Raw genomic sequence first — 288,358 nt, forward strand, 5'->3', positions numbered from 1 at the left:
ACTGAGAGCTATCTCCCCTACCCCTGTATTCCCTCACTTGTACTGAGAGCTATCTCCCCTACCCCTGTATTCCCTCACTTGTACTGAGAGCTATCTCCCATACCCCTGTATTCCCTCACTTGTACTGAGAGCTATCTCCCATACCCCTGTATTCCCTCACTTGTACTGAGAGCTATCTCCCATAACCCTGTATTCCCTCACTTGTACTGAGAGCTATCTCCCCTACCCCTGTATTCCCTCACTTGTACTGAGAGCTATCTCCCCTACCCCTGTATTCCCTCACTTGTACTAAGAGCTATCTCCCATACCCCTGTATTCCCTCACTTGTACTGAGAGCTATCTCCCATAACCCTGTATTCCCTCACTTGTACTGAGAGCTATCTCCCCTACCCCTGTATTCCCTCACTTGTACTGAGAGCTATCTCCCATACCCCTGTATTCCCTCACTTGTACTGAGAGCTATCTCCCATACCCCTGTATTCCCTCACTTGTACTGAGAGCTATCCCCCCTACCCCTGTATTCCCTCACTTGTACTGAGAGCTATCTCCCATACCCCTGTATTCCCTCACTTGTACTGAGAGCTATCCCCCCTACCCCTGTATTCCCTCACTTGTACTGAGAGCTATCTCCCATAACCCTGTATTCCCTCACTTGTACTGAGAGCTATCTCCCATACCCCTGTATTCCCTCACTTGTACTAAGAGCTATCTCCCATACCCCTGTATTCCCTCACTTGCTAAAAAGTCATCCAGCTTCTTCTTGTAGCTATATAATATATCTGCCAGTAAAATTGATTCGGGGAGGGAATTCCACAATCCCACAGCTCTCACAGTAAAAAATCCTTTCCGAATATTTAAACGGAACCTCCCTTCTTCTAAAAGGAGTGGATGCCCTCGTGTCCGTTGGAAGGACCTACTGGTAAATAAAGCATTAGAGAGATTATTATATGATCCCCTTATATATTAATGCATAGTTATCATGTCACCTCTAAAGCGCCTCTTCTCCAGTGTAAACAGACCCAACTTGGCCAGTCTTTCTTCATAACTGAGACTTTCCATACACTTTACCAACTTAGTTGCCCTTCTCTGGACCCTCTCTAACTCAATAATGTCCCGTTTGAGCACTGGAGACCCAAACTGAACAGCATATTCTAGATGGGGCCTTACCAGCGCTCTGTAAAGGGGAAGAATAACCCCCTCCTCCCACAAATCTATGCTGCTCTTGAAACAGCTCAAAACCCTGTTTGCCCTTGCAGCTGCTTCCTGGCATTGCCAAGTTTATTATCTACAAGGACTCCAAGGACCTTCTCCATTATGGATTTCCTAGTGCAATTCCTGATACTTTATGTTTGCATGTGCATTACATAATCTGTAATATTCATTTTCCAGGTCAGTTGCAGAGGTGTTTTGCTCCTGTCTATATGAAAAATATAGCACTTTGTATGCTCCACTGGCAGTTAATTAGGGAAGGGGGAGGACAAACAGAATGCTTAAGGGCTTATAAAATGTCAGAACTAGCTCTACTTTGAACTTTATCATATGGTTAAAACAAGGTGAATGCTGTATTAAAATTAAACATGACAACCACTAGACTACTCAGACAAGCAGGAGAAAAATGCATTAGATTACGGCATTAAAAACCAACAAGTTTGTAGGGACAGTAATAAAGGAAGAGGGGCCGTATGAGTGTCGGACTGGGGGGTGCGGGGCCCCATATAAAGTTGTGACTGGTTAAACTATCCTGGCAGAATGCTTATTCTCATTTTGGAGTTAGGAAATGATTGTTTCCGATAGATTTTTTGTTTTCACAGGGGCCCTGGAAGGCTTATGGATGTAATGTGTTTGAATCTATCCTTACGGTACCACAATATTTTCTGGTTTTCATAAAAAGTTCCTTTCCAGTTAAAGGGCTTGATGACTAACAATGACTCCTCCCCTTTGGTTGGAGTGTGTCTTTATGTGCAGCTCAGGACTGTGCTATATGCAAGTTTGTTTCTGTGCCAAGCCATTCCTATCAGTTTCCTCAGTGACTGGATTTCTCTACAGGACCTTGAAGCTTGGCAAAAACATTTTGTACTTTCTTAACCAATGAAAACCTGATTAAATTGTGTTCTCAATATCCGTTTACTGAAACGTGTTGCAATAACTGCATTACGGTTTCAGAAATAGATGATCGAGAGGCCTTTAAGTAACCTTTTATTGTTATTTCCAGGAAACAGAGGTTAAGGCATTGTCCCCATCATGTATGAACTATTTGTAGACACCACTGTACATATATTAAACAATCTACATTTTAAAGGTCTGCTATGCCTTTTTTTTTTAAGAGTTCCTTTGTGTTTTAAAGGGAATCATGGGATACTATATTATTATTTACCAGTAGGCAGAAGAGGCACATGCCTTGGGTAGGCAGTTTGTGGTGGGCACAGTTGGAGAGGGAATGATCAACAGAGAGGAAGAGATTGCCAGAGGATAGTGTGCGGCCCAGGAGGGTTGGGTGCCAACGATAATATTTGCTGCAGCTCTGTTATATACACCTTGTATTTTGCAAGTCAATTCTAGGAAGGTTTTGATGACTTGCATGCACGATCAGCACTGAATAACCTACTATTATAGGCCACAACATTCCTAATCAATTCCCAACGTAGTGTTTAAATCACAACCTCCCCTGCATATGGGGTGGGTTTTTTACTGTTGTCAACTGGTGGAAAACTATCTACCTGTCATCACTCATAATAGTAGTGACAGGAGGGAGAACTTTTTCTGCAGAAAAAATTCAGGGCAATTGAAAGTATTCAATGTACTATCAATGGGATTGATATCAGTGTAAAGCTGGCCATACACGCACCGATAATATTGTACAAACCTCGTTTCGTACGATATTCGGTGCGTGTATGGCAAGTCGGCAAGTCAACCAGTATCGCAGGAAGCTGCTGATATCGGTCGACTCGCCGATCGGCCAGGTTAAAAGATTTTGGTTGGGTGCCATAGAAGGCGCCTGAGCAAAATCTGCCATCAGGGCTGAATCGGCAGAAGGAGGTAGAAATCCTATTGTTTCTACCTCCTTATCTGGCGTTTCAGCCCTGAAGCTTAGTGGCGGGTCTGACGATCTTTCGTGCGACCGATGCTCGCACGAAAGATCGCAGATCGCCACGTGTGTGGCCACCTTAAGAAATGAAACTCCTGGTTTAGCTCTTGCACAGGGGCTTCTAGTAAAGACTAGCTGAATACAAGATTGCCATGCTATTGTTTCTTGGCCTAGGAAAGCTTCTTCCTAACTGTTATTAGTTTAAAAATTAATATTGCTTAGTATTTTTATAATAGTTGTTTTTACCAGAAATGAGGCTATTGGTTAAGGAACTGACTTTATGATGCCCCTCTGTATGTCATGAATGAGATATATGTATATATCATGTGGAAGAACATGATACATTTTTTTTGTTTAGGTAAAGAACTGAAATTGGGTACCCAGCCTGATCTGAGAAATGTTTAATAAATAATCAGCCAATTGTACATATATATCATATGTTTATTGGTTTATTGTCTTTGGTAAAAAATTTTCATGGCTTAGTATTTTCATATCAACGTATGAAAGAAACATGAACCTGCGTGAACCCCTCAAATACAGGGCTTTAGTGGCCCTATCTACAACTTGCTGTAGGGGCAGATTTATCAAATGTGACATAGTTTTCTATTCATTCCTATGGCATTTTTAGAAAGATATTTATCCTTTGATAAATAAGCAAATAGAAAGTGGGTAATTTTTTTCTATGGAAAACTTTGCACTCACATTTTAATAAATCTGTCCCTTAAATCCCCTATACGTTACCAGGTAGGAATTACCTTGGTGTTGAGGTATGGTTGATATATGGTCAAACAATCCAATAATTTGGACACATGACACAGAGCACTGGATTGCTCAGCATTTTTACTCCCTGCAATATAATATTAGCACGTGCCAGTACCAAATCATGGGTCACACCCATGGCACCAATACATAGGTTACAAGCATTACATTCCACATGTGTATGGACTCTTTTTCTTGTCCACAGCATAGAACACTATGTTGCTGCTTTACTACAATAAAGTAAATTAGGTATATGTGTTTATTGTAATATACTAAGGAATAAGGAATCTAAACAAGATAAAACTATTATTTTAATACACATGCCAATGGCAGAACAACCACATGCTGCCCCCACCCCCAAGAAAGAATCTTCGGAGGGGGCCGGCACCCACCTACCCAGCCCTCCCAACACCTCTATGTCCCCCATTTCCTGGCAGCTTGTGCAGAGTGGGTAAGAAAAAGACACAGCAATGTTATGCCACACTGACAGTACAATTATAGTCATATGGACAGGGTCAGACTGGGCTGCCGGGACACCGGGAAAAATCCCAGTGGGCCCCCGGCGGCGGAATATTTTTTTTTCAAAACCCATCAGTTAATAGAGCTTCTCCAGCAGAATCCTGCATTGAAATCCATTTTTCAAAAATGCAAACAGATTTTTTTATATTTAATTTTGAAATTTCACATGGGGCTAGCCATATTCTCCATTTCCCAGAATGCTACAGCCATGTGACCTGTGCTCTGATAAACTTCAGTCACACTTTACTGCTGCGCTGCAAGTTGGAGTGATATCCCCCCTTCCTCCCAGCAGCCGATCAGCAGAACAATGGGAAGGGAGCAAGATAGCAGCTCCCAGTAGGTATCAGAATAGCACTCAATAGTAAGAAATCCAAGTCCGGCTTGGGACTCCTCCAGTTACATGGGAGTAGAAGAAACAATAGGTTAGCTGAAAGCAGTTCTAATGTGTAGCGCTGGCTCCTTCTGAAAGCTCAGACTCAGGCACAATGCACTGAGATGGCGCCTACTCACCAATATTACAGCTAAAAAATACATTTGTTGGTTCAAGAACAACATTTTAAATGGCAGAGTGAATTATTTAATATGTAAACAGTGCAATTTAGAATTTAGAAATAAAAAGTACACCAAAAAAACCGTGACAGTATCCTTTAATATAGCAATATTACGTGTAGGAATTCATAGAATGAGGGAACGGTTAGAACCAACTTGGGCCCTAAAACTTACTTTACCAGGTAGAAATTCCCTTGCTGCTGAGGTAAAGTTTAAATATGGGCATACAATCCAATAATTATTATCTGGGAGACAGTGAGCAGTCTCAGTGGGAGATAAAATGGGTGATGATATCAGCTAAGCATGTGGAGCGGGGGGAATACACGTATCTGTGGGATTCCAGACGTCCCTGATTTACTTGCTCATATTTAAAAGAAATCTTATTTTATCCCCTGCTGATTCAACTAAATTCTACACTATTATGGCTTATGTGACTAGTCAGTAACACAAAGCAATTGTGGTTGCAATGCTACCAACCTGTCCTAAAACTGAAGCAAACCCACATAGAAATGACCAGGGCACATTCAGCGTCCCTGTGTATTACCAGTTATTATAGTATTCCTGCAGAGAATACAGTTATACTGTCACTTTCCTATTAATTATAAGAATATATAATAATAATTGACTTGCTAGTTTTTCTGTATCCAAGGCAACTACAAAGCTGTGACAGACTGGACTGTTCCACAGTGGTAGCTCTTTATCTGTGCTAAAAGTTCCACATACCAAAGATCTCCTGGGGCGATTTGTACAAGATTTTAGCCACAACATCAACCACTAGCAATGCCCAGATCATGCCAAGTAATACACAACAACATCCCCCTCAACCGTACTATAATAATCCAGGAGATTCCCTGAGAATAAGTCTCCTTTAGCAAGGCTTACCAGTGTCAGCATAGCAGAGTGTAGTATTTTCTGGTACAACAGTGCCCTCCAGTGGGCAAACTGCAGAATAACCTGAAAAATCAGTGCAGCAGAATAAAATCAGGATGTATATGTAATGTAAAAACTTCTGACGGCTTTTAGACGGAGAAATTCAGGATTTCAATCTCAGTTTTATTTACTGGAATATGTCATCATCAATTTAAAAACTTTTTGATAATAATATAACTTTTGAAAATGGAATCTTTGTTTCCCCTCAGCCGCTTTGTTACTTACCTGTGTTGGACTATTGCTCTGTGAGGCTACAATGTTATTGTTATTGCAACTTTTTATTGCTTACCTTTCTATTCAGGACCTGTCCTATTCATATATCAGTCACTCTCCTGAACCACTCCTGGTTACTAAGGTAAATTGGACCATAGCAACCACAAAACTGCTGGAATTCCAAACTGGAGAGCTGTGGAACAAAAGTAAAATAATGAAAAAAACTACCAATAATAAAATATGAAGACCAAATGCAAATTGTCTCAGAATAGTACTCTCTATATCATACTGAAAGTTAACTTAAACGTGAGCAACCCCTTTAAAGCAATCGTAATGTAACCCACCTTATGGAAAAAAACAAACAAACAAGGAACCTGTCTGTCACTTTAACAGTATTAATTAACAAAATGACTGACATAAGAAAGCTTAGTAAAGCTAAGAAAATAACATCACAGCTGCTGAAAAATAAGTAGATTTATGGAGGCACAGGATATTTAGTAATAGAAATCTGGTCAACACCCAATAGACATGCCTAAATATTAAATATGGGAATCAAGGGGCCCTGTAATAAGCGAGGCAGGAGTTAGGGCACAGGGCCATGATAAGGTTAGGAAAAAAGGCCTGGGGGAAAAAAGTGTTTGGTGTGAGGCATTGTGGGGAATGTAGTTCAGAAGTGGATTGGCTGAGAGGAGGAAGGAACAAGACAAAAGGGGAGGAGCGCAGAGGAAAGGAGCCATTTTGATTATTGCAGCTCCTACGCTCCCTCCCTTATTTGAGGGAAAAGGGGGGGTTATAGGGTGCAGGTGAATAAAAGGACTATAGTCGCAGCTGGGGTGGACATAACTTAAGGTGATCCGGGCGGAAGGTTAGACGGAGGCTAGGGATTACAGCCATAGGTCGGTGGTAAATGGGGCTGTGCTGGTTAGAGAAAGGGGGTTTCTAACCTCAGGGAACTGATTACGGTGGGGGGGCAGGTACAGCTTCCACAAAGCAGCCTTCAGCGGCTTATTGTTATTATGTTACCAAGAGACTGTAATGTTATTTAATTACATTAATATGTTATTGTTAAACAAATTTGATACTGTTGCAAATAAACAGGCTGCGGCCTTTTCTATCCACAAAGGTTGTCATGTGAATGTGTTTGGTAGGAACAAAAGAGGTAAGCATAAGGCTGAGGGGTTGTCTGAGAGGGCCACAAAATTGACGCTGCCCTTATCAGGGCATTATACCATACTGGCACTTTCCTAGTATGCATTAGGAAGAGGTACTGACAGAGAGAGTATGGGTGTCTCTTCCTTTGGTGAAAGTAAGGACAGAAAAATGACCAACAGAAAAGGCCAATACAGTGCAATCTGTCAGACTTTGGTCTCCTAGGGCTCGCCGGAAAGGCTGACATTCAGAGTGCTGACATAAAGGGATCAGATCGGAGCATGACCTGGTAGATTGGGAGTGATTACCTTTGATTGGTGCAGTACCAGGGTGGGTAAGGGGCATAACAATGAAATTAATGAAATATAGTAGCAATGTAATTGCTGGTACCTTTTTATGTAGATCTGGTTTAACCCAGTTTTATCACTAGGTTAGTGAAATAGTGGTTGGATAGTATCTCTACCCTCACAACAATTAGTTAGAAGCAATGGCTTTGGCTGGGGACCATTAGGGTCTGGCCCTACCAGGAGATCCTCTGGTATTCTGGCCATATTGACCCTATATACCGTATATTCATATGTGAGATCCACAGTGACAATACTAATACCAAACATATATTTTATCTATGGTTCAGTTTCTCCATCTAGTGGGATGTGGGAGCAACATGGAAAAAAGTAAACTCAAAAATAACTTACTAAGCTTGTCAAATATGATGGTTGGCAGGTTTTATTTGGGATACTTATTTATACATTTTACCAAAGCCCTTTTATCACTCTCCTTATGGCCATTATATCATGCTGTCACTGAGAAAGGATTAATTGTAGGAGTTGCTGGAGTGGCCTTGATTTGATCTTTCCACAAATTCTTGAACAGCATGAATGAAAAAGTATTCACATTTATTTAGTCAGCAGCTGCAAGGACAAACAGTTTTGAGCTGTATTAAGAGGAGCACAGATTTGTGGGAGGAGAAGGTAATTCTGGTAAGGCCCCATCTAGAATATGCCGTGCAGTTTTGGCCTGAATTAGAGAGTCCAGAGAGGGGCAACTAAGCTGGTAAAGGGTATGGAAAGTCTCAGTTATGAAGAAAGACTGGCCAGGTTGGAACCCAACTTGGTGGGATATGATAACTATGTATAAATATATAAGGGGAGCATATAATAATCTCTCTAATGCTTTATTTACCAGTAGGTCCTTCCTGCAGACACAAGAGCACCCATTCCAATTAGAAGAAGGGAGGTTCCATCTAAATATTCGGAAAGGGTTTTTTCCAGTGAGAGCTGTGAGGTTGGGGAATTCTCTCCCTGAATCAGTCGTATTTTTTCAATATAAACTTGGGTGTTACTTTACAATATTTGTAATCTGTGTGCAGCCCTGTAGGGCACATAGACAGCAGTAGTAGAAAAAGTAGAAATAAGTTAGTTTAGTCTGCATTATGTACATATACATTCCTTTATTGAACGTGTGGACTCCCTAAGGATGCTCTGGATACTGGCCAGCCATGTGATTCTGTATATATGTAGGTTTTTCTATCTCATCTATATCTATATTCCAATACCATGCCACACAACCATTATTCAAAAAGGAAATCTCAGGAAATGTTTTCAGCTGTACAGCCAGTGCATCATTGTGCTCTTTCCAGGGGCATACCCTCATTTTATTAGAGAGAATGTGCCCTCTTGAAATTAGGATATACTGGTGGTGTGGCTAAATAAAATATGGTAACCCCCCTTTTATGCATTTTGGTTGTGTGAGATTATATTTCCTATTCATGGCACTGTTTGATGTTTGTCTGGTAATAAGCAACATCATGTGCTACCTAAATAGGCGGAGGGGCAGCAAAGCAATATTGATTGGATTGCATGTTGTCACAAAGGCTCCAGATGTATCAGGTTAGAACCAGGATGGATTGGGGGTATTTTTTCACTGAAGTCATTTTGTTTAGGAGAGTCAACCTCTCAGGGGCCCAGGTGACCAGTGGGGCTAATAGTTGGGGCCCCCTGGGGTAAAACTGTGCTAACTTATTCAAATAATAATGGTGGAATACTGAGATGCACAATTCTCTTCCTTAGGTGTGCTTTGCCTTAAGCATGTTAGGGAACATTAGTATTATGGAAAGTCTGATACAGGTATGGGATCCCTTATCCGGAAACCCATTATCCAGAAAGCTCTGAATTATGGAAAGTCCATCTCATATAGACTCCATTTTAATCAAATAATTCATAATTTTAAAACTGATTTTCTTTTTTCTCTGTAATAATAAAACAGTACCTTGTACTTGTACTAGATATAATTAATCTTTATTGGGTGCAAAACAACCAGCCAGATATTTTTACAGGTATGGGAGCCATTATCCAGAATGCTCAAGACCTGGGGTTTTCTGGATAAGGGGTCTTTCTGTAATTTGGATCTCCTACCTAAAGTCTATTAAAAACATTATTTAAACAGTAATTAACCCCAATAGGACTGTTCTGCCCCCAATAAGGGATAATTATATCTTAGTTGGGATCAAGTACAGGTATTGTTTTATTATTACAGAGAAAAGGGAATCATTTAACCATTAAATAAACCCAATAGGGCTGTTCTGCCCCCAATAAGGGATAATTATATCTTAGTTGGGATCAAGTACAGGTACTGTTTTATTATTACAGAGAAAAGGGAATCATTTAACCATTAAATAAACCCAATAGGGCTGTTCTGCCCCCAATAAGGGTAATTATATCTTAGTTGGGATCAAGTACAGGTACTGTTTTATTATTACAGAGAAAAGGGAATCATTTAACCATTAAATAAACCCAATAGGGCTGTTCTGCCCCCAATAAGGGGTAATTATATCTTAGTTGGGATCAAGTACAGGTACTGTTTTATTATTACAGAGAAAAGGGAATCATTTAACCATTAAATAAACCCAATAGGGCTGTTCTGCCCCCAATAAGAGGTAATTATATCTTAGTTGGGATCAAGTACAGGTACTGTTTTATTATTACAGAGAAAAGGGAATCATTTAACCATTAAATAAACCCAATAGGGCTGTTCTGCCCCAATAAGGATTAATTATATCTTAGTTGGGATCAAGTACAGGTACTGTTTTATTATTACAGAGAAAAGGGAATCATTTAACCATTAAATAAACCCAATAGGGCTGTTCTGCCCCCAATAAGGGGTAATTATATCTTAGTTGGGATCAAGTACAGGTACTGTTTTATTATTACAGAGAAAAAGGAAATCATTTTGAAAAATGTGAATTATTTTAATTATAATGGGGTCTATTGGAGACGGCCTTTCCGTAATTCGGAACTTTCTGGATAATGGGTTTTCCCGGATAAGGGGTCCGATACCTGTACTGAAATCTGTACTAAAACTTGCCATAATCTGTCAAATTTGGTTGAGTAGTTTGGGTGATTGTGGCCATACTGCAAACCATCTAGGTATTTATGACCAGTCCCAATGCCCCGCAGACTGATAATCCTGTAATGCAGGTCAATAGCATCATCTTGGGCTATTTTACACCTATGTTAGTAAATGAGCCTGTAATGTTTGGACCCACACACACACAGAAGGCTTTTGCTGTAGGCTTTATTTCACAAACTGTAAGGCTGCCAGCTCTGCTCACATGGCTGTATCAAAAGTCATTGCTATTATCTGTTTTAGCCAATGTATCTTATGTTGTTTCAAATCTGAATTAAGGGAGGGATGTAGTGTTCAACAGAAACCCTGTTGATGTTTATTATGTTTTGTTAATGTTCAATACTATGCAGCACTGCTGACATTAGAGGGCGCCCTTTCCAGCAAGCCAGATAGTATCATAGTCACTATGGTACTATCTGGCTTGCTGGAAAGGGCGCCCTCTAATGTCAGCAGTGCTGCATAGTATTGAACATTAACAAAACATAATAAACATCAACAGGGTTTCTGTTGAACACTACAGAGCCCACCAGCAATTTCAGTATGAAAGGAATTTAGTTGTGGGGATATTAAAAAATGGCAAAAATGGCATGTTAGCGTAAGGGAGATAGGAGTGATTCAAGTGGAAGGCAATAATTGTCTAGTTAGCATTTTCGTATTTGTAAGTGTTTGGTTAAAGGGCAGGCTGGCCAAATTTAGGATTTTATTGGTATAGTAAATGTGACTCTCACTATGAAAGTAGAGCCTTGCATTGTATATTTTGTATTTACAAGAAACCACTGCAGGAATAAAAAAAATGTCCCTCGCCCCAGCTATTGTAGAACTGTGACCAGCAGGGGATATTGGGTCGGCTGAAGCAGCTGAAGTGCAAGATGAATGCACAAAAATATACAGTATGTTGTACACAGGGCAGAAATGGCTGTAAAGTCTCTTGAAATAACCTCTGTTAAACCAATTAGAACTCAGTTCTTCTATTTTGGTGGCGATTCATGAATTCTCTGCACTGGTATTCACTGAGCAACAACAAATAAGAATCCTTTATTTGTTTAGTTATTTGAGCATGGCGTTACAATTCCTCCTTCCCTAAAGGGATTGGCCATTTAATAAATGAACTCAGGATGTAGGAGAGGGACGGGGGGGCTGCAGCTGCATCAGTAACAGGGAATACTTGGTTCCACCGGGACCTGATACTTCCACAACTGCACATTTGGATCCAATTTCACAATCATCCGAACACAATAACATGAATCAGAGAGAGCAACGCTGAATCCTTCTAAAACTGAGCTGAACTGTTGGGTCTGTCCTAGAACTGGACTCTTAACTAGAACTGTATTCTTTGCACTCTCAGAGTAAGTCATTATCTTACCCTTTATTTTTGATAGTTGTAACACTTGTCTTTCATTCTGTATCTGATAGAACATTGATGTACCCTGCTATATATTCTCTTGTAGTATCATCCTGTTCTTATTTACTACTTGCTTGAGTTTTTCAGTTTAGACATTAGTGCTGTGCAAGGCTTGGTACACAGAATTATACCGCGCAATACTTTCTTTATAAATGAACTATTCTTCTTGGAACATAGTCATGTTTTATTTACATTTAGGAAAAAATAAAGATATAAAAACAATTAGGGCCATTTATCTTTATGTAAATATTCAGATACATGAAGTAATATTAACTTGTATACAAACACAGCAACTTCATAAACAACAACAATGAAATAAACACGTAATAAGTAATACACAAGCGGAGTAAATAAGTGTTAGTAAACCATGATTATGGATAGATATCCAACACATTTTTTTTTTTTAATAGTCAACTTTTATTGAGTTTTTTATAAACAAAAGAATTGATAGAAGGAAGAAAGAGAGAAGGAGGGAAGAGAGGAGGGGAAGTAGGGGATGGAGAGCGTGTTGTGGTGCTTTAGACAGTTGTTGCTGGAGACTCCAACCATGGGTTCCAAATCTTCTCGAACTTTAGTGGGCATCCCCTGGCTAGATATGTTAACCTGTAGAGTTCCAGTTGTGAGTTAATCAGCTTTATCCATTTATTTAAAGTAGGAGGTAGGGGACCCATCCAGTGTAAGGCCACAGTTTTTTGTTGCCAGAATCTCTGGATGTCTGGGCAATTCCAAAGCAAGTGCATATAATCAGCATCAGGTTCATTGCAGCGAAGGCATCGGGAGTGTTCCAAGCGACCCATCTGGTGTAGTTTCTTAGGTGTTAAGTATGTTTGGTGTATAATTTTGAATTGAATTAGTTTGTCTTGTGTGCTTATTAATGGGGAGATATGCAACCCAGATGGATAATAGAAAAGTGAAGGAAGAGTTTTTTTTGTCTTTCATACTTATTTTTCACAAGTTCTATATTTATCATTTATCATTATGTTGTGTACTGTTGTGTAGGGATTGTCTTAAATTAAATGTTTAGTATACTGCAGGCAGTGGTGCTGTACAGGGTCGGACTGGGCTGACGGGATACCGGGAAAAAACCTGGTGGGCCCCGGCTGGTGTCCTCCCCTGATGTGTTGTCAGGATGTAGGGTGGGTGGCGGGGGTAAGGGGGGCATGGGGCCCCAGTGGGCCCTGCATCCCCAGTCTGAATCTGGTGCTGTAAGGCAGAATGTTGCTGGAGAATTCAAACTAGGCATGGGGTGAGAGGGTGCAGTAAGTAATTCTGAAGATATAATGATGATTTGGGCACAGTAAAGAAAGTGGGGGGAGATTTGGATGGGGTATCGGTAATGGCAGGGAGGAGCAGAAGTTCTATTTTCACAAGTTGTAAGCTGGTACCAGTATTAATTGTGTGTTTACAAATGCAAGAAGCCCAATTGGCCTAAATTGGATAGCTGGAGGTTTTTAAGGATAAATATGACGTAATTGGCATTGCTGAAACATGGCTGAATAAGTCATACACCTGGGCAGTAAATATTGATGCCTATACTGTGTTCCAAGGGACAGGGGGAATAGAAAATGGGGAGGGATGTGTCTAGAAAGGAACTCAGATGGGATTCTTTGCCATTCTCTGTATCAGCTAGCATTTAGGCAGGTTTCATTTCGACAAATAAGGTTGAACTCGATGGACATGTGTCTGTTTTTTAGCTAAAGTTACTATATTTCTTTTAAATAACAGAAATTAAGGCTAATTTCTCAGTAGTTTAGGAGCCAGTTAAAACACTGTGACTGGAAGGATGCAATGGTGGCCTTGGTGGGCCTTTTATATTAGAAAAATGGTGTCGCTATGGCCCACATTCTGTATTCTTCTCTTTTGCAAATACCGTATATATTCAAGTATAAGCCGATCCGAATATAAGCCGAGGTACCTAATTTTACCTAAGAAAACTGGAAAAACTTATTGACTCAAGTATAAGCCTAGGGTGGGAAATGCAGCTGCTACTGCTAATTTTTAATAATCAAAATAAATACCAATAAAATTACATTAATTGAGGCATCAGTGGGGTATATGTTATTCAATATTTATTTCACAGGAAAACAGTAAACTAGCTCTGTAAGCGGAGAAGAGGGTCAACAAAAACAATATGAGTACTACCCCACGCTCATTGCACATTGGCAAACTGGCAGCAGACCCGGTCCCAGAGGAGATGTAAGGGGAAATAAGTATTGCTAGTGGGAGCCTAGGCCAGGGCACTGGAAGGTCTGGTTGTGGGTGGACTAATTTGCACACAAAGGAGAGAGGGTGCTAGTCTAGAGGGACCCATGGCACCCGACTCGAGTATAAGCCGAGGGTGACTTTTTTCAGCACATTTTGGGTGCTGAAAAACTAGGCTTATACTCGAGTATATACAGTAGATTGCTTTTTTATTTATTTGCCAGGCACATTTTACTTAGCATTGATATACCTGATATTACTTTTGTTTCCAGATGGTAGAACTGAAGCTGAGTGAGACAAGCCTATTCCAGCAGACAGTGGCATTGTTCTGGAAGAACCTGCTTCTAAAATGGAGGAGGAAGTGGCACAGCACCTTGGTAAGGGCACAAACTAACAAGTAGATAATGCCATAATGCCATGGTAGCAATGATAACCAGTGTTTTTTACTAACAGAGTACATTCTATTCTCTCTTACTTACTGACTTTCTCTTTACCTTTTCTTGCTATTTCACCTTTTCATACTCATTCAGGAAGTGGGTATAGCCAAAGCCCAAGCACAGAAGGGCAAATTGTTGGTAGAACTTTTGGGCCTACTGGAAGATATCTAAGAGCCCTGGTGGGGGAGTCTGAGTCAGAGTAGGTCGGCATTACAGTTTGAAAAACACTGCCTGATAACAGGTTAGGGAAACAATACAACTGATAGGAAGCTTTCTGTCCAGCTGACAATGAAAACATCACCATTAACTCCCTGCAGTGGAAGTACCTGCTGAACAATGGATACCATTACTTCCCTGGTAACCCATAGTCATGGGTAAGTTGTTTCTTTTTTACCAAATGAAGACATTTTTCCTTCAGTGTGTGCAAGCAGCTGACATGGCACCCCAGACCATCACTGACTGTGGGTACTTGACACTGGACTTCAGGCATTTTGGCATTTCCCTCTCCCCAGTCTTCCTCCAGACTCTGGCACCTTGATTTCCGAATGACATACTTTGGACCACTGAGCAACAGTCCAGTGCTGCTTCTCTGTAGCCCAGGTCAGGCGCTTCTGCCGCTGTTTCTGGTTCAAAAGTGGCTTGACCTGGGGAATGCAGCACCTGTAGCCCATTTCCTGCACGCGCCTGTACATGGTGGCTCTGGATGTTTCTACTCCAGACTCAGTCCACTGCTTCCGCAGGTCCCCCAAGGTCAGGAATCGGTCCTTCTCCACAATCTTCCTCAGGGCCCAGTCACCTCTTCTCGTTGTGCAGCGTTTTCTGCCACACTTTTTCCTTCCCACAGACTTCCCACTGAGGTGCCTTGATACAGCACTCTGGGAACAGCCTATTTGTTCAGAAATTTCTTTCTGTGTCTTACCCTCTTGCTTGAGGGTGTCAATGATGGCCTTCTGGACAGCAGTCAGGTCGGCAGTCTTACCCATGATTGCGGTTTTGAGTAATGAACCAGGCTGGGAGTTTTTAAAAGCCTCAGGAATCTTTTGCAGGTGTTTAGAGTTAATTTGTTGATTCAGATGATTAGGTTAATAGCTCGTTTAGAGAACCTTTTCATGATATGCTAATTTTTTGAGATAGGAATTTTGGGTTTTCATGAGCTGTATGCCACAATCATCAATATTAAAACAAGAAAAGGCTTGAACTACTTCAGTTGTGTGTAATGAATCTAAAATATATGAAAGTCTAATGTTTATCAGTACATTACAGAAAATAATGAACTTTATCACAATATGCTAATTTTTTGAAAAGGACCTGTATAATGATGTGGTGGGGAAATATATATATAGTATATAATACAAGCCACTCACCTACGTGCACCCAGTACCACCTGAACCACGGGATGAGCGGCATTCTTTTAATATATATATATATAGCAAGACAATGAGCCGCACACGCAGGGACTTTGTTAGAAAACAAAAATTTTTTTAATGAAAACGATCCAACGTTTCGAGCACCAACTGTGCTCTTCCTCCTGGTTTGTCCCTGAGGAAGAGCACAGTTGGTGCTCGAAACGTTGGATCGTTTTCATTAAAAAAAATTTTGTTTTCTAACAAAGTCCCTGCGTGTGCGGCTCATTGTCTTGCTATATACATGGTTTTTGCAAGCACCTGGGGCATTTGATTACTATTAGGGTGTGCTCAGTTCTTTTCTATATATATATAAACTTCCAAGTAAATGCCGGCACTCACGTATAGATAAGTTGCTGTTGCCTGGGTGCAGGTCCAAATAATGTTGAAGGTGCTTGAGAGAGGGTCAGCACTCACAGGACTTATACAAACAAATTATTTTATTAAAGAGGAGACTGTGAGTCCTGTGAGTGCTGACCCTCTCTCAAGCACCTATATATATATATATATATATTTATAACTTAGGTGTAGCCCCCCCATAGAAGAGAGCAGCAGCTCGGGCATTGCCTAGAATCTGCCCAAGATTTTCCAATACTGTATAAGCCAGTCCCCAGACTGATTCTGCCTCAGATATAAATGGCTTAATGTGATTGGTTTGAAATTTTTCTTAAGATTAATGGATATCAAAAGTTTGATCTATTTAAAGAAAATAAATAAATTCAACCATGTTTTGTTTCTGTTTGCCCCAAATCATCTCTTGCTCCATCCTGCTAGGCAAAAAGCCAAAAGCAAATTTCATGTGTATTTGCTGTCTGGAAATTGTAGAGGATGTGCTAATCTCATGCTTTGTCAGCCTTTGCTAATCAGAGCTTTAAAAATATTGATTTTAAAGGGGTAGTTACTATCATCATTTAGTATGATGTACATATGCTATTCTAAATAATTTGCAATTGGTCCTTTTTTTAAATTAATTGATGTGCAGCTGTCATGCTTATAGCTAATTGAATATTTGATGGCTAGGACTTCATGAATTACATATGCAATCAGGCATAAGTTTTGAATTCAGAGTGGGAAAATAAGTACAAGGGGGTCTTAATAGAAAGATAAGCAATAACATACAAGAAAAATGATAAAGCCTGGGTCAATCTGTTTTATTACTTGTAGGCTAGAAAGAGACAGAATAGGAAGACTATTACCGGTAATTAAAAACTAAAGGGAAGAAAATTAAGACCAGTTAAATAGTTGTTAAGAATAGGTCCCTATATAACATACCAAAAGTTAACTTATTTGTAGTGGTGTTTTTTTCTGCCTGTGGAGAAATGCAGGTGGGAAAAAAGGCCAATCCTCTGTTCCATTCCATTTTTGAATGCATCTGCAGGCACAGTATAGGCCTGTCGGCAAACACACAGGGCATATTTCACTGTAAACATATATACTTTCCAGTTTTGCTGGTGGAGAAAACACCTGGTTTGCCACTAGCCTAAAGGTGTTCTTACTGGTAAAAAGTCTGAAGCGAGTTCAAATACTTGTCCTAACTAAAACATTAAGCTTATCTAAGCCTCATTTTTCTCTGCACAGGAATGGCTGCAGAACTTGGCCTTTGTGTTCCTGATGTTTCTAACAGTTGCTATAGAGTTATATGGACCCACATCTGATATTGATCTATCCCCTGCTTGGGTTCTTGGCCGTTTGGATGCGTTTAACAATTTGTCTGTTGGATATGTACACACTACTTCTACATCCAGGGATATCATGGAGAAGGTGGCCAAAGGCATCATTGTACCTGGTAATAATACAGCATTATGATTAAGCAAGCTTATAATTTATATGTACAAAATGTATATTTTGTTATTCCATGTCCATCTTTCAAATAACTTTTTGCAACTATTATCAATTAACTGTTTAAAGTCCTTATTGGACTGTATTCATGTCAATTCATGTACACATTCTATATTAATATTTATTTACATTACCCGGAACAGCACTCCCATATAGTGATATAGAAAAAGTGTTTTTTATTAAATCATGGTTTTGATGGGGTACTTTTGATGGGGCGCCATCTCAGTTCATTGTGCCTGAGTCTGAGCTTTCAGAAGGAGCCAGAGCTACACATTAGTAGGAAAACTTTTGGTAGCGGTAATAAGGGATAAGGTACTTGAATACATTGCAGTTCACAATACTGTAAGTTTGTGCCAGCATGGTTTTATGCGTTACCTCTAAAGGAGTTGACGCTAACTCCTTTAGAGATAATTTTTGTATGCACTATAGGATTAGTAGGGAGGAGGGCAGCTACATCTAATTACTAACGTTGGTTAATGGCAATTTAGCACTGTAATTAAAAAATTGTTTTTTTTTTCCTCTTTCTCTCTTACAGTCCTTCTTTCTAGACCTTAATATCCATATTGTTGTGTTTTGTAATCTTTAAAGCGCAGATAAGGTTTGCCTCTATGGTTTTATGCGTAACAGATCTTGCCAGACTAATTTAGTCGCCTTTTATGAGGAGGTGAGCAGGAACCTTGATGCTGGAATGGCAGTTGATGTCATCTACTTGGACTTTGCTAAAGCGTTTGATACTGTACCTCACAGAAAGTTAATAATCAAATTGAGGAATATTGGCCTAGAACATAATATTTGTAATTGGATAGAGAACTGGCTGAAGCATAGAGTACAAAGAGTGGTGGTAAATGGAACATTTTCTAATTGGACCAGTGTGGTTAGTGGAGTACCGCAGGGGTCAGTCCTTGGTCCTTTGCTTTTTAACTTGTTTATTAATGACCTGGAGGAGGGCATAGACAGTACTGTTTCTATTTTTGCCGATGACACAAAATTGTGCAAAACTATAAGTTCCATGCAGGATGCTGCCGCTTTGCAGAGCGATTTGACAAAATTAGATAACTGGGCAGCAAACTGGAAAATGAGGTTCAATTTTGATAAGTGCAAAGTTATGTACTTTGGTAGAAATAATATAAACGCAAACTATCTACTAAATGGTAGTGTGTTGGGGGGATCCTTAATGGAGAAGGATCTAGGGATTTTTGTAGATAACAAGTTGTGTAATTCCAGGCAGTGTCATTCTGTGGCTACTAAAGCAAATAAAGTGCTGTCTTGTATAAAAAAGGCATTGACTCAAGGGATGAGAACATAATTTTGCCCCTTTATAGTTCCCTGGTAAGGCCTCACCTTGAGTATGCAGTGCAGTTTTGGGCTCCAGTCCTTAAGAAGGATATTAATGAGCTGGAGAGAGTACAGAGACTGCAACTAAACTGGTAAAGGGGATGGAAGGGTTAAACTATGAGGTTAGACTGTCAGGGTTGGGGTTGTTTTCTCTGGAAAAGAGGCACTTGATGATTACTCTGTACAAGTACATTAGAGGGGATTATAGGCAGTTGGGGGATGTTCTTTTTTCCCATAAAAACAATCAGCACACCAGAGGTCACCCCTTTAGATTAGAGGAATGGAGCTTCCATTTGAAGCAGCGTAGGGGGTTCCTCACGGTGAGGGCAGTGAGGTTGGGGAATGCCCTTCCTAGAGATGTGGTAATGGCAGATTCTGTTAATGCCTATAAGAGGGGCCTGGATGAGTTCTTGAACAATCAGAATATCCAAGGCTATTGTGATACTAATATCTACAGTTAGTATTAGTGGTTGTATATATAGTTTATGTATGTGAGTGTATAGATTGGTAGGTGTGGGTTGTGTGTGCTGTGTTTACTAGGATGGGTTGAACTTGATGGACTCTGGTTTTTTTTCAACCCTATGTAACTATGTAACATTAGAACTGCTTTCAGGTAACCTATTGTTTCTCCTACTCCCATGTAACTGGAGGAGTCCCAAGCCGGACTTGGATTCCTTACTATTGAGTGCTATTCTGATACCTACTGGGAGTTGCTATCTTGTTCCCTTCCCATTGTTCTGCTGATTGGCCTTTGGGTGGGTGGGGGGATATCACTCCAACTTGCAAGCAGCAGTAAAGTGTGACTGAAGTTTATCAGAGCACAGGTCACATGGCTGTGGCACCCTGGGAAATGAAGAATATGGCTGGCCCCATTTGAAATTTCACAATTAAATATAAAAAGTCTGATGAGCTTTTAAAACAGATTTCAATGCAGGATTCTGCTGGAGAAGCTCTATTAACTGATGTGTTTTCCCATGACAGTATTCTTTTAACTATTCAAAAATGTAATTATTGAATAATGATGATGACAAAAGTCTAGTGCTACCAAAGAATTTCCCCAAATTTGCTTAAGGATCTACTGTACCTGCAGGTTGGTCTCCTTGTTGAGGGAATGTTGTTGGCTATGTGCATAGTAAAGAGATGATAGCAGAAATGTGTAATGGTAATTTTATTAGAAAATGATGTTAAAAATGAGTGTGACACTCCAAGCTAATATTCTCATATTTTAAAATAGAGGGTACAGTACTTTTTATAATAGTTCCCATTAAAGTTTCTTATTATTAAAAATCATTTCACTTCTTAGATATAAAGGTCCAAGAATTTGCAGATGAGGAGGAGCTAATAGAGGCTGTAAGTAATATGTCAATGGTTGCAGTCACCTTTGTGGATGAATTCAGTTACCATATCCGATACCAACTGCCCAAAAGGAAACATCCAAATGATTACTTTGCTTATATGGGTAAGAGTATTTTTCTTCCTTTTTGTATCATTAGTCTTTCACTACCTTCATGTTGTATGGGAGATAAGGCAGAAGGAAAGGTAAAATCACCAAATGTTAGGCACCTCCCCATCAATTATAATGACTTACCTGAGACCCCGGGCTGGGGCGCTGACCAGGGTACTTCTGGGCGGAAGCCACAGAGTGATTGTTTTCCTACTTCTTCCTTGTTTGAGCCGGGTATTCATTGGGCAGTAGAGGGAAAAGCCGTCATGCTCTCTCTACTGCACATGTGTCTGTTTGGGCAATTGAAGAACAAAGAAGCGGAAGAATAAGTCAAACGCTCTGTTGTGCTCGCCCAAAATGTATACCCATACCCATATATTTTTTTCACAAAAGTCAGACTGGTTGATTGTGGGATTATGAACCATGGAGGCACATAAAGAGTGTTTAGGCTGGGATTAGGCTGCCAGTGTTGGACTGGTCCACTAGGATGCCAGGAAACTCCCCTTGGACCCAGGTTTCTGTGTGCCCTCCTGTTCACTCAACCACTTTGCCCTGTATGACTATACCTTTGTCATTCATCTTTTCTGTATGATAACAAATGGAGAGCAGGCTAGATAATACTAAGTAAAGAGAAGAGACTAGGAGAATTAGTAAGGAGAAGTAAGGAGAAGGACTTAGTAAGGAGAAGAGGAGTAATATGCAGAGAGTGGCCCTAGGTATGTAACAAATGCGAATGTGAGAGAGCCCCATACTTAGACTCGGCATATTTCCATGTCCCTAGGTAATTGTGGAGATGACCTGTCATACTGCAATCCTACATATTACTGGTCAGAGGGCTTCCTTTCGCTGCAAGCAAGTATTGACTCTGCTATTATTGATGTAAGTAGATTGCTTAGATTTGTTTTTGAATTTTCTTTTTTTAAAGAACTTTGGGAGGCAGCAATTCAAAAATGTCTAGCCTAGGTTCCTAATACCTACAGTATAGGAGGATCATTTCACCTTGCGCATTAGTAGCATTAAAATCTGGGAGATTTCATTTATGTAGCCTAGGTTTGGAATGATTTGGATAATATTATGCACATTTGTCATTTAAGAAAAAATTAATCGTGTAAAGCATCTTAAATATGGGCTGCTGAATGTACCAAGTACATTTAGTTTGCAAAAATACTGTCTCTGATGTGGCTCAATTACATGTTTCTTGCTATTAAATAGTAGTTGAACTATTTAACCAAATTATTAAGATTTCTAAATGCTACAACAGAGTTTATTAGGATCATTATTATAGCAGTGGAACTGTCGGCAATTTCATATTGTAGCCTAAAGATAGGTGGGAGTATATTTAAAAACAAATTTAGATTTTGACTTGGCTGATACATTAGATAGCTTCATGAAGGGGTTGGATGGCTTTTTAGCAAGTGAGGGAATACAGGGGTATGGGAGATAGCTCTCAGTACAAGTCAGGGAATACAGGGGAACGGGAGATAGCTCTCAGTACAAGTGAGGGAATACAGGGGTATGGGGGATAGCTCTCAGTACAAGTGAGGGAATACAGGGTTATGGGAGATAGCTCTTAGTACAAGTGAGGGAATACAGGGTTATGGGAGATAGCTCTCAGTACAAGTGAGGGAATACAGGGTTATGGGAGATAGCTCTCAGTACAAGTGAGGGAATACAGGGGTAGGAGAGATAGCTCTCAGTACAAGTGAGGGAATACAGGGGTAGGGGAGATAGCTCTCAGTACAAGTGAGGGAATACAGGGGTAGGGGAGATAGCTCTCAGTACAAGTGAGGGAATACAGGGTTATGGGAGATAGCTCTCACTACAAGTGAGGGACTACAGGGTTATGGGAGATAGCTCTCAGTACAAGTGAGGGAATACAGGGGTAGGGGAGATAGCTCTCAGTACAAGTGAGGGAATACAGGGTTATGGGAGATAGCTCTCAGTACAAGTGAGGGAATACAGGGGTAGGGGAGATAGCTCTCAGTACAAGTGAGGGAATACAGGGGTATGGGAGATAGCTCTTAGTACAAGTGAGGGAATACAGGGTTATGGGAGATAGCTCTTAGTACAAGTGAGGGAATACAGGGGTAGGGGAGATAGCTCTTAGTACAAGTGAGGGAATACAGGGGTAGGAGAGATAGCTCTCAGTACAAGTGAGGGACTACAGGGTTATGGGAGATAGCTCTCACTACAAGTGAGGGAATACAGGGTTATGGGAGATAGCTCTCAGTACAAGTGAGGGAATACAGGGGTAGGAGAGATAGCTCTCAGTACAAGTGAGGGAATACAGGGGTAGGGGAGATAGCTCTCAGTACAAGTGAGGGAATACAGGGGTAGGGGAGATAGCTCTCAGTACAAGTGAGGGAATACAGGGGTAGGGGAGATAGCTCTCAGTACAAGTGAGGGACTACAGGGTTATGGGAGATAGCTCTCACTACAAGTGAGGGACTACAGGGTTATGGGAGATAGCTCTCAGTACAAGTGAGGGAATACAGGGTTATGGGAGATAGCTCTCAGTACAAGTGAGGGGATACAGGGGTAGGGGAGATAGCTCTCAGTACAAGTGAGGGAATACAGGGGTATGGGGGATAGCTCTCAGTACAAGTGAGGGAATACAGGGGTATGGGGGATAGCTCTCAGTACAAGTGAGGGACTACAGGGTTATGGGAGATAGCTCTCAGTACAAGTGAGGGAATACAGGGTTATGGGAGATAGCTCTCAGTACAAGTGAGGGGATACAGGGGTAGGGGAGATAGCTCTCAGTACAAGTGAGGGAATACAGGGTTATGGTAGATAGCTCTCAGTACAAGTGAGGGAATACAGGGGTAGGGGGGATAGCTCACAGTACAAGTGAGGGAATACAGGGGTAGGGGAGATAGCTCTCAGTACAAGTGAGGGAATACAGGGGTAGGGGAGATAGCTCTCAGTACAAGTGAGGGAATACAGGGGTATGGGAGATAGCTCTCAGTACAAGTGAGGGAATACAGGGGTAGGGGAGATAGCTCTCAGTACAAGTGAGGGAATACAGGGTTAGGGGAGATAGCTCTCAGTACAAGTGAGGGAATACAGGGGTAGGGGAGATAGCTCTCAGTACAAGTGAGGGAATACAGGGGTAGGGGAGATAGCTCTCAGTACAAGTGAGGGAATACAGGGGTATGGGGGATAGCTCTCAGTACAAGTGAGGGAATACAGGGGTATGGGAGATAGCTCTCAGTACAAGTGAGGGAATACAGGGGTATGGGAGATAGCTCTCAGTACAAGTGAGGGAATACAGGAGTATGGGAGATAGCTCTCAGTACAAGTGAGGGAATATAGGGGTATGGGGGATAGCTCTCAGTACAAGTGAGGGAATACAGGGGTATGGGAGATAGCTCTCAGTACAAGTGAGGGAATACAGGAGTATGGGAGATAGCTCTCAGTACAAGTGAGGGAATATAGGGTATGGGGGATAGCTCTCAGTACAAGTGAGGGAATACAGGGGTATGGGGGATAGCTCTCAGTACAAGTGAGGGAATACAGGGGTATGGGAGATAGCTCTCAGTACAAGTGAGGGAATACAGGGGTATGGGGGATAGCTCTCAGTACAAGTGAGGGAATACAGGGGTAGGGGAGATGGCTCTCAGTACAAGTGAGGGAATACAGGGGTATGGGAGATAGCTCTCAGTACAAGTGAGGGAATACAGGGGTATGGGGGATAGCTCTCAGTACAAGTGAGGGAATACAGGGGTATGGGGGATAGCTCTCAGTACAAGTGAGGGAATACAGGGGTATGGGGGATAGCTCTCAGTACAAGTGAGGGAATACAGGGGTAGGGGAGATAGCTCTCAGTACAAGTGAGGGAATACAGGGGTATGGGGGATAGCTCTCAGTACAAGTGAGGGAATACAGGGGTAGGGGAGATGGCTCTCAGTACAAGTGAGGGAATACAGGGTTATGGGAGATAGCTCTCAGTACAAGTGAGGGAATACAGGGGTAGGGGAGATAGCTCTCAGTACAAGTGAGGGAATACAGGGTTATGGGAGATAGCTCTCAGTACAAGTGAGGGAATACAGGGTATGGGAGATAGCTCTCAGTACAAGTGAGGGAATACAGGGTTATGGGGAGATAGCTCTCAGTACAAGTGAGGGAATACAGGGGTAGGGGAGATAGCTCTCAGTACAAGTGAGGGAATACAGGGGTAGGGGGATAGCTCTCAGTACAAGTGAGGGAATACAGGGGTAGGGGAGATAGCTCTCAGTACAAGTGAGGGAATACAGGGGTATGGAGATAGCTCTCAGTACAAGTGAGGGAATACAGGGGTATGGGAGATAGCTCTCAGTACAAGTGAGGGAATACAGGGTAGGGGAGATAGCTCTCAGTACAAGTGAGGAATACAGGGGTAGGGAGATAGCTCTCAGTACAAGTGAGGGAATACAGGGTTATGGGAGATAGCTCTCAGTACAAGTGAGGGAATACAGGGGTAGGGGAGATAGCTCTCAGTACAAGTGAGGGAATACAGGGGTAGGGGGGATAGCTCTCAGTACAAGTGAGGGAATACAGGGGTATGGGAGATAGCTCTCAGTACAAGTGAGGGAATACAGGGGTATGGGAGATAGCTCTCAGTACAAGTGAGGGAATACAGGGGTAGGGGGATAGCTCTCAGTACAAGTGAGGGAATACAGGGGTAGGGGAGATAGCTCTTAGTACAAGTGAGGGAATACAGGGGTAGGGGAGATAGCTCTCAGTACAAGTGAGGGAATACACTTGAACTTGATGGACGTATGTCTTTTTTCGACCTAATTTACTATGTTCCTTTGTTTTTAAGAGGGAACTTACCATGACTACAGATCTTTTGCCCCTTTTCTCCTTGTGCCAGCTAGATGTAATATAGCCATCTACAAAGGTTAAAGAGATATAAATAGTAGGGATTGACAGCACGTGGTCTTTTAATTGTGCTGACATAAATTCTTTATACTCACATGCACATACAATGTACTTCAACTAAATGTAATTTTATTCCAGCTTACCAGCAATCATTCTGTATGGAACAATATGGCATCCATTGTGGCAATTAAGATGAAATCTGCTGAACGATCATATAAAGTACTGGCACATGTTGCATCATTTATATTTGTTATGCCCATGTGCTATGTCTCTCTGATGTACCTATTATCCCAGTATGTGACAAGAGAGAGGTATGAAATGAAGGAGACACTAAGGCTGATGAGGCTGCAAGACTTAGCATTTTGGTAAGTTAAATTATATGTAATCCTATGTATAGGTATAGGATCTATTATCCAGAATGCTTTGGACCTGGGGTTTTCCATATAAGGCATCTTTCTGTAATTTGGATCACCATACCTTAAGCCTGCTAAAAATAATTTAAACATTAAATAAACCCAGAAGGATAGTTTTGCCACCAGTATGGATCTATGCAGCTTAGTTAGGATCAAAAGATTTACCAGATTGTGTAAAGAAGATGGAAATGTGAACTCTGGATCTGCAGTTCTAGGGCTGATCTTTCTAATAGCCAGGTGACCAGTTTCTCTAGTAGAGGTGGGGTGGAGAGCAGAGCTTGGCCTAAACAGATTGTAGTTATAGGGGATTCAGTTATTAGGAAAGTGCCAGACAAATTACTGGCAAGGGCTGGGCATGACTCAACTGTTACATAGTTACATAGTTACATAGTTACATAGGGTTGAAAAAAGACCAGTGTCCATCAAGTTCAACCCATCCAAGTAAACCCAGCACACTTAACCCACACCTACCAATCTATACACTCTCATACATACACTATATATACAACCACTAGTACTAACTGTAGATATTAGTATCACAATAGCCTTGGATATTCTGATTGATCAAGAACTCATCCTGCCCCTCTTAAAGGCATTAACAGAATCTGCCATTACCACATCACTAGGAAGGGCATTTCCCAACCTCACTGCCCTCACCGTGAAAAACCACCTACGCTGCTTCAAATGGAAGCTCCATTCCTCTAATCTAAAGGGGGGGCCTCTGGTGCGCTGATTGTTTTTATGGGAAAAAAGAACATCCCCCAACTGCCTATAATTCCCTCTAATGTACTTGTACAGAGTAATCATGTCCCCTCGCAAGCGCCTCTTTTCCAGAGAAAACAACCCCAACCTCGACAGTCTAACCTCATAGCTTAAATCTTCCATCCCCTTAACCAGTTTAGTTGCACGTCTCTACACTCTCTCCAGCTCATTAATATCCTTCTTAAGGACTGGAGCCCAAAACTGCACTGCATACTCAAGGTGAGGCCTTACCAGGGACCTATAAAGCGGCAAAAATATGTTCTCATCCCTTGAGTCAATGCCCTTTTTTATACAAGACAGCACTTTATTTGCTTTAGTAGCCACAGAATGACACTGCCTGGCATTAGACAACTTGTTATCAACAAAAACCCCTAGATCCTTCTCCATTAAGGAAACCCCCAACACACTACCATTCAGTAGATAGTTTGCGTTTATATTATTTCTACCAAAGTGCATAACTTTGCACTTATCAACATTGAACCTCATTTTCCAGTTTGCTGCCCAGTTATCTAATTTTGTCAAATCGCTCTGCAAAGCAGCAGCATCCTGCATGGAACTTATAGTTTTGCACAATTTAGTGTCATCAGCAAAAATAGAAACAGTACTCTCTATGCCCACCTCCAGGTCATTAATAAACAAGTTAAAAAGCAAAGGCCCAAGGACTGACCCCTGCGGTACTCCACTAACCACACTGGTCCAATTAGAAAATGTTCCATTTACAACCACTCTTTGTACTCTATCCTTCAGCCAGTTCTCTATCCAATTACAAATATTATGTTCTAGGCCAATATTCCTTAATTTGATCATTAACCTTCTGTGAGGTACTGTATCAAACGCTTTAGCAAAGTCCAAGTAGATGACATCAACTGCCATTCCAGCATCAAGGTTCCTGCTCACCTCCTCATAAAAGGCGACTAAATTAGTCTGGCAAGATCTGTTACGCATGAAACCATGCTGGCACAAACTAATAGTATTGTGAACTGCAATGTATTCAAGTACCCTATCCCTTATTACCCCTTCCAAAAGTTTTCCTACTACTGATGTCAGACTAACAGGCCTATAGTTTTCAGGCTGAGAACGGGATCCCTTTTTAAATAACGGCACCACATTAGCAATCCGCCAGTCTCTTGGCACCATGCCAGACCTCAATGAATCCTGAAAAATTAAGTGAAGAGGTTTGGCAATCACAGTGCTCAGCATATTTAATACCCTGGGATGAATCCCATCCGGCCCTGGACCTTTGTTTACCTTTACATGTTCAAGTCTCTTTTGAATTTCCTCCCGAGTGACCCATGCGCCAGTAGCTAAATTACTAGAACTGGGCATATTACAAGGGAAGCCTTCATTATCTGGCTCCTCAGATGTATATATCTGGCTCCTCAGATGTGTTGGTACATATTGGATCTAATGGCAAAATTAAAAGTAGAAAAGGGATCTAGGTATTAAGGAAAGGTCCTCCAATGTCATATTTCAAGTCAAGTTTTGCCTGTGTCATTGGCATCATTAGGAAAACAGCCAGGGCTTAGGGAGCTAAACTCATGGCAAAAGTCCTGGTGTAGAAAGGAAGGATTCGGGTTCCTAGAGCACTGACTGTTTTTTTCTTTTTTTCTTTTAAGAAAAAACATTGTTTCAAGGAACTCGAGTTAGCTAGGACAGGTAGGCCAGGCTACAATAGAGAATAACTGTATTGTATTGAGGAGTAACATGAATCCAAAATTATTTTCGAAATATGTAATAGTAAAAAGATGAAGCAAGAGGGAGTGGGGCCCTTATTACCAGAGAGAGGTCAGTTGGTAGGTGAGAGCAGAGAAGAAGCTGAGAGATGATCTAATGAAGGCTTCACTATTAACATACCCAGTTCCAATAAATTATGTGTAGATGCATAGGAAATTCAAAGGAGACGTAAACACGTAAAGGTAAAAAAGGTCCAGGACTGGATGGTTTCCATCCCAGGGTACTACAGTAAGTAAGCTTAGGATCATAGGGATCATTTACAGAGAGTGATTATTTGCAGATAAAACAAAACTATGCAAGCCAATTTATTTTATCAAGGATATGGCAGCCCTTCAACAGGATCGGGACAAACTGTCGATCTGGACAAACTGTCAATCTAGTCTGCTAAGTGGCAGATGAAATGCAATGTTTGTTGGATTATCTTATGGATAATAAATTACTTTTGTGAAAGAATTCGCCAATAGCGAAATGCAGAAATTTGCTGAGAATTCCATGCCTGGAGAAAATTCGCTCATCACTTTTAAATTATTTAAAAAAAAAGGCATTTACGGCAAGAGCTTCTAAAGTGCCGAATTCTCTCCCTCAAGTGGTTCTACTGACAGGCACATTCAATAGCGGGTTGGATGCCTTTTAGCAAGTTATAACATACGGGGTTACTGAAATTAGCTCTTAGGGCAAAGTCAATCAAGGGACTGGTCTGACTGCCATCTTGGATTCCAGGATTTTTAACCCCTTTGGACCAAAATACAAAAGGCTTCAGACAATGTGTTTTGACTTCTTTGGATCAGCTAGCAGTTAGACAGGGGTCATTTAGACCAATAGTTTGAACTCAATGGGCATATGTCTTTCATATTTATCTATGTTACTATTTTAATTTTACCTAGAAACCAGCATATTAGCCATCAGGCAGCCCAGCTAGTACAGTGGCTAGAATGATACGCCAGCAAACAGTCAGGAGGCCAAAAAGGTAGAAACATTTGGTGTATATTATATTCACAAGCCTTTAACAAGTTACAAATTAGTACTTTTTATTACTGATTCCTGCCATTTTTACTTTTAATTTGAAGAAAATTAAATATACAGGTATCGGACCCCTTATCCGGAAACCCATTATCCAGAAAGCTCCAAATTACGGAAAGCCTGTCTCCCATAGACTCCATTTTAATCAAATAATTCAGAATTTTAAAACTGATTTCCTTTTTTGATGTAGAAATAAAACAGAACCTTGTAATTGATTCCAACTAAGATATAATTAATCCTTATTGGATGCAAAACAGTCCTATTGGGTTTAATTAATGTTTTATTGATTTTTTATTAGACTTAAGGTATTGAGATCCAAATTACGGAAAGACCCCTTATCCGGAATACCCTTGGTCCCGAGCATTCTGGATAATGGGTCCTATACCTGTACAAGAATAATCTTTTCAAATAATGATTAATTTTTACTCTTTTTCAGGTTATCCTGGGGATTGCTTTATTCCTGTTATGTATTTATAGTGGCCAACCTGATGACTCTGGTGACAAAGCCTTTTGTATTTATAACAAGTTCCTATGGCATCATCATGTTTATGTTCTTCCTTTATGGGGTCGCTCTGGTAAGTTTGTTTTACTAGTAATTCTGCAAAGTACAGTGTGACGTTAAAGGAGTAATAACTCTTTGAATTGCCAGTGTAGAAAAAAATACTTTGTTGACTGAGGAACTGCAACTTGCAGCCCTACAGTCACTAACTAAAGTACTATATTATTTTACTCCTAGTTGTAAGCTTTATCAGAAAGGTCTATGTAAATACAGCCATAAGCACTCACAGAAACGCTGCACTGAGTCCTCTATCAAAAGAAACACAGGATTTCTTGTCCTCTTTTTTGTAAACATGTTCTTCTGTATCTGACTTCCTCTCAGAAAAATCCTTTATTCCCTGTGCCAGAGTCTGCACAGTTTGCTCCTCTCTCCCCTCTCCTGCTCCCCCTCCTATAAGAATTCATAAAGCTCACCCCCCCCCCTCCCGGTGGAATGTGTGATCTATTTGCATTGTTATTGTAAATAACATTTTTCCTCTACTATTTAGCTACTGTACATTGAAAGTTACCTTGAATTCAGTCTGTTGTATTTTTCTGTAACTATTAATCTTGTTAATATAATTATTATTCTTATACCTTTATACAACGATACATATGCTATAAAAAGTACTGCCAAATCATATATAAATAAATGATTTTAGATTTAGTATTAGTATTACTCAAACCTTAAATGCTTTAAAGGGGACCTAGCACCATAAGAAATAATTTCAAATCCTTTTCTATCATGTTAGTTGAGCAAAATGAACTTTACTTGCACTATATAAATTATTTTATATTTTTTTCCCCTTCAGTCTTGCAATTTACAGTCACAGCCAGCAGGCAGGCGCCATTTTGTGTACAATGTATTTAGGCAAGCTTTGTATCACCCCAAAATTTGCCATCTAGGTGATATCTAGGAAGTGCTGAATGGAAAGTGGAAGTAAATGTAATTAAAAATCTGAGCTGTCAATCATATATTGCCTGCCCCGTCTCTATGCCACAGGAAATATATGATTGACAGCTCAGATTTTCAAACACATTTATAACAGGTATGGATGATTTAATTCTTGTTTTCCAGATGTCATTCACCTTCATGCTGAGCGCCCTATTTAGGAATCCCAGAGCAACCGCCATTGCTGGGTTTTTCATCACACTCTTACTCTCTGCATTGGGTCTCATACTCCTATCCAAGCATGTTCCTAAATCAGTTGAAGTCCTATTGAGCATCTTCCCACAGTTTGCCTTCGCAGTTGGAATAACGCAGGTAATTCCTGGTTACTTTTCCTCTACTCAGATGTAGAAAAGAGGGAGAACTTTTTAGATTTCCAAGAGATACCGATGCAAAGTGATTAAGAAAGGCATGCAAGGTATACAAAAATGAATGAACATCTTTGGTTACACATGCCCCTATTGCTCGTGTAGGCCTAAAGAGCAAGAGAGTAGTGATGGGTGAAATGTTTCGCCAGGCATGGATTCGCGGCGAATTTCCACGTTTCACCATTGGCGGATTGTTTCGCGAAATGGATGAAAAAATTTGCCACGTGTCCAAAAATTGTCCAAGAATAGCCACGGCAACAAATTTTTTTGATGCGCGACATTTTCACCGTTTCGCGAATCTTTTGAAAGATTTGCAAATTTTTCAGCAAAGTGAAACGGGACAGATTCACTCATCACTACAAGAGAGTGAACAGCAGTCAGATCAAACCTTAGTTGCACCATTCCAATAATCAGTGAGGAGAGATCAAATTACACTTACTGATTAATCTAACCCAGTGATCCCCAACCAGTGGCTCAGGGCAACATGTTGCTCCCCAACCCCTTGGACGTTGCTCTCAGTGGCCCCAAACCAGGGAGTTATTTTTGAATTCCTGACTTGGGGGCAGGTTTTGGTTGAATAAAAACAAGATTTACTACCAAATAAAGCCCCCTGTAAGCTGATAGTGTGCATAGAGGCTGCCTAATAGCCAATCACAGCCCTTATTTGGCTCCTCCATTAACTTTTATGGTGCTTGTGTTGCTCTTTTTACATTTGACTGTGGCTCACGAGTAAGAAAGGTTGGGGACCCCTGGTCTAACCTTACCAACCAAGGGAAAAGATGTAGTTTAAACATATAAAAATATAATACATGGGGCTTTTTAGCAATATTGTCTGGCTAGCCTTCCCTATTCAGACAAATACAGTGAAACCTTAATTTTTCATCCTTTGGTTTTAAGTTTTCCCTCATTATACACTGTCATCTCAGTGTGAATCATGCATTAGTATTATTTCTGCGCGAGAATGAACGCAATTCAGTAATTAACACATTTGGTTGCGCTTATTTAATGCATGCGATAGAGGCTGTATAGAGGCTGCCTAATAGCCAATCACAGCCCTTATTTGTCTCCTCCATGAACTTTTATGGTGCTTGTGTTGCTCTTTTTACATTTGACTGTGGCTCACGAGTAAGAAAGTTGGGGACCCCTGGTCTAACCTTACCAACCAAGGGAAAAGATTATAAAAAGATAATACATGGGGCTTTTTAGCAATATTGTCTGGGTAGCCTACCCTATTCAGACAAATACAGTGAAACCTTAATTTTTCATCCTTTGGTTTTAAGTTTTCCCTCATTATACACTGCCATCTCACCAATATATAATGCATAAGGCATTTCTCTGATCTTACGGTTTTCTAGATTTTACACCATATTTTTCTGGTCTCCAGATAAATGTAAAATGGGAGTTCTACTGTAAAATATCTAAAAAAAAAAGGCACCACATGCAATAAATTAGTAAACATTTATAAACATGCTTATATCCACTCAATGCATTAGTAAAATTGTCTTAATAAATCAGTATTGTGGTGACTTCTGACAAGCAGTGTGGATATTATATATCTAATACGTACGGGTATTTGGGTATTTCAAATCACGATTGGAAAAAAGTAACCACGATAATTTCTGATGTTCGAAAATGTCACAAAAATTATTTTCTCAGTCATATGAAAATATTGTGACTGCATTCGGAAAGTCACAAAATTTTTGGATCGAACGTTTGTAAACATCACGTAAATCTATCTGGCTTTGAAACCTTCAACGTATGATTTTGGAAGCCTTCCATAGGACTCAATGGCACTCTACAGATCCAACCCGGCCCAAGGAAAGCCTCCCATAGGGCTCAATGGCACTCTGCAGCTCCAACCTGGCCCAAGGAAAGTCTCCCATAGGGCTCAATGGCACTCTGCAGCTCCAACCCGGCCCAAGGAAAGTCTCCCATAGGTCTCAATGGCACTCTGCAGCTCCAACCTGGCCCAAGGAAAGTCTCCCATAGGGCTCAATGGCACTCTGCAGTTCCAACCTGGCCCAAGGAAAGTCTCCCATAGGGCTCAATGGCACTCTGCAGCTCCAACCCGGCCCAAGGAAAGTCTCCCATAGGGCTCAATGGCACTCTGCAGCTCCAACCCGGCCCAAGGAAAGTCTCCCATAGGGCTCAATGGCACTCTGCAGCTCCAACCCGGCCCAAGGAGAGTCTCCCATAGGGCTCAATGGCACTCTGCAGCTCCAACCTGGCCCAAGGAAAGTCTCCCATAGGGCACAATGGCACTCTACAGATCCAACCTGGCCCAAGGAAAGTCTCCCATAGGGCTCAATGGCACTCTACAGATCAAACCTGGCCAAAAGATAGTCACGATACCAAAGCTTGAATGAATTCCGAAATGGTCGTAGTCTTTGCAAAAAAACGTACTTTTTTTTAAAATGCCCATTTCCCTGCAAACTGGCAGCTGCATCACTCTAGGGCCAACACAGACTTGAATAAATCCCACTGCAAAGTCCATATTGTGTTGCCAAAAGCTCATTAACTGTACTTAATTACCGCCTGCCCCAAGTAGGTGTTAATTTTCGCACAGACTAATGCGATATTTAGCGCGTTTGTGAATCATGCATTAGTATTATTTCTGCGCGAGAATGAACGCAATTCAGTAATTAACACATTTGGTTGCGCTTATTTAATGCATGCGATAATACTTTAGCGAATTGCACTTTTTTTCGCGTCAATTTTAATGAAAAAAAACATGCGATAACGCTTATCGCACTTTAGTGAATCAACCCACTTGTGTGCTATGTGTTCATTATCCTGATACTTGACAAAGAGGCAGGAGCCTCCAAACATTGTTTTTTGTCTGCATAATGCCGTAAAGTTTTCTTTCACCATATAAAGGTGGCCACACACGTGGCGATCTGACGATGTTTCGTGCAACCATCGGTCGCACAAAACATCGTCAGATCCGCCACTCACCGTTCAGGGCTGAAACGGCAGATAAGGAGGTAGAAACAATAGGATTTCTATCTCCTTCTGTCGATTCAGCCCTGAAGGCAGATTTTGCTCAGGCGCCTTCTATGGCGCCGATCAAAATTTTCTAACCTGGCCGATCGGCGAGTCGACCGATTTCAGCAGCTTACTGCAATATCGGTCGACTCGCCGACATGCCATACACGCACCGAATATCGTACGGAACGAGGTTTCGTACGATATTATCGGTGCGTGTATGGCCAGCTTTAGTCTGGACCTTTTTGTTTTTTCTATATATATATAAATATATTTATTTTATTTTTTTAAATTTATTATTATTATTTCTATTATTATTTTTTCTTTTTTACTATTATTCTTATTGCGAGGAGTGCAAAGCAAAATCCCTTTCATTTCAGGCCGCCCTGAAATAACTGGCAGTAAGGGTTAATATATATATAACGATGACCTTATATAGTATAATGGATAGGTTCAGACTATTTTCCTTCTATATAAAGCAAGAGGGGGCAGATTTCCCTCTGATTATTTGTTCTTGATACTAATGTGACTTATCTGTTCTAGAGTGTTCATATGGAGAATGATCAAGAAGGCGTCTATTTCTCAGACCTGACGGGGGGTTCCTCTCACATGTTATCCTGCTTTATCAGTCTTGTTCTTGATTCTGTATTTTACATGGGCCTGACATTGTATTTTGAGAAAGTCCTGGCAGGTAAGTAGAACCGTCCCTTGCATTGAACTAAACCTTCTCTCAGGGGGCATTAGGGCTCTGGCCGAGAGCTCTGGGCAAATCTTTGATTCCATTACATATAATCAGGGAGCATTTGATATAGCCAAACATTGGACTGATGCAGGGGGCCTATGTGATCCCTGTAACCACTATATAAATGTGCGCAGAGGTTTCTTTTCGGTTTATTTTTCTACTTATAAAACTTCAAAATAACAGGCCAACCCCCATATGTAATAACAGGCACTACGTGTGCCCAAGAGCATTAACCCACCCACAGTTTTTTAAACAGCTGACCAGTAAATGCTACCTGCTGATTGGTTGCTATAGGTTACTGCTCCTGGGCAAACGTAGTGCCTTTTATTACATAACCCCCCTACGTTTATAAAACAAGAACATACTGCTAAAATTGTTTTTCTTAGGTGGCTGGCAAGATAAGGGAATCTGTCTCAATTAATTTGTCTTAGAGATATGGAGATAAACAGTGTTGGACTGGCCCACCAGGATACCAGGAAAACTCCCGGGGGGCTCAGGTGTCAGTGGGCCCTCCTGCTCCTGAGCATTTGGCCTGCTTTATGGTCATTCCCTATTTCTGAATGGGAACAAAGAGGAGAAATAGATAGAAGAATAGATGCTAGCATGTAAATAAAAGAGACTGGGAGAATAAAGAGTTTGGGTGAGGAGAGGAGTAAAAACTGTTTGGGGCCCATGGTCTAAGCTTTTCTGTTGGGCCCCTGGGGTCCCAGTCCGACACGGGACATAAAATGAAAGAATTACTGACATTATCCATTACCATACTGTGAACCACATCATCTAGATACCCAAGTCTATCAGTGCAGTGTATCTACCCGCCAAGCTGCCCGGGCTCCCTTCCTATAATCTGATACACAGACCAGAATGGCCAACTAAGGGGCACATTCTCCTATTACCAGGCCTGGATTTGTGGCAAGGCCACAAAGGCCCGGGCCTAGGGCAGCTTTATCAGAAAGGTCAATGTAAATACATCCATATGCACACAGTAATGCAGTCCTCTATCAAGAGAAACACAGGATTTCTTGTCTTCTTTTTTGAAAACATGTTCTTCGGGTGTCTGCTATAGAAATACCAAGATATAAATAAGAATCCTCTATCAAAAGACACAAGATTTCTTGTCTCTTTTTTTGTAAACATGATGTTCCAGTATCTGACTTCCTCTCTCAGAAACTTCCTTATTTCCTGGTGCCAGAGTCTGTGCAGTTCTCCCCCCTCCCATAAGAATGCTAAGAACTCCCTCCCCCCTCCCTTAGGAATGTGTGATCTCAGCTCTAACGGCTAGAGCTGAAGCAGGAAGCTATTTAAAATGGCAGCTGCTATCTTAAGCAAAAGGAGAAAGCTTCTAAAGCTGTTTACTCAGGTATAGTAAAGCTTTCTGCAGAATAAATATAGTGTTCTAAGTGGCACTAATGTGGCGAATCTATTGGCAGTAAAATGCCAAAATAACTTTCCTTCTCCTTTACGTGCTGTTATTTTCCTGAAAACAGAAAAACACTTTTAACATGTAGGTAACTATATGATGGGGCTAAAAAGTGAGTGAGTAAATGATGATAATATTGCTTTAACCCGAGCAGAAAGAGTATCATTAGACTGTAGTTTGAAAATCATTTACTGGAAGAAAATGCTGTTTTTAATTCAGATTGTATTTACTGTTTGTATGTTGATAATAATGAAGGCTCTGGGCTACAAACAGACTGAACTGTATCAGGGGGTAGGCATTTCCCAAAACATTTCCCATAACATTGCTAATGTGTCCTAATTCAAAAAATGATGGAATGTTAGTATATCAAGCTTTACATAACACATTAAATAGACAATTTGCTGAACACTACAATTGAAACATTTTTTTCATCATACAATAGATAAACATGGAGTAAAGCACGAGCCCTTGTTTTTCCTGAAAGCTTCTTATTGGTCCAAAGAGAAACCGTCTCCACTAATGGCACAAACTGACGATAGCGGTGAATCTTCCTTGGGACACTTTGTTGAAAAGGTCCCTGCTGATTTACATGGAAAAGAGGCCATCAGGTATGTTATTTATCTGTATTACAAATAAATAACCAAAGTCCCTTGCTAGTAAATTGTAACAATTCAGACACTGTTCTGAGAATCCTATTTCAGCGACCTGAATAATATGCTCTAAAGCAGTGAAGCTGGCTCTTGGGCCCTTACAATATATATAATATATATATATATAGAAAATAATCATCTGTGGCCAGCACACCCTTCAATGTTTCATCAAAATTTTTTTTATTGTAGATATATTGTTAAAACCAACGTTTCGGTCCTTATTAGGACCTTTCTCAAAGATAAAAAACAATAGTGCATCACATCACATCTAAATACCAGTATATATATATATATTTATCATTCTGTGCAAAAAGTGGAGTAAAACATCACTGGTGATGTTGCTCATAGCAGCCAATCAGATGCTTTGCTTTGGTTTTCTAACTGTTTTTTTTTTTTTATCAACTTAGACTTTATTTGTTTTTTTGCATTTAAACAGAGTCGCAGTCCACGGTGCATTGCTTATACAGTATGGTTAAAATTTGCAATATATGACAGTAAACGACAGTATCTATTTGGTATCTCATGGCTTACAAATGTTATTTTTCCTTTGTATAATGGCACAGTGTTATATATTCACATTAAAACATCATTGCCAAAATAAAGTTGTCATCTTTTGTATGATGCTGTGGGATGTGAGGCTTTACCATGGGGTTCCCTGTAGCTTAAATTTTAAATAGAACCAGGGGATGGAAGGGGAGTGGAGGACGGGGAAAAATAGGGTTTTCTAACTGTTGAATTCTAATTGCTGATTGGCTGCCCTGGGCACATCACCAGTAATGCTTCACTCCACTTTTTACACAGCATGATAAGTATACCCCAACTGTTGAAATCATCCAGGCCTTTTAGAAAGAATGTAGTTACCTGCAATGCTAATTACAAGTGTAAGTATAACAATAAACTTGTAGAGGTAGAATGGTAACTGGTTTCATGCAAACAAATGTTTTCTTCTGATGTTTAGGGAATACTGAACACTGTACATGACTTTTATAAAACAAAAACATCCAGATATATGAACTACCAGATAACAAGGAGCATATTTGTCAGCAGAAATGGAAAACAATAAGCGGAAATGCCACATTTGCAATTACGTTAGTTCTGTTTTTCTTTTGTAAGGTCAATGTTATTTCTGATGGTTGTTATCTAATGACTCTTACTAACTAGCAGCCAGGGAGTGAATTCTGAGCATTCACATGTACGTTTCCCACTGGGTTTGATATGGGCAAATATTGTAATGGCCTGTTATGGAGCGCAATAAAAAGCTATTTAACTGAACCCCAGTATTTTTTTTTTGTACCTGGGCATATGGATAGTAACTTAGTGGATAAAAAAGGTTAAAAAAGACAAGTTTAACCTTTTTGTCTAAGCAAAATCCGCTTAACTGCTAATTGATCCAGAGGAAGGCCTTTCCAATTTGCAGGGCAGAGACACACTGGGGCTCAATAATAACATTGGGGCAAATTAGCACCTGGGCAGTAACTCATAGCAACCAATCAGTGGTTAGATTTTTCCAGCCAGCTGCTGGTCAAACGCTTAAAGCAATCATCTTATTGGTTGCCATGAGTTACTGCTCAAGTGCAGTTGCGTTGTGTAGCCCTATTTAAAAGCATAGCATTGGCTTGAAGGAGCTACACTGAATGGATATTAATGTGGAAACACAAACTACATTTTTGCTCTGATATCCGATCAGTATACCTCTACACGGCCTGTCAATGGGGCTACACGAAGGAGAGGATGACAGTGGATCTGCTTTCCTCCACTTGCATATAAAACACAGATGAAGGAAAGTGAAGACTCCACTTAACAAACCTTTTACTGTATTTTTTTTTTACATATATATATATGTATATGAATTCTTTTTTTAATCTCCATCAGACTAACTCTAACATTCCCAAGTCCAAGTCAGGGTCGGAACTAGGGGTAGGCAGAAGAGGTACCTGCCTAGGGCGCAATAATGAGGGGGCAACAGGTACCTCTGTGGCCAACCCCTAGTATGGGATCTCTTACCCCCACCACTAATTTCTTGGTCGTACCCCCCTCTGCACCACGTCTGTGCGCTTTAGTGCTGCGCTCCCCCTCAACGGCGTGCACTTGTGCATTCATGCATGTGTTTGTACACGTGTGCATGGGGGGGTAAGCAGCGGTAGGGACGAGATGTTTGCCTAGGGCGCCCCGGCTTGGCCCACCTCTGGTCCTAGTCTATCAGCAGAAGCAATAGACTGTAACTGTCAGTTTTGTATAGAAAGGGGTATTTTATACTTCAGAAATATCAGCAACTCTGGCTATGTATGAGGAGCAAGGAGTCCACTTATGCCTCATAAAAAATTTCAAGCACACCAACCAGTTTTAGATATATGTATTTCTTACCAACAGCTAAATGAAGAGGTAAGGCTGACAAGTGCCATCAAGGAGAAAACATAAGTCAGTGGTCAAAAAATGCCGCCCCTTCCTCTGTCACTGCTTCTCATAGGAATGTATGGGTAATGCTGCCTCTGTAGCAGAAGTAGTGGGGAGAAGCGAGTCTCTGCTCAGAAATGCTTGGGGCGAGCAACTGAAAGTCAAAATTTCTCTAAAGTATAATTACTTAGAATATTACATATAAATATGCATTTTGTGCCAAAGTACAGTGTAGCTATTTGGGAAAGGGTTTTGGTACAAAAGCAGGTCAGATAATGATTGCATGAAATACAGTTATTTGTGAATTAGTAAAGTTGAAAAATAATTATTAATTTTTTTTAAAAAATAATCAGAATATTTCCAGTTTAATTGTACTGAATGTTTGCCAGTAATTGGTTTGGACATGCTTTCATTCTTTCCAAATGTTCCAACAAATTGGTTTGAATCTCTCAGAATGTTCCCTGAATGTTTCTATTATGTAGCAGGACAGAGACCCTAACTGTGCAGGCCGGAATTAATGAAGGATTCGTTACAGAATGTGTAACTGTCCAGATATAAACTATATATTCATGTGCTGGAATGCTTCAAATAAGTCGTTTTCTTCTTCTTAAATTCTTTTCTAACACAAATCATAAGTGTTATCATGAGGCTCAATAGCTGCAGTATCCTCTGTCTATCACAAATTTTTATGTAATTTCTCAACAGCAGAAAATAGCAGCAGCTATTCATTTATTTCATTTACTGGCGATTTGGAGAAAAGTGCCTGTTTTTCTAAATAGTACTATGGGAAAGGCACTAGAGTTATCTCTGATATCTCCTGTCTACCCACATAGTTGGGAGTAACATTGAGGATTTATAAGGATTTTTTTACATATATGTAAATGTGTTTTACACAGTTAAAGAAGCGCATAAGTGTTCCGTTTCTATATTATTCTCTATTCTTGGTCATAGATTGAACAGAGTGACAGCTCACTTGCTTACATTCTAGATCAGTGATCCCCAACCAGTGGCTCAGGGGCAACATGTTGCTCCCCAACCCCTTGGACGTTGCTCTCAGTGCCCCCAAACCAGGGAGTTATTTTTGAATTCCTGACTTGGGGGCAAATTTTGGTTGAATAAAAACAAGATTTCCTACCAAATAAAGCCCCCTGTAAGCTGATAGGGTGCATAGAGGCTGCCTAATAGCCAATCTTAGCCCATGAACTTTTATGATGCTTGTGTTGCTCCCCAAGTCTTTTTACATTTGACTGTGGCTAACAAGAAAGAAAGGTTGGGGACCCCTGTTCTAGAACCGTGTAAAATCTGCTGTAGTATAGCTTTTTTTTTATCACAGACCAAACTGCATCAGACAGGGTGGTACTGGTCATTACTTTGCTTTGCCTACATTTTATATACTGAATTTACTGTTCCAATCCAAAGGTTCAGCAGCCCTATGACAAGGTTACTTACCATCAAAGTTGTCTACAACTGTCTACAACCCATTTTCTGATCTTATTAGATCATCTGCTCATATTAGACGAGTGAAATTTACATGCTTAGTGGACTCTGCACTAAACCTAGGGGTCTTCAGAAATCATCAAAACAGTAGAATGTGAGATTATATCAGAGAAGCCACTTATACAGGACTGATTATTAATTGATTCTGATGCAGAATGCACTTTAATGCTGTCATGTAATGTGAATCTGAATTAATTACAAAATAGCATGAATTTTATATTACATAGGGAATAATGTATCCCCTATTGGAAATTATAAGGATACTATAATTACCTGATTATAGGTCTTTTCTCGGAAAGGTCTTGGGTTGTTCTTTCTACTTGATCTTCTGGTTTTCACTCTTTGCTCTGCTCCTGACTACGCTAATTCTGCCTGCCACAAATTTTTGCCTGAATTTGACCTGAGATTTGTTTATCCCCTTGGATACCATGTTATGGGCATTCTGAACCTTCCTCCTTGGTCCTGACCTCAACCCCAGTAAAGGCTGTCAGGCTTTGACAATAATGATATCATTAACAGGATACTCATTACTTGTTATCACTAAGCACTGTTTGTAAGCACTGTTTACACACTACTATTTGGGCCCAAGCTCAGGTAATTAACAGCATCCCAAAGCTTGGGCAGTAAATAAATAGAGAAGCACAAATCTAAACTTCTTCTAAAGGGCCCAAAGCATAAAGCGTTGTTGAGCTTCATTTCTCCTTCAAGAATAGATTGTCCAGTTCTTAAAAGACTTACCTTTCTTCTAGAATTCATGGAGTTAAGAAAACCTACTATGACAAAGACAAGAACACGGAGGCTTTGAGAGGTAAGGTTTACATACATGTTCATGTCAACAGACAGATGATATTCTTTAGGTATTTTGAACTCGCTCTTTTAATCTTAGGAAGAGTATTCCTTGATATTAAGAGAAACACATTGTTTATATGATCTGAACTCAGCTAACTGTACCAGTAAACAGATGTTGTGGCTCCCATGAGGGTTTTCTCTACAAAAACAGTATATTGTAGTAATATGGTGCTACATCAACCAATTACAAGACTACAAAGCATTTTATATGATTGGAATTTTCTCTGCAGTTTATTACTAGTGATTTTACTAGTGATTTTACCATTACTGTTTAATATTTAGGGGTGTCCATAAAACATATTTGTTTATTGACAGTTCGCAACTGATAGGGATACATATACATACTATTTTTGATTCCTAACATATACCTGATGGTTTTGTTTATAGATCTAGATCTAAATATCTATGAGGGGCAGATTACAGCCCTGCTTGGTCATAGCGGAGCTGGCAAAACAACTTTACTGAATATTCTTAGTGGAATGTGCCCTACTTCTGGTGGTAAGTCTTCTTTCCTAAAAAAGCCATTGGGTTTCAGTGTCATGGTTCAAAATGCCAATATTGTTTGGGCCTCACTAAAGGCCTTGGGGTAGTTTTCATTCAACTCAGTAGGGGAAATTGAGTTTGTCCAGATAGTCTGTGTGATTAAGTAGAAGCCTTATAGCTTTATTTTATAACCTCCCTAAGACTATAAATATTTATAATTAATAATTGTTGGATTACAGTTCTGATGGCACATAAGAAACACTTAGCACTTATTAAGTCTTCCAAGTAACTACAGTGGAACTGACTTACGCTGCCAAATGTCAGTTCCAATAGGGCACCTATTGATTAAACCCACCATTTATTTACCTAAGGCCTTGTAGACAGTAAGGACCTTGTCAGGCAGTGTGAACAAACATTAATTACATTCAAATACAGTATATTCCTATATAGTAATATAGAAATCAGACATTTATCAAGTTTCCATGTCAGTTATCTGAAAAATTTGTAAAACTGCTGAAAAAATAGCAAAACGGCAAAAAATTTGCGAAATGCATTAATGCCATTAGGCATGTTTTGATTATTTTTTTATGTGCGTGACTTTTTTTCCTCACTCCAAATGCATTAAAGTCAATGGGCATTTTTTTTTTCGGTGACATTTTTCTTGCGTTTCTTTCCCTGCCTGGTGAAAAAATCCTCCCATCGCTACCAATAAAACTGCATCTTGTTCAATCTCATCCTTACTTTTCTTTCCTCTTAATGGCGGAGAACACTTAATACCTAATGTGAAAAAGACACCAACCAAGCTGAAGGCAGCATGAAGTATTCATATACTGAACCCAAACATAATGATTTTTTGCCTCTGTGAAACCCGGAGCAGCCCTTCACGAGGGGGTCTGAAGATATACGCCTACAGGTTATCTGTGTGGCTTCCATGCAGCTTGTCCCTCATTTACTGCAAAAGATTTTGTTGGCCATTCGGTGGATGCAGAAACTCAGTAATTCTGTGGAAATTGTTGCACTGTAAGGAAAAAAGCACTCACACCTTTCAGTTTACGGAACTGCTGCTCTAGGCCATGGTTTCCAGCCATATGTATGGGCACCAACCCCACATTTCTCACCACCTGTATTTTATCGCCTACAGGATCTGCAACTGTCTGCAACTATAAACTCTCTAACATGAGGCATTTGGGAGAGATAAAGAAAAGGGTTGGATTCTGCCCACAGGGTGACATAAAGTTTGATCCCCTAACTGTGAAGGAAAATTTAACAGTCTTTGCAATGATCAAAGGGATCCCATCAAAAGAAGTAGCACATAAGGTATAAAATAATATTGTGCTTAGCGAAGATTTATATACAGAGCATCAGTGAATGTTATTGATGAGACACGCTGACAACACATTCAGCAGTATTAGAAAGAATAAACTTTTATGAACAGAAATCCTTGAGTAATTATTGAAAGATAGAATTTTTGTTAATTGTCTTGCGCTGTCTTCATCCGTCCCAACAGTGATAGTTTTTCTATGGTGGTATATATGAATATATGCAATGTTAAGTTGGAAAACCAAAGGCCACTACTGCAGGTTAAGCATTTATTCCATTCCACACATTATATTATCAAAAACCATTTCATTGACATTTTATATTTATTGGTGATCCCAGGGGTGTGTTAATGCTTAAAAATGATATCTTATTCACTGTGGCTTTGGTTATATTAACCACTTAAGGATTTCTGGGAGAGGACTATCCTTAAACAGAGTTAGGTGGTATGAATGTGCAGTATAGTTACTATACATAATTCCATGGCTACTATAATTTGTACCCGGGCTTCCCCTACACCAACAATAAATATTTCCCATATAGATTGTAAGCTCTACGGGGCAGGGACCTCCTTCCTCTTGTGTCCTCGACTCTTAACTTATTGCTGCTGTATTTATCTGTATTTATTATTATACTTTGTATTTATCTATTATCTTAACACCGTTTGTAATAACGTATTCTACTGTACAGCGCTGTGTACATAAGTAGCGCTTTATAAATAAAGATATACATACATACATACATTGACCTCCCTCCACAACATAATGACCTTCAATTCTTCTCCACTACGCATATACATTTTGTTGTGAGGGCTTGGGGGGAGGGGTAGCAGGGGGATTGCGGACCCTTACCAGGACCCTTGTTTTAGGATTCCCTGCATTGTCTGCTCCCATTTTGTTATGTCCCTGATGATACAGCTTGTCCCTGTTTGTGCTGTTTTCCACTGGGTCTTTTGGTGACCGTGCAACATTCCCAAAATGGAGACCTTTAAAATCAGGCTAGCCCATTTAGTATTTTAGGGCTGCTGAATTTCCTAAATCTTTATAAGGAAAGGTTAACCTTTTCCTTATTCAAAGAAGTTTACTTTATAATGGGCCAGATTTAATCTCTTGATTTATCACATGAAAACTCATGGACAAGATTCAAAAGATGAGATACGTTTTTTCTGAATTGAATTGCATCCCAAATTGAATTTGGTCCATGAGTTTTCACATACTAAACCTTTTTCTCACTGAATTTAATTTGGCCCAATATTAGATAACACAATTGTATAGTTTAATTAAGGGGTAGGAATGGACCAGTGGGGAATTTGCTGTTTGAGGTGCATAGTATTCCGTGTCTAATATATAATGATGTCTTTTTAAAGGTTCAAACCGTTCTGTCGGACCTGCAGATGAATGACATTGAAAACATAGAAGCTAGTAAATTAAGTGGTGGACAAAAAAGAAAACTAACTTTTGGAATTGCTATTTTAGGAGATCCACAGGTAATAAGGGACATAAGTCGCTCAAAACAAAAGAGTTTTACATAAAGGGTACACATGCATTTTGCCTATTGTTTTAATCATAAAACATCCATTGTTTTTCTTATTTTTTGAGCTAAACAGGGCAAACGGGTAAGTTACAGCTACTCCATGTTTGATGTTTGTGAGGTAATTAATCAGAATACCAGTGCACAGGAAATCCCCCTGCAAAAGGTATGGCTGCAGCCACAAAATGGATGAGGTGGTTGTATACTGGTAATAAGGGATAGCCGAAATGATTTGCTCAGCGAAAAAAATAGACACGTGTCGGCTTTTAACGCAAGCGTCAAAGGAATGAACTACATATGTGTCAAAAGCCGACGCCTGCGTCATAGAAAGCAACACCCACGTCAAAGGAAATGACGCGCAGTGAATTTTACTGTCGTGCAGCAAATTTTTTTGCCCATGCCTACTGGTAATCGAATTGTCTATAGTGATGAGCAAATTTGTCGCGTTTTTGCTTTGGCGAAAAATTTGCGAAACAATCAAATCAAAACAATCATCTAATCACATAATATGAAGTCACTGGTATTAACAAATGCTGTAGGATGTTTGCATAAAGGGCCAGATTCAATACAGTCAGGAACATGTATCTCATGGTTTATCATCTAAAAACTTATAGAAGAGATTCAGTTTGAGGAGAAAAAACTTCTTAATTCAGTTCAAACCTTTTCCCGTAAACTGCAACAGAGTTTCACGTGATAAACCGTGAGATAAGTTTTTCTGAATCAAATTGCATCTCAAATATCGTTCCATGGGTTTTCACATGATAAGTTTTTTTTTATTGAATTGAATCTGGTCCAAAGTTTGAAAAAAAATCCACATTTGTGGGTTAAAACTTTATTCTGACATAATGAAATGTGAAAAACTACAGCATGGCTTGATTCTTCCAGGTCCTACTTCTTGATGAACCGACTGCTGGCTTGGATCCCTGTTCCCGGCACAATATATGGACCATTCTGAAAGAAAGCAAAGCAGATCGAGTCACACTCCTCAGCACTCAGTTCATGGATGAGGCAGACATACTTGCTGGTCTGTATTAGAATCTATTTCAGGTCTGTTGAAATCTCCTTCAATAATACGAAATGTCTATATCAACAAAGAATATACAGGTATGGGATCCGTTATCTGGAATCCAGTTATCCAGAAAGCTCCGAATTACAGAAAGCCCTTCTACCATAAACTCCATTTTAATCAAATAAATCAGATTTTTAAAACTGATTTTCTTTTTCTCTGTGATAATAAAACAGTACCTTGTAATTGATCCCAACTAAGATATAATTACCCCTTATTGGGGGCAGAACAGCCCAATTGGGTTTATTTAATGGTTAAATGATTCTCTTATCTCTGTAATAATAAAACAGTACCTTGTAATTGATCCCAACTAAGATATAATTACCCCTTATTGGGGGCAGAACAGCCCAATTGGGTTTATTTAATGGTTAAATGATTCTCTTTTCTCTGTAATAATAAAACAGTACCTTGTAATTGATCCCAACTAAGATATAATTACCCCTTATTGGGGGCAAAACAATCCTATTGGGTTTATTTAATGGTTAAATGATTCCCTTTTCTCTGTAATAATAAAACAGTACCTGTACTTGATCCCAACTAAGATATAATTACCCCTTATTGGGGGCAGAACAGCCCTATTGGGTTTATTTAATGGTTAAATGATTCCCTTTTCTCTGTAATAATAAAACAGTACCTGTACTTGATCCCAACTAAGATATAATTACCCCTTATTGGGGGCAGAACAGCCCTATTGGGTTTATTTAATGGTTAAATGATTCTCTTTTCTCTGTAATAATAAAACAGTACCTGTACTTGATCCCAACTAAGATATAATTACCCCTTATTGGGGGCAGAACAGCCCTATTGGGTTTATTTAATGGTTAAATGATTCTCTTTTCTCTGTAATAATAAAACAGTACCTGTACTTGATCCCAACTAAGATATAATTACCCCTTATTGGGGGCAGAACAGTTCTATTGGGTTTATTTAATGGTTAAATGATTCCCTTTTCTCTGTAATAATAAAACAGTACCTTGTACTTGATCCCAGCTAAGATATAATTAATCCTTATTGGATGCAAAACAATCCTATTGCGTTTAATGTTTTATTGATTTTTTAGTAGACTTAAGGTATGGAGATCCAAATTACGGAAAGACCTCTTATCCGGAATACCCTTAGAATTCTGGATAATAGGTTCTATACCTGTACTAGGAAAAATGACAACATTTTATTAGACTTGTGAAGCTCATTTCTCCTTCAAGGAGCCTTCCAGTTCTATACAGAAATCTGTGCAAGGACCTACAGCTTTAAACATACTACCTTTTTTTTTGAAGTGTGCAATTTTGTTTTGTTTCAATTAATAGATCGAAAGGTTGTGATCTCTAAAGGAAAGTTAAAATGTGTAGGAACCTCCTTGTTTCTCAAGAGAAAATGGGGCGTCGGATATCATTTAAGGTCAGAAAATTGTAATCTTCTGAATATTTAAACTACTTTACTGTATGTTTAACCCAGTACCATTATAACAGTGTTGAATCTTTAATACACTTATTCATAGTAGATTCTAGTACAGTATATAGCAGTGATCCCCAACCAGTGGTTTATGAGCAACATGGTGCTCCCCAACCCCTTGGATGATGCTCCCAGTGGCCTCAAAGCAGGTGCTTATTTTTGAATTTCTGTCTTGGAGACAAGTTTTGATTGCATAAAACCCAATATAAAGCCAAACAGAGCCTCCTATAGGCTACAAGTCCACATACTTGGCTACCAAATAGCTCTTATTTGCACCCCTAGGATCATGCTTGTGTTGCTCCCTGCCATATACTGTAGTATAGTAAAATATATTCACCAAACCTTTCTTTCCATTCACCTGAATACAAAATCCTCCACAAAATATTTGGGTAAGATTCTATAACTGTACTTAATCTGCATTATCAGATTGGAACACAGCCAACAAAATGTGAACACAAATGTCACCTTTATATATACTTTAAAGCAACATTTAGATTTAGTTCTGCTAAATGCTAAGGATTCAGTTGAATGTGGATCTTGGATCTTGGAAAAATGCTAGGATTTGGGATGTGTAAAATAAAATGTTAAATGTTAAGTGATATCCCATATGAGAAATGAGACTTCTTATGTCCCTTATGTCTTATGACACTTCTAACAGAATCCAAGATGGGGAGCTCCTGTGACAACTGTAAAAACCTATATCATTACTACTATAGAGATGCTGAAACTTTAGGCCGGTGCAGTAAGTTCAGTATATAGAATATGGCATTTCTATATATTCATTTTTAGGGTTTAGGTCTCTTCTAAAGCATCTTACTATCTGGGCTATCTCGAGAAATAAATTGGGCTCACCAATGCTCTATATATTACATACAGTAGCTGAAACTAATTTTGTCATGCAAAAACAGTAATGTAATAAACAGGTCCCAATTTTGTAGCAACCTACAGTGACAGATCTGTAGCAGATATCCATTCGGTTGCTATGGAGCAAATGTTATGCCTCTTATTACATTGTCCCATTTTTTATAGTAGCAAGTAGGTTAATTATAGCTGGTATCTTGGTTTATATGTCTTTGTTCTGCCTGAGTAATGGTAGATAATGAAAATTACATATATTCCTACACTAATTCCCTTAATTGTCTATTCAGTTATCTGTCCTGGGAGAAAATGAACATTTTGCAATAATTTATTTTTATTATTTTATTTGATTACCAGGATGCAAGTGTCTCCATCATGTGATGTAGAACTCATGACATCGATCATTAAGCAGCACATACCCAGTACTAAGCTCACAACACAAAATGAAGAGGAGCTTACATACACCTTGCCCTTTGAAAATATGGATGTTTTCCCAGGTACAATCCATATCTCTGGCATGTTATAAAACTATTCTAATGGTTCCATATATGATGAACTTCTGCTTTAGAAATGGAGATTCTGCTGAATATGAAGAGATAATGGCAAAAGGGAAAATATAGTTGATATCCAAGCAACAAAGGCTATCACATGTTTGATTAGAAGCCCAATGTGTAAGTACTGTGAGTAGCCATCAGCAGGGTGAGTTACTTGGGATTTCTCCCGAAGGAATTTCTTCCCGTTCCTACATAAGGAGAGACAGACTGCTGAGAGGGGGATACCTAAACAGTAATTTGATTACTTCATAAATGGAACAGAATTCTTAATTGATTATATCATATTAAGGGGTATATTTATCACGCTGTGTAAAAAGTGGAGTAAAACATTACCGGGGATGTTGCTCATAGCAGCCAATCAGATGCTTTGCTTTGGTTTTCTAACTGTTGAAATCTAATTGCTGATTGGTTGCCCTGGGCAACATCACCATTAATGCTTCACTCCGCTTTTTACACAGCATGACAAATATACCCCTTTTAAATGTTCATTTTCCCAGTATTTTTCTTTTGTCTTATTATATCTCTCTGACTGGTTCTTTATAGATTTGTTTTTACATTTGGATGGCCAAGTAGGTAACAGCATAGTCAACTATGGAGTCTCCATGACAACACTGGATGATGTATTCCTAAAACTAGAAGGGGAAGGAGAAATAGAAAGTGGAGGTAATACCCTTTTTTTATTATATAATGCCTCAAACTCTCTAACATTAGCGCTAACCATATCCTTTTGGACAAAATCTAAGTAGACTGTACATTTTACTATGGAGTACCAGGATACCAGGACACAGTTCACTTGATCTTTAGGTTAGGGGTCAGTCCTCTTACTATTCCCGTCCAGTATGTGGCACCCTAGAAGCACGATCTTGCCAAACTGACATTCTGTGTGGCTAATTGGCAGATGATATTCCATGTAATGTTATGTATCTGCAGCAGTGTAACTTGGTCATGCTGGGTCCCCATGCAGAAAAATCTTCTGAGAGGGTCCGGCTTGACCAGTCCCTCCTCCCCCATTGCCCCTTCCGGCCCTCTTGTGCCGCACCACACTGTGGAGGGGGTACTATGATACAGCAGTGTACCTGAGATTTACATTACTTTTGCAAGCCCCTTATACCCTTAACGGGACTGTGTTAGGCAAATCCATGATGGCGAAGGACCCTGAGGTTGCTTGTGTATAATAAACTTTGCTTGAGCAAGCAATGCCAGTCAGCAGCAAGGGCCAGCAAGGTTGTGAGCTGTATAAGAAGGGGTATATATTCATATAAGGAAGAGAGGGAATTTTTAACCTTTACAAAGCGCTGGTAAGGCCTGAACTTAAATATGCAGTGGGGCATAACTACAGAGAAAGCAGACCCTGCGGTTGCAGGGGGGCCCTGGAGTGTAAGGAGCCCAATAAGGCCCTAATTATAAAGCAATTTCAATATAACTTGATAGAATAGGTCAACTAAAGGGGCCCCAAGTTGAATTTGCTGTGGGGCCGGTTACATCTAGTTACACCACTGACAGAGAGTCCAATAAATGACTAAGATGATAAAGGTTATGGAAGGACTTTAACAGCACCATTACCTGTCCGTCTCCTGATCCTCTTCTGTCAGTTGTAATTACGGATCTTGCGCTTGCAGGGGAACACTGCCCTTTTGAATACCGCTGTGCAATTCTGCAAATTTATGGCAGGTTGGGACTCAGGGAGAAAATAATAGATGCTGCTTGGAGGGAGGGCAGTAGAGGTGGATGGTGGGAGGGTGCTAGGGTTTAATTCTTCTTTAAATACCTTTAAGAAATTAATAGATGACAGAAGGAACTAAGCTAAGATTATGAACTGCTATTCTGCCTTCTGCACATACAACCGATGAACCAGCTAATAAAGGGTTTATTTTTAAGGGTACTGGCACATGAGGAGATTAGTTGTCTGCAACAAATCTTTGCTACCGTGGGCGACTAATCACCTGCAAATGCTTTCCCACTGCCAATAATGTAAATCCCCAGTGGTAAAACAAATCCAAAGTTGCCTCGCAAGGAAACCTCTCTCCAGCTTAGAAAAACCACAGCATTGTAGAGAGGGAGTGTCTAGTGAGTGTCAAGTGGGCACTTGAATGTGGGGATGGGGTGCCCAAGTTACTGGCAGGAAGTGGGCTTGGGTCTGCGGTGCCCACAAGGATCAGTCTGACCCTGCCCTGGAGCTTTCACCATTTTAGTAGGTGGTTTTAGCTCCAATGTGTGACTGGAAGGCAGTAGTGGCAAATGCAACTATACAGAAGGGCAAGGAGCAGATTTGGGCACTAGTATCTTTAATGAATGGCCATTTTGCTTTTGCAGTTGCAAATAACCCCTTTGTCTCTTCTGCAGATTATGATGTTTTCAATCCTGAGTCTAGGACAAATGAAGATAGAGAGGATTTTTCAACTGAAATGGAAGAGTCACTTTTACAAATGTCGGACTCTGGAAATGTGACACTAAGTGGCTGGGAACTGTGGAGACAGCAGGTGTTGGCTGTTGCAAGGATTCGCTTGCTGAAGTTAAGACATGACACTAAAAGCTTCAGATCTATGTGGGTGGAATGAAATCTTCATTTTCAGTGACTGATAATGTTACTGTGTCGTTATATTATTAGAATGGTACATTACAGCTCAATGCAAAATGAACTAGCTACTAAGCTATTATGTTGTTCACATTATGAACATCTGTTATTAGATATTGGGCCAGATTCAGTTCAGTGAGAATAAGGTTTATCACGTGAAAACTCATGGACAAGATTCAAATTGAGATGCAATTCAGTGCACAGAAACTTAGCTCATGCTTTATCACATTGAAGTTTATGGAAAAAAACTGGAACTGAATTTGAAGAAAAGATTTTCTCCTTGAATTGAATCTCATCCATGAGTTTTCATGTGACATACCATGAAAAAAAAGCTTGCTGGACTGATACTGCCCTGAATGTAGTGCAGTTTGCTAATTTCATTCTCTGATTCAGGGCGTTTCAAGATGTATCTGCGCTAGGCCTTAGCAAGCCACTCCCCCTGCACAACGCTATTTTAAACAAGCTCCCAGGAAAACACGACATTTTTTTATTCAGCTGGAAGAGTTTTAAATACATATGTTTTGGAAAATGTCATAATGGACAATACTTCCCTGTTATAAATGCAAAATGGTATCTATAAAAGCATTAGTCAGGTTTTATTTTTTAACATCTGTGGGGTTTAGGGAGAAGGCATTAAAATGTGGAATAATGCTAGCACCCAGACAGAAATGGCTTATTTGTGATGCTGTCGAACCAAATGATTCTAGTCCCCATAATAACACAAGATATAGGTGATTTTCTCATGTATTTGTAAAACCATTATACCTATTATTGCTTGGAGGGGGTTTGTGACCTTTTCAACCCAATTTATCTATTATACTACTGTCTAATTTAATACTATCATTGAAATATCAAGTTATATTAACCGCCACATTGTGGTATGTTTTGTTTTTTTTAGATTGTTACTTCTTGTTGTTATTACTTTACCTCCGATTATAATCATCATAACATCTAACATTGTCAATACATTTGATGCTTGGGAACTCACTCCGCACCTCTACTTCCAAAGTCCTAGAAATCGACTAAACAAATACTACACAGATCTGCTAATTTGCAACAACACTGGTAAGGATTTCCCACCCTTTCCTCTGCTTACTATCTACTGAATAAAAGAATGCAATATAAAATGTTATTAGAGGACATGTGAACCCTTTATCTTCCTACCATGTATATAAGTTGGGCACATCTCCCCCAATCAAACCACTATCTACACACATACAGACCCACACTGACCTGTCTATCCACTCACATACAGACCCACACTGACCTATCTATACACTCACATACAGACCCATACTGACCTATCTATCCACTCACATACAGACCCACACTGACCTATCTATCCACTCACATACAGACCCATACTGACCTATCTATCCACTCACATACAGACCCATACTGACCTATCTATCCACTCACATACAGACCCATACTGACCTATCTATCCACTCACATACAGACCCACACTGACCTATCTATCCACTCACATACAGACCCACACTGACCTATCTATCCACTCACATACAGACCCATACTGACCTATCTATCCACTCACATACAGACCCACACTGACCTATCTATCCACTCACATACAGACCCACACTGACCTATCTATCCACTCACATACAGACCCATACTGACCTATCTATCCACTCACATACAGACCCATACTGACCTATCTATCCACTCACGTACAGACCCACACTGACCTATCTATCCACTCACATACAGACCCACACTGACCTATCTATACACTCACATACAGACCCACACTGACCTATCTATACACTCACATACAGACCCACACTGACCTATCTATCCACTCACATACAGACCCACACTGACCTATCTATCCACTAACATACAGACCCACACTGACCTATCTATCCACTCACATACAGACCCACACTGACCTATCTATACACTCACATACAGACCCACACTGACCTATCTATACACTCACATACAGACCCACACTGACCTATCTATCCACTCACATACAGACCCACACTGACCTATCTATCCACTCACATACAGACCCATACTGACCTATCTATCCACTCACATACAGACCCACACTGACCTATCTATCCACTCACATACAGACCCACACTGACCTATCTATACACTCACATACAGACCCACACTGACCTATCTATCCACTCACATACAGACCCACACTGACCTATCTATACACTCACATACAGACCCACACTGACCTATCTATCCACTCACATACAGACCCATACTGACCTATCTATACACTCACATACAGACCCATACTGACCTATCCACTCACATACAGACCCACACTGACCTATCTATCCCCTCACATACAGACCCATACTGACCTATCTATCCACTCACATACAGACCCATACTGACCTATCTATACACTCACATACAGACCCACACTGACCTATCTATCCACTCACATACAGACCCACACTGACCTATCCACTCACATACAGACCCACACTGACCTATCTATCCACTCACATACAGACCCATACTGACATATCTATCCACTCACACACAGACCCATACTGACCTATCTATACACTCACATACAGACCCACACTGACCTATCCACTCACATACAGACCCACACTGACCTATCCATACACTCACATACAGACCCATACTGACCTATCTATCCACTCACATACAGACCCACACTGACCTATCCATACACTCACATACAGACCCATACTGACCTATCTATCCACTCACACACACAGACCCACACTGACCTATCTATACACTCACATACAGACCCACACTGACCTATCTATCCACTCACATACAGACCCATACTGACCTATCTATCCACTCACATACAGACCCATACTGACCTATCTATCCACTCACATACAGACCCACACTGACCTATCCATACACTCACATACAGACCCACACTGACCTATCCATACACTCACATACAGACCCACACTGACCTATCTATCCACTCACATACAGACCCACACTGACCTATCTATCCACTCACATACAGACCCACACTGACCTATCTATCCACTCACATACAGACCCACACTGACCTATCTATCCACTCACATACAGACCCACACTGACCTATCTATACACTCACATACAGACCCATACTGACCTATCTATCCACTCACATACAGACCCACACTGACCTATCTATCCACTCACATACAGACCCATACTGACCTATCCATACACTCACCTACAGACCCATACTGACCTATCTATCCACTCACACAAAGACCCATACTGACCTATCTATCCACTCACACACAGACCCACACTGACCTATCTATCCACTCACATACAGACTCATACTGACCTATCTATCCACTCACATACAGACCCATACTGACCTATCTATCCACTCACATACAGACCCATACTGACCTATCTATCCACTCACATACAGACCCATACTGACCTATCTATCCACTCACATACAGACCCATACTGACCTATCTATCCACTCACATACAGACCCACACTGACCTATCTATCCACTCACATACAGACCCATACTGACCTATCTATCCACTCACATACAGACCCATACTGACCTATCTATCCACTCACATACAAACCCATACTGACCTATCTATCCCCTCACATACAGACCCACACTGACCTATCTATCCCCTCACATACAGACCCATACTGACCTATCTATCCACTCACATACAGACCCACACTGACCTATCTATCCACTCACATACAAACCCACACTGACCCATCTATCCACTCACATACAGACCCATACTGACCTATCTATACACTCACATACAGACCCATACTGACCTATCTATACACCCACATACATAAACCATATATACCAACATTCATACTAACTGTAGATTTTAGTATCACAATAGCCTTGGATACTATGCTTGTTCAAAAACTCATAGACATTAACAGAATCTGCCATGACCACATCACTAGGAAGGGCATTCTACAACCTCACTGCTCTCACCGTGAAAAACCCCCTACGCTGCTTCAACTGGAAGTTCTGTTCCTTTAATCCAGTGATCCCCAACCAGTGGCTCGTGAGCAACATGTTGCTCACCAACCTTTTGGATGTTGCTCCCAGTGGTATCAAAGAAGGTGCTCATTTTTGAATATGTAGCTTGGGGGCAAGTTTTGGTTGCATAAAAACAAAGTATAATGCCAAACAGAGCCTTCTGTAGGCTGCCATTCCACATAGGGGCTATTAAGTAACCAGTTATAGCAATTATTTCTACCTCCAGGAACCTTTTTCAGGCTTGTGTTGCTCCCCAACACTTTGTCCATTTAAATGTGGCTCACAGGTATAAAAGGTTGGGGATCCCTGCTTTAATCTAAAGGGGGGGCCTCTGGTGCGCTGATCATTTTTATGGGAAAAATGAGCATCCCCTATCTGCCTATAATCCTAATGTACTTGTACATAACCCCTCCGTTTGCCAGCACCATCATATTTTCCTAAAACAAATAGCAGCTTTCACCTGGCAGCCATTTACGCTCTCACACATCTTCAGTGACATTTTACATCTGCAAACAGCACGTGTGTGCTAAAAAATTCATGCAATAAAGAATGCAGGCTTACACAGGCAGAACTTACTTTGATAAAATGACCTGCGCCCTGTAATGCTTAAGATGAGCTCAGGAGAGAAGGTTAGGAAAAGAAGCATGTTTTTCCAGCAGAGTGAACAGCCAGAGCAGAGTTTCTATGGAAACCAGCAATGCCATATCTTCAATGGCTGCTAGACTGGAGGTCTTTTGTTTTTTTGGTAACGTGAGTTTAGAAGAACTGAGCATGCTCAGTAGCCAAGAGAAAATAGGTCTGGACTGGACTTCAAAATAGGCCCAAAAAGCCCCCACCAGGCCACTAAATAGTAACTGCAACATTGTATAGCAGCCCTAGATTCCTAGTCTGGGCCAGGATATAGCTATATCCTATGGCATTCTAAAGATTAGACATTTATGAATGATATTTCCTTATTTCTGGCTGACTGCAGGATACACACCTGAAATGCACATTATGCATGGCCAACACATGACTGGATGGTAACAATTTTCTAAATATTTACAGTGCAAATGCCATTCACATTAATCCATTGTCCCCACCCTCCTACAGGCCACATTTCCACCATAGCAACATGCTTCTTAGAAAAACAGTATTGACTTTGCTCAATAATATAATCCACATAAGCAGCATAATAGTGAATAATCGAAATTATTTACATATCTTAACTTGTATAAACTCCAAATCTGAGATAGGTTCATCTATTGAAGACTTTGTTGGTGCAGTGAAGGAGCAGAATATCGAAGTGCAAGTGGTCAATGGCGAATATGACACGGAAACTGTAAAGTACAGAGGAGCAATTGAAGTTTCTCAAATGGAAAAGGTGATTGGAGTTTTAGTCACTTAAAGCTGCAGTTAAATCAAGATATATGTTTTGGGTAACTCAGAAATATGTGTCTACCCCAGTATCTTTAAAAAAAACTAAACAACAAGCCTTTATACAAAAAATAAATATTTTTTCTCCAGACAAACATAATAGTAAAACACCTTTATTTTGGTAACAGTATCCCTTTTAATTGTTGCTGGAATGAAAATACTAAATAAATTCAAACCACATGAGTGTAATATTTAATGTAAAGCAAAATGGAAATGATCCCATGAAAACACATTTGGTAGTGGCCGGAAAATGTGCAAAACGCTAGGAAAATTAGCGAAATGGTGAAAAATCTGCAATGTTAGAGATGGCCACCCAGTGGCACTGAGCAGAGCATCATTTGTAGTGAAGGAGATATCCGACGGGAGACGTGGCCACACTATGGTATTGATTAGAACAGGGCTGTCCAACTAGTGGGCCATGGGTCGGGTGTGGCCCTCTGAAGGATTCTCAGTGCCCCCACTGCTCAGATTCTCCATAGACTTTACTGTATGACATCGACGTTTTAATAAAATCTGCCCATCAAACACACTGTATTAGAAATAATCATCCCACTACATGTAATAAGTTGGACAACTGGGAATAAGCCTACGATTTGTAATAGATCAGGAGAGTTCCTCAGTTCAACTGAGCTAGAAACCTTATGTTTTGAGACTGTATATTTTTTTGCTTCCAAGAATGCAAAATATGTTACGAAACACTGAAACAAAAATGAAGATTTGAATGTTATTTACATTTAGGGCTACAATTTTACCATTGTGGCAAACCCCAAGGCATTTAACTCACTACCAGTGCTGCTAAACATCATCAGCAACGCTCTTTTGAAGATCCTCAAGGTCTCAGGACACTTCCGTGTGTGGAACCACCCAATAACTACGGTGCGTATAGTCATTATCTTACCATTGTTACACTGGGTTGTGCTTCTGTCTGAACATTAGGGATGTAGCGAACCTCAAAAAAAAAGTTCGCGAATATTCGTGAACTTTGCGAACCCCATAGACTTCAATGGGAAGGCGAACTTTAAAACCTAGAAAAGCCATTTCTGGCCAGAAAACTGATTTTAAAGTTGTTTAAAGGGTGCCACGACCTGGACAGTGGCATGCAGGAGGGGATCAAGGGCAAAAATTTCTCTGAAAAATACATTGTTGACACAGCGTTGCATAAAACCGCAAAGGCAGCTGGCAGACCTAGCGAAAATACGCAGTGTTTTTTGCTATTTCGCACTATTAGCACCATGGAAACGGGATTTACTTACACCAGTACTAGGCTGAAAAACGCCATGTGTGGCTTGTGCGGCGTTTTTAGGCCGAGAAAAAACGCAGAGAAAAAAAGCAGCGAAAAAAAAACGCGGCGAACCCAAATTGTGAATATACGTGTAAAGTTCGCGAACTTGCGAACACCCGATGTGCGCGCGAATTAGTTTGCCGGCGAACAGTTCGCTACATCTCTACTGAACATATTTAGATCCTACAGTCATAGGAACTTATTTCTAAAGCTTACCTATCAATAATATACTGCTTGTTGGTAGTACCAAATTAAATATAGGCAAGGAAAGAATGGTAATAAAAGCCCTTACAGTGGATAACACAAATTCTGTGGGACAAATACTCTCTTATATGAATTCTGCCCAAATATATTTTACTTTTACATTATTATTATTTTTATTTCCAAATGGGGACTGGAAAGTCTATTGATAAAAATGATTGTAAGCAATTTAACAAAATTTGGATTGTTGATGGATTTCGGGGAGGCTAATCCTATAATTAGCTTAGAGACGTATGTTAGCATAGGAATTTTGTAAAATGTAGAACTTCTTCCTCCTGTCCTGATCCCTGCAATGATGGAACAAGTATGACATTTATGCCTGTACATGACTAAAAACATAAATAAATAAAGTGGTTTTTATTTCAGCTATACATGGTGTTTCTTGTAATAATTAGAGAGGTATCAGTAGTAATGTAAAAAATTAGACAGGAGCTGCTGAATCAAATGCAGAAGGTGGTTTTAGGAGAGGTTTTTTGTAGTCTAGAACTTGTAGTCATGAAATGAAGTTTTGTAACAATTAAAATGAATTGTGGCCCATTTACTAATATTATGTGACATTGTAGACAAAATAGGGATTTATGCATCTTGCACTTGAATTGTCAGTATGGGCATTTGGTAAACCAGCAGTGTCAGAAATTTCATACACGAGAATATGTATAATATAAAATATTATATAATAGGATCCCTTATCCGGAAACCCGTTATCCAGAAAGCTCCGAATTACTGAACGCCCATCTCCCATAGACTCCATTTTAATCAAATAAGTCAGAATTTTAAAAGTGATTTCCTTTTTCTCTGTAATAATAAAACAGTACCTGTACTTGATCCCAACTAAGATATAATTAATCCTTATTGGGGGCAGAACAGCCCTATGGGGTTTATTTAATGGTTAAATGATTCCCTTTTCTCTGTAATAATAAAACAGTACCTGTAATTGATCCCAACTAAGATATAATTACCCCTTATTGGGGGCAGAACAGCCCAATTGGGTTTATTTAATGGTTAAATGATTCCCTTTTCTCTGTAATAATAAAACAGTACCTGTACTTGATCCCAACTAAGATATAATTACCCCTTATTGGGGGCAGAACAGCCCAATTGGGTTTATTTAATGGTTAAATGATTCCCTTTTCTCTGTAATAATAAAACAGTACCTGTACTTGATCCCAACTAAGATATAATTAATCCTTATTGGAGGCAAAACAATCCTATTGTGTTTCTCAGTGCAGGAGCGAGGCATTATGGGAACTTTATTTACAGAGCTCAGTGTTTTTTTTTTCCTATGAGGCTTCTGATCATCTGAACAGGAGAAATATGGGGAGACTAAACATTGGTGCCACCCCCCCCCCCAAAAAAGTGAAATGTCTAACTGTTTCTGTGATTCTCAGGCAGTTTTATTTCTATCTTTATTTGCTTTCTCCAGGATGGCACGGATATCATTTTTTTACCATATATGTCGCTGATATTTTTTATCATTTTTGCATCGGCTTTTTGCCCTCACATTGCAATGAGCAGCACTGAGGACAACAGGGTAAGTGACTGAAAATGTTCGGCAAATTAGAGAGGCTTCCGATGGGGTTTTTGCCTTCCTCTGGATCAACTAGTAGTTAGGCAGGTTATATATAGGCATTATGGTTGAACGTGATGGACGTATGTCTTTTTTCAACCCAACTTACTATGTTACTATGTTACTATGTTTTCAAAGAGCATTATATTTCTCCCAGGTTAAATAAAGGCAGCCTGTAAAAATAAATATTGGGTAGACTGAGTTTTTATTTATTTATTTATTTTAAGAAGCTTTGTCTCAGGACTTTTTGCTATATTGAGGAAATAGATCTCTTGCTCGGGCTCCCCTGTGGTGTGGAGGTGGTTGGGGTAGTTGTCATGGGGTGACGGAGCTTCAGTCGGGCTAAAAGGCCAAAGTCTTCTTGAGGGGGTTACCACTGAATGTTGGAAATTCTGATATGTAAAGATCAAATTAAACTGGTAACCCATCTATAACGGATCTGATGGGAGAACAAGTTGGAAGTTACTGGCTTCATAGGTTTTAATTTATGTATAGTAGATGTGGCAAGATCCATAAAGAGTACCTGTGGCCATTGTTATAGAGTTGGAGTGCTGCTCGGGAAGTATTCATTATAGCTTCATTGGACTTAATGTAATGCACTTGGGTGATGATGTCCTTTGGTGGAGCTCCATCTCATCTGGGGCCTAAGGCCCTGTGGACTCTATTGAGTAAGTCATCGTCCTTATCCTGCGTTGGCCTAAGTCATTTAGCTCTTGAGTTATGTAATCAGTCATTCTTGCTGCTACGGCATTACATTCAGTTTGCAGAAATTGTTTGAACCGCCCAAATTCTGTAATTCTGGTAAATGTGTTTCCAGCAAGAAGGTATATTGGATGTTTAAATCAAGGCATGACGGTTCTGTCTTATTCCTCCTTTTGATTTTTTTAGATCAATGCCCGCAATCAGCTGAGGATTTCCGGTCTCTTTCCCTCTGCATACTGGTTTGGCCAAGCGCTTGTGGATGTCATCCTTTATTGGATTTTACTCTTCCTGATGGTGGCCATATACTTTGCATTTAACAGCTACATTTTATTGGATTTTGTCCCTGCTATGGTGATGGTAAGGATCACATGAAAACTGCACTGGTCCTTTATAAGCAGTTTCTAATTAGTTTTTATTAATTACTAGACAAGGTGACAGAGGACAATGAGAATATGTTGATAAACTGTTACATTTTTACAGCTGGTAGTTTGATTTCTCTGTCAGACGTGTTATATCTAGTGATAAGCGAATCTGTCCCGTAAAATAAAATTTGCGAAACGTCAATAAAATTTGCGAAACGTTGGAAAATTCACGAAATGCATTTTTCGCGTGATTTTTTTTGTCACACGCTTTTTTGATGCGACCGCACCATTTTTGACGTGACTGCGCCCTTTTTTGCTAAGACCGCGAATGGCAAAATGCGGAAATTCGCTGCGAATCCATGCCTGGCGAAAAAATTTGCTCATCACTAGTTATATCTTCTCTCTTCAATATTTATTATGTTCTTTTCTTTAGATTTATGTTGCATTTTTCCCATTCTCTCTTCCTCACTGACCTAGCTTCCCGCCTAGGTTCTAAATGGAACCACTACTCAGGGCCGGAACTAGGGGTAGCAGAAGAGGCAGCTGCCTAGGGCACAACGATTGAGGGGCGCCAGGCAGGAGCCTCTCCTGCCTACCCCTAGTGCTACTTTGTCATTGCCTCCGCCGCTTGTCTAATTGCCCCGCCCCCCCTGCACCGCCTCCTGTGCTTTGGCGAGCATGCGCCATTCGGGGTTCGGAGGTGGTTTGGCTTGGCCTGCCCCTGCCACTACCTTGTTGCTAGTGACAAGAATAAAGGTGAAATTCCAAACAAAATGTTAATTCAAACACAGATACAAAAAAGGGAGTCACTCGCGATTCAATTGGTGCAAAAACTGCCTCCGTGAAGGTTTATTGGAGCAATCAGTGAGAAAAGACGTTCCGAGAATCTCTCGTTCCCTTTTCAAAAAGGTCCTCAGCATTCTGGATAATTGATCCCATACCTGGGAATCATACAATAAAAATTCACCTTACCTGTTATCATTTTGAAGAAACTTTGCTTATGTCAAGAGTAAAAGAAATCATTTTGGCAATCCTCCACTTAAATGAAAAATATTTGCTATTACAGATCATTGGCATCATAGGATATGGCACAGCAATGGTCCTCTATGTTTATGTCATCTCCTTTATTTTTGGAAGAGGAAAAAGTCACACTGATAGCTGGTCATTATTCTTTGTTATAGTAAGTATTACTATATTTGTATGTCTTTGCAATTTCATTGGCTAGTTCAGGTATGGACTGGGATTCAGAATTGGCCCTGGCATTCCAAGTACACAGAGGCCCAAACAGCCCCCTACCAGCCCAATAAATAGTGACTGTCTGTGGCATCTTACAGCAGCCCCTGCGGTATATGATAGAATCCACAGATTGCCAGCCTGGGCCTGGACTACTTGCAGTTGAAGGCAAAGCCATATAGGCATTTTAGCCTTGTTGGTTCAGTGTGGGAAATTGTGGAGAAATTCTCAGAAACTACTGCTGGTGCCTCCCATTCTCTTTAAAAAAGTTTGCAACATGTTTTTGCCTGAATAGTGCTGAGTACATTTTTCCTTTTTCCCATAAAATTGTATGTAGTGGCATAACTTAGGAAAGATAACTCTGCAGCCCCTCCTCATTCCCCAACCACAAACATGCCCCCAGCTTGGCAGCCAACATGCTGACTCATTTGTGGTGGGTGGCAAAGTTAATGCAGAAGTGGTTGGGGGGCTACGCACCAGGGCTGGATTACCCACTAGGCACCCTAGGCACTTGTCTAGGGCCCGCCTAGCTTTAGGGGCCCGGCCCTGGGTAAAACTACACAGACACTTACCAGCTGCTGGGCCGGCTTCCCCTCCCCTTCATGGTTGTGATGATGCGCCAGGCACGCCAACTTCATAGTGATGTCAAAAAAGGTAGGGGTGGCCGAGCATATAAAAGGCATACAGTGGGCTCAGTTAGGATTCAAACAGATCATTCGCGGGCAAACTCTGGAGCACATCAAGCCTAATGCTTTTCATGAAGCACTGAGTGTGGGCGGCTGGCCTTTCCGTTATCTCCTGCCTGTGCCTATGCTATCTACTTGCCAGTGTAGTGATTGTGATTATTATCTGGCTGTAAACCTGCAAAAAGGGTCTGGGAGGGAGAGGACAGGCTACAGGTAAAGGAAAAGTAACACTAAAAATGTTTAAGTAAAAACTCTATTCTACCCTGCTCCAATAATTGCCCTATCCTGCAAACCATTTAGTATTTTGAATGCTTTATTACAAAATACCTGTTAAACGTGGCTTCCGGTCATTTGAACAAAGGTGATACGGCGATGCAGGGGAAGCATCCACTATGCGGCGATCGATTGATTGTTCGATCCTAGCCTTTCTTCTGTGCAACCCTATAGTGATTCATGCTAAATCTGCAGGGTATTGAGTGGGGTATTGTGGGGGGGGGGGGGGTGCAGGCTATGTTGGGGATTTCTGATTTAGAGTTTATAGGCAATATTTTGTGCTACACAATTTTATTCAATTTGTTAATAGCGTTTATCTGACCTTCATATTTTCCCTGCAGACTTCTACTTTTCCAGTTATGTTTATGGATGTGTTCATGTTTCGCCTGTTCACTATATACTACTTTGTTTTTCCTGCGAGTGCACTAAGTGGAATCATGGAATACACTGTGAGTGAATTTTTTTATTGCATTTGTTTCATGGGTAGCAAAAGAATAGGAATGCATTGAATGCATAATTGTTGTATTTGGCCCCATACGGAATCCTCCACAAAATATTTGGACAAATCCTGAACCAAACAGGAACCTTTATTCACATATTAAAATTTGAGAAAAATAAAAAACATGTTTTTAACCACATGATGAGTCACATGATGGTTTTTGGCTTGGTTTTTTAAACACTTGGGATTCAGAAGAATATCAGACTTTTAGGTTGAGGGGGTTGATATTAATTATGAAATAAAAATAATGATAACAAAATGACTGGCACTGGTAATCTCACAGCTCTTCTTTAATAATGGGGGGGGGGGTATCATGGTAATGGTGAATATGGAAAGGAATATGTGAAATCCATACTGCACATATGTTGTTCAGCTAATAAGAATATGTGAAGTAGAAGAAAACAAAAGGGATAATGGTTGAACAGAAAAAGGGAAAATGAAATTAAACAAATGTGTGAAGCAGAAGTTAAAAGAAGGAAAAAGCACTGGGTAGTTTAAAGGACATGTAAACCCCACACACAAAAATGTAATCAGTGAACAGCCTCTTTAAAATCTTTCAATGCCTGCCACTCTGGTTGTCCAGAGTTTAATAGTTTAATTGCTGGTTGCCATAGAAACTCAGCTCTAGCTGTCTGCTTCAATTTTTTTCTCCTAACTTTCTCTCCTGAGCTCAGCTCAAACAAAACAGAACTTTTATCAGAGACCGTTCTGCCTGTGTGAGCCTGTATTCTTAATGAAATGTATGCTGAATAAGGGCCTGTGTGTGTGTGTATGCTGTTTGCAGATTAAAATGTATCTGATTATGTATCAGAGGAAAAATGGCTACTGGGTGAAAGCTGCTATTTGCTTTAGGAAAATGTGATGGTGCTGGCAAAAAAAAATATACATGCAGTACAAATAATGCCATTTGGGTGGGGGGAGATGTGCCCAACTGATATACATTGTAGGCAAATGTAGGCTTTCCATGTCCTGGGTTGGGGAGCTGGAAGAGCGAGGACCCAGTGGGGAGACAGGACGACGTGGGGGAGCAAAATGTGAGTTTAAAGCTCAATACATTTATTTCTATTGGATTTTTAGAAGCATATTTATCAAATGGTGAGTTTTAACTTTCACCCTTTAATAAATATGTTTCTAAAAATCCCATAGGAATGAATAGAACTTGGGTGAGATTTTATGCATTAAGCTCTAAACCTAGAAATTTAGCCTAAGTTCATCACAAGAAAACATTTCAGGCAAAGTACTGGAAAAAACTGCTCTCTAGCCATAGCGTGACAAATTAATTTAATTAATTAAAATTAAAACTCACTGGCTGCATTTGTAAAAATGTATATATGATCATTTACAACAAACACTTCCAGCACATTTGCACTAATTTAATCTTATGTTTATCATCCAAATGCCAGTAGTTACAAAGGTTACATTAGGCTGAGAAAACAACAGTTGTCCCTCAATATAAACCAATCCATCAACCATGATCCCTTGATAAGTGCAGTGTCAATTTTGCGGCCCTCCCCAATTACCCTTCACCCTCTCACTTACCTCACCTCCCCTGTCAATACATATACACGACAACCTCTTGTGGATAGAAAAGGTCGCAGCCATTTTATTTACAACATTATAAGTTTGTTAAACAATAACATATTCCTGTAAATAAATAACATAACAGTCTCATTGGTAACCTCATAACAATAAGCCGCTGAAGGCTGCTTTGTGGAAGCTGTCTCTGCCCCCCCACCGTCATCATTTTCCTGAGGTTAGGAACCCCCTTTTTCTAGCCACCACAGCCCCATTTTCCACCAACCTATGGCTGTACTCACTAGCCTCCGTCTAACCTTCCGCCCTAACCTTGAGCTATTTCCATCCCGGCTGCGACTAAGACCCTTCTAAGAGTCCATACCCTAAATACCCTTATCCCCCCCTTTTTAACTAAGGGAGGGAGGGTGGGAGCTGCTCGCTCCAAAATGGTTGCTTCGGTTTGCGCCCACCTCTTTTTGCCTCTTCCTTCCGCCTCTCGTTCACTCCGCTCAGGAACTACAACTCCCACAATGCCTTGCTCCCTTAAAGACACAACTCCCCACCGGGCCTTTTCCTAGCCTTATCATGGCCCTGTGCCCCAACTCCTGCCTCGTTTATTTCCGGGGCCCCTTTCTGTAGGAATGGATAAAATGGAGAGTTCTGGAAGGGTTTCTTCTGAAATCCTTGGTCCCACTGTTGTTTCATTTTAGTCCTGCTGATATGATGAGTGATTTAATGATTGATTTAAGGTTCTACATCATGTTTAAAACTGTAATTGAAGGAATTAAGATATTAGTTGTTGATGCATACAAGGTGTTCACTTTAATGTCTATATGTTTTCACTTTTCTTTTAAAGTATCGGCTTCAGGTTTTTCCAGGTGGATCAGAATATACAGCTCTTATTGAGCAGTGTACAGTAAGTTGTATTATCTTCTTATATTAAACAATGTTTTTGTTCCTATAAATAAATATTATTTTGAACAATAAAGCTTAGTTTTATACTAATCTAACACTGCTGCTTAAATTCAACTACAGAAGGTGAATATAAATGCTACAGAATGTGTTTTTTTATGTGGAATACCACAAAGTAATACCATCTCACTCCACCGGGTCATTCATACAGACAGCCAATGAGCTGCATGGAGCCTGCCCATATCCAATCAGATCAATGGACATAGCAATGGACTGATACTATAACAAACAAAGGATATCTATTACCAAATGGACAACCCTATATATATATATATATACAATTTCACTAGAGGTAGCACACCACCTAGCAAGGGGCCAATGCCTGGGTGCTACTGCAATAAAAATAGCAAAATACAATGTAGCAAAGGCTAGCACTCACAGGAGCACCGAATGTCTTAATGTCCTATATATATTGATAATGGGTGAGTGCAGAGCATCTCTTGTTGTTGTTTCTATATATATATATGTATATATATATATAGGGATTGTCCATTTGCTAACTAGTGCTTTATTTTTTGTTCTTCCATAATTAGGCAAATAAGCAGATACTATGTTCAAGACATACACACAACAAAACAAGCCTTATTATTGATCCCTTGGAGATCAGGTGTTATTTCTGCTTATTTTATAGCCTTACCTGCATATCATCATATTCTTTGTGTTACTTTGGTTCCTGGAATGGAAGTTTGGATTGAGAAGCCTGACAATAGATCCCTTATTTAGGTAAGAAAAAGATTTATAAACACAATAATACACTTTTTACATGGATATGTATCCTTTTATGTAAGGAGGTGACTTTTAATCTGCTTTCACGTTTTCAGTAAATGGTGTATTATTTCTTATAATATTTGAATGTGAGACTTTATTTTATATTGTTGTTGATTTTTGGATTGTTTATTCTTTCTGCAGTTAGTAATTAAGCCCATTTAGTGCTGCACACATTTGAATGGCGCTGGTATAAAATGTAATTGTGCTGATGCCTTTCATTCTGGAACAGTGGCCCAGAATCCCCTGTGCACTAGAGGTAGGGTGCTGGAGGATATAGTGCCTGTTTTTTATCCCATCAATATCTCTAGGTGTAGAACAGAGTTTATTACTGACCCAAACAATGCTTTTTGATTTAACCTTACCCTGCCAGAGTAGGGGGATCTGTTAGAAACCAAGTTGGGTACCCTCATTCATTTGTGCCTAGTAGGGGATCCCAGGATTTGGTCTGCATATATATCCAATTTGCTCTTAAGAAAGGTTTTCACACTTGCTGAATGGTTTGCAAGCTAAAAGGATAGGAAAAGTGCCTGTAAATTTAACCTTTTTGGGCCGCTTCTTAATCACTTGAGATAATTAATTTTGCCAAGTTGTGCAGGTTTAACTGGATAGCAGTGCTTTTCCCATGTATTTTATAGGTTCAGTTAAAAATAAATATGAACTCCTTAATGTACATATTACCTAGAAGGCACATTAATCAAACACAATTAAAATATTAATATGCCAAAATGTCTAGAATCTCCAGAAGAAAGATTACCACCAAGAAAAATCCAGAGGAGCTGGGTAATGATGTGGATGAAGATGTGCTGGCAGAGAAAGAGAGAGTAAAAAAGGCAGCAACCATCGCCAATGTGGAAGAGGTAATACATCAAAAGTGGGGAGTAGTGCAGTACCCTGTCGTGTATTTAAATGCAGTTAGTAGAGAATGGATGTTTAATACTCACACAACGAACTCAGTAATAATGTTGTATTTCTTTTTACTAAATCTGTACCTGAATAGAACTGCTTCATAGTTTCACCCTTATAGAACGTTGATCTTGTCTAGAGCTATACAATCAAATCTCTAACGTGACTGGTTTATATCAAGTTGCATTTGTCAAACTATACAAAATGTCACCCAGTATAATAAAGCATTATTGTTTTCTTCAGTTACCCAAGAATACAACAGATGTGTTAAAATTTCCACATATTTCCACACATTTAAACAGCTACACACTCCATCTCCAGCCAAACACTTGCTGTTAATGGGCCAATACACTTATACTTTAAGCCCTGACACTTTATCAAAGAGTAGGAGGAATATGACCTTAGACACCCATTTTGAATTAGGAGTACTATCATGATACAGGCCTGTAAGAGTTAATAAAGTAGGCCAAGGTATCCAAAAAATTATTTTGCAAGTACCAGAAATTGATACTGTACTTAACAGGCCTCTCAAACTTTTTAGCCTTGGGTATATGAGTTGACTTATTCAATTACTAATATGAACTTGCAAAAAAAACATATCACTCATTTTTGGGAATGAAAATTCCAAATATCATTAAATTGATATAATAAATTCTAGATCATATTACCAAATCTTAATTTGGCAGTAGAATAAATGCCAGCAAAGTCCTGGCTATCTCCTTTGCTTCCTCTCAACTTAAACTTAACCATGTCCTACATTTTGATACCTGTAGGATACATTTGCCAGATGATACTTGAAATAATGCAGTTTTATTCATGTAACAGAGCTTTTGTAATGTCTTTTTTTGAAAATTGTAATTACATAAGTTTCCCCACATTTATATGGAACACAGTATTACCCTGCAATTTAGACATCTGAATACTGGCATCCAAACAATATACATTTTGTGTCTGATTCCCCTTGTGTTGCATTGTGTTTTTAAGAAACCAGTGATTATTGCTGACAGTCTTCGCAAAGAGTATAAAGTCAAGAAAGGAGGATCCTTTTTCAAGAAGAACAAAAGAGCTGCCACTAAAAATGTCTCCTTTTGTGTAAAGAAAGGTCAGTATTCTTGGTGGGTGGAGTTTTGGGCTGAATGTTTATTTTCTTTCCTATATATTTTGCATCAGACTACCAATAATATAATATGTTTACATATATGTAACCTTTTTATGATGTTGGGGGGGGCTAGTAAATGTTGGGGAGCCTAAGCACAAAAAGTCTGAAAAACATGCGTAAGATTACTGGAATGTTTTCTGAAGCATTGGCTTCTTATAATTTTGACCTGTATTACCCCCTGTATTAATGGGACAACCTTTACTTCCTGTTTAGCAGTCAGTATTTTGATCTTTGTGTGTGTGTGTGTATATATATATATATATATATATATATATATATATATATATATATATATATATATATATATATATATATATATATATAGTACCTTCAGGAGGCAGATTGGATGGAAGCTGGACATGGCCTCAAGTTTATACCAAGCCTTATTTTGTGCTTTCCCCACAAATATAGGAACCAATGCTCAGAAAATAGTGGCAGCAAAGACATATATGTATCTATAGCACTACTCCATGCAGTGACCAATGCAACTATTGGAAATAATAACCCCGGGTGGTGTATCCTGCTAACTAATTAAAATAATCCCTAATCTGCCACTGCCACACTTATTACACCTTAACCGTCTGCAAAAATTTGAAATACAGGTTCCTTTACTAACATTGTATTTTTTTATGTTCCACTTTGTGGTTGAAACTACCCATGATCTCATTTTTTTCTGTGTGCTTGGTGACTTATTTATACATGCTACAAATGGTCAATGCATTGGTGTGATCATATAATCTAATACAAACACAACAGAACAGATTGCTAAAACTTGCACGTCTCCCATTTTTATGTTATTCTATTGTTCTTTTAAGGGGAAGTCCTGGGACTGTTAGGGCCAAATGGAGCTGGAAAAACCACATCCATGTACATGCTGGCTGGAGAAGTAAAGCCAACTGCGGGAGAGGTAACCAGAATGCTAAGTAGAGCATTACAGTGATACTGGGTGTTGATAGATTAGATAGATAGATAGATAGATAGATAGATAGATAGATAGATCGACTATTGTCTTTTATAGTATTTTATAATACAGAAAGAAAAAACAATGCAACCTAGGGTTCTAGCATGATACAGCTGAAGTTCTTGGGAATTTTTCCAATCCTTCTTAGATATTTCCTTAAATAATTCTTGTTATTGAATAGCTTTTCATTCCTTTCAGGTACTACTCTGTGGAAATGACCCAGTTGGGTCCACTGGCTTTCTTGGCTACTGTCCCCAAGACAATCCTCTATGGCCCAATCTGACTGTGAAAGAACATTTAGAAATCTATGCAGCTGTTAAGGGCATGAAGAAGGAAGATGCCAGCATTGCAATCAATCGGTATTGTTTGCTTGTTTTTCTCACTTTCTCAATACATATGGGTAAAATATATATTTATTTATTTACCAGTGAGTATTGCTTGTTGTATCTGTATAAAGCTCAGCCATTGTTCAAACACCCTCAAAGGCAATATGAGAAAAAAGCAGAGTGGACATGTCAGTTTGCTGACTGGTGTTTTACTTTGCAGGCATGTCATTCCTATGTGCCTAACCTGTGGCTATGCTTTATAAAACAATGTAATCAATTGCCCTAAACCTATATTATTCTATTTTTTATGCCTTAATATTTCAGAGTTGCATCAGCCTTGGAGCTTAAGGAGCATATGGGAAAAGCAGCCAGAAAACTGTCTCTTGGGGTGTCCAGAAAGGTGAACATTTTATCTTTTATTCCAGTGCGGCACTTTGGTTGCATGTTTAGCAGAGATGCTGGGAGTTCCTTAGATGGGTAAATTCCAGCAAAAACATTGTTAGGAGTGCCATATTTTAGTAAACTAGCAGTTACAAATGTAGTTGAGTACAGAAAACAGCTTGAATGTTGCCATATTTTTTTTGGAACAGAGCTTCACAGACAACACAGACAACTTGAACTTCCCTTATATGTTATGAAAAAATAATTCCAGACATTACTGAATTAGCTGCCTGGTTAGGCTTGTTACATGTGTTCATATATTCTTTAAGCCACATTTGTTTGTATATTGTGATATCTTATAATGCAAGGAAGAAATTAAATATTTTTGTAACACAATTGCCAACATTTGAAAATATTTGTTGGTGGGTATTTGTTCCACATCAAAACTGTATTAATAAAATGAGCATAATGTGCCACACCTACCATATATCAAATAATTAATAGTCATTCATAGTGATGAGCAAATCTGTCCAGTTTTGCCCATCACTAGTCATGGATTTAGACACGTAGCAGTGTTTTTATAACCCTTTTTCAAATAATATCATTTAGAGAAGAAGGATTAATGACCTGTGTTTTGTGATCCAAATTGCTGTGAAAATTCTTCACACATTAAAAAATATAAATTTAAAATGAGCAACAGAACTGACCCTAAACCAATTATTGTATCATGGAACTGATACCCTAGAAAACAGATTTATAGTCTCATGATCCCTCCCTTCTTTATAGTGGACAAACACTTGCTATTCCCACACTCTCAGCCTCACTCTCCTATTATAGAGTACTATATTAATAGATACAGTATACTTGTACTCTGATTTGCTGTATAGTATCTACTCTGGCTCTTTTGGCTACATGCTAAGTATAGACTCTGTGCTTCCCTCTCTGCCTGCAATCTGTCCTGGATGTTTCTTATAAACTCTCAGATACACAGTCTTTCCCTGAAGCCATTGTACACTACAGCACAGGTCACAGATAGGCACATAGCAACATTTAGATGCATATATGTCTCAAACAGATATGGAGTCTACTGGTCCTAATAGTTTTGATATTAACTTTTATTAATAAGCTTTAAAATGCTACACAGCTACAAAAAAAGTAATAAAAACAATATTGGAAACATCACCATTCCCAACAGGTTGAGTGTTGCTTCATTTTATTTTGTAGTTGATTCTTGCGCTGGGTACAAAATCTTGCGCTTGGCTGTTTTTGCAAACTTTGACATCTGAAGTCAGCCATAACCTATTCCGTTCCTACCTTCTTTCTCCCCCGTCTCTTATGAATGTAGAGCTACCTATGTACTTCAGGAGAAGGAGGAACTAGGGTGGGTCTAACAATCCCATATAATGCAGTGAAATGTCCTAATACAATAGAAAATTAGGTTTATAACTGATTCTAAACCAGTTATTAAATCATGGAACTGCTTCAAAATGCATTGTTTATTTAATGTCAGTGTCTGTGCAAATTTAATTCATAAAAACAGCTAGAATTCCAAGATGTCCTCTACTTTCTTCTTAGGTATGCTTTGCCATAAGTATGTTAGGTAACCCCAATATTGTCCTTCTGGATGAACCTTCAACTGGGCTGGACCCCAAAGGTCAGCAGCGACTTTGGTAAGTAAGGCACATTAGGAAAAAAGAGTTTGCTCAGTACTGGTAAAATGCAGAAATCTCAGACATTAATGGTGAACTGTATTCTTGCTTAAGGAGAGCAATAAGAGCAGCTTTCAAAAATAAAGACCGAGGGGCAATTCTGACCACTCACTACATGGAGGAAGCTGAGGCTGTTTGTGACCGAGTGGCCATCATGGTGTCTGGGAAGCTCAGGTAAGAGATCAGTTATGATTTAAATAAGATGTTTTTTTTTTACCCACAGTGTTATACATTAATAAAGCCTTCCTCTAGTCCAGTGAACAGTCACTGAGAGCTTTACCACATCCTATGCAAACACAACAGCTGCAGTGTAATAGAATGGGGCAGCCTGGTCATTTTGTACCATTAGAAATTCCCCAAAAAGACTTACTGGGGGGGATACACACAATTTGACTGCTCTCATATTGTCGGTGTTTATTATTTTGATTTCAGATGCATTGGATCAATCCAACAGCTGAAGAGCAAGTTTGGAAAAGGCTATCTTCTGGAGATTAAAGTAAAAGAGTCTCACCAAGTGGATCAGATTCACAATGAGATAATACGGATATTCCCCCATGCAGCGAGGCAGGACAGGTAACTTACATAGAGGATAAAAATCCTCACTGTTCACTGACTTGTCTGCTAAGAAAACTGTAAATTAAAATTGTTTTCCAAAGAAAAATGCATATCTACCATTATTTGCACATTTCCTAGCATTTGTTGAATCTGGAGATATTTTATTTACCTACATTTTTGTCATCCGAGTTATTTAACTGGAGATAATACCGTATGTAATTAACAATGAACATGATAGTGTCTTCATACCCTACAGATTCTCTTCCCTGCTTGTCTATAAGATTCCCATGGATAATGTGCAGTCCTTGTCCCAAGCTTTTCTACTGCTGGAGGAAGGTAAGAAACATCAGATAATCTCATATTTCTGTCCAGCTATTACCCAAACGGGGAAATTCAACCTGCTGCCATTCTCACAGTATTAAAGCCAGGGTCCCCAAACTTTGCAGAGTATAGTCACTGGGTAACTGCGGTTCAAGGTTATAAAAAGTGGGTGGTGCCACCAACAGCCAGTCAGATTTATCTAATTGGTTTTAATGGGGAAATTTTAGCTGCTGACATTCTTACATATTTAACGCCAGTGTCCCCAAACTTTTCACAGCTGGTCACTAGGGGACTAAGGTTAAAGGTTAGAAAAAGTAGATGGAGCCACCAACAGCCAATCAGATTTCACCAACTGAATTTCATTGGTTTATATTTAAACTGCTGACCTGGCATATTCCCTGGTGGAATGCATTTAGCAAAGTTAGTAAAAGTGGGCATTGCCACCAACAGCCAATCAGATTTCATACAGTGACTTCACATGTTTTCCAAACCAACATGAAGTTTGTACTCAAACTTCCCTTTCTAGTTTGTGTTTGCTAACTGATTTGTCTGTCCTTTGCCTGTTCTTTAGTCTGAATCCACAGGAGTGGACATCATTGAAGAATCCAGACAATTAGGTTTTGATCAAGTTTTTCTTTGTCCATCATTAATGTTTGCTTCTCTGTAGCCCCAGAGGGGTTGCTAAGATCTTAATTCATATACTGTATGATGGAATGCAAGAACTACACCTCCTGGCAAACACATGTTTATTACATTTATAATGTGTTGGTACAAATGAAAAATACAACAGGTACATAAATAAAACACTCACTAATTCTGCTTTCTTATGCTCATAGCTAAACGTGCCTATAACATCGAGGAATACAGCTTCTCGCAGTCTACTTTGGAACAGGTAATGTTTTAGGCCCTAGGGAACATTGTATGTATATAAATTTGCTTTTGTTATACTCATACATAATGATTCTTTCTTCGGGGGGTGTGCGAAAATGTACCTTCTCAGGTGAGATAAATTAAGTTACCGACCTGCCGTTGATGGTGCATCAGATGGTTATGGCTGACACCCGGGTACATTTCTAAGCTCCAGATAATGTTTTAGGGAACTGTCAATAAACAATAAACCTATCATTTTCTGACCTGAAACCTGTAGGTGATCTGGATAGAACATTCTTCGATTTATTAAGACTTTGCCAGTATCAGTTCAGTAATCTCACTAGAATTGTGCAGAACAGTGTGCCATTGGGCTATCCATTCAAGGGACATATTTCAGACTTAGAAACCACGATCATTATCCCTCCTGAATCAAAAATAATTTATATAGGAATTCATAGCACACAATAACTTTCTCTGATCTATGTTCCTAACATTTCCCACTGGTATTTCCTGAAGTAAATTAGTCAAGCGTATATGTTTTTTTCATGGGCATAATGACCCATAGCTCATTGCATGCAAACATTGCTTTAGTTATGTTGTAATAATTGCCTTTGTTGCTTCCCAGGTATTTATTGAGTTGGCCAAAGAGCAGGAGAAGGAGGACTTTGAGCTGAACAACACATTTCAATGGAGACACTTGAGGACAGAGAGTATCTAAGGAAACATCAACACTTAGACATGTGTGCACATTTTTGGCCAAGAAGACAAACTTTTATACCTGTTCATGGCAGGTTTTAAGCGTTAGTTTTCTTAATATTTAGAACCCCCAAAAATCTCATAATGGAAAGTAAATTTAAAGACCTTGAACTGAAGTGAAGATGGAGTTGGTACTTATTCTCCCCTAATTGTATGTCCATGTCAAATTTGCAACAGGAAGCACATTGAAATGTAACTGCCCTGCATTCTGGGGCTATTTCATATCATTCTTCCTTGGTACAATAATATTAAGCAGTATTCTGAAGGATACAGTAGGGTCAGTGGAAAGCCTCTATCCACAGCAACAGATTAAAGCTCAAGAGCAGTTGGGGACTGCAGATAGCTCTGAGAGAATCAAAAGTTTTGGGAACTGTAGGGACCTGAAGATAGTTTTGGGTACAGGTGGAAGCTGTGGATATTCCAGGGAATGGCTCAGTGCGAATGATAGCTCTTGGAAAGCTTGTGAGCTTCTGGGAATAGTCAGAAACAGCAAATGGCTCTGTAGACAACTTAGTCCTATTTAGGTATTGAACATTTGATTGTACACAGCAGAACAATCAATAAAAAACATAGGTTCATAATTTTCTTTCAAAAAGGACAGTTACCAACAAGGGACTTTATTTTCTTTCTTCCTATCCAATTGAATGGACGGGATGGACCATAAGGGCTCAATAAGAACTGATTTTACCCATAATTTAAAGTTGGAGACAGAAAGCTGCCTTGATATTCAGGACAGTTTATCTACTCAGACTTCATCCATCAAGTGTAATAAATAATCACACTGTTCAGTAACCAAAGAGAATTAAGTAAAACACATAGGGGCTGATTTACTTACCCACGAACGGGTCGAATGGAGTCCGATTGCGTTTTTTTCGTAATGATCGGTACTTTGCGATTTTTTCGTATGTTTTGCGATTTTTTCGGATTCTTTACGAATTTTTCGTTACCAATACGATTTTTGCGTAAAAACGCGAGTTTTCCTATCCATTACGAAAGTTGCGTAAAAAGTTGCGCATTTTGCGTAGCGTTAAAACTTACGCGAAAAGTTGCGCATTTTTCGTAGCGTTAAGTTTTAACGCTACGAAAAATGCGCAACTTTTCGCGTAAGTTTTAACGCTACGAAAAATGCGCAACTTTTTACGCAACTTTCGTAATGGATACGAAAAACTCGCGTTTTTACGCAAAAATCGTATTGGTAACGAAAAATTCGTACAGAATCCGAAAAAATCGCAAAACATACGAAAAAGTCGCAAAATGTTCGTTTTCAAGTCGGAACTTTTCCAATTCGGCTCGGATTCGTGGGTTAGTAAATCAGCCCCATAGAGTAGTGTATTTTTAATTAGGGATCCCCAGAAATGGTTACAGGAACCTTTATACGACTATAGAAGTAACATAGTGCATACAGTATATATACACAAACATGCATACATATTAATACTATTATAAATAGCCTGGCGCTATTTATTATTCATAAAATATATGAAAATGCCAATATATTTTTGGAACCTTTCGGACTATGCCTATTAATACAATATATAAGGGTCAGTAATCTTTTATCCTATATTAATGTGACTTGCAAATTGTATCTTTAGTTATATGTGAAGTGTAAATTTTATAGAAGATTGAAGCATTAATCATTCCCTATATAGCCAATGCAATGAAAAAAAATCAATAAATACAATTTGTCTTCCTTTGAATCTTTGAATTCAGCATTTGTCTAGAACAGTGATCCTCAACCAGCGGCTCATAATATTGCTCCTCAACCCCATGGATGTTGCTCCCCGTGGCCTCGAAGCAGGGCCTCATTTTTGAATTCCTGGTAAGGAGATAAGTTTTGGTTGCAAAAAACCAAGTATAATGCCAAACAGAGCCTTCTGTAGGCTGCCAGTCCCCATAGGGGCTAATAAGTAGCCAATTATAGCTCTTATTGGCACCCCCAGGAACCTTTTCCATGCTTGTGTTGCTCCCCAACACTTTTTCCATTTAAATGTGGCTCACATAGTTACATAGTTACATAGTTACATAGGGTTGAAAAAAGACCAGTGTCCATCAAGTTCAACCCATCCAAGTAAACCCAGCACACCCAACCCACACCTACCAATCTATACACTCACATACATAAACTATAAATACAACCACTAGTACTAACTGTAGATATTAGTATCACAATAGCCTTGGATACGAGTATAAAAGGTTGGGGATCCCTGGTCTAGAGGCTTCATAACTCAAAGAATTTCCATTCTGGAACCATAACAATGGTCTTGTTTATGTGTCACCTTGGAATGCAAATGGGGCTTATACAAAAGATTGCTAAGAACATGGCGTAAAGTACTGTACAACATGCCACAGTGTCCATTTCAATGAAAATAAGTGCAATAATGCTCTATTAAAATCAAGTGAACTTAAATATCTGGTATTTATTAAGTGCAATAAATCAATTTATAATAATCAATTTGAGTTTGTAAACTTGATTGATATTCAGTTTTTTTTCAACACGTTTTGCTTATTAATAAACAAGCATTTGAAATGCAAGTTTATTGGAATTAGAAAAACAATCTCAAATTCACAAACTTGAAAACTGAGAATTAAGCCCATTACTGCACAGTTATTGTATTATTTTCAAGATACAGCAGTTTTCTCAAGCACTGTTACAAACAGAAAGTCTAACATTTGTTGTAGATTCTTTATTCTTTATTGAATGTTCTTGCAATGCTTCCTAACTGATTTGGCTAATGGCCACTTTTCCCCACAGGCAGCCATAGAATCAGTTCTGCTTTGTGCTCTAGATTTTGAATGAATTTCTGAATAGAGTATCACTCTAACATAAAAGGCCCTATTTAAGAGCTGGAATTATTCCCAGAATTTCCCAAACCCTTCGAGTGGTTGGAGCAATAATGGGGGAGGGTGGGGGGGCACATCCTGAAGGTCAGTTAGGCAGAGAATTGGGGAGAGAGACTATTTGTTCTCCTAGATGGTCCTGATTCCAAGCCTGAATGTAATTAGAGTGAGATTAGGGGCGAATTACCCACCCCAGCAGCTGGGCATGTGTAGGGAGGCTGTGAGTACCCTGTGTTTGTGTCTGTGCAGGGAGGGGGAGGAATCTCCAGGAAGGAAGGCCTGCACAGGAAGTGCTGGGAAAATTTGACAGGAAGGAAGGCCTGCACAGGAAGTGCTGGGAGAGAAGTTGACAGGAAGGAAGGCCTGCACAGGAAGTGCTGGTAGAGAAGTTGACAGGAAGGAAGGTCTGCACAGGAAGTACTACGAGAGAAGTTTACAGGAAGGAAGGCTTGCACAGGAAGAGCTGGGGGAGAAGCAAAGATCAAGGTGAAGGTTCTGTGTGATCTCAGAGATTACTGTGTGTGGAATAGGGCTGCCACCTTTACCATTTTGTAACTCCAGGCAGGGGGCGGGGTGTAACATCACTGGGCAGGGCAGTGACATCACATTGGTGGCGTAGTGCCATCATGGGACAGGGCTATGACATGGAGATTGGCCACATCAGTCTTGGAAAGACCTGCCCAATTTTCCTAATTTGGAAAACCAGGCATGCAGTTTTGACCTGAAAAGTTCTTTCGAAACCTGAGCTGTCCGGGTCCAAACCTAGTGTAAAAAGTCAGTGGGGAACCCCAGTGGCAGAAGTGTTCTCTGTTTAGTCCTTGTCAGAGCTCTAAAGGCCAAAGTGTGCACTTTTCAGGGTACGGAAAGGGAGTCCTTCTCAACTCCCCACTTCCCACCAGTGCGGGATTTCCTTTCAGTAGCACAACAGGGCTACACTTAAATAAAATACCATTTGACAGATGTCTCCTTTGTTGCTCAAATTGCCTCCCACCCAGGCTTAATCCCACTAGTGAATGGCTCCTTCCCTTAGCAAAGAATTCCCTATTATTAAAACCCAAACACCAAAGAGCCATTTTCTTTTCTTGCTGTCCTTGTCTACTTCTGTTAAATACATTCGTACAGTAGAAACCCAATGTTGTGATGTCATTAGAAGGAAGATCATGTCCGGAAACCTGGAAACCATTCAACTAAATCTGAAATTCTTTGCTGATTTGAACACTGGGATTAAGGACATGACCTCAGTAAAATGGGCTCTCACAATTGCCTGAGTGACAGAATATCAGGGGACATTGTTCCAGTCTGAGAACATTCTGTCTTGGAACAAAATTCTGTGCTTTCTAAAGGGGCTGGACCACTGTCAGAAATACCTCAATAAATACTGCTGTTCTAAGTGGAGTTTTTTATGGCCATAAATTGAGACAATGCTTTCCTGTCTAAATCTTCTGCTTGCAGTGGGTCCAGCAGCAGCAAATAGTATTTTCCACACAGCCCAGACTTACCAGTATATGCATTTTTACACCGTGCAATATTTTGTTAATAAACCAAAAGAGTTAATGACTACAGATTAATATAGTATGACACGTGGCCTTAATAATCCAATACTTCTTTGGTGGACTTGAGAGCTGCTTATTGAAACCTTACTATTGGGGGACTAAATAAAAATACTAGTCTTTTCTTAATATGGTCCCTCACTATTCTAAAATGAAGACTACCGAGTGCCCACTCAATAACTCCCATGGGCACAGCAGCTCCCTGCATCCTCTGGGTACATGGCTGCAGCAGGGGAATTAGAAAAGGGATTATTTACTTCTGATACGTGCATGGGCTAAGGATGTATGGCTGCAAAATTGCACCTGGTAACATGTTATTCAAGTAGCTGAGACTCCTGTAAAAGAGCACTTTGTGCCAAGGGTGTCAGGTGTCATACCTTGGCCCCCCAGCAAAAAATATCAGGTCTCTTTCCACTAAACACAACCTATTATTCCCTCCCTGTGCACTGGAAGGCACATGTATAATCATAGGGTCGGCTCCATTATAGTGATGCCACAAAAACAAACACACATATGTGGGGGTAGCAAATATATATGCATGGAGGGAGGTCAACATATCTTGCCATAACACAATGACATAATGTTTCTGGTAATTCAGTATTTGTTGGTCACTGGGCAGTCAATGTATGGTGGAAGCTCTGTCACTGGATTAGTCAGTACGATCTTAGAGTTATGTTTTTGGGCCAATCAATGTGTGTTCAAAGCCAGGATTGATTGACTCGGTCAGTCAGTATATGTGGGTAGCCTTATCACTGGGTCAGTTAGAAAGTGCTGGGAACTGTGTTGTTGGGCTATTTAGTATAATTTTTGAGTTATGACATTGGGTGAGTCAAGATGTGCTGGCTGCTATATAACTGTGAAATCTTGGGCAGTTAGAGGTGTTATTACTTTTACTTCTGTACTGTTAAGTACAACAAGACATATTATATAAGCCTTATGACTACTGATGAGCCAAACTGGTCCATTTCATGTCACTAAAAAATCTATCCAATTTTACCTATATGCGTTGGGCTCAATGGGAAGGCAATATCACAATGCAGTTAAGGTGTTTTTGTCAAGGGCAGTCTGGATAGTGCACAAGGTTTTGCCCAGGTTTCCTCTGATTGACACCTGCCAGAAGGCAATGTTACACCTGATGGGCAGTTCTTGGCGCAGGAATGCCAAATGCCAAATCTGGACTCAGACATCAGATACATTGATCTTGACAAAGAGACGTTGGATGTGCAGAGGGGTCAGATGTGTTGGTCATGTTGCAGGGACTCAGATGTGTCAATCCTGATGCAATAATTATAGTCCATGTTCATTATAACCCTGAAACCGACCACATGACGAAGTTCTGGCACCTCTTACTTCCAAGAAATTGAAGCTGGAAAAAAACGCGATTTTTGATATATATATTTGAGGAACCACTAAAAATAGAAAATAGTGGATCCAATCACAGTAAGTTTACATCAGTTTATTATATGGGTTGAGATCCCCTTCAATAGTTATCTCTGAGATACGGTGACCATGATGGGCCTCACATAGCATTACAACAAATCAACAATAAAGAGTAACAAGCAATCACACATTTACACATGGGTTCAGACACGTGCGGATTCTTGGTACCCTGGCTCACTGACCCACAACAGAAATATTAGTAGGGTGTTGTACCATGTTACTTTTAAAAAAAAAAATTCTGACCCCTGTGGAGTTTCCTGAGGGCCTATAAGCCCATGGTGGTTGTTGTTGTACCATGTTAGCCAAAGGTCAAACCAAAAAATAGTAGGTGATACCTTTTATTGGCTAATTTAGTAGATTATAAAATTCAAGCTTTCAAGGATTACAGCTTCAGGCACAGTTCTATATATTTTATATACTGAACTTACTGCATCAGTTTTAAATGTCAGTATCTTTATCTATAGTAGTAATGATCCAGTACTTCAGTTGTCACAGGGGGTCACCACACTGGAATCTGTAAGATGTGTCCACGACACTCACAGTAATCAGCCTTATATTCTATATATACAGTATATTGTGAGTGGGTCCCTAAGCTCAGGTAAGAGACAGCAGCACAGAGCATGTGCAGGGAATCAGCAGGAAAGAAGATGGGGGGCTACTGGGGCATCTTTGGGGGCACAGATTTTCATTACTAAAGGGCTGGGGTTGCCTTGGGCTGGTACAGAAGCCCAAAACATAAGATTTCTAACCAATTTCTTTAGTTAAGCTGGCCATACACGCATTGATAATATCATACAAAACCTCATTTCGTACGATATTCGTGTATGGCAACTCGGTGAGGCGACCGATATCGCAGGAGGCTGCTGATATCGGTCGACTCGCCGATCGGGCGGGTTAAAAGATTTTGATCGGGCGCCATAGAAGGCGCCTGAGCAAAATCTGCCATGAGGGCTGAATCGGCAGAAGGAGGTAGACGATTCAGCCCTGAATGTCAGTGAAGGGTTGGAACTATCTGATGGTCGCGCGAAAGATCAAAAATCGCCACGTGTGTGGCCAGCTTAAGGCTTTAGTTCTCCTTTACTAATCTAGTAAATTAGCAAATAAAAGGTACCACAGATGCCACAGATGAAGACCTATGACAGAAGTCACTATCCTGGGTTGGATCTAGGAAGGATAAAACTGCATTCTCAATTTCTTTATTGACCCTGCCAGAGAAAAGACACAAAACTAACATGTCTATGGGACAATGTGTTCATTTAGCATGTTTCTGATATGTTTACTTCTCCGGCAGAATCCTGCATTAAACCCCATTTTTTAAAAGTGCAAAGGGATCTTTTTATATATAATTTTGAAATTTCACATGGGTCTAGCCATATTCTTCATTTCCCAGGGTGCCACAGCCATGTGACTTGTGCTCTGATAAACTTCAGTCACACTTTACTGCAGAGCTGAAAATTGGAGTGATATCCCCCCCTCCCAGCAGCTGATCAGCAGAACAATGGGAAGGGAGCAAGATAGCAGCTCCCAGTAGGTATCAGAATAGCACTCAATAGTAAGAAATCCAAGTCCGGCTTGGGACTCCTCCAGTTACATGGGAGTAGGAGAAACAATAGGTTACCTGAAAGCAGTTCTAATGTGTAGCGTTGGCTTCTTCTGAAAGCTCAGACTCAGGCACAATGCACTGAGATGGCCCCTACTCACCAATATTACAGCTAAAACAATATATATTTGTTGGTTAAAGAATAAAAGTTTAAATGGTAGTGAGAATTTTTTGCTATGTAAACAGTGTCATTTAGAAATAAAAAGTACACCACATCCCTTTTACTTACAAGTACAAGACTTTTATTTTGAAAAAAAAAACATTTCTTTATTCTGCTCCTTTGTTTAATACAAAGAAACTAACAGTGCTAAAGCAATATAGAGAACATGTATTTTTTTACTTCCATATAATTATAGAGCTTGCAGGGAGGGAATACAAGAGTGCAACTGCACATAATACTGCTAGGATAAAAGACCAGAAAAGGCTGCACTGTAGCAGATAGTTTGTGTCTATTTGTATTTTATTAACAATGTAACATGGACGTTACTGGGCAAAACTTAAAACTTGTCAATTGGACCCTGATCCCCAAATTATTTAGGAAGATGACTTGTTTTTTACACATCAATTATGGGCATATAAATTAAAAGCTGAAAGGGAGATGCCCAGTCATTAGGAGAGACCTGCATTTTTCAGGGGTATAGTCTTCTTCTAGTAGAAAAAAATTAGCCTAGATATAGTTGCTAACGATAAAGCAAGTTTGTTGGAGTACGCAGGGGTATTAGACATACTTGGACATTTGACATACTTCTAATAACGTAACAACCAATCAACAGTTAGCCCAGTGAAGAATTAGTAATTAAAGCAAACATCTGGTTGGTTGCTATGGGTTACTAGGCCTCACGTTGATATTATAAACCCCCAAATGTTATATATAAATGTGATCTATTTTATAATAAAAATACCATATGGGTTGTAGCTGTCAGGCCTACAGTGCATTACCCTGTACTCACATGTTTACCCTGTTGCATTGTTTATGGGCACTGGGCACATTTGTAAGGCTTTGTCTTCATTTTCAGCTTATAGAAACCTGAGCAGAAATTTCAGGCCAATCCTTCACTCTCAGTCCGCAGTTGTTTCCATTGAAATGTACTGGCCGAATCAAAGTCTTCCCTCTCCTGCTCTTTGGTCAACTCAATGAACACCTGGGCAATGTAGGTATAAAATAAGACATATGTTACACTCTGTATTTGTAATATATATATTCAATTGCTGCACTTTTACCTTACAAAAATAATTTTTGCTTGTATGTAAGCAGATTGTAGGGAAGAATGTTTTAGGTGGTTCATTAAATACAATTTCTCCAAGCTAAAATAGCATAGTAGCACGATTAGCCCTTGCACTTACCGATACTAAATAGCCTTATTTAAAAAAAAAAAAAAAGAATATCTCTTAAGCCAGGCTGATTTACCCACACTGGCGTGCTGTATTGCTTCCCCTTACGCTGGAGAGAGCAGGGCTGAGATAGGTCAAGACTTCTTCATTGATACAAATACATTGTAGAATATTGAATAGAGCACACAGATCAACAGCAGTCGTTTGGACAGCCCTAAACAAAGAAACTGCTCAACTGCTGAAGTCCTCTCTAGTCTATAGTGGGTAACAGGGGCCTAACTTGTCTGCCACAGGTTACATTGATATCTCTGACCATAATGAAACTCATGGTATTCATCTTCCATAATGGAATATATTCAACTTAAATATGTCGTTTCCAGGCTTTGGAATTACCTGCGTCAGGGTGGGCTGGGAGAAGCTGTATTCCTCAATGTTATAGGCGCGTTTAGCTGTGTATAAACAAACACATAATGGTGAGTTATTTACTACTCTAGCTTTGGTTGCAGAATATACTGCCAGCAACACTGCCTGATGCTCAGGGCTGGTATTGTGCCCTCTTCTATATCATTCAACAGGAAACCCTTTATGGCAACTCTTCATCAATGCTACAATGACCCTGTCCTTCAAGCATTTATTAGAAGTCAAAATCAAGTGCTCCATCTCTAAACAATTTGTGATTCTAGTTTAGTGCCCCTTTTATTTACCCACAGGGGCCATTATTATTGTACAACGCAATGTCTGTACAAAATAAAAACATTTTCTAATTAATAGTAAATGGTCTTGCACTGAGTAAATTTCCTATAAATAGCTTTATGTCATATAAATAGCTTTGGAAGTTTCTTGCTAATAAACCCAATATGCTTTTCAGATAATATGCCATTATAGACCAACAAAAACTGACTTTAGTCCCCTACGGCAGATGGTAACATAGCAGAGTGGTTGGCATGGGGAGCTATCCCTGGTAAATCCCAAACTATACACTTCCTATAACAGGTTTTATGAAACTATTTTTTATTTTTACTTTATAAAGCTGGACGTTTCAGGTCAGTGGACAGATAGCACCAAAATAAAAAGCAATCATTTGCAGTTTGACAAAAATTCATATTTTCAGGTTTGGTTTCCAGTCCTACCTTCTTCCAAATCTAGAAATGCCTTAGACAAGGACTGAACGTTTTCCACTGGGATCTTATACACCAGCAAAGATGAGAATCTGTGCGTGATAAAAAAACAAAAGTATTATGCATTGAAGAGCCATTGTTCTATCTGATCTGTGCTTAGGCACCAATTAAACACTTTATTACCCGTGAGCAATAAGGGATGACCAATAAGGACTGTGATTGGTTATTTGATAGCCCAATGATGACTGGCAGCCTACAGGAGGCTCTGCTTGTCAGGAAACATTGTCTTTATGCCTCCAAATCTTGTCTTCAAGTCAGAAATGTAAAAATGAAAACCTACGTTGAGGCCAATGGGAGCAATATCAGAGGGGTTAGTGAGCAACATGTTGCTCAGGAACCACTGGTTGGGGCACTGTTTTAAAGTGTCCATGCCCTCTCCCTTTACATTATACTATGGTTATATTGCATCCATTCACACAAAGAATGCATGCTGAGAGTGTCTCTCCTTTATAATAACTGAAGGATCTGTACAAGATAGAAGACCATGGTTGGTTAACTAAACACTTTTTGCTCTTTTACAGATGTGGAACCTGCTCTTCTGAGACTTGTACTGTAAGTACAGCAGACAGGCCTGCACAGTATAAAATGGATAAATGCTCTAGAAATCTTAGTAAACACTGCACATAGGTGCGGGACCATGGAAGGCTCATACCTGTAAGCATAATCAACCGACAAGCTTTTTCATCCAAATAGCAAAACAATTGGCATGAAGTCCACCAGAATCACATGACTGTAAGGATGGTCTCTACACCCTTTAGCAGTAATTGGCACAGGACTGCATGTACCAGTGATACGCAAGCGTATATCTGACTTATGAAGGACAAAGGTATCATAGTTATCAGTGTCAGTATCTATCTACAGGGCAGAGTTACCTGTCCTGCCTCGCTGCATGGGGGAATATCTGTATTATCTCATTGTGAATCTGATCCACTTGGTTAGAATTTTTCACTTTAATCTCCAGAAGATAGCCTTTTCCAAACTTGCTCTTGAGCTGCTGGATTGACCCAATGCATCTGAAAAACAGAGTAAAGATATACAAGGTAACACCTGCGCTACTGTCTGATATCTTTGTCTTTGAGGCATCAAGAAATGTTTAGGAACCAATGATACAAAAAGTAAGTGGGGACAAAGTTTGTGACTCCAACCCCTCCACTAATGTCCCTCCCAGTAGAACTTGAAAAAACAACAAGATTGTAAAGTGTGTCTGTATTGTCCTTTTAACATTACATTAATATCTATGTAGCAGATGAGAAGTGTCTGTACTGCCTCCTCTCTCTCACCTGAGCTTCCCAGACACCATGATGGCCACTCGGTCGCACACAGCCTCCGCTTCTTCCATGTAGTGAGTGGTCAGTATTGCACCTCGGTCTTTATTCCTAAACGCTGATCGTATTGCTCTCCTTAAACAATGATACAGCCTTATATTAATTTTCAAATCTCCTGGATTCAAATTCTAAATCTTTTAAACTCTATAAAATAGTCAGGATAGTCTTAATAGTCTAAAAGGATGAGGTCTAACACTTAGTAACTAGGCAAGGTAGGTTAAAAGAACCCCAAGTAGAGAAATATTACATTCAATCACATGGAATAACAAAAATCATCATACCCCAATCAAAACTGTGCTTATAAAGCATCTTGTAAACTAAAGATAAGGAAAGATAGGATGGGGGATATGTTCTTTTGTGCACTTAGTTATAGAGCCTCTGTCTTTCTTTTCCTAATGTATAGTCACCTACCAAAGGCGCTGTTGACCTTTTGGGTCCAAACCAGTGGAAGGTTCATCCAGGAGTACGATATTTGGGTTACCCAGCATGCTTATAGCAAAGCACACCTATAACAGAGAATATGATTTGTAAAACCCTCCAGATATGGCAACTATTCAATACTATTTCAGGTTCTTTTCTTTCAAGGTATACTATAGAAACATAATAGAAAGTTGCTGTCTTTAAAATTGTGGCTTATGTGAGTGAGAGACTTTAACTCACAAACAGTAGTAGATTACAGGGTCGGACTGGGGGGTGCAACCCCCAAGGTGTCCCCGCTGCACCCCACAGGGGCCCCCCGCTGCGCCCCCTAAACCCCCCACAGGGCCCCCCGCTGCGCCCCCTAAACCCCCCACAGAGGCCACCCACCAGATGTCCTCCCCTGAGCGTGAAATGTAGTTTCAACGCGTCAGGAGGGACACCAGCAGTCAGGGGAGTGGCAACAGGGATCGGGTCTGGGCTGTCGGGGCCCACCGGGTATTTTCCTGGTTCCCTGGCAGCTCTAGTTCAAAATATAGTCAATGCTGAACAGGATTCAATACAGAATAAACTTATCACATCAATAGGTGGACATTTTCTGACAGCTCATAATGGCAACCCAAGAGGCCTTAGAGCCTTTGGATTGTGGAAGGCTAATTCAGGTTTGAGGGGGGGTGACTTGAACCAAATATTACTTGAGAAGGAAAGTGAGTGGGTATTTTGCCTGAACACCTTGTCACCACAGGGATTAAACAAGAGCATTGCCCTCAATGTATTTATTTGACTTATATTATGATATATGTATCACCCTTTCTGTTCATTGGGAAGCCCAGTTGTAATATGACATATCATCAGGGACTACGGTCTGTCCAACACACATTTATTTTGAATAAATATAACTTTCAATAAATATATAGCATAATTGAATATCGGTATGTGTATGGCTATTTCTGATTATGATCTGCAACCTGATTAATATGTGCAGCATTATTGTAGATAACTGTTATAGCACTTTTGCTCTTGTCATTAAAGAATATACACACCCCTACTGATAGCAAATTAGTGAAGACCTCTTACTGCACACAATGTGCAGGTTAGTCTGTTATTTAAATTACGGATTATCCATTGGCCCATTATTTCAAACTAAGCTATTTGTGATTCTGATTGGCAGGCTTCAGAAGAAGGGGTGTGGCTGTATGCATTTAAGGTCATACTGACAGCCGCCTGGTGCCTTTGACAAAGCTTTTTTATGAGCAAAACATGCGTCTGAGGGGTTTACTATTGTTTTAACTTTATGCGACTGCTCGAATAGTGATACTTTACTGCTTTCCTGCTTTCCTTTCCCTTAGGGAGGCAGGGATAGAGGGGAGGCTGAGCCCATGTGACTCTATGTTGCCCTAGGATCGTTCAGTTGCTCACTTAAGATTCGGCAATAATAGATCCACTTAGGATCAATGTCTCGGAGCAGGGTTTTTAACCTTGTGGGATTTCTGTTTGGTGTCTGGTCTATTGGATTAAATAGCTATTTTTAATGCATACTATTAAAAGTTAAGTTTTATAGTATCACACTCTGCTTTCTCAATAAGTATTTAGTAATCACTAAGTGGGGAGGTGCCAGTATGGGTTTTTCTTTGATTTTGTTTGTATATTACTAATTTAACTACCCAGCACACCACTAGTGTTGAACTGCAAATCACTGCATATGTGGGTGGTGCACTCAAACTTTGTTTGCAAAGAGCCGAAAAGGAATTAAAGTTTTGATGGTACATTCAGGCCTGTCCCATAGATATCAAGATGAATATCAATCAGATATTGGCTAGACAGACCATAATTAATCCCCATTGTGCAATGTACAGGTATAGAACCTGTTATCCAGAATGCTTGGGACCAAGGGTCTTTCTGTAATTTGGATCTCCATATCTTCAATCTATTAAAAAAATCAATAAAACATTAATTAAACCCAATAGGATTATTTTACATCCCGGAAGGGTTAATAATTATATCTTAGTTGGGATCAAATACAATGTTCTGTTTTATTATTACAGAGAAAAAGAAAATCAGTTTGAAAAATCTGAATTATTTGATTAAAATGGAGTCTATGGGAGACCTTCCGTAATTCGGATCTTTTTGGATAACAGGTTTCCAGGTAACGGTTCCTATACCTGTACTCCCAGAAGCACTCCAACTACTAGAAACCTGAAGTTACTCCCCCTACACTGCTGTCTACCTCTATGTTTAAGGCTGTGGGTGCCCCATGCCTCAACAGAGCACCCTGGAATGCTGTTTGTTACTAATACTCTGTTCTTGTGAATTATACCTTGTTCTTCCATACATACTTTTGACAATAATGCAGACTTGACAATTGTAATGTTGTTGCTTTTGTGTTGTGTTCAAAACAAAAACTTTACCTTAGAAAAAAGGTAAAAAAATGGTCTGAGTTGCCAATACAGGTATGGGATCCCTTATCCGGAAACCTGTTATCCAGAAAGCTCCGAATTACGGAAAGCCCATCTCCCATAGACTCCATTTTAATCAAATAATTTAGAATTTTAAAACTGATTCCCTTTTCTCTGTAATAATAAAACAGTACCTTGTAATTGATCCCAACTAAGATATAAATAATCCTTATTGGATGCAAAACAATCCTGTTGGGTTTAATTAATGTTTTAGTGATTTTTTAGTAGACTTAAGGTATGAAGATCCAAATTACGGAAAGACCCCTTATCCGGAATACCCTTGGTCCCGAGCATTCTGCATAATGGGTCCTATACCTGTATATAATTAATAGATCCCTGGAAGGAATAAGACAATATCCAGTAGGCTTGATATATTTCTTTTTGGGTTTTGATAGCAGACCATTCTTTTTCCCTTTATTAGTCTGAGATGCTATGTAGAACAGGACAGAAATAAGAGTCACCTTTCTGGACACGCCGGCAGACAATTTCCTAGCTGCTTTTTCCAGATGCTCTTTAAGTTCCAAAGCTTCAGATACTCTAAAATACAAAGGCAAATAAAAGAACATTTGCTATGGATTTTGCTCTTGGTTTATCAGTGCTATTTTGCCAGCAGTCTCAAGATTCAGAAATCCCTGGCCAGGCACAGCTGCCTAAAATATTCAAGCCATTGTCCCATGAAATACACGTATTTTGTCTTCATTGTGGGAAACAAGCAAACAGACATCAGTACCGTTTAATTGCAGTTTCTGCGTCTTTCTTCTTCAAGCCCTTCACAGCAGCATAGATTTCTAAATGTTGCTTCACAGTCAGATTGGGCCACAGAGGATTGTCTTGGGGACAGTAGCCAAGAGAACCAGTAGGATCATATTGAGAATTTTGAGATTTATCTGGGTCAGTCCCACACAGCAATACCTGAAAGAAACACATTTCAAGCAATGATATACATCAACATAATATAATACGGTACCACAGGGACAAGTAGCCTGGGTTGGTAGTCCCCAACAGTAGCCTCCTACGTAAGTCACAAGATAAGGACCTTATGCTTAAAGGGCCACAGTACCTCTGTTTGGCATAAGGTATTAAAAGATGTAGGTTATTATTTTCCTTTTCCATATGGGACAATAATGTAAGGTTGTAAGGTCCTCCCCCTGGAATGTTGTAATACCTGTGTCATGTTATTCCTACCTCTCCTGCAGTTGGTCTTATTTCTCCTGCCAGCATATAAATAGAGGTGGTTTTCCCAGCTCCGTTGGGTCCCAGCAGCCCCAGAACTTCACCTTTAGATACAAACACCACTCAGTAAAAACATGCTTATTATATATATGGGTCTAGTAAATATCCCATCATCTTGTACTGCAGGGATACACAATGTGCAACTGTGATTGATGTGCAATTCCCAACATGCTTTGCAAAATGATGATTTAATATAAATTAGGTTTGAATGAAAAGGTAATGTTGCTAACAGCATAATAATTGATTTATGCAGTATATTTATATACAGCAATCTTTTTTTTCATGTAGCTTTTACTGTTTTACTTTAATTATTGCAGCTCTATGTGTAGGGGAAGATATTGCCTTCAATGTGATAGCCATAAATACTTACCATTCTAGCTATGTGCTATCTACAGGCTTTCACTTGTACATGGCATCTGGGGGCATTTCCTGAATATGTATTATCCATAGAACACAACAGACCAAGTGGGGCTTGGTTTAGAGCAGATGAAATGGCTGAACACAAAAGATTACAATATGGTGCTAAATTATAATAACATGCTGGTAACTGTGTGCAGTTGTGTGTTTGCTACACATTCAAAATATGGCATAAAAATGCCCAAAATCACCAACCGTCAACTTCTAACATAATGTGAAAACACCAGTGAAGTCTTTTCTGGGCTTTTTGATGCCAGTGTGTAGTAAACTCACAGCTGCTATATGCACCATTAGCTTCCAGTTTAAATCAGATTTACTTGACTCACTCTGAGATTTTTCGTTGTGAGTTTAAAACATGAGAAACATTGAAGAACAGAGTTTTGCCCTTTTTAGAGTCATATAAAATTACCTGTAGGGCTTATTGGTCTAAACCCTCATCATTTCCTAGGCCGGTGGCTCTTTAGTTCCAGCTCTAGGACTCTATCTACAATTCTCCAGCAGATTTCACCCCCATAATGCCCCGCACCACTTTATATATTTCCCCGAGCTGCTCTGGTCCCAGTAAAGCTTTCTCTCTTTCTGAGAAACTTACCACATCAGCCCTATATAATAGCCTCCCTGGATTCTCCCCCTCATTTGTGGCAATACATTTGGTCATTTCTTTGACCCCATCGCAGACTCCTAAACTTACTCTCTCACTGCTGGGAATGAATGAAACACAAGCAAAACCTATGAAAGAGTTAATGCCCTGTGTTCCAGAAAGGGCAAAGGCCCCACTAAGGGCCTGAACCACACACTCGCTAATTGTCAATCTTAGTCACTGTGTCACATCGAATGTCCAGAGCAGGTCTGCATTTAGCTTGGTGCTGCCTTAGGAGCTGGACCTCAGCCCACAGCCTTCAGTCAATGACTAGCATGTACTGAGCACAGAAGATACAGGTCCACCCCTGCCCTCAGCTCTGCAGGGTTTTCTTTATTGCAATTTTTATTTACCATATAGGTGTATATGACTATTTACCATATAGACTAGAGGGCCCCCTAAAGCTTTTGACCTAGGAACAGGCCCTTGAGTGCCTATATGAAAAATACAGCCTAGGCCTAGAGGCACTGAACCACCTGCCTCCAGACCACTCTGTCAAACCTTCAGATATGGTCACTGAAGCCTGGACTTTCCAAAATATGTATACAAACACATGTAAAGGTGTTATACTAGTATAGGACACTCTTGTTAAGAGGGAACTCCACCCAAACGCAACTTAAGCTTTTCGAAAAGCAAGCATAATTACATTCAACTTTGCAATATACATCAATTAAAAAATATGCAGCCTTTTCATGGTTGTTTAATGTAATGATATGGTTTGGAACAGTTTTCTAAGCCCCGCCCCCTGTTCCCCTGCTGATCTGGCTGATTACTTTGAGACTCAAATAAAATGTAACAGTAATCGACTGTCCTCAGCCTGCCTTCAGCTTGCATCTTCCCAATCCCACAATTCCCTGCACACGTGATGTCAATAAGGAAAGGAACCTCACAGTGCAATGCATTGTGAGTTATGGAGTTCCTGCATGCTGTCTGTAAGCTGTGGAGAAGTTGTTACAATTTGTAACATCAATGTTTTAGTCCCTCCTCCCCTGCCAGGATTTCAAATTTTCAGAAAGAGAAGAACTGTTTTGCAGCTGGATTTCAGCATATAAAAATGGTATTTATACATACTTTTGGAAGGAACAGATTGCAGTGATAGGTATATGAGCGGATTCTGTGTTGTGTGGGGCTCTTTAACAAATGTTGGTTCCAAAGCCAGAATTTCCCTTTGATATATGTCAATTTACTAAGGTGCCAACAGTTTATTATACAAAATATGTACTGACCTTTCCTGACACAAAAGGAAATGTTTTTAGTGGCAGCTTTTTTGTTCTTCTTGAAGAACGATTTTCCTTTCTTGACTTTATACTCCTTGCGCAGACTGTCTACAATAATGATCGGTTTCTTTAAAATGAAACAAGGTAAAATAAGGATAAATGGGGTCACTTGGAATTCTGTAAGGGGCAGATGTATAAACGTGTGAAATTAGAGCTCACCACACAATAACTGACAAACTTTCTGTTCATTCCTATGGGATTATTAGAACTGTATTTATCAATGCATGGAAATTAGAGTTCACCATTTAATAAATATGCTTCTAAAAATCCCATAGGAATGAATAGAAAGTGGTGAGATCTAAATTCACACCTGCATTTAAGACAGTGTCACCACTTTTCTTTGTTCAGTACTAGTTTATTAATTAATAAACCTGCTCCAAGATTAATTGAAAAGGACAGATTTACCTTGGCGGCTGTAGTTTCTGCTTTGATCTCTTTCTACACAGGGGCCAATGGTACTGTGAATTGGGAACCTTGACAGTTACTGTGAAGCCTATTTTACTCCAGGTTATATGTTACCAAAGGAACAGCCAGAGGCCACAGGTATTCATTCATTTATAGTGATCAGCTGAAACACATCAGTATTTATGGGGCTGCAGCTACACCAAGCTGTGTTAGGGTAAGGCATGATCCGGGAATTGTAGCCACAGGGGCTTATTTATAACAGATGGTGTTTTACAGGAAAGATACAAATACAGTTTAATCACTTCATCTGATTCTTTGTACAATGTTTAGATTCCCTTAATTTTTCTATAATATAAGGTGTGTGCCCACAATAGTCCTTCTCTGTCAGTGTCGGACTGGTCTATTGGGATACCAGGAAAACTCCCGGGGGGCCCAGGTGTCAGTGGGCCCTCCTGCTTCTAACTATTTGCTATAAGTTGGACTGGTCCATTGGGATACAATTAAAACTCCCGGTGGGCCAAGGTGTCAGTGTGCCCTCCTGCTTCTAACTATTTGCTGTAAGTTGGACTGGTCCATTGGGATACCAGGAAAACTCCCGGTGGGCCCAGGTGTCAGTGGGCCCTCCTGCTTCTAACTATTTGCTATAAGTTGGACTGGTCCATTGGGATACAATTAAAACTCCCGGTGGGCCAAGGTGTCAGTGGGCCCTCCTGCTTCTAACTATTTGCTATAAGTTGGACTGGTCCATTGGGATACAATTAAAACTCCTGGTGGGCCAAGGTGTCAGTGTGCCCTCCTGCTTCTAAATATTTGCTGTAAGTTGGACTGGTCCATTGGGATATCATTAAAACTCCCGGTGGGCCCAGGTGTCAGTGGGCCCTCTTGCTTCTAACTATATGGTCATATGCCATATGCATGGTCATTCCATATTTCCATATGAAAAATAGATGAAAGAATAGAGAAAACAGACTTGGATAATAGGTTGAGGGAGAAGCGGAGTAATATTAGTTTGGAAAGTGGGCCTATGGTTCAAGGATTCCTGGTGGGTCCCTGGGGTCTCAGTCCGACACTGTTCTCTGTACATCTGTTTATAGTGTATATACTGTGTGAGTAAAGGTTGCCCTATTTACTTGCTTCAGCTGTAAAAAATGAAAAGGGACCCGAATACCCAAAATATAGCTTACCTCTTCCATATTGTTAGTGGTTGAAGACATTTTTACTCTCTCTCTTTCTGCCAACACTTCTTCATCTGTATCTTCACCCAACTCCTCTTGGTTTTTCTGGACCTTTTTTCTGCATATGTATAGGTAAGAGAACGCATTACTGCGGCGTGCTGTTACTTTTGTTTGCATCTTTACATACTGACAATTGTGTGGGAGAGGAGTGTGGGTATACACAGTCATATTGGGATATGGGGAAAGAAGTGTGGTGTCTTAGAAAAGCACTTGTAGCGGTGAGCTGCAGGATTTATATTTACTGTGCATTTGCTGATTATTTACCGTCCATAGATACCCATCTACGCTGGGGTTTCTGCCTTTTATTGTTACTGTGCGTAAATATTCGACTTTGTATTTTGTTTTTCCCATCACCTTCATCCTGTTGGTCACTAATTTATCAGTGTAGTGTGTTAGTATCCTTATTTTTTAACTGTGTATATGAATCTCTTAATAGAGTGCTATTGGTGGGAACTAAGGAGGGGGTGCTTCTGAGAGTGCTACCTCCCCTGCCTGTAAGTATGGAATATTGCAGATAGATCTGCTGTTACATTAGACAGTAGCATGGTGACCCCTACTGATTATTCTAAGAGGGCATCATCCCAGAACTGTATTGGGCTCTCTACAGGGCTCTTTGGTCACTGTATGCATTTGTACTTTACTTGGCTCTAGTATCCCAGTTCCTGTGTGTTCATTAGTATTGTATATAACAGCGAGTGGATAGTACAAGGACATGTAAACCCTACCATGTATATACGTGGGGCACATCTCCCCTACCCAAACCACACCATTTGTAGTGCATACATCCCCTCCCATCACCAGCATCATCATATTTTCCTAAAACAAATAGCAGTGACATTTACCTCTGCAAACAGCACATATGCTCTGTAAAGTTCATGCAATGAAGAATGCAGGCTTACACAGGCAGAACTTACTTTGATAAACAAGCCTGCTTGAATTGTGCCCTGTAATGGTTAAACTGAGCTCTGTGCACAGCTAGAGTTTCTATGGAAACCAGCATTGCCATCTCTTTATTGGCTGCTAGACTGGAGGGTGTGTTTGGAAACCTCCAGCTCATTAATATCCTTCTTAAAGCCTAGAGCCTAAAACTGTACTGCATACTCAAGGTGAGGCCTTACCATGCAAGACAGCACTTTATTTGTTTTAATAGCCACCGAATGACACTGCCTAGAATTACACTGCTTCTTATCCACAAAAATCCCCAAATCCTTCTAAAGGATACCCCCAACACACCCACATATATGTTATTTGTACCAAAATGCATAAACTTGCATTTATCAACATTGAACATCATTTGCCAGTTTTCTGCCCAGTTATCCCCGTTAGTCAAATCCCTTTACAAAGTGGCAGCATCCGTCACAATTTAGTATCATCGGCAAAAATAGAAACAGTACTGTCTATGCCCCCCTCCAGGTCATTAATAAACACGTTAAAAAGCAAAGGACCAAGGACTGACCCCTGCGGTACTCCACTTACAACACTGGTCCAATTAGAAAATGTTCCATTTACCACCACTCTTTGTAAATGCAACAGTATTATCACATACATTTCAATATTTGTTTGTGATATGCAGCTAACCTGTAAAATAGATTTGTTTTGAGGCTTCTCATCCCAAATACCCGTTCCAAGACCCAAAGTATCACCGAGAAAATCACGATATGTAGGAATGGCTAGAAGATAAGCAGACACAGCAGCTGATGGAAGGATGCAGTAGAACACTGATTCACTTTGAATACTCAAGTTTATGTACTGTATGTATACATGCCAGCTTTGATTTATACAGCTCTTATTGTATTCCTTTTGTGACTTTTGAGTGGTTAAACAACCATACATTTGTCCCTTTGTGTACCTGAGATTTCCTTGGCTGGAGCACTTGTTAGTATGTTCCAAATGAAAATAAAATTGATAACAGAACTTACAAAAAACAGATACAGGAGATGTTCATCTTCTAATGTCGATCTGTCAAAATGATAGACATCCTAAAACAAAATTCCACAACAGGTTCAGTCAACAGAATGTACTTCTTCTGCATGCGTTAACTGGAATGAAAATCCATAATAATGATTGGAGCACTTTGCTAAAAAAGATGAAGAAACAAAATATTTCATACTGTCATCACTGTATCGAAAATGTCCAAAGTGAAGTCCTCTACATTTTTTTTTTCAGTTATACAGCACCCCTACAACAGCCAAAGACCTGATTGACAGCAAGTTACCTATTCCTGTCTATAGAGTTAGGAAAATGAACTTTTTTGGGGGTATTATTTTAAAAAGCCCTCTGGAAATGTATTCCAGCTTATATTCTTTGAGCCTCAATCCATTACTAAAGGCCTGGGAATACTCAATACTCAAATAGTGGTAAAAGCGGTCTATTTGCACACCCTGTTCCATAAGGCAAAACACCATTGTTATTGGGTAAATATCCGTTACTGTACCTTAAGCATCATATGTTAAGTTGTTACTGGAGATGGAGAGAGATTTGTTTTTAGTGATCTCTACCAGTCTATGTAAAAACAGCCATAAGCACTCACAGAAACGCTGCACTGAGTCCTCTATCAAAAGAAACACAGGATTTCTTGTCTCCTTTTTTGTAAACATGTTCTTAGGTATCAGACTTCTTCTCTCAGCAAAATCCTTCATTCCTGGGACCAGAGTCTGTGCAGCTCTCTCCTGCTCCCCCCTCCCAAAAGAATTCATAAAACTCACTCCCCCCTCCCTTAGGAATGTGTAATCTGAGCTCTAACGGCTAGAGATACAGCAGGAAGCTATGAACACCAAGCTACAATGGCAGCTGCAATCTTAAACATACAGAGAAAACTTCTAGGGCTTTTTACTCAGATATGGTAATGCTTTCTGCAGAATAAATATATTGTTCTAGGTGGCACTAATGTGGCAAATCTATTGGCAGTAAAATGCCAAAATGACTTTCCTTCTCTTTTAAAAGTGAAATGTGGGCATTATATTATTTGCTTAAATGCTAACTGGATATTGGGTGGAAGGGTTATTTACTGTATTCAATTATTTTGCAAAATGTGGCAAAATGCAAGAAAAACTTTAATAATCGCTATTTGCTCTGTAGGAGATTTTTCCACAAAGAAAAGTCGTAAAATAGAATCAGGAAAATCCCTTTCTCATTTTATTCTCAGCTAATTGGACCATACTTATAAACTAAAGGACATCCAATCATGATACAGCAATTAATGAAAATGCACCAGTCAGAAGTACTCACTATGCATCTTATGATCCCACTGAGTGTGCTTGCAGGTAACAGCAAGAAGAAGGTAATGCCTACCGCGTAAGTGCTGACTACGTCCAGCAAAATCATTGGAATAAAAGCACTCTGCAACAAAACAGATTAAAGGGGATCTGTCATGTATAAACGTGTTCACAAGCACTTTAATAAGCAGTCATTCTTATTTTATCATCTAGGGCAGTGCTGTCCAACTTCTACGGTGCCGAGGGCCGGAATTTCTCTAGCATACATGGTGGAGGGCCGCTAATGGAGGCCAGTTTTGACCACTCCCCTTTTTGAAACCACACCCACTTCAAACCACACCTATTTTATCACAATGGTGGTAGCACAGCAAAGTCCCAAATGCTTGGTCCTTACAGTGGGGATATCAACCATCATTCATATGTGAAAGAATTATGTCATATTAAGATATACCCTTAAATGCCATATGCCTCCTCCTCCCCTGTGGATAGTAGAGCAACCCCCAGTACATAATTACACTCCTTTGGGACCATTTAATGGCTATTTCCAACTGCTAACAAACTCCCACAACAAACCCCTGCCAGGTTCACCTCCCACAAGCAGCATAGGGCTGCCATACTCTGCCTGTCCTACCCTGCCTGTGTGTGCCATACTCTGCCTGTCCTACCCTGCCTGTGTGTGCCATACTCTGCCTGTCCTACCCTGCCTGTGTGTGCCATACTCTGCCTGTCCTACCCTGCCTGTGTGTGCCATACTCTGCCTGTCCTACCCTGCCTGTGTGTGCCATACTCTGCCTGTCCTACCCTGCCTGTGTGTGCCATACTCTGCCTGTCCTACCCTGCCTGTGTGTGCCATACTCTGCCTTCCCTATGCTGCCTGTGTGTGCCATACTCTGCCTTCCCTATGCTGCCTCTGTGCCATACTCTGCCTGCCCTACCCTGCCTGTGTGTGCCATACTCTGCCTGCCATACCCTGACTGTGTGTGCCATACTCTGCCTGTTCTACCCTTCCTGTGTGTGCCATACCCTCCCTGACCTATGCTGCCTGTGTGTGCCATACTCTACCTGCCCTATGCTGGCTGTATGTGCCATACTCTGCCTGCCCTATGCTGGCTGTATGTGCCATACTCTGCCTACAGTACCTATGTCTGAGGTGTGAAGAAGGGAACAATGGGAGTGATTACAGCCTGAGCCTGAGGTGTGAACACTGCAGGGGGTGAACAATGCAGGTATTAAAAGGTGTGAACACCACAGGGGATTACATTTTTAAACAATACAGAGGGATTACAGCCTGAATCTGAGGTGAGAACCATGCAGGGGGGGCAGTTAATCTCAGTACTGATACCATTTAATGCTTACTCAAAGGTAAGCCATCAAAGCAGCCAGACAGGTGGGGGGCCACACAGAGGGGGGTCGCGGGCCGCATGCGGCCCGCGGGCCGCCAGTTGGACAGCACTGATCTAGGGGATATACAAGTCTATTACATATTATTTTACATTTCACCATCTTAGTGAAATTTCACTGTGACAACGAAAGGCCTATAGACCCCAATGTATTTTTCGCAGAAAAAAACAAACACCCAAAGACTCCAGTGTATTCTACATGGATGAAATCATTGTGGAAAAAAAGTTGCCACAGAAAACATTGCTGTGAAAAGCCGCCTATAGACTGAAAACATTTCCCCAAACAAGTAACTCATTACTAACTGTCAACACACAAGAACCCCTTTTTTAATACACCACTTAATTACACAGGTTTTAATGGTCTTCTATTATTCTATGTCAAATTATAGGTCTAGATCTAAATAGAGAAGTAGTGTTTTGGGCTGATTTATTGAAAATTTCTCCAAAAACCCCACTAGTCCTGCCCACTTGTTCCACTTCCTGCTGCAGGGGGGTGGAAGGCACTCGGCACACTGCACTGTAGTACAGGAACCAATCAGCAGCTAGGCTGACCTGATAGGGAAATAAGCCTGGCTTTGCTTGTGTGACTGCAGGGATGCAATTGGCTCTCCCCCTTCTACTGTGCTTCTGGCAGGAACTGTTAGGACACGCCCACCCCTCTTCTGAAACACAGACAGGGACCTGAGAGGATCTATAGGGAGCTCCAATAAAGGGGCCATTTTTACAGATAGAATTAATTTTAGACCAAAGTGAAACCAGCACCGTATATTAATCATACAAGATTAAAGGGTTTTTTTAGTCACGGACATTCCATACAGCAGTATGATACGTTTTACTTTCTTATATGGATCTTCAGAAAATATGGCCTTGGCTCACTTTATTATCTCCATACATATTTACTTACTATAACAAAGAATATTGACCAGCCGTCATGGTGACTTTTGCCTCTTCCAAAAACAAAGGAGATGACATAAACATAAAGGACCACCGCTGCTCCATACCCAATGACTCCTGTAATCTGTGACAGAAATACAGCTGACATAATTCTAATGAACACAACCTCATTTTAATACTGGAAATCATTAGGCGGGTTGAGTAAATAGGAATTTTCACAAAACAAAGTGTAAAAAGCTCAAAGTTTGACAATGTAGTCGTCATAGCTTATTCTTTCAGTCCTCCAAGGATCACCTGACCAAAGAGGGATGCAGTAGGTTTCTGGGACTCTTGTGTCTTCTATATCACTTACTGTAATTATGCTATAAGTTCATCCTCAATTTGCTCATTCATACTTATGCCTAGTTATTTTGAGAGGTTAAAAACATTGCTGATTATTTGGCCATGGCTTGGCATCTGCTGGAGAAAGCCAATCATGGGTATTAAACATATGATTCTCTTTTCACTTGTTAATGAGACTGTAGTCTTGAGAATGTTTTGTTTAATTGTTAATTTTACATAACACAGTGAAAAGGTAACCAACCATCTAGTTGGGGGAAACAATAGTGTTGTGTCAAGAAAACTCCACTCTCGAGCACTATGCCACCCACAGAATTCAGGATTTGCTCTTAGCTCTTCACTCTACTTTCTAGACACAGCTATTTTGTAGCAAATGGAGCTCACTGCCTGGCACCTCCCAGGATGCCCATATACCGGTATATTGAAGTCCTGTATACCAACCCTGCCACTTTATAGGTCTAACTTGCTGAGTTTTTAGTTATGTGCTTTGGTACTTTTACTTAGTCCTGATCCTGCTATGGTCCTAGGACTGTCTTTGGGTATATACCTGCCTCTTTTTCTCCCCACCTTCTCTGTTCACCTATCTCTGTTATGGCTACATTTCTGGTTTTGACCTTGGCCTGTCTTTGAACTACTTTCTCATTAAACCCTAGCTTGTATCAAAAGACTAGCCCCTCCATGGAAAAACAGCTGCCACCCTTGGGAACTTTGGGTTCCTAGACCCTTGCTCTAGCTTTCAGTTTAAGCTGTTACATATAACTTGCCTCAGGACCTCCAGTCTATAAAAGGGTTTAATACCTTTCATAAGGCTTTATAATGAATTTGTTTTATCCATTGTACACTATTTAATTAGCTTAATTTATTTTATATTTTTATTTATATTTGAATGTGATCTCAGCAAGCTTTATAAGACTAACCCAGCAAATGGATATTAACTATTGTGGCAGTAGACATCCCATGTATAGTATTCAAACAATTTTAGCTCACATTAGCAAAGATACCATTCAGTAGATACTCAAACAAGCGGCATAAATCAGTAGCTATGGCACAAACAAATCTGCATTCAATTTCAAACTAATTTGGAGCAGCCTAGAAATGCCAAGATTTGGTATGTAGCCAAGAACACAGTCATGTTCAACTCATGCTTACCAGTATTATAGCAGGGACAAAGCTAAAGATAACCTGGGAGTTGAATGAAAACAGTATGGCGACCATAAGGAACAGCAAAATCCAGTAAAGAGGAACATCAACCAGTGCTTGGCCAAACCAGTATGCAGACGGAAAGATACCAGAAATCCTCAATTGAGTGCGAGCTTTGATCTAAATAAGGCAAAAAGAAGTCATTGGTCATGCAATACAAACACAGCCAGGCTCTATTTTTATTTTGTTCATTAATTAATGAGTATTTTTGCATCTTCTAAGTTTGATAACTAAAGCTACTCTATACTTGTTGTGTTTACTGCAGTAAACCTGTCATCTCATAGCTTATTCCGCCTCTTGTATCTGTCTACAGTTGTTTTGGTGCCTCTATGGGTAGTTTATTTAATTTTAGTAAGGGCATTGGAAGACTCCAACTTATGATTAGGGATGTAGCGAACCTCAAAAAAAAAGTTTGCGAACGCGTTTGTGAACTTACGCCAAAAAGTGCGAATAATAGCGAACTTTGCGAACCCCATAGACTTCAATGGGAAGGCGAACTTTAAAACCTAGAAAAGCCATTTCTGGCCAGAAAACTGATTTTAAAGTTGTTTAAAGGGTGCCACGACCTGGACAGTGGCATGCAGGAGGGGGATCAAGGGCAAAAATTTATCTGAAAAATACTTTGTTGACACAGCGTTGCGTAAAACCGCAAAGGCAGCTGGCAGACCTAGCGGAAATACGCTGCATTTTTTGCTATTTCGCACTATTAGCACCATGGAAACGGGATTTGCTAAAAAACGCCATGTGTGGCTTGTGCAGCATTTTTAGGCCAAGAAAAAACGCAGCGGAAAAACGCCACGCGAAACCAAATTGCGCAACACGCAGCATACGCGAAAAGTTTGCGAACTCGCGAACACCCGATGTTCGCACAAATTAGTTCGCCGGCGAACAGTTCGCTACATCTCCACTCATGATCTCTGTACCTGTGATATTTTCACTCTGTGCATGCAAACAATTACTGCTGGGTGTTCCAGGCCTTGAACATTAATGTATGGTTGCTTTACAGAATACAACAGCGACAGCAATCACAAATATAGTCTAATAGTGTAACATGAATCTAAGGGACATCGTTTTAGAATTGGTAGAGTTTGACTTTATCCCATATTAGCTCCATTGCCCAAGCTTCTGTGTGGGTTACTGGGCTTTGCAGCTGCAGTGGGATTAGATCTGGGATTTAATGTTTGAAGCTTTGTTTTAAGTTTCTCCTCTATATGTATCTACCAGAAAAGGCAGAATTGAACTTATGTTTGCATGCAAGAAATGTATAAAGAAGTGTTGAAGACACACTTGTATGAGGCAGTTACTTACCCTTCTGTCTTCAATGCTGCTCATTGCAAAGTGAGGGGCAAGGCCAGATGCAAATAACAATAGCATAAAACCTGAATAGAATGTAACGGACTCAAAATCTTCAACCAAATACTGCGTAAAAGAAAAAAAAGAATAAAATGTAACAGAATTTTGATTTAAAAGAATAAAGTCTTAACAACTACAGAACTGCATCATTCTTCAGTGTGAACATTTTTAGCTGCATTTAAGCTCAAATTTTATCTGAATTTATTCGGCCACCTACCATCTATGGCACTTTTATTCGTACTCTTACTAAGCAAGGACCCGATGCCAAGCAACTAGGCTTAAAGAAGAAAGATAAAAACTAAGAAAGGTCTATGTAAATACAGCCATAAGCACTCACAGAAAAGCTGCACTGAGTCCTCTATAAAAAGAAACACAGGATGTCTTGTCTCCTTTTGTGTAAACATGTTCTTAGGGTATCTGACTTCCTCTCTCAGAAAAATCCTTCATTCCTGCAGCCAGAGTCTGCAGCTCTCTCCTCTCTCCCTTCTCCTGCTCCCCCCCAAAAAAGAATGCCAAGTACTCCCCCCCCCCTCCCTTAGGAATGTGTAATCTGAGCTATAATGGCTAGAGCTGCAGCAGGAAGCTATGAAGAGCGAACTAAAATGGCAGCTGCAACCTTAAACAAACAAAGGGAGCTTCTAGGGTTCTTTACTCAGGTATGATAAAGCTTTCTGCTTAATAAATATAACATTATAGGTGGCAATAATGTGGCAAATCTATTGGCAGGAAAATGGCAAAATGACTTTCCTTCTCCTTTAAGTCTAGAAGAGAAGGTATAGCAAACATGCTCCATGCTTTTTCTGACTGTAATAGGAACCTTAGGTTGTAAACTCCACTAGGACAGGGACTGATGGTTGGCAATATGCATAAAATATGTATAAAGCCAATTGTGTAGGTCTAGTATAATCCATATCGATCCTTCAGAAGTCACTTCTTTGCATCTGTTCTATATACTTTAAAGAGAATGTATTTTTAAATTATATAAAGGTCCACCAGAAGCTTGGAAAGCTGAATTCTATTATCCCTTAGTCATTCTCAAGAACTGAGCCCATCTAAAGTAAACTATAATAATTAGATCATAAACTGTTTAGACAGGACCAAGCACTTGTCTTTTCACTAGGGGCTAGGGGCGTTCCAGGGGATGCCCATGTCATGTGACACCCAGTTTCTGCCCTTCTGAATCCTCCATTATAGGAGTGTAAAGGTTTGTACCACAGGACACAAGTGCAATTGGGGGGAGGTGCAAAATAACAAGGGACTTTATGTAGAGATGAGGCTAGTCAAGATCTTTAAACAAGAGTCACTAATATGATGAATATCCTTATGTATTGTTTCTTAATAAATCCATAGGCAAACAGAAACAAATAAAGGGTAAGGAACTATGTTTTACATAGATTTTTTATAAATAATCAAAATATATATTTTAGGTTTCAGTGTCACTATTACATGTTTAGTGTCTCATTTACTTGTCTCTATCACAGGTACATTGCTGCATACGATCACTATACTCACCTCAGTTACTGGGTGGTTCCACACACGGATGTGTTCTGTTGAGTTGAAAATCATCAAAAGAGCATTGCTGATGATATTTACCAGCACCGGTAATGCATTTTGTGCCTTAGGGTTTCCCACAATGGTGAAACCGTAGCCCTAAATTACGAGTTGAACAGAAAAATGTGAGATTTCTCTTATATGAATATTCCAACATTTGAGCATTGATTGAAGTCTGCGCAGTCAGAATGCTATGAATTGTAGCTTAGCAGCATCTGACTCCCATGACTTTTTCAATGAAAAAGAATAGTCCAGGTTTAAAGGAAAACATGTTGTTTTTTTTAAACCCATCAGTTAATAGAGCTTCTCCTGCAGAATTCTGCAGAACAATGGGAAGGGAGCAAGATAGCAGCTCCCAGTAGGTATCAGAATAGCACTCAATAGTAAGAAATCCAAGTCCAGCTTGGGACTCCTCCAGTTACATGGGAGTAGGAGAAACAATAGGTTACCTGAAAGCAGTTCTAATGTGTAGCGCTGGCTCCTTCTGAAAGCTCAGACTCAGGCACAATGCACTGAGATGGCGCCTACACACCAATATTACAGCTAAAACAATACATTTGTTGGTTCAAGAATAACATGGTAAATGGCAGAGTGAATTATTTGCTATGTAAACAGTGTGATTTATAAATAAAACGTATGCCATAAAAATCATGACAGTATTCCTTTAACGCATTGAAAAGGTTTTCATCCATATAGATAGAAAGTTGGCATTAAGATTATAATGGAATCTTTACTGCAATAGCATACTACTGGTAGTTGAGACTCCTAATTTAAAAAGTTGGTGATCTTGCCATATACTGTATTTCTGATTAAGTAACAAAGTAACATAGGTTGAAAAAAGACACTTGCCGATTGAACTTTTACGTTTATATCAAAGCTGCTCGTTGATCCAGAGGAAGCAAACAAACCATCCATCTGAAGTTCCTTCCTGACTTCAAGATGGCAATAGCATGTTGAGACACTCACTTATAATGGGTAAGTTCTGTATAAAGGGACACATAACATCCCCCAGTGTCCCCTATAAAGACAACCCAAGGCAGGTGAGGTAGTAGATAAAGGTATATAAATATACTATATATGCAAGGTATAAAATAGAATATAAAAGCCTAGTATAAGATCTTATAAAATCACAATGGCCAGACATGATAGTGCTGACTAGCTAAGACCCTACATGCACTTTGCTATTTGCACAGCTGGAACCACAGAGCACACAGACAGTTGTAAAAGGGTTATCATATAGTTTTTAGATAAGGTATGTCATCCTCTATAAAAGACTGAAACTTTCAAGGTCTCATTTGAAGCTGTTAGTGACACATTTCAGTTGCTGTTCTGTGTTGCTGAAAGCTTCCACAAGACTCTGGGTTTGATTAATAAAGAAATACTTTGATATACTGAGAATGTTGTCTCAGGGTCTTGTAAAATAAGGTTCTGGTCGGTTAAAATTACCCACAAGGGCAAGTCCATGAATCAACTTGTACCAAGGGCTATTTTCAGTTACCCAGTATTCCCTCACTGCTAAAAAGCCATCCAACCCCTTCTTGAAGCTATCTAATATATCTGTTGGTATGACTGATTCAGGGAGAGATTTCCACACCTTCACCTTTCCGAATATTTACATGGAACTTCCTTTCACTTGGAATGGGTGCCCTTGTGTCTGCTGATAGGACCTACTGGTAAATAAAGCATTATAGAGATTCTTATATGATCCCCTTATATATGTATACCTAGTTATCATGTCACCTCTTAAGCGCCTCTTCTCCAGTATAAACAGACCCAAACTTGGTCAGTATTACTGCATACCTGAGACTTTCCATACCCTTTACCTTCTTTGGACCCTCTTTAATTAGGTAATATCCCATCTGAGCACTGGAAACCAAAACTGCAATGCATATTCCAGATGGGCCCTACCAGCACTTTGTAATTGAAAGAATGCCCACCTCTTCCCAAGAATCTATGTCCCTTTTAATACAGCTTGAAACCTTATTTGCCCTTGCAGTTGCATTGTTAACTGGCATTGCTTGCTACAGCCAAATGTATTATCTACAAGGCCCTTTTCCATTAAACATAAAAAATCTATATATAGTATAGTAAGAGTCTGTGTGTAGGACAATAAGTTCAGTTGGAGTCATTGTCATTGTGTATCAGTTTTTTGGGGGGTGGGATTTGCTTGTGTAATGAAGTCACCTTAGTTTTTGACTAGAACATTTTAAAAGAGTATCTTCTATTTGCATTGAAAGATGGAAAAGATAAAGTGATAGCTTTGCTCTGTAAATAATTGAGAAAGTGACTGACTAGTTCATGACAGTAGGGTAAAATGTACATAAGATATAATATCATTTAGATTTGTTTCTTTCTTTCTAAACATTTCAGTAATTCACCTTTGTAGCCTGAGAGACTTCTATGGCTCCTCGGTAAAATGTGGTTTCCATGTCATATTCCCCATTTACCACTTGCACTGCGATATTCTGTTCTTTCAGTGCCCCAAGAAAGTCTTCAATAGATGAACCTGTCTCAGATAGAAACACTTTTTATTAGATCTGAAATCTGAGTCAGTGAGACTGATGATTTCAACATTAATTGTCTAAAAAAATATATAGAACATTTGAATTGAATTGACTTTTGTTGAATAGATTTTAAAAAACAAAACAAAACAACAAAAGACAAGTAGAGACTTGTGTACCTCCGTGTGGTTAACACTCTTAACATTAAAACCTTTGTAACTGGATATGCTCTATAAATGACGGCATCTATACATTTGGTAGGATTAACACCAAATTGATTCTGTATAAATTAGACTACTAGTTACTGGAACATTTTTTTATTGGGCCAGTGCTGTTAGTGGAGTACTGCAGGGTCCTTTGCTTTTTAACTTGCTTATTAATGAGATATTAATGAGTATTACAAGTACAGGTTTGGGATCCGTTATCTGTAAACCCATTATCCAGAAAGTTCTGAATTACGGGAAGGCAATCTCCCATAGACTCCATTATAAGCAAATAATTCTAATTTTTTAAAATGATTTTCTTTTTCTCTGTAATAATAAAACAGTACCTTGTACTTGATCCCAACTAAGATATAATTACCCCTTATTGGGGGCAGAACAGCCCTATTGGGTTTATTTAATGGTTAAATGATTCCCTTTTCTCTGTAATAATAAAACAGTACCTGTACTTGATCCCAACTAAGATATAATTACCCCTTATTGGGGCAGAACAGCCCTATTGGGTTTATTTAATGGTTAAATGATTCCATTTTCTCTGTAATAATAAAACAGTACATGTACTTGGTCCCAACTAAGATCAAATTAATCATTATTGGGTTTAATCAAAAAGTAGGCTAGAAATGCTGCATATTATGTTTATAGATTTTGTACCAAGGAGCCCACAGCCATTCCCATGTCATTCCCAACACAAAAAAACACTGAAAGAAAAGCTATAAATTACATTTTCAAATTGATAAACCTTAAGCAGACATAGGCTCAATACCAAGATGCGTGCCACAGGAAGAAGACAACACTTAGTCATTCCATCATTAAACCTCTCAATCCTAATATTACATACACTAGCTGGGGCCACGTGACAAAGGTCTGTCTGAACTTTTCCCACTAATGACTTGAAGCCTGCCCCAAACAGTACAAGCTAGCATGAGCCTAGATCAGTGATCCCAACCAGTGGCTTTGGGCAACATGTTCCTCACAAACCTCTTGGATGTTATCTAGTAAAATTAAGTCTAAAACAACTGGACTTTTCTGAGTATTTTCTTGAAAACATTTCACCTCTCATCCGAGTGGAACTGAAGAGTGGTGAAATGTTTTCAAGAAAAAACTCAGAAAAGTCCAGTTGTTTTAGACTTAATTCTACTTGATACTGTATATAATGACCTGGCTGAATGATAATCTTCATAGACCCTTGAATGTTGCTTGGTGACTTGGTGGCAAGTTGTGGTTGAATAAAAACAAGATTTCCTACCAAATAAAGCCCCTGTAAGCTGATAGTGTGCATAGAGGCTGCCTAATAGCCAATCACAGCCCTTATTTGGCTCCTCCATGAACTTTTATGGTGCTTGTGTTGCTCTCCAAGTCTTTTACATTGGATTGTGACTCACAAGTAAGAATGGTTGGGGACCCCTGGCCTAGATAGATATGCCCCCAAGACAGACAAATCTAATCATCCTATGCCAAAGAAAAGAAACCATATAATTACCAGTGTTGTTATAAATCTGCAGATCCGTGTAGTATCTGTGAAAACGATCTTCTGGGTGTTGAAAATAGAGACTTGGGGTAAGTTCCCAAGTGATGACTTTATGAAAAATTTTTATCACTATGGTGGTCATAATAATTGGGATAATGAAAAGTGCCAATAGTATCAGTCTGAACGAAAGAGAAAAAATATAGCATGGGTGGGAACTCCCTCAAAAAATAAACATAATCACAACTTACCATTAAGGCATGAGTAATGAGTAACAATTGGTTCTTAATATAACATATACAGGATAATAGTTTAGGTGTGAAGTCGTTATATTGAGCTATCCCATTTTAAATTTAATTCCAGTATTAATACATCTTTGCAACAAGCTTCACATATACCTGAGAGAGCCTGAGATACTTACGTTGTTTCATGATTGGTGCAAACTCCCTTAATACCTGTAATAACTTTCCATCTGCCTATTTTACATGGTGGAATAAATGGTACAATGGAGGATGGTATAAACAGAAACACACTTCATTGTTTTATGCAAGTAGGAAATAAGCAAGGTACAAGCAATATATCTATGCCCCCTTCTCCCTATAAGAGTACAGGTATCGGGCCCCTTATCCGGAAACCCATTATCCAGAAATTTTCAAATTACGGAAAGGCCCTCTCCTATAGGCTCCATTTTAATCAAATAATTCCCATTTTTAAAAATGATTACCTTTTTCCCTGTAATAATAAAACAGTACCTGTACTTGATCCCAACTAAGATATAATTACCCCTTATTGGGGGCAGAACAGCCCTATTGGGTTTATTTCATGGTTAAATGATTTCCACTTTCCCTGTAATAATAAAACAGTACCTGTACTTGATCCCAACTAAGATATAATTACCCCTTATTGGGGGCAGAACGGCCCTATTGGGTTTATTTAATGGTTAAATGATTCCCTTTTCTCTGTAATAATAAAACAGTACCTGTACTTGATCCCAACTAAGATATAATTACCCCTTATTGGGGGCAGAACAGCCCTATTGGGTTTATTTAATGGTTAAATGATTCCCTTTTCTCTGTAATAATAAAACAGTACCTGTACTTGATCCCAACTAAGATATAATTACCCCTTATTGGGGGCAGAACAGCCCTATTGGGTTTATTTAATGGTTAAATGATTCCCTTTTCTCTGTAATAATAAAACAGTACCTGTACTTGATCCCAACTAAGATATAATTACCCTTATTGGGGGCAGAACAGCCCTATTGGGTTTATTTCATGGTTAAATGATTTCCACTTTCCCTGTAATAATAAAACAGTACCTGTACTTGATCCCAACTAAGATATAATTACCCCTTATTGGGGGCAGAACAGCCCTATTGGGTTTATTTAATGGTTAAATGATTCCCTTTTCTCTGTAATAATAAAACAGTACCTGTACTTGATCCCAACTAAGATATAATTACCCTTATTGGGGGCAGAACAGCCCTATTGGGTTTATTTCATGGTTAAATGATTTCCACTTTCCCTGTAATAATAAAACAGTACCTGTACTTGATCCCAACTAAGATATAATTACCCCTTATTGGGGGCAGAACAGCCCTATTGGGTTTATTTAATGGTTAAATGATTCCCTTTTCTCTGTAATAATAAAACAGTACCTGTACTTGATCCCAACTAAGATATAATTACCCTTATTGGGGGCAGAACAGCCCTATTGGGTTTATTTAATGGTTAAATGATTTCCACTTTCCCTGTAATAATAAAACAGTACCTGTACTTGATCCCAACTAAGATATAATTACCCCTTATTGGGGGCAGAACAGCCCTATTGGGTTTATTTAATGGTTAAATGATTTCCTTTTTCTCTGTAATAATAAAACAGTACCTGTAATTGATCCCAACTAAGATATAATTAATCCTTATTGAAGCCAAAACAATCCTATTGGGTTTAATTAATTTGTTTAGTAGATGTAAGGTAGGAGATCCAAATTACGGAATAACCCCTTATCCAGAAAACCCAAGGTCCCAAGCATTCTGGATAATGGGTCCCATACCTGTACTATATTATAATCGTACACAATTATTTATCGCACCCTTCCCATATCATATGCAGATAGATATGTACAGTATGTTGATTAGTTATAACCACAATGACTTGAAAATGGTAGTTGTGAACATCTTGTTTACCAGCAAATCAGTTGCAATAATTAAAGAGAGACTATAATCAGATCACACAGATGCCCTATGTGAAGGAAGAAATCACTCCCAGGCCAGAGATCCATATTTGTGTAATACCAACTGGAGCATAAAACCAGATTGTCTTAAAGGAGAAGGAAAGGTGAAAACTAAGTAAGCTTTATCAGAAAAATCTATATCAATGCAGCCATAAGCACAGAAACGCTGCACTCTATCAAAAGAAACACAGGATTTCTTGTCTCTTTTTTTGAAAACATTTTCTTCTGTATCTGACTTCCTCTCTTAGAAAAATCCTTCATTCCTGGAGCTGGAGTCTGCACAGTTCTCTCCTCTCTCCCTTCTCCTGCTCCCCCCTCCCTTAAGAATTCATGAAACTCCTTCCCCCCTCCCTTAGGAATGTGTAATCTGAGCTATAGGCTAGACTGCAAGCAGGAAGCTATGAAGACCAAGCTAAAATGGCAGCTGCAATCTTAAACAAACAGAGAAAACTTCTAGGGCTCATTACTCAGGTATGGTAAAGCTTTCTGCAGAATAAATATAGGGTTCTAGGTGGCACTAATGTGGCAAATCTATTGGCTGTAAAATGCCAAAATGCCTTTCCTTTTCCTTTATACTGTTTTGGAAGACAAAATTCACCAATGCTTTCTGCTGAAAGTACAGATATTCTTTTTTTATATGTATTTGTGTGTTAGCAGTAAGAGAATGTGAGTTTCTGTGCTGTAATAACATACTAAGGGCCTGATTCACTAAAGGGCGATAAAACGCGCGCTATTCTTATTGTGCGCTAAAATTTTTACCGCCGCTTAATTTTGGCGATTTTTCACACGATTCACTATAAGCATACTCGTGCATTTTTATGCGCGATATTGCAAGCGTTATTTAACTCGCGAAAGACTATTTCAATGCGGTATTTGCCTGCACATGCGCTAAATTACGCGAATAATCGCCGAATATGAATGGTAGCATAGAAATAGTGTATAAAAATTGTCGAAGCATATAAATGGTGTATATAAATATTAGCCACATATAAATAGTAGATGCTTATAAATAGTAGCCACTAGTGATGAGCAAATGTGTTCTGGTTTCTTTAGTGAAAAATTAGCAAATCTTTCGAAAGATCCCCGAAACGGCAAAAATGTTGTGCGGGCAAAAAAATTGTTGCCCGTGACTATTATTTTTTGACACTTGTATCAATTTTTGGATGTGCGGTGAATTTTTGCGTGGCGAATTTTTTATGCGTTTTGCCATTGGCGGATTGTTTTGCGAAACGCATGAAAAAATCCGCCGCGAAAAAATTCAACGCACGTCCAAAAATTCGCTGCGAATCCATGCCTGGCGAAACATTTCATCACTTGTAGCCAAATAGAAATAGTTGCGCAAATGAACGCACGCCATGTTAGCCATACACGCCAATACTTGCGGAAAATTACTGTATTAAAAATGAACATTTCGCTGCAAACTGGCGGCTGCGTCACTCTGGGGGAAACACAGACTTGAATAAATAACACTGTAAGTCCATATTTTATTGCAAAAAATCATTTACTGTACTTTTGTATAATTTTTCGCCTGCCTGTAGTAGGTGTTAATTTTCGTATAGCCGAATGCGATATTTAGCGCGCAAAAGTTATAGTGAATCATGCGATCGTATTCTTTTCAGCGCGGAAATTAACGCAAAACGGTAAAACTAGTGCGAGAAATACCCCATGCGAAAATGGCGATTGTTCGCATGCGATAATACTATGGTGAATCGCGCGCAAGTTATTTTGCATTTTTTAACGCGAAAAAGCGTGCGATAATTTTTATCGCCCTTTAGTGAATCAGGCCCTAAGCCTCTAATATTATGAATGAAGCAGCAATAACAGCACTTACATAGATCTGAAGGTTTTAGAGTCATGCTTTAGTTTGAGCAAGCGAACCCTCGCAATAGCCAACACCTGCTGCCTCCAGAGGGAGAGTCCGCTAAGGGTTGCGCTACCAGAATCTGACATCAGTAACAGTGAATCCTCCATGCCAGCTGAAAAGCAGTCTTTATCCTCTGGCGCCCCAGAGTCAGGGCTAAATACACCATAATCTGTAGAAGAAAGACCAGATTCTTATATAGTTAGAAACAGAGGCAAGATAAGTCATGTGTAGATCATAACAAGCTTTTTTTAGGGGACTATTCCAAAACAAAAGGCAAAGGGTGGGAATAAGGAATGCTGTGGGCAGCTAGCATAATGTCCTAGGCAAGACTAAAACTAGAAGCCTCGTCAGCAACACCTTCACAGGGAAAAGCAAGACGAAAATAACATATATATGAAAACAATTGTGTTATTTCCATTAGACTGATGCAAAGGTTAATAATAGCAGAATGGGAGATGACAGTAGAGTGGCAAAAGCGGGGAGATAGAGGGAAAATATGAGGCAAAATGGTTATTAAACTATTAAATGTGCAAGAGCATTACTAGATATTAGTATTAATATCACTTTGCAATATGAAATACCACAGATTTAAAGGGATACTGACTTGATTTTTGTGGGGTACTTTTTATTTCTCAATTACACTGTTTACATAGCAAATAACTAGCTGTAATATTGGTGTGTAGGCGCCATCTCAGTGCATTGTGCCTGACTGAGCTTTCAGAAGGAGCCAGCACTACACATTAGAACTGCTTTCAGCTAACCTATTGTTTCTCCTACTCCCATGTAACTGGAGGAGTCCCAAGCCAGACTTGGAATTCCTACTATTCTGATACCTACTGGGAGCTGCTATCTTGCTTCCTTCCCATTGTTCTGCTGATCGGCTGCTGGGAGGGGGCGGGATATCACTTCTACTTGCAGCGCAGCAGTAAAGTGTAACTGAAGTTTATCAGAGCACAGGTCACATGGCTGTGGCACCCTGGGAAATGAAGAATATGGCTAGCCCCATGTGAAATTTTAAAATTAAATATAAAAAATCTGTTTGTGTTATTGAAAAACAGATTACAATGCAGGATTCTGCTGGAGAAGCTCTATTAACTGATGGGTTTTGAAAAAAACATGTTTTGCCATGACAGTGTTCCTATAAGTAATGGTGTATACAAATTGCTGGTTGGAATTTTTTAAGTGTGAAAATAACCACTTTTTGTCCTTATGCATCCAATGTTAAGATCAGAGGAGTTTTTTTGTCCATTCTATTTAAATAAAGTTATGAATCAATAGACATGAGTTTTTATCTTATCCAGTAGGTGTGTAATAAGAAACAATACTGGATATTACATATTCCCTGACATACTGTAGCCCTAGTCGTAGTGCATTAGAACCCCATGCCTATGAATTGCATACAACAGCAATTTATTATACAAATGAGCAATGGGATTTACCACTTACATACACATATGCAAGTGGTACTACCACCTACCACCCCAGGTGCCCCCACCGTGTCCCCTGCACCCCCTGCCGCACTCCCTGCCTCCCAGCAGCGACAGTGATTGGTTCTGGCCCACCAGGGCCCACTAGGGCCGGGGCACACTGGGTTTTTTACCAATGCCCCGTCCGACCCTGTACTTGTCTCCTTTTTTGTAAACATGTCCTTAGGGTATCTGACTTCCTCTCTCAGAAAAATCCTTCATTCCCAGGGCCAGAGTCTGCTCAGCTCTCTCCTCTGTCCCCTCTCCTGCTCCCCCCCTCATATAAAAATTCATAAAACTCACTCCCCCCTCCCTTAAGAATGTGTAATCTGAGCTATAAAGGTTAGAGCTGCAGCAGGAAGCTGTAAAGACCAAGCTAAAATGGAATCTGCAATCTTAAACAAATGGAGGGGGCTTCTAGGGCTCTTTACTCAGGTATGGTAATGCTTTCTGCAGAATAAATATAGTGTTCTAGGTGGCACTAATGTGGCAAATCTATTGGCAGTAAAATGCCAAAATGACTTTCCTTCTCCTTTAAGCACAATTTACCGATTTCGACTCTGGGTTAAGAAGGGCATAACATCTGGCCTTGGTTCTTGTAATTAGAGCAAGTGAATATGAATTACTTTCATGTTTCAGACTGTTATCAATGGCAGTTCAAATCTGAACGCAGTAACCCTGGCTTGGTAAATTTGCACATAAATCTAACAAGAGTTTAGTGCTTGTCAAATATGTACAGATCCTCCCATGTCCCAATAGAATGAAAAACAATCTCTTGCTTGTCTGTCCAATTCCATGGAATTCAGAGCTTTCTAGCCAAATATATTTAGTACTTGTCAAGGGTTGTTATGGGGCCTTTCAAGGCCAACGTGAGTGTAGCAAATTATTAACAATAAATCACTTGTCATGTTGAATCTATGAGAGGATGAATACTCTAAATGGATGTTCTTATAGTGGCCAGCTTGTTCTTGGAGAAACATCTAGAGGTTATTTGATTCTGAAAAATGACATTACTGATTAAAGGAACATCAGGTTTTCACATACTCAAGGGACATATTTATGGAAGGATCTAAACACAAATAAGTATTACAAGAGTCTCTACAAATAAACTGGGTTTAGTTATAATTAAAATTTTGTTTAAATTGTGTTATTTTCAACACATAAGACTCTTAATTTGGAACATGAAAAAGTGCTGTTGCGCTGAAACACTTCCGAAAACATAATTCACCTTTTTGGCAGGGCCATATTTACTAATCTCCACGAACATCCTAATAAAGTACTCAGAGGGGTACATTTACTAATCCTCGAATCCAAATCCCGAATGGGAAAAAACTGGATTGGGAATGAAAATTTTGCAACTTTTTCGTCGCCGTCGTGATTTTTTCATAGTTTGCGCGACTCTTTCGTCACCGTTACAACTTTATTGTATTTTGCGCAATTTTTTCGTATTGAGCAATTGTAAACGGCGGGAAAACCAATCCGATTTTTTCGCGACGGCGACAAAAAGTCGCGGAAAATATACGATAAAGTCGTAACGGCAACGAAAAAGTTGCGCAAAATATGAAAAAATCGCGACGCCGACGAAAAAGTTGCAAAAATACCGATCATTACGAAAAAAACGCATTCAGACGCTTTCGGACGTTCGTGGATTAGTAAATGTGCCCCAGAGTCTCTTTAAATAAATAGGGTTTGGTAATATAGTTTGGGGAATTTACTGGAATTTTTTGGAATATGTGATTGATCTACAGAACTCGCTAATGTTGTCCGTTTTCAATTGCATTAAACTTATAATAAAAGGCAATGCTGACCAATAGTGATGAGCGAATCTGTCGCGTTTTGCTTTGGTGAAATTTTTTTTTAAAGATTTGCAAAACTGCGAAAATGTCACATGTCAAAAAAGAATTGTTGCACGCATCATTTTTTTTTTTGAGACCAACAATTTGTTGACGCAAGTGACAATTTTTGTTTTACACAAGCAATATTTTTTCACCACAAGCGACCATTTGTTGTCACACACCCAATTTCTATGCAGCAAATTTTGTCGCCTGTTTCACGAAATAGTCTGCCAAAGGTGAAATGTGGAAATTAGGCACTAATCCATGCCTAGCAAATTATTTTGCCCATCACTACTGACCAATAAAGACTGTCTGGATACCTTGGTAATGGTGATGTAATGGTATAAAAAGATACCTTTTTCCATTCTTATCTGTGTATCGAGTCTTTATTGTGTTTTCAGTGACCACAAAAACTGTCAAAAAATCCATACTGCCTTGTCTTCCACCTTATAGGCCCCCCAGCATTTACTTTTTATGGTTATTTGGGGATGGGATGTAACATATGAAGTTTAACGTTTAAGTGTTTAATTTTAGAGACAATAAAAAAATGCTGTACCTCCTTTTTCTATCTCTCCTTCGCCTTCCAGTTTTAGAAATACATCATCCAGTGTTGTCATGGAGACGCCATAGTTGACTATGCTGTTTCCTACTTGGCCATCCAAATGTAAAAATAAATCTAAAAACAATAAATGAAACAACAAAATGAGTGGAGGAGATAATAAAATGGCCTGGGACTAGGTACGTTTTCTGTGGAACCAACATTGAGGATTAGTAGATGATTCAGTGTTTTATGTTTTTATGTTTAAAAGGAGAAAACATTATTTTTAACTTTTTTTATATGAGGAAAAAGAACATAAGAAATTCTACTTTATAAATATAACTTTCAATTATTAGCGCTCATGTGGCTCTCTCAAGGCTGAAGGACTGTAAAGGGGACCCATGGCACTCCCTCTTCATCCAAATAGGAAACAATGTGGATATGTGGATATTGGGGCACTGTTGTCGAATCCTGCTTAATGCCATTGGGAACATAAATAATTAATTCTATCTTGAATAGATTCATTCTAGCTTCCAGTAGTTCAGTTCAAATACAGTCAAACCTCACTTTAACATTTCTTCATTTCACATTTTCCTACATTGTATGTTTTTCTATGATCCACTGGAAAACATAAAATCAGAGTTTGACTGCACAAGCCGAATTAGCAAAAAGTGAAATGAACAGATTTATTTGATATATTTATTAATATTGTGACCATTCCCCTTTCCCTTCCACTTCAGGCAAACAAATTCAATTTGTTATATGGATCCATTCATGATTATATACATTTGTATATATATATGTATGTTTTTTCCCCTTCAGAGCATCTTACAATATCCAGTTTATACTGACAATCATATATCACAATATACATCTACTATAACAATACATCTAAACTATTAAATCATGCCATTCATTAAACAGTCCAAAACTTCAATAGGGTTGGGCTTACTATAAAGGTATATGGATTGGGTTAGATATGATCTGGATAGATAGTAGGCGTGGCCAAAATGTCCCAGCTTGTGATCAAGAATTGATAAATAATGTGAAGGGATAGTCAATCTGCAGCCCCCTTTTGTATGGCATATGGTTAAAGGGTGAACAGTCTAAAATATCATTTCAATAATAAACTAGTTAAGAAACTGTGCATTGCAACATATAGATTTTGATTTAAAAGGCACATTAGAGAATGATTAAGAATAAAAAGATAAATAATAACTGAAACACACAGTATAACACACATTTTTATACATGAGAAGGGTCATGCATTTATACCAGGGGTCCCCAACCTTTATACTCGTGAGCCACAGTAAAAGACTTGGCGAGCAACACGAGAATCATAAAAGTTCATGGAGGTGCCAAATAAGGGCTAAGATTGGCTATTAGGGGCCTCTATGCACACTATCAGCTTACAGGGGGTTTATTTGGTAGGAAATCTTGTTTTTATTCAGCCAAAACTTGCCCCCAAGTCAGGAATTCAAAAATAACTCCCTGGTTTGGGGGCACTGAGAGCAACATCCAAGGGGTTGGGGAGCAACATGTTGCCCTGAGCCACTGGTTGGGGATCACTAAGTGGATGGATCCAATTAAAGATGGACAATTGGTAGATATGGATGTCTTCAAAATCAATTCTTATTTGTGATTCTGAGACCTATATTACAGTTTTTAAAATGATTCAGATACCTGGAAATGCATCCATATTTTCAAAGGGCAAGGTGTATGTTAGCTCCTCCTCATTTTGAGCTGTGAGCTTGGCATCGGGTACGTGCTGTTTAATAATAGATGTCATGAGTTCCACGTCACATGTAGGGGACACTTGCATCCTGTTTGTAAAGAATGAATAAGGAAAGATAAGACAGTTCAGGAAAAGCCCCCTAATCCCCAGTGACAGAACTAAAAACAAATAACAACTACTTGATTGGGTTCCAGTTTTTTGTTACTGATCTCTACAACACCTGCAGTTGCAGCTGATTTTTAAAATAATTTGGCACAAACCTTAAATGATACCCGATGCCCCATTTCCTCTTCAGAAACAAGGAGGATCCTACACATTTTAACCTTCCGTTGGATATCACAGCCTTTCGATCTTTGAAATTGCAACAAAACAAGAATGTTAGACATTATGTGATGATGTGCCCTCTGCTGTACAATATTAGAAGTCACAGAGAAGTCAAAGTAAAGAGGAGATAGGTTTCTATAGAGTCAGAGGCTGTGATTTTTTTGTGATATGTTTATATTTGTTCAAAAAACTGTGATTTAGATCCATCCCCTAATGGAGAATATAGCCTGAAGTGACAGGTGTAACATCAGAGCCCACCCTATACACACTATTGAGTGGCCGTTTGCTCCATTATAAGGAGTTATTCTTGTCTGCGTGCAAGCAAAGAAAAATAACAGTAAATAAAACCTCTACTATTAACTATTCTACGTCACTTTCTGACATGAATGACAAAACTTAGAATATGTTTTACTGGATATTAATAATATATAAGAATATTTTAGGTGGAACATATAGAATATACTTTCTTTCCTGCATTAACTTTTACCAGTAGAATTAGCTGGACTGTAGATTCTATTATGTTGTTTCAATGTACAGGCATGGGGTCCCTTATCCGCAAACCCGTTATCCAGAAAGTTCTGAATATGTAAAGGCCGTCTACCATAGACTCCATTATAAGCAAATAATTCTAATTTTTAAAAATGATTTCCTTTTTCTCTGTAATTATAAAACAGAACCTTGTACTAGATTCCAATTAATTATGTAATTAATTCAATATTTTAAATGATTTTTAGCAGACTTAAGTTATGGAGATCCAAATTACAGAAAGATCCCTTATCCGGAATACCCTGGGTCCTGACCATTCTGGATAACAGGTTCCATACATGTATTACTAAAATGTATTATTTAACCAAATGCAATTTGTTCAGATACCCTGTAAGGCTGATGCCACACGTGGCGTTTTTACGCTGCGTATTTTCTCAGCCTAAAAACGCCCCACAAGCCACACAGCCCCTGACTATGGCGTTTTTCAGCCTAGTACTGGTGACGTAGCAAATCCCGTTTCCATGGTGCTAATAGTGCGAAATAGTAAAAAACACCGCGTATTTCCGCTAGGTCTGGCAGCTGCCTTTGTGTATACATAGGAATAGCTTGCTGTGCAAAAACTGGCGTATTTCGGCAAGCGCTTGAAAAATCCGTGGTAAGGCATTTTCTAGTGTATTTACGCTTTGTGTGGTTTGCTTCTAGTCTTTTCAAGTTATTTCTATGGATGGTGATATTGTGCGTTTTTCAGCCGCCGAGAGAATTAGAAAAACGCCACGTGTGGCATCAGCCTAATATATGTGTGTGTGTGTGTGAAACATCTAAACCAACCTGCCATGGATTAAAATGAAGATACTCTACTTACCAGCAAGGATGTCTGCCTCATCCATGAACTGAGTGCTGAATAGTGTGACTCGATCTGCCTTATTCTCTTTTAGAATGGTCCAGATGTGGTGCCGGGAACATGGGTCCAAACCAGCAGTTGGTTCATCTAGAAGCAGGACCTGGAAGAATCAGGCAATGGAGTACATTGTGGGCAACGTTTACTTCACAGTCACAAATTTCCATACCATAGAGTAAGTAATGATTATGTCAGACTGACTGTGTTGATCCCTTAAGTTATGGTATTCAGTTTTAACTGCTAGATTATCTAATAAGCAAAGAGGCAGATTAAAGTGAAATGGGGCCCAAAATAGAAAAAATATTTGATGCCCCTTTTCATTGATTACAGGAGCACCAGTAGCTAGTGTTCATATAAATAATTTGCTCTACTAAAGTGGTCACAGTCCAGAATTGTACCTGTTGCCAAGCGAGCACGTGGCTATCCATGACAGCTTGTTTTAATAACCTGATCATGATGCTAGCAATCTTACATACCATTATCTAAAAAAACATAGGTGCCTTGACCAAGTACATTAAATTTGCAGGGTCATAGGTGAGAGCCTATTGCAATCAGTACCAAGTCCAAGTGTCCCTCTTCCAGTCCAAATGCTATGCACTGCTGGACAGTGGCCTATCCTTGGCTTATTTTATAATGAGACTTGAAATTATTTTTCTCTGAACAAGCCCTGGCCTACCCACACTTTCAATAAAGAAGTTGCACTGAAGTACCTTCCCCTTCAGTTACTACAAACAGAAACATTTTGGTTACCTGTGGATCACCTAAAAGTGCAATTCCAAGGGTAAGTTTTCTCCGCTGTCCACCACTCAGATTATCAGCTTCAACATTTTCAATGTCATTCATTTGCAGGTCAGAGAGAACTTTTTGAACCTTTGGAAGAAAATGTTACACTTTATTATGTATTATCTTATGTCCTACTTTGAGCCACAACAACCACATAATAGATCATTGTGTGAAGATGGAGGATGGTGTATTGGCTATGAGATACACATTCATCTAGCTATAAAAAGATACTTTGGCACCAGTGATTCTTGACCAGATGTTAGAAATAATCAAGATCAGAGCTGTCAAACTGGAGGCCTGTGGGCCAGATGTGGCCCTCCAAAGGATTGTTTTGCCCCCCACCCCCGTCAACTTAAAGACTCCTTAGAATTAGACAGCATCTAGGAGTTAATTATCAAGAAAAAGCTACATATGCAATACTAGCTGCAAAATTGTACTTTATTTGCACAACATGTTTCGAGCCCCAGTTGCCCTTTGTCCTTGACAAAGCTGATACTTAAACTCCCCCCAGTAATACTACATGTTCCTATAGATATGTATAGGAATGTGGCAGAGTCACATTAATGGAATCTGCCACTGAAAGAATGCCTGAAGAATGGGTGTCCATTAGTGATGAGCGAATCTGTCCCGTTATGCTTCGTCATAAAATTTGCGAAACAGCAAGAAAATTCGCAAAACAGCGAAAAATTTGCGAAATGCATTAGTCGCATGTCTTTTTTGACGCCCGCGCCCAACTTTGATGCTGCCGTGCCTATTTTGATGCAACCACACCCAATTTGACACAACCCATTTTTCCCACAGCGAATTTTCATGGAAGTTTCACGAAACAATTCGCCAATGGCGAAATGCAGAAATTCGCTTTGAATCCATGCCTGGCAAAAAAATTCGCTCATCACTAGTGTCCATTGTATTTCTAGCTTTACCTCTGCCCTGTAAACAGCAGTGGTGGGTAAGACTAGAGATCAAGGTCGGTTTGCAGTGTTTTATGTGAAATGCTTCAAGTCTAGGAGACCCTTCAGAAATGACCAATTGGGTACCTAAACCTTAAGGGCTTTTCTAAGAGATTGATCCCATTTCTACGGCACTTTAGGGATATACCCCAAGTTTTTTGGAACCAAAGGAGCTTAAGTAGTGATGAGCTCAATTTTTCGCCAGACATGGTTTCGCTGCGAAATTCTGCATTTTGCCATTGGTGGATTTTTTAATGTAACGGGCACAAAAATTCACTGTCAAGGTCGCGTCAAAAAAAGCTGCGGCCATGTCAAAAAAGTTGCTATCACGTCAAATACTTTGTGGCTGCATCAAAAAAGTTGCGGTTGCGTCAAAAAAAGTTGCGTGCTTTGTAAGGTAGCCATGTTTTGTGTAGTTTCACAGAAGCGAAATGGGACAGATTCACTCATCCCGTACAGGTGTTTAAAACACAAAAATACTTTACATCCAGTAACTATAATATCGTTCCATACCTTGTGTTTTATTTGCTTTCGTGGGATCCCCTTGATCTTAGCAAACACAGTTAGATTTTCCTTCACAGTTAAAGGGTTGAACTTCACATCAGATTGTGGGCAAAATCCTGTCCTTTTCTTTATCTCTTCTAAATGTTGCATGTCAGAGAGTTTATAACTGTAGACAGTGGCTGATCCTACAGGGCAATAAAAGAAATGAATTAGTTACACCAGGTAATTAAAGGGAATTATACATTTCAAACGATACCAAAATGTCTATGTTTTTACAGCAAAGTGTCAGTATTAGGCCCAGTCACACAGAGTCTTTCCTCTGCTTCTCTGAAGGCGGAGACAAGCGGATCTCCTCTAATATGCATTGGCCAATAGCTGCCATTACAATTACAGCTTCAGCATAAGTACAGCTACACGGAGCAGATCGGATCCTATAGCTGAAAGTCAAGGCTACAGATTGCTACACATACCATACAAAGGCCTTAATACTAATGAAATGAAATATAGTATTGTCGCAGTTTAAGACCTTGGAATGTTTTGTCCCATGGAGCAGACATTTTTGTAGAGGTAAGTCCCAGAAAGACTTACCGTCAGAAGCAGGACACAGTCCACTAAGGATATTAAGTAAGGTGGTTTTCCCAGCTCCACTGTGACCGAGCAGGGCTGTAATTTGCCCTTCATAGATATTCAGATCTAGACCTAGAAAGAGGAAGGAAAAGGTGTAACTTTGAGGGATTATAATTTTGGAAATATTAAAAAACATAGAACGACTATTTCACTGGAGTATATGGATGAGACTTAAATAGTTGCTCAGATCTGGCAGCGTATATCAAAGGAAGAAAACACAGATATGGAACCTGTTATCTCAAATGCTTGGAACCTGGAGTTGTCTGGATAATGAATCTGTCTGTGGCCAACAATAGTAACATAGTAACTTAACTGGAGAACCCTGGATTTACTGCCACATTCAATCTGCCAGTTGCTCCTTCATTCTGGGTATTTTCGCTGAAACTCCACTTTGCACACAGACCGTACATAAGTAAATGACCCCTAATGCCTTACCCTACTAAAAAAAAACAAATACAAAGAAGTAGAAATCTTTTGTCTTGGATTAATGCTAGCTGAGCTATTAAAATACAAAGTACCACCTTATTACTGGGATAAAACAAATCAGAATTAAGATTTGTGTGTAGTTTTTTGTGCATTTTAAGCAAATAGTCCCAACTTGGATCTGAAACTCACAGAAGCTGTGGTGGGCCTAAATCTACACAGGACTACCCCCTGCCTTCTTTACAATGAGCTTCTCCACCTGAAAATCCTCTGGCGCAAACATTTACAGGCTTACGCCCACTCGCCCCACCCCCTCTTGTGACATCAAAGATGGAAAGGGTGGGGCATGAAAATAATACTGCTGTGCTGAGTCAGGTTGGGACTGGGAGTGGATGAGTTAGGGTTGTTGTGGGTCAGCAAATTGTAAACCCAAACAGACCCCACAACAGTCTCCCATCACTTGTCTGTGAGTTAAGGGCAGATCATGTGCATTTATATATCCTATAGCTGAATGTGCTTCAGCAAGCCCAGACATTTGTATTGATAGATATCCGGAATGGTAACCAAAGGCCTGATTACATATCTGATGGGGAAAAGTCTTTTACAATGAGATGTTGAATTGATAAGAATGTCTGTTGCTTGTTTAGGTCAATCGTTTCCAGTGCAGTATATGTTATAGGAAGAGTCATTTTATGGAAATTGAAGATTCTACTCTGTCAACCTGTACAAAGATCCTTTGAATACAGTTATAAGAGTTTACATCTGGTGGAGCCATTACTGGTTCACCCAATTTAATATTTTGTAGCATTATGTAAGAGAGAGGGAGCCCCAGTTATGCTTGTTACACACTTGGGCCCTAGAGGGCTAGTGAATTTTTCATGATGGCCACATAACTACTGAGTTATCACTTACCTCTCAATGCTTCTATGTTCTTATCTTGGTCACAGTATTTTTTCATAACCTTATTGATTCTAAAAAAAACAAAAAACTGAGTATTGAAAAGGGTCGGTTTTCCTTATCCTGTTCTGTACAACTTAAGCCCATGCAGGGCAGAGGTGCACTTGGAGTGCTCTGCAGTTCTTAATAGGGATGTAGCGAACCCGCGCAAAAATGTTCGCGAACCCGTTCGCGGACTTTCGCCAAAACTCGCGAATATTCACGAACTTTGCGAACCCCATAGACTTCAATGGGAAGGCGAACTTTAAAACCTAGAAAAGCCATTTCTGGCCAGAAAAATGATTTTAAAGTTGTTTAAAGGGTGCCACGACCTGGACAGTGGCATGCAGGAGGGGGATCAAGGGCAAAAACTTCTCAGAAAAATACTTGTAAAAAAAACGCCAAAAAAAAGTGCCAAAAAAAAAACGCCAAAAAATAACGCAAAAAAAAAAAAAAAACGCAAAAAAAATAACGCCAAAAAAAAAAAACGCAAGCTATTCCTATGTATATACATAGGCGATAAAACGCGGCGGAAAAACGCGGCGGGAAAACCAAGGCGAAAAAACGCGGCGAACCCAAAGTGGCGAACATCGGCAAAAGTCCGCGAATTTTCGCGAACGCGAACACCCGATGTTCGCGCGAATTAGTTCGCCGGCGAACAGTTCGCTACATCTCTAGTTCTTAACCCCCTTATGAATTAAAAATCCCCTATGGAAACAAGCATTAATTTGTTTTTGGGGGGACTAAAAAGCAACAATAATAACCCTATAGAACAGTTGAACTGAATTATTTACAAGCAGCCTGTGGACATAAGCATCTAAGGGAGAATGTGATTCCTTCTTGTATGTCCATATACTGATAACTAATTGTTTTTTCAAAACATTTCCAAAATCCCGTTGGTTGCTTCCACTGAGAACAGGGCACGTGTACCCCCTGACATATAGTGGTTATGTAACAGAATTTCAGATCCTGAATGTAACAGTTGTTGTGTTACAGCAAATGAATAAAAGCTTTGGAGCCATGAACTAACACATTGTGCTATGAACCCTACTTAATACCACCCTACACAATTACGGCCTGTGTCTGTGTTCGGTACAAAACAAGAACATTTGTGGAACAGGAATAGATTATACAAGTTGTCCATTTTCCAAAACGTCCTCCTCCAAACACAACAAATATGATGGCTGCAAAAGTTTCTCTCTTGAAAATCCTTTTCACAAATTTATTGGCATAAAATATAATATGTAATACTATTCCTGGTATGTATAAACAGGGTTGGAGGATGCTAATAAACTCTGGGCCCTCTGGATGTGGATAACATCTATGTAAATAGATCTTAAGCTCCTCTGGTATTGGTTACCAGATGATTAAAAACATTTGTTACAAGCATTCCCGATATTTAAGTTGATGTTCCTCAGTCTGTACCTCTATAGCAAAAGAGATTGGTGAGTAAAATACCGTATGGCTTCTTTTCCATGTAAATCGATAGGGACCCTTTCAAAGAACTCGCCCATGGAAGATTCACCACTATCCTCAGTTTGTGTCAACACGGGTGATAGTTTCTTTTTTGACCAGTAAGAAGACTTCATGAAGAAGAACGGCTCATATTTAAGGCCATGTTTATCTAGGGGATTATTAAAAAAAATGATTAAGTCCTACTACAATATGCAAAGATAGGATTAAAGGGGTAGTTTGACTTTAAGTTACATTTTAGTATGTTATAGGATGTCATATACTGTATATACTCGAGTATAAGCCTAGTTTTTCAGCACCCAAAATGCTGAAAAAGTCACCCTCGGCTTATACTCGAGTCGGGTGCCATGGGTCCCTCCGGACTAGCACCCTGTGTCCTTTTGTGTGCAAATTAAGCCACCCGCAAGACGCTCCATTGCCCTGGCCCGCTCCCAATTCATCTCCATCTAGCATCCTCATCTGCCCCATTATGCACTAGACATTGCACTTTATATTCTATATAATCTATATTTAGTTGAATCATTTTAACTCTGTGTTTTAGCTGGGTTGCTGATTGAGCTAAGGGGGTAGTACTCTTAAGGTATCATTGTTGATACCATTTAGTTTTTGTTGACCCTCTTCTCCACTTACAGAGCTAATTTACTGTTTTTCTTTTAAATAACTATTTCAAAACATATACCCCATTGATACCTCATTTAATGTAATTGTATTGGTATTTATTTTGATTATTAAAACTTAGCAATATCCGCTGCATTTCCCATCCTAGGCTTATACTCGAGTTAATAAGTTTTCCCAGTTTTCTTAGGTAAAATTAAGTACCTCGGCTTATACTCGAGTATATACGGTACTTTTCAATTAGTCTTTATTTTTTTTAATCATTTGCCTTCTTCTGCCTATACCTATTGGTCTGTGAGGATACAATTTTATTGTTATTGCTACTTTTTATTAATTATCTTTGTATTCAGCCCCTCTCCTATGTATCTTCCAGTCTCTCATTCAAGCCACTGGCAGGTTGCTAAGGTAAATTGGTTGCTGATGAAAAATCTAAATACTTCAAGAACTACAAAAAAACAGTAGCAGATTGTCTTAGCATATCACTGACTACAACATTCTAAAAGTCAATTTGGATTTCCATGTCTGGTCACCTTAATTAACATTGCTACTTGGTGCACCCAGTTATAGGGTTAATTAAGCCGGTTATCTTTAGCATTAGGCAAACACTCTAAATGATAATAATAATAATAATAATAATATCATCTAAGGCAATTTCTATATCAGTGAAGCTCAGTAGTTTATTAGGCTGTCTTTCTCTAATAAATTTGTCACTAGAGATGTAATAAAACCATTATCTTTGGGTTCAGTGCATCCCTAGTGCCAATTTTGTTTTTGCTTCCGTGTTCACGTGACCAAAAGTCACATGATTTTAAGGTTCAACCAGACACTTGGATTCAGCCGGATCCAAATCCTGCCAAAAAGGCTGCATCTTAGCTGAATCCTACACCTAATCCTGGATTTGGTACATCCCTATTTTTCACTATTACTATAACATTTTGAGAGTGCAGAAACCACAAATGCATTAGTGCTGTACCAAATGCCCTGGTTTGTAGAATAAAAGTCACCTTTATATGCAGGGAACCATTCTACTAAAAAATACTTTTATTATTTATTTAGCAGAGCTTACCTGCAAGGACCTTTTCAAAATACAATGTCAGGCCCATGTAAAAAATAGAATCCAGAGCAAGACTAATAAAGCTAGATAACACGTGAGAAGAATCCCCTGCCATATCCGAGAAATAGACGCCTTGTAGATCACTCTCCATGTGAACACTCTGCAATAATAAATAGTAGTTAATAGTATTTTCTTTGGTTGCCCTAGGCAACATCAGCATGAATGCTTCACTCCACTTTTTACACAGCATGATAAATATACCCCCAAGTGTTCCTTTACTCTTTATGTTTAAGGTTAGAGGTAACTCCAGGCAGTGAGCCGCTACATACAGTATCTGCTATGCCATTACTACTTTGTTTTGATATTGCACCACCATGACATAAGAACTGTGGTGCCTGAACTTACTAGGGGTTGTGTGTGAATGTTAAAGAAAAATGTCATTGTTTGGTAAAACACCATTATAAGGTAGGTATAAAGGCTTATACAGTAGGTATTTATGGCAAAATGTTATTGTCTGCTAAATATTGCTAATAAGGCTATACGGCCAGTGTGCATTTGTACAGTTCTATTGCTGTGTGTTATACAATGTGCGTGTAAGAAGCCTGTACCTGACGTGATGTATTGTTAGTAATGTATTTGACATTACTATGACTTATAGGAACCCTGTCATTCTCTTGTTTGTTGTTGAGAGAACAGTAGCCAAAATTTACCTCTGTTAATCCAACTGCAAAAGCGAACTGGGGGAAGATGCTCAATAGGACTGCAAGAGCTTGAGGAAAATCTTTTCTTAGTAGTACGAGACCCAGAGCAGAAAGGAAGAGTGTGATAAAAAACCCAGCAATGGCTGTTGCTCTGGGGCTCCGAAACAGGGCGCTCAGCATGAAGGTGAATGACATCTGGAAAACAAAAATAAATGGTAACAGAAACCAAGACGAGCCAACATTTCATTTCTAAGCATAAAGTAGTCCAAGAGAATATGGAGGGTCCCGGCGGCCCAGACCTGACCCTTGCCCACATTCCCCCTGCCCGACCGCTCCTGCCCTGACACGTTAAATTTACACGCTCGGGGTAGGAAGTCAGGTGGGGGACCCTGCAAGGTGGGTTAGGGGGGACATGGGCACCTGCAGGGCCCTTGGGGCGACCCCAGTCCAACCCTGGATGTCTACATTTCCTATTACAATGAATCCCATGTTCCAGTGTGATTTCCCTATAGTAGGTAACTGTTGTCACGGGTACCAGGTGTTTTGACCACTACGTGCCATTACACTTCTGAAACACAAAATATACAGTAAATTGATGTAGAGGGAAACTCACCAAAGCTATTCCATAAAAAACAAAAAGAAACATGATGATGCCATAGGAACTCTGCACAAATACAAAAGCTTTTGTGACTAAAGTCATCAGGTTTGCCAGGATTAAAATGTAGAACAAATACAAAAGACCCCACGATAACCTGAAAAAAACATCAGTATCAGTATATTCATACTCGGCTTCTATCTAGTAGAATTATGTCTAAAACAAATGGACTTTTCTGATTTTAAAAATTTGAGTTTAAAAACATGGCTTGCCTTTGCCTAGGACAACTCCCACTGACTTCTATAGAAACGTGCAAGCTTGTCGATTTTGAATTCAAGTTTTCAGGTTTTTTGCACTTAAAAAATACCAGACATTGATAAATCTCCCCCTTATAATTATCAATATATCTGTATTCATTCAAAGAGCCAACAATGAGGTTGGAACTTAAAGAAAGAACTAAACCCTAAAAATGAATATGACTAGAAATTTTATATAGTGAACTTACTGAACCAGCCTAAGGGCTCAGCATCTCTATAGTAATGATCCAGGCCTTTAAAGTTGTCACGGGGGTAACCATACCGAAATAATTTAGGAGTCTCTGTGACACTGACATGCTCAGTGCGCTTTGAGCAGCTATTGGGAAGTGAAGCTTAGGGGTCGTAGCAAACTATCCAGCAGAAAATGAAGTTGGCCTGTTATAGAGGGTGATGCTACAGCAATGATTATATGTTTCTGGCTGCAATGTAATGTAAACCTGAATAATTACTAATCAGCCTTATATTGTGACATTTATATTGAATATCTACAGTATATTGTGAGTTGGTCCCTAAGCTCAGTTGAGTGACAGCAGCACAGAGTATGTGCAGGGAATCAGCAGAAAAGAAGATGGGGGGCTACTGGGGCATCTTGGGAGGAACAAATCCTCCTTGCTAAAGGGCTGGGGTTGCCTTGGGCTGGTACAGAAACCCAAAACATAATGTACAACATTTCTAGCCTACGTCTTTAGTTCTACAGGCTTCCAGGAATTATTGCTGATCAAGGGGTATGTTTACTAAGAATGAAAATAAATATCACCGGTGATGTTCCCTGTAGCAACCAATTAGGTCTTTGCTTTGATTTCTAACTTGTAGGTGACTGTTCAAATCTTATTGCTGATAGGTTGCTATGGGCAACAGCACCAGAGATATTTATCGTCAATCTTAGTAAACATGCCCCCAAGTCCTTTCATGACCTGGTGCAGTAGACAATGTGTGCCTGAGTTCATTAACCCATAGCATCCAACCCAATTTTTGCTTTTAAAATAAGTACACCAGACTTATCAAATGTATGTTACCAAATGTGTCACATGTGCCCATACATTCATAAATGTGCCCAAATAAGCTGCTGTAACAGTTATAAAATAACGTAGAATATAGATTTTGAATTATATTTACACGACTTACCAAAATGCTAAGTCTTTCAGACGCATCATTTTCAGCAATTCCCTCATTTCACGCCTCTCTCTTGTGATGTAGAGGGACAAGAGGTACATCAGGGAGACGTAGCACATGGGCATAAGAAATATGAATGTTCCTATATGGAAGTATTGCCTGAATGAAGCTACAGTAGATTTCATCCTTACTGTCACAACGGAAGCCATATTGTCCCAAACAGAATGATTGCTGGTCAGCTGCAAAAATATTACAATTAATACAACTCTATGGAAGAAAACTAGAATTGCTTATTCTAGACAACCTTATGAAGAATTTGCTATTAATCCTTTATATCAAGGGCCTGCATATATGGCTTCCCTAAGGCCCCATAGGGGCACATTTACTAGGGAATTTTGAGAAAAATTCTATTTTTTTTTTACTTCTATTTTAGAGATTTACGAATGGGTTTTTTGCCTGTACTTGATTTTACTGATATTGTTTCTCTAAAAATTCAAGTTTTTTTGAAATTTTTCCAGAAGAATTCCAGTTTTTCGAAAATAACTCCCATAATTGCAATTATGTAATTGCATATTTTCAAATATAAACTCGGAATTTTCGTACAAACGATTCAAGCATTATCGTGACATTTTATAAGTATGACAATGATCGAGTTTGATACAACTTTCAAGGCTAGAAAAGAAAGAGTTTTAGTAATTTAGTTTTTAATGTGCCCCTATGAGTAAAGCTTCTTCCTTTGAAACGTGAGTAATTTTTCTCTAACCAGTACCAAGGCTTTATGGCATTTTTAGGCATATGTATAGTTCTTTGTATTGTTACCTTAGTGTTTTATAGCTTTTTTAGTTACTATTTAGCTTACTATGGAGTACCATAACATTACTTAATACAACTTGTTTACATGCTAGGCAATGGGCGACTGTCGCTACTACGCTACTACTAGTCAGCCATATTGCTTTGGCATAGGATGGCCTAGTTTTACATTGCATTATCCTTTGGTTTTGTGTAGCATCAAGCTATAGACGGGAAATCTGAAAGATTACAACTATATTTAAAGCTTTATATTTATGTTTTAATTACTAAGCTGTTTTTAAGGTAATAATATTTGTGCTGGTAAGTATAAAATAAACATTTTTACTTTTGAAAGTATGGACCCCATTACTGTTGTTCTATATCCTGTATATAGGGGATAATATACCCCTACTGCAATTAATAAAGATACTAGAAGTCAAAGAGAAGCTCCATGATCATATACAATTGGTGTTAAAGTGGCAGTTTTTGCCTTTTTATTTCCATTGGCATTGCTTGCTCTGATATATAACCTTTCCAACCATGATAGACTGGATGATGAACAATAGGAAAGGGTCATTATAGAAAACCAAATCAAAGTACAATTATCATACAATGTTATAGGGTAACCCTATTATGCACATAATGGATAAACAGGTATCTTGGTGGGAGGCAGTATTGATAATTTAAATCTAGTATGACCCATAAATAGTGATGAGCGAATCTGTCCCGTTTTGCCGAAAAATTTGCGAATCTTTCAAAAGATTCGCGAAACGGCGAAAATGTCGCACGTAAAAAAAAAATTGTCACTCGCGGCTATTATTTTGTCGCTGGCGAGAATTTTTGGACGTGCGGCGAAGTTTTCCGCGCCAAATTTTTTCATCCGTTTCGCGAAACAATCCGCCAATGGCAAAACGCGGAAATTTGCAGCAAATCCATGCCTGTCGAAACATTTAGCCCATCACTACCCATAAAGGCTTAGTGTTACCCATGTATAGAATAAAGAAAAAACTCCTACCAATTTCTATATTTTTTTTGCTTATTGCTTCTATATTGACCTGCTGACTTTATTCTATAAGTGGGAGGTGAGGTTATAGAGCACATTTGGTACAAAGTCAGGTGAATTTGATAACAAGTCAAACTCAATCCAGAAGACAAGGAACTAAGCAACTTTTTTAACTCTTGATTAGTATATATTTAGCTACCTACCAGACAGGAGCCTTGTGGAAGTTATTTAGATCAATTGTTACTACTTACTTCAATAATAGCAGAGTCAATACTTGCTTGCAGAGAAAGGAACTGCCTTGACCAGTAATATGTAGGATAGCAGGCTTGGGAGCCAGGGGCACAGAAACCTAGGAGACAAACACATGCGCTAGCCTGTGGCTGTTTGTGGGACCATATTTGATAAACATTGTTTAAAAAAAGCAAGGGGACACACGTATATTCGCAAAGCAGTGAGAAAATACAATTATGAGCGTGATCCCCACTGTTTTTTTAATCATGATACTGCATTTTTCTCAAAATTACAGTGGTTGCAAGGGGTTGATGCCCTTGGCAAAATGGAGCACACATTTTGCCACAAATTGGATGTAGTTGCACAGCAGTCCACCTGGCGTTATTTGTGTTAGCGTGCAAGTAATATCTGTGTACAATTCTTTAGGCACAAGTGTGCTGTGTCTATTGACGTCGAGAAAGAATGAAACCCTGGAGCTTCTGGCTAGATAGGCAAGGTTCCCCTGCATCAATGGGCACAGCAGCACTCTGTTCAAAATGGAAGCTAGGAAAGATTGAGCAATGCCGAGGAAGTGCAAGGAGCACATTTTGATGAAATTGGTGTTACACGCAACTGACTGCAAGAAAAATGTGGGGATATCAACTGCACATAAAGCCTCACTACAGGTATGGGATCCGTTATCCGGAAACCCGATAACCAGAAAGCTCCTAATTACGGAAAGCATATCTCCCATAGACTCCATTTTAATCAAATAATTCAGATTTTTAAAATTAATTTCCTTTTTCTCTGTAATAATAAAACAGTACCTTGTATTTGATCCCAACTAAGATATAATTACCCCTTATTGGGGGCAGAACAGCCCTATTGGGTTTATTTAATGGTTAAATGATTCCCTTTTCTCTGTAATAATAAAACAGTACCTTGTACTTAATCCCAACTAAGATATAATTAATCCTTAATTGGGGCAGAACAGCCCTATAGGGTTTATTTAATGGTTAAATGATTCCCTTTTCTCTGTAATAATAAAACAGTACCTGTACTTGATCCCAACTAAGATATAATTAATCCTTACTGGCTGCAAAATAATCCTATGGGGTTTAATTAATGTTTTATTGATTTTTTAGTAGACTTAAGGTATGAAGATCCAAATTACAGAAAGACCCCTTATCCGGAATACCCTTGGTCCCGAGCATTCTGGATAACGGGTCCTATACCTGTAATAGGAAAATATGTTACATGCCTAAGGCTTATTCTCTGACATTTCTTTAGATATGTTTGTTATTTGATATTAATACACTTTTTTATGAAAGACACTATGGGGCTGATTTACTAACCCACGAATCCGACCCGAATTGGAAAAGTTCCGACTTGAAAACGAACATTTTGCGACTTTTTCGTATGTTTTGCGATTTTTTCGGATTCTGTAGGAATTTTTCGTTACCAATACGATTTTTGCGTAAAAACGCGAGTTTTTCGTATCCATTACGAAAGTTGCGTAAAAAGTTGCGCATTTTTCGTAGCGTTAAAACTTACGTGAAAAATGCGCAAATTTTCGCGTAAGTTTTAACGCTACGAAAAATGCGCAACTTTTTACGCAACTTTCGTAATGGATAGGAAAACTCGCGTTTTTACGCAAAAATCGTATTGGTAACAAAAAATTCGTAAGGAATCCGAAAAAATCGCAAAACATACGAAAAAATCGCAAAATACCGGTCATTACGAAAAAAACGCAATCGGACTCCATTTGACCCGTTCGTGGGTAAGTAAATCAGCCCCTATGACTGCATGTGAACCCACAAGCACACAACAGGTTAACAGATATGTTGCCTTTCCACACTAAGGTGTGAGTCTGGACAATAGTCATCCTGCCATAAAACTACACAGCAATCCTTACAGCTATAGTACAGTTCATATGAAAGAGATACAAATGACTTTCCCCTTGCACTGCACACACAGTTCTTTTTGTTCCTTTGGAAGCTTAATTAGCGCACGGTTTGGTATTCGGTCGAATCTTTCACAAAGGATTTGGAGTTTGGCTGAATCCCAAAATAGTGCATTTGGTGCATCCCTACTCAATTCAATAGCTAGAGCAGACCCAACAGAGTCCTATGGAAGGCTTCAAATACTAGAAATGTTTGAGTTTAACTAAATTGTTAAAAAGTGAATATTCAGTATAAACCTGTCCTTTTTACTATACATTTTGAAGGTGAAGTTAATCCCATCATTGTTTTCTATTTCACCCACTTTCAAGGGGAAGTTAATCCCACCATTGCTTTCTATTTCATACACTTTCAAGGTGCAGATAATCCCATAATTGTTTTCTTTTTCACACATTTTCAAGGGGAAGATAATGCCACCATTGTTTTCTATTTCATGCACTGAGCCAATAGAGGAAACACTGTAAAGGACCAATCACAGCTCTTCTGACACTTCCTGGGTTCTTCCTTGTTCCTGACATCATAGCCCAGCGCCACACACTTCATGCCTCTTTACTTTGTGCAGGGCTCGGAGGATGGCTTGTCCTGTAATTAAAGGGCTCTTGAACCGTTCCATCTTGCGTGTGCAAATTCTTTTTAGATGTCACCCCCTGCACATCCCACATAAGCACCATTAACATTACCACACAAACTGGATAAACAAATAAAATGTTCTTACCCATAAAGGCAAAGTAATCATTTGGATATGCAATATTATTGATTGGATATCTGATATGGTAACTGAACTTGTCCACAAAGGTGACTCCAACCACTGCTTTATTTGTCATGTCATCCAATAGATTTCCCTCATCTGAATATTCTTGGACTTTGATACCTGGAAAATGGAGTATGTTGCAATTAGATGCTATAGCTCACAGAAATGTACTGATTAATAATCTCAATTAAAAATTTAACCATAGAGAGTAAGTACCTTCAGTGTTCCACCAGTGTCCCTCTGTTGGCTGCTATTCTAGGATTGTGGATTAATCAGTGGATTCTGTGATAATGAGCAGTCCAGGCCCTGGGACCTCAGAAACCTCTATTAAATGCTTTTGTTGGCTTTTGCAAAATGTGTCTTCTGGTACTGTGGACTAATAACTATATCTTTGTCTTATCTGTCCAGTTCTGGTCATGCCTGGGTGTTGAAGCCTTGCCCCATTGTTTTTTTCTAGGTACTATAGGTTTCCGCCTGGCACATCTACCATGTAAATCTAATTTCTGTAGCCTCTTTCTAAGACTCAAGCACTTTGACAGTAATAGGGGCAGAATATCATCACGGGACCTCTTGGTCCTACAATGATATTCTGGGGTTCTTAGAGATTTCAGCATCGTACTTTCGGATAATTTTATTCACCCATCAGAAATAGCTTTGTATTGTTTGCCTCTTGTGGATTATCAGAACAATGTAAGGGCCAATTATAATTGCGGTGCATTTTTTGGATGGAAACCACCATGTTTTACCCACAATGCAGCAGCTTTTCCAGAGATCCGGCGTCACTGTGGCAGCACAGCCATCAGGTGGAATTTGCCGCTGACATTTTCAGAGCTGGTATTGCATCACTATTTGCAATATAAGTGGCATTGCTACAGCATTAGCACGTGATTCTTTTAGAGCAAATATTATGTGCCTATTGACACAACTAACTGTAAAAACCCTCGGAGCAGGACGGACACAAAGGCACTTGGTACAACTAAACAGAAGTGCATAAAGCATGTTTGGCACAAGTACTTTTTAATGAATTTCTGCAATTTAATTAATATTTGCAATCATTTCAGCTCAACCATCTTGCTACTTTGAATTCATTAGTGAGGCTTTTTATGAATACAGGAATGGGACTTATTATCTGGGAACCCATTATCCAGAAACTTCCAAAATATGGCAGTGCCATATGCTAAAGCAGTGATCCCCAACCAGTGGCTCAGGAGCAACATGTTGCTCCCCAACCTCTTGGATGTTGCTCCCAGTGGGCTCAAAGCAGGTGCTTATTTTTATTTCTGGCTCGGAGGCAGGTTTTGGTTGCATAATAACAGGTGTAGTGCCAAACAGAGCCTTCTATAGGCTGCCAGTCCACATAGGGGCTTCCAAATAGCCAATGATAGCCCTTTCTTGGCACCCCCAGGAACTTTTTTATGCTTGTGTTGCTCCCCAAGTCTCTTTACATTTGAATGTAGCTCACGGTTGGGGACCCCAGTGCTATAGAATCCTATGTAAACAAAGTGTCAAACTGTACTAATCTAGTGATCCCTTGTGTCTACTTATTCAGATGTCTCATATTCATCTTCTATTCTTAAGTCTAAATATCCGTTTCATGCTGAAGTTCACCTTAGAACTGAATTTTAGTATCCACAGAACTGAATTTCCATTCAAGGTTCTTCCTTTTTCTTGTTGCTATCTGGTAGCTAGGTCTGTCAGTGCTTGGAATTAGATCAGACTAGATATTCCTTTTAAATTCTATATTGCCTTTAAAAAAAGATTGCATATAAAAATTTTGTGCGACTATGATTTACTGTCTAGAGCAGTGATCCCCAACCAGTGGCTCAGGAACAACATGTTGCCCCCCAACCCTTTTGATTTTGCTCCCAGTGGCATCAAAGTAGGTGCCCATTTTTGAATGTCTGGCTTGGAGACAAGTTTCAGAAGCCCAGAAACACAATTTTACTCCAAGCAGCACCAACTGCAGGCCAGCAGCCCACATGGGGCCACCAAATAGCCAATCACAGCCTCTAAATGGCAACTCCAAATAACTTTTTTCATGCTTGTTCACTTCTTACATCTAAGTTGTTTACTTCTTACATCTAATCACAAGTTTGGGGATCCCTGGTCTAGAGCCTTGAGAAGACAAATGACCAACTGAGTAATTAAGAGTAATTAAGAGTAGAGAAATTTGATGATTATCAAACCTTGATAAAAACCAGTGACTCAAACAAACTGAGGGTCAGTGACTAACTCACATAACTCATTTATTCTCTCACCTAGTTTGAGAGCAGAAATAAAACTTATTTATAAGATGAAGGTCTGACCCAATATCCCTTGATTATTAAACACTTTCTCTATGTAATAAAAATATGTAGTATAACAAATGCATATGGTACTTTCTCATATAGACAGTTGGCATAATGTAATAGTTGCAAAATTTGATACCGTTTCCTATAGGTACCAAATGTTTAGCATAGTTTTCAAGGTTTGCTTTCACTTTTCCTACTAATTACTTATGGTGAAATGCATGGTATAAGTCACTATACCAGATATGCAGCTATGGAATTACCACCTAGACTAAAAACTGGCAGTTACCAGCTACCATCAGCCTATTTTCCTTCTATAAAAGGCTATGTGTTAAAGGGAACATTTGTCTTGAATTTCAATTTTTACAGGTATGGGATCTGTTATCCAGAATGCTCGGGACCTGGGATCTTTCCGTAATTTGGATCTCCATAACTTAAGTCTGCTAAAAATCATTTAAATATTAAATAAACCCAATAGGATTGTTCTGCCCCCAATAAGGGGTAATTATATCTTAGTTGGGATCAAGTACAGGTACTGTTTTATTATTACAGAGAAAAGGGAATCATTTAACCATTAAATAAACCCAATAGGACTGTTCTGCCCCCAATAAGGGGTAATTATATCTTAGTTGGGATCAAGTACAGGTTCTGTTTTATTATTACAGAGAAAAGGGAATCATTTAACCATTAAATAAACCCAATAGGGCTGTTCTGCCCCAATAAGGGGTAATTATATCTTAGTTGGGATCAAGTACAGGTACTGTTTTATTATTACAGAGAAAAAGGAAATCATTTTTAAAAATTAGAATTATTTGCTTATAATGGAGTCTATGGGAGATGGCCTTTCCGTAATTTGGAGCTTTCTGGATAATGGGTTTCCCATACCTGTATAATGGTGTCAGTAAAAGTATAAGTCCATTTTCAGCTGGAATTTCCTGCAGTTCTCCACTTAGGAATGTAATTGTCTTGAATGTGTACCTGACCCAATGATTTGAATGAAAGACTGGATGATGAACAAAAAAAGGCAATATTAAGAAATCTAAAGATCTAGGCTTATAATTTAATATGCTTTGTGTTTGCAATGGTTACTGACACAAATATCAAGGCAACATTCAAGTTTTGAGATTAGAGCTCACCACAAAACAAAATACACCTGCTTTCTATTCATTACTATGGGATTTATAGAACCATTTGGACGCTAACTTGCACCCATTCATAAATATACTTCTGAAAATCCCATAGGAATGAAAAGAAAGTGGGTTAGTTTTTCTGCGGGGAGCTCTACTCTCACATTTTGATAATCCGCCCCTTTGTTTCGCTTTGGAGAGAAGCTGAATAAAACAATACATTTGTTATCCCCCAACAGCAAAAGCAAAGGCTTCTCAGGACATTTCACTCTGCAATATAATAAATGTTCATTTAATGGTAAATTTTCACCTTGAGATTAATATTGAGTTATACCTGGGATAATGATGCTTTTGGCAACTTTCTCCATAATATCCCTAGATGTAGGGGATGTGTATACATATCCGACTTTAAAATTATTGCTTCTGTCAACTGCATCCAGGCGGCCAAGGACCTCAGCCGGTGAGTTGTATTCCAACTGCACAAAAGTAGATAGGCCCATCACCGATATCAGAAGCATCACTAACACAAACGCAAGGTTTTGTAGCCATTCCTGTGCAGAAGAAAGCCAAGTAATTTAGATCTATCTATATATTGGTCATACCTAGTTCCTGCATTGGATTTGCATGAAAATAGTTGTGAGGTTTTATTACAATATAAGGCTTATGTAATATGAGGCACAATATATTCCCCAGGTGAAGCAACCCTAGCAACCAATCAGTTGTTTTAAAGAAAAGACCAATAAATATGTCTTTCTTATTGGTTTCTATGGGTAGCAATCTACTCAAACCCCTACTCAGGAGGTATTCAAGGCCCAGGGAAATATTTGCCCAGGTCACTCAGGATTCATTTTTTATTGAAATATTAAAAAGTAAGTTGACACTACATTCCTGTTCACCCAGTCATAGTAATATACTGGATATATCTATAAGTATCTAGCAGTGATATGTTGGAGGGTAAGCAAGGGCTAAAAAAGGTGAATTTGAAATTTAGATTATTGTGTTTGTATATAATACACCTTGGTAGACAAGGCTCTGCCCCAAAGATTTTGCTGAACTACAGATTTCAGAATTTTCCAAAAACAGCAGGATAGCCTATATCGGTGATCCCCAACCAGTGGCTCGGGGGAAACATGTTGCTCACCAACCCCTTGGGTGGTGCCCCCAAACAGGTAGTTATTTTTGAATTCCTGACTTGGGGGCAAGTTTTGGTTGAATAAAAACAAGATTTACTACCAAATAAAGCCCCCTGTAAGCTGATAGTGTGCATAGAGGCCCCTAATAGCCAATCTTAGCGCTTATTTGGCCTCCATGAACTTTTATGGTGCTTGTGTTACTCTCCAAGTCTTTTTACAATTGACTGTGGCTCACGAGTAGGAAAGGTTGGGGACCCCAGGCCTATATAGTTCTGCCATCTCCTACATTCTGTTTTGTTTGTTCACTTGCCAGAATGGTGTGCCACTTCCTCCTCCATTTTAGAAGCAAGTTCTTCCAGAACAGTGCCATCGTCTGCTGGAACAGACTAGTCTCCCTCAGCTTCCGGTCCATCTTCTAGAAGACAAAAGTATTGTATGTCTATTGGGACTGCACTTTCACATCTCACGTACTTGGCTGCATTAAACCAGACAGTCATGGAGGACATGGGATTGGTACAAGCAATCTGTCTGGCAAATGGCCTCTAGTCCTTTGGAAGCATGCTAGACGTTGCTGAGGACTAGGTTGTTAAGACAAATAGTCATGTGATTCCTGCATGTTCCTTCAACAAGTTCCTTCAATGTACCTCAGCACGTGAGCAGTTTTAAAGCTTCCCTGCTTCCAATAAGCTGATTTAAATGGTTGCAGAAATGGTTCTGGGGCAATTCACAAACGTAGAGTCAAATAACAATGGAGTAAGAACTTGTTTTGGCATTAAAGGAAAAGAAAAGGGTAAGGATGTTCCGTCTCCTACACTAAAGGGGTGATTTATCAACAGTCCAGTTTGATTTTTTTTTCTTAACTCAAATGTCTGGTATTTATTAAGTGCAAAAAACTCAAATGTAAAAATTTGCCATCTAAAAGCTTGCGGGTTTCAATAGAAGTCAATGGGAGTTATCATAGTCAAAGTCAAGCCATATTCAAAAGGTGATTATTTTGAGTTTTTAAGACCTTGTAAACCCGAAAAATTCAAGATGTTCAAGTTTTTTTTATCCAAACCAGTTTTCCATATTAATAAATAAGCAAGTTTATTCAATTTAGAAGAACTCGAATACACAAACTCCCCCATAAGGGGCAGATTTATCAAAATGTGGGTTTAGAGCTTAATACATAAAAACTCACAAGGCGAGCAGCTAGAATCACTGAAGGTGCATATAAATGTGGCACTTCCCCATGGTTTTAAGTTTACTTTTCCTTTAACATTTTACTGGTTTAATAGCATGAAGTTCAGAAAGATGGGTTTAAACTAATTTACACCAAATTTGTCTTCACGGCATTTTTGTGAATTCACCCTTTTTTGTTTAAATAGCATTTTCTGAATTATATGTAGAGCCTTTACCTTTCTGTCTTCCAAGCACAAACAAGTTCCTTTTGCTATTTCTCTCCTGCGCTTCTCTTGTCTCTTTAAAACTAAACACAAGTTGTTTCTGTTTCCCACATGGCAACACTAGGGTTCAAAGACACATGAGAAGCTGCTAACTTGTTGTTTGTAGGTTTGAAACACTAAAGAGCCATGAACTGGCTGTTACTGAAGCCTGTAAATTATATCCTTATAAAGGGTACTTAGTGATGTCATTAGTTATAATTGGTGCTTGTGTATTATATAATAACGAATATATAATATAACTTGTGTGTTGTAATTAATAATAAAGCCCTGATGTAAAATAAGTATAAACTCCTCTTTGACTTATAATATCCTTTTGTTTTACAAAAGGTGTGCATTATTCTTTATATACAGTACATGGAGTATCATGGTGTCAGAACATGCCAGATATAACCAAAAAGGAACAGGCACACAATAACAGTCACCTGTCTCCAGATCATGCCTTGTATTCCTGACCTCTGTGCCTCGGGGTCCTAACCTCTGTGCCTCGGGGTCCTAACCTCTGTGCCTCGGAGTCCTAACCTCTGTGCCTCGGGGTCCTAACCTCTGTGCCTCGGGGTCCTAACCTCTGTGCCTCGGAGTCCTAACCTCTGTGCCTCGGGGTCCTAACCTCTGTGCCTCGGGGTCCTAACCTCTGTGCCTCGGGGTCCTAACCTCTGTGCCTCGGGGTCCTAACCTCTGTGTCTCGGAGTCCTAACCTCTGTGCCTCGGGGTCCTAACCTCTGTGCCTCGGAGTCCTGACTTCTGTGCCTCGGGGTCCTGACCACCGGTCCTGCTTCAGACTTGCCTTCTGTGTTGTTCTTGGCTCTGTTGTTTCACTTTCTGTTTTACTCTTATCTGCTTTTATCTTGGCTCTTCTCTCCCTCCCTCCTTCTCTCCCTTCCTTCCTGCCTTGCCCCTGGTGCTTGCATTTACCTCCGGCTTCCTCTACAATACTATGAATTCCACTAACTCTTCAGTCAGAAGACCATAATAAGGAACTGCTGTAACTGTGTGGAGTCTTTCTCCAATCTGTCTGTGTATAGATTTGCCATACTCCCTCCTTATAAAGCACTAGTAAGGCAGTTTTGGTCTCCATCCCTTAAATATGATATTAATAGAATAGAGAAAGTCCAAAGAAGGGCTACTAAGTTCATAAAGGGGATGGAAGGGACCAGTTATGATAAATGGTTAGTTAAATTGGGGTTGTTTACATTGGAGGAGAGAAGCTAAAGGGGGGTGCTTTATTAACCAGTTGGTTTTTCCATCTGAGGAAAGAAGGTTTCATCTTAAAATGTGGAAATACAAAGTTACTGAAAGTACTTTTTACAGGGAATGGTCTGATTACCATCTTGTAGTTGAAGTCAGAAAGGAATTTTGCCCCAACCAGGCAAATTGGAGAGGCTGTGGCTAGTGGTTAGGCTGGTTTCACTTGGGCAAATAGGTTGAACTTGATGAACATGTGTCTTTTTTTCAACCTCATCTACTGTGTTACCATGTTATGTGCTTATTAGGGGCTAGAAGAATTAAAGGAAAAGTGGGAACTGTTTACACACATAGCAGCAGGGAATGTGCATCCAGGTTAGCCCACTGATTTATGAAACCAATAACGTTCCATATTTGTTTTTGTCTTGGAATATTTGGTGATTTCTCTAAAGTAATTCAGCAGAAGTATTGTTACGCATGCCTCAGGGGGTGGGCAGAGATTAAGGAACAAAAGGGTAGGCAACTACACATTAATAGGAACCGATACCCAATAATAGGAACTAGTAAATCAGATGAGCAGTCTAAATCTGATGTTATTGCCCTAGCACATATTGTGCACATCAGTTAACTCCTTAAAGACTGTACTTACAACAGCCCTGACCGACTGACTTTTAGCCATTCTCCTTGACCACAGCTTACTTCAACTTTTATTTCATACAGTGTACATTATAACAACGTTAAAGTGCTATTTTATAAGCGTTTTGCATCTGACATCAGTTTTATATTTTGCTAACTGTGTCAGTAGCAGCGCTGAAAGTCATATGAACATGAAGCCCCGGTTTGGGACTTAATAGACGTACAGAAAGGCAGAACTCTGTGCTCTGTAGGCAATTTTATTTCATGTTAAGAGATTAAAAAAGTAGATTGAATATGTGCTTGCAGTAATTGTTGTTGCATAATGTACATAGTATTGTATTTCCTCAGGTTTGTGAAAAAGATTCCAAACGAAGTAAGAAATCAGCATCTCTCAGTACAACTCAGACTGTAGCACTGACCAGCTCTTATACCAACAGTGCTCGGGCTTAACTGCTTTCTGGAGTTGAACAGCACTTATAAAAGATACACTCTCTCTCTCTCTCTCTCTCTCTCTCTCTCTCTCTCTCTCTCTCTCTCTCTCTCTCTCTCTCTATATATATATATATATATATATATACAGTTCAAAATAAACAGCACTCACGAAACAAATAATCACCGGTTGCCTGGGTGCAGTCCTCATCGGGGTAGACAATAGGAAAAAATGGATCGCATCACACAGGTCTTATATCTTATATAAGACCTGTGTGATGCGATCCATTTTTTCCTATTATATATATATATATATATATATATATACAGCCACAACACAAGGTCCAGATATATACAGCAGCCATAGAGGCCAGTAAAAATGTCATATGATCAAGGAGCAAGTTGGGTAAGTCTAGCATAACAGATGTGGCCTGTATGTTTTTGGGTGCAGGAGAAACCCAGAGTAACCAGTGACCATACAAACACCTTGCAGATAGTGTCCTGCCAAGAACGGAACCTCGGGCCCCAGCGCTGGAAGGCAGCAGTGCTAACCATTTATAGCTACATCCAGAATGGGCACATAGGCGCCACAATAACATATGGAGAGATAGTTTGTATTAAACTATCTCTCTTTATATTACTAAACTATATTAGAAAAGCCCAGTGTAGCATATGCCTTAGGCCATTTGTAAAATCTGAGAAAGGAATAAATATTTTCTTGAAGTGCAACGGCATGGGCACAATGAATTTATTTCTAGCCTTCTGAAACTTGTACTATATCATGATAATCTTGTGTTTAATGATAATGACTTTTAGCTCCTCCTCCTAAACCTATTAGTCTGCCATCAAGTGCCTCCCAGCTATACCTGTGCCTTGTTCTAATAATTCTGCATCTCAGAGAAAAGATTCCATGCCTCTTTCAAAGGCCAATATGGTAGAACACACACCTCACCATATAATATTTCTAATTTCTTAGCTAATGAATGCAGCACCACCTGAGTTATATTTATAGGTATTGTTTTTTTTTTTTAAAGGAGAAGTAAAGTTTTAGCACTGCATCTCCAAAACCACGAGTTACATTTGCACCAACTTAACAAAGTGGGGCCAACACTGTTGGGCAGCAATGTAGTTCTGGACATGCCAGGAAGGCTTTATTTCCTTTAAAGGAGACGGAAAGTCATTTTGGCATTTTACTGCCAATAGATTAATGCCTCCTAGAACACTATATTTATTTTGCAGAAAGCTTTACGATACCTGCGTAAACAGCCCTAGAAGCTTCCTCTGTTTGTTTAAGATTGTAGCTGCCATTTAAGCTTGGTCTCCTTAGCTTCCTGCTGCATCTCTAGTTGTTGGTAGCTCAGATCACACATTCTGATGGGAGGGGGAATGAATTCTTCTGAATTCTTATGGGAGGGAGGAGCAGGAGACGGGAGAGAGGAGAGAGCTGCACAGACTCTGGCCCCTGGAATTAAGGATTGTTTCTGAGAGAGGAAGTCTGATACTGAAAACATGTTTACAAAAAAGGAAATGCTGTGTTTCTTTTGATAGAGGACATGAGTGCCTATGGCTGTATTTACATTACCTTTCTGAAAAAAATGCCTCTAAATAGCAGCAATCCCTATAGCACCCCTGACAATGTAGTATGTCAATTGGGGTTGCCACATTTTCTATGAAAAAAGGTATATTTTTACCTTTCTACCCTATTAATAACATTGGGAACAGTCATCATTTTTGCCTGTCAGGTGGCAGCACTGTTACCAAGATATGTCTGCCCAAGGGCCACATCTGGACTGAGATTCAAATTAGACCCTGGCGATTGAAATGTAATAAGAAATAAATGTTCAGAATTCCTCACTCATTATTAATTAGCATTATTAATTAGTAAATTGCTGGGAGTTGTAGTTTAAAGCAATACAATAGAATTTATCAAGGTGCAATGAACTAAAGTACATATTGGTTTACTCCTGCATATATGTATATGTGTACATTGTTCTAGTCTTCAGAGCTAACATTTCATTAGCCTATAAGTCAAATGCCACACTAAGATCAAAGGCATTCCAGCAAGAACAAGTCACATAGGTTCCTGTTCTGGGCTTGACAATGTGCATGAGGGGCTAAGCTCGCTGGGGACATCTAGTGGTGGGTTTCATTGCAGCTTTTGTTACCTAAAGGAGTTATCTGGCAATATTGACGTTGCAGCTGTACCTCCCAGCATGTCAGTCTGAATGCATTTGCTTCCCTTAGCTTCCTTCTCATAAGGCAATAATACAGCTAAGTCCCCTGGAACTGTTTTCTAATGTTATATTTCAAGGTACACAACACAGTACAGTAAAAAAGATAAACTTATGCAGTTACAAAGATGAATTGCCACGTGTTAGGAGATATAGGATGAAGGAGGCTGCCCTGTAGAATTTACAGTCTACGCATGAGTATAAATAGGGAGTTATTATGTGCTGCTAAAAACAATATAGTAATATTATTAATAAATGATAAGCAGACTAGGCACCTACAGAAATCAAGAGCTGTGTGAGTTAAGAACTGGATTCATTATAATAAATTCTTTACAGACGGTTGCATTTTTTGAATTAGTGTCCCCAGATAAAAGGGGCAATCTGGCTACTACTGTATAGGCTTCTTCATATAAAGGCAAGTTTCCCTTACTATGTACAAGTGTACAGCTTGCATGCACCTCCCAAATACACAGTAAACACAAACACAACAACAGATTATATATATATATATATATATATATATACTGTATTTATACAAGAAATGCCAATATTAAAACTGATACTTACTTTAACCTAATGAATGACTTACTGTGATATTCCCAGGTAAGACCCAGCTGTAGGACGGGCTGCACACTCCAGCCTGATTCTAACAAGAAGGTTTAAGTGTTTGTGATCCTTATGTTTTTGGATTCGGATGTTTTTTTGGGTTGGTGACAAAATCCAAAGTGCAGTTGTGGACTGTGTATCAGATTTCAAAGGGAATATTTCCCAACCAGCGATGCAGCTGCAGCTCCCTCTCTACAAAATTCAGAATACTGTCTGTCCAAGCATTTTGGGGAGGAATGTGAAGTGAAACTATTGAGTAAGAGCAGACACCCAATGCCAATTCTCTAAACAGGCACATAAACATCTGAAGTAAATGGGTGAGGCTAATTCTTTTGTATTACACAAATCTGTACCTGCCTGTTTGGAGCAGTGCTTATTGAGTTCTTACATGATCCCTTTGATTGTGCTCCCCTAGCTGAAGGCTCAAGGTGGCGCTCCTGACTGTCACCTGACTGTGGTGAGTTTTTCAGGACTGCTATTATTATTATTATGTTGTAAGGATCTTGTGGAAAGCATAGAAAGTTTTATAACAACAACCTGATCCTGTTGTGCAACAAAACTTTCAGAGCTCAACTGTCTGTAAGTTAAAGGCTGGAGAGAGCTGGAGTTCCATGGCAGCTGGAGACTTGCAGGTTACATGATCTTGCTGTATATACTATAGAGGGTTTTTTCTTTCTGATTTACAAGAAAGGCTAATATATGTACAGCGCATAGCAAACATGCACCCCCAGTCGTCTGCGTGGGCACTGCATTCCATTGCAGTCAGTTACCTTGATGTAGTGACACATTTGGGGGTGGGGCTATGACATCACACACCTCGCCAAAGGGGAGATTTTGCCCAGTTTTTTTTATAACCAGACAGCCCCTTTTGGCAATTCTAGTGTGGTGGTTTGGCAATTTTATAATCATAAACTTGTAACTAGAAACCCCTGTTTCTGAATATGTTTTTACTTGTACAGAATAAATTGTTGATAGAACATGGGGCCATGGAATGCACAATTATCAATTCCCTCTTTTAATGGAGAAGGAAAGGTAAAAACTCAGTAAGCTTTATCAGAAAGGTCTATATAAATACAGCCATAAGCACTCACAGAAATGCACAGTCCTCTATCAAAAGAAACACAGGATTTCTTGTCTTCTTTTTTGAAAACATGTTCTTCCGGGTGTCTGCTATAGAAATACCAAGATATAAATACATAAATAATGATAATTGTATCTGGTCAATTATTGGAAATAAATTGGAGTTAAATGAATGTCAGATTCACAAAAGCTCCCTTTATGTATGTGGAGTAAAACTGTTGTTCCAACACCCCAACTTTCTTTTACACGCAACATTTTCGCATTTTCGCTAATCTTTTTAAAGATTTGCAAATTTTCGGGCGAAACGAGACAGATTTGCTCATCACTAATTGTAACTCTTCTGTGACTGCCAAACAATGAGACATGGCTTCCTTATTGATGGCTATGACTAACCATAAGTTAAAGTGGAGACAGAAACAAATATAGATTGATAGTAAACAAGATGGTTCCTCTTATACATATATTTGTGTGGAGCATAATGGGTCAGATTCAGAGAAAACACACTATCTTATAGTTTAACAGTTCATCAGTCAAAACTTTTCTCCCAGTGCAGTTCCAGTTTTTCTCACTGAATTGTATCTGACTCTATGGGGCAGTCTGAAATTAAATAAGGGGATAAGTCTTTGTTATCTTAAGGTGGCCATACGCTGAAAGATCTGTTTGTTTGGTGAGGTTGCTAAATGAGCAGATCTTTGCCCAATATGCCCATCTTGAGAGTCAAAAGATTGAATCACATTGATGGGAAGTAGGCCATCAGACTTCCTTTATCAGCCCTTCAAAACGTGAGTCAGAAAAATGTCTGCTATAAGTACAACGAAGTTGGATAATACTGATTTAAACCATTCCAACAAAACATTTTGATTTCTTCATTTGCTCTCTGATCAACGGTAGCCGTGATGGCAGGCAATACAGTTCTATTGTATATGTTCATCAGATAGAGCAGTGATCCCCAACCAGTGGCTCAGGGCAACATGTTGCTCCCCAACCCCTTGGGTGTTGCTCTCAGTGCCCCCAAACCAGGGAGTTATTTTTGAATTCCTGACTTGGGGGCAAGTTTTGGTTGAATAAAAACAAGATTTACTACCAAATAAAGCCCCCTGTAAGCTGATAGTGTGCACAGAGGCTGCCTAATAGCCAATCTTAGCCCTTATTTGGCTCCTCCATGAACTTTTATGATGCTTGTGTTGCTCCCCAAGCCTTTTTACATTTGTCTGTGGCTCACGAGTAAGAAAGGTTGGGGACCCCTGAGATAGATACTGCTCACACACAGCACAAATCCTGTATTCCATTTTCTGTGTCCTCTTGGAGGGGAACCTAGACATCTGGCAAGTACCGTATATACTCGAGTATAAGCCGATCCGAATATAAGCCGAGGTACCTAATTTTACCTAAGAAAACTGGAAAAACTTATTGACTCGAGTATAAGCCTAGGGTGGGAAATGCAGCAGCTACTGCTAAGTTTTAACAACAAAATAAATACCAATAAATTTACATTAATTGAGGCATCAGTGGGGTATATGTTTTTAAATATTTATTTCAAAGAAAAACAGTAAACTAGCTCTGTAAGCGGAGAAGAGGGTCAACAAAAACAATATGAGTACTACCCCAGGCTCATTGCACATTGGCAAACTGGCAGCAGGCCCAGTCCCAGAGGAGATGTAAGGGGAAATAAGTATTGCTAGTGGGAGCCTAGGGAGGGTACTGGAGGGTCTGGTTGCGGGTGGCCTAATTTGCACACAAAGGAGAGAGGGTGCTAGTCTAGAGGGACCCATGGCACCCGACTCGAGTATAAGCCGAGGGTGACTTTTTCAGCACATTTTGGATGTTGAAAAACTAGGCTTATACTCGAGTATATACAGTACCTTGTCTGTGAAGGGTAGCGTGTAATGTTTGCACTGTGGTCACAGATACTGAAAAATTGCCATTAAAGGGTTATATATACTTTAAACATAGTTCCAGAGGGTAGAAGACTCAGCTAGTGATGAGCAAATATGTCCCGTTTCACTTCGCTGAAAAATTCTCGAATCTTTTAAAAGATTTGTGAAATGGCAAAAAATTCGCGAAACAGCAAAAATGTTGCTGTTTCGCGAATATTATTCTTTTGTCGCCCGAAGCTATTCTTTTGTTGCCCGTAGCTATTCTTTTGTTGCCCGTAGCTATTCTTTTGTCGCCCGCAGCTATTCTTTTGTCACCTGCCGCTATTTTTTTGTCGCCCGCGGCTATTCTTTTGTCGCCCGCAGCTATTCTTTTGTCGCCTGCAGCTATTCTTTTGTCACGCGGCTATCCTTTTGAAATTTGCCGCGAGTCCATACCTGGCAAAACATTTTGCCCATCACTAGACACAACTCCAAATTACTTGCTGGCATCTCGGTGCAGCACAAGTGTAAGTGTGATGTTATAGCGCCGCTTCAAAATTTCCCCCTGAAGCGACCACAACTTGTCCAGCGGAGACCATGGCAATTACATCAGGCACAGGGCACATAGGGCTCTACTAAGTCCCTTACCAAAGGTCTGATATGCCCCATATTGACACATTACCTTGCTAGGTGACATTTCACTCCAGCAAGGCTTCACCCTCACGTAACCCCCAGTCGCCCATCAAGCTCCTAAGAACCTGGATCTTCTTGATCTTCACTACACCATCCACAGGTAGTACAGGAAAAGCATACACAACTAGGGGCACCTGGGGGGCTTTAAAAACTGACTAATACATTCTTTGTGCTAGCTGTCCTACCAGGGGACATGAGTGGTAACTCTTGGTGTTCTGCCTGTAGGATGTAATGGAAAGAAATCTTTGCCAAATACTCTGTCATGTTGAATGAATCCTGCTGTTACTGGTTATTTAAGTGTAAATAGGGGTGAAATAGAACATGGATATTTTGTGTTTCTTCTATAAAAACCCTGAACCATTAAGCACAAAGATAAGGATTTCTGTTGTGTACAACACAAGCAGCTGATTGTTGCATTTGTCCTGCTGGAACAATGCTTGTCTTGTTTCTGTACATATTGTAAGGCTGCGAGTTCCATTCTCCTACTGCCCAATTCAACAGGGACAGGAAATGCTTATTAAGTGAAATCAGCCAATTCCATCAATAGCTGGAAGTTTTTATACAGTAATTTGGAGTAGTTAGTAGTTATAACTCTTTACCTTGTGGGGTATGCTGAGCCTTTTCTGATCATTTGCCCTTTCTGCCTACCTTTTCACAGTAACCCCTATATATAATAAATGGCACTAAGTTTGCCCAGGAGCAGTAACCCACAGCAACCAATAAGATGTTTGCTTTTAAACAGGTGATCAGTAAATGCTGCCTGCTGATTGGTTGCTATGGGTCACTGCTCCTGGGCAAATGTAGTGCCTTTTATTACATAACCCCCTAAGGGCCAGATTCAGTTTGATGAGAAAAGCTTATCTCCTAATTCAATTGGATCACAGCACAGCAGAGCGCCAGTAGCATAGCAGCAATGACAACCTTCTTTACCAAAAGACCCCAAGCTCCCTATGAACTGTTCTTGTGCTGCTATTGTTCTGTATGAATGGGTGATGGGTGTTCCAGCCCAGAACATGTCAATTAATTGATTGAATAAAAAAAACTATAATGATTTCTGTTTTTAAATTTCCCCTTATCTACTGTGAATAGTATATGGTGACTGCGTAATCATGTGCAGGCCCGGATTTGTGGAAAGGCCACAAAGGCCCGGGCCTAGGGCGGCACAAGTTTAGGGGCGGCATGCCGCCCCGCCGCAACAGAATTTTTAAATTTGTCTCCCATACGGAGCAGTCGGGACCTCTCCCCACTGCTCCGTATGGGAGTTTAAATGCGCGAATGCGCATGCGCACTCAGGGGAGAGGGCGCCGCGCGATTGCACATGCGCACTCGCGGGGGCGGCCTCGAGGCGCCGCCAAGTTAAATCTGGCCCTGATCATGTGCCTTATTTCCCTAACTTGTCTTGTTAATGACATAGTTTGCATTTTTACTCTTACCAAAGCCTTCACAGTCTCTCACTCTGGGCAGGCATAAGGTGCCTTAACACCATTTTGGTGTTCCACACGTTACCTGCCATGTGAAAAACTGCACCTACCCATGCCTAAATCTATCAGCTCTACCTGTAACCGCTGGTAATGCCACAGTGGTCAAGGGAAGTTCACCCAGCACAGCCTTACCTCCTCCAACAATTCTTACTCGGTGTACAGCCCAGAGAGTGGGCACTCCCAAGCGCAGTCCAGCAAAAAATAGTTGACTGGCACAACGAGTGTAGTGCAAGCGGGGCTTGGCCCCTGCGTGTTTATTCAAAAAATAGCAGCAACGTTTCGGGGGCATACCCCTTCGTCAGGGGGTACACCCCCGAAACATTGCTGCTATTTTTTGAATAAACACGCAGGGGCCAAGCCCCGCTTGCATTACACTCGTTGTGCCAGTCAACTATTTTTTGCTGGACAGTGGTGAAGGGCCCTGCTTGTGCTATTACTATAGCTATACTATTGAGTAGGGTGGCATAGGGAAAAGTCTAAGGGAAAGCCAAGGGCCAGGCTCTGTAATACTGGCACCTAGCCAGTGTCGGACTGGGATGCCAGGACCCACCAGAAAACCTTAGACCGTGGGCCCACTTTTCAAACTATTTTTCATCCACTTCTCACTCAGCCTCTATATTTTCCTAGTTTATTTTCTTTAGGTACTATTATCTATTCTTCTTTATATTTAGTAAATTTGTTCCCATAGAGAAACAGGGAATGACCATGAATTAGGCCAAATGTTTAGAAGCAGGAGGGCCCACTAACACCTGGGCCCACCAGGAGTTTTCCTGGTATCCCTGTAGGCCAGTCCGACACTGCACCTAGCAACAGCCCCCATGCAAACAAGGGCCGGTAGCCTCCTTTTGTGACCTGAACTGTTTTGTTTTGATTATAAAAATGTGAGTTTTGCTTTAATTGCAGCTAATTTATTGTATGTATTTTATTTATTCTTGTATTAGTCCATCTGGTGAGGAACATCCTTTCAGTTAAAGTTCTGGCATCCTGTGTAATTCTCATATTACGCAGTTTCTGGAGTTGGCAGTGATGGAGTGTGGGATCTTACTTTGTTTTTCTCAAATATTTTTTCTCCTATTTTTTCTCCCATGTGGTTCCGGTGGGAGGGTAAAGATCATTTTCTGCTTAAGCAGATTTTATTTTTAAGCTGTTTTTTATCTAATAGTTTCCCCCTGTTGCCAGACCTACATTCCGTAGTGTAAAAGTAAAGCCAGCAATTGGGATACTATTTTCCAAACAACAAATAAGCGTAGGAGACAATCAGAGAAGACTCAATCGTGAGCTCTGTGGGCTTGGGGGACATAAGGGACAGACATTATTAAAGGAACAGTCAGGTTCTAAAATGCAGAATATTCAGAATGTGGTTCATTCTGACCCAGATGCAGTTACTGGTATAGCAAACCACATAGGCTTTGTAAGCAATACAATGTAAACAAAGGCATGTATCCAGTATAAATACACTAGTGTTGAAGAGTTTGGAATCACTAGGAAATTGTGTTTTTTTATTTTACCACATAATGCCATCTCCTGCTGTCAGCACTGCTTTGTGCGAATTTCAGCATGCAGCAGGACAGTGACCCAAGGAACACATCGAAGCTATGCAAAAACTATTTGTGGAAGAAACTGGAAACTTTATCAAGCTTCTGGGAAAAGCTGAGCCACAAGGTCAGAAGAAAATGTCCTACAAACAAGTGGCACTTCTGGGGAGGAGCTAAGGGAGGCATGAAGGCCAAAGTCTGACAAACTGGTCGTGTCACCAATAGAGGATTCTTTCACTATTTTGATGTCAATTTTAATGAACCCTTACATGAAATAAAGAGTGTGACATTGTCAGTGTATTTACTGTAACTTCTGATAAAGGTGAATAAGAACATTGGTTGCTATCAAATGTTGGGTGATCCCAGATTTTTTACATATAAAAGAAATACAGTGGTTGAAACTCCGAGGAGATTTAAACCACTTCCAATTATATGCAATTAATATGAATTAAGGGTGTTCATCATACAGTCTTTATTTAAGGTACAAAGTTAAGAGTTGGGCTACCCAGACACCTTTCCCCAACATACCAAACAGTATAAGGTGCCGCCCTAAATAGCTACCGTATATACTCGAGTATAAGCAAAAATGTGCTGAAAAAGTAACCCTCGGCTTATACTCGAATATAAGGATTTTAAGATGTAATGGGCTTGTTGCGTGCGCACCCCCCCCCTTGGATGGACATGCTTGCGTCCGCACCTACTTGCACTCGCGTACTTCTTTATACTATGGGAACACAGAACGCTTGCAGCATTCGAGTGTGTGCGCGCGCAGCTTGAAAGTAAGCAGGGTAATATCGTGCCTAAAATTAATTTTATGCCCTAAATATGTTGAAACTGTGATGAACTATGGTGAACTAGATGAACTATGGTTGAAAGGCTAAAATATTTTTACATTTGTAACCTTGTTATGAAGCAAGGAGGGCCCTTAACAAATGTTAGACCTCAAAATGGGGCTTGAAAGTCTGGAGAGTTTTTTGTAGCATGTTAAATTCTCTTGATAGTTTGGAGATGTGACGGCATTATAACTACAAGGTCCACTCTTGGTGCTACTGTGACATGGGCATCAAGGTAGTACAGGTATGGGACCTGTTATCCAGAATGCTCGGGACCTGGGGTTTTCCGGATAAGGGGTCTTTCCTTAATTCGCATCGCATACCTAAAGCCTGTTAAAAACATTATTTTAACAGTAATTAAACCCAATAGGGCTGTTCTGCCCCCAATAAGGGGTAATTATATCTTAGTTGGGATCAAGTACAGGTACTGTTTTATTATTACAGAGAAAAGGGAATCATTTAACCATTAAATAAACCCAATAGGACTGTTCTGCCCCAATAAGGGGTAATTATATCTTAGTTGGGATCAAGTACAGGTACTGTTTTATTATTACAGAGAAAAAGGAAATCATGTTTTAAAATGTGAATTATTTGATTAAAATGGAGTCTATGGGAGATGGCCTTTCCGTAATTCGGAACTTTCTGGATAATGGATTTCCGGATAAGGGATCCGATACCTGTAAATGTTTCTTGCATTTACATATTGAGCTGGCCAGTGAACAATTGTTTCTTCTGTATGCAGCTGCTTGCACAGTTTACTGTTGTAGATACGGCTTAAGTCTGTAAGCATGCACTAATCAAACCATCATCCCAGAGGGAACTGTAGGGCGTTGAACATGTGCGCACGAACGCCTTTATACAATGGGAACTGCACACGGCAGAAATATGCCGGGAACGCTTGCAGGATACAAGTACAGCATACGAACGCCTTGATACCAGGGAACGTGCACACAGCTCACATATGATGGGAACGCTCGCAGCATACAACTGAAGCATACGATTTATACAATGGTAGCGCACGCAGCAGGATGGCAAGTACTTGTCAATTAGTATGGCAACCTAGCCTTCCCAAACTTGCTTTTGTCTGCTGCTTTACCATTTTTCTTTCCCTGTACCTGTTTTCTTTCCCAGTGCTGTAACTCTTCAAGGCAGGAGGGTCAAAGGGTCCTCCATCCACATTTCCCTAATCTGCAGCTGCCAGCATATTATATTTATGAACAGTTCACAGGGGGTCACGCTGAGTGTCCTTTTATTATTTATTTGATTATTGAAACTAAGCAGCTGCATTTCCCACCCTAGGCTTATACTCGAGTCAATACGTTTTTCCAGTTTTCTTAGGTAAAATTAGGCACCACAAATAGTTGGGTAGCACTTCTTTAAGATATCACCAACACCTCCAAATCTAGTAAAGAAAGTTGCTAAGAATTATGTTTTGCTTATTCATTCATAAAGCCTTTTTCGGAGGGGGAGGAGTTCCCCTTTAATGGCACTTATTGACAGTATTTTCCTATATTTAAAATATTTTGTTTTTTTATTATTTACTTCAGGCTCCGCAGGAATACTGACTAGTAGGTGTATTATGCCCACTCAATTAATCAACAGAAAAGCATTGAAACAGGAGCTTTTTTCAACTTTAGTTCAATGAATAGGGCTTGTGCCGTATTACCTACTGTTTTAATTAGCATACACATATGGTTTTTGCAACTTCTTGCACTTAAGAGGGCAAATGCTGAAATTAAAGCTAAACTATTGGAAGGGAGGATATGTTTATACAGAGGGCTTCTTATTATTGCAAACATTTTTTTCCTTTATGTTCATTGGGTACCCAGAGTGGAGTTGGATCTCTGTAAGCCCCGAATGGTGGCTGGTGAACAACATGTGAGGACAGGTTTAAATATAGGTGTTTAAGCTTCAGGCCTACAAGTAAATTTAAGGCCTAAAACTAGCAAGAAATTACAGCAAAAGTATATACATTTAAAATAAGCTGTTTGTACACTTTATGTAAGTTGTTTACAGATAAGGAATGATTAACTGCTACATGCTGAATCATATATCGTCACCCCATGCTATCGATGGGCCCCAGATGTCCCATGTTGTCATGGAAAGTCCAGAAACTTCTAGTATCACGCGTGATCAAACGTGAGGAGAAGGTTCCCGAATGATGGACAGATAACAGGGAATATTGGACTCTGATTGGACAATATTTGGGGGCAGTGGGGGCCTTTGGAAATCCCCCACTGAAGGGTATAAAAAGGCATGATAGAGTGTAAACAACTTGGAGGTTTTATGCACAATATTCCATTGTACATTGTCTCCCCATTGATGTAAAAGATTAAATCTCTTCTGATATCTGAAGAACGAAGTCTAGGTGGTGTTCTTGCATTGTTACCTAATTTGTGGCCTTACAAACAGTACCAGTGGAGCTCTCTAGTCTTGCTTTAGGGTAATAAAGAAAAAAATATATGTAGGCAGATTTCCATGAAGGATGTTGTGAAGCAATTCATGTTACCCTTTATTCTGGTACCAATGGAGTTAAAGCTCTTTATCACCTATATTATGTTATTGTTTAGAGCCCAGCTGCAAGCACCGCCCCCCTGACTTGGATGGATGCTGTTCCCAAGCTAGCCTTGGTTAGGCCTTGAGGGCTGTGCCTCCTGTTGTGGTACAAGAACAGGTCTTTGTTTGAATTGGTAACACTCATACATATGTAATGTAATTATGTTGTATGCTTCTGTGTAACAAAGTCTATAAAAATCTCCCCAGTCCTTTGTTCTGACTATCTTTTGCTCAGAACCCACGTACGTGTCTAATAAACCTATCTTTTTACCTCAAATGACCTTTGGTATCAGACTTTTCCATAACAAGGGCTAAACTCCATGGGAGATTTAGTAGGACAGTCTCAGATCGCCAAAATGCATCCTACAAGTCGGATGTAGCTGCATGGATCAAAATATAATGAAACTGATGCAAAAATCTGATGAGTAAACTACATAAAGGGATTGCCTTCCGACTTGAATGCCTGTGGGATAGAAATGCTGCACGCTGGCAAAATAAAATCTGATGGTGTCTGACAGACTTTTTTTCCTCGCTGAAATACATTGACTGTCAGATGTAGATGCAGGAACAAAACACACCCTACAAATTTATCTGATTTGACTACATTACAGCTGTGGGGATCAGATTGTGGCGTTGCATGGAGTTACATGACAAATCAGATAAAATCTGACCCACAAAATCTAATCAAAATCTCCGGTGGAGCGTAGCCCTTAGCTGACTCCAACACTAAACGTCAAGAGAGCATTACGCACAAGGCATCGTACAATGAAAGGCCAGTTTAATTCTGAGTTCTATTCCAGATGACTTGACACTTGTCAGTGTAAACACATTTTATTATGCTCCCATTTAAGGTGCCATCAAACACACAGCAAGTTTGCATTTTTAAACCAGAAATAATATACTGTATAGAAAGAAAACCACAGGATGATTAAAAGTGCATTGTGGCATCACCCAATGACCAATCGCTGTTAGGATCTCAATTGCGTGATTACATTTGCGCATCTCTGAAACAATCTGAGTTGTAACCCAAAGCAGCCAACAGTCTCCTCTCAATCGTCAATGTTTATTTCGACCCTGCATCTGAGCAGACTGAGAATTCAAAACAGTTGTAAGAAAACAGTGCATGCATGGAACTCATATCTATAGCTTAAAGGACAAGTAAACCCTCATTTTTATATTGTGTAAAGGTTGGGCACATCTTCCCCACCTGAATCGCATCATTTGTACTCGGTATATCCCCACCATCACACATTACTAAAACAAATAGCATAGTAGCCATTTGCCCCCTGACACATCAGAGAAGGAACCCTATGGGATTAAGGGGAGGCTGCAGCCTTACTATTAACCTTTGAACAACAGGAGTGGCAGGTATGTAAAGATTTCAAAAAGGGCACTCTCTGAATTTTTTTTGTGGGGGGTATCTATGTCCTTTAAAGGAACAGTAACACCAAAAAATGAATCAAAGAGTAATTAAAGGCTATGTTGCCACCTTGTATGCAGAATCACACAAAGTCATTGCAAATATTTGATACCAAATGGTGTGTGCTTAAAAATCAAGATTTGTTTTTAATTTCATAGTGATGTCAGTGGACTTTAAAATTCCCAGCATTGCTGCCATCAGAAAGGCCAGGGTCCCATACAACATAATGGTCAAGGCCCTCCACCCAAAGGTCAGGTCATCACTGGTAGTGAAAACTGTAGGCCATTGCATGACATCCCAAAGCCACCTCATTGTTAAATACAGGAGTAACCCTGTAGTACCCTGAATGTCACCCTACCTGCACTTCAGAATAAGCATCCTGAACTCATAGCAAGATACAGCTACAAAATTCACCCAGATAAATTTCCAGGGGAACTAAATGCAGGGCAAGTGAGCCTTCATCCCAGCTGGCCTTTCGGCTTGGCACCCTCATAGCAAAGGTTAATCAGTTGTACTCCCAGCATCCTCTGCCAAGAGAAAGTCCCTTTTCTTTATACATCTCCTTATTAGCCCCTATGATCTCTCTTCCACCCCAACCCCATTTATATTCCATACTTCTGCCTGTACTATGGTCCTTCTACCTCAGTCAGTTGTGTAGCAGACACCACTTTGGCAACCTAAGAATGCAAGAAGTGTTGTGCCTTAGGGATTATAAATGGAGGAGGGGGGCATGACTTTACATCATATAGGAGCTGGACTGCTTGGCCACCATTAAAGGAGAAGGAAAGGCTAAGTCACTTGGGGGGGCCAAAATGCTAGGCACCCCCAAGTGACTTAGATTCCTTACCTTTTACCCCGGCCTGGTGCCCCTGTACGAAGAGAACAGCACCAGCCCGGGGTAGCAGCGATCGCTTCCTTCTTCCTATTCGCTCTTGCGCGCATGCACAGTAGAGTGAAAAGCTGAACTTGAACAAGAAAGTCGGCTTTTTACTCTACTGTGCATGCGCCGGCCCACGGATTTCACCGGCAGAAGAAAAAGGAAGAAGGAAGTGCTCACTACAAGTACCCTGGGCTGGTGCTTTTTTTTCCTAACAGGGGCACCAGCCCAGGGTACAAGGTAAGCGATCTAAGTCACTTGGGGGTGCCTCACATTTTGGCACCCCCAAGTGACTTAGCCTTTCCTTCTCCTTTAAACACAAATTATTTTAAAATGACCCGTTGGCCGACAGGTGCCCCCTTACCTAATTAACCTGGGCATCATTTAGTAATTATGAAAAAAGGCAATTGCCAATCTTGTCCTTCACAGGGCCAGCTACAGCAGTGATGCCTATACTCTTCTAATGGTTGGTCTGTATCCCAGAGTTAGCTAATAGCAATGTCGCTGTAACTCTTTATAGGTATATATTGTACATATTTATTCAGTTTTGTGCCATATTTCTAATTATGGTGGACATTGAACTCAATAAATAACTTAAATAGAAATAAAATACACATTACTTATAAATAGATTTTATCTTCCGGCAATCAATACTATGTTTTACTTTTAAATACTTGAAATTTCATTCATAACCAACAGAAAAGAAACAATAACAGTGGTGACATTGAACAATAAAAACATTAAACATGGATACAGCTGTTCCCTTTTGTCTCCTGTACATTAGATATCATGAAAAGGTGTTAACTGTGCCACATTGTAATTATGTCGTGCTGCACTGCTTGTGGTTATAGGCCTCGGACTTATAAAGCTATTGGGAAATTTACTTTAAACTGAAAATAAAAGGTCACTTGTATATCGGTAGCTCCATTCACCAGAAATATTACCAACAGCACAAAGGAGAATAAGTGAGAGAAATTTTCTGTTTCCAGTGCCCTTTTTTAGATTTGTGAAAAGCACAAGACAATCATGTGGTCGACCTGTTAGCTATGCTCTAATGAAGTACGATCCTGCTCCAAGGCTCAGGGAAAAGGTTTGGGTATTGCTTCTTAAGGAACGTTTCTTCCGTCACCCCCACCTCTATTGAGGCAGCATTGTCGTTTAAGCATTAGGTCCGAAGTGCAGAAGGACTGCATTAAAGCCCACAAAAAATGTCTACAACCAACCTCAACTCCATCACTTTTCCGGCGTAAGAAGTCTTTATCCTTCAGCTGCCAAGGAGAGTCAGCAACTTATTGCTGTGAAAGGCATTCCTGACCCTTCTAGCAGGGAAAGGGATATCAGCATACACTTTCCATTAGCTCACATTCACAGATAGCTCTATACGTGTGCGTGATGGTCAGAAGATAACTCTATCCTCCTGCCTTCTCTCCCACCACAAAGTGCTGTTCATTGTGGCAATGTTATCTTCTTCCTCTTGTTCTTTTGCTAGTTCAATGAATACCTACAATAGCAAAATGGCCATACTGTTACACATACATTTTATCCATTAATATATTACTTATAATTAAGGTGTTTCATATTAATGCAGCGAAAAAAACAGAACTACAAACCCTTTAAAGGAGACATATGTAAAAATTAAGAATGTACCAGTGAATTATACTCCTCTAAACACAGAAGAATTATTCTTTAAAAAGTTGTGTTTCAGACTGATTTATTGAGAAATTCCCCCCAAAACCCCACTAGTCCTGCCCATCTGTTCCACTTCCTGCTGGCTGAATTCTCTGGATGTGCAGGGAAGCCGGCGGCACACTGCACTGTAGGATAGGAACCAATCAACAGCTAGGATGACCTGATAGGGAACTGAAACCTGTCTTTGCATGTGTGACTGCAGGGCTGTGATTGGCTCTCCCCCTCCGACTGTGCTTCTGGCAGGTACTGTTAGGACACGCCCACCCTTCAGTTAAAACACTGACCGAGACCTGAGAGAATCTATAGGGAGCTCCAATAAAAAGGCCATTTTTACAGATAGGATTATTTCTTAACCTAAAGTGAGACCATATATTATTCATAATTGCCTACAAAATTAGTTTTTTTTTCCATTTATCCAATATGTCTCCTTTAAAGCAAGGTGGGCCAAGCCTGTAGCACAGTGGTTCTCAACCTTCCTAATGCCGCGACAGTTCCTCATGTTGTGGTGACCCTCAACCATAGAGGAGCAGTGTCTCGGTTCCTAAGACCATCAGAAATATGTGTTTTCCGATGGTCTTAGGCGACCCCTGTGAAAGGGGCATTCAAACCCCAGAGGGGTCCCGACCCACAGGTTGAGAACACCTGCTGTCCAGCCCTTATTTCCCACTAGAAGCTTATTCTGTCTATAGAGCTGTTGTATCACCATGTTTACACAGTTCAACCATAGACAGGCACCCAAGACAGGTTTGTCAGGCTGCTGCCTTGTGTTACATTGTTTCAAATGCCAGAGCCACCAGGGCAGAGAATAGGAAAGGACTGGCAAAAACTACTGCTAATAGCAATTATATACACAAATAAGTAAAAAACCATTGCAAATGTGTCATGAATATATATTGCAAAGTTGCTTAGAATTGTGTTTTCTTTTACTGTATTAGGCAACAAATTATATTTTGGGTTGACTTCAAGATGTAAAAGATTTCATGACACTATAATTGAACAATCGTAATTCTGGTGATCTTACCTGTTCTAGAGTTGCCTGAGAGAAGATGTATTCTTCAATATTATACATTTGTTTAACTAAGAAAGAAAGAAAACAGAATGTAAGGAAAGACAAATAAAACTGTTTATTACTGTTAAAATGACTCTTTCAGTTGCAGATAAGTTGATGAATTGTAACATTTTGTATTTTAGATCTTTGTTTGAAAATATTTGTGTTTTATTAGTGGCTTAAATGGCCTCTGTTTATATAAAGTATTAAGAGATACATATAATAATAACAATGAAACCCCAGCCTTTAGGGCTGTGACAGACGGGGAGATTAATCTCCCCATCTGTCACAGCCCTAAAGGAGAAGAAAAGATAAAAAGTATGTATGCTTCATCAGAAAGGTCTATGTAAATACAGCCATATGCACACAGAAAAGCTCTAAAGAAACACAGGAATTTTTGTAAACATGTTCTTTGGTATCTGACTTGCTCTCCCAAAAAAATCCTTTATTCCTGGGACCAGAGTCTGCAAAGTTCTCTCCTCCCTTCTCCTGCTCCCCCCTCCCATAAGAATTCATAAAACTCACTCCCCCCTCCCTTAGGAATATATAATCTGAGGTGCCAGCCTCTTGAGCTGCAGCAGGAAGCTAGGAAGACCAAGTTAAAATGGCAGCTGGAAGGAGCTTCTAGGGCTCTTTACTCAGGTATGGTAATGCTTTCTGCAGAATAAATATAGCATTCTAGGTGGCACTAATGTGGCGAATCTATTGGCAATAAAATACCAAAATTACTTTTCCTTTAAAATAACAGAATAACTGCTATGGACTTTCAGTTTTTAAGTTTTTTTTTAATATATGTATATACATTTAATATTGTATTCTGTTGCATTCTGTTACTCTCCGTTGAAGAAAAAAAAGTAGCATTACCTTGTTCCAATTTAGAGAACGTCTGGGAGAGGGACTCCACATCCTCCTTAGGAACTTTGTAAGACATCAGAGAGGAAAAGCTGAAATTCAGAGGGACAATTAAAAACCGCACAGATCAAAAACAAGAGAGCTAAGGATGAGACTTTTTGCTAGGGAGAGTGTTTCTGCAGTTTTAATTAACTGTAATGTCAACATGTAAAGAGGAAGTGGCCATGAATTCTAGCATTTTTGTACTTGGTGCTTAGCTCCAATACAAGTTCAAAGTTGGGTTGAGATGCAAAAGTTGGACCTTACACAAAGAGAAGCAGAAAGTGGGTGGCACCTGGGTGTCCACTGGAATGTCAGAGTAATATTTACACACTGATACACAAGCTTAGGGTGTCCTAAGGCTTCACTGGATTGTGGCTCAGTAAAAGAAGCAAAATACAGCCTGCACCTTCCAACAGTACAGGAAACCTTGTTCCATGTATGGGGCCTAAAGATATGTTTGCCTGTATGATAGGTAACTAAAGGCTTCAACTATCTAGAAAACCCCGGGTATATTAGCTAAACCGAGAAGGGATAGAATTGCAATAACTATCAGACAAAGTTACCTCTCCTGGTGACTTGCATTTGGGAATATTTGCAGAATCTCCTTGTGAAGAAATTCCACATTCTGACTCCTGGCTCTTGTATCAAGTTTTAATTCAAGGGAGAAATATCGTCCGAACTTGCTCTTCAGATGCTGGACGGAGCCAATGTATCTGTTGAGTATTTAGAAATAGTTTCATGTTGGTAATGGAGACAGGTCAAAACCTTTGATTTTATTCGTCAAGTTACTAGTACTTTAAATCATCAATGTTCAATGTTTTACACTGAAGGAATCAATAATAAATAATAGTTTAGGGACTGGGATACCCCTGAAGCTACTGCCGGATGTATGAATGGCATTAAACTAAATGCACTGAATGTATTTCTTAATCTGTGTTTTACCCAATTGTACGTATGTATTTATATCTTTATCTAATTCATTCATAGAAACCTTTAGTGGTTGAGCACAACTTTCCCTTTTTCTTGTGTTATTGTTTATACAGGAGCAGTGACCAGCTCCATGTTGTAGCCCCCACTATTCCCAGCTACAGTCAGGTGATCCCAATGGAGCCAATAAAAGGGCAACCATATGGGAGTTTTAACCTTATACGCAAGCATGTTGCAGGTAAAACTTAGTCCCTTTGCTCAGTACTAATCTTAAATTACTTATATAGGTCAGTCAGTGTAGGACTGGCCAGAAGGGATGACTTTGACGTAGTTGGCCAGCTTGAAGTATATTGCAATGTACGGACAAACAATCCCTCTTTTTGGGGTGGGGAGGGAAGACATTTCTTAGTAGCTGAATGCACAGAAATGTCCTAATGTCCTATTTCTACATATTGATAATGGGTGAGTGCAGAGGTTTTTTTGCGGTTGTTTATATGTATTTTGTGGTCACAGCCTCATTGCACCCCCGCCTAATGGTTTACAATTTAGTGGTTGAGCACAACTTTCCCTTTTTCTTGTGTTATAATTCATTCATAGCTCTTAGACAGAGCAATCAGTGAAAGTAAAGAAAAAATATTCTTGACCATAAATCAGGGATGTACATCCCACCTAAAATACCAGACACTTTAACGCAGCTATAAATAAAATAAATACTGTTTTGCTGTTTAAGCAGATGGTTTAAGAACAGGAAGTTGGTTAGAAAAATGGAAAGAGAGTGTTTATTAAACATGAATATGTATCACCAAGTGGTTTTATGTATCATCAACCACTAAGATAAAAACCTGACCAAGCTAAACTCTAATATACATTACTGTTATACTACAAATCTTTAAAGGGGGGAGAAAGGTATATTCATGGGGGAGGAGACCGGTCCGAGTACACATGTGCAGTAGAGTAAAAATCCAAACAACTTTTCACTCTGCTGTGTATGTGCACCCAGCCCAGTCTGGCACTGAAGAATGAAGAAGCAGAAGAAGATCACAACATGGTACTCCTATAGAAGTACCCCTGGTCGGTGCAGTTTCAGGGAAAAGCCCGGGATTTCAGGTAAGCATAACATTTGCTAACCCCCCAGAGACTATACCAATTCCTTTATTATAAGAAAAAAACAGTAACAAAAATTGCATTGTATAATATAGAAATTATAATCAGCCAACCTTAACTGGCCAGATACCATAATGGCGACTCTGTCACAGATGGCTTCAGCCTCTTCCATGGAATGCGTTGTAATGACAGCTGCCTGTTCTTTGCCTTTTAATGTAGTTCTAATCACCTTCCTGTGGATACAAATATAAGGTGCTCATTTTAAAAGGCTTCTCATCCGTGTGGTGACTCTGTACAGCACCATAATAAAAGGGGGGTCCAAGATTCAATATTTTAGTGTGCTCTCTCTTGTTATATTGTTGTATTGTCACAATAAAGACAGAATACACACTAAGGAATAAGCAATATTTAGTCCTAAAGATTTTGCAGAACTACAGTATCAATTGACACTAAGTAAGTGCTGTTGGAGGAATCCTGGAAGTTGGTGTTCTACATCTGTATCAATGTGTATGTATATTTTTATTAAAACTGACCACATAATCTGTTTGTTCTTTGGATCCATGCCTGTGGAGGGTTCTTCTAAAAGCACAATATCAGGATTTCCCAGCATGCTCAGTGCAAAGCTCAGCTGTCATGAAATGAAGAGAGAAATAACTTGGCAATAACCTTCCAAACTCAGCATATTTGAATTACAAACAAACCTGGAAAATAGACAGATCACTAACCTTTCTCTGGTTTCCTACTGAGAGCTTCTTAGCAGGTTCCTGTAGATGATCCTTCAGGTCCAAGGTTTCAACGATTCTGCAAGGGATGAAAGGTAACAACCTAATAACTGGAAATGCATCAGAGAGCTCACACAACACAGTGCTCTGGTAAGTGCACTCAAGTGAGTACATTGCTGAACAGTATCATAACTTCAAAATGGTATTTAAAAAAAGAAAAAATGGTCTAGTTCCACTGGTGGGAGTACAAATACTGACTGCATTGTAACTTCAGGAAACCAAAATGCCCAAAATCTCCCAATAGTTGTTACTTCTTATTCCTTCCTAACATCCCACCTATAAACTTTACAATCCTGCCACTTGGAAGAATGATACACTAACTAAATTTTCTAAGGGAAAATAAATAAGTACTCTACAGGATTACTGGGCAAACCCTGGCAGAACCATTGAAATATTCTTTAAATGAACCACCAATTAAAATGTGGTCATGTTAAACCTTGATTTCATGCAATACAATAAGAAGACTATGGCAGAAAACATTGTCCCATCGGTCTGCCCTTTAACACTTGCAGATATTTATCTGTTGCTTTTCTATCTCTATATCTATAAATGGCCAGTGTCAATAGTTTGCGGTACTGGACCACCACTGGCAAAAAAATCTGTAACATACTGTAAATCTACCATCCTTTCTATAAAGTATGATGGTACTTACTAACATTTCTCCTGAACCTTCCACCCTCCAGCTGCAGAACATGACCTTTTTTTCTGATATTCTGTGGTCTGTTCACTCCCTCGTAGGTGGACATTTACCTCCTTGTTACTTCTTTCAGAACGTTGCTGCCCATGCCTTTGATGGCTCCATAGGTCTCAAGGTGCTCCTGAAGCTTTATTTCTGGCCAAAAATAGTTTGTTTGTGGGGAATATCCCAGAAACCTTGGTGGGCTGAGGCCTGGCTCGCCTGCAGCTGGATCTCCCATCAATATCTGTGAAAGCATGTAATGGAATTCTCTAAGCCATGAACCATTAAGCATTCTATCAATTAAAATATAACCAGCTCAATCTTGGGCTATCACTTAATATAGTTTATGACACCAGGCTAAAAGTGTTCACATAAAACATGTATATTTGTCTGTAAGTTGTTGGAATGACAGCACTTAACATTTTGAAGGCCCTTTGGGGGGTAAAATTCTTGGGTAATAAGGTATAATAAAGCTGCAAATGAAGGTACTGTAACTTGAATGGAGTACTAAGAAGGGAGGCAGGGGTGAGCCGTTGTTTAGAGTAAGGCAATATAAATATTGTTGCCTTAAAGGTAAGAAAGAAACTGAAACTAGTGTCCCAGGTAGGAAAGAAACATTTGTGGATGTTTAGAAGAAGTAAGGCTTATCGATACTAAGCCCAAAAAGGGGAGCATAGGTCCTGCCAGTCCTAAAACAACTGTATGCCAATATACAATGTACAGAGGGCTCATTCAGGTAAACTAGATGCTAATTCTATTACTGATGCTATGTGCACTGTTACACTGTTGGTGACACAATCCCTATTATGGAATTGTACACAGCAACTTGTGCACAATTCATGAAAAACATGAAGATTTGTGTAGGAGTTTTGGACTTAGTACGTGCTTTGTAAATGATTCTACATTAAGGTCAATAAATATATCAATCAAAACTTGCCAGTGTTCACACACGGGTCACTCACCTGGCCAGCATTCAGCTCACTCTGTCCCACCATCATGTTAAGTAGGGTACTTTTTCCAGCTCCGTTTGGTCCTACCAGCCCCACTGTTTCTCCTGAAACCAAGAAACAATTTTTACCTTACACAAGATCTGCTCAGAGGGCTTGGACAAAAATTATGTTTTTGCACTATTTTAATAATGAAAAGAGAGAAATGACACGAACTGACCTTTCCTTACACAAAAGGATACGTTATTCACTACCAGTTTTCTCATTGCCTTCCCAAGAATCGTTTTACCAGTTTGATCCTGTTCTTTGTGCAAGCCACTAACTAAGACCATTGGCTTCTGCAAGAAAATCACAGTGAGTTTATTGCACCCAGAAGCTCTGAATCTGCCACGTGCAGGAACAGGCAGTGTATTTCTGCCTCAAACGGCACAATCAAGCATTTCATTTGTGCCTTCACCCGGCAGATTCAATGCTTCTGGGTGCAGGCACAACAACACAAGATTATTACAGCGGAGGGGCATATTCTGGGGAAGTGTTTTTCTGCTTGCCAAGAATACGCTGTGTCTGGCATCAGCCATAAGGAAGCTGTTCTCTTACCTCATTACAGTCTGGGGCCATGTATTCACCCACCCTGGCTCTTTCCACCTTTACGTCTTCATCTTCATCTTCAGGCACTTCAGCAAACTTCCAGGGCTTCGTTTTTTTAGTTTGGCTCCTGTATAATGTAATTGAAGTTGAATTAATCACATTTTCAACTCTTTGCATAAACTATAGCAACTAAAGACAATAAATGGACAGCGGACATTAAATAAATACACACGTACATACATTGCTCAAATAATTCCCACATAGCCCCTAGCTAAAAAGAGATTTCTTTTTCTCTTAAAGGGGTGGTTAACCTTTACTTTAACATTTAATATGTTATAAAATGGCCAATTCTAAGCACATTTTCAGTTGGTCTTTATTATTTATTTTGGATAGTTGTTTTTTTTTAATTATTTGCCTTGCTCTTCAGATTCCTTTCAACTTTTATCACTGACCCCTGGTTGCCAAGGTAATTTGAATCCTAGTAAGCAGATAACTGCTGAAGATCCAACTGGAGAGTTGCTAAACAAAAAGTAAAAACACAAATAATAAAATAGACCAATTGCAAACTGTCTTAGACTATTACTCTACTCTACTACATCATACTAAAAGTTACTTCAAAGGTGAACAACCCCTTTAATGAATAACACAGCTGTTGACTGGTTCTGGAAGATAATTTCATACAATATGGGCCCCTTATATATTTATACAACGTGATTACATTTAATACAACTTAACCCTTTAAGTGCCTTAGGTCATATAATCTATGGTGCTTACAAGTACTAGCATGCCAGAATAATACATTTATGCTTCTTGCATCTATGGAACAATCTGTTAAAGGGACAGTATAGACCATTTTTTATCTTAAAGGGATTCTGCCGTGATTTTTATGGTGTACTTTTTATTTCTAAATTTCACTGTTTACATAGCAAATAATTCACTTTGCCATTTAAAATTGTATTTTTAGCTGTAATATTGGTGTGTAGGTGCCATTGTGCCTGAGTCTGAGCTTTCAGAAGGAGCCAGCGCTACACATTAGAACTGCTTTCAGGTAACCAATTGTTTCTCCTACTCCCATGTAAACTGGAGGAGTCCCAAGCCGGACTTGGATTTAATTAGCCACCCTTCTTTGTTCTTTTGCTCCATAATGACCCTTTGTGTACAGACAAATTATTCTTCATACTCTTACCAGTGCTTTATAAATGGATAGAATCATAGTCTCCTTCTGTGGGAATAATAAATTGCTGACTCTTGCTGCCCCACACTGGTATTACTTGTTACAGCTGGATCTATCATTTAGATTAGTTAGTTTTGGTAGCTACTTTTTCATTCACCTACATTTGTACCATAAATGGTGCAATCAGTCTGCATCATTATTAAAACCCTGTAGTTTTACATTTAACTACATTGAATTGTGTGCCCCTCAGACTAATGTCACATGTCACTGGGTGATGCCCAGTGCATAAATTATGCCAACACACCTTGCATGGATGACACATGACATTAGGGGTTTGGTGCATCCCCAATATATTTTCCAATGAAAACCATTTTTGAATGTAACACATTTCCTCAGTGCCATATTTAGTTTGTATCTTAGGTTGTATGTTAAAAGCCACTGTAATATGATAAAGCCTACCTAAAAACTGGATCTTTCCTTATGGATCGCCCACCATATTTCATTTCCAGATACCGCAGGATTAAGAAGAAGATCAGAAAATGCACGTAAGGCTGCAAATGAAACAAGTAAGGAAATTAAAATTGATGAAAACCTCCATATTATCAGTGATTTTCTAGGTACAGATATCTGACCCCTTATCCGGAAACTCATTATCCAGAAAGTTCCAAATTAAGGAAATGTCATCTCCCATAGACTCCATTTTAATCAAATAATTCAAATTTTTAAAAAATTATTTCCTTTTTCTCTGTAATAATAATACAGTGCGTTGTACTTGATCCCAACTAAAATATAATTAATCCTTATTGGAAGCAAAACAATCCTATTGGGTTTAATTACTCTTTAAATTATTTTTTTAGCAGATTTAAGTTAGGAGATTCGAATTACGGAAAGACCCCTTCTCCGGATAACGGGTCCCATACTGGTATAAGAAACATAAAACTGTGCATTTTTGTCTGTTAGCATTTTAGACAGAAATCTTTTATCGGTAGCATTTTCTTCCTTTAATACTTAGTAAGGCAAATGGAGAGATTAGTCGTCTGCGATAAATCTCTGCTACAACGGGCGACTAATCTCTCCAAAATGCCTTTCCACCAGCATCAAAATAAATCTCTGGTGGAAAGGTATATGTGTTGCTTCATTTTTCCTGCAGGAGGCAACTCTGCGTGACTTTGGAAAAGCGAAGTGATGGTAGGCCTTTCCACCGGCGATTGATCTTGTTACTGGGGGAAAGGCATTTAGGAGAGATTAGTTGCCCGCAGTAGCAGAGCTTTATCGCGGGCGACTAATCTCTCCATGGGGCACTAGCCTTAAGGTTTGATCAGAAGTGTAGTTTAGCAAGGGTGCAACTACCAATGGCAGCATTAGTTCCCAACCATGTCTAACCACATTCACTATTACTGACATATTTTTATAATTAGTAGCTATTAAAATGATCAACATGCCACAGACTTTATGTGACCTGATGCATATTTGGCCTGCATCACATAGGGAGACTAGTAGCTGTTAAATTAGAAATAGATTTCTTTATTTCCTATGCAGACATAGAGCAAAGAATGAAACTATGAGTAGCAGCTACTTATTTTGTGTGTGTTGCTTGGGCAGTAGTAAGATTTCTTTCCCAGCACTTGGCCCTTGCACAACTGTGAGTCAGGTTAGTGACTGTTTACATCATTATTGCTGTGGAAAATATTGATGCTCTGAAAAGTATTAGAATGCCTAGACAGAAATCAGAAGACAATAAAACATAAAAAGCAGTAATATCAGAACAAAGTTGTTTTAGATTGATAAGCCATTTACTGCATAATGATACACAGGATTTATAATGTGCTTGCTACATGAGCATTCACAGAATTTAGGCTGCCAGCTGGGAAGCTACATTCATGCCTAACAAATCAGACATGGGGTCTCTTTACTTACAGCAAACACTGCCACCAAGAGCCTTCCAAGCTGAGTAAGGCCCTTTACATCACTGTGAGCCAAGTTCCTTGACATCTGTGAAGTAAACAAGAGAAATAAAAACATTATTTTAAATAGGGATAGCTGAATAAAACTGGACAGAGCTAAGAGCTATGACCATATTCCACATTCCTTCAATTTATTTTAGCATTGATGAGTTAAAATGTAAAATGTTATTTGGCTGCACTAGACACTACTCCATGGCCTCGCTTACTCAGGCAGTCAGTGCAAAGTACTAAATAGTGGCACAAAGCAGGTACTATATGAAAAACACATTGGGTTGGTTTGTTGTTTCTATAAATAAGGCTTTACCTATTGACTATACTGCAAATATAGACTGATGTAAACCATTCATATCACTCCTAGTATGCTGGTCACATGTCTGTATAGGTGTTCTTTAGTTTTACATAGGCTATAGAGCTTTTATAGTTTGCATGCCACCTCTGGCAGCAAGTATGGCTAAAGGCTGTAAGGGAAGGAACAGAATGATGCCAGGTACTGGAATTGCAGTGTTGTTATGTGCTAGTCATACAGTTTCATTATTTTGCCAGTCATTTGGCACTATTTGATTTATGTAGTATGATACATGTATTTAGTTTGATACTAGTTTGTACCATTTAGTCTTACCTTTGGAGATTTCTAATTGACCTCTTATTAGTACTGCATAGAAATATGTGCTCAATTCTACATTTTAAAAAGTGTTTCTTCAGATAGGCATAGGTCACCTTATTTATCTACAACGGACAATGGTTAATTGCATACCTTTATAAAGCAGGTAAGGCAGCCTAGAAGTGGATAGACAGGGAAAAATATGGAGAAGAACACATGAAGCCTTGTAACTGTAACACTGCTTGCGAAGAAGATTGCTGCCTCGATAATAATGATGGAAATGGAAGCTGTCTAAGAAAAAAGGAAACAAAATGCAGAGTATACTTCAAACTAAATATTTGTGGTGAGTCCATGAGATCTCCTTTAATATAGTAAAGATGAGGTACGAGGTACCACACAGCATGGCCACCATTCTTTTGTTCCTATCATTCATGCAAAGCACATGAATGATCAGAACAGCAGGTAATAAAGTTTGTGGGTGCACCATAGACTGGCTGGCATGGTACCTGCATTCAAAGGGAAATGGTGAGTAGGGTAGCTAGAAAAGGAGCTGGGAAAGGGAATAGGAGTTATTAAAATTGCCAGGCAAATACATTGCAGGTAAATTTGTAATATTGGCTCCAGCCCTGGCTGGTATTTTACTGGCTAGACCCTCTTGTCAAATTAAACCTTCAGCCATACACTTCTTACAACAGAAAAAAGCAGGGTCATCATCATGGCAATGGCCGAAAGCAAAAGGTATTAGAAAATGACAATAAGAAGACAGACAAGTGGCAGCCTCTTATGTTTTCTTACAGACAGAAAATAATATGTAGCCTATTAAGCTAGGAGCTCTCCTAAAAAACTTACCACTGCAAAGATTAAGGACCACCACTGCCTGGTGTCATTAATAAGTTTGTAGGTAAAGGAAACCACATACGTCAGGAGCACAACTGCAGGGACATAGCCAATTAGGCAGAAAATCTGTGAAGCGGAAGAGATGAAAATGAATAGTGTACAACACAAGTGGAGGAAAATGTATTAATGCAATGACATAAGCAATATTTATAAACTGATTATATATATATATATATATATATATATATATATATCACTATAATGTTTTATGTAGAAGCACAACAATCAAAGTATGTTGCAAATATACCTACCATTGCCAGCACTGTTCCAGCATGAAGGTCAATTCCAGATTTAAAAGCAAGCATGCTTCCGACCATGAAAAGAAGCATCAGAAAAAAGAGAGGAATGTCCACTACAGCTTGTCCTACCCAATAAGCTGATGGGTACAGGCCAGCCATCTTCAGCTGAGAATAAGCTTTTACCTGGTAAAGGAGAGAAAAAGGGCTGAGACTATAACCAAGTAACTATTTGATAGCAAGAGAATGCTTGCTGCCCTCAATCAAAAACATTCTAGATAATAAAAGATTGTACAAAGTACAAAAAAAGAACATTTAATTTACCATCAAACAAGCCCTACAAGTATCTGATGTACCCACTTTCAGGACTGTCTTTAGTGTTGGTGAATTGGGGGCAAGACAACTTTTGTACAGCCAATTACTTACAGTATATAAAGCAGAACCTATGACCAACAAGCAACTACTTCCAGCACACTCCTTACTAGTCAATATTATACTGGAGGGGTGCATATAGGATAACAATGATATAAAATGTTTCTGTTACCACCCTGCCTTTTTGCATCTACTATCTCTACATGTCCTTAATTGTTTACACCTCGGATCTATGCTGCCTGTGTGTGCCATACTCTGCCTGCACAATTCTGCCTGTGTGTGCCATACTCTGCCTGCCCAATTCTGCCTGTGTGTGCCATACTCTGCCTGCCCAATTCTGCTTTTGCGTGCCATACTCTGCCTGTCCTATGCTGCCTGTGTGTGCCTTACTCTGCCTGCCCTATGCTGCCTGTGTGTGCCATACTCTGCCTGCCCTATGCTGCCTGTGTGTGCCATACTCTGCCTGCCCAATTCTGCCTGTGTGTGCCATATTCTGCCTGCAAAATGCAGCCTGTGTGTGCCATACTCTACCTGCCCTATGCTGCTTGTGTGTGCCATACTCTGCCTGCCCTATGCTGCCTGTGTGCCATATTCTGCCTGCCCTGTGCTGCCTGTGTGTGCCATTCTCTGCCTCTCCAATGCTGTCAGTGTGTGCCATACTCTACCTGCCCTTTGCTGCCTGTGTGTGCCATACTCTGCCTGCCCTATGCTGCCTGTGTGTGCCATATTCTGCCTGCCCTGTTCTTCCCTGCCTGTGTGTGCCATATTCTGACTGCCCTACATTACCTCTGTGTTCCATACTCTGCCTGGCCTATGCTGCCAGTGAGAGGTGAACCTGGTGGGGGTTTGTTCTGGGATTTGTTAGCATTTGGAAAAAGTTGTTAGGGCATCCCTCAGGGGCATTTCTTGGGTTTATGCTGCCCTGAGGCGGCCTTTCAGATGCAAAGGTGATGCACCTTAATTTTTTGGTATTTCTGTTCCTTTAAAATTATGTATAAAGCGAATGGAACAACTAGCCCATGTCAATTTTTAGGTCCATTACATCCTACCCACCCACCTTTCCCCTTTTTGCTTCTGGACTGAAATATATTCACATTGCACAAGTGACAGCTAAAATCAGAGGCCTGGACATGGACCAAACCCGTGTTACAAAAGTGGGGCCACAATGAGATATATAAACTGGACTGTTGTTAACATGTCACAGTGGATGTCTTTTTGAGGAATGTTTGACTAGTAAATATTGACTTAAACAAAGATAACCTAGAAATATGCAGTTTTGTTCCACTTTTTGTGTCTGACAGCCTCCCTAATGAGACCTTCAGCAAGCAAGCAGCATACTTTGGTTTAACTTACTTTACTGGTAATTGCTAATGTGTAGCCTCTATAGGCCAAGCTGGCAGTATTCCTGGTTTGTCAGCACTGTTTCATCCAGTATTACACAACTGCAAACAGCTTTTTTTTAACAAGAAGCAGATGCTAAATTTGCAATCATAATAAATACAGTATGCAATTTCATTTGGTTTTTATACACTAAAATCTAGTGGGCCCTGTCAGTAAGTGCATTTTACTTAATTAAACAACATAATACTTACTACATGGAGCATGCTAAGCATTTTACTTGCAGAACATCCATAATAACATCAGTTACCAAGCTACAGTCTAAAATAATATCCTCTGGGAAGGGAGTGTGGCTGGGGGATAACAGGTATAGTAGGGAGAGATGGTGCCTATAGTAGCAGTGGGATAATAGCCTCTGGGAAGGGACTGTGGCTGGGGGATAACAGGTATAGTAGGGAGAGATGGTGCCTATAGTAGCAGTGGGGGGATAATAGCCTCTGGGAAGGGACTGGGGCTGTGGGATAGCAGGTATAGTAGGGAGAGATGGTGCCTATAGTAGCAGTGGGGGGATAATAGCCTCTGGGAAGGGACTGTTGCTGTGGGATAGCAGGTATAGTAGGGAGAGATGGTGCCTATAGTAGCAGTGGGGGGATAATAGCTTCTGGGAAGGGACTGTGGCTGTGGGATAGCAGGTATAGTAGGGAGAGATGGTGCCTATAGTAGCAGTGGGGGGATAATAGCCTCTGGGAAGGGACTGGGGCTGTGGGATAGCAGGTATAGTAGGGAGAGATGGTGCCTATAGTAGCAGTGGGGGGATAATAGCCTCTGGGAAGGGACTGTGGCTGTGGGATAGCAGGTATAGTAGGGAGAGATGGTGCCTTTAGTAGCAGTGGGATAATAGGCTTTAAGGGTGAAGACACATGGAGCTACTAATAACAGCTACTTGTCACAGCTACAAAAACAGACAATACTGATAATTGTCTCTACATGTGTTTTAGCAGAGGCAATTCTCAGTATTGTCTATGACAGGGTATTTTAGTAGCTGTGACAGGTAACTGCTACTAGTAGCTCTATGTGTCTTCACCCAAAGAAGGGATGTGGCTATAGAATAGAAGGTGCTATCAGGAGGGTTTATACCATGAGTAAAACAAGTGTTGTAACTTTAAAAGCCAAAATTTTTACTATTTTAACAGGAAGATCTGCTCTTTTAGTGCAAGCCCTCCCCTTCCTCTTTCATTGAGTCACAGAAACAGGACAGTTGTATATTGGAAACAGAAGAGGAGAGCACCAGAGATCTTCTTTCACAATCTATCAGCAGCTTGGTAGTATATAATACTCAGTACAGTCACAGCATTCACTTAATTTAAAAAGGCAATATTGCCACTTATTTAAAAGACAATATTGCCACTTTCCTTGTAATACAGGTATCGGACCCCTTATCCGGAAACCCGTTATCCAGAAAGCTCCGAATTACGGAATGCCCGTCTCCCATACACTCCATTTTAATCAAATAATTCAGAATTTTAAAACTGATTTCCTTTTTCTATGTAGAAATAAAACAGAACCTTGTAATTGATTCCAACTAAGATATAATGAATCCTTATTGGATGCAAAACAATCCTATTGGGTTTAATTAATGGTTTATTGATTTATTAGCAGACTTAAGGTGTTAAGATCCAAATTACGGAAAGACCCCTTATCCGGAATACCCTTGGTCCCGAGCATTCTGGATAATGGGTCCTATACCTGTATTATCATAGAATTGTTTCTTCTCCTTAGTCCATCCATTTCTCTTTTTAGATCTCGTACGTACGTACATACATACATGGGTAATAGGCATGATTTAGGCATACAAGGCCAAATGACTTGGTCAGCAGAAGGACCCAGTGACAGGAAGTTTTTCAGGTAGACTGATGGGCCAATTTGAAATTTAAACCAATCAATCAATGCATTTTCCCAGAATTTCAGAACTAGAAAATTCAAAAATACATACCTTATGGTTATATGCATTTTCCATAGCAATATATGGCAGCATGCCTGTCATTATTCCCAGATAGGCGATGAGAAAATAAAAATCTAATCCATAGGATGTATGTAAAAAGTCCTGACAAAAATAAGAAGGTACACTGTGACTTTAAATACAGTTATAGAATGTCATATTCTTTAAAACAGTTCAAATTGTCTTCATTTTTTATTTTGTATAGTTTTTAGTTATTCTACCTTTTTTGTGCTTCTTTCTATCTTTCAAGTTTGGGTTACTGACTCCAGCAGCTAAAAACACTTTATTTAATTATTTATCTTTCTATTTAAGCCTTCTCCTATTTATCTTCTAGTCAACTGAATCCACTAACTGGCTACTAGAGTAAACGAGACACTACCAAGAAGATAGCTGCTGAACTTTCAAACTTCTGAATCAAAAATTAAACATTAAAAAAAAACAAAAGATAAAAAATGAAGACCAGCTGCAAATTGTGGTGACCTACCTCTTTAAAAGTTATGGTCTGTGACTTCCAAAGGACAAGCTTCTATTTACCAAATCAAGAATCAACAATTGAACTACTGATTTCAGAAGGATCTATTACACCAAAACTTCCTTCGCTGTAGTACAGATAAGGGATCTGTTATCCAGAAAGCTCTGAAATTACGGGCAGGCCATCGCCCACAGTCTCCACTTTAAGCGAATAATTCATTTTTTTTTTCTCTGTAATCATAAAACAGTACCTTGTACTTGATCCCAAATGAGATATACAGTGGCTTGCAAAAGTATTTGGCCCCCTTGAACTTTTCCACATTTTGTCACATTACAGCCACAAACATGAATCAATTTTATTGGAATTCCACGTGAAAGACCAATACAAAGTGGTGTACACGTGAGAAGTGGAACGAAAATCATACATGATTCCAAACATTTTTTACAATTAAATAACTGCAAAGTGGGGTGTGCGTAATTATTCCGCCCCCTTTGGTCTGAGTGCAGTCAGTTGGCCATAGACATTGCCTGATGAGTGCTAAAGACTAAATAGAGTGCATCTGTGTGTAATCTAATGTCAGTACAAATACAGCTGCTCTGTGACGGCCTCAGAGGTTGTCTAAGAGAATATTGGGAGCAACAACACCATGAAGTCCAAAGAACACACCAGACAGGTCAGGGATAAAGTTATTGAGAAATTTAAAGCAGGCTTAGGCTACAAAAAGATTTCCAAAGCCTTGAACATCCCACGGAGCACTGTTCAAGCGATCATTCAGAAATGGAAGGAGTATTGCACAACTGTAAACCTACCAAGACAAGGCCGTCCCCCTAAACTCACAGGCCGAACAAGGAGAGCGCTGATCAGAAATGCAGCCAAGAGGCCCATGGTGACTCTGCAGAGATCTACAGCTCAGGTGGGGGAATCTGTCCATAGGACAACTATTAGTCGTGCACTGCACAAAGTTGGCCTTTATGGAAGAGTGGCAAGAAGAAAGCCATTGTTAACAAAAAAACCATAAGAAGTCCCATTTGCAGTTTGCCACAAGCCATGTGGGGGACACAGCAAACATGTGGAAGAAGGTGCTCTGGTCAGATGAGACCAAAATAGAACTTTTTGGCCAAAATGCAAAACGCTATGTGTGGCGGAAAACTAACACTGCACATCACTCTGAACACACCATCCCCACTGTCAAATATGGTGGTGGCAGCATCATGCTCTGGGGGTGCTTCTCTTCAGCAGGGACAGGGAAGCTGGTCAGAGTTGATGGGAAGATGGATGGAGCCAAATACAGGGCAATCTTGGAAGAAAACCTCTTGGAGTCTGCAAAAGACTTGAGACTGGGGCGGAGGTTCACCTTCCAGCAGGACAACGACCCTAAACATAAAGCCAGGGCAACAATGGAATGGTTTAAAACAAAACATATCCATGTGTTAGAATGGCCCAGTCACAGTCCAGATCTAAATCCAATTGAGAATCTGTGGCAAGATCTGAAAACTGCTGTTCACAAACGCTGTCCATCTAATCTGACTGAGCTGGAGCTGTTTTGCAAAGAAGAATGGGCAAGGATTTCAGTCTCTAGATGTGCAAAGCTGGTAGAGACATACCCTAAAAGCCTGGCAGCTGTAATTGCAGCAAAAGGGGGTTCTACAAAGTATTGACTCAGGGGGCTGAATAATTACGCACACCCCACTTTGAAGTTATTTATTTGTAAAAAATGTTTTTCGTTCCACTTCTCACGTGTACACCACTTTGTATTGGTCTTTCACGTGGAATTCCAATAAAATTGATTCATGTTTGTGGCTGTAATGTGACAAAATGTGGAAAAGTTCAAGGGGGCCGAATACTTTTGCAAGCCACTGTAATTAATCCTTATTTGAGGCAAAACAATCCTATTGGTTTATTTAATGTTTACATGATTTTTTTAGTAGACTTGAAGAATTAAGATCCAAATCAAGGAATGACCCCTTATCTGGAAAACCCCAGGTCCCGAACCTTCTGGATAACAAGTCCGATACTTGTACCACCTTGACACTGCACCTGTAGTTATGGTCAGTTGTTCTGGACACATGCTGGGCATATTCAGTTTGGTGCAGTATATTCTGCTTGTAAATGTGCTGTAGGTGACCAGTCATAAGAGAGAGCTCACAGAACAGGGCAACAATATTGTTGAAGGTTCTCCAATCCTGGTTAGTACCAGTGTAGCAAGTAAATGCTCTTTTGGATGATTGGCTCTCCATAAAGGATACTAACTAAACCTCTAGATAACATAGGAGAGTTTCAGCATAACTTTAATACAAACACAGTTTATGAATGTTCTTGAGTTGAAGCAACTTATTGCCAACCATAATGTGCAAACTGTTGCAACCTTATAAATACATTGCTATTAATCAAAATATTCAAACAGTCTTATCATTGTTATTAATCACCTGGTAAAAGGGGCTATTCCAGACTTCAATGCTCTCATTCACACCAAGTTGCCTCAGTAGACTATTACTGATTGTGTTGATGAGAACAGGCAGGGAATGCACCATTGAGGAATTGAAAATGGCTTCATATGTATAATGCTGTATGAGATATAAATATAAAGGTATACAGATCAGGGGAACATCAAGATAAATGTACATGTTCAGTGATGTACATAGTAACAAGCATTTGTTATAGGTATTATCTAAGAGGTATTCACAGATGCTTTTTAATGTCCATGTTGTAGGTGATCACTGAGGGAGACAGGATTAGCCTTGTAGTAAACCTTGGTAGGGAAGGAGTCCATACCTTTCCAGAAAGGAACACATTCAGAGCTGCATTGTGGGGAGATGCTGACATGTAGTCACTTCCGTTGATCAAATCAACTTTTATCTTCTGACTGTTCAAGTTGCCAAGGAGCTCATCAAGGTTTGTACCTGTGAATTAGATCCCAACAACATTCAGAAGTTGAAGCTATTATATCATATTCTATGGCTATTGCTGGTTTATTAACACATGCTCACAACCTATACATATTCCTAAGGCATATTTCAGGCAGAAAGAGTTACTTCCATCCAGAAATAAATAATAAAAGGCTTAAAGGTACAGTAACACTAAAGCTTTAAATTAAATGTTTCTGAACTTACATACCAGTTACATTTATTTTTCAATACATCCAATATATGTTAAGCAGAAGTTCTGCATTTCTTTGGTCCAAATATAATTAAGTGAGAAAAAGTTTTTCAGATAAAAACTCATGGATGAGATTCAATTCAAGGAGGAAAATATTTTCTCCTAATTCAATTCCAGTTTTTTTCCCCCATAGACTTGAATAGAATTTTCATGTGATAAAAAGTGAGATACATTTTTCTGAACTGAATTGCATCTCACATTAAATCTCGTCCATGAGTTTGAATGTCATAAACCTTTTTCTTTAAACAAAATACCACAATTTCAATTGTGGTTAATAGAGCCTTAGATTACATTACATGCAGCTTTTGAAGCATATTCAATTTAATGATGTGGTGCTGGGATATTGTACCTGGATTTAGCATTCCCTTAAAAATAAATATGAGAGCACATAGATAACGCCTAATACCTGTAGAGTTCTGCAGCAGAAGACTTGTGAGAAACTTGTGGCTTTTTTGCTTCGGATGTGAAAAGTACATGTCTGCAGAGAGTCTGATAGGAGCTAGAGACTGGTGGTAGGACAGGCCTAAGAAATACAGTGTCAGCTGGGGCACTAGGAAGAATAACAGGCACAAGCACCTAAAAGGCAAGAGATGGATTGGTATAAAAATGGGAAAATGTGAAGTGGAGAAAATCATAAAGTAAATCAAGTAGTTCTGGGAAATGCCCAGGTCATATATTTGTCCCAAAAAGGCACCTGAAGTAGGGGGGTTACAATTACAGCCATATGGCAAGACGTAACCATTGTACTGCTTCACTATGGAGCAAAACAGTATTCTGTTTGCTTTGCTGGCTATACCCCATGGTCCAAAAGGCACTCCTCATTAAGTTGCTATTTTTGGGTAAGGAATAAAATGGTACGTGAATGTAAAGAGCTTTCATTACACCAATAGTATCAACCAAACAACTGGACAAACATTAATAGATAGCACTTTATGGTCTACAGACATACAGCCCCACCAATGACAACTGGCAGACCACTGTTACTGCCAATGTCATTGACACATGAAACCACTGTCACACTGGAAGATACTGAAACAGATTGATTTATTTGAACTGAACAGCTCTTCACTTCTAGGAGAAACATTTGGAATTGTGTGGTTCAGGAAAAATTCAACCCGCACCCCACCCTAACCTACACCTAACCTTAACCTGCAAAATGTTGCCATTGTAGGACCCCCACCCAACCATACCCATGCCTTCCTGCTCTGTGCCCTACTTCAGAATGCTTCTTAGATTCCCAAGTATGACTAATATCCAACCCAAACCTGCAATGGTTTGCCAAATTTCAATCCTAACCCTCCTGACCTAAGGGTAAACCTACTGATACCACAGGTTGCGGGTCAGCCTGAACTGCTCTTACCTCTACTACTGTGTAAAAGATAGTTCCAATAGTTCTAAGTTCTTTGTTTTTTCCCTAAACACTAGCTTTCCCTTTCCCCTTCCCATCCTCACACCCCAAGGATTTCCTCTTTTTAAGTTGGGGTGAACTATCTGAACGTAGGAATACTTTAATTCTGTGTTAGTTTTCTGTATAATCTCTATCTGCAAAGACCAGACACTAAAAAATAAAATAAAAAAAAAAATATCTAAAGAGGCAAGACAAAGGGTCATGGAGACAAAGAGTGGCTAGCTCAGGAAACAACAGGTGTTAAACTAAAAACTGGGAAGTGTGCCAGGGGTATTGGCTTACCAGAAAGCTAGCAGGGTATACCGCAGTATCAGTTAAAATGAAAACAAAAAATATATTGATCTTTATAGAAGACATACAAAGGAAACAGATCCAAATACCCAGCCATTTTGACTATTGTTTATTTAAAATACAACAGCCCTACACATACTTACACACATCGGAAAGATTTACTCTCCCGATGCAAATTTCGGAAATGTAACTTGGCTACTGCTGCAACCTGCTGCTTCCATAGAGCAGAACCGGTCACTGAACAGGGTGATGATTCTAATGACAGTTCCAGTAATCCCTGCTCTATGTCTTCCATGGACTTCCATTTGCCTTCATCTTCAAGGTTCCTTTGATTGAAGATCCCATCTTTAGTTATAAAAGGAGATAAGATAAGAAGGGTGGTAAAACTGGCATTGAATCAAAATGGCACTTCTAGACTGAATTCTGTACAGATACTTTTGTATAGATATATGTCTGGGATGAAGCTTCAGCTTATGTAATGCCTGGGGATTGTCAAAGCTAACTGAGAGCAGCACATTTTGCAGTGTACAAGAGGCTATCCTGCTTCCTAACAGGATAACACAGAAAGTAGCAGTTGAAGAAAGGAGCTCCCTGCCTGCCCTCCTTGCCACATGGAGCTTATTGCTTATAGAGAGCACACAGTATTCCTTCTTTGTGTATTTACATCTATTTGAAGTTTGAAGGCAGCTGCCATAAACTGTGGTAACATTTGCAAGTTGTAGCTGTTTATTCCATATCATTATTATGCAACTCTGTGTTTCAGCCTGTATATTAAAGCCTGTGCAAGATAAAAGCTGTTCAGATATCCTGATTAGCCACTGTCAGTGCAGCGCTAGAAGAACTTTGATTAGTTACAGCAGGGGTCCCCAAACTTTCTTGCTCGTGAGCTACAGTCAAATGTAAAAAGACTTGGAGAGCAACACAAGCATCATTAAAGTTCATGGAGGTGCCAAATAAGGGCTAAGATTGGCAATTAGGTAGCTTCTTACATTCTTGCCGGTGGGATGGCATATGTGAATTATGGATTATTATGACCTTCCCATAATTTGGAGCTTTCTGGATAACAGGTTACATACATTCAATAATACTGAGCAGGAACAAGATGTTCCAATGCTTTACAAGGTATTATAAGAAGGCACTACATCTTTTGTAATCCTTTCTTGGGCCTGGCTTATACTGCATTGGTCAGTGCTAACATGTATAATAATTACACTTAGAACAGGTAATCTTTTTCATATAATTTCCACCAGTCTGCAGCATTTAGGGCTCTTGGTTGAATATTACCTGTTTGATCAATTTCTGCCTCTGTCTCCAGCTTAAAGAAGACATCTTCCAAAGTGGTGGCTGACACTCCATATGTGATTATTCCCAAGTCTGATCCACTGTCCAGGGCAGAAAATAAACCTATGGAAAGGTAAGAAATTTCGTCATTCTAAGGGGCTGATTTACTAAGACACGAATTCCGGCCGTATTGGAAAAATTCCGATTGGAAAACGAACATTTTGCGACTTTTTTGTATTTTTTGCGTTTTTTTCGCCGCCTTTACGACTTTTCGGAAATTATCGCGACTTTTTCGTTACCAATACGATTTGCGCGAAAAAACGCGAGTTTTTCGTAGCCATTCCGAAAGTTGCGATTTTTTCGTAGCGCTAAAACTTGCGCGAAAAGTTGCGCTTTTTTCGTAGCGTTAAAACTTAAAAGGCGCGACGTGTCGCGCAAGTTTTAACACTACGAAAAAATCGCAACTTTTTGCGCAAGTTTTAACGCTACGAAAAAATCGCAACTTTCGGAATGGCTACGAAAAACTCGCGTTTTTTTTTTTCGCAAAAATCGCATTGGTAACGAAAAAGTCGCGATAATTTTCCGAAAAAATCTCAAAATACCGATCATTACGAAATCATTAGTAAATGTGCCCCTAACTGTAGATCAGTACTAGTATATTTCTTCAATTTCATTTCCCAAGTAAACAGTGAAGGAGCTTAATGGATATAGGCTTTCTTAGGGAACAAAATGACTTGCGTCCAGTTACCTTACCTGGGAATTTGCTAACATCCTTTAGGGGCAATGAATAGAGTAATGAGTTTTCACTCTGCTGCATTAAACTTGCTCCAGAAATGTGCTGTGTAATGAGTGAAGACAGGGCATCCACATCACAGGGTTTTTTGATATCCATGCTGTAAGGCGAGACAGTTGAGTTCATGTTACAAATGAAGTGCCTGAAGTGCCATCAGGAGTAAAAGGGAATCAGTGCTATAAATTACTTGGAAATTGCTTAACCCTGAGGTTTGTTTTACAATAATGGAAATATCATGGTAGATGGAATGGCTTTTCCAACACCTAACTGAGATTACACACTCGAAAAAAAACTTGAAAAACTCAAATATCTTGAATTGAAAATATTGAAAAAAACTTGAATCGTGAAAAAATATCAAACTCGAACATTGATAAATCACCCCCCTGGTGTACCTCAAATGCAAACAGAGGTTTAACAAAGTTATAAAGTTTGCACCTGGTCTAGTAACCCACAGCAACCAATCAGTTTAATTTCTAACCTAATAAGTGCTGCCTGATTGGTTGCTATGTCTGATCAGGGCTAATGCAAAGTTCCCCTTTTATTAAATTACCCTCAATGTTCCAGTTAATATAATAGTAATTCTAAAGCCAGGTTAAATGAAGGCCCAAGCAAATACAACCTCTTAGGGTATTTATCACATTTTTACCAGACTGCACTATGAGAAATACCTTAAACGGTAGCCGACACCCCATTTGCTCTTCAGAAACAGAGAGGAACCAATGCATTTGAGTGATCCTTGAGAAATCACTGCTTTACGATCTAAAAGAAGAATTAAATATTGTCTCCATTAATTAAAAATAAACGTTATATATATGGCACAACAAGAATTTTGGTCATCACAACTAGCAGCAGCAGTCATGCTTATTTATATCCATTGGTTGGATTCATTATTGACATTAGTAATTTAGTAATTATTAGTAATGATTTTTGATAACATTCATACTGTTTATACTGAGAGTGCGAGTTGGCCGATGATTTACAAATCATCAGACTTTACCCAATAACAGTTACACTGTGTATAAACTGTATACTAAGTAAGTACAAAGGCACTCATGTTCATTAACATCTGTTAAAATCTGGCTTATAATACAACTTTGGTGCAGCTGGTCACATTATACTGGAGACTTCAATTCAATACACTTAAAAAAACTGTAACACATATTCTGTACTGTATTTTTCTACCATATACCTGCAAGAATATCTGCCTCTTCCATGCAGTGAGTGCTGAATACAGTAACATGTTTTCCCTTCCGTTTCTTCAGCAGGTCCCACACTGTGTGCCGAGAGCATGAGTCCATGCCTGCAGTGGGTTCATCCAGAAGTAGAACCTACAGCCACATTGCACAGTAAATGTTAGACAGTGAACAGGGTCAGATATTAATATACATCATTTTTTTGCACTGCTCTCCTTCAGCTTCTTCCAGACATGCTACTCAACACTAAGCAAAGTTTCAGTAGACTATAGGAAACAATTAGAAACTAGCTGTGATCAGTCATGCTGCAGGTAGAATAATTTAAGAACAAACTGCATCTGACTGGTTGCTATGAATTATTGTACTTCATTTTGCTCAGTCTAAACAAATGGAATTTTGCAAACCTATGTTTTACATATAAGGAAGTTTCACCAAAAGATGAAAATTTTGTCCACTTGGTGGTAGTGTAGAGTTGGTTTAAATAGTTGTTAGTTGTAATTATAGCGTCCAACCATTAGAGATAAAGAGGAAACACAAATCTAGGTCTTCGTGGTTTACTGTGGAATTATCTGTGAAGATATACACCTACACCAGTGAAAAAGGAAGTGGGAGGTTTAGCCAGCATAGTAGATGGGCAGCTAAGAGTCAGCAGGAGTAGCTTCTTAGCAGGTAAGCTGCCAGTTAGGGTTCACATGAGGGGATCCAGGGTAGTGGTAGGCCCTGGAGTCAGCAGAGACCAAAGAAGTGTAGGGAACCATCAAGAATGCCAAGTAAGGCTGGTGTCATGGGTTCAGCCCTGTAGTAGGAAATGTGTTGACAAGGACCCTGAAATGACACAGGAATCTGATGGCAAAGATGGGGGAAAGAACACTTAAAGGGTTGTGTATAAATAACCTGAAATTTTGTAAGTGTTTAATTGCTTCTCTGAATGTTTGATTGAGAAACAATTGTGGAATACTATGAAAAATTAATGGCTGTTGTGTGTTGAAATTTTGGTCTCAGTGAAGAATACAGTTATTTTACAACTCCCAGCAGTTGGTTTTACTTCATGTGGTTTATTGTGGGTTCTGATAATCATAGGCAATTACTATGATATTGGGAACTAAAGGTATGTACAGCCAAAGTCAGTTCTTAGGGTTGGTGGCCTCTGACACAGTCAATAGAAGGCGACAACTGATCATATAATAACTTATCAGTTATCTGTTGCCAACTCCAAATGATCAGTTAAGAGCACCATACATTTAGCAATGCTTGATCAGTCTGGCTGACTATCTCTGTGGCTGCATAATACTAACTAGGAATAAAATTCTCATCTATGAGTTTAGGGATTAGATAACGTAGGATGGATCCAAAAGAGTGGCCCTTATTTAGATTACACAAGAAGATAATAAGGATGAATAAACTCGCTGTAGGTGAATACTTTTTGTCCCACCCTCAGAATGTTACTGATGAATGGATACCTATAAAAAACAGTTAGTTCCAATAAATACCTTGGGGTTTCCCAGAACAGCAATGGCCACAGATAGTTTTCTCTTCTGGCCAATGCTGAGAGTTCTGGCATGGTTGTGTTTTAGGGCCTGCATATCCAAATCGAACAAGATCTTATTTATCTGTAAAGAAACATAATAACAAAGCAGTTATTAGTTACCAGACCATTCCCTAGGATAACTTAATACTCTGATGAGTGAATTTCTGTTAAACTGCATCTGCCTATCTAGAATAATGCATATGATTTACAGAACATTTTTTGGATTAAAAAAATAATTTTCCTTTTGCTCCTCACCATCTGGCAACTACCACAGGAAGTGGGTGTGCAAATGAAAATTTCTTTCTAAGGAATTTATTTATTTAACAATTTGCTCTGCATTGATTCAGTCTGTAGCTGATATGAAGGACAAACTGGAGGATGGATGGAAATCCACAGAGCATATTAAATTCCAGGTTAAAGAAAGAAGGAACAGAGAGGCAAATAATTAATGAGCCATACAAAATTTTAAACAAATATCAATATCCCCATCATACTTAAATGTTAATTCCAAGATAAATTTACCTTGGTCATACTCATGTTCAAATACAAACTATTTAAAGGGATACTGTCATGATTTTTATGGTGTACTTTTTATTTCTAATTTACACTGTTTACATAGTAAATGATTCACTCTACCATTTAATATGTTATTCTTGAACCAACAAATATATATTTTTTTAGTTTTAAAATGGGTGTGTAGGCGCCATCTCAGTGCAATTAGAACTGCTTTCAGATAACCTATTGTTTCTCCTACTCCCATGTAACTGGAGGAGTCCCAAGCCGGACTTGGATTTCTTACTATTGAGTGCTATTCTGATACCTACTGGGAGCTGCTATCTTGCTCCCTTCCCATTGTTCTGCTGATCAGCTGCTGGGAAGGGGGATATCACTCCACTCACTGACAGCTCAGCAGTAAAGTGTGACTGAAGTTTATCAGAGCACAAGTCACATGGCTGTAGCACCCTGGGAAATGAAGAATATGGCTAGCCCCATGTGAAATTTCAAAATTAAATATAAAAAAACAAAATCTGTGAAACTCTATTAACTGATGTGTTTTGAAAAAAACATATTTTCCCATGACAGTATCCCTTTAAATGTAAGATGTGAATGTTTTAAGCGCAACCTATAATTAACACTGGAGCGCCCAACTCTACCATTTAATAATAATAACTAGTCCAGTAGAAGCACATGTTCACAAGTCAAGGGAAAATATTTCATTTTATAATGTGTTAATAAATACAAATATACAAAAATAACAAAGTGTTTTTATTTTTAATTCTGTGCAGCAGTGTTTGTGCTGTACTAAAACCAGATGCCCTAGCTACTAAATTAGTTGTTTAAACTATTTAATGAACCAAATCAAAATGGAGTGGGAGTAAGTAGCGGGGGTCCTTTACTATGGCAACCAACAAAAGGAGATTTTTAAAGCAGGTTGGATTGCATCTGCATGCTGTAAAACAGAACAATCATTACAATCATTTGTTGTGACCTATATATCAGGCTGCTGTTATTGTTTTATCTGCATTTTACCACAGTACCTTCAGCCAAACTTCTGCCTATCCGCAAATGTTACTTCATGTACTTACATAGAGTTTTAAGGTCAAGTCTATAGACAACAGTCAGGAATAGGTTAGGAAAATTGATTGGGTACCTCTTGCTCCTTGGTCTTCTCATCTATTCCCCTCAGAGAGGCAAAAATGTGAAGGTTCTCTTCCACCGTGAGAACATCAAAAAAAATATCAGTTTGCTGGCAAATTCCAGTCATCTTGCTGGCTTCTTGAATCTCGTCTATGTCTGTCACTCTGTGGCCATAAACGGTGGCAAAACCTGTGAAAGAGGCATTCAGACACATTAGCATAGCAGAACACTGTTATTCCTACATATTATCCTTTATTTATATAGCCTTGATGTGTTTATGCAGCCCAGTCCCTGACAGAGTGGAAAGTACAACCTAAGTTCCTATATGTTAGTAACCTAACATAAACTGTAGTTAATTTAATCAGGAATTAGTTTTGTCAGGAGTCAATTCATTTTTCTGTAGGTCATACAGTGCTCAGATCAGAATCAGCCTCAGGACCCCAGCACTCCAAAGCAGTAGAACTAATAACTGAGCCCCCATTATATTGGAGATATATAGATAGACATATATATATATATATATATATATATATATATATATATAACTAGATTATATTGGAGATTTAGAATATTTATAAACACAGCATCTAACAGGCAATGCTGTTATAGTTCTAGAAATACCCCCAACAGGACAAAGTAATATTGTCCTAGTCTTTACTCCAATTGTCATTTAAACTAGATCTACTCCCCATCTCCTCCTTTCAGGTGGGACAGTCCCACAATTTAGAAACTTACCAATACTTTAAACTGGGAACTGTATATGCACCTAGTCATTTGCCCTGCTGCTGCCAAAACCAAAGACTATTTAGCAAATTAGAACAGTGCATTTCACCCAAAAACAAACACTGCTAATGGGAATTGTATAAGAGAATTAGGGATAAATGCCTAATAAATGTATTTATTACCCTATGTTATAATTTAACACAGGGTAAATTACATATACATTTAAAGGAACAGTAACACCAAAAAATGAAAGTATACCAAAGTAATGCAAACATAATTTACTGTTGTCCTAGACTGGTAAAACTTCTGTGTTTGCTTCAGAAAGACTATTATAGTTTATATAAATAAGCTGCGGTGTAGCCATGGGGGCAGCCATTCAAGCTGTAAAAAGGAGAAAAGGCACAGCATATATACAGCATAAGCTCTGTACATGGGAATCTTTTCTGCTATGTAATCTGTGCATTTTCTCCTTTTTTCCAGCTTGAAAGTCTGCCCCCATGGCTACATAGCAGCTTATTAAATGTAAGTCAGACACATGTTGATAGGCTCAAACTGATAACCAGAATGGCATATTGCAATAAATAATTTGTGCTTTATGTTTTATCATGACATGAGTGGTAGTTGGCATTGCATCTTTCTATACAGTAGCAGCTTTATTTCTGAGCTAACAATTAAATTCTGTTCAAAGTTTGCTTTGACCTTGCATCTGAAGATTGAGGGATGGTCTGTATACCATATACCATGAAAGTGCCACTTTGCCATGAAAGTGCCACACTAACAAAATGAATAGTCAAATTTGCCTTAGATCTGCCTTCCAAGGAGCAACTCCAGCAATGGTAACCTTCTGCATAATTTACTAGTGTATCTCCCAAAATACCTTTTGTAAATCCATTAGAAATCTAAACTCAAACATAGATCAATAGAACACTATAATCTATTCTCTCCCTCTAATTCTTCCTACATTATAATCTATTAACTTGGGCACAAATGGTATTGATCTTCTGTACAATCTCTTACTAGCTTCACTTTACTCTTGTTGGCCTAAGTTCAATCTCTTACCTTTCTTACTCTAAAAGGAAAAGGAAGTAGAGTCAGTGGGTTTTACATACAGTGGAGGAAATAATTATTTGACCCCTCACTGATTTTGTAAGTTTGTCCAATGACAAAGAAATGAAAAGTCTCAGAACAGTATCATTTCAATGGTAGGTTTATTTTAACAGTGGCAGATAGCACATCAAAAGGAAAATCGAAAAAATAACTTTAAATAAAAGATAGCAACTGATTTGCATTTCATTGAGTGAAATAAGTTTTTGAACCCCTACCAACCATTAAGAGTTCTGGCTCCCACAGAGTGGTTAGACACTTCTACTCAATTAGTCAACCTCATTAAGGACACCTGTCTTAACTAGTCACCTGTATAAAAGACACCTGTCCACAGAATCAATCAATCAAGCAGACTCCAAACTCTCCAACATGGGAAAGACCAAAGAGCTGTCCAAGGATGTCAGAGACAAAATTGTAGACCTGCACAAGGCTGGAATGGGCTACAAAACCATTAGCAAGAAGCTGGGAGAGAAGGTGACAACTGTTGGTGCGATTGTTCGAAAATGGAAGGAGCACAAAATGACCATCAGTCGACCTCGCTCTGGGGCTCCACGCAAGATCTCACCTCGTGGGGTGTCAATGATTCTGAGAAAGGTGAAAAAGCATCCTAGAACTACACGGGAGGAGTTAGTTAATGACCTCAAATTAGCAGGGACCACAGTCACCAAGAAAACCATTGGAAACACATTACACCGCAATGGATTAAAATCCTGCAGGGCTCGCAAGGTCGCCCTGCTCAAGAAGGCACATGTGCAGGCCCGTCTGAAGTTTGCCAATGAACACCTGAATGATTCTGTGAGTGACTGGGAGAAGGTGCTGTGGTCTGATGAGACCAAAATAGAGCTCTTTGGCATTAACTCAACTCGCTGTGTTTGGAGGAAGAAAAATGCTGCCTATGACCCCCAAAACACCGTCCCCACCGTCAAGCATGGGGGTGGAAACATTTTGCTTTGGGGGTGTTTTTCTGCTAAGGGCACAGGACAACTTATTCGCATTAACGGGAAAATGGACGGAGCCATGTATCGTGAAATCCTGAACGACAACCTCCTTCCCTCTGCCAGGAAACTGAAAATGGGTCGTGGATGGGTGTTCCAGCATGACAATGACCCAAAACATACAGCAAAGGCAACAAAGGAGTGGCTCAAGAAGAAGCACATTAAGGTCATGGAGTGGCCTAGTCAGTCTCCGGACCTTAATCCAATAGAAAACCTATGGAGGGAGCTCAAGCTCAGAGTTGCACAGAGACAGCCTCGAAACCTTAGGGATTTAGAGATGATCTGCAAAGAGGAGTGGACCAACATTCCTCCTAAAATGTGCGCAAACTTGGTCATCAATTACAAGAAACGTTTGACCTCTGTGCTTGCAAACAAGGGTTTTTCCACTAAGTATTAAGTCTTTTTTTGTTAGAGGGTTCAAAAACTTATTTCACTCAATGAAATGCAAATCAGTTGCTATCTTTTATTTAAAGTTATTTTTTCGATTTTCCTTTTGATGTGCTATCTGCCACTGTTAAAATAAACCTACCATTGAAATGATACTGTTCTGAGACTTTTCATTTCTTTGTCATTGGACAAACTTACAAAATCAGTGAGGGGTCAAATAATTATTTCCTCCACTGTATTTACTGTACTTCCTTTATTAATGCTCTTCAGCCCTTGTTTTTTATATATAGCGACTAAACTCTTCAATTGGTTTCTAATGACTGGTGCATGGCTGGGTCCCCAATGCATATCAGATTTACCCAAAATGCAAAATATAATTGTCTGATGATCTATGAGCAACGTGGGTATGAGACATCTTCTACCATGAAGGCAGAGAGGACCACACTTCTATGGTGATCTTGTTGACAGTTCAGTGGGCTGACAGATCAGAATATAATGTAAGTCAGATTGCTTACAAATCTTCCCATATTAAACACCCCTTAATTTGATTTAACAATTAATAAAATAAAAAAATTCTCCATCTTATCTTTACATATAAATATCATTTAGTTGACATTGCAATATAGCAGTGGTATATCTATAGCTCCACACCAAAATATTTTAAGCTGCTGACCATTCCTCAGAGCTCAAGAATGATGATAATTTTTACGTACTGAAACAGAAACAGAGGCTCCTGGTGTGTATATACAAAGACACTGTTTTTTTTGTGCTTATTCTACATAGCCTGATGAAGCAGGAAATGCCTGCGAAACGCGTTGCAATATTGTTGTGAATAAACTATTACTGAAAATTACCACTTTTGTTGGTGTCTGCCTGGAGGAGGTAAGCTTACTACTACTTCCTCTGAATTACCCATTGGGTTTTTAAGTGTTTTTAGCTAATTTTATCCTTTTGGCGCCTCTGTTTTGTCTTATCACTATTGTTTTAATTCAGCTGGTCTCTCCATATTCCAGCAACCATGGTCAAGGAATCATAAAAAATATATATATACATATATGTAGGCAATATAGGGACACATCTAAAAAATCCAGCTAGAAGGGCTGCACTGATAACAATATGACTAAAATGCAAGCAGAGCAGCTTGCATTTATTAGACGTGTCCCTGAATTATCAAGTGGTCTGGTAACCCTACTTTAAAGTGATTCTGAAACATTCCTATTGCACAACCCTTGGCCCAATGTGTCTGAGAGTATGGCGATTCTGTGTACAGCTGAATTACGCCTAGTCACAGTAACAGTGCCACCTGATAATACCGAGTTGGGTGGGGTGGGTTAGACGGATTCTGAGAAACATTAGTAATTCTATCACTAATAGAATTGTGTCAGTATCGCTTTAAATAATAAGGATAAATTCCAGAGTAACTTCTGATATCCTTCTTAACTTATAGTAATAGCCTTTGCCTAGGGCAGCAGCTTTTGAGAGGCAATCCTCTGGGATCTATATATTTGATTTTCTTATTTAAAAAAGAAAAAAAAAATCCCCTAGCCCCAGCTGGAGAGTTTTTGCAAAAGAGTGTGTGACATCACTAATGATGTCAGTAGTGCGAAAGTGACATTGTTTCCTAATTTGGGGGGGGTTCAGGGGTGTTTACGCCCGGTGATTACGGTGGCAACAGACCTAAATACAGCACTGCATAGGGGTTGTTATCATATTAGGGGACCCTATAGGCCCAACAGTGTGAGTTTGGGGACATGAAGGGCCCATGTTAGGAGCTGTGTGGAGCTCTTTGGTCCAAGAATTTAACTGCTCAGGTTTAGTGATGTTGCAATTATAAAAATATTAAACAACAATAAAATTGCATAATCCGTTTATTTAGTGGAACTTATGAAACTTAATGACTAGAAGCAGCAAAATCTAGAAAAGTTATCCATGTCACTCATAATAAAAGCAACAGAACTCCAAAATGACTAGGTATATGCCCACCATCTCTTGCTGGACTGCGATGGATAAAGTGCATACCCTTAATACCTAATGCATTCCATTCCCTCCTGGGGATGTGTTTCAATGAAATGCATTAGGTGTTAAGGCTACGCACTTTGTCCACCATGTACTCTGTACTGATTTCTGCTGTTTTTAACTTGGAAGAATAAATGAGAATGGTTTTAAAGAATGTGGATTCAGACTGATTAGTCAGATTAGTCCCTTTTGCTTTACATTAACAAGTCTTGACAGTCTTAAGGCCCCCATACACGGACCGATAGAAGCTACAGATATCGGTCCCTTGTAGGGGCAGAAACGAGCGGGCTGGCCGACCGATATCTGGCCTGAAATTGGCCAGATATCGATCGGCCAGGTTAAAAGATTCAGTCGGATTGGGGGCCGCATCGGCTCGTTGATGCGGTCCCCGAACCGACTGCCCCATTGCCGCCTACATAATCCGGTCGTTTGGCCCCAGGGCCCCCATTATTTTTTTTTTTAACTTCAAGCTCCCCGATATCCCCACCTACGGGTGGGCCAGATATCGATCGGCCAGGTTAAAAGATTCAGTCGGATTGGGGGCCGCATCGGCTCGTTGATGCGGCCCCCGAACCGACTGCCCCATTGCCGCCTACATAATCCAGTCGTTTGGCCCCAGGGCCCCCATTATTTTTTTTTTTAACTTCAAGCTCCCCGATATCGCCCACCCGTAGGTGGGGATATCGGGGGAAGATCCGCTCGCTTGGCGATCTCACCAAGCGAGCGGATCTTACCGTGTATGGGGACCTTAAGGCTTGTTGGTGTAGTTCAGACAAGGCCTAATGCTAAACATCTCAGTCGCTTATAAATATTTTGTGAGCATCATCCCAACAATATTATCAGCAGCACATTATAACTACATCAATTTTATATTTGCATTAACTCTTCTTATTTGCACTCTCACATCAGAGCTGTGCTGTAATGATTCTATTCAAGTGCTGGATTCTTACCTTCAGTTGGCGGGCAAAGCCCACATAAAATATTCATGAGTGTTGTCTTCCCTGTGCCACTGTGGCCGACCAGTGCTGTTATTTGACCTTCATATATATCAAAGGTCAAACCTTTTGAAAAAAGTAGAAAACCTGTTTATTGAAGGCAGTCCTTACTGTAACACCATTAATCACGTTCACACCCATCTCTATTTACTAATATATTAGCTTAATTTCAAATCATAGGAAGACGTTGCTATCTAAACACAGCAAAGACAGAAGCTGTTCCTACCTTGCAGGGCATTTCTTGGCTTGTTGTTCTTCCTGAAAGACTTGCAAATGCAGCAAATCCTTACAAAGATAAAGGAGAGATATTTATATACACAAGTCAATAACCAAATTCCCCTGGGTTTTTCGTTTACTAACAATAAATAGTTACTAAATAATATATTCTGTCCTCCAAAACCCATGCAGACTTCTATTTTTCACAGTTCACAGAAACGTTAGCTTGTGTTTTCAATTATATGCCAAAAATGTTATGCAGTAGGATTGACATAGACAGCAATGTTAAGGCCAGTGTAAAGCAGTGTTTATCTGAAATTAGTGCAAAATGCTAATCTAATACAAGACTTTAAATATATTTCTACTTGACTGCAGACTTTGAGGCCAGTAAACTTTGAGCCCCCATCTCTAGAACACTGATCATTTATTAAACAAATCTATTAACAGGTCCATATCTATTGAACCTAATATACCTGATAGCTTCTTTCCCATGAAGTTCTGCAGACACTGGTTCTATCACCTCACTCATGTCTACAGCTCTGTCAAAATAGCTTTCATTCAGCTCCCCATATCGCTTTTTCCTTTTGGACCAGTAAGAAGGTTTAAGGAAGAAAAATGGAGACTGTCGAAGGCCATATTCACCTGTTTCAAATAACCAAAAGCAGGAAAAGACAGGAAAATTATGCTTTGAGCCTGTGCTGCAATGAAATTACAACTTTCTTAAGGTCTGTTTATTGCATACAGTAACACACTATGGGCCCGATTCACTAAAGTCCGAAATAAGGAGTGCTATTTATAGCATGCGTTAAAAATCTTATCACTTCTTATTTTTCGCTCGATTCACTAAAAGGACACTTGTCATAATTAAGAAGCGATGTTCTTGGCGTTATTTATCTTGCGACGACATATTTTCAAGCAACGTGCTGCGTAATATGTTGTGTGCTGCGTAATATATTGCTTGAAAATATGTCGTCGCAAGATAAATAACGCCAAGAACATCGCTTCTTAATTATGACAAGTGTCCTTTTAGTGAATCGAGCGAAAAATAAGAAGTGATAAGATTTTTAACGCATGCTATAAATAGCACTCCTAATTTCGGACTTTAGTGAATCGGGCCCTGTATGTATAGATAGGTGGACTGAGATACAGGTTTAAAGGAGAAGGAAAGGTAAAAACTAAGTAAGCTTTATCAGAAAGGTCTATGTAAATACAGCCATAAGCACTCAAAGAAAAGCTGCACTGAGTCTTCAATTAAAAGGAACACAGGATTTACTGTCTCCTTTTTTGCAAACATGTTCTTGGGTATCAGACTTCCTCTCTCAGAAAAATCCTTCATTCCTAGGGCCAGAGTCTGTGCAGCTCTCTTCTCTCCTGCTTCCCGTCCCATAAGAATTTGTAAAAATCACTCCCCTCTCCCCTGGGAATGTGTAATCTGAGCTACCAACTGCTAGAGCTACAGCAGGAAGCTAGAAAGACCAAGCTAAAATGGCAGCTGAATCTCAAACTGAGGGAGCTTCTAGGGCTCTTTACTCAGGTATGGTAAAGCTTTCTGCAGAATAATTATAGCGTTCTAGGTGGCACTAATGTGGCAAATCTGTTTTCAGTAAAATGCCAAAATGACTTTCCTTCTGCTTTGAGAAAACTGCATTGGCTGAGCTTTTTTAATTTCATTCACTTTATTCCACTTAACATTTATTTTGATACACATCCTTCACAAATCTTACAATACTACTATGAAGTACAAAGCTAGGAAAGCAACAGTCACTTTCTCAGCTTATTGTTTGATTTAGCTCATTCTAATCTGTGCAGACTTGATGACTACAGATTAATCCTCATATTTTGATAATTCAGTGAGCACAGCAGAATTGAGTTATAGTCTGATTTGAGGTTACCAGAGGCTGAAGATCCCAGGAAGGGGGGTCTGTCCCAAATCACATTATTGTCATGCTAGAAGGTCCATTTATGAAACCTCAACAACTTCCAGTTATAAATAAGAGGATAGGCTATGTTACATAGGTTGTTCACCCACCGATAACCACATGCCATTCCACATCAATTATTTTCTTATGCCTGATTAGTCTGATACACCGTGATGGTGTCCTGCACTCCTTGCTGAATGCCAACGTCTCTTCAAACTCAAAGAATGTAGTACAGTAGAGAGGCTTAAAAGTCTTAGTTGTTCTATTATCTTGTGTTTCTGCCCTTCTCTAGCTGGATGCAAAATACTGGCAATAGCTTTTGGATATATTATCCCTCAGGCATGTTAGCACGCATTCTTATTTACCAAGAGCAATAATTGGGAGTTTTACAGAGAGAAGGTTCATCTTTATGAATGCTTATTTATTGCCCTTGACTACTGTGTATCTTGTGGGCTACAGTTTGAAATTTCTTAGCACAAGCAACATACAATGCCCACAGGTCATCGACACTACATAGCAACCCAAACCCTTAGAATTTTTGAATATACTACAGTTTCTTAGCACTCAAACATATTTTTTGTTACCAATAATATCAAAAAATATCTGGGACCACATCACCTTATTTCCCTATTCTGATTTTATGCAAGCCAAACTAACACAAACGACGGGCTAATGTTCTCTAACGATGCTAAAGTGAATCAGTGTGATACCTCCTTGGTATATTTGCAAAAATTGTTACACATCATGATCTTGTTATTTCCTTTCTGGATACACTGCCACAGCTCTGTGTTCTGTAAACGTGCGACATCCTGATGCCATTATCACTTCCACTGGCTGTTATTAACTCTAAAACTAACATTTAGAATATGGATGATCTGTGTCAGATTTAATTGCACAGTACACAAATCAGGATTATTTCCTTCTTTCAGGTCAACAGACAGTAATAAGGAAGACACCTTGAAAATATTTACATACATAAGTTAATTGAAAAGACACAGCAGTCTTGGTTTCCCTACAACATGAATTGGGTAAGCTTTAAAGGAATACTGTCATGGGAAAACATGTTTTTTCCCCAAAATCAGTTAATAGAGCTTCTCCAGCAGAATCCTGCATTAAAATCCATTTTTCAAAAACGCAAACAGATTTTTTTTTTAGATTTAATTTTGAAATTTCACATGGGGCTAGCCATATTCCTCATTTCCCAGATTACTACAGCCATGTGACTTGTGTTCAGTCAAACTTTTACACTTGTTTATTTAAAGGATAAAAGTCTACAGACCTGCATATTGTCTGCAGATGGTCCTAGTTTGACATAGATGGGACTGAAATGGCTGATCTAACAACACATATAACATAAATCCTACTGACAAAAATCTCACATTAGAATGTGTCCTAAAAACCAAATGCTGATGTTACAACTGAAAAAATATTTTGTGTTTGAACAGTCACACACCAGTCAGTGCCACCCTTATTATAGCTGTCTGGTTGAGAAAATACAAAGCTGTCTGGTTGAGAAAAGTCCCAACTGAGCCTGATTTGTAGGGTTCCTAATACCAGAAGAACAGTATGCATTTGATGGAAATGTTGTAGGCTATGGCTTAGGAATATTTCTCATTGTCACCTCAATAAGAATATAGTGTGGATTGTACAGTAATTACACCCAATAGGATTGTTTTGGCTCCAATAAGGATTAATTATATCTTAGTTGGGATCAAGTACAGGTACTGTTTTATTATTACAGGGAAAAGGGAATTATTTAACCATTAAATAAACCCAATAGGACTGTTCTGCCCCCAATAAGGGGCAATTATATCTTAGTTGGGATCAAGTACAGGTACTGTTTTATTATTACAGAGAAAAAGGAAATCATTTTAAAAAATTTGAATCATTTGATTAAAATAGAGTCTATAGAATATGGCCTTTCTGTAATTTGGAACTTTCTTTACCTGTTCAAGTCTCAAGCAAAGACATTCCATAATCTGTAGTCATGACTCTGTATGCAAGGAAATATGCAACTATTTGAATCTTATCCTAAAAAACAATTGTGCAACGCTCTCCAAATGGAAAAAAACTGTGTATAGTTTAATTATTTAATTAATAGATTTGAAAGAGAAGGAAATCCTGGTTTCAGTTGCTGATAATGACAATGATAGAAAATCCCTGAATCCCCAAGTGTGCCTCGCACCCTATTTAGATTGTAAGAAATACATGTTTAGGGCTCCCTGGATCTGAAAACTTGTCTGCAGAGCTATGTAAGAACAAAAACAAATGATATTCTGACAATGACACCTAACACTTATTTCTGCTTTCAGTCTCATTGTAGTACTGTCTTGTCAGGGCAGCAGTCTTTTGAATGCCTTTTGAATTATTAAACCATCAAATGCTGTAATCTGTAGCACTGTAGGACAGTGTCTCTTATATTATTCCTCTGTAGAATATACATTTGTCATATAAGTCCAAAATATTAACTGTAGAAGGCTTCATTGGTGCATATGGTAGAAAACTGTAGATGCATAACACAGATACTTCAATGTAAGCCACTCTATCTGAGTTTTAAACATTTTATGGTGCTGCCCAGCAATCAATAAGACAATGAAATGAGTATTGTTAATTAAAGTTATAAAATAAATTCATGCAGTAATTAAAGGGGATCATATCAGTATTAAGATGTAATGTGACCCATACTCCATATATAGATGGGGCTGTTTTTAAACAAAACTTTTTATTTTAGTAAGGAAAGAGGTTGCCTGTGTGTGGCAAATTTTTTGAATCAGACTGCTTTTTCTTAAAGGAGAATGACAGTTCTTTTGGCATTTTGTTGCCAATAGATTTTCCACATTAGTGCCACACAGAACACTATATTTATTCTGCAGAAAGCTTTACCATGCCTGAGTAAGTAGCCCTAGAAGCTTTCTCCGTTTGTTTAAGATTGCAGCTGCCATTTTAGCTTGGTCTTCCTAGCTTCCTGCTGTAGCTCTAGCCGTTATAGCTCAGATTACACATTCCTAAAGGTGGGGGGAGTGAGTTTTCTGAATTCTTTTGGGAGGGGAGAGCAGGAGAGGGAAGAGAAGAGAGAACTGTGCAGACTCTGGCCCCGGGAATGAAGGATGTTTCTGAGAGAGGAAGTCTGATACCGAAGAACATGTTTACAAAAATGGAGACAAGAAATCCTGTGTTTCTTTTGACAGAGGACTAAGTGCAGCTTTTCTGTGAGTGTTTATGGCTGTATTTATATAGAACTTTCTGATAAAGCTTACTTAGTTTTTACATTTCCTTCTCCTTTAAGGACAGAGAGACAGGGTGTAAATATGGCCCCAGGGCAGACCCTCCTCTCTAAAATTAATAAAGGCCTGAAAATGGCTTCCTCTGACCAATGCAGCAGCATTTATGCACAGAGATAATAAAACTTGTGGTGAAATGCGGCTGTGGAATTTCCTGACCTGGTTAGAAATGTTTTAAATCACTTCCTACCTGGTAGAACCTGATCAAGATAAGTAGCCAGAAGCAGGTACATGACACTGTCCACGACTAGAAAAATAAATGTTATTACAAGAGGATATGGACCATCCTTTAGGTGTGTGAACTGGGCTCCCCTCTGAAAGTCTTCTAGGTGCAAGACCTGGAAAGAAAAGTGTGAACGTTATCTCTCTTAAAGCGGACCTGTCACCCAGACATAAAAAGCTGAATAATAAAAAGTACTTTTCAAGTTAAACATGAAACCCAAATTCCTTTTTTTAAATAACATATCCATGACCCATTATAAAGGCATTTAAAAATCCCAGCTGTCAATCATATATTGCTTGCCCCGCCTCTATGCCTTAGGCATAGAGGTGGGACAGACAATACCTAAAGCTTTCCATTCAGCACTTCCTAGATGTCACTGCACTTCTCACTTTTCCCCTCCCTCCCCATCACCTAATTATGTAGTCAGTGCATGGGTATGGGCACCTGGCCCTCCAACAAGATTTTGGTGTGATGCAAAGCTTGCCTTAATAACAGTGTCCACAAAATGGCAGCTGGCTGCTTGCTGTGATTGAATAGTTCCAAGACTGAATAAAACAAGATTCATACTATCTGTATAGTGTAAATTAAGTTTATTTTGCTCAACAAACATGATAGAAAAGAATTTGGAGTTTTTTCTAAGGATGACAGGTCCCCTTTAAGTTACATTAATATTTGCATAAAGTTTCTTCTGCAGTATACCTCTAAGAAAAAAAATCTCAGTGATGCTTTGCTCCTATAATAATCTTATTGAGATATTATACAAGTAGATGTTTTTGAGAAAGAAGAGATGAATTAAGAGGTAGATCCCAAAACATATTTGGCAGTGAGAGGTTAGCACAATCCGATTCACATTAAAAAGCAATTTTGATGCAATGGACATGACTGTGTCAGACACAACTCAGAACTCCCCCTGACCACAATGACAGTGGAATTATGTGCATTATTGGTAATCTATTGTAGGCATCCAAAATTGCACTTTGCAGTGCAGTAAGTAAATGTCCCTTGTATGAGAGAAAGAAGTGGAAAACATAACCACAACTCAACTTGTTTGGTAGCATACTGTAAAGTGGCTATATATACAGTGTGTACATATATATATACTTAGTTTAAGATGCATCCTGTGGTTTTAAGTATCAACAATGACATAAGCAAAGGGGGAGCATAATACCATTCACCTTTCACATACACAATGTACTACTGATCCAGACACCTACCTGGGCTATACCAATCATGAATGTGCACTGGCAAAAAGGGCTGAAGAACCATACAAATGATTTTGGAAAGTCTTCTTTGAGTACAATGAAAATGCCCACTGCTCCCAAGGCCAGGGTTGAAAGGAACACTATGGCACCTGCTCGCTTAGAGTTCTTGAACAGCGGAGCCAGCATGAGAGCAAATAAAACCTAGATAATACACCAGGAAAGAAAAACAATTTTACAAGATAAAAATGCCACAAATTATTATCAATAGTATGTACTTGGTTATAATGCCATTGCATCAGAAACAGAGGACCTAGCAGGTAATTTGAGGGCCCAAAGGTATATAGAGGGGGCCCTGAGTGATTTCAATATGTGTTTGTTAAAGGAAAACTACACCCCCAGAATGAATACTTAACCAATAGACAGTTTATATTACACTAAGTGACCTATTAAAGAATCTTACCAAACTGGAATATATATATAAGTAAATATTGCCCTTTTACATCCTTTCCCTTAAGCCACCATTTAGTGATGGGCTGTGTGCTCCCTCAGAGATCAGCTGACAGGAAATAATGCAGCTCTAACTGTAACAGGAAGTAGTATGGGAGCAAAAGGCAGAACTCTGTCCTTTAATTGGCTGATGGGGCCTAGCATGTATGTGTGCCTTGGCTTGTTTGTGTGCACTCTGAATCCTATGGTCCCAGGAGGCGGCCCTCGATTCTTAAAATTACAATTTTTTTATTTACTATTACCAAATGGCACATACTACTAAAGAAGTATATTTTTATAAAAATGGTTTATTTAGATGAAGCAGGGTTTTACATTTGAGCTTGTATATGTAATATATTTTTATAGAGACCTACATTGTTTGGGGGTATAGTTTCCCTTTAAACAGATAATTCTGTTCTCGTTGAACAACAACCCTCCTGCATTCCTTCTATAACACTCTACTGAGAAACAAAATCTGCCTGCGTAATATGCACAATCAAATATAAAGGAAAAAGATTGCTAGCTTACCGGTTATGGAAATCTATGGTGATTTGTAATATCCATATACAAAAACAATTGCTCTGTGAGGCTACAATTGTCACTTTTAATTTTTATTACTTATTTTTCTATTCAGGTCCTATAAATATATCAGCTTCTCATTCAAACCAAGCCGAGTTTTCCAGGACTCAAAAAGTGCTAAAAAAGGAATCCTTGGCTTATACTCAAGTCAAGTAGGTAGTGGAGTGGCTGATTACCTGTCCCACCGGTGCGCAATCATGAATGCGCGCACGGGGGGGTGCGGGCGCGATGTGTGTGCCGTGTGTGCATGAACGTTTACATCCAGTCTCATAATAATGACCCAACAAGGACACTGGACAAGTTTGTTTATTAGAGATTTGGAGGCTGAATAAACCATGGTCTGCATGTTGTGCCTGCAACACTCAGGTTTGTGTTGGCCCTATTTTTATCATTAAGCTTTAGTCAGAACCAGCAGTGGCAGCAGGTGTACCAGCAAACAATCCTTTAGTAACCCAACATCATCATTACGGCATGGCCCCTGAATCTCTGCTAGACACGTGTGCTTTTCTTCTATTCCTTCCCGAGTCACTGTGACACAAAGCCAAGCGGAACTCTGTACAGACATTCACTGCTGGACATACGCTATTACTTTTAGGGAATTAATCTGCAGCTGCCAACATTATATATTTATATAGAATTCACAGGGGGTCATGCTGAGTGTCCTTTTATTAAATAATTTGATTATTGAAACTTAGCAGTAGCATTTCCCACCCTAGGCTTATACTCGAGTCAATAAGTTTTCTCAGTTTTCTTAGGTAAAATTAGGTACCTCGGCTTATAATCGGATCGGCTTATACTCGAGTATATACGGTAATTTAAAAAAATACAGCGCTGCGGAATATGTTGGCGCTTTATAAATAAATGTTAATGTAATGTCTCAGAATATTACTCTACATCATTCTAAAAGTTAACCCAAAGTTGAACAACCCCTTTAAAGTAGGTTGTATATTATTTCCTATACTGCAGAAATTTAAATGAGTGACATGATGCAAGTGATTATAACTGACGGTATCACAAACACTGTTTATAAGAATGTGTTTTATATATTTCATTTAAATAAATTACTTTACTAAATTATAAGTCTGTTGACCTATGCTTTTGACCTATGCTACTACTACTCTTTTACAAATGTATTCAAAGAAATTCCATTAGCTGGCCATTAAAAGGCCTGTCTCAGATCTATATTTAGTGCAGTGGCAAACTTCCTTAGTCCCAGAATAACAAATGTATTTTGAATGTTATCTCTTATAATGAAACCAGATAAAAGTAATATCCAAATCAAGCTATGCAGGCTTATGTATCAGTTGTAATGTGGCAGCTTATTTTTAAGGTGGCCATACACGGGCCAATAAATCTGCTGACGTAACTTCTGTAGACAGACCAGGCAGCGTATTGGCTTCTGTATGGGGGCAAACCATAGGTCTACGTTATCAATATCTGGCCAGATTATCTATTGGGCAAGCTAAGAAGTCTGTTGAGTAAGGACCGCAGGCTTATTGATATGGTCCTCTACAAACAGACCTGAATAGGCACCTTTGTTGACCTTATCAATAGCCTAGGGGACAAACCTTGGTGGCCAAACTAAGCAAAGATATATATAGCTAGCTTAAAAAAAGGAAAGTATGCAATGTTTTCATAGTTTACTTTTTCTTTTATGGACAATCATTAGACAAAACAAAACCCTATGTACGTTTTTACATTTCAAAAGTAACAAACAGCCACAGTCAAGCTTTGCTAGGTCATGTTCTGCTTACCAGAGATATTCCATATAGAGCATATAGCAGAAAAATTAAAAAGCAGTTGCTTTTGCTAAAAGGGAAGAAGGTAGTTGCAACAACTGCCATCACCAGAGATATAACCAAAATGAAGCCCGTGTAAAGGAGGACCCAAGGTAACCTGTAAAAAAAAGAAAAGTATTTGAGTGCAAAACAGTCTTCCTAAATTAATAAAGGAATAAACCATTAAATGTCTCAAGACAGCATTTTTTACAGTAATTTTCTTTATTGGTTTGTAAGATATTAGATATTTGAGATAACAGTGCAGAGAACAGTGCCAGGAGAAGAAGCATAGGCCTGTCCTTACAGCCTGCCATTGGCTGGGGGTTGTACCTCTTGCCGCTCCATATCTTGAGCCTCTGAATGATACGCAAGGGATGCAGCGTGAGGAGGAGGCCTATGTTCTAACTAAGACAGTCATTGCTGTATGACCGAAGGGAGCACAGAGGCCTGTGGCTATTTGTACAATACCCCACGTAGTGAGCAAAGACTATGGATTACAGCCTTTTTTGCCCTTTGCTCACTGCATGGGGCAATGTAAATGACCACTATGGTATAAAACTGAATACAGGCAAAATTAAAATGTTTTCTTTTTGTGGCAAAACTGTTAATAAGCATCTACATGTTGCTAGAAAGCACTGGAGCAAGTAACAAACAAATAACCTTAATTTATTTAACTGCACTGAACGAAGGACAAATTTATTGATTTACTTTTTCTTGGCATTTACTGAGAAATAGTCATAAACAGCTTTTTTGTAAATCTTTCATACTTTGGGGTTAAGCCAGACATATCAGTTCTCAGCATTCTGTCACCACTTCTGCCACCACTTGCCCCCAAAAAATCAGGCTCCATCCCCTCTCCATATTGTCACCACTGCTTCAATTTATCTCCCTGCACCAAGCTCTCCGAAATTGGTTCCTCTCTGCGAACCAGAATCTCTGCTCACCCAACAACATTGCTACCACAGGCATCAACAGGGGCGGCAAAGGGGTGAGCCAGTTCTGAGCCACAGCCTGGTCACATGATGCTGAATCTGCCTGATTCTGGATTTGAAAGAGACTGAGTGTGAGTTTGCCTGCACATTTGTGTTTTTGACTGTGTGACTGTCCCCTAAGTGGGGGAGTTTGGCTACCAGTGACCTGACTTTGCCTCCTGCGGCCCCCAGGTAAATTGAGTTTGAGCCCCCTGTGTTAGAAGGTAGGTTTTATTGGTACTAATCAATTCCTACAATAATCCCTTGAAGTCTCTTAAGGTTTGGGTCATTGAGTGGCAGCTCTGTCTATTGATTTCAAGTTCTGTTCCTGTCTGTCAGACCTGCTTGGAAACAATCCCCCAGTAAGGGTGGCACTGTTTCACTTTTTTAAAACCAAAAGGTGACATTCAAGGGGATGGGACAATTATGTCACAGGGATGGGTGAGGCTGTTAGGGCAGGGAATGACATTGGGGTGGGGTGATGATGGTTTGATGACATCAGGAGCTAGATTATGATGTTTATAGGTGGGGATTTTCCATGTTGGGAAGAGTGATTGGATGTCCCTGCATGGAGATCTGTCCAGGAACCGGTGACCAGTGAAACCCGGGGGAAGGTGGGTACTGAACTGGACAGCTCAAGGAAAAGCTGGGCTTTTCAGTAAGTCTATTAAAATTTTACTAAATATCAGAGCAGTGCCGACATGTATTTCTTAGTAATGCACGGTTCATGAAATCATCAAACCTAAACCTTTTCCAACCGAAATTCAACCTGGCTCACTATGTCACCCCAACACGCCCACCTCTGATGTCATCAAAGAGGGAGGGACCATAGTGAGTATATAAATTAAATGCAGTGGCATTTACCCTTGTTGAACAGGGCTGGGGAGGAGTAGCAGTGGGGAGGATCCTGACTCATAAGGGGCTGCTGCTGTAGAAAAACAGAGCCCCCCTAAGGCATTATGTTTCAATGATCTGCAATATTACTTGTCCTTTAATAATTTCAAATTTTAGGGATTAAACAAAATAAAATGCATTACTGTAATTTCATAAAGAGGGTATGACAGGAAGAAGAATACTGTTTATGAAATGCAATATCCTTGACTGGCACTTCCGGCCTCTGGGAGCACAAATTCCAAGTCTTATTATGTTCTGAGGGCTAAAGATAGAATTACTGTTGTAAATAAACCATTGAATCCTAGAATGGTAAAAGCATGCAGATAACATAGCAGAGGTAGAAAAAGCCATAGAGCAGCCCTACTCAAATATCATCAGTAACAAGGACACCAGGATAACGTCACAGTGACAAAGAATACAGCCTTGGCTACAGATGGGCAAACAGAATGCAGTACAGAAGAGAGAAAGTGTACAGTAATTAAAGGGGAGATAAGCAAAGGTCCCAGGTTCATTGAAATCTCTAGAGCTTGAACAATGCCAGATGTGCTTCACTACTAGCTATAAATCCATCAGTGCCCAAATCTCAAATGAAAAGTCCAAAAATTTAAGTCACCGCTAGGAAGCTCTTTTAAGTTGCTTTTATTTAATAAAGTGTACTACATGATTTGTAGCACTAAATTAACTCGATCCAAGCTGTTTACCAAAACGCTGCCCTGTTGCTAGGGTAAATGGGACCCTAGCAAACAGAGAGTAGTTGAAATACCTAACTGGTGAGAGCAGAAATATAAAGGGGAGGTTTACCAAACTGCAACTGGGAGGGTTACTGGTGACATCAGGGGCGGAGCTGGTCTAGGAGATGAGCCAATTTTCACCTTTTTCTTCAGCCTTATCAGCCAATGATGTGGGCTGGCAGGGCAGAGAAGTGGCAGAGTCATTATGTTATTAGGGTGATGTTTTGGTGAAGAATGGCCAGGAAGGGACTGCCACATCTCAGATTTGGTGAGTAGGCAGGGTTTTGGAGAGAGGGATTTAAAGGAGAAGGAAAGGCACTTTGACATTTTACTTCCAATAGATTCACCACATTAGTGCCACCTAGAACAATATATTTATTCTTCAGAAAGCTTTACCATACCTGAGTAAACAGCTTTAGAAGCTTTCTCTGTTTGCTTAAGACAGCAGCTGCCATTTTAAGTAGCTTTCTGCCTGCAGTCTAGCCGGTATACCTTAGATTACACATTCCTAAGGGAAGGGAGTTCTTAGAATTCTAGTGGGAGGGGGAGCAGGAGAGGGGAGAAAGAAAAGAACTGCGCAGACTCTGGCCACTGGAATTAAATATGTTTCTGAGAGAGGAAGTCAGACACTGGAACATAATGTTTACAAAAAAGAGACAAGAAATCTTGTGTTTCTTTTGATAGAGGACTCATTGCAAAATTACTGTAAGTGCTTGTGGCTGTATTTACATAGACCTTTCTGATAAAACTTACTTAGTTTTTACCTTTCCTTCTTCTTTAAGGTGGAACAAGCAGGGGCTACAAATTTACCGGCAAGTACATTGCTGGTAAATTTGCAATACTGGCCTGGCCTTGGCTGGTATTTTACCAGCTACACTGGTGAAATAATAGCTGTGTGGTAACCCTTGCTACTGACATTTATACTGTAGGCAGATGAATGACATCAAGGGTGGGGCTATGAAACAGTGACATGCAATTGGCCACATTGCACATTAATTAGGGCAGAGTCCTGTCCGGGTTTTAGAATTCTGAAATCTTGGCAGGCAGTTTTAAACCAGGCATCCCATGTAAAAACCACACTGTCCGAACAGGTGTCAGCCCTATGCTAATTTTATTTATTTATACTAATTTTATTTTATAGGCCCACAGTGTAACTAAAGATGGAGTAAAAGAAACTGTCCTAGGCCCAGCAGGGGATTTGCAGTTACTCAGTTAATGTTTGTTTACTAGACAAAGTATTCTGTACCAGTGCAGTGTTTTTTTTACTATTAATAATTGTGTGTATTTTTAGCCTCTTTATTCAGATGTTGGCACAGTGTGAGCACTGAGACTTGGATGTGCTCCCTGAATTTGTCTTGGTATCCCTTAATAATCCAAAAACACAGTAGTAACATAAATAGTTTCAGGTGAAAAGTGTGTATGTGTCTTTTACGGAAATTAGATTGCCAGCTCCTAGGAGTCAATGAATAAACAATATAAGAAATATATCAATTCTTTCTCAGATTGGACTCCTAAAAGGAGTGCTAGGTGCTTGGGCATTGTTGCTGTAATGTTTATCATCCATTTTGCGCCTACTGATACCTCAGCATAGGGTATAGTAAGTGTCACTAAAACCCCTGTACTTTTGACCAGCTGTGCATGCACAAGTCTAAGTCTAGCAAAGAAGGTATAGGAACTACAGGTAAGATACTGCATCAGCATTGCTTTAGAAGTTACCAGGGCCAGTGAAGAACACAGGCCCAAAAATAACCTTAGCAACTGAATTAATTGAGAGCTGCCTAGCATATAAGCAGCCCAGTGAATTTAGCTTTCCTTGTCCACACAAGGAACATAAAATCTCACACACATAAACAGTGATTAACCACCAAAACTCTACCTGCATGATGCCCAAAATGATGATGATTTATAATCAGGCAGTAGAAGTGCATAGAAGTGCAGCCTATACATGGCTGGTTTGCTAGAATATTGCTCACACTACATTCTGGCTAATATACATGCATAAATATCACAGTCGTTCTACAAACATTCTTTATGGGGCAGACATGCACCAATAATAATGCTGGAAATTATTGTATCATTGTATGATTATTGCATAGTCCCATTTATACCCAGCTCTAGGAAGTATTAGTTTAAAAAGACTCATGTTGTTGTTGTTTTTTGTTTTTTTTTTCATTTTGCCACTTTGTTTTTAGTTTCTTTTACCCAAAAACTGTTTATTTTGACAGTGTGACTATTGGATCAGATATTCTGACCACTAATTACACTGTCATGTGACTTATTTTGTTGTTTCACTGATTTGCACAATATTTGTGGTTTTATCGCATTTTATCCCTGTATAAGTGTTCCTAATCTGTTTTTAGCGTAGCTTTGCCAGGTGTAACTTTGGTGTACAAAAATAACTTTGCCTATTTTGAATTCATCAGAATGTGTACTTTCCAAAAATATATGGTTTCCTGGGGGTCTCTGTATAGTTAGGGGGGGGGGTTACTGCACATAATACGCTGTCAGGGGGCTCTGTGTGCAAAAGCTGAGTTGCAGGCGAGAAATCCTTATGCTCTATTTTCATTTTGGGGTCAGTACATACCGCAGACTTTGGTATATCTATGCATATTGGGCATCAAACTGTTCAGTAGGCCTCTGGTGTTCCTATTTGGGGTGACTTGACTTTGTACGCAAGAAATTGTGTGAGATAAATGCGGCAAATTGCAACATTTTTAGGCGATTTTCTGAAATGTCATAAAAACCAATAACTTTAGGAAAGCTTTGCAGATTGGTACTTTGGTGTAGAAAGGACTCTTTACCTTGTTGGATTTGTCAGAATGTGTACTTTCTAAAAATATATGGTTTTGTGGGGGTCTGTGTATAGTTAGGGGAAGTTTCGGCACATAATACACTGACAGGGGGGCTCTGTGTGCAAAAGCTGAGCTGGCAGGCGAGAAATCCTTTTGCGCTATTTTCATTTTGGGGTCAGTACATACCGCAGACTTGGGTATATCTATGCATATTGGGCATCAAACTGTTCAGTAGGCCTCTGGTGTTCCTATTTGGGGTGATTTGCCTTTATCTGATCTTTAGCAAGAAATTGTGAGAGATAAATGCGGCAAATTGCAACATTTTTATGCGATTTTCTGAATGTCATATAAATCTGCAAACTTAGGAAAGCTTTACAGCTTGGTACTTTGGAGCAAAAAGAAATGTTTACCCATTATAGATTCGGGGGAATGTGTACTTTCCAAAAATATATGGCTTTCTGGGGTGAGTGTACTTTTTTTGTAGCATTATCCCACATAAAGGATGTAAATGTGTTGATTTTGCAGGAGCTGAAATGATACATCATTTGGGGGTATGTTCACATTGGGGCCCCTACATGCCACATACTTAGGTAAACCTATACATATTGGGCATCAAACTGTTCAGTGGACCCCTGGCTTTCAAATTTAGGGTGTTTTATCTTGGTACCTAACACTATGTGGGAGATAAGATGCTGCGAAGTGGAAGCTTTGAGGGGATTTTTGGAAATGTCATCAAAATTGCTAATTTTAGAAAAGCTGTGTGGCTTGGTACTTTGGAGTAGAAAGACATGGGTACCCATTTTAGATTTGGGGGAATGTGTACTTTCCAAAAATATATGACTTTCTGGGGTGAGCGTACTTTTTACTAGTTTTATCCCACATATAATGATGTAAATGTGTTAATTTTGCTGGAGCTGAAATAACAGAAATGATTGATCATATGGGGGTATGTTCATATTGGGGCCCCTACATGCCACATACTTAGCTAAACCTATACATATTGGGCATCAAACTGTTCAGTGGACCCCTGGTGTTCAAATTTAGGGTGTTTTATTTGGTTACTTTATGACCTGTAGGAGATAAGATACTATAGACTGGAAGCTTTGAAGCAATTTTTAAAAAAAAAATCACAAATGTTGATAAAAACCAATAGACAGACAGTTGTGCCTATTCTGGATTCCCCAGAATCTGTTCTTTCCAAAAATGTACAATTTTCTGGGATAAACCTTCTGTTAGTGGAAATTTTGTCCTTGAAATCTAAGGTATGCCGCTTTCTGGAGCAGTGTTTTGGAAATTTGGTAGTGTACTGCTGGGAGTTTTTGACCTATACAAGTGAGAAATCTCCATAAAACTATATATATTTGGTATTGGCACGTTCAGGAGACATGGGACTTTCCAAATCAGTTGTATATTCGTGCATAAACTAATTTTTGTTTCTAGTATGTGTGTTTATATTATGGAAAATTAGATTTCTTTTTGCATTTTTAGACATTTAGAAGCCTATATCTTGTTACAGAATTGGAATTACACAAAAATTCTACCATATTTTGAAAGCTTAGGTTGTTCTGAAAAAAACGATATATTGTTTTCCTGGGTAAACTAAAAGCCCCCCCGAGGAAAGGCCCCTAAAGTGAAACAGTGCAAAATGTTCAAAAACTGTCTGGCAATACAAGTTCCGCTTTGACCAAAACAGCTGGCAGTAAAAGGGTTAATAGCTGGCATCATAAATCATGAGCTGCCCTTGAAAATACAAAAAGGAGGAGGCCAGGACGCGCCTGTGGCCATCAATGGTCCTTCATAGTTCAATTCCCTTCTAACCCATGGTGCGTCTGCCTCTATCAATGGGGCTCAATGCTGATACCATTTCTTATACATGCCCTACCTAAGGCATCAGCTTTGAGACCCAAGGAAGCTCAGCTGACAGGGCGGGACTCAAACTCCAAACCCGGGGTAGGAATCGAACTCCAAAGCCAACGGGGCAGGAATCGAACTCCACACCCGTCGATGTAAGGGCGTGCGCTCTACCACTTCGCTATCCTTCCTCCTCCCACTTGTAACATGTCTCTTCGTAATCTTGTCTTCTGCATATTGGCGGTTGGTGTATCCTAACCGACTGACTGAAACACTCAGGGTTAGAGCCTGCTGCTTGCCCCAAGCCCTATATAACTAGGGGGGCTGTTATAGTAGGGGGGAATGAATCCTCCATTTATCAACATTCTCTGGGGCGGAATGAATACAAGGGTATAAGTTTTACCCCCGGGGCAAGAGAGGTCCCCAAATTTGCCCCATTGACTTATGATGGGGATTTTGGCAAATAACTAGTTTGTCGTAGACCCATGAATGAGGTGTTAAACTGTGCGGCTAATTCGAGAATGGGGTGCTATGACTTTTCTGAGGGGTGGGCGGTTAATTGCCCCAGCAGGGGGCAATTATCCGCCCATAGACTTAACATTGAGACCAACTTTGACTGAGTCCCGCACCATTTGTCGTAGACCCATGAATGAGGTGTTAAACTATGCGGCTTATTTGGGAATGGGGTGCTATGACTTTTCTGAGGGGTGGGCGGTTAATTGCCCCAGCAGGGGGCAATTAACAACAGTTTGTCGTAGACCCATGAATGAGGTGTCAAACCGTGCGGCTTATTCGGGAATAGAGTGCTATGACTTTTCTGAGGGGTGGGCGGTTAATTGCCCCAGCAGGGGGCAATTATCCGCCCATAGACTTAACATTGAGACCAACTTTGACTGAGTCCCGCACCGTTTGTCGTAGACCCATGAATGAGGTGTCAAACTGTGCGGCTTATTCAGGAATGGGGTGCTATGACTTTTCTAGGGGGTGGGCGGTTAATTGCCCCAGCAGGGGGTGGGCGGTTAATTGCCCCAGCAGGGGGCAATTAACCACCGTTTGTCGTAGACCCATGAATGAGGTGTCAAACCGTGCGGCTTATTCGGGAATAGGGTGCTATGACTTTTCTGAGGGGTGGGCGGTTAATTGCCCCAGCAGGGCGCAATTATCCGCCCATAGACTTAACATTGAGACCAACTTTGACTGAGTCCCGCACCGTTTGTCGTAGACCCATGAATGAGGTGTCAAACTGTGCGGCTTATTCAGGAATGGGGTGCTATGACTTTTCTAGGGGGTGGGCGGTTAATTGCCCCAGCAGGGGGCAATTAACCACCGTTTGTCGTAGACCCATGAATGAGGTGTCAAACCGTGCGGCTTATTAAGGAATAGGGTGCTATGACTTTTCTGAGGGGTGGGCGGTTAATTGCCCCAGCAGGGCGCAATTATCCGCCCATAGACTTAACATTGAGACCAACTTTGACTGAGTCCCGCACCGTTTGTCGTAGACCCCTGAATGAGGTGTCAAACTGTGCGGCTTATTCGGGAATGGGGTGCAATGACCTTTCTAGGGGGTGGGCGGTTAATTGCCCCAGCAGGGGGCAATTAACCACCGTTTGTCGTAGACCCATGAATGAGGTGTCAAACTGTACGGCTTATTCGGGAATGGGGTGCTATGACTTTTCTGAGGGGTGGGAGGTTAATTGCCCCAGCAGGGGGCAATTAACCACAGTTTGTCATAGACCCATGAATGATGTGTCAAACTGTGGGGGTTATTCGGGAATGGGGTGCTATGACCTTTCTGAGGGGTGGGCGGTTAATTGCCCCAGCAGGGGGCAATTAACCACCGTTTGTCGTACACCCATGAATGAGGTGTCAAACCGTGCAGCTTATTCGGGAATGGGGTGCTATGACCTTTCTGAGGGGTTGGCGGTTAATTGCCCAAGCAGGGGGCAATTAACCACCATTTGTCATACACCCATGAATGAGGTGTCAAACCGTGCAGCTTATTCGGGAATGGGGTGCTATGACTTTTCTGAGGGGTGGGAGGTTAATTGCCCCAGCAGGGGGCAATTAACCACAGTTTGTCATAGACCCATGAATGATGTGTCAAACTGTGGGGGTTATTCGGGAATGGGGTGCTATGACCTTTCTGAGGGGTGGGCGGTTAATTGCCCCAGCAGGGGGCAATTAACCACCGTTTGTCGTACACCCATGAATGAGGTGTCAAACCGTGCGGCTTATTCGGGAATGGGGTGCTATGCCTTTTGTGAGGGGTGGGCAGTTAATTGCCCCAGTAGGGGGCAATTAACCACCGTTTGTCGTAGACCCATGAATAAGGTGTCAAACCGTGCAGCTTATTCGGGAATGGGGTGCTATGCCTTTTGTGAGGGGTGGGCAGGTAATTGCCCCAGTAGGGGGCAATTAACCATTGTTTGTCGTAGACCAATGAATGAGGTGTCAAACTGTGCGGCTTATTTGGGAATGGGGTGCTATGACTTTTCTAGGGGGTGGGCGGTTAATTGCCCCAGCAGGGGGCAACTAACCACCGGTTGTCGTAGACCCATGAATGAGGTGTCAAACCGTGCGGTTTATTCGGGAATGGGGTGCTATGACTTTTCTGAGGGGTGGGCGGTTAATTGCCCCAGCAGGGGGCAATTATCCGCCCATAGACTTAACACTGAGACCAACTTTGACTGAGTCCCGCACCGTTTTTTGTAGACCCATGAATGAGGTGTCAAACCCATCCTTATGAAACAGAGAGGCAAATAACATTTAATTAAATGAATTCACTTTCATTCCCTTCCAGTGCACGTGACCTGTGTCGATTGGCCAAGGGTCTTAATCTGTTCCCATTGGTCGCATTGGGGCACAGCTACAAAGTATTGATGTGTATGCTAAGGAAAGAATGACTGTATGGACATATGATGTATGTGGAATGCTGTCAGTTAGTTCAGCAACAGCAGGTGGGCCTCGGGGAAGTAGCATGACCACGAAGGTGGCATTGTTCACCTTTAAATTAACTTTTAGTGTGATGTAGAGAGTGATATTCAGAGACAAATTGCAATTGGTCTTTATTTTTTTATGGTTTTTCAGATATCTGGCTTTTTGTTGAGCCACTCTCCAATTTGGAATTTCAGCAGCTATATAGTTCCTAGGGTCTTGTTTACCTAATCAACCTGGCATTGGTTTGAATGAAAGCGTGGAAGAGAAAGATAAGAAATAAAAAGTAACAATACAATTGTAAGCTCTCATAGCATCATTTTTTAGCTGCTGGGGACAGTGACCCCCCCCCCCCTTTTGAAAGATTGGAAAGATGTAGAAGAGGAAGGGAAAGATTTCAAGAACTAGATAATGAAGACTAATTGCAAAGTTGCTAGGAATAGGACATTCTATATCACATTCCCTTCCACGCACACCCCTGTGGGAGGGGGCAGCAAGGGGTGGCTGGGTTCAGCTGCCTCACATAGCTACATGGGGCAGATGGCTGTTTGTGCCTCTCGGTACTGGGGATGATGGGGGGGCTGTAAGGTGCCACAGACAGTCACTATTTATTGGGCTGGGGGGGCTGTTTGTGCCTCTGGGTACTGGGAATGCCAGGGAGGCTGTAAGGTGCAACAGACAGTCACTATTTATTGGGCTGGGGGGGCTGTTTGTGCCTCTGGGTACTGGGAATGACGGGGGGGCTGTAAGGTGCCACAGACAGTCACTATTTATTGGGCTGGGGGGGCTGTTTGTGCCTTTGGGTACTGGGAATGACGGGGGGGGCTGTAAGGTGCCACAGACAGTCACTATTTATTGGGCTGGGGGGGGTGCTGTTTGTTCCTCTGGGTACTGGGAATGCCAGGGGGGCTGTAAGGTGTCACAGACAGTCACTATTTATTGGGCTGGGGGGGCTGTTTGTTCCTCTGGGTACTGGGAATGCCAGGGGGGCTGTAAGGTGCCACAGACAGTCACTATTTATTGGGCTGGGGGGGCTGTTTGTGCCTCTGGGTACTGGGAATGCCAGGGGGGCTGTAAGGTGCCACAGGTAGTCACTATTTATTGGGCTGGGGGGGCTGTTTGTTCCTCTGGGTACTGGGAATGCAAGGGGGGCTGTAAAGTGCCACAGACAGTCACTATTTATTGGGCTGGGGGGGGCTGTTTGTGCCTCTGGGTACTGGGAATGACGGGGGGCTGTAAGGTGCCACAGACAGTCACTATTTATTGGGCTGGGGGGGGGGGCTGTTTGTTCCTCTGGGTACTGGGAATGCCAGGGGGGCTGTAAGGTGCCACAGACAGTCACTATTTATTGGGCTGGGGGGGGGGGGCTGTTTGTGCCTCTGGGTACTGGGAATGACGGGGAGCTGTAAGGTGTCACAGACAGTCACTATTTATTGGGCTGGGGGGGCTGTTTGTTCCTCTGGGTACTGGGAATGCCAGGGGGGCTGTAAGGTGCCACAGACAGTCACTATTTATTGGGCTGGGGGGGCTGTTTGTGCCTCTGGGTACTGGGAATGCCAGGGGGGCTGTAAGGTGCCACAGGTAGTCACTATTTATTGGGCTGGGGGGGGGCTGTTTGTGCCTCTGGGTACTGGGAATGACGGGGGGCTGTAAGGTGCCACAGACAGTCACTATTTATTGGGCTGGGGGGGCTGTTTGTTCCTCTGGGTACTGGGAATGCCAGGGGGGCTGTAAGGTGCCACAGACAGTCACTATTTATTGGGCTGGGGGGCTGTTTGTGCCTCTGGGTACTGGGAATGCCAGGGGGGCTGTAAGGTGCCACAGGTAGTCACTATTTATTGGGCTGGGGGGGGGCTGTTTGTGCCTCTGGGTACTGGGAATAACGGGGGGCTGTAAGGTGCCACAGACAGTCACTATTTATTGGGCTGGGGGGGCTGTTTGTTCCTCTGGGTACTGGGAATGCAAGGGGGGCTGTAAAGTGCCACAGACAGTCACTATTTATTGGGCTGGGGGGGCTGTTTGTGCCTCTGGGTACTGGGAATGCCAGGGGGGCTGTAAGGTGCCACAGACAGTCACTATTTATTGGGCTGGGGGGGCTGTTCCTGTGTATTTGAAATGCCAGGGCCTATTTTTATTCCCAGTCCAGGCCTGGTATCCCATGCAGCATTTCAGGTTCCTGTGGCTTATTGCCCTCATTTTCCAAATCCTGTTGTAATGAGAGTGGGAGGACCATGGTGGAGAAACTGGGAATATCAGTTAAAATTGCTGGCCATTTGATTTGTTCCTTAAAATGGCTATTTTCAGGATGAGACTGATTGGTCCATGTTTCATATACAGTATGGACGCCTTTCAATTAGTCAACTGAGCCATCTACAGAGGGTCCCAATACCCTAAGCTGGAGTTACTTAGCAGATCTGTAGTGTATAGGTATGTTACCCCTTATCTAGAATCCTTGGAGACCCGAGGCTTGCCAAGCAAGGCCTTATCCTCTTTTTCCTCCTCCTTTAGATCTTTTGGGAGAGGGTGATTCAGAATGTTTTCAAATTTGTGTGGGTTATGGCCCCCAGTTTCTGATACTTCAATACTGAATAGGGGGTTCCAAAGAAATTGTTATTCTTTTACTAAGATACTGTAAAGCATCGGCACTGAGTCTGTTGCTTGTGTTTCATCTCTCCAGCTTATAAAGATTGTAAGCTCTTTTGGGCAGGGCCCTCTTCACCTCTTGTATCGGTTATTGATTGCTTTATATGTTACTCTGTATGTCCAATGTATGTAACCCACTTATTGTACAGCGCTGCGGAATATGTTGGCGCTTTATAAATAAATGTTAATGGAATGTAATTGTGCTCTTCACTAGTGGCAGATTCTTAAAATCAAATGTCTCTCTTTAAACCCCTTTATTATTTGCCCAGGTTCTACAATGCCCTTACAAGATGGATATGTAGAAAAAATCAGTACAAAAATTAAATAATTACATAAAGTTAATGTAAGTGAATTACCAAATTGTAGGATAGGCAACCCTTGGTGTTTTTTAGTTTTTTGTGTCAAGGGTCTGGGACAGTGATCCCCAGCCTGTGGATTATGAGCAACACCTTTGGATGTTGCTTCCAGTGGCCTCAAAGCAGGTGCTTATTTTTGAGGCAATTTTTGGAGGCATTAAAACCAGGTGTACTGCCAAACAGAGCCTCCTGCCTGTAGGCTGCCAGTCAACATAGGGGCTACCAAATAGCCAATAATAGCCTTTATTTGACACCCCAGGAACATTTTTTTATGCTTGTGTTGCTCCCCAACTATTTTTACATTTTAATGTGGCTGATGGGTAAAAAAGGTTGGAGATCCCTGGTCTAGGATTTGCAGCTTTGCTAAATTTATAACCCCCAAAGGCTGTCTATAACTAAAATTACTGAAATTGACATACGTAATCAAACAAAGAATCAATACTTAGTCATAAGAGAGTTATACATTTTAGATACTAAGATGCAGATAAGTGGGCCCTGCTACCGTTAGGCAGTCTAGAGATTTGCATCACAGGCCCAGAACCCAAAATAAAAGGGGAAACCACTTACGGTGCAGAGATTTGAAGACACTAACAACAATCAATAAAAAACTATATATTCACATCAGTAAAAAGAAAGACACTTAGGCTGGCAAATAATCAATAAGCAGATATGCACTCCCAACTGAGAGACATCAGTGCAATAGAAAGGCTCTCCCATTTGAAAAACAATCAATAGAAAGTAATGAAAGTAATGGCCTTACATTTGGTGGACAGTGATTGTTAGGTTTTTAACACAACACTTGTTTTTCATTTAGTAAATTGAAATTAATGGTTGTACCATGGCCCCTTTATAGGGCAATTTAAATAAGGATGGTGCCATCTTATGCTTGCACCCATGCCAATGTTCTTACAGCAGCCATGTACAGACTGCCCTACACTTGACACAGCCAATTCAAACATGATGTAAAGCTACAGTTCCACAGGTAGCTGGACAGTGCAGTTTAACATAGCTCAAGTCAACAAGATAGATATTGCTGTTCTAAACAATTGAATAATTGATCCACTTTACTGACTTTTTTTAGGCATGCAAAATTATAAAAATAATTTAGAACACTAACCAAAAAGCAGTGTCGTGGAGTCCCATTAGCTTCATGAACTCTTTAACCTTCTTTTCCTTTTCAAACACAACATAAAATGCAACGGAGTATCCAAGTGGTGAGAAGGCCATCACCAAAAACACAGACATGAGTGCATGATAGAATGTATCAACTACAATCACTTCCTGCTCCCCCATGATCACTGCCCGAGTCGATTTCAGTTCCTCCCAGGCAGAATAATTGGTTTTCATCTGAAATAAAAATGAACATGGAATATAGAAAATGAATAACAGGTAAGACACCAAATTAGCACTGCTGCCATATTAGCTTTGTAATAGAAAAAATACAATGCAATGTCTCAAAGGGAATTCTACTGATGGTGTCACCATGGACATTAGCATTGGTACTTTATGAACCTAATATACCTTCTATGTTCCATCAGTGCAACCACCCATCTCCTGTTTTTATGGGTGCAACCCTCCCCTTTGGCATGCAGGGTACCGAAAGAGCACCAAGTATCCTGCACCACAAGGCAGAAACCTGTGTCCTACATATCTAACTCTTAAACTTAGAAGAGGGTGCCCCCCTTAGTTTCTGATAAAGCCAGATGTCTGTTACCTTGATCATAGAAGAATCAATGCACGCTTGCAAATATGTGAATGTCGAATAAAAGTACTCAGAGGCTTCACAATTCCACAGATGGCAATCTTCTACGGAAGGAAGAAAAAAAAACCATGTACAAAACAAATAAAAGGATCAATAAAATGCAAGGAGTGTAACTATGAATTCTTTACAGAATTAATCTGTAGCGGGAAACAATATGCCCCCTTCCTCCAAACAATTCTTATAGAAAAAAAAGGAAATAAAGAGTCTGCAAATAATATTTTAAAATCCAGCATAATGGGCTACTTCCATCATTATATATATATATATATATATATATATATATATATATATATATATATATATATAATGTCACAGGTACCGTGAAATGGATTCCTTCTTGTAACTAAAAAGAAACAATATATTTTAGAAAAGAAAAAAAAAACCTTTTCCCCCAAAACTATAATATTTTCCCAACATTACATATTGTTTTCAATCAAATATTTCTTCCTGCATTTTAGAAAGCATTTAGCAGTTAAGTTCTGTGCCTCTGAATATACTTCTAGTAGCTCCCCTGAGCTGAGTTACAGTACATTCTTTGTCAGTAACCTGGGCTTAGGGAGCTACAATACTACAAGTATATTATAAATGTCATGGTAGACAAAATATATAGACAAAATAAGAAATAGTGTGGGATCTGAGGTTATTTGGATGTTCCATAATCTGAAGGACCACTTCTTTTTTTTATAAGATTTTATTTTGAATTTTTCAAACAGATATTTTAACAATTACAGAGAAAGGGAAAGAGAAGCTAGAAAAAAACTAAAGTGAAGCAAGTGTGTTTAGTGTGCTTTGACAGAATAGGGTTTATATGCAAGTACTTTCTAAGTACTGTTACTTTACCTCTTGGAGTCATGTAAAGTGTGGAATCGGGAACAGAGTACACTGAAAATCTGAGCTTGTAGGACATGGCGTTGTCAAATACCACTCCAACAAAATGCTCTTCAAATGAGCTACTCGCTGTTTTCATATGCTCTTCATCCAGATATGGCTTGAATGTTATATCTGAAAGTAAAGAACAGAGATTTGTATCTATAACCACATTGGCAATATATAAACACTATAAATCTATGCCCCCCATTACTTTATTATTATTACTATTTTTATTATTATGTATTGATAAAGCCCCAACATAAAATGCAATACTGTACAATAAATGGGTGTATACAATAAACATACAGATTAAATACAAAAAACATACAAGAGATAAAGACTTAAAGGGATTATTCACCTTCAATGTCCAAATCATATTAAACCACCAAAAATGCCCTCAGCATGTTAGAAAATCCATTTTCCATAAAGTAAAAGTAAAAAGGGCACTATAAAAGCTACTTTTTATACTAGTCCTTCTGTCTTTCTGATCAGTCTTCTGAAGGGATGGGAATGGCTTATTTTGAACTTGACACACTCAGATATGCACACTATATGCTTACATCATCATGTACTAGCTTTGCCAATCGCTGCATCAATCTTGGAGAATCCTGCCCATTTTTTCAAAACCGGGCAGGCAGTTCTGACCCAAATAGCCCTACCGAAATCCGGGATGTCCGGGTCAAAACCGTACAGGTGGCAACCGTAAAATAGATTCAGCATATCACAAATCTAACATACTGTTATGTAAGATTTGCATCACTCTGTCACAGGCACAGAAAGCAATGTTAGACTGACAGGAGACACAGCCAATAGGAGTTAAGTCTGCAGTCAATACTATGCTTAACATCAAATAAGTAAGCAAAAAGGCAACTGTAGTGTTGCACATAGTCTGTGCAGAAGTGAAGGATCAGCAGAGGCATGTGTCACGCAAGAATATCCAAACCCAGAGCAGATGCGAGGAGCCCGCTGTTACTAGGATGCCAACAGGAGTTAAAGTGAGAGAAATAGGGAAAGAGTTCGGGGCAGGCAAGGGAACCAAACATGCCATAGGTGTAAAGGGAAAAATAGCAGAGTGTAGTCGAGTAGAACAGGCCAGGGTCAATTACCAAAGACGAGAGCATTAGATTTGGAGGGCACTATACCACACCCTAAGGAACTCCCATCAAAAGCCAATAGTTTGACCAGAGGAACGAGAGGTAGTATGGGAATACCTAGACAGTGAACAAAATTAACATGCAAATAATTCCCTGCTGCCCCAGAATCCAAAAAGTCACCAAGAGAAGTCGGTGCAGAAAAACTGATAAGGCTATCCTTAATTGGATCGAAAAACCCGACCCTGAACTGACTCTGAAGGGCGTTATCATTCCAGCCTGTCTCTACTGCCAAGCTGTGAAACTCCGTACAATACACCTCAACCAACCTTCTGCCCTGTGTAAGATTACAAATGGCTGTTTCAGCAGAGGCAGCACAGTCAGGGTCATCATAGATAGAAGCCATGGCTTTGAAAAAAGCTTTGAGGGAGTGTCAGGCTGGGTCAAAAGAGGACAGGCTAAACGCCCAAATCTAACAGTCACCTTGTAAAGGTGATAACAAAATTTACCCTGTACTCCTTCAGTGGGAAGGGAGTGGGGTAAAAAGCTGAAATACAATTTACATGCCTCCTGAAAAGCAAAATATTTTCTCCGATCCCCAGAGAATTTCTCAGGGAAAGGGACTTTAGGTTCTATGAAAGGGACCCCTGCAGGTGTTGGCAACAGATTTCCCACAGGTAGAGGAGCGGGAGCAGAAGCAGCTGATTGTTGCTGAATAGCATCCAGCCTTGCAGCCAGTTCCTGAAGACATTGAACAATCTGTCTTGCTTTGCCTCTTGTTCTCCGAGATGCTGGAGAAGACTGGATAAAATCGCTTCGGGGTAAGGAGGTAAAGCAGCAGCACCTTCTGCATCCATATCTGGCCAAACATACTGTCATGCATAAATTCCCAAACCCAGAACAGATGCCAAGGTTCTGGTCTCAGCTCACACTTCTGCCTATAACAGCCTTCTTTCACTTTAGTAGGAGCCCTCCATTAACTGGATGCCGCCAGGACTTAAATAGATTAGACCTACTTTGGGCAGCTTTAAAACAGTACGTAAGCCCTTTAATTATTTAAATTTCTTGCCGCAATTACATCATCACACAACGTGTCAAACCCCGCCTCAAAATAAAAGGACAACCATATCCAACGCAGGTGCTGGGATCACAGGGTGTGCGCCATAAAGTAAGGAGTTGAGCAGCGAGCGTCCCCACAGGTGAAGCAGCAGGCGCCCCCGCAACAGAGTGATTCTGAAGTAAATATCTCTTTACAGTTTTTCACATTACCTTGGTTAACACATGTTAATGTGAACTGTTAGATTTGTGAATGTTGTACAAAGGTGAACAACCCCTTTATGGTGTCCATACATGGGGCTGATGAAAACTGCCAAAAATTGGACAGATATCAATCAGACAGATCTGAAAATCCTGTAAGACAACAAGCTCATTGGCACATTGATGCAGTCCTTGTTTAATTGTCCTCCATAGACCCCAGTGCATAATTTCATTGTTTTTGAGACCAACAAGGCCTCTGCATGGATGGTCAAATCAGGCCCAACGGAAGTGGCAGTGTATGACAACCTCCACAAATGTTAAAGGATAAATAACCCCATAAATTTATATGATAACTATGAATTGACATATATACATCACATTTACATTATCCTGTATATGTGATATCTTTTCATTTAGAAGTCCCACTTTTTATTGTACTATTTTTGCCAACAGCTCATTTTGTATCTCTTGTCTAAACAAAGTCCCTGCAGTGTTCATGGTAGCCTCTAACAATACATACATTATAAATCTTTTTCGAGAGACAGCATGCTGCAAAGTTCCCTGTGTGCCAGTACCCTTAACCTTAAAATGATACCTAGTAAAGAGCTATACAAATGTTACAACGTTACAGTCCGTGACAGATTAGCTTGGGCCAACATGAACCCTCTCATACTGCCGCTGCTCGCTCCTTGGAGAATGTCCTGGATGTGCTCCTTAAGTGTCTAAAGATCCAGGAGGCTCAACGGGCTCATCTATTCCAGGCCCTTCAGCTTTTTGCCTCCCGACTGTATGCCCTACAAGGGCTTAAGACAGCAGCTGCCATTTTAAGTAGCTTCCTTCCCGCAGTCTAACCATTATAGCTGAGATCACACATTCCTAAGGGAGGGAGTTCTAAGCATTCTAGTGGGAGGGGGGAGCAGGAGAGATGAGAGAGAAGAGAACTGTGCAGACTCTGGCCACGGAAATTAAAGATGTTTCTGAGAGAAGAAGTCAGACACTGGAACATCATGTTTACAAAAAAAGAGACAAGAAAGCCTGTGTTTCTTTTGATAGAGGACTCAGTGCAGCATTTCTGTAAGTTCTTATGGCTGTATTTACAGTACATAGACCTTTCTGATAAAGCTTACTTAGTTATTACCTTTCCTTCTCCTTTACACTAGGTACACTGGTCCTCAGGCTCCTCTGCTTAGAAGCCTGTACGCATTCTCCCACTCACTGGGCGCTGTGTCATGACATCAGCGGAAACGTTGACGTCACTTTGTTGTGAAATTCAAAAATAAATAGCACTTCCTTCCAGGTTTAGTGCATTCTGACCTTTCTAAAGCCCTTACTGTATTGTACTGGTTTCTGCTGGTTATTGACTCTTGCCTGTCCCTGACTTACGAATCTTCGCTGCCTGCCACTGACCCATTGCTCAACTTTACCTTTGCCTGATCCTTTTGGTATCACGTATTGGGATTAACCTTTGGCATTTGTAGGATCCCTGTCAACTCCCCTGCAGAAAGTTCCAGGGCCCCAAAAGGGCGGCGGTGGAAACCGGGGTTGGCAGGGCTTCCTGTTACACTTGTGAGGTTAGTTCTGGCAGTTTACAGGTTTCTAAACACTACAGCCCATGGTACCATGTATTTAAGTTGGACACATCTCTCCCACCCTAACTGTATGATTTGTACTGCATACATCCCCTCAATTCGCAAGCCATCTAATTTTCTAAAAACAAATAGCAGCTTTCACAAGGTGGCCGTTTTCCCTCTGGCACATCATCAATGACATTTATATCTGCAAACAGCACATGTGTGTTGTAAAGTTCATGCAGCCAAGAATGCAGGCTTACACATGCAGAAAATACTTTGCTAAAACATTCTGCTTGGATTGAGCAATGTAATGGTTACGCTAAGCTCATGAGAGGAGGTTAGGAGAAAAAAACATGTTTCTCCAGCAGAGTGCTGGAGTTTCTGTGAAAACCAGCATTGCCATCTCTTCATTGGCTGCCAGACTGCAGGGTGTGTTTAGTAAGCTGGGTTGAGAAGAGGTAAGTATGCTCAGTAGCCAACAGTCAAAGTAAATTCCTAATGGAGGGGGCCAAGTGGGTTACAGGAGAAGGGGAAGCTGCAGTCTTACTATTAATTTTTTAAGAACCGGAGTTGCAGGTATTTAAAGATTTTAAATAGGCTGTTCACTGATTCAATTTTTTTGTGAGGGGATTTACATGTTCTTTAAGCATCTGACCGTCCATAACACAACTGCAACTTACCCAGAAGAGAATAAAGTCTATGAAAAGCTTTCAGCTATACCTGTGAGGTAACATTCAGATGCTGTCATTGCCATTATATGCTGTGTTATGTTGGACTCTGGGGTGTATCCAATGATTAGATGCCGAGAACTGGGTCCATCTAGCCCCCCAAGCAAAGTATTGGGCATTGCTTCATAATGCTTGCTCTGTTCCACCATGCTGGCCCACAGCAGCGATATTAACCACCAGATGATGGGATAAAGGATTTCCTGGGTCGAGAGAAAAACATAATCACAGAATCAAACAACATGTCCATGAAAACATAATGATTAAATGCTAATTTCTCACATCTGGGGGTTATATTTTTTTTGTGTAATTTTTTTGAGCCACCTGTGAAAATACAAGGGCTAGCTCTTCGTTTTTTTCCCTTTTACACATTTCTGCAAACAATTAACAAGTGAAAGCTTTAAAAAATATATATATAGCACTTGGTATATAATTCCTCCTAAGTATATTCACTTTGAGACAATATAATTACAATAAATCTTGCATCAAAAAAACATTGGCTATATTTACTAAAATGAGAAAATCCAGGTAGTCCTTCTCCCTAAATGTTGTGTCAATATGTAAGGCAACATTGTGTATTTTGTAAATATCACGAATGTGTCATTGCAATTGTAATAAACCAGACTATTACTGGAGAAATTATAAAACATAATTACACAAGCATATTGTTAAATGGATAAAAACATAACAAAGGCAGTAAAACACTCTCCAGAAACTTCCCATAATTAACCCTCTAGATGCCTTCATGTAGTTTTAACTTTGTTACCGAAATTACAAGTACGATTTGGGTAAATTCGCATTAAATACGAAAATGTGCGTTAATTTTGCGAAAAGTCGTGTTGTGCTTGTACGAAAATATTGTGGTACGATCCCAAAGTTATGAAATTTTCGTATCCAAACAACTGTAAACGGCGAGAAAACCTTTCTGATGCAGGATTTTGGAAGCCTCCCATAGGACTCAATGGCACTCTGCAGCTCCTTCCTGGCCAAAGGAAAGTCTCCCATAGGGCTCAATGGCACTCTGCAGCTCCAACCTGGCCCAAGGAAAGTCTCCCATAGGGCTCAATGGCACTCTGCAGCTCCAACCCGGCCCAAGGAAAGTCTCCCGTAGGGCTCAATGGCACTCTGCAGCTCCAACCTGGCCCAAGGAAAGTCTCCCATAGGGCTCAATGGCACTCTGCAGCTCTAACCCGGCCCAAGGAAAGTCTCCCATAGGGCTCAATGGCACTCTGCAGCTCCAACCCGGCCCAAGGAAAGTCTCCCATAGGGCTCAATGGCACTCTGCAGCTCCAACCCGGCCCAAGGAAAGTCTCCCATAGGGCTCAATGGCACTCTGCAGCTCTAACCCGGCCTAAGGAAAGTCTCCCATAGGGCTCAATGGCACTCTGCAGCTCCAACCTGGCCCAAGGAAAGTCTCCCATAGGGCTCAATGGCACTCTGCAGCTCCAACCAGGCCCAAGGAAAGTCTCCCATAGGGCTCAAGGGCACTCTGCAGCTCCAACCCGGCCCAAGGAAAGTCTCCCATAGTACTCAAGGGCACTCTGCAGCTCTAACCCGGCCCAAGGAAAGTCTCCCATAGGGCTCAATGGCACTCTGCAGCTCCAACCCGGCCCAAGGAAACTCTCCCATAGGGTTCAATGGCACTCTGCAGCTCCAACCTGGCCCAAGGAAAGTCTCCCATAGGGCTCAATGGCACTCTGCAGCTCCAACCCGGCCCAAGGAAAGTCTCCCATAGGGCTCAATGGCACTCTGCAGCTCCAACCCGGCCCAAGGAAAGCCTCCCATAGGGCTCAATGGCACTCTGCAGCTCCAACCTGGCCCAAGGAAAGTCTCCCATAGGACTCAATGGCACTCTGCAGCTCCAACTTGGCCAAAGGAAAGTCAAGATACCAAAGCTTGAATGAATCTGAAATTTTGTACTCGTTGCGACAAATACAATTTTATTCGCACAAATTGTCACAAAGTACAAAAAAGTTGCGTAAATAAACGAAAAAATTGCAGAAAATATGCACAGTTCTAAAACTTAGAAATAATACTATTTTTTTGTATTTGGACTCAATCGTACATTGATAAATGAGCCCCATGGTGTAGGATCGACTTCTCTATGCCTACATTTTAAAGGCAGACAGAGAGAAACAGATCCGCTCCTATACACTTCTGTGTGTATCTACTGACAGGCACAGTGTTGGTCTTAGTGCAGCATTCTCATAGATTTTATAAATATGCCCTATTTTTAAGCAAATTAATCTTTCTTTATCCCATTTGAAATTTCAAATACTAATTTAATATGAAAGTGATAAGACTGGAAACAGAGATCCTTAGGCTAATGGCACACAGGTCATTTTCCCCCTGCCGTATACAGGTAAGTCAATGGAGAAAAGCTGATCCCCTGCCTTAGACTCGCTGTATGAGCATGCACTGACGCGTGTATCTACCTGTGGTGAACACAGAGGGGATATCAGCACAGTAATGCTAAAGTATGCATTTTCACGCTTAAATCTGCTCTATGTGCTAACAGGTAGATCCCCTGTCAGTGAACATGGGTATGGGGGTGGATGCCAAGGAATTGGCTTTTCTTCACTGGCATATATATATATATATATATATATATATATATATATATATAGATAGATAGATAGATAGATAGATAGATAGATAGATAGATAGATAGATAGATAGACAGAGTACCGCACACATAGGGACTTTGTGAAAAACAAAAAAGATTTATTGAAAAAGATCCGGATCTTTTTCAATAAATCTTTTTTGTTTTTCACAAAGTTCCTATGTGTGCGGTACTCTGTCTATCTATTGAATTTTTTGACCAGCACCGAGGGCATTTGCCTCTGCTTGAAGGGTGTGCTCCTTTCTGTTTCTTTATATATATATATATATATATATATATATATATATATATATATATATATATATATATATATTGTTCAAAGAATATGAACAAGTGCCATTAGCCTTATAAATACAGATCCTTTTAACACCTCTTAGAAAGAGAGGCAAATATTAAATGTGCTGCTTCTTCTTTAAAGTATGTGGAAGGAATGATCTGACCTAGTACAGTACTGAACTCGGCTGCCAACACAAGGTAACTGATACTCTGCATGGAGACAGCACAACACGTAACAGTGACTGCAGTCACAACTGATACTCTGGAAGGAGACTGCACAACACAAAAACAGTGGCCACCCCAGACTGAAGCAGGGCCCAGTTTCACAGGATAATAAATAACAGTATCAGTATTCAGCAATCAAAATCATAAAAGCTGTCTTTACTTGTCTTTGAATGTTGTTGAGGCCTGCGGGTATACAGTATATAGAGCAATGGCTTCAGTTGTATACATGTGTCGGCTGCATACCGAAACCTATTTCTCTATTTCTGTTTGTCAAAAACAGGCTTTGAAACTAAACTGGAGAATCCTACAACATTGCCTCATTTACCTAAACATTTCCTATGAAAGAGACTGTAGGGTAATTTAACAAATGTAATAGCAATGCAGGGCACAACATATCCCCTGAAAGGTTTACCTGGCTTTTGAGAAGCTGTTGTACCCTGTAGCAAGGCAGGTGCAAGGAAGGTGCCCATGTATTCAAAGCATTCCATGTCGTGATGCACATGCTAAACCAAAACCTGTGGTTACCATTATGCCATCACTTGGGTCGGGGTCACCACTGCCCCCCCCCCCCACAAACTTGTTATTGTGAGCTGTGGCAGGGCACTAGATCACGTACCTTTTTGTTGGTGGAATAGTGTACTGGCCTCCCTATCCTGATGTCATTTGTGATGTCAGCTGAGGGGACAGGCTCATGGTTTCAAGTGCATTCTAAACCTCAAGGTGGGGTAGGGAGAAAATCATCACCAATACATAACTAGTTCCTTGGCCAGAGCTATTGTAACACCATAAAAAGAAAAAAATATTTTCTAATATTTAAAGTTTGCATCTGTTTAGGGGGTGTCACCATCGTTGAATTTATTTTTTAAGTTGACCTTTAATGCCTGTGTGAAACACCCAGCGGGTGCTAAAGAGGCTTTGGAGTTAAGTGGCTAAGCTGTGCCTGACTGGGTGGAGAAAACTTTTTCAGGTGCAACGCGACCTCAGAATTTGAATATCAGCCATTTTCTGCAGTATTTAATGTCCTTGTACACCTCTAGCATTACCACTTTATTTTTGGAAGCCTGTGAAGGGAAACATCTCATGTGCAGCCTACGAGCCATTGCTTACAATAATCTAACATAAACCGCAAGCACTAAGAAATACTGCATTGGTTTCAGAAAATAAGCTTTACAGAAAATGAAAGAGATGGATTAAAATAGGCTGAGGTTTTACACTGGCAACATTGAGAAGGGGTCCAAACCTATTCCTCCTTTAAAAAGAAATAATGGTTTTATGTGAAATGTTAAAAACCACAGAGATCATTTTAGATACAGTAAATCATTTTCTAGGCCTGACAGATTTCTGCCTCTGTAAGGAAACGTTTTCCTACCATTTCATGGGAAAATTAAAATTTCTTCCATTTTAACTGGATGTTGAAATATTGTGGTTTAATGACATGAATCTGCTGTTGAGCTATAGTTTTTGGGACAGTCATACAAACACTGCAGGGGCTCAGTAGGCATTTTAAACAAACTGCCACAGAAGTAACATCATCCCACATGAGAAAGGAGGCAGACAAGGTTATTTAAGAGAGGTAGAGATAGTACCCTGCCATAGATAATAACAAGATTTAGCTCTGTTAATACACATAAAAGAGACAATTATCAGTAAATGATCAGCATTGTCTATTTTAGTAGCCGTGACAAATAGCTGCTACTAGTAGCTCTGTGTGTCTTCACCCTTATATATATTTTTAAACAAGACTAAAACCACAAAGATATCGATATTTGCTTTCCCGACATTCTGAGATGGCAACATACCTGTATACTGTCCCTCTTTGTCCTGCATTTAATGAGATAATTCTTGTACAGCAGTGTTTTTGTTTGCTTCCAAAGTCCAACGTCTTTTATTTCTGAAGCCATTATATAAGATTCTGTAGACACAGAAAAGAGATTATTATTCTTCCACCATTTTGTAAATTAAAGTTTGCAGAGTAATTGGTAATAGAATGGCACATTTTAGGTTACTAAAATCAGACCCCGATTACAATGTATCCTGGTTCTTTATTTCAGGGTGCAAGTCCTATGATATCCAGTTACCACTGTATAACCAAACCAACTGCAGAGACATCAACACACCTTTTGTATAATGGATGCTCCTTGCCTGCCTTACTATTGACGATGCCTACAGCAACTGAAATGGAGTGTAGTTACACTCATGCTGTGATCCCTGTAGTCTATGTAAGTGCAAAGTGTTAGATTGAGGGCATACTGATCATTCACAAAGGTACTTGCACCTATACCTGCTCCTAGGAACCAGATTGCAGGCTAATGTTCAGCCTGCTCTGATGAATGACATACATGCTCCTAGTGGGTTGTGACAAGCAAATCAAATTCTTATATTATTATTGGCACTGATCTGACACACTGAAAACTACCCCAACCTCACTATGTAAATGTGTTCCCCAACTTATGCGTGTTTTACCAACAGAGGTCACTAATTTGTCCCCATATAGGGTATTGTGGTGGATGTTTCTTAGCGGATGCCACTATTGTGCTGGAATTCTGGGGGACAATGTGTATTGTCAGTAAAAAAAGATTAAGATTTAAGCCCGAATCTAGCACTTTGCAGCCTATTTGTATATGAGCCCCTAGGGCCTGTTGGTAAATGAATATATGTAGTTTGTAGCTACAACAGAGCAGGAAAAAACTTGACATTCGATAAATCTGCCCCTTTGTATACTTCTGTTTTTTGCTTCACTCTTCAGAATTTGCCCAGGTATTAGGCATATAAAATAGATGAATATGCTCAGAAGTAATAATTATGGTGAAATCCAAATGAGTACTGTATCTAAAACCTCCCATAAATTATTATTGTATTATATATATAGCACTCCTATATGGAGATTATTCATTAGTCCCTGCCCCAGTGGAGTTTACAATCTAAGGTTCCTATCATATTTACACACAATATAGTCAATTTAATCCGAACCTGTATGTATGTTTTTGGAGTGTGGATGGAAACCCATGCAGACACAGGGCTAAACATACAAACTCCTTGCAGATAGTACCCAGGATGGAAGCAAACTGAGAACCCCAGTGCTGATAGCCAGAGGTGTTACCTACTAAGCCACCATGCTGCCTGGTTATATCCCAGTTCTTTTTAGTTACCCCTCCCCTAACTGAGGCCAATCTTTGCACTGGCAGCAATCTGTTCTCTTGCTGTGAAGCACATGTGCCACAGGTCATACACACCGGGTAATTGGCATGGAACAACGGAAATTATAATTGTTAGCAATGTAAACGTTCTCACTGGAATTCCCTGTCCGTGCTGCTGCGGCAACAGTGCATCAGGTTCTTTAGGGTGAATGTGTTCAAACTGGAAGATTTACATCTCCCCTAGTGTTGGCCCTTATATTACAGTATTCATTTTTATTGCAAAAAGACATATTTCAGCTTGGGTTTTGAAGTGAACAGAAAAACAGAGCTGTACCATACAAACATGGTTTTTCAAAGGTAAAGTAATTGAGCTTTTGTCTTCTTCGGCTGCATTAATGAACTTAAGGAGGAGTTTACCTTGACAGTTCAAGCAGTATCACCATTTTAATAGATATATACATGCAGAAAATCTAATTCCCTTTAGGTTTGTGTGTTGGGTTTACTTGAAAGGATTGAACTTGATGGACTGTAGAGATGGATATTCTTTGGAGACAATTTCCAACTGGTCTTTTTTTGTGGTCTGAATTACTTAGATTTTTGTTCAGCAGCCCTCCAGTTAGGGATTTCAGCAGCTATGTGGTTGCTAGGGCTCAATTTACTCTAGAAACCAGGCATTGGTTTGAAAGAGACTGGAATGGGAATAGGAAGAGGTCTGAATTTAAAGATACAATCTTACAAAAAGTTACAATAACATTGTAGCCTCACAGAGAATGGAAAAGTACCCTGTTCTAGTAAATTTGTTATAGGAACACCAGCCCTGGGTAAAAAGTAATTCAGTGGGGGGGGGGGGGGGGTGTTAAAAAAATTGGTAACCCTCTAGTGACTTTCCTTGTCTTCTACATGTTATATGGAAATATGAAGAAATTCATACCAATTTCAAGAGCTTTATCTATCTAAGAGGTGAGGGGGAGTCCTTAAGATGTGAACTCTACTTTAAAGGGAAACTGTCACCAAGGAAAAATGTTGCCATGTTGTGGTCACATAAGAAAAACCACCAAAACCAGGATTGCAATGTGAGGGTTAAACGTCGCTCTGGCTGAGCCTGGGGGAGAGAAGGTGCTGACAGGACACAGACTGATCTTGAAGTTGTCATAAAAGCAAAGCTGGCAGCAGGGAGTTCCATTGTGGTTCAGTATTAATTTAGTCTCTGTCCTGTCAGCGCCTCCTCTCCTCCCATCAGGTACCATTTAATGCTTTCAGCCAGAGAGAAGTTTAACCCTTATATCAGAATTCTGCTGAGGTTTGTGCCCAAACGTCATAGTGGTTTTAAACTTGTAGTCAGTGCAACTCTGGCTCTTGTCCCTTCTCCCAGCCACTTGCCCCCAATCCCAGTCTCCTATCGCTCCCTTTCTCCCTTCACATCATCTCTTGCCAGCAGTGCTGTAAACTTAAACAGTCAAATTACAAAAAAAAAGATAAATAATCTTGATTATTGCGAATTGCTCGCTTGTTGGAAAGCAACACATCACAGCTCTTTTTTGGGTGGGGGAGGGGTTACCAATAGAGAACAGAACCAGCAACATGTGCCCAGAAATCCCCCCCCCCCAGTGCAATCATAATAATTGAATAAATGCTGCCTTACACAACATTATACACAGTACCCCATAGGAAACTACATGCCATGAAGCACAAAAGCTTCTCTCCAGCATCATACAGATGAACAACAGCACAGGATTCATCCGACTTAAAGCAAATATTCACATTAAACAAACGGCAATATCATGAAAAACAGAACTAACCCTACAAATAAACATCATTGTACTGGACAGGGATCTGAAGTGGGAACAAAGGCTACTCTGGGAATCAGATCAAGAGAAGGTAATAACACCACCCAAAGCACTAGAGGTGCCCAGGATCCCCCAGCCAAGTTATGTGCTTCCAAACACATATCAATGGATGGTCAGATGGACAGATAGGTCGATAAATAGATAAAATAGAGATTACAGAATGATGGATAGACAGACAGAGAGCTGGCAGATGGCTAGACTAACAGAACAGAACTAACAAAGAAATTAAATGTAGGCATGGATTGAACAGACATCAATAGATGATGATAGATAGATAGATAGATAGATAGATAGATAGATAGATAGATAGATGATAGATAGATTGCTAGATAGAAAGATAGATAGATAAACAAACAGGTAAATGGGCACACTGACAGGCAGACAGAGATAAAATCTTACTCAAACAGAAAAACGATAAGTTGTTATATATTGAGATATAGGTTAGTAGATATATAAACACTGACCAGCCTATAAGAGCACTAACAAAATGGGGCAGCAGAAAATGTGCTTTGTTTTGGTGGCTGTGGGATTGCTGGGAGTTGCAGTACATCAACAGTTAATATCATTTTCTGTATATAAGTCAGTGTGCCCATACACTGGGGCATATCTACAGGCATTGGCACATACCTTAGACAGCACAAACACATTGGCATATACCAAGCCACACACACTGGCACATACAGAAACAATAGCACACATGCACTGGCAATGCCACCCACATATGGCACACACACACAAACATATGGCACACACACACTGGCACATACTTAGCCACAACACCGCACACACTGCCACATACCACACACATAGTCCCTACACCCACACACTGCCACATACCACACACATAGTCCCTACACCCACACACTGGCACATAGTCACACACTGGCACATAGACACACACTGGCACATAGACACACACTGGCACATAGACACACACTGGCACATAGACACACACTGGCACATAGTCACACACTGGCACATAGACACACACTGGCACATAGACACACACTGGCACATAGACACACACTGGCACATAGTCACACACTGGCACATAGTCACACACTGGCACATAGCCACACACTGGCACATAGTCACACCACACACTGGCACATAGCCACACACTGGCACATAGCCACACACTGGCACATAGACACACACTGGCACATAGTCACACACTGGCACATAGTCACACCACACACTGGCACATAGCCACACACTGGCACATAGCCACACACTGGCACATAGACACACACTGGCACATAGTCACACACTGGCACATAGACACACACTGGCACATAGTCACACACTGGCACATAGTCACACACTGGCACATAGACACACACTGGCACATAGTCACACACTGGCACATAGACACACACTGGCACATAGTCACACACTGGCACATAGTCACACACTGGCACATAGACACACACTGGCACATAGACACACACTGGCACATAGCCACACACTGGCACATAGTCACACACTGGCACACACATAGTTACACACTATGGCACACACATAGTTACACACTATGGCACACACATAGTTACACACTATGGCACACACATAGTTACACACACACATATTCATAGCAGGGGGCAGATGCTCACACATAAATAGAACAAAGCCTTCCCTGCTGTACTGGGTACAAAGCGCACACAGCATCATACACAGCGATGTGTAACCCATTCCCCGAGCGGCCCCACCGTATACCCGCACGTACCATCCACACCGCTCTGCAGGGGTGGGGGCTGATGGGCAGAACACACAGCCAGTGCTTATTCCATTCCCAGTGCCCACTTATCATCCCACAATACCTTATAGTGCGAGAGTACCTCGGAGCGGATGATTTTTCTGAGAGCCGGTTTCCTTGGTGACAGTTCCCAGGCCTGCCCAGCTCTGTCACAGCTAAACCTACTGCAGAAGGAGGATGGGCCTCCCCCAGTCGGACACTGGCGGTGATGCGGAGGTGGGGTCAGGGGGCGGCGGTGACACCTGCTGGACAGATTCTGGCACTGCGCCTTGGGCTGAAAGCTCAGTGAATCATCATTGTAGCCATTGTTATTTTAGATCCCAATTTCACCTTCCCTCAATATGCAGAAAGCTCTGCCCACAGCTGGGCATAATAACAGAACATAGAAACCAACCAGTGGTAATGGCGGGCTCTGCTGCAAGTAAATGTGTATTTCTTATAGACCATATATAGGCATGGCCAGGGGGGGTCTGAGCAAAACAGATTTAATGGGGCTCTGTGATTGTCTTTTCCCCATATTGAACTACAAAATCCAAAGTTGCCTGTGGGTGCTGGGAGCAACATTATGGCCTCACTGCCACCTTGCCCTACTGCAGTTATTTCTCTCATTTGTACCCTTGTTTCACCCTAAAACTGCTGCTTATACAGCTTTCCAGTAGGTTTTCAGGTTTAATTGTCATATACAAATAACAATGAAGCATCATTACCATAATGAAATTTTTTTGACCCGTGTTCCTCCCGACTTTAAGACAAAAAAAAAATACAATTATTAAATATAACTAGAGAGGTACATTTCCTGAAGAAAATGTGAGTGGTGCTTGCCGTGGCAAAACTCGTGCCCCAATATTACAATGTTTCCTTCAGTTTTGTTAATTGCCCCCTGCTGGGGCAATTAACCGCCCACCCCCTAGAAAAGTCATTGCACCCCATTCCCGAATAAGCCGCACAGTTTTACACCTCATTCATGGGTCTACGACAAACGGTGCGGGACTCAGTCAAAGTTGGTCTCAATGTTAAGTCTATGGGCGGATGGGGGCAATTAACCACCCACCCCTCAGAAAAGTCATAGCACCCCATTCCCGAATAAGCGGCATGGTTTGACACCTCATTCATGGGTCTACGACAAACTAGTTATTCACCAAAATCCCCATTATAAGTCAATGGGGCAAATTTGGGGACCTCTCTTGCCCCAGGGGTAAAACTTATACCCTTGTGCGGGGTATCTTCTGACACAGGTTGCAAACCTCTTCAAATGTGGTAAATTTCACATTTATAGACAATTCCCTCTCTGCGCTACAATCCGTCAAAGTTGGCCTCAATGTTAAGTAAATGGAATTTTTGTTCGGGACTAGTTACGCGCCAAACTTTTGTACGGAAGAATAAGAAGAAAAATAAGCCTGTGAGATAAAAGTAGTGATGCTTTGCTTCGCAAGCACCACTAATAAAAGTGTGCAATAAGGGTACAAGTAAGGCATGGAGCCTGCGACTCATTGCCTGTCCCCAATTTAATTTACTGAGGGGGGAATGGCAATGTTTTAGGCACCACCCAGTGAACCCCAGTAGTGATGAGCGAATTTTTTTGCCAGGCATGGATTTGCAGCGAATTTCTGCATTTCGCCATTGGCGCGGTCATGTAAAAAAAAAAAGTGCCAAAAAAGACGCGGGCGTCAAAAATCGCGCGACAAATGCTTTCGTGAATTTTTTGCCATTTTTCATGGATTCACTAAACTAAACGCCAGTTTTCCTATCCACTTTAAATTGAATTGCCATTTTTACACTACTGTGTAAGTGTGCTATGTAGGACAGCATAGAGAGAATCTCTGGGGCATCGAGAAATGATGGCAGCGCAGCATCCACCTGTCAGTACATAGACGGGGTGGCGTTGGTCATAGGCGGAGGCTAAATATGGGCCATACACAGACTGACCTACAGCTAATGTGAGACTTAGTGGATTTGCTGCTGGTGTAAAAAATTAACCTCCCAACTACCTCTTGCTGTTCCCACTGACCCCCAGGGATACTGCGCAAAAGTGCGGGTTGGGGTGCTTTTTTAACCCTAAAATGCTAAGGATGTAAAAGTATTCATACAGGCACTTCTGTGAGGGGTTCTCCATACATTTGTGTTTGTGATCAGTTAGCTTAAAGGTGTAGTCCACAGCCGCCATCTTGGATTCCTTGATTCCCCCGCTCGCCCCCCCCCCCGTGATCTAACAACACCGCCCGCCCCACCGCTTCACTGTGTCAGTGTGTGCAAGAGGGGAGGGGAGTGGAGGGGAGTGCGCCGGCTTCTCACTAAAACCTACCACAGCACATGCCTTCTGTGTCCCGGTCACACAGTCAATGTGGGAGCGATGCATTATGGGAATCCTCTTTACACAGCTCAGCGTTTTTTTCTCAGTGTTTGGCCTCAGATCTTCTGAACAGGTGAAATGTGGGGAGACTTAAGGGCACTATTGAGACAACTGAAGGTATGCCTGCAGCTTGACATTAACTCTTTACTAGCCTTTCCTTCTCCTTTAATGGTTTTTCAGTTATTTAGCTTTTTTTCAGCTCTCTGTTCAGCTCTCCATTTTAGATTTTTGGTTCAGCTCTCTGTTCAGCTCACCATTTGGTATTTCAGCAGCTATCTGGTTGCTAGGGTCTTATTTACCCTAGCAACCAGGTAGTGGTTTAAACAAGAGATGGGAATATGAATAGTTAAGGGGCCTGCATGGAAAAATAAAACAGTAGCCTCGCAGAGCAATACTTTTTGGCTGCCGGGGTCAGTGACCCCCATTTGAAGGCTGGAAAGAGGCAGAAGAGAAATTATTCAAAAACTATAAAAAATAGGCCATTCTATAACATAATAAAACTCAACTTAGAAGTGAACCTCCCCTTTAGATGTGTTTAAGTTTTATAGAGAGGCAGTGGGTACTGACATCCCAGGCACATTATATACAGTGAAACGCAGCGTGTATTTACAAAACCAGCACATTATATACAGTGAGATACAATCACAATTTAATTTCAGCTAGTGATTCAGCCTATAGAACATATACAGTATAGTACCTGTGGGATGAAATCTGCAGCAAAAGTTCAGAGTTTGTTCTTAGGTAAAGTTACAGCTGCAGATCCTTCTTTTCAGGCTTCATTTCTGCACTGCCTTCAGTTTGTAATATCTCCCGAGCCCTGTCTGCATATGTGCCTTGATTGGTCAATTTTACTGTCTGTCAAGAAAGCTGTGCTCTGATTGGAGAATCCACAAGAAGAAAGATCCAATCAGAGCACAGCTGATTACATCAGAGCTTGCAGGAATAAGGTCTAGCCTTATTGAAAATCAGCCTATGGCGTTGGTGCAGAAAGCTGAAATTCACTACCGTTGTGCACTGACAGGCAGATTCCTGGTGTTAGTCAGTACAGACCGATGTCGGAGCAGAAGGGAGTGAATTCATGTTCCCCCCCCCCTGTGTAGATATGCTGGTAGCGAAAACACCTAGGAGGCGTATTTATAAACATTGGAGACAAATTTAACCTGTAATGTTGCAAATAGCAACCAATCAGCAAATAGATTTGACCAGTCACTTACAAGTTAATAACAAAAGCAAAGATTTGACTGGTTGTTATGGGTAACATCACTGGCGATGTTTGTCTCCAATTTAATAAATACACCCTTAGTGTGAGATAGATCTTAGTCAAGCTCGCCCTCACTCTACAGTACAGGCTTTAGACATTATACAAGCTTTGGACACAAATTCAGTCTGAATGAAACACCTAGGGGCTGATTTACTAACCCACGAATCCGACCCGAATTGGAAAAGTTCCGACTTGAAAACGAACATTTTGCGACTTTTTCGTATGTTTTGCGATTTTTTCGGATTCTGTACGAATTTTTCGGATCCAATACGATTTTTGCGTAAAAACGCGAGTTTTTCGTATCCATTACGAAAGTTGCGTAAAAAGTTGCGCATTTTTCGTAGCGTTAAAACTTACGCGAAAAGTTGCGCATTTTTCGTAGCGTTAAAACTTAACGCTACGCAAAATGCGCAACTTTTCGCGTAAGTTTTAACGCTACGCAAAATGCGCAACTTTTTACGCAACTTTCGTAATGGATAGGAAAACTCGCGTTTTTACGCAAAAATCGTATTGGATCCGAAAAATTCGTAAAGAATCCGAAAAAAATCGCAAAACATACAAAAAAATCGCAAAGTACCGATCATTACGAAAAAAACGCACTCGGACTCCATTCGACCCGTTCGTGGGTAAGTAAATCAGCCCCCTAGCTGCAGGGGGCCCATGTAAGCTTTTATAAATTATTATTTTTTAGTTCTACTTTTCCGCATCTACTCAGCTCTTCCATATCTTGCTTTACTTTACCCGATCACATTGGCCCCAAGGCTATAGCCTAGAGAGGCCTAATGGTTAATCTGCCCCTGATCATTTCCCTTAGTAAAACAATTCTGCTCTAGGTTCCACAGCCCCTCCAAAAATTAGGGACAATAAAAACATTGGAAACATATTTAGAGGGATTTCTTATTACCACCATCAGCATATATGGACATTTATATATTCATATGTTACCTCTATTGTAATTATTATGTGTAGAATTCCCAAATTCCTTTCTGTAGTCTGAAATATATTAGAAGTCACCAAGCTGTCCCAAAACCAAAAAGAGGGCTGAGTGCTTTCCCACGGAACTCAGTAGTGACTATTATTCTTATAAACTAACTTAGGACATGCAGTAATTGACAGTGTCTGAAAAAAGCTTGCTGGGAAAAGGATCAGTTGTAGAAAAAATTTCTCTATTTTTTTCCGTCCGAATTCCATACACAGGCCACATGGTTTTTCAGGGAAGGAGTCAGTTCCCAGTCGGTAATGGTCATTTAAGAATTGCAGTAGTGTTTTCTGCTAATGGGCCATAATGGGCTCAGGTTCTCAGGGCCAGTATCTGGTTGGTGGAACTAAAGCCGTGTATTTCACATTAATCATTGCTGAGCTGTTGGTGGTTAGTTAAGTCATTTCAGCAGCAAGACTAATAATATTTTTTAATAAGGAATCGTTGCAACATGGAAAGGGTTATGCATAACCCTTTATGTGTGACCTATGGATGATCACTGATAGACTTGGAAAAACGAGACAAACATCTCTATAAATGTAACTGTAATACTGAAGATGTTGTAATGGCTGTGAAAGAGATAACTTTCTGCTGTGTGAAGTTTAGCCTAAACCTGGTGGGGTAATTGTGTAGAGAATGTGGGTTTTCCTGGAGGGCCTGAGGCAGGAAGCCTCATAAAGGAGAAGCTCGGACCCTAAATTAAGCCAGTACCTTAGTGGAAGTCAGAAAATGGGCATGTAGTAAGTGAATGTGAATGGGCTTGTAGTAAGTGGCTGGTATAGCACACTGTTAGAATGTATTTGTGTATATATATATATATATATCTGTGTGTCTATGCATTTATAAAGCACTACTTGTGTATGCTAAATTTACATTGGAACAATACATTAATAAAGCAAACAAGGAGAATACAAAAATAAAATAAAGATATGTAAAAAATATAGTAACATTCAAGTTTAAGTGCCCTCAGGGTGGATGCAATTGGTTTGAATCCCAGAACTTTTTTATTGTAATACCAGAGCTTTTTTTCGCTCCTCCCCCTTTACCAAAAGTGCACATAGAAGATAAAGGGAGAGAATAGATTGCTGGAGAAGAAGGATAGAGAAGTGTTATACAGGTGAAGAAGGTGAAGGCATCAGAGAGGGTTACAGAACAGGATAGAAGAAGAAAATAGGAGAAGAAGAGAAAATGAAGGTAGTAGACTGAGGAATGATGAGAGGTTGTGCTGTGTTATAATACACAATACACAGCCAAGGTGCTGTGTTGAAACTGAGTTGGCAGCCAAGAAAATTCATATGCACAATTTTTATTTTGGGGTCCCTACAGGCCACATACTGAGGTAGATCTAACAGCAAACTGGGCATCAAAGTGTTCAATAGAAGGAAATAGCAAAATGGATTTGCTTTAAAGTGGGTATAACTCTACACACAGCGCACATCGCATCCCTCCACTTTATTCACCCAATTCATGCCAGGTGGTGTGAGTGTAATACCCACTGAAAATGTGCAATGAATGTATATTGGAAAGCGGCTTAGATATATATTTTATACAAGGAACAGTTGGAGTAACCTTTTAAATCATTGTATAATAATTCATAGCAGGACTGTCACTGCTATCGTTAAGCAGAACATTATCAAGCCAGGTTGTTCCTAGATTATACTTTTTAACTTTTCATCATCATTATTTTAAACTATTTATTATCTAATTTTCTATCATCTGTTTTTATATTTATAATAAACGTTCAGTTTTAACATATTTAGTCATTGTCTTTAGCAAAACACTTACATGGTAAGGGATAAGTAAAGCTGGTAAAACATACAAATATAGTGTACAAAGGTATATACAATACCCAAATCCTCAGCGCTCAAAATAAAGTTCCAGTGAAGTGCTGTAATGGCTGTGATGTTGCTGCTCCTCTTACAAAAATAACCCCTTTGACTGGGTCTCAAACGTGTCCAGAAAAGTGTGAAGGGAGCGCATATGTAAAATGAAACAAAACAACTGATAGTGTAATAACGTTATTAAACCTTTGTTCAGCTAACAAAGCCAATCACCTTATTGTGAATAATAAATATTAATATATCCACCAGTGTGCAATAACTCTAAAGGCTCACCGGAAGGCGATGAAATCAAGCTCTACAGCGGGAGATCAAGGTTAGATGTAGGCGAATCCACAGTTCAAACAGAAAGAGGAAAAAACGCCAAATAGTGTAACATCGTTTAATATAAAATTTCTGCTAAAAATAAAACTACTTACAAAATGTAGAAGTAAGCAGGCGAAATAAAACTCAACGCGTTTCGCGCACCGCGGTGCGCTTCATCAGGAGTAGAATATGATATTCTACTCCTGATGAAGCGCACCACGGTGCGCGAAACGCGTTGAGTTTTATTTCGCCTGCTTACTTCTACATTTTGTAAGTAGTTTTATTTTTAGCAGAAATTTTATATTAAACGATGTTACACTATTTGGCGTTTTTTCCTCTTTCTGTTTGAACTGTGGATTCGCCTACATCTAACCTTGATCTCCCGCTGTAGAGCTTGATTTCATCGCCTTCCGGTGAGCCTTTAGAGTTATTGCACACTGGTGGATATATTAATATTTATTATTCACAATAAGGTGATTGGCTTTGTTAGCTGAACAAAGGTTTAATAACGTTATTACACTATCAGTTGTTTTGTTTCATTTTACATATGCGCTCCCTTCACACTTTTCTGGATACAAATATAGTGAATTGGGGAATCTGTCTATTACTTTTTTTTAAAAAAAAACCCTCATATTTAATAACTTCCTTTTGTCTCGAATGGTGCCAGTGCACGGGGAGAGGGGGCGTGATTTTAATCTAATATATATATAGGGTATACTTTCTTAGCCATTATGTAAGAGATATATACAGTATGTAAATCTGATGTATAGTGCAGAAGATATTTAAGACTTGGCTTGATGCCATTCAGGATTTATTTTGGAGACCAATATTAAGTAGGAATTTCCATGACGTTATGAAGACCATATATGGTTGCCACCTTTTGCTTGCTGTGGGCGCTGAAAGATGAAGGGCCAGGCAATGACATATTTGGTGGGGATTGGGGCATTTTGGGCCAAAGGGTTCCAGAAATCCTGACAGGCACAGTCTGTTTAAAAACCGAACTGTCCAGTTCAAAACCAGACAAGTGGCAGCCTTATGGCCAGATCATGTCAATTTGATTTTACAGTGTAGTGAATAGGAAGCTAGAAAGTTGTTTTGCAGAGTTATTATGCTGTGTAAAAAAAATGGCAACATCGGCATACATCGCCAGGCTTCACCGCGTTATTTTTTTACACATTTTTCTTCCACCGGAACTTGCTTAAAATAACAGCATAAAATCTAGCTTTTGGATGACAAACTTCTTCTCCATTTATTTTACACAGATTTTTACACAGTTTTTTTGCCAATTTCATTTTACACTGCATAATAAATAGGCCCCTTAGATCAGTGATCCCCAACCAGTGGGTCGTGAGCAACAGGTTGCTCCCCAACCCCTTGGGTGTTGCCCCCAGTGGCCTCAAAGCAGGTGCTTATTTTTGAATTTCTGGTTAGGAGGCAAGTTTTGGCTGCATAAAAACCCAATGTAATTGCCAAACAGAGCCTTCTGTAGGCTGACAGTCATCATAGGAGCTATCAAACAGCCAATTATAGCTCTCATTGGCACCTCCAGGAACATTTTTCATGCTTGTGTTGCTCTCCAAAGCATTTTCCATTTGAACGTGGCTCACGGGTATAAAAGGTTGGGGATCCCTGCCTTAGATCCTAAAACCAGCTGTACATTGTGGAGGACTGGCTGGAAGATCCTGCACAAAGAGCCATTAGTGGTTCATTTTTAACTGGACTAGGTTTATTAGTGTATTAATCATGGTTATTATTATCTACTGTAGGAGGTGGTATTGAATGTAATGTTTGCTGATAAGACAAAACTATGTAGAACAAAGGGCTACATGCTGTATGTGTCATCTTTGCAGAAGAATCTAGGCAAATTAGTGGAGTGCATACCTATGTGGCAGATAAGATTCAGTGCAGATAAATGTAAGACTGTGTATCTGGGATTTAAATGCATGCGTGCTGCACAGGCAATCTGTCATCTTGTCGTAATCCAGTAAGTGACCTATTTTCCGGTGTTTATTTTCTTCTCCTGTTTGTAGTTCTAGTTTTAAAAATGCACCCTACTTAATGTAGTGCTTTTCAGACATCTTTAGTTCAAGCCCCACCTCAGGGTTCAAAATGTGGCCAAGGTCCCCATTAATTCCTAAAATAGGTTCCAAATAAATAAAGCTACCAAACGTAGTGTTGACCCAAAGTCTTATTCTAATTGTGGGCTGCACTCTAAGGTGGGCTGCATTATGTAAGAAAGCAAAGAAACGTTCCCCAAATCATTCCCTAACAGATCTTCATTTTGACCCCCAGCCACTTCTCCAAGCCAAGTGCAGTTTGGTAACCACTTTATTATTAGTGAATTCTTGATGGAAAAGGATGTAGGAGAGTCTGTTGGTAAAAGACTATAGGTCTATAGCAAGTAATGGCAATTTGTAGCTTTGGTAATTTCCATTCTATGGTACATAATTCTAATTCATTACATTTCATTAAGTTCAACCTTAATTGAATTCTACCAAGCTTCTAAGTCAGGGATCCCCAACCTTTTATACCTGTGAGCCACATTCAAGTGGAAAAGGGGTTGGAAAGCAACACAAGCATGAAAAATCTGGAGCTGACAGTAAGTGCTATAATTGGCTTCTTAAGAGTCCCTATGTGTACTGGCAGCCTACAGAAGGCTCTTTTTGGCATTATACTTGGTTTCTAGGCAACCAAAACTTGCCTCCTTACCAGAAGTTCAAAAATAAGCACCTACTTTGAGACCAAGGGGAACGACATCCAAGGGGTAGGGGACCAACATGTTGCTGATGAGCCACTGGTTGGGTAACACTGTTCTAAGTTATCCAGAGCTGTCCAGTGCAGTGGAACTTTAAATATATGAACTGTCCTCAGTTATTTACATCTATCCAAGCCAAGCTTCTCTCTGATTAAATCTCACATTATGCCCATGAGTACTTATTGAAGTCTAATATCCCACTACTCAATATTGCAGGACTCATCTGAGATAACTGGTTTTGTGAACAATAAACCTACATGTTCTAACCCACTATTTTGCCTCTACATTTACTAATGTTCGTTCTTTTTTACAATTTATGGGTTTTTTTGCGCTAAAACTTAATTTTTCTATATGGAAAAAAACTATTTTTTTGCCATTTATTATTCAAAACCATGAAAAACACAAATACAAAACTTCACTATCTAAAAGCTGTCAAGGTTATTTAGGGAGTTGAAAGTTCTCGTAGGCAAATTGTAACAACCTTTATTTAATTAGTGGTTTTAGAGGTTTTCATTGTTTTTTTTTCATTTGTAAGTCCTAGTAGATTCATGGAAAGAAGTAAAAACCATGAAAAATGTGTGATTTTTGTACTCTTTTCGTTTTCATTTTTTTGCTTTTTTCATTTCGGCTCTTTTAATAAATGGCTAGATATTCATTGTTATAGTGGAAATGAGTTAATTTGTGGTTACTAAAAAGCTCTAAAACTACTAAAATAAGCATGTTGATAAATCTGCCCCTACATGTGTTAGAGAGGTAACCTTGACCACGTATGGCAATAAATCATAAGAAGATCACTTTTTTTAGGCATGTGAAGAAATACAGTATGACATTTTGAACCCCAACTATGTTAGGTGTTGTGCCTGGGGTTGCACTATGCTGTGCACATAACACCAGATTAGAAATCCCCCTGTGGACTGAGCCAGCACAGCACTCACAGCACTAACTTGCACATCTGAATGACATGAATACAGAGCTGACAGACGCAGGCAGCATTGTACTTTACAGGCACACACAGCTGTCTTTGCTCCATTTTGGTGATCCATTTTTGCTTGTCTGCCAAACTTTTTGAGGTATATTTTGTTTTTTTGTTTTTTTGTTTGGCTACATTATGCACCTAGCACCAAACTGGAAATCCGCTTCTAGACTCAGAGTCTGAATACACTGAATACAGTGCTGACAAATACAGGCAGCATTGTATTTTACAGGCACACACAGGTCTCTTTGCTCCATTTTGGTGTTCCATTTTTGGTCTTCCAAACTTTTTTTTTACCCTTTGATAAATGTTCCCGTCTTCTAAACAAATTTACTCTTATTATAAACCAGGCTTTGAAATTAAATGAAATATAATTACTCAACGTTTTTGAAACTGAGTTGGACACTGAGGCTGATCATTTGCAAACAGACCTCAGATCATCTCATGGCAGATATTGCTGCAGGGAAGCTGTGATTATTAAATGCTCAATAGAGATATGACTTGGCACATAATGGTTACTTGTGTAATTAGCTTTGTAAACTGCATGCATTAGGTTATTATAACAGTGCATAAAATAAATGTAACTGAAAACATGAAACCATCAAAACCACTTTTGAAATATCATCCTTCTTTATCAGTTTGAATGAAATGCATTAGGAGTACAATTAAAATTAGATGAACAATGCATTTAATAAGTGTAATTGAAATCTCCATCATAATATTAGTTTAGAGGAGGGTTTGATAAAGGCATTTAGGCCAATATGAATTTATAGAGCGTTATTTATCCTCCAGTACCCACATGGGCTAGAGAAAAAGGGCACTAGTATGCACAAAGGGGACAGCAGCCTAACCTGAAACAAAAGAAAACAAAAGAAAACAAATGAATGTAATGAAACATGCTCTAATGTAGATTAGCCTCCAGCATACTTGGGAATAACTCAGTGGGCCCAAATTCTTATTTATTGCCTCAAGTTTGCACGCTAGGCACAATAACATATGCCATTATTTAAAAAAAAAAAAAAAATAATAAAATGGGTCCAAAGTTCCAGCTCACAGTTCTGCAATGAAGTGCTTAAAATGTTGCATTGTGATTGTTCTAGTGGTTTTCTAATTTTCTTATCAAACTGACACAGTCACACTATAGGAGATTGGCTAAATGAGAAAACAAGTCTCACCAGTGGCCCTCTTATCTTTATTCATGGAGTCATTATCTGACTGGAATTGCATCAGCCATAAGTGATCCAACTGATAATTCTCTTCTTAATGTCTATAATAAAGTGCCAGAACTACAGCTTAGTGCACGGCAGTTACTGTATATAGTTCAGTCAAAGCATGACTAGGAGTCTACATACAGTATGACTGCAGAGTTGGCCTTCTCCATAGTTATCATTATCTATGGCCTTCTCCATAGATATCATTATTAAAGAAACATATAATAATAATGTCTATTATATGATGCTGCTTTCACTCTGGGTGAAAAATTACCATTGTCTTTAAAAATGGCCCCTTTATTGAAGTTTCCTATAGATCCTTTCTGCTCCCTGTCTGAGATTTAAAAAAGGGGCCAATCACAGCCCTGCAGTCACACAAGGTTCCTATCCTACATTGCAATGTGCTGAGGGCCGCTGGCTCCCCTGCACAGCCTGGCAAAGGAAGTGGCAGGAAGTGGAACAGATGGGTGGGACTAGTAGGGTTTTTGAAGGAGTTTTCAATAAATCAGTCTGAAACACATCTTTTTAAGTGCAATTCTTTTATATTTAGAAGAATATAATGCACCGGCACATTCTTGTGTTTCACACAATCTGTTTTTTTAAAGCATAATTTCTTGCTTACTATGCGAGGTGCCAATAGAGGTGACTCTTTTATTGGGAATATCTCATCCAATGCAAGAAGTGTGCACTTTACAGCCAAAGCATGTGATATGTAGGATGAGCGACACATTTTCTGTCGCAGTTTTGCATGCAATGATGTAGCTTATACCAATTTCTCTGGTAGGCAGTTAGGTCCCTTGGGGCAGAATAAGGCTCATAAATACTAACACCAGCTCATCTCTCATTTCAGTGGGAATGCAGCACCCCTGCAAAGAACAGATCCAAAACATTCGCTAGCACCCATTTTAATTCAAACTACTGTACAACCAGAATGTCTGTCAAACAGAATTTCACCTTTCATGCCAGAGTTTAGACAAGTGCACACGTTGCTCGCAAACATCTTCATTGCTATTTTGAGTCTGAAGGTATTGATTTCTTCTTTTGATTAAGCTCTTGACTTCTCATAATGTATGCTGTTATGGACAGTTTCCATATACTAGGATATATGCTAAAATGCCTACTACATTTCTGATGCCTATGATTAAGTGCGCCTGTGCATGAAACTAGTTAGGCTTTGTTCTTTAAAATGAGTGAATAAAATGGGATTTAATTGACTCCTGTGGATGGTCCTGGTGTATAAGCACAGCTTTTTTTTCATGTATAGGCCTTTGTCACAACGCTGACTTGTAGATCAGGCCTGGCTAAAAATAGGTTTTAATGTTATGGTATGGGGCATACCACAAAAATGAAAAAATGCATTGCAGAAACAATTATAAATATCTTTAGCATTCCACAAGTTGCTAGCTTCAAGCTTTTCATGTGGCTTTACCCATAGACACCCCTTAGGTGTTCCAGAACTTTCAATGTCAGCCTTCCCACCACTATCTAACCTGCAGCTACTGGGGTTAATAAGATTCCTTAGGGCTCTGGCACACAGGGAGATTAGTCGCCCGCGACAAATCTGCCTTGTCACGGGCGACTAATCTCCCCGAGTTGCCATGACCCGCCATCCCACCGGCGAACATGTAAGTCGCCGGCGGGATGGCACACGCAGCGGCGTGATTTCCCAAATCGCCGAAAAAGACTCGCAAGTCTTTTTCAGCGATTTCGGGAAATCGCGCCGCCGCGTCTGCCATCCCGCAGGCGACTTACATGTTCGCCGGTGGGATGGCGGGTCATGACAACTCGGGGAGATCACCCGCGAACATGGAGTTTTGTCGCGGGCGACTTATTTCCCCGTGTGCCAGAGCCCTAAAGCTTAATTACTGGATGGTGTGTGATTAGGAACAGACATGGACAGCCAATTGTTTTCACTAAACATGTAGAAAGACACAAGGTTCATCTGATAAAAGGGGCTAAGTGGAACCCACAAAAGCCAATACAATTGCTATTTTTTTTATCACAATGCATTGATTTTGCAGCCATGGGGTTAAACTGAGCTACAATAAATTCACATTAGTGGGAAGAAATTTGGGGATGAACCTTAGCGATACCTGAATGCATTTCCCCTATACTGCTCTGAGCTTAAACGAATAATAAATGGCTGCAGATTGTTCTGGGTTAATTACTGTACATCTAACTGACCTCAATATGTAACCTCATGAAATATTTAACTGCATAAAATTCTTCTAGTTCCTCATTGGCTTGGCCTCCGCCACCCACCAGTCACATTTCTTGCTGTTTATCCTCACATGACAATTATATAAATTGTATTTATATGTTATTATATATGTATGTATGTATAACTTTATTTATAAAGCGCCACAAGGGTACAACCTTACAAAATACAAAATTACAACCAGGGGGGACAAGTGATATAATAAATAAATACAATATATATATATATATATATATATATATATGCAGCCATTTATATATATATATATATATATATATGCAGCTATTTATTATTTGTGTATGCTCAGAGCAGTATAGGGGAAAATGCATTCAGGTAAAGCTGTGCTCACCACAAAATTCTAAACCATTAGGTGGGGTGCAATGAGGTTGTGACCACAAAATACATAGACATTTTGTTGAAAAGTTGCTTATAATCATATTCTCTTACATTATATATAAACAGTTATTATTTCCTCATCTCTATATGGGTTAGAATTATACAATATAAGCAGTAAAGATGTTTATTCCTAAAATATTATATTAATGCAATTGTTACTGAATAATGACTGAGAATTGAGAGCCACAACTCCTGGATCTTCATATAAAATCAGAGCTCTATTCAACAAAAGTGTAAAACAACGCGGTACAGCAAGGCCAAGTGTCCGACATGTTTAGGGCACAGGCTACATTTTACAAGACTAGTCATTAAATAGATTATGCAATAGTGACCTCTAGTGTAAAAAAACATGCAAAGCACAAATACAAAATCGATCACATTAAAAACAAGAATTGTGCAATGAAAGGTTAAAAACAATATAAGTAGATTACCAAATACTAGGCCTTGGGCACCTATGTCAATAAGGTAATGTGCTGCTAACAAATTACTACTATTCTGTATTAATAACTTGTATTATAAAACTTTTACATTTTAATGTGTAAAAAAGAAAAAAAAAGGGGGGGGGGTAATTCCTTCATTTTTAGGATCTTAAAAAATGCATTAAAGTTGACAAATATCCCTGTGTGTGAACTAAAGCTACCATCATTTTACCTAATTCCTATTCATACTAGGTGGCTACTATCCCATCTGGTATTTAACCCATGAGAGATCCTGCTGTTTAAGAGAAAATCCTGTATGTCTCACAGAAATTCAAAGGTTGACTGGTGTTACCCCTTCTCAGGAGAACCCAAACCTGCTCAATCCCATTAACTTTATATCCCAATTGCCATTGTTAGTGCAGTAAGCAAAATGTTTCCCCACTGGTGAAGTAAATCTTTATTATCCATGGCTAGTATATTCTCCCTGACCCTATCCTTCAATGTATGGGTTGTATTGGTTTTTTTTAGAATGTGCACATTTCATTCCCCTTTTGTGTTGCAATTTGTGTTGTTGTTTTTTTTAACTCTACCTGTTGCATTAGAGGTAAAATCCACACTTGGGGTTATCACTTTACATCTTCTTAAGTTACATTTCTCTTATAGAAAAGCCTATTCTAATGTTTTTTGTTTATCATACTCTGCCTGCCCTTCCCTGCCTGTGTGTGCCATACTCTCCCTGTCCTACCCTGCCTGTGTGTTCCATACTCTGCCTGCCCTATGCTGCCTGTGTGTGCCATACTCTCCCTGTCCTACCCTATGCTGCCTGTATGTGCCATACTCTGCCTGCCCTATGCTGCCTGTGTGTGCCATACTCTACCTGCCCTATGCTGCCTGTGTGTGCCAAACTCTGCCTGCCCTATGCTGCCTGTGTGTGCCATACTCTGCCTGCCCTATGTTGCCTATGTGTGCCAATAAAATGACAGCTATGTGCCTTCCATAACAAAAAAAACTTTGCTCAGGAACAGGTTATAATGCCCACTTCTCCTGCATTGCCGGGTTAATAGAAAACTATGGAAAGACTCTGCACACATGATGGGATTGGACTGTCTGCAGGTCAGAATTAAATCATGTGCCATCCAATCCCACTGTGTGCTGTGTTTTGTGAATCATGAAGTCTTATTGGTTGCCATGGAAAGTTTTCAATTTGGCAAAGCAGTGCAGAAGATGTGCACAATATTACTGGCTTACTGAGCAAGGTTTACCATTGTGTAGAGAAGTACACCATACGGAGTGCTGTTCATTGTATATTCTTTATGGTGAAGGGCTCATTACACCAATATGATGGTAATGCCATTATCCATGTATCTCATAGTATAATTTGCTGGGGATATCATTGACAGTGTATACCAGATGTCTGTTTTGCAGTGACTTTTACCACAGCATACTACTAGTTAATAGTCGTTCTCAACATTCATGGATATGTAATGCCCTTATGCAGGATTTCATGCTCCCAGTAATTGTGTCCCATTTACCTTATTTGCCTTTCCTCTCTCCGGGTGGGAATCTCCTGCCAGGGGCGTATCCGGCACCTTAAATGAATAACCAGGACCACTGGACTTTGATGCAAACAACTTGAACTGGATTATTAACTTCCAAGCAGAGGTTCACCCAAATATCAGTAAAAGCACACAATGATTTCACAAAACTATCAGATCCCACCTCGAATATAATATACACTTCCTTGGAGGTTGCACATGCATGCACTATGGCCCTTTCTCCAAAACAGGCGATCCCACAGTGAGGTCTTGCTCCCTGGCAGACTACCTGCCCCTGAGCTCACCCTCTACTGGTGGATTTGACCACCCAGAGTGCTACCCCTCTAATCTCCTTGGTGGGGCTATCAACTGCCCAACTACCTTCCCTACCTCCTAGTGCAACTCATTTCAGAACAACCCTCTCTCTATCTTGACCTGTAATGCTCTCCATGAAAGGTGAGGTCCCAGGAAAAGACCTCAAGCACATTTGGGCTTTCCCTTTTATACTGGAGTCCCCTGCCACCAACTGGGCATTTATTAGAACTGCAGGGGAGCACTAGGAAGGGGAAAACATACTCTCACACTGTAAGAGCACCTTTAGGTGTCCAACGTAAGGGAAATCTGCCGGAACAAAAACTGTGGGTTGTTACATATGCTTTTGAGTACTCAGACCTGAAGCCTGCACCAGTATATTTCCAACCCTAATAGCCCACACATAGCAACCAACAAACTCTCTGTATACTGCACTTATATTAATAATAAATAAAAAAGTTGATATACCTTAGAAAACATGGCTGAATGTTGCTTCTGCTGCTATATTTCTGCTAAAAGCCCTTTGAAGAAACACTTTAGGGTGGGTGGGATAAAATGTGTGTGTGGTCTTGATAAAATAGGCGCGGCTTAAAAAGTGCCACCGCTAACAGAGTGCTGCTTAGCAATTTTTGTAATTGTATTTGGTTGCAGCACAACATTGTTGCATGTCATCCTTGGAATATATATATTTATATATATATATATATATATATATATATATATATATATATATATATATATATATATTTTTTTTTTTTTTTTTTTTCATATTAAACTTAAAAGGGGCATATTCTCAACCATACCGTTTAATGTAAAATTGCTCAGAGTGCTCGGCCTTTTCTGCTCATTTCTGTCACTCAGTGTGACCAGAATAACAAACTGAGCTGAATCAGGAGCCATTTCCTGAATAAGTAATGTAAGCCTTTGTCACTGTGTCTGGCTGCCCCCAGGAGGGAACAGCAGGGGGCGCTCCTGTTACACATTCATGATATTAGCAGTGGAAAACTAGTTATGTTTTACAATGTCTTATCATGACAGATTGCTAAGGACCCAACCATGAATGTGCTCAGTAGTATCTAGTGATCCCACCCCCAATTTATTACAAATATACAAATACTAGAACCCCTGGGTAACTGTCTCCACAAGTTCTCATATAATGTTTGTTGCAAAAAGCAAATATTGGGTCAAAAAGACTTAATTTCAAGAAAGCAAATTTCAGCATTTCTTCAGCAAGTAGATTGGCACATGAGGTTTTCAGGTACATACACAGAGCAGAAATGGATATCTTTTAGAATCTTATTAACCTATTACTAATCTAAATGTATTCCCACTCGGTATTGTCTATGGCAGGGTATTTTCTGGCATTTTGTAGCCACGACAAAACACTAGCTACAAATTTTACTGTGTATTATTGCCCTTAAGACCACCCTGTGAAAGTATAATAGAAATAAATTCTTTATTATATCCTCTTACACTTAACCCCTCTGAAATCTCGACACATCCTTGTGTCTACCAATTACCAATACTCAAAGAAGTAAAAGGTAGGGGTACATTTGGAAGTGGGTGGCCCTCCGGCCGGAAAGTCCTAATGTCTTTGTTAACCATGTACATTGGGGGGTCCATTTCTCCTGGGAAAAACCCAGGTACTACCACTGCCGGCCACAGTAATAGAAATGAGCCAGCAAGGCCAAGGCCAACAAAACACAGTCATAGTCACAGGGCACCCTTACACCATCCTGTGGAAGTCATTAAAGGTTGCACTTAAACGATGGCCCTAACCACCTGCTGACATACTTCTTCATCCAGAACTCCTCATCAGCAGTAGTGACTCGCCATGGCCTGGTAGGCCCTAACTGCCACTGTTTCTCTGCTGGGTTCTGGTCTCTCTACTTAGAAAATTTCAGGGACCACTGGGGGTAGTGGGGGGCAGTGTTCAATTAATAAGTGGCCACCTGGGGCACTCTGTTAACCACGCTTACTATCTGCTCTGACTTTGGGTCCCTTTTGCTGCCTCTCCACCCTCCTCTCTGTGTCCTGCCCCCAGTCTCTAGGCCCTACCAGACCCTCCTTTGCACTTTGGGCTTCTTCCTGCCATTCTATTGGCTCCTCTACTCCGGGCTCCCTCTCAGCAGACTCACCTTCCGGGGTGACCACCTCCTCCTCTTCAACCTGGCCTACTGGTTCCACCACTGTGACCTCTTGGGCCTTCTCTGCCACACCAACTTCAGATGAGCAAGTGGGCTAAGATCTCTGCTTCTTCTGGGGAAGAGTGGCCCTATCTGCTGAACACTGGGCCCAACCAGCAGTAATTCTGCCACTGGCAACATTGGGTGTCTAGGTGGTCAGGTGCCTCATACAGAGTATACTCCATACTTATTTCTATACTTGTTTACACTGGACAAGAGGCGCTTCAGGGAGGAGGTTGAGTTGTGTTGGGTCAAAATTTTGAATGCAACCAGTATTGAGAAAGGAAAGCAAGTATAGCTATACAATTTTCTTTATTACAGGCAGTTTAGGAATCACCATGCCAGACTACATTAGACCTCTGCAAAAAAAATTCATGAAGGAAAGCACATTTACAGCTCCCAAGAGTGGGGTACAAGAAAAATGTCTTATTTACCTGGGTACAGGTCTGTGCCTAAGTCTGAATTTGTATTCTTTGTACTGAAGTTCTTGTCTTCTGTCTTTTTATATAAATTAATTGCAATAGTGATCATTTAGATACTTCCACCTAATATTTTTAAACAAATTCCTCTGTATAGCATTAACCACAGAAGAGAGAAAAGGCAGTGTCTGTACATCATTTCCTTAGTATTGCCAAGGTAAAGGTTAGCATTTATTGGCTTCCTTGCATTGAGAAAAACACTTTGCTGCTAGGCAGGGATATTAGTCTGTACTGCTTAATACATCAGATATCCTGCAGCAGATTTGCTCTTGGGGATCACATATGTATTTTTTGGGTGGCAATATTAGCGAGGAAGTGGTTATTCCAGACACATTGGGTTTCTGCCAGAGGCCTGGGTCTTATTTACATTTCACTTGGCTTTAATCAAAGAATGGTAAATAGGCTTTATGATAATGTGGAGGTGCAGGGAGTTGTCAATGAGATATTCCGAGGTTCTTTTTTGCAGGTCAGCCTGGAGCAGGAAGTCAAAGACTTCATCGGTGCTCTGATGAACATTGTAGACATGTTTTACAAACACCTTGCTCTGTTGTCTCTTAACTCCAACCAGCAGAGTCTTCTGGAATGTAACTCCTGCAAAATCCATTCCACTCATTGCTGACGTCACAACAAGACGGGGTTTCCCTTCCTCTAAGCGATTTGATTGAGAGCTGCTTGGTATCGACTCCGAGTAGACGGGTCGGAGGCTGACTGGAAGCCAGCGAGGAGAAAATAGGGCATTCCATGTCATTTTCTTGCTGGTGTCATGGTTGCTTGGACCTAGTTGAGTTTGAAAGGTTAGGCTTCTGTCATCTCTAGCTGGGTTGTTAATTATCCACTGAGAACCCCAAGAAGGGGAGAGATAGTTACGAGGAACAAACATGCTGCAGTTGACATCAAAATACTTTGCAAAGTGCAATGGGGAGGCAGAGTGAAACTGGAAAGCCTGGAACATGAGGTCTTGAACTGAATTGTGGTAGGAGGCCAGAACAGCTGATTCTTTCTGAATCTGGAAGAGCTGGCTTGGCGAGATCATTGGATACCTAATAGACCGAAGAACCTTTTCAATCACTGGTGCATCTGGTTTATTCTTGCTAATCCATTCTTCTACAGCACTAAACAGCTCTAGCTCACTCTGCAGAACCAGATCAGAGCGCTGAAGAAGGGATACCATCAACTTGTCACTCACTGTCACCCACTCATTGCTGCTCATAATAGTAGAAAGATTCCATGCCAGAAACTTTAGACAACTTTCTTGTAGATTTATGTCACCCATCCTCAGGGCATAATGGTACCAGCTCACAACATGGCCTTGAGCAGACTCACTGGAAAAATGAGTTTTCATGTATTCAGTTACCCCTCTTTGTAGAGCTGTCATGTGATACTTGTTGGCCAAGCGGTGCAGTGGGATGGCCTGATTCAAATTGACTGAAATCTCTCCACAATAGAAATACCTATACAAGAAAAGAATGAACATGTAAAGCAGAGAAAATTCTTTGTTCCCACTGTTTAGACATATAGAAAAAGATAATGTGGGAAGAGTTTATTGCTCATATGTACTGGGGTTACGTAAACGTAATGCATGAATAATGCTTTAGCCACGATAATGCCTAAGGGGAGAGGAAGGCGTTATTAGGTGAGCAAAAAGTGTGGCGTTTTTACTAAACAATAGGAGGACTATTGGGCAGTATGCTTTTTAAATTTTGACTTGCATTCTCCTTTAAGGTGAGATATGATAACGGTATAAATATGTAAGGAGATCATTTACTGTATTACTCTCTGGTGCTTTATCAGTTGTTCCCACCAAGCAATGCAAGGGCATCCATTCTGATTGGAAGAAAGGAGGTTCAACCAATTATTTGGAAGGGTTTTTTTTAGAGTGAGAGCTGTGAGCTTGTGGAATTCCCTCCCTGAATCAGTCGTACTGGGAGATACATCAGATAGCTTCACCAAGGGGTTTGAAACCGACTCATCCATCAAAAAAATAACCAGCACGCAGCATGACTAATTAGTTAGTCTAATACTATAACCAAATAATGGGCCTGATTCAATTACATGAGAAAAACTTCTCATGGTTTATCACATACAATTTATGGATGAGATTCACTTTGAGAGGCAATTAATTTTTTTTAATTTTGCTCATATGTTTTCATGCGATAAACCATAAAATAACACTTTCTCATGGAACTTTATCTGGCCCAATGGGTGGAATCTACTTAAGATGTTGCTGAGAAAGGCATATGTTTTGGCAAAACAAAAAACATCTTTGGCCACACAAGAACCATATGTAAAGGAGGCCAACTGTTTATTAGCGCTTTGTATTCCACCCTGCAGATAGTGAATGACCGCTGCTGTACTGTGGAACACAGGCTTTCTGTGTACACATTCACTCTGTATTCTGTAGTTACCTGATGAATTTTTCAAACAGGGCAGCACATTCAGCTGGTTCCTGTAGAGTCACCTCACTTTGGTTTAGAAGAAGCCCATCAAAGATATCACTCTGAAGTGTTAAGAGAAGCTGGTGAACGTGAATGACTTTCACCTCATCTGAGTTAGCGGTACGGATCCTCAGGATGGTATCAGTGGAGTTGCCTTTATGAAAAAGGTCTTGCAGGCGTTGAATGAGCATCGGGGAATGGTTGATGAGGGCAGCAGAGGCATCACCTCCTAGATCGGATTTCTGAGCTGTAAGAGGTGGAAGTTATAAGAAATATATGATTTAAGAGTCCATATAAAGTATTACTATATTTTGGCTAAAATCTCAGTCCGTGTGAACACATACACAACCCCACTTTCCCAATGATAAAATTGTCATACGCATACACATTTGGGACACCCAGCACTTGGTTTCTCAGTTCTCCTTGCTGAGTGCTTCTCCCAGCAGTTTTGTCCAATGTATTCTACAGGTTTCTAAAGGTAATTTGTTAATTTTTTAGCCCCAGTACCCACCTGATACCCCAAGCACATTACTGCAAATTCAACCAATTTAACTGGTTCACCTTAGTGCCACCTGAACTGTTGCAGTGTTGGCAATCTCCAACTTTAGCCACTTCACTTCTGTTCCCTGTCAATGATCAGTGACCCAGAGCATATGCACTGTCCAAGGCTACGGGTTGGCTTCTACTGCACATTTACCTGCTCAGTAACACTACTGTAGAGTTATTCAGAGATTAAAAAAAATAAATAAATATTTCACAGTCAGTGGGTTTAGTTGCCTCAAGGGCTAAGGCCTACTGTTAGATGGAGAAGCAGATGCGGCCCCTTAAGCTTCCCTAGTTCAGGGGATGTGACCCACTTTTGCAAATAGATCCTCCACGGAGAATCCTGCCTGCTCTATGTACTGTACACCCAGCTTCATGTTCTTGGTACAAGCACTCATGCTGTCAGCATTGAAAATATGCCCTGGACACAAACCGTAAAGTGCCTGCATTAGTTTCTTCACCTGAATAATAAAGAACCACTTTCATTGCTTCAGGTGAATATTCTATTCCCCCTGTCTAAAGGGATGTCCTTTTGTCCTCTGGTCATTCCCACGTGATTAATGCCCTCTAATTTATTAATAAAAAAGTTATTATATCCTCTCACAAGGACCTATGCCCAGAGGCGCCCTGGGAGGCCCAATCCAAGCATGGCAACAAGCTAAAACCCTAAGAAAGACCAATACAATATCTGCACTGTTAATGGTGGACAAAGTGTTATTCCAATGCCCAACAGCACAATATACCCTATAATTTATTAGTAAAGAGTAATTATATCCTTTTGCAAGGATCTGTGTGTATGTTGGAGGCAGAAAGGGTGTCAGGTTCTCTGGAGGGGCCCAATCCAAGCATGGCAACAAGCCAAAAGACCAATACCAAAGACCAATACCAAAGACCAATACCAAAGACCAATACCAAAGACCAATACCAAAGACCAATACCAAAGACCAATACCAAAGACCAATACCAAAGACCAATACCAAAGACCAATACCATATCTGCACTGTTTAATGATGGACAAAATGTTATTCCAATGCCCAATAGTAAAATATACCTTTGTACCCTAGAGCCTTTCTAATGATGGAACTGTGACTCTAATGTGTGTTTATGTGTAGTGGTTTCAAGCTACTTAGTCTGAATATGTTCTCAGGCCATTTACTTGATATTTTGCTTTATTTTGATTCAGGAACTTTGTCTCAGTCCACAAAATATCCTCAGACCCATTTCTGTAGAGGTTCATTTACATTTGGAAAGTGACAGCATAAAAGAAGTTTCCAGGCCCGAAACCATTTACACACACAATGCTTCTTGCTTAGCAGAGTAGCAAGAAGGGGTCCCCTGTCTGCCTTGTTCCGCTAAATCACAATTTGGCTTTAGAAGTCAATTGGACAACGCACAAAGAGTTATTTACCATCTTTTTCACAGGAGACAGAATAAATAAACTCTTTAAAAACACAGAGAAACAGTTTTCAGTACTGGTTCTAAGCCTATTGAGAATGTTAGATGCAGGGCACTATATCCCTTAATCCTTTCTGGGCAGCCCCTTCACATTCTGGTTAACCCTTCCTATGTAGTGGCAGTGATGTGCCATATTTGTGTAGACTGCACCTTGTTGGTGCAGATTTGTTAAAAGGGCAAGCAAAAACATGGTAAATATAGCATAACTATCATGGCATAGGCTACTGTGATACCTTTAATGCTGCTAAACTACTCCCATTATTTGGGGACTTTAATCTGTGTAATACCCCAGGACTAAACAAATAGGAAGGCTCCTCTGAAGCAACCTGGAAAAGGCAGCACAGATGTTGACTTAGTTTTTACTGTAGCCTTTACTTGGTTAACTAAAATGATGACTGTATATATGTATATTTTTTCATTCTTATTATAAGTACCCCTATGGTAATACATTGCCTCTCCATGTGGGGTTTAAAAAATTCACAATATACTTTGTAGAGTCATCTGTGTACTTTGTTCTAGATCCACCTTCTCCTTCGATAACACTGTGCATCACCCAATGGAAGATCTACAATCAGGAATTCCCTCTACAATAGACACTTCCCTTAAATACAGGTTCCTATGGACGATGTTGACAAAACCGCTCTTTGAAGCACGTAAGCCAACAGAGACTAAGTAAGGCACCCTTGGATATCTTTCACTCTCTCTCAACACTCAATAAATTGGGGGTCTCTGTAATACAATCAAACCAACAACTATAATTTCAAAGATGAAGGGGTTTAAAATTTCAAATGCCACCCCCCCCCCCCCGACAACCAGTACTCAAACCCCTAGTTCTACTTTTTTAGGGGTCAGAACCAGGGCTCTAAAAGGAAGAGACTAGATGGTGAGAAGCAGTAGTAAAAGCCAAACCCCCCCCCATGTCCCAGGAAACAGTTTTCAATTTAAGATTCGATCTGATACTAAAATGTCTTATTTACAGAAGGGTTTGAGCCTTGTGCCACACATTACAATTAATGTAACTCTTTACTTGATGCACACCGATTCCATAGACCGCTTAATCTCAGGGAATACTATGCAAAAATTCACCCTCCACCACTCAAAACAACAAGTATCCCTTTTTTTAAACCAATAGGTGGTCTTTCCAAAGCAACAACATACTAATACTATCCTAAACTTGCATTTGGGGATGAAACAGACAGATAGTTACATAATTACGTTGGGTTGAAAAAAAGACTAAAATCCATCAATTTCAACCCCCTCCAAACAAAGCCCAGTGCACAAATACATTTACATACTTATACAGACTTATCTATACACACATTTTATTTTGAATTGTGACAGTAAGCTTCATAAATGTTTTAAAGAGTAAAATGTGGGTTTAGTGCACCCAGGCATTTTCTTTGTGAATGCGAGTGCAGCTTTTACTATATGTTCCCCTAGAGTGGCCCGTTGCCCCTCCTTGGGGTATTAGCTTGCACCCTAATGTTTCATAATCCACTTTTTGGATTCATCTGTGTACTTTGGTCCTGACCCACCTTCTTTTGATCCCTTTACACAATGGAAGATCTACAATCAGGAATTCCTTCGACAATAGACATTTCTCTTGAATAGTAATTTGCTACAGAGAACATTGACAAAAAATTTTTTTTGAAACACTTTGGCCAACAGAGACTGAGTAAGTCTCCCTTTGATATCTTTCACTCTCACTCAGCTCTATGTAGGATCTCTTTAATTATTGTAAGAAGGATATATAGACCCAATTGTATTGTTTTTCCTTCAATAAAGATTTATTCTATCAGTAATCAAGTTGGTATCAAGTACAATGTACTGTTTTATTATTACAGAGAAAAGGGAATCATTTAACCGTTAAATAAACCCAATAGGATTGTACTGCCCCCAATACGGGGTAATTATATCTTAGTTGGGATCAAGTACAGGTACTGTTTTATTATTACAGAGAAAAGGGAATCATTTAACCATGAAATAAACCCAATAGGACTGTTCTGCCCCCAATAAGGGGTAATTATATCTTAGTTGGGATCAAGTACAGGTACTGTTTTATTATTACAGAGAAAAGGGAATCATTTAACCTAGTGATGTGGTAATGGCAGATTCTGTTAATGCCTTTAAGAGGGGCCTGGATGAGTTCTTGATCAATCAGAATATCCAAGGCTATTGTGATACTAATATCTACAGTTAGTACTAGTGGTTGTATTTATAGTTTATGTATGTGAGTGTATAGATTGGTAGGTGTGGGTTAGGTGTGCTGGGTTTACTTGGATGGGTTGAACTTGATGGACACAGGTCTTTTTTCAACCCTATGTAACTATGTAACTACAGTGGTGTGAAAAACTATTTGCCCCCTTCCTGATTTCTTATTCTTTTGCATGTTTGTCACACAAAATGTTTCTGATCATCAAACACATTTAACTATTAGTCAAAGATAACACAAGTAAACACAAAATGCAGTTTTTAAATGAGGGTTTTTATTATTTAGGGAGAAAAAAAATCCAAACCTACATGGCCCTGTGTGAAAAAGTAATTGCCCCCTGAACCTAATAACTGGTTGGGCCACCCTTAGCAGCAATAACTGCAATCAAGCGTTTGCGATAACTTGCGACGAGTCTTTTACAGCGCTCTGGAGGAATTTTGGCCCACTCATCTTTGCAGAATTGTTGTAATTCAGCTTTATTTGAGGGTTTTCTAGCATGAACCGCCTTTTTAAGGTCATGCAACAAACATCTCAATAGGATTCAGGTCCGGACTTTGACTAGGCCACTCCAAAGTCTTCATTTTGTTTTTCTTCAGCCATTCAGAGGTGGATTTGCTGGTGTGTTTTGGGTCATTGTCCTGCTGCAGCACCCAAGATCGCTTTAGCTTGAGTTGACGAACAGATGGCCGGACATTCTCCTTCAGGATTTTTTGGTAGACAGTAGAATTCATGGTTCCATCTATCACAGCAAGCCTTCCAGGTCCTGAAGCAGCAAAACAACCCCAGACCATCACACTACCACCACCATATTTTACTGTTGATATGATGTTCTTTTTCTGAAATGCTGTGTTACTTTTACGCCAGATGTAACGGGACACGCACCTTCCAAAAAGTTCAACTTTTGTCTCGTCGGTCCACAAGGTATTTTCCCAAAAGTCTTGGCAATCATTGAGATGTTTTTTAGCAAAATTGAGACGAGCCATAATGTTCTTTTTGCTTAAAAGTGGTTAGCGTTTTTGCCCAGTCTCTTTCTTATGGTGGAGTCGTGAACACTGACCTTAATTGAGGCAAGTGAGGCCTGCAGTTCTTTAGATGTTGTCCTGGGGTCTTTTGTGGCCTCTCGGATTAGTTGTCTCTGCGCTCTTGGGGTAATTTTGGTCGGCCGGCCACTCCTGGGAAGGATCCCCACTGTTCCATGTTTTTGCCATTTGTGGATAATGGCTCTCACTGTGGTTCGCTGGAGTCCCAAAGCTTTAGAAATGGCTTTATAACCTTTACCAGACTGATAGATCTCAATTACTTTTGTTCTCATTTGTTCCTCAATTTCTTTGGATCTTGGCATGATGTCTAGCTTTTGAGGTGCTTTTGGTCTACTTCTCTGTGTCAGGTAGCTCCTATTTAAGTGATTTCTTGATTGAAACAGGTGTGGCAGTAATCAGGCCTGGGGGTGACTACAGAAATTGATATTGAAATTGAAAATTGAAATTGATAAACCACAGTTAAGTTATTTTTTAACAAGGGGGGCAATAACTTTTTCACACAGGGCCATGTAGATTTGGAGTTTTTTTTCTCCCTTAATAACGTAAACCTTCATTTAAAAACTGCATTTTGTGTTCAATTATGTTATCTTTGACTAATAGTTAATGGTTTTTGATGAGCAGAAACATTTAAGTGTGACAAACATGCAAAAGAATAAGAAATCAGGAAGGGGGCAAATAGTTTTTCACACCACTGTATGTAACTATGTAACCATGAAATAAACCCAATAGGGCTGTTCTGCCCCCAATAAGGGGTAATTATATCTTAGTTGGGATCAAGTACAGGTACTGTTTTATTATTACAGAGAAAAGGGAATCATTTAACCATTAAATAAACCCAATAGGGCTGTTCTGCCCCCAATAAGGGGTAATTATATCTTAGTTGGGATCAAGTACAGGTACTGTTTTATTATTACAGAGAAAAGGGAATCATTTAACCATGAAATAAACCCAATAAGGCTGTTCTGCCCCAATAAGGGGTAATTATATCTTAGTTGGGATCAAGTACAATGTACTGTTTTATTATTACAGAGGAAAAGGAAATAACTTATCATTTTCATTATTTTATTAATATGGAGTCTATTGAAGATAGCCTTCCTGTAATTTGGAACATTCTGGATGGCAGGTTTCCTGATAAGGAATCCCATAGATAAAAATACAGTATGTCTTCTGTACTTTGATATATGTCCCCATCAAGCTGCCCTTCAAGTGTTTAGAAAGTATCAGATTTTAGTGACTTGCAAAGCATGAGGTTATATATTTTCAGCAAGATGGATGTATTGATTTTGTAGGGCAGGAATATTTTAATCCATCATCACCCACAAAAAAAAACTGTAGGAAACGAGTGGATAAAATACAACAAATGCCCACCAGTCTTTATAAAGTACATGGCACAGACAATTCCAAACACTGTTGCCCTGCATAGGGAAAAGTTGTGTCTTTGCTTCAGAAAGACAACTTTAATTTATGTAACTAAGCTGCTGTGTAGCCACGGGGGCAGCCAATTCAAGTTTGAAAAAAGGAGAAAAGACACAAGTTACATAGCAGATAACAGAACACAGCTCTGTAAAATACAGGGGTGTTTTATAGAGCTTCCCATAGCTACACAGCAGTTTTGTTTATATAGCCTATAGTAGGGTTTCTGAAGCAAACAAACAACTCTTACCAGTGCAGGGCAACAGTACATTATATTCTCATTACTTTGATACATTTTTATTTTTTGGTGTTATTGTTTCTTTAATGAATTAAGTTATAAAACTAAATAAAAGACCCAATTTTCAAATCACCCCAAAATGAAGCACTTTATTTCTATGTCTTACCTGCCTCCACCAGAACTAGAAGCAGAGGTACCACACAGAACCTCCTCATTACCCCGCTGTGCCAAGGCCAAGTTCTCCTGTCCATGTTTGCCACCTTCCCCTTGTTAGTTCCCAGGCAAAAAGTGCGCTGATAGAGAATGGCTTGTCTCCTTTTTATATAGAGCCCTGGTCCTCTCGGGCCGTCACTACTTGCTGATTGGTACAACTGGAATAATTCAGTCGCTGTGGGAAACAATTTGTGTTACAAATGCTTCAATGTTTATTTTCACACCCTCTGTTGGATTTCAATGGAGAGAAGCCAGCCAATGCTTTTCACTCCTTTCAGAGAGATGCCAGGGGACTCCATCTTTTGTATTAAACCTAGAAATCCACAATGAGATGCTGCATGGTCCACATCACAATGTGACAAAAGGCTTTGATAGCCTCCCTGGAAGTAAAAAAGGCAATATATAAAAATAAATGTCTGGAGGGGGAAACTGTTCTTAAAACACTCTGCTCCCAAGTTATAGATTGCTTGGCGTCTGATGGAACATATGTCCTGGGGTTGTACACGCTTTTTTTCATTTCACATTTGCTATTGATCTGTTTAGACATGAGAATGGGTGCATGTGGCTTACCATATTTATGCCTGGGTTGCTCTAACATTTCTAAACTAGACTGTTTTTTGGAATTGCATAAGGATAATTTAACATTTAGCTTGGAACTGATTTTTTTTTTACAAATTCTACCTCCTATTCTCCTAAAGTTAGTGGTTTTTATAAATATGTGTGCAATCTTAAAAAATCACTTCAAATCTTCCATTCAATAGCATCTTATCTCCTACAGGTCATAAGGTAACCAGATAAAACATCCTAAATGTGAATGCCAGGGGTCCACTGAACTGTTGATGCCCAATGTGCCTAGGTTTACCCACGTATGTGACTTTTAAGGGACCCAAGTTGATCTTTCATTTCTGTCATTTCAGCTGCTTGACTGAGGTCCTTTGCAATTCATATTAGATCCAAACAGAGCAGCACCATTTATTTCCATTTGCTGTTTGACTAAAGTAAGTTCGGTACAAAAAAGACACACATTGCATCAAGTCTTTCATGTATAAATAAACCCTACCTAACTGCTAGTTTATCCACAGGATATATCCATAAAACTATATATATTTGGTATTGGTGCATTCAGAAGACATATTTCGGATACATGGGTTATATTATAATTTTTACATTATACAGAAGTTACAGAAGTGGAATTACACAAAAATTCTAACATAATTTGAAAAACAATATATGATTTTCCGGGGTACACTAAAAGTTCCACCAAGAAAAGGCCCCTAAAGTGAAAGAGTGCAAAATGTTTAAAACTGTTGGGCAATAAAGCACCAAATCAGCTTGCAGTGAAAGGGTCCGAATGGCCATCACCTCATATAGGAGTAATTTATCAAACTATGCTGACTATAGAAGTGAGGTGGTTAGACAACTCTTAGATACAGTAGTTTATGAATGTCTAGACAAAAACCCAACAAGCTTGGATTGTCTTTCTCCTGTATGTCCCATTGTGATGGAGTGAATTTAACTAAATAAAATTGTTTGTTAGTCTTTAAATGTTAATTTTACTGGCCAGTAATTCATTAATTCAGCATTTCAGTGTGTAAATAGCTATGTGTATAATCCGTATATATATATATATATATATATATATATATATATATATATATATATATATGGTATTAGCTTTGAGTAACAAACTGAGGCCTACTTTGTTTGGAGCATGTGCTTCAGCTGTGCTGGAAGTTTTAAATGGTGCTGAAACAACTGCTTATAGGAAGCTCTGTTTGCCACAAGTGTATATAAAAGTGCACATAAAACTACTTTGTGTCTATACAGAACATTGCAATTGCTTGTATAAAGTTGAATAAAGCACTTACCTGGAACTCTCAGAGAAGCCACTTCCTAAAGGGGTGGGCTGCCTCTCTGAATGAATATTTATAGAGTAGATGCTGACCACCGGGGGCAGCATAGAGCAGTTTGGAGGCTATAAAAGCTGCAGACTGGTTTCTTTTGGGAGTCTGTGTTAAGCTTTTGTAAGAGGCAGTTATAGGAGTGCGAGTGCGAGTGCGAGTGCGAGTGCGAGTGCGAGTGCGAGTGCGAGTGCGAGTGCGAGTGCGAGTGCGAGTGCGAGTGCGAGTGCGAGTGCGAGTGCCCCCTGCTGGTAAAACTTTGTATTGCACCATTGCAAAAACTGTTTTTTCTGCATTTGCTAAAAATAAAGCACATTATTTCCACTGAAGATCTGTCTGGCTACTAAACCTGCACGTGCCCAGTGACACCCATCTTGTATACTTTACCCAAAACACGTGAAGATCAAATCTCCACTACCCAAGCTGCCCTACTGTCTGTACTAGAGGGTTGATTTTTTTTAACCTATAGTCATTTATGTTGACTTTTTTTCTGTAACCAATTGTCCCAAAAGTCCCTACATATCAAAGACATGGGTACCTTTTATTGAAATGAAAGGAAAGCATGCCTATACCTTCTAACACAGAATTGGTGACCATGGAGTCTCATTTCTTTACACTGTTATACCTATACCCAAGGTATTATAAAGATACACAACACTTGACTAACCAAGACCCAACATCACCATGCACAGAGTTTCGACTTGAGTTGGTACAGACCACTGGTACCAGTATGAGCTTAAATGTTGCCCTAGATTTCAAATGTATTTATGAGCAGCTGTTTGGGAGACACCTAACCAGACTTTGGAGGTTCATAGATAACCTGTTTCTTTTGTGGACAGGCTCACATGAACAGTTTTCTGTAATGACAGAAACACTTAATGCCCTCCCAACATTTATAAAATTGGGAAAAAGTAAAGGTAATAAGTAGGGGACCCCAAAATATGCAGACCAGAATTTATAATAGCACTACCTGAAATTTTAAAACCTAGTGACAGGGTACTGGTCATGGGGCCAAAGGAACACAACAAGTCTCTTGCAAAATAGCGAGGTACCTATGTGGTTTAACTATTGCATATATCAGCCCGGGAAAAGAAAGCCCTCTCAGTTATATCATTTGAACCTGATGAAACCCTGGCAATATGGTGAAGTTCTATCAGATGTAAGTGGTGCAAACAGGGTTATCTCCACCCCCAAACAAGGTGAGGCACAGTACGTTAGAGCCCCCCGCTCCTTTTCCTCTGCAGCAGCTCTTTATAGAGACACCTTCTCTCTATCCAGCCTATACATAGGTTAAGAAACCTGACTCTCCCCACCATGAACCTGCCGAGGCTAATTCTACTTATACTGGAGCCTCTGACTATGTATAAGTTAAAAACCTAGGAGCAACATAGGTTAAGAAACCTGACTCTCCCCACCATGTTTGCAGGGAAATGGTCATTCCCTACTTTCCAACCTGTGCCTTACATTTCTATTCTATATGCTCAAATCTGTGGAAAATACATAATACAATGGACAGGAGACTGAGGCCCTTTTAGACCCCACAGGAGTGACTACATTGTGTTCATTACCATTACATTACACTGTTTTGTTTGAACCTTGATTTGCTGATAATAAAGATCATATAAAATCTTGTTAAAAGGTATTTTAGCATCCCTGACTCCTGTCTGCTTTAACTCTATCAATACCAGTTTGAGCCCATCCTCACACATTCCAGGGGCAGGCAACCATTTCAGCCTCTTGGATGATGCTGCAGCTCTCCAACAGCCTTGCGCTCTGGGTTTTAGTTTGACAACATCTGGAAGGTTGTACGTTGTAAATTACCTGCGGGTTGCAAAAAGTAGCCCATGGTAAGTGTAAATGCAGAAATTCAAGAAAGATTTTAATATTGGAGATATACAACAGCTTGTTTTTTTGAAGTTATAGATGATCTTCACTTATTGATCTGTTAGGATGTAGGCACTGAAATTCTGAGGCTATTTTCATTTGTTTTTGTATTATTGCTTCTCTCGATACTTCACAGCACAGGTATTTATGCTGGTCACCCTGTCATAGAAGCATGTAGGGTTGATTCACTAAAGTGCGTTAAAATGTGCGTTATTTATAGCATGCGTTGAAATTTTTATCGTGTCTAATTTTTCGTGTCTTAGCGCATAATTCACTAAAAGGATATTTGCGTTAATTTATGCGCGATATTGCTTGCGTTATTTTAGTCGCGAAGACTCTTTTCATGCGGTATTTGACGGAACGAGCGCTAATCAACGCACCGCGTATAAATAGTTGCCGCGTGTGAAAAAAACGCATGCCATGTTAGCCATACATGCCATTACTTTCGTAAAATTACTGTACTGAAAATGCCCATTTCCCTGCAAACTGGCGGCTGCATCACTCTAGGGCCAACACAGACTTGAATAAATCCCACTGCAAAGTCCATATTGTGTTGCCAAAAGCTCATGAACTGTACTTTCTATAATTACCGCCTGCCCCAAGTAGGTGTTATTTTTCGCATAGCCTAATGCAATATTTAGCGCGACTAAGTGTTTGTGAATCATGTGTTAGTATTCATTTCTGCGTGCAAATTAATGCATGCGGTAGCGCGAAATTTAACGCATGCAATATGCGACTTAACACACGCGGTCAGGGCCGGATTTCTTTTCTGGGCGCCCCGAGGCCGCCCCTGCTGGTCGCCCCCCCTCCACCCGTGCACATGCGCAAACGCGCGACCCCCCCAGTGCGCATGCGCGAACGCACGAAAACTTCCCCCCGCACCCGCGAGTGCGCATGCGCTCCTTTAAACTCCCATACGGAGCAGTGGGGAGAGGTCCTGACTGCTCCGTATGGGAGCCAAATTTAAAAAATTTCTTGTGGTGGGGCTGCATGCCTAAACTTCTGCCACCCTAGGCCCGGGCCTTTGTGGCCTCTCAAATCCACAAATCCGGGCCTGCCCGTGGTAATACTGTAGTGAATCGTGCGTTAATTTTCACGTCTATTTTAACGAAAAAAAGAATGCGATAAAAATTAACGCACTTTAGTGGCTTTGTACAGTGATATGGTCACAAAACTCCTCAGTCATATCTAATATCCTTATATATATATATATATATATATATATATATCACAGTAGGGGGTACATTAAAGAATTGTAAAGGCTAATTATGCTTTTTTGTGCTAGTAAATATGAGCACCAGAAATCATTAAGGAAGTTAATGAGACCAGGCGCATTTGCCCAGGGTTTTTAGAACTTGATATGGCCCTGCAGTCAGCTATAATTCTGATTTTTTTTTTCCCCCAAAACTAAATAGCATCAGGAGCATTTCTGTCCTCATATCTCTTGAGAAGATCCTTGTTGCGCTGCCAAACCTCCTATGCCTGTGATCAGATCAGTAAAGGGAGGGGTTAGGATCACCAATGTAGCTCAAGTTTAGCGCTTAATAAATAAAAATTCACCCATGTTCTATTCATTCCTATGGGATTTTCCAAAGTGCTTTTATCAATGGGTAAACGTGGTTAGCATTTTATAAATACGGTTCTAAAAATCCCATAGGGTTGAATAGAAAGTGGGTGAGTTTTTCCTGTAGCGAGCGAGATATATCTGCCCCCAAGATTTCCAGTTAAAAAAAATAAATCTGCAATTAGTTGCAGGAAAATGGAAAAGAACTCATTGCCATTTCAGGCATCTTTGTCAGCTGTCAAATCCAAATGACTCTTATGAAGAATCTTAAGGTCCTATAATATTTTGTATAATATTGATATCTTACTGGATTATTTTAAAGTTGAACCCTTTACCCTGTGCTAAAATGTCTGCTTGTTCTCAAGTTGCCAAACAAAAGGAGTAACGGAAGCAGATATCACTTAATGGGTTTGATGACCTGACATCAGACCTAGGGGCTGATTTACTTACCCACGAACGGGTCGAATGGAGTCCGATTGCATTTTTTTCGTAATGATCGGTACTTTGCGATTTTTTCGTATGTTTTTTCGGATTCTTTACGAATTTTTCGGATCCAATACGATTTTTGCGTAAAAACGCGAGTTTTCCTATCCATTACGAAAGTTGCGTAAAAAGTTGCGCATTTTGCGTAGCGTTAAAACTTACGCGAAAAGTTGCGCATTTTTCGTAGCGTTAAGTTTTAACGAAAAATTCGTACAGAATCCGAAAAAATCGCAAAACATACGAAAAAGTCGCAAAATGTTCGTTTTCAAGTCGGAACTTTTCCAATTCGGGTCGGATTCGTGGGTTAGTAAATCAGCCCCCTAGACTCAAATCCAAGCTGTATTGTAATAGAAAATGGGAATGAACCCACCGTTCTGTTTGGCTTAGGTAAACATGCATTCTGTTTTCTGTAATAAGAGGTTAATGTGTGAAATGGTCCTGTGATCAAACATTACCATGGCTACAAATATCACTTAACCAATAGGTGTATCCTGCTCAGGCCCCTGCACTGTGCTATAACTAGAAGTTGCTGGGCAACACAGCAGAATAATTGTAGGGTCCTCCAATCTTTAAGAAAACAATTGTTTAATGTGCTTGTCAGTCATTGTCCCACCTCTCAGTGCTCATTCTTGGAGCACTTGTGCCCCCCTGCATGATGCAAATTGCAAAAGATGGCTGATCACAGCACTTTATACTCTGCGTAGGGCATTGTGAATGACCCCCCCCCCCATTGTGTATGAGAGCACTTTCTATAGTTATTATTATTAACATTTATTTATAAAGCGCCAACATATTCCGCAGCGCTGTACAATAAGTGGGTTACATACATTGGACATACAGAGTAACATATAAAGCAATCAATAACCGATACAAGAGGTGAAGAGAGCCCTGCCCAAAAGAGCTTACAATCTACAAGGAGAAAGGGTTGAGACACAAGGTGTGGGAATGGGTATAGTTAAATGTTAATGCCAATATCCAGCCCCCCTTGATACCCAGTAAAACATTATTGGTGTTGCTTTGGTCCTACACTCAAATACTTGTGATAGCATATCTGCTTCCAAAATGTCAAAACTTTGTTGCTACCATGCAGGACCCCCTGGGAAGCAAAGGGAGGGTGAACATGTTTAGCAGTGTTTGAGAATAATTCCTTATAGAGGTATTCCGGATAAGGGGTCTTTCCATAATTTGGCTCTCCATACCTTAAGTCTACTCCCTTGTGGCACTTTCTAAATAAAATTATACATACAAACAAGTAAAGCTCTTACTATTTGGCTGTAAAAAGCAATACAACTTGGAAGCTGGAATTTGATGAATGAAATGTACTTAGGCATGCTAGATATTTTTTGCTGTTGTATTTTGCTGTTGTAACTAATCCAAGCATTTTATTCTGGGCATTCTGTTGCCAAACCAGTTGGCTATTAAATGTTCAAAATCATGCTACCATTGCCAAATAAAAAAAAATATATTTGTGGAAACAACATATTCCGAAGAATATATTAATAATAAAGGTAAGATAATTATGGAATCAAGAAGCGCAATCGGTTAGCAGGATATTGCATTCTAATCTCCTTCTAAATGTATTTTAGATGTATGCCCTAGTCCAGGGGTGTCAAACTCACATAAGGGGGCCGAAATCTAAAACACAGGCAAGTCGTGGGCCAAATTTTTTATTAATATACTTAGTAAGATACTAAGGGGTATATTTATCATAATGTGTAAAAAGTGGAGTAAGACATTACCGGTGATGTTGCTCATAGCAGCCAATAGATGATTTGCTACTGTTTAAATCTGATTACTGATTGGATGCCTTGGGCAACATTACTGGTAATGCTTCACTCCACTTTTTACACAGCATGATAAATATACCCCTTAGTCTTAGTTACTATGTGAGGAATATAGAAATTGATCAGGCTGGATGGTCAGACACACTCACCAAGGGCCACATAAAACAGCCAGGTGGGCCGGATTTGGCCCCCCTGCCTTGTGTTTGACATATATGCCCTAGACCTTCAAGGGTCTATTCATCAAAGTACGAGTTCAAATCCCGAATTGGGAAAAATTCGTACTAAATACGATAATTTCTGATAATCGCAAATATCATGAAAATGCTTATGAAAAAAACGTATTAGTCACGATAATATCATATTGGCGATCCGAAAGTCACAAAATTGTCGTATCTGAACGTGTAACTTAGTGACACTTGCAAGGGAAAGTCCCTTGGTAAGCAAACAAAGGGCTTACCTGCCGGCTTTTGAGAAGTTCCGTTGCTAGGGTCACAGCCGCGTATGATGGTGGTCCTTTCGATCACATCCAGGCCCAAAATCTGGGGTGCCAAACTGTTAAGTCCAAATGTGGAATATGAAGCCAAAGGATTGTCAGCTGTAGGATAAAATGCTTTGCATGCAAGAGAACAGACACGAAGCCTAGTTCTGTCCTACTGGATTAGTGGGCAGACCGTTATTTATATTAATTATTTTTACATGTTGAAATGAAACATAAGGCGGTCCTGTTAACCAATCAGATTTAAGCGTGTGTAGTTGTCTCATGATACGTAAGGCTCTACTTTGCCTTTTGTCCTAACTACAGGTTTGTGAGCAGTACATCTTAACTTTGTTTGAATTAACTATTGATTTATTTGCTTAACTTTGGATGACATTTTAAGTGACATTATTTTGTTGACCCTGTGATGGTTCAGTTAATATTGATTTTCCCCAAATACACAGTTTAGGTAATCATGATTGTTTAGTATACTATATGCAGTTTAATTAATATACATCTATATAACCTTAACAATCATAAACAGCAGGAAAACCTTTCTGACTTTGATCCATCTGTGCATGATTTTGGAAGTCTCCCATAGGACTCAATGGCACTCTGCAGCTCCAACCCGGCCCAAGGAAAGTCTCCCATAGGGCTTAATGGCACTCTGCAGCTCCAACCCGGCCCAAGGAAAGTCTCCCATAGGGCTCAATGGCACTCTGCAGCTCCAACCCGGCCCAAGGAAAGTCTCCCATAGGGCTCAATGGCACTGTGCAGCTCCAACCCGGCCCAAGGAAAGTCTCCCATAGGGCTCAATGGCACTCTGCAGCTCCAACCCGGCCCAAGGAAAGTCTCCCATAGGGCTCAATGGCACTCTGTAGCTCCAACCTGGCCCAAGGAAAGTCTCCCATAGGGCTCAATGGCACTCTGCAGCTCCAACCCGGCCCAAGGAAAGTCTCCCATAGGGCTCAGTGGCACTCTGCAGCTCCAACCCGGCCCAAGGAAAGTCTCCCATAGGGCTCAATGGCACTCTGCAGCTCCAACCCGGCCCAAGGAAAGTCTCCCATAGGGCTCAGTGGCACTCTGCAGCTAAGTGGGCACGACCAGATTCTCGACCAAAAAAAAACCAAACAACTAAATCCTCGCAGTTTGACAGCACAATCTGTAAAATACTGCTATTTGGAATGCCTTACATACCTAACATCCTTTGAGAAGAAGACCAAACCTTCATTACATACTCTAAATCGGTGATCCCCAACCAGTGGCTCAGGGCAACATGTTGCTCCCCAACCCCTTGGATGTTGCTCTCAGTGCCCCCAAACCAGGGAGTTATTTTTGAATTCCTGACTTGGGGGCAAGTTTTGGCTGAATAAAAACAAGATTTCCTACCAAATAAAGCCTCCTGTAAGCTGATAGTGTGCATAGAGGCTGCCTAATAGCCAATCACAGCCCTTATTTGGCTCCTCCATGAACTTTTATGGTGTTTGTGTTGCTCCCCAAGTCTTTTTACATTTGTCTGTGGCTCACGGGTAAGAAAGGTTGGGGCCCCTGGTCTAAATAAAGAGTTACAAGGACCTAATAAAGAGTATATAACTAAATTTAGGGGCCCATTTACTTACTCACGAACGGGCCGAATGCGTCCGATTGCGTTTTTTTCGTAAGGATCGGTATTTTGCGATTTTTTCGGAAAATCATCGCGACTTTTTCGTTACCAATACGATTTTTGCGGAAAAGCGCGAGTTTTTCGTAGCCATTCCGAACGTTGCGATTTTTTCGTAGCGTTAAAACTTGCGCAAAAAGTTGCGATTTTTTCGTAGTGTTAAAACTTGCGCAAAACGTCGCGCCTTTTAAGTTTTCGCGCAAGTTTTAACGCTACGAAAAAATTGCAACTTTCGGAATGGCTACGAAAAACTCGCGTTTTTTCACGCAAATCGTATTGGTAACGAAAAAGTCGCGATAAGGCGCCGAAAAAAACGCAAAAAATACGAAAAAGTCGCAAAATGTTCGTTTTCCAATCGGAATTTTTCCAATTCGGATTCGAATTCGTGGGTTAGTAAATCAGCCCCTTAGTATCAATGATCCACTTGACTTTCTCCATTCACGATATCTGTGGCATAATGATGTCTAATTAAAACTCAATTATTTAACCTAGAAGTTACCAAAGAAATAACAGTGTATTACCTCCAATAAAATTCTTCTTTCCTTCCTTTGCAATTTTGTTCCAAAGTGATACTGACATTATTGGTAGAGACAAATAGTTAAAAAGACAAGATTTTCATTTCCAGTCTATAAAAAATGTATAGAGAGTTCATCACAGTGTTGCTGCATAATTTGAAGTCCCACGGCCCCTAGCTAAAATATTTTTTGAGACCCACCGCACATGGCGAATCAGCTGCAGCCCCTGCCCAGCATGTACATCTATTGGTGCATACACAGGGCCCCTTGTTAAGTTTTCCCACTATGGCTCTGATAAAGGTTTTCTGGCATTCTTTTTGTAGGTGGGAGGCAAATATATTGCATTCATACAATTAGGGGCACATCTACTAAAATAGTTCTTTTTCTGGCCTTGAAAGTCATATAAACTCAACATGGTTTAAATTTGAAATAAACTTGATCATTGCTGTATTTATAAAATGTCACAATAATGCTTGAATCGTTAGTATGAAAATTTCGAGTTTAAACGGACATTCGTTTCTATGAAACCTCTTCATTTTTTTCCAAACAGGAATCACTCCAGCAGCCATTTATTCTTGGAAAACAATAATGTGTTTTTATTTAAGGTTTTAACATTTTTAAACAACAATAGAAAAAAAAAAAAATTTAGAAGGAAAGAAGAAAAGAGGAAAGAAGGAGAGAGTATATAGAGCTTTGGCAAGCCTGGCAGAGTTATACAGATTGTGCATTTAACCAGGTGTCCCACACTGTATTAAACTTGGTTGGGCAGCCTCTAGAGATATAGACTAGTTTTTGCTTAGGTAGAACGTCGTTGATTAATTTTTTCCAAAAGGTAAGTGAGGGGGCAGTAGTCGATTTCCAATTTAGCAAAATAGCTTTTTTAACATAAAATAGCAGTTGCAAATAGCACAAACGTTGGTTTGGCGATAACCCCAGGTCTTCTAGCACCCCCAATAAACATAGCTTTGGGGAGCGTATGCTGGGGAAAGCCAATGTTTCATTGATGTATTTCAGCACTGCTGACCATAATTGTTGAATGGCTGGGCATTCCCAAAATACATGGAGAAAGGAGCCTATTGCTGTGTTACATTTGGGGCATAGGTCTGACGTTTGAGGGTATATCTTTGCTAGTCTGTAGGGTGTCAAATAAGCGCGATTAATAAACTTAATTTGGATAAACCTGTCTCTGACTGACATTGTTATTTCGGGAATCTGGTCAAGGGCATCATCCCACATTTCGTCATCCAAGTCTGGTATATCGCTCTGCCATTTAGCCTTGGTCTTGGCCAGTGGGTTCGGGGTAGATTGCCATAATAGGTTGTAAAACCATGACATAGTTTTTCTCAAGTCTGGTCTATGCATGTATTTTTCAAGCGAGGTATCCTTCACCTGTATAGGTCTAATAGGAAACTGGGCGTAGAAGGCATGCCTGAGTTGTAGGTAGCGGAAATACATGGCAGGGGGGAGCTCAAATTCCTCTTTAAGGGTACCAAATTGTTTTAGTTCCCCATCTTTCACAATATCCTGCAATATTTTGATGCCTTTACCTGCCCATTGACTGATCTCCGGCATAGAGTTGAACTGGGCCAGTGTGGGGTTGCCCCACAGAGGAGTTCGAGGGGACCAAATCTGTGGGGATTTCTGTGCTTGTTGGAGAGATCTTTGGAAGATCTTAGTCACCGTGAGCATTGGGGTAGTAGTGCCGTAGTGGCGTGAGGGGCCTCGGTAAGGGAGCTTAGCTAGCGCTTCTAAGGAGTGCAGGGCTGCAGCTTCAAGCATGACAGCTGGGTTGTCTGCTGCTGGCGTGAACCCCCAGTGTGCGTATACCAGCTGGCTGGCCCAGAAGTACAATTTAAAGTCTGGCAATGCCAGCCCACCTTTAGTTCTGGGCGCCTGTAGGGATGTGATCCAGCCCAAAGGAATCCCCGAATTACTCTGTTGAGGTGGTTAAACCATTGGGCCCTGGGGATTACTGGGGAGTTATGGAAGGCGTAGTTAAATTTAGGGAGAAATACCATTTTGAGCAGATTAATTCTACCTGGGAGAGTAAGTGGGAGGTCTTGCCACACTTGAATTTTAGTGATCAGGGATTGCATAATTGGTGCGAGATTGAGGGTTTCAAATTTATTGAAACAATAATGTGTTTAACTTCCCCTTGAAAATGTGTGAAATAGAAAACCATAAAGAGATTAACTTCCCCTTGACAATGTATGAAATAGAAACCAATGAGGGGATTAACGTCCCCTTAAAAATGTGTGGAATAGAAAACAATGAGGGATTTGCCTTCCCCTTGAAGCTGGGAAACAATGAGGGGATTAACTTCCCCTTGAAGCTGAGTGCAACTTGAAACCAGGGATTAACTTCCCCTTGAAGCTGTGTGAAACTGAAAACAATTAGGGGATTAACTTCCCCTTGAAGCTGGGTGAAACTGAAACAATGAGGGGATTAACTTCCCCTTGAAGCTGAGTGCAACTGAAAACAATTAGGGGATTAACTTCCCCTTGAAGCTGGGTGAAACTGAAACAATTAGGGGATTAACTTCCCCTTGAAGCTGAGTGAAACTGGAAACAATTTGGGGATTGACTTCCCCTTGAAGCTGGGTGAAACTGGAAACAATGAGGGGATTAACTTCCCCTTGAAGCTGAGTGCAACTGAAAACAATTAGGGGATTAACTTCCCCTTGAAGCTGGGTGAAACTGAAACAATTAGGGGATTAACTTCCCCTTGAAGCTGAGTGCAACTGGAAACCAGGGATTAACTTCCCCTTGAAGCTGTGTGAAACTGAAAATAATTTGGGGATTAACTTCCCCTTGAAGCTGTGTGAAACTGGAAACAATTTGGGGATTAACTTCCTCTTGAAGCTGGGTGAAACTGGAAATAATTTGGGGATTAACTTCCCCTTGAAGCTGGGTGAAACTGGAAACAATTAGGGGATTAACTTCCCCTTGAAGCTGGGTGAAACTGGAAACAATTTGGGGATTAACTTCCCCTTGAAACTGGGTGAAACTGGAAACAATTTGGGGATTAACTTCCCCTTGAAGCTGCGTGAAACTGGAAACAATTTGGGGATTAACTTCCTCTTGAAGCTGGGTGAAACTGGAAATAATTTGGGGATTAACTTCCCCTTGAAGCTGGGTGAAACTGGAAACAATTTGGGGATTAACTTCCCCTTGAAGCTGGGTGAAACTGAAACAATTAGGGGATTAACTTCCCCTTGAAGCTGAGTGAAACTGGAAACAATTTGGGGATTGACTTCCCCTTGAAGCTGGGTGAAACTGGAAACAATGAGGGGATTAACTTCCCCTTGAAGCTGCGTGAAACTGGAAACAATTAGGGGATTAACTTCCCCTTGAAGCTGGGTGAAACTGAAACAATTAGGGGATTAACTTCCCCTTGAAGCTGGGTGAAACTGAAACAATTTGGGGGTTAACTTCCCCTTGAAGCTGGGTGAAACTGGAAACAATTAGGGGATTAACTTCCCCTTGAAGCTGGGTGAAACTGAAACAATTAGGGGATTAACTTCCCCTTGAAGCTGAGTGAAACTGGAAACAATTTGGGGATTGACTTCCCCTTGAAGCTGGGTGAAACTGGAAACAATGAGGGGATTAACTTCCCCTTGAAGCTGAGTGCAACTGGAAACCAGGGATTAACTTCCCCTTGAAGCTGTGTGAAACTGAAAACAATTAGGGGATTAACTTCCCCTTGAAGCTGGGTGAAACTGAAACAATTAGGGGATTAACTTCCCCTTGAAGCTGGGTGAAACTGAAACAATGAGGGGATTAACTTCCCCTTGAAGCTGCGTGAAACTGGAAACAATTAGGGGATTAACTTCCCCTTGAAGCTGGGTGAAACTGAAACAATTAGGGGATTAACTTCCCCTTGAAGCTGGGTGAAACTGAAACAATTTGGGGGTTAACTTCCCCTTGAAGCTGGGTGAAACTGGAAACAATTAGGGGATTAACTTCCCCTTGAAGCTGGGTGAAACTGAAACAATTAGGGGATTAACTTCCCCTTGAAGCTGGGTGAAACTGAAACAATTAGGGGATTAACTTCCCCTTGAAGCTGAGTGAAACTGGAAACAATTTGGGGATTAACTTCCCCTTGAAGCTGGGTGAAACTGGAAACAATGAGGGGATTAACTTCCCCTTGAAGCTGAGTGCAACTGGAAACAATGAGGGGATTAACTTCCCCTTGAAGCTGAGTGCAACTGGAAACCAGGGATTAACTTCCCCTTGAAGCTGTGTGAAACTGAAAACAATTAGGGGATTAACTTCCCCTTGAAGCTGGGTGAAACTGAAACAATTAGGGGATTAACTTCCCCTTGAAGCTGGGTGAAACTGAAACAATTAGGGGATTAACTTCCCCTTGAAGCTGAGTGAAACTTGAAACAATTTGGGGATTAACTTCCCCTTGAAGCTGGGTGAAACTGGAAACAATGAGGGGATTAACTTCCCCTTGAAGCTGAGTGCAACTGGAAACCAGGGATTAACTTCCCCTTGAAGCTGGGTGAAACTGAAACAATTAGGGGATTAACTTCCCCTTGAAGCTGAGTGAAACTGGAAACAATTTGGGGATTAACTTCCCCTTGAAGCTGGGTGAAACTGGAAACTATTTGGGGATTAACTTCCCCTTGAAGCTGGGTGAAACTGGAAACAATTTGGGGATTAACTTCCCCTTGAAGCTGGGTGAAACTGGAAACAATTTGGGGATTAACTTCCTCTTGAAGCTGGGTGAAACTGGAAATAATTTGGGGATTAACTTCCCCTTGAAGCTGCGTGAAACTGGAAACAATTTGGGGATTAACTTCCTCTTGAAGCTGGGTGAAACTGGAAACAATTTGGGGATTAACTTCCCCTTGAAGCTGGGTGAAACTGGAAATAATTTGGGGGTTAACTTCCCCTTGAAGCTGGGTGAAACTGGAAACAATTTGGGGATTAACTTCTCCTTGAAGCTGCGTGAAACTGGAAACAATTTGGGGATTAACTTCCCCTTGAAGCTGGGTGAAACTGGAAACAATTTGGGGATTAACTTCCTCTTGAAGCTGGGTGAAACTGGAAATAATTTGGGGATTAACTTCCCCTTGAAGCTGGGTGAAACTGGAAATAATTTGGGGATTAACTTCCCCTTGAAGCTGCGTGAAACTGGAAACAATTTGGGGATTAACTTCCCCTTGAAGCTGGGTGAAACTGGAAACAATTTGGGGATTAACTTCCTCTTGAAGCTGGGTGAAACTGGAAATAATTTGGGGATTAACTTCCCCTTGAAGCTGCGTGAAACTGGAAACAATTTGGGGATTAACTTCCCCTTGAAGCTGGGTGAAACTGGAAACTATTTGGGGATTAACTTCCCCTTGAAGCTGGGTGAAACTGGAAACAATTTGGGGATTAACTTCCCCTTGAAGCTGGGTGAAACTGGAAACAATTTGGGGATTAACTTCCCCTTGAAGCTGCGTGAAACTGGAAACAATTTGGGGATTAACTTCCCCTTGAAGCTGGGTGAAACTGGAAACAATTTGGGGATTAACTTCCTCTTGAAGCTGGGTGAAACTGGAAATAATTTGGGGATTAACTTCCCCTTGAAGCTGCGTGAAACTGGAAACAATTTGGGGATTAACTTCCTCTTGAAGCTGGGTGAAACTGGAAATAATTTGGGGATTAACTTCCCCTTGAAGCTGGGTGAAACTGGAAACAATTTGGGGATTAACTTCCCCTTGGAGCTGGGTGAAACTGGAAACAATTTGGGGATTAACTTCCCCTTGAAGCTGCGTGAAACTGGAAACAATTTGGGGATTAACTTCCCCTTGAAGCTGGGTGAAACTGGAAACAATTTGGGGATTAACTTCCCCTTGAAGCTGGGTGAAACTGGAAACAATTTGGGGATTAACTTCCCCTTGAAGCTGCATGAAACTGGAAACAATTTGGGGATTAACTTCCCCTTGAAGCTGCGTGAAACTGGAAACAATTAGGGGATTAACTTCCCCTTGAAGCTGGGTGAAACTGGAAACAATTTGGGGATTAACTTCCCCTTGAAGCTGGGTGAAACTGGAAACAATTTGGGGATTAACTTCCCCTTGAAGCTGGGTGAAACTGGAAACAATTTGGGGATTAACTTCCCCTTGAAGCTGCATGAAACTGGAAACAATTTGGGGATTAACTTCCCCTTGAAGCTGCGTGAAACTGGAAACAATTAGGGGATTAACTTCCCCTTGAAGCTGGGTGAAACTGGAAACAATTTGGGGATTAATTTCCCCTTGAAGCTGAGTGAAACTGGAAACAATTAGGGGATTAACTTCCCCTTGAAGCTGAGTGAAACTGGAAACAATTTGGGGATTAACTTCCCCTTGAAGCTGAGTGAAACTGGAAACAATTTGGGGATTAACTTCCCCTTGAAGCTGGGTGAAACTGGAAACAATTTGGGGATTAACTTCCTCTTGAAGCTGGGTGAAACTGGAAATAATTTGGGGATTAACTTCCCCTTGAAGCTGCGTGAAACTGGAAACAATTTGGGGATTAACTTCCTCTTGAAGCTGGGTGAAACTGGAAATAATTTGGGGATTAACTTCCCCTTGAAGCTGGGTGAAACTGGAAACAATTAGGGGATTAACTTCCCCTTGAAGCTGGGTGAAACTGGAAACAATTTGGGGATTAACTTCCCCTTGAAGCTGGGTGAAACTGGAAATAATTTGGGGGTTAACTTCCCCTTGAAGCTGGGTGAAACTGGAAACAATTTGGGGATTAACTTCCCCTTGAAGCTGGGTGAAACTGGAAATAATTTGGGGGTTAACTTCCCCTTGAAGCTGCGTGAAACTGGAAACAATTTGGGGATTAACTTCCCCTTGAAGCTGGGTGAAACTGGAAATAATTTGGGGGTTAACTTCCCCTTGAAGCTGGGTGAAACTGGAAATAATTTGGGGATTAACTTCCCCTTGAAGCTGAGTGAAACTGGAAACAATTTGGGGATTAACTTCCCCTTGAAGCTGAGTGAAACTGGAAACAATTTGGGGATTAACTTCCCCTTGAAGCTGCGTGAAACTGGAAACAATTTGGGGATTAACTTCACCTTGAAGCTGGGTGAAACTGGAAACTATTTGGGGATTAACTTCCCCTTGAAGCTGGGTGAAACTGGAAATAATTTGGGGATTAACTTCCCCTTGAAGCTGGGTGAAACTGGAAACAATTAGGGGGTTAACTTCCCCTTGAAGCTGGGTGAAACTGGAAACAATTTGGGGATTAACTTCCCCTTGGAGCTGGGTGAAACTGGAAACAATTTGGGGATTAACTTCCCCTTGAAGCTGCGTGAAACTGGAAACAATTTGGGGATTAACTTCCCCTTGAAGCTGGGTGAAACTGGAAACAATTTGGGGATTAACTTCCCCTTGAAGCTGGGTGAAACTGGAAACAATTTGGGGATTAACTTCCCCTTGAAGCTGCGTGAAACTGAAACAATTAGGGGATTAACTTCCCCTTGAAGCTGAGTGAAACTGGAAACAATTAGGGGATTAACTTCCCCTTGAAGCTGGGTGAAACTGGAAACAATTTGGGGATTAATTTCCCCTTGAAGCTGAGTGAAACTGGAAACAATTAGGGGATTAACTTCCCCTTGAAGCTGAGTGAAACTGGAAACAATTTGGGGATTAACTTCCCCTTGAAGCTGAGTGAAACTGGAAACAATTTGGGGATTAACTTCCCCTTGAAGCTGGGTGAAACTGGAAACAATTTGGGGATTAATTTCCCCTTGAAGCTGAGTGAAACTGGAAACAATTTGGGGATTAATTTCCCCTTGAATCTGAGTGAAACTGGAAACAATTAGGGGATTAACTTCCCCTTGAAGCTGGGTGAAACTGGAAACAATTTGGGGATTAATTTCCCCTTGAAGCTGAGTGAAACTGGAAACAATTAGGGGATTAACTTCCCCTTGAAGCTGAGTGAAACTGGAAACAATTTGGGGATTAACTTCCCCTTGAAGCTGAGTGAAACTGGAAACAATTTGGGGATTAACTTCCCCTTGAAGCTGGGTGAAACTGGAAACAATTTGGGGATTAATTTCCCCTTGAAGCTGAGTGAAACTGGAAACAATTTGGGGATTAACTTCCCCTTGAAGCTGAGTGAAACTGGAAACAATTTGGGGATTAACTTCCCCTTGAAGCTGCGTGAAACTGGAAACAATTTGGGGATTAACTTCCTCTTGAAGCTGGGTGAAACTGGAAATAATTTGGGGATTAACTTCCCCTTGAAGCTGGGTGAAACTGGAAACAATTAGGGGATTAACTTCCCCTTGAAGCTGCGTGAAACTGGAAACAATTTGGGGATTAACTTCCCCTTGAAGCTGCGTGAAACTGAAACAATTAGGGGATTAACTTCCCCTTGAAGCTGGGTGAAACTGGAAACAATTTGGGGATTAACTTCCCCTTGAAGCTGGGTGAAACTGGAAATAATTTGGGGGTTAACTTCCCCTTGAAGCTGGGTGAAACTGGAAACAATTTGGGGATTAACTTCCCCTTGGAGCTGGGTGAAACTGGAAATAATTTGGGGATTAACTTCCCCTTGAAGCTGCGTGAAACTGGAAACAATTTGGGGATTAACTTCCCCTTGAAGCTGCATGAAACTGGAAACAATTTGGGGATTAACTTCCCCTTGAAGCTGCGTGAAACTGAAACAATTAGGGGATTAACTTCCCCTTGAAGCTGGGTGAAACTGGAAACAATTTGGGGATTAATTTCCCCTTGAAGCTGAGTGAAACTGGAAACAATTTGGGGATTAACTTCCCCTTGAAGCTGAGTGAAACTGGAAACAATTTGGGGATTAACTTCCCCTTGAAGCTGCGTGAAACTGGAAACAATTTGGGGATTAACTTCCCCTTGAAGCTGCGTGAAACTGAAACAATTAGGGGATTAACTTCCCCTTGAAGCTGAGTGAAACTGGAAACAATTTGGGGATTAACTTCCCCTTGAAGCTGAGTGAAACTGGAAACAATTTGGGGATTAACTTCCCCTTGAAGCTGCGTGAAACTGGAAACAATTTGGGGATTAACTTCCCCTTGAAGCTGGGTGAAACTGGAAACTATTTGGGGATTAACTTCCCCTTGAAGCTGGGTGAAACTGGAAACAATTTGGGGATTAACTTCCCCTTGAAGCTGGGTGAAACTGGAAACAATTTGGGGATTAACTTCCCCTTGAAGCTGCGTGAAACTGGAAACAATTTGGGGATTAACTTCCCCTTGAAGCTGGGTGAAACTGGAAACAATTTGGGGATTAACTTCCCCTTGAAGCTGGGTGAAACTGGAAATAATTTGGGGGTTAACTTCCCCTTGAAGCTGGGTGAAACTGGAAACAATTTGGGGATTAACGTCCCCTTGAAGCTGAGTGAAACTGGAAACAATTTGGGGATTAACTTCCCCTTGAAGCTGGGTGAAACTGGAAACAATTTGGGGATTAACTTCCCCTTGAAGCTGGGTGAAACTGGAAACAATTTGGGGATTAACTTCCCCTTGAAGCTGCGTGAAACTGGAAACAATTTGGGGATTAACTTCCCCTTGAAGCTGGGTGAAACTGGAAACAATTTGGGGATTAACTTCCCCTTGAAGCTGGGTGAAACTGGAAACAATTTGGGGATTAATTTCCCCTTGAAGCTGAGTGAAACTGGAAACAATTTGGGGATTAACTTCCCCTTGAAGCTGAGTGAAACTGGAAACAATTTGGGGATTAACTTCCCCTTGAAGCTGAGTGAAACTGGAAACAATTTGGGGATTAACTTCCCCTTGAAGCTGCGTGAAACTTGAAACAATTTGGGGATTAACTTCCCCTTGAAGCTGAGTGAAACTGAAACAATTAGGGGATTAACTTCCCCTTGAAGCTGAGTGAAACTGGAAACAATTTGGGGATTAATTTCCCCTTGAAGCTGCGTGAAACTGGAAACAATTAGGGGATTAACTTCCCCTTGAAGCTGGGTGAAACTGGAAACAATTTGGGGATTAATTTCCCCTTGAAGCTGAGTGAAACTGGAAACAATTTGGGGATTAACTTCCCCTTGAAGCTGAGTGAAACTGGAAACAATTTGGGGATTAACTTCCCCTTGAAGCTGAGTGAAACTGGAAACAATTTGGGGATTAACTTCCCCTTGAAGCTGCGTGAAACTTGAAACAATTTGGGGATTAACTTCCCCTTGAAGCTGCGTGAAACTGAAACAATTAGGGGATTAACTTCCCCTTGAAGCTGAGTGAAACTGGAAACAATTTGGGGATTAATTTCCCCTTGAAGCTGAGTGAAACTGGAAACAATTAGGGGATTAACTTCCCCTTGAAGCTGGGTGAAACTGGAAACAATTTGGGGATTAATTTCCCCTTGAAGCTGAGTGAAACTGGAAACAATTAGGGGATTAACTTCCCCTTGAAGCTGAGTGAAACTGGAAACAATTTGGGGATTAACTTCCCCTTGAAGCTGAGTGAAACTGGAAACAATTTGGGGATTAACTTCCCCTTGAAGCTGGGTGAAACTGGAAACAATTTGGGGATTAACTTCCCCTTGAAGCTGCGTGAAACTGGAAACAATTTGGGGATTAACTTCCCCTTGAAGCTGGGTGAAACTGGAAACAATTTGGGGATTAACTTCCTCTTGAAGCTGGGTGAAACTGGAAATAATTTGGGGATTAACTTCCCCTTGAAGCTGCGTGAAACTGGAAACAATTTGGGGATTAACTTCCTCTTGAAGCTGGGTGAAACTGGAAATAATTTGGGGATTAACTTCCCCTTGAAGCTGGGTGAAACTGGAAACAATTAGGGGATTAACTTCCCCTTGAAGCTGGGTGAAACTGGAAACAATTTGGGGATTAACTTCCCCTTGAAGCTGGGTGAAACTGGAAATAATTTGGGGGTTAACTTCCCCTTGAAGCTGGGTGAAACTGGAAACAATTTGGGGATTAACTTCCCCTTGGAGCTGGGTGAAACTGGAAATAATTTGGGGATTAACTTCCCCTTGAAGCTGCGTGAAACTGGAAACAATTTGGGGATTAACTTCCCCTTGAAGCTGGGTGAAACTGGAAACAATTTGGGGATTAACTTCCCCTTGAAGCTGGGTGAAACTGGAAACAATTTGGGGATTAACTTCCCCTTGAAGCTGCATGAAACTGGAAACAATTTGGGGATTAACTTCCCCTTGAAGCTGCGTGAAACTGAAACAATTAGGGGATTAACTTCCCCTTGAAGCTGGGTGAAACTGGAAACAATTTGGGGATTAATTTCCCCTTGAAGCTGAGTGAAACTGGAAACAATTTGGGGATTAACTTCCCCTTGAAGCTGAGTGAAACTGGAAACAATTTGGGGATTAACTTCCCCTTGAAGCTGCGTGAAACTGGAAACAATTTGGGGATTAACTTCCCCTTGAAGCTGCGTGAAACTGAAACAATTAGGGGATTAACTTCCCCTTGAAGCTGAGTGAAACTGGAAACAATTTGGGGATTAATTTCCCCTTGAAGCTGAGTGAAACTGGAAACAATTAGGGGATTAACTTCCCCTTGAAGCTGAGTGAAACTGGAAACAATTTGGGGATTAATTTCCCCTTGAAGCTGAGTGAAACTGGAAACAATTAGGGGATTAACTTCCCCTTGAAGCTGGGTGAAACTGGAAACAATTTGGGGATTAACTTCCCCTTGAAGCTGAGTGAAACTGGAAACAATTTGGGGATTAACTTCCCCTTGAAGCTGAGTGAAACTGGAAACAATTTGGGGATTAATTTCCCCTTGAAGCTGAGTGAAACTGGAAACAATTAGGGGATTAACTTCCCCTTGAAGCTGGGTGAAACTGGAAACAATTTGGGGATTAACTTCCCCTTGAAGCTGAGTGAAACTGGAAACAATTTGGGGATTAATTTCCCCTTGAAGCTGAGTGAAACTGGAAACAATTAGGGGATTAACTTCCCCTTGAAGCTGAGTGAAACTGGAAACAATTTGGGGATTAATTTCCCCTTGAAGCTGAGTGAAACTGGAAACAATTAGGGGATTAACTTCCCCTTGAAGCTGGGTGAAACTGGAAACAATTTGGGGATTAACTTCCCCTTGAAGCTGAGTGAAACTGGAAACAATTTGGGGATTAACTTCCCCTTGAAGCTGAGTGAAACTGGAAACAATTTGGGGATTAATTTCCCCTTGAAGCTGAGTGAAACTGGAAACAATTAGGGGATTAACTTCCCCTTGAAGCTGGGTGAAACTGGAAACAATTTGGGGATTAACTTCCCCTTGAAGCTGAGTGAAACTGGAAACAATTAGGGGATTAACTTCCCCTTGAAGCTGGGTGAAACTGGAAACAATTTGGGGATTAACTTCCCCTTGAAGCTGAGTGAAACTGGAAACAATTTGGGGATTAACTTCCCCTTGAAGCTGCGTGAAACTGGAAACAATTTGGGGATTAACTTCCCCTTGAAGCTGAGTGAAACTGGAAACAATTTGGGGATTAACTTCCCCTTGAAGCTGGGTGAAACTGGAAACAATTTGGGGATTAACTTCCCCTTGAAGCTGGGTGAAACTGGAAACAATTTGGGGATTAATTTCCCCTTGAAGCTGAGTGAAACTGGAAACAATTAGGGGATTAACTTCCCCTTGAAGCTGGGTGAAACTGGAAACAATTTGGGGATTAACTTCCCCTTGAAGCTGGGTGAAACTGGAAACAATTAGGGGATTAACTTCCCCTTGAAGCTGAGTGAAACTGGAAACAATTTGGGGATTAACTTCCCCTTGAAGCTGCGTGAAACTGGAAACAATTTGGGGATTAACTTCCCCTTGAAGCTGAGTGAAACTGGAAACAATTTGGGGATTAACTTCCCCTTGAAGCTGGGTGAAACTGGAAACAATTTGGGGATTAACTTCCCCTTGAAGCTGGGTGAAACTGGAAACAATTTGGGGATTAATTTCCCCTTGAAGCTGAGTGAAACTGGAAACAATTAAGGACAGGTTGTCCCTGACTACAAATGCCTGACATCTCCTGTATAAAGTACCAAAATATGTGGCTTCTCAAATCCCCAGGATACAAGTGCATTTTAAAAGCAAGGGTACATTTTAAATAAATTCATTTTAAATGCAAGAGTGGGTTTAACATTTTTTTTATAGTAAATACACACACTAAGCACATTTATTCTGTGGAGTAAGTGTATAGTGACCCTGAATATGTTCCATTCCAGTTATTAATTAAATGGCAAATCTTGGCACTTCCTGCAACCATGGAATCTATGATTAATACAGAGACACATAACTGGATTAAACATATTGTATGATAGTAAGAGAGGAATCAGTAGATATCACTTTTGACGTGAAATATTTATCTTATACATAATTACCCATCATGTGCGCTGTCTTAACTCTCTAATTGGGAAATCTGTTTATTGTGTTACACAGTCCCCACAGGCAAGAGACTGGGAGGGGGAGAATAATGTGGCTCCAGAGCAGAAATATACAATAGGCAGTTACAAATATGAGCTCTAAGGCTCTAGCACAGGGGGCATATTCTCTCTTTGCACTTTTCAGCCTGGGGGGAGCACCCAAAAAAGCGTACCAGCACTTTCACATGTTTTTTAATTCAACTGAATGGGAGCTGGTGGTTAGTGATAAGCGAATCTGTCCCGTTTGGCTTGGCCAAAAAATTTGGCAATCTTTGAAAAGATGCACCAAATGGCGGAAATGTCTCATGGCAAAAAATCAATTGACGCGCGGAAAAAGATGACGGGGGCAACCATTTATATTGACGTGGGCGACAATTTTTTTCATCCGTTTCATGAAATTATCCCCCAATGGCGAAATGCGAAAATTCACCGCAAATCCACACAGCAGTATGCATTGTGTGCCATAGCCCCAAGATTTCTGTGACCATTTCTAGCAATTAACCTTTTTTCAATTAATATTTATGGCTGTAAGTGTGTAAGGTATATCTTATGGGTGCTGAAGGCAAAGGCTGCAGAGTAGTTATCCTTGGGGTATATACTGTACATATCTAACATTATCATGTCAAAAATGTAACTAAATCCTTTGTCCTTGTACAGGTATAGCACCCCTTATCCGGAAACCCATTATCCAGAAAGTTCCGAATTACAAAAAGGCCATCTCCCATAGACTCCATTTTAAGCAAATACAGGTATAGGACCCATTATCCAGAATGCTCGGGACCAAGGGGATTCCGGATAAGGGGTCTTTCCGTAATTTGGATCTCCATACCTTAAGTCTACTAAAAAATCAATAAAACATTAATTAAACCCAATAGGCTTGTTTTGCCTCCAATAAGGGGTAATTATATCTTAGTTGGGATCAAGTACAGGTACTGTTTTATTATTACAGAGAAAAGGGAATCATTTAACCATTAAATAAACCCAATAGGGCTGTTCTGCCCCCAATAAGGGGTAATTATATCTTAGTTGGGATCAAGTACAGGTACTGTTTTATTATTACAGAGAAAAAGGAAATCAGTTTTAAAATTCTGAATTGTTTGATTAAAATAGAGTCTATGGGAGACTGGCTTTCCATAATTCGGAGCTTTCTGGATAACGGGTTTCTGGATAAGGGATCCCATACTTGTAATTCACATTTTTTAAAATTATTTCCTTTTTCTCTCTAATAATTAAAGAGTAGCTTGTACTTCATCCCAGCTAAGATATAATTACCCCTTATTGGGGGCCGAACAGCCCTATTGGGTTTATTTAATGGTTAAATGATTCCCTTTTCTCTGTAATAATAAAACAGTACCTGTACTTGATCCCAACTAAGATATAATTACCCCTTATTGGGTGCAGAACAGTCCTATTGGGTTTATTTAATGGTTAAATGATTCCTTTTTCTCTCTAATAATTAAAGAGTAGCTTGTACTTCATCCCAACTAATATATAATTAATCCTTATTGGAGCCAAAATAATCCTATTGGGTTTAATTACTATTTAAATAATTTAATCAGCAGACTTAAGGTAGGAGATCCGAATTACAGAAAGACCTCTTATCCGGAAAACCCCAGGTCCCGAGCATTCTGGATAACGGGTCCTATACCTGTACTGTACTTGTATATACTGTATGCCCTATGGGTTTTTCTATTCTTTTTTCCCTTAAGAACCCCTGAGATACTTCAAACAAGGAGACCTCAACAGAAGATACTTGAAAAAAATGGTAACATGAGCAAAAACCTAAGCATTGTTGAGAGAAATATAAAGAAATCGGAAATCAATAATGTATAAATGAGCTAAGGTCAGCAAGAGAGCAATATGGAGGCAGCTGCTGCTTATGTATTAACTAAAACACTGTTACTGGGCTTCCCTTCTGCATGTTAGTTGCTCCTGCCTGAACCTAACAGTGCAGTTTGTCCTGCTTATTGGCTTAGCTAATACTGTCCACTTTTTTGGTTTTGCAGATCCCATCAAAATGAAATATCCAATTTCAATGTTATCAAAGTAACATGCATTTGTAAATGACCTTTGATTAGACAAATGCATTATATCATGCATATGCATGGGTTCCATCCATACGTATATACATTGCTCATACGAGCGAACACCTTCTCTCCGGGGCTCTCTGGCACACACCTCTCTCAGTATGAACAAGCTGTGTGCTGCAGTAATTCTCCCTCCGCAGCATCCCTTACTATGTACTGCCTAGGATGTTCGAGTAGCCTGTCGTATAGGACAGACAAAAGCCAAAGGGACATATAAACAGCAAAGAAGAATACTCCGAAAAGAAAAGCCTTAAGGTAAGATAACAGCTTGATACCAACAGATGCAAGTTACAGTTCAGTAGTAATTGGGTTCTAAGTTGGTAACATTAGGAAAAAAGCTAATATACTGTATAAGGGGTTGCACAAATTGTATGGTATATTATGTTTATTTTTATCCAA

General features: G+C 40.0%; 4 protein-coding genes and 1 long non-coding RNA gene across 11 annotated transcripts; 2 read left to right on the forward strand and 3 right to left on the reverse strand.

Moving 5' to 3' along the window:
• The first annotated feature begins 11,716 nt into the window (after positions 1-11,716).
• Positions 11,717-75,303, forward strand: abca10 (ATP binding cassette subfamily A member 10). The gene is made up of 39 exons (XM_031894651.1): positions 11,717-11,955; positions 14,486-14,590; positions 17,632-17,839; positions 20,531-20,686; positions 21,453-21,550; positions 25,673-25,899; positions 29,900-30,038; positions 31,079-31,264; positions 34,846-34,993; positions 36,904-37,069; positions 41,752-41,810; positions 42,239-42,349; positions 43,476-43,651; positions 45,018-45,137; positions 46,067-46,205; positions 47,552-47,642; positions 48,912-49,051; positions 49,652-49,771; positions 51,452-51,653; positions 52,582-52,748; positions 56,946-57,073; positions 57,865-58,002; positions 60,093-60,200; positions 61,125-61,295; positions 62,367-62,480; positions 63,834-63,941; positions 66,363-66,422; positions 67,110-67,201; positions 67,980-68,103; positions 69,134-69,251; positions 70,124-70,215; positions 70,468-70,628; positions 70,920-70,995; positions 72,552-72,646; positions 72,740-72,859; positions 73,118-73,258; positions 73,497-73,576; positions 74,398-74,453; positions 75,057-75,303. The coding sequence occupies exons 2-39, from the start codon at positions 14,486-14,488 to the stop codon at positions 75,147-75,149; spliced, it is 4,833 nt and encodes a 1,610-aa protein (XP_031750511.1). The 5' UTR covers positions 11,717-11,955; the 3' UTR covers positions 75,150-75,303.
• Positions 75,304-82,834: 7,531 nt separating this feature from the next.
• On the reverse strand, positions 82,835-146,170 carry abca8 (ATP binding cassette subfamily A member 8). 4 transcript variants are annotated; one of them, XM_031894111.1, is made up of 39 exons: positions 145,914-146,170; positions 139,712-139,816; positions 138,603-138,819; positions 134,818-134,973; positions 132,183-132,280; positions 130,152-130,378; positions 128,728-128,866; positions 128,124-128,309; positions 127,426-127,573; positions 125,730-125,895; positions 124,248-124,306; positions 122,874-122,984; positions 122,295-122,470; positions 120,799-120,918; positions 120,013-120,151; positions 118,601-118,691; positions 118,289-118,428; positions 116,624-116,743; positions 112,734-112,935; positions 108,685-108,851; positions 106,861-106,988; positions 104,444-104,581; positions 102,887-102,997; positions 101,528-101,698; positions 100,050-100,163; positions 97,759-97,869; positions 96,450-96,509; positions 96,109-96,200; positions 94,480-94,588; positions 92,840-92,957; positions 90,509-90,600; positions 90,054-90,235; positions 89,785-89,860; positions 86,862-86,956; positions 86,406-86,525; positions 85,998-86,138; positions 85,078-85,157; positions 84,341-84,396; positions 82,835-83,757 (listed from the first exon to the last, which is right to left on the reverse strand). In XM_031894111.1, the coding sequence occupies exons 2-39, from the start codon at positions 139,811-139,813 to the stop codon at positions 83,656-83,658; spliced, it is 4,860 nt and encodes a 1,619-aa protein (XP_031749971.1). In that variant the 5' UTR covers positions 139,814-139,816; positions 145,914-146,170; the 3' UTR covers positions 82,835-83,655.
• LOC116407967 lies at positions 146,156-152,867 on the forward strand. The gene is made up of 2 exons (XR_004220650.1): positions 146,156-146,387; positions 152,597-152,867. It is a non-coding gene; the product is annotated as an uncharacterized LOC116407967 (long non-coding RNA).
• Positions 152,868-158,877: 6,010 nt separating this feature from the next.
• Positions 158,878-233,665, reverse strand: abca5 (ATP binding cassette subfamily A member 5). Of its 4 annotated transcripts, none has more exons than XM_031894000.1 (39): positions 233,559-233,665; positions 228,536-228,648; positions 223,608-223,815; positions 218,939-219,100; positions 218,051-218,142; positions 217,454-217,683; positions 203,141-203,282; positions 200,334-200,522; positions 199,087-199,234; positions 194,170-194,338; positions 193,707-193,765; positions 193,436-193,546; positions 187,274-187,449; positions 185,585-185,704; positions 184,091-184,229; positions 183,570-183,660; positions 182,862-183,001; positions 182,112-182,231; positions 180,971-181,172; positions 179,535-179,704; positions 178,745-178,872; positions 178,399-178,536; positions 175,495-175,605; positions 171,807-171,977; positions 171,508-171,621; positions 170,812-170,949; positions 170,011-170,085; positions 168,553-168,644; positions 166,929-167,046; positions 166,552-166,669; positions 166,347-166,438; positions 165,456-165,628; positions 164,649-164,724; positions 164,457-164,551; positions 164,037-164,156; positions 162,456-162,605; positions 161,863-161,942; positions 160,972-161,027; positions 158,878-159,762 (listed from the first exon to the last, which is right to left on the reverse strand). In XM_031894000.1, exons 2-39 carry the CDS (start codon positions 228,635-228,637, stop codon positions 159,658-159,660), a joined length of 4,920 nt encoding a protein of 1,639 aa, XP_031749860.1. In that variant the 5' UTR covers positions 228,638-228,648; positions 233,559-233,665; the 3' UTR covers positions 158,878-159,657.
• Positions 233,666-252,508: 18,843 nt separating this feature from the next.
• btbd17 (BTB (POZ) domain containing 17) lies at positions 252,509-264,129 on the reverse strand. Its single transcript, NM_001008447.2, is given in 4 exon segments — positions 252,509-254,145; positions 255,100-255,376; positions 262,197-262,623; positions 264,112-264,129. Coding segments are annotated over 3 exon segments (1,443 nt in total). The 5' UTR covers positions 262,282-262,623; positions 264,112-264,129; the 3' UTR covers positions 252,509-253,064.
• Positions 264,130-288,358: the final 24,229 nt, after the last annotated feature.

This window comes from Xenopus tropicalis, chromosome 10 (genome assembly GCF_000004195.4).
Source record: "Xenopus tropicalis strain Nigerian chromosome 10, UCB_Xtro_10.0, whole genome shotgun sequence".
Taxonomy (NCBI): domain Eukaryota; kingdom Metazoa; phylum Chordata; class Amphibia; order Anura; family Pipidae; genus Xenopus; species Xenopus tropicalis.

Coding starts and splice junctions, on each gene's coding strand:
- abca10 (XM_031894651.1), top strand. CDS start 14,486: ATGGTAGAACTGAAGCTGAGTGAGACAAGCCTATTCCAGCAGACAGTG. Junction 41,811..42,238: donor GAACACGGAGGCTTTGAGAG/GTAAGGTTTACA, acceptor TTTTGTTTATAG/ATCTAGATCTAAATATCTAT. Junction 73,259..73,496: donor CATGCAGCGAGGCAGGACAG/GTAACTTACATA, acceptor CATACCCTACAG/ATTCTCTTCCCTGCTTGTCT.
- abca8 (XM_031894111.1), bottom strand. CDS start 139,813: ATGGACCGGAAGCTGAGGGAGACTAGTCTGTTCCAGCAGACGATGGCA. Junction 89,861..90,053: donor GCAGAAACTGCAATTAAACG/GTACTGATGTCT, acceptor TTTGTATTTTAG/AGTATCTGAAGCTTTGGAAC. Junction 83,758..84,340: donor CCCAGCCCACCCTGACGCAG/GTAATTCCAAAG, acceptor TACATTGCCCAG/GTGTTCATTGAGTTGACCAA.
- abca5 (XM_031894000.1), bottom strand. CDS start 228,637: ATGGCTTCAGAAATAAAAGACGTTGGACTTTGGAAGCAAACAAAAACA. Junction 164,552..164,648: donor CAGTAGGAAACCAGAGAAAG/GTTAGTGATCTG, acceptor ATTTCATGACAG/CTGAGCTTTGCACTGAGCAT. Junction 161,943..162,455: donor AATGCAAGTCACCAGGAGAG/GTAACTTTGTCT, acceptor TCTGAATTTCAG/CTTTTCCTCTCTGATGTCTT.